The sequence below is a fragment of the Balaenoptera ricei genome, chromosome 18 (assembly GCF_028023285.1).
Source record: "Balaenoptera ricei isolate mBalRic1 chromosome 18, mBalRic1.hap2, whole genome shotgun sequence".
Classification (NCBI taxonomy): Eukaryota; Metazoa; Chordata; class Mammalia; order Artiodactyla; family Balaenopteridae; genus Balaenoptera; species Balaenoptera ricei.
The window spans coordinates 4072773-4361130 of NC_082656.1; the positions used below are offsets into that span (position 1 = coordinate 4072773).

General features: G+C 40.2%; 4 protein-coding genes and 1 long non-coding RNA gene across 17 annotated transcripts in view; 1 reads left to right on the plus strand and 4 right to left on the minus strand.

Annotated features, from left to right (window-relative positions):
* Positions 1-1669: 1669 nt before the first annotated feature.
* On the minus strand, positions 1670-6380 carry SHISA2 (shisa family member 2). The gene is made up of 2 exons (XM_059902971.1): positions 6048-6380; positions 1670-3069 (listed from the first exon to the last, which is right to left on the minus strand). The coding sequence occupies exons 1-2, from the start codon at positions 6376-6378 to the stop codon at positions 2516-2518; spliced, it is 885 nt and encodes a 294-aa protein (XP_059758954.1). The 5' UTR covers positions 6379-6380; the 3' UTR covers positions 1670-2515.
* Positions 6381-7411: 1031 nt separating this feature from the next.
* Positions 7412-28237, minus strand: LOC132352483 (uncharacterized). 2 transcript variants are annotated; one of them, XR_009498738.1, is made up of 6 exons: positions 27948-28237; positions 26819-26941; positions 18945-19053; positions 14575-14835; positions 8542-8620; positions 7412-7796 (listed from the first exon to the last, which is right to left on the minus strand). It is a non-coding gene; the product is annotated as an uncharacterized LOC132352483 (long non-coding RNA). The 2 variants fall into 2 exon arrangements; XR_009498739.1 differs by lacking the exon at positions 27948-28237 and adding an exon at positions 27785-27837.
* A 2980-nt stretch (positions 28238-31217) lies between these two features.
* Positions 31218-102927, minus strand: LOC132352711 (phospholipid-transporting ATPase IB-like). The gene is given in 25 exon segments (XM_059903399.1): positions 31218-31642; positions 44450-44528; positions 45721-45844; positions 49298-49372; positions 53230-53340; positions 57607-57688; positions 57690-57767; positions 61604-61682; positions 63486-63570; positions 69637-69702; positions 75876-75910; positions 77830-77877; positions 82229-82313; positions 85293-85362; positions 88798-88847; positions 90652-90734; positions 91308-91413; positions 92431-92506; positions 92959-93000; positions 93277-93365; positions 93565-93634; positions 95003-95154; positions 95961-96038; positions 97068-97195; positions 102687-102927. Coding segments are annotated over 23 exon segments (1971 nt in total). The 3' UTR covers positions 31218-31642; positions 44450-44528; positions 45721-45802.
* Positions 102928-149025: 46098 nt separating this feature from the next.
* On the minus strand, positions 149026-175056 carry RNF6 (ring finger protein 6). Of its 8 annotated transcripts, none has more exons than XM_059902568.1 (6): positions 174774-175056; positions 174039-174121; positions 172257-172467; positions 171264-171359; positions 167656-167774; positions 149026-154697 (listed from the first exon to the last, which is right to left on the minus strand). In XM_059902568.1, exons 3-6 carry the CDS (start codon positions 172447-172449, stop codon positions 154554-154556), a joined length of 552 nt encoding a protein of 183 aa, XP_059758551.1. In that variant the 5' UTR covers positions 172450-172467; positions 174039-174121; positions 174774-175056; the 3' UTR covers positions 149026-154553. The 8 variants fall into 8 exon arrangements, with proteins under 8 accessions (XP_059758551.1, XP_059758553.1, XP_059758547.1 ...); XM_059902570.1 differs by lacking the exon at positions 149026-154697 and adding an exon at positions 163451-163480; XM_059902569.1 differs by lacking the exon at positions 149026-154697 and adding an exon at positions 166853-167018.
* Positions 175057-188962: 13906 nt separating this feature from the next.
* The window catches only part of CDK8 (cyclin dependent kinase 8), a 104265-nt gene continuing 4869 nt past the window's right edge, over positions 188963-288358 (plus strand). For 2 of the 5 annotated variants that reach the window (XM_059903473.1, XM_059903475.1), the window contains exons 1-9: positions 188963-189393; positions 234523-234598; positions 246407-246517; positions 250519-250659; positions 273253-273310; positions 275642-275773; positions 282423-282566; positions 285019-285088; positions 285900-285972. In XM_059903473.1, coding sequence (XP_059759456.1) covers positions 189266-189393; positions 234523-234598; positions 246407-246517; positions 250519-250659; positions 273253-273310; positions 275642-275773; positions 282423-282566; positions 285019-285088; positions 285900-285972 — 933 coding nt within the window. In that variant the 5' untranslated portion in view covers positions 188963-189265. The other 3 variants (XM_059903477.1, XM_059903476.1, XM_059903478.1) reach the window with 3 other exon arrangements.

Below are 288358 nucleotides of genomic sequence, written 5' to 3' on the forward strand. Positions count from 1 at the left end.
TGAAAAACTCATTTCATTTATTAAAGTGCACTTATGCTTGAATCATGATATTGAAAGGAAGTTACACTTAGGCAATCCTGTATGGAGAAGCAAGCACTCTTCATCCCTGTGTTCAGAAAAGGCTGCTGAGAACGTCGCAGGGGGACTCTGGCACCAGGTAAGGGTGGCCTACATTGGGGACTGGTGAACCATGGCCTGATGGCCAAATCTGGCACACTGGGTTTGTACAGCCCTAGAGCTTAGAATGGCTTTTACATTTCGAAATAGCTGGGAAAAAAAAATCAAAAGTAGAATATTTTGTGACATGTGAAAATCATATGAAATTCAGATTTCAGTGTCCATCAATCAGGTTTTATTGGAACGCAGCCATGCTCATTTATGTACCTTCTGTGGCTGCTTTTGTGCTGTAGCGGCAGAGCTGAATAGTTTTAGAGACAACGTGCAAAGCCTAAAATACTTACTCTCTGACTCTTCACTGAAAAAAAAAAGTTTGCCAGTCCCAGGCTGCGTGATCTCTAAGGCCCTTTTCACCTCCAAATTCCTAAGAACTTTACTTCCTTAGATAAGCTGGAATCCTCCATCAAAGATAACGTGCAGAACACACATTAGCCTGCTAATATAATGACCCCAAAAGAACTGTTTGTTTTGTGCTGTCAACGTTTCCCATGGAGCACGTAAAATACCCACTGACTCAGACATACTATCGACTTCAGAGGTATCAATCACTTTTAAAGGTAGGCTCTTTGTTCTAGAAGGCAATGTTTATGATTTTTAGCAATTTTCCCCTATTAACAGGTTTAATAGACCATCTGAAAAATTACCAAGTAGAATGAAAATGAAAAAACCCAACTCCCCTAGGAATTCATGCCGTAAAATATTTATTAATAAGTAAAATGATTTTCCCCTGCCTTTGCCTATTAAAAGATTTGATGGGGTATCTTTGTTGACACCAATTGCCAACAATGGTTTTACATTTTTCAGTCATGAGATAGACAGAGATACAGACAGGTGATAGAAAAGGTAGACAGATCATAGACAGATGACCATAGATACAGATATAAACATGTGTAAAAGACCATACCTTACAACCATTTAATTACAAATCTTGGTTTTGCTAGCAGTTGGAAATTTACTGGCACACACTTCAACTTATTTCTTGTAAGGGAACAATACACAAATAAATTCACTTGAATTTCATAATTCAGAACACTGGTAATGAATACAGTGCTTGCTGAGGACTAAAAGAGAGAGGAAAACAAGAACTAACTTTGTGGAGAAGAAAGGCAGTATCTCTTTGAAAAGCTCTTCTCAACTTGATAGTCTCTCTTGCCTGAAAAACAAGACATTTTGATAACGACAGTATAAAAAGCCTATGATTTGCAAAGTAAATCGAATCTGTGGTTTAAATTTCATCCCAAGTCTCAGATTTTGGCTGAGGAGCGATACTAAGTATCTCTCTCTGCAGGCGTTTCTTTGAGCTTTTCTAGGGAAGACAAGAAAATGTTTTATCAGATCTAGGCAGAAAGGCTGACGTTCATTTATAACAACAGTAATTACCTGCACTCAGTACTATATGAACACGGAGGTCTGAACGCCAAACAGAGTGAAATGCCAAGCCATACCACGCAGCAAAATTAAGAGTCATTTGGAGAAGAAGCAGGTGATAGAGTTTATGATTTCAATATGAAAACACTTTATTACTCTTCTCAGATGTCAATGTGAAGTCAGAAATTTAAAAGATACAATCGAGAAGGGGCTGAATGGTTTTATTACTACACCATCACTACTTCAAGATTAAAATAATCCCAGAGTTCTGAAGTGTCATCAGTTAAGTAACTATACAATTTCTTTCAGCCTCTTTTTAATGTAGGAAATCACTTTGTAATAAGATCTCTACACAAGGTAAAAAAGCACAAAATAGACCCAAAAAAAGCACAAAAATAGACAATATATATATATCTTTTTACAATGAATTAAGATGTGCCTGGAAAATGCTGGGATCAAGGACTAACCTCAGAGTCCAAATTGGTTTCCTTTTATAAGAATTGTACTCTTTACATCCCCCCTAAAACCTTGGATGCTTATTAGAAGCTGGCCCAGGTAAAAGGGAGGGAACAACTATTCTGATCTTGTACCAATACAATAAAAAATAAAAAAAGAAGTAACAGTAACGAAATAATAAAAACACTTCATCAGTTTACAAAATTCTTTTGACAGCCACACCTCAAGGGCACTTAAGGGCTCACATGTGTCACACAACCATTGGCGACGACACAGGCATCTCCAGGGGATGCTCTTCTCCATCATAAATCCATCATGCACTGGGATGAAACATGTCCAGAAACGCTAATTTGGAGAAACATGTTTTCATACAGTTTGGGGGCGAAGCAAGCCCTCCAACAGAATCGTGCCACAAACACCAGCGATACGCTGGGACTTCCACGTTGAGAATCCTTCCCAAGCCCACAGCTTCTGCCTTCCTCTGCCTGGTACAGGACCCCGGCCTCACCTTGCGTTACACAGTCACGGCTGGGTACATCTTCTGTTCGCTGTTAGTGTGAGGGAAGGGGGCCTGGATCTGCCTGTAGCCCGTCTGCAGCCCGTCCAGGAACGGGGGCACCGGGGTCATAGGCACCGAGTCGTGCTGCACCGTGTACCCCACGAAGGGGGGATGCAGGTACTGCCCCTGGTGGGGCACAATCTGGGTGGCCTGCTGACAGTTGAGCACGGAGAAGTTTGTGGGCATGTTGACGTACACATTGTTCATGGTGCCCTCGGGCAAACAACAGTTGGTCTGTGACCTGGTCGGGGGCCCCCGGGCCCCCGAGTTGGCGCTGGAGCTGGAGCTGGCGGCCGTGCTGGACTGGCGGGAAGAGGAGCTTCGGGAGGTGCTGGCGCTGGGAATCATGGGGATGGTCTCCACCATGCGGGGCCCCCCCGGGGCCCGGCTCTGCTGGGGCTCCTGCTTGGGCCGCAGGCATCTGCAGCAGCAGGCGGCCACCAGGGACCCCAAGATGATGAAGGCGACAAACACCGACCCGACGATGAGGAAGGGCACATAGATGGGGACTGAAGAAAAGGAGAGAGACATACTGTGATGACTTCCTGTAAGGATGCAGGAAAAATCGGGGATGGGCAGCGGAGATGGATAAATGAACAACGGCGGTACCCAGAAGCCGGGAACCTGGGCCGGGCTGGTGTGTGCGCTTATCGGCCGCACACAGGAAGCACCGTCCTTTATCAAGTGCTTAGGGATGGCGGGGGGCGCAGTAGGGCCTGCCTACGGGCACTGGGGATCAGCCCCCAAAGCAAAGCTGTTAACACTGACAGCTAGACTCACCAACTGCAACGCTCACGGAGGCAAAGACCCAGTTTAGCAGAAATATGAGTTTAACGGTTTAAGACTGTTCTAAAATCCCTAGAGTAACGGAGCTGCCCACATTTCAGTCTACCCTAACAGACAGTTTGTAGGGTCTGCACAGAAATGAGTTGAAATTATTTCAAAGTCTTTTCTCCCCCCAGAAAATTTACATTCCTCGTAAACCTCTTTGACCATTTTTTCGCAGGCTCTTGTTTCATAGGCAAATAAATCAAAAATTTAGGGCAGACCCTAGTCACAACCATTTCCAAAAAGAGTCTGTAAGGTACAGAGATCAAAGAAGGGATTTAAAAAAAAACAAAAACAAAAAAACAAAGCCCTCCACACACACTTGACAAGCTGAAGGCTGGTCCCTGGGACGTGGGCCTGGCAGGGGGGGGGGAGGCCGTCCAGGCAGCGGGTCAGCATGAAACAAGGTACCGAGGAGGACAGGCTTGACATCTGTTCCAGAAGGAAGAGCCCGCAGTGAGCCGAGGCCCCAGGCAGGACCACGTGGCTGAGGCGGAGCTGTCAGGTCCGGAGTTAGGACACTGGATTCCGTGTGAAGAACCACAGGGAAAGCCCGCAGAGCAAAAAGCAATGGGCATCCTACTTAACAAGGGAGGTTTATTCCAGCAAACAAAACTGTCAAGATAAAAATAAACACTTTATACTAAAGTCAGTAGCGAGCTCCAGTTTTCAATTATTTTACTTAAAAAGATCTTCGGGGTGCCGTGGGCCTAGCACTACCGGGTTTCAGAAGCTGGACGCACTGGCTGATGGGGGCCGGGAATCAGGAGGGAGGGGTCTGTGGAATCCCACCCTATGTGACCAAGAACCCATGTCTTCTGACGCGTTCCTGCCCATCTCCTTGACTATTCGATTCGACGCCACACGAGGACGGGGACTGGTCCCGCTGGTCTCGGCAAAGGGCAGCGCCAGCGCGTGGTCCAGGGAGACGCTCAGCTCTCCCTCGCCTGAAGTCACAGACGCGAAACGCCCTCTGCCCGCTCGGGCAGCAGCCGTTCTAATCACGCTCCTTGGACAGAACTGACATTCCTGCAGTCAGTGTTTCTAGAGCATAGTACCACACGGAGCCACGGAGAAATGATGCCTTGTGTAAGTAAAACATACTTTATCAAGTATGCAACCAAAGGCTGACGATTGAAGACTTCATTTTCTAAATTAAAGATACCAGCCCTATGTGTTATCAAGTAAACAAGTAACAGTTTAAAAAAACAAAACAAAACAACACCCCCGAAGCAGTCTCGGTCCACATGATGAGTTTTGGGGAGAAATCACTGTTCTCTTTCCAGGATTTTAATTGGAAGAGTAAATAACTCAGGGCAGAGAAGGCAGTGTTCCTGGAAGCCCTCGGCTCTGCTTAATTAGACATGCGCTGTCCTTCTTGAGTGCAGAAGTACAGAATTTTTAGGAGAAAAGATTCAAAAGTGGAATTTAGAAAGCATCCCCACATACCACGGCGTCTTGAGAAGTCGGCTGCCTACTGATTTGTCCACAGTCAGCCCAACTTCTAGGAGGCCAGCAAAAGCCCAACTTGGCACACACAGAGAAAGCAGTCAAGCGGTGTGCCCATGGCTTATCCCCCCAGGTTTATTCGGGAGGCCACACACCCCGCTATGCTGCGCTTGCCTTCTAAGACAGCACCTCTTCTGGAACTACCCTCCCTTCTCCTCTTCAGAGTCAAGGCAGCAGCCGACCAGTAGGAGTAGCTAATAAAATGCGTGACTGCAAAGGGAAGGACGGAAACGAGCTGCCTCTCAGCAGCCCCAGCCAGCTCTGTGAACAGGGACCAGCGGGGCCCCGGCTCAGGCGGCTGGAACCCTGGGCTCGGGGGGTAGTATTAATATAAACAGTCCTCTTCTTCTCAAAACGGACGGAGACGCCCCTCCGAGCCATGTGTGCCCTTCCACCTCCACCAGGACCACATCCTCCCTCCCAAACACATTCTGGGATAGGCCCTCGAGGGAGGGGTCTGGGAGACTGGTGACAAGCAGAGGCAGTGAAACCTATCAAATGCTTTCACGCATTTGTTTCTCCAACTCTAACTTGGGCAATCTGAAAAAATACAGTTAAGGAATCAAGGCCACAAAGAGCAGAGCTGGCACCGCTCTGATGTCACACCTACCAAGTCCGACGTGGTAAGGAGGCCGGGGCGGGGGAGCTGCATCTTAGGGAGGGGTAGACTCTTCCCCGGGGTCTGGTAGAGCCCATCACCCTCGGGAAGGCCCAAGGAGCGGCCTTCCCTCCGAGGAGCCCTCAGGTGCCCCGGCCAGCCCTCTCGCTAGGGGGCGCCGCCAAAACATGACCCCGTCCTCGAACTTAGACCCATGGAGACAGGAGACCCGGGAGGGGGCACGGAGACCCCTGGGCAGGAGGCACGTGGGGCTGGCTGCGGCGCCATGCCTTGGATGTTAGGGTTTTTTCCGGAAAACCCAAGCCAAGCCGCTTTTTAGCTGACAGATGGGGAAACTGAGGCCCAGGGCGCTGAACCGGTGTTCCGTTCCACACAAAGTAAAGGCTGCGCCAGGACGCAGGCACCGCCTCCCGGTCCAAGCCCCTTTCCTGAAGTCGCAGGCTCCGAATTCCCTTCCCCTCTCCAGGCTGCCGGGTCCCGCCGGCGAGGCAGAGCCCCTCCCTCCCCTCTCCGCTCGCCCGGCCCGCCTACCTGCCGAACCGTCGGGGCCGTCTTTGTCCGCGCGGCCGGGCTCGCCGGCGCCCTGCTGGCGGTCGTTGTCGCAGCCACCCTGGTCCAGGCGCGCCTCGGCGCTGGAGCAGCAGTAGCGCAGCGCGCAGCTGCCGCAGCAGATGGTGGCGTCGCCGCCGTCGAAGCGCTCGGGGCACTGGAAGCCGATGCGCCAGACGCCCTGCGCGTCCAGCCAGCCGTGGCAGTACTCGCCGCTGGCCCGCGCCCCCGCCGCCAGCAGCGCGGCCAGCAGCAGCCGCAGGAGCGAAGCGGCGTCCCGGGAGGAGGCGGCCGGGCGGCGTCCGCCCCACATGGCACCACCCTGGGCGCGGGCGGCGCGTCTCCAGAGGGCGCAGCGCCGACTCCGGGAGGTGGCGGCCCGGCGCCCCGGTCCCGGCGGTGCTGAGGCCGGGGCCTCTCCGCTGAGTGTTTCTTCCGCGGCGCCTTCCGCGCGGGCCCCCGCCCCCCCGCCGCGACGTCCGGGAGCTAAGCCATGCCCTCCCTCGGCCGGCGGTCCGGCCCCAGCAGAAGCTGCCTGGAACTCGTGGGCACTCGCCGATGGAGCTCTCCGGGTGCGACTCAGAGGGCCCCCGGGGCTGCCGTTCCGCAGCCCCCGGAGGCTTCACCAGCGACGGGACCCTCCCCGTGCATCCCCGAGGGGACGCTCGCTCGAGCCGGAGGACCTCTGGGCGCGCCGCTGCGGACCCGGAGCCAGGGCGCTGCCGCACAGTTTAAGCCTCGGGATCCTGCGCGCTAGTCGTGGCGCGTCTCCTGGCCTTTATTCCCCCCTCGGGCGGCGAGAAGAGGCCAAGGCGGCGGGCAGCAGGCACAGGGCTCCGGGCAGCAAGTGCAGCGGCCGGCCGCGCTCAGCCTCCTGCGCTCCGAACTCGGTCCGCATGGCTCCGGCCGCACTGCCCGGGCCGCCCCCCGGGTGCAGCCACCACGTTCCGCTCCGCGGGCCGGACGGTCGATCCTCCCGGCGCACGCGGGCGTCCGGGACGCGGACGAGAACCGACGCGCCCCGCCGGGGTCCCGGGAGCCAGCCGCGGCTGCTGCTGGGCGCGGGTCCAGGCGGGCGGCTCGCCCTGCTCCCCTTCTCTGCTCTCCGGCCTCGGCGCGCTCCGTCTGGCTCCCCCTCCCCCACGCCGCTGCGCCCTGGGTAGGTGCGCACCGCTGGGCGCCTCCCACGGAAGTTTCGGTCCCCGGGGCTGCGGAACAAGCCGAGCGCAGCGGCCGCCCGCCCACCCGCGCGCCCAGCCCCGACTCGCCCGCCGCGCCACTGCGCTGCGCTCTTAAGAGGAGCTGGCGCCGCGGGCGCGCATGCGCGCTGGGGCCGCCCCGCCCCCGCCGCCCCCGGGGCCGCGAGCCCTTCACTTTCTGGCTTGAGCGGCCGCGGGCCGTGGGCTGCCGGGTAGAACGGGCGCGGGAGACAACGGCGCTCGAGCTAACATAGTAACAGCAGTAACGGCAATAAGGGCAAACTCAACTTGCTTATTGCAGGTCGTAGGCGGCATTCACAGTTCGGATTCTCACAACTTCCCAAAGAAGGGTGTTAATTGCGCTCCATTTTACAGACGCTGAAGTTGCCACTTAGACTCACTTGTCCCTCCGATGTCCAGGCCGCGGCCGGTCACTGGCCTGGGGCTGCGTGGTGGGCTCGGGCTTCTGCTAGGTGGGGTGCAGACTTGCCAGATTTGGCCGCTGTCCGGATGATCTGTGTCGCTTTTCTTTCTAAATTTGGGCAGAGCGATTTATTGGATTCAGGCAGAAAGGTGCCTCGGCTCCACATTTGGCCCCGATGGTGTAGACAGCTGCGTGAGGAAGCAAACAAGGCTCCGACGGACCAGCACCGCGGCTTTGAGGAGCAGAGATTAATAGCTCCTGTCCTGCGGAAGCTGAAACAACAGGTGCTGATGCTATTAAAGCCGCCGTGATTATTTTTAAAGGATCTGGTGACCCTTCCGACACGGTCTGGAAGTCAGCGACCTGACATCTAGGCCCAGCCCGACCAGAAAAAGAATCCTGCATTTTGCTGGCCTCAGTTTCTTCATCTTTAAAGTGGAGCATAAGAGGTGCTGACCACTGAGGTTCCCCCCGAAGTCCGTGTCTATGGAACACAAAGCAATTTTATTCACAGCAAAGACGCCGCTGTTCAGACACCGTCGGGCACTTGGGCGGGCCGGGTCACCACGCGGACTCGGGCAGGGTGGCCTCCCTGCCACTCGCCCCACGGAATCAAAAGGAAAAAACCTACCCTACGCCCTGGAAGCAAACACCTTACTCTTTTCAGTAAACCTCTCTCCAAGCACTGCACTTGATTTCATTGGACTTTGCGGCGGGGGGGAGGGGTATTTTTAGCTTCATAAAATTATGTATTTTAAATGCACCGGCCACGAACTTTTCTAAACCTAGTAAATGAAGGTTTTAATATCGAATTATTCGTTCCACAACTACAAGCTAAGCGGTTACAGTATACCGTGTTCTGTGTTGGGTCCTGGGGATTCTCCAAGAAGCCAGACGTCGTGGCCATTTCCTTCAGACAGAGATGAAAATCTCTGGAAATGGGACAGAGAGACAAAGAACTGAATAAGCAAAGATAGTACAAGTATTATAAAGCTATGATCGGTGATGTACAGGGTCAATTTAAGCACATAACCTGGGGGTCGGGAGGGGAGGGGTATCAGAAAAATCATCAGAGCAACAGCTCTTAGACCAGAAGCAGCCGAGGGAAGACTCGTTTTTCAGATTCAGTCTTTTTCTTAGAAAACATTGATACTGTGAGCTAACGTGTATTGAAGGCTTACTCCGTGCCAGGCACTGTGCTGCGTTTTATGTGCACATTTAATCCTCACAGCAACCCTACAAAGAAGACAGAATTACTCGCCTGACTTTGCTGGTGAGGGTAACTTGCCCAGTCCTTACAGACAGAAAGTCACAGTTTGCCTAGACTCCAAATCCTGCCCACTACGTTGCTGGTCACCAGTCTCCACTACAGAAAGCCTGGAATTAACTGCTGACTCTACACTAATCACCAGATGGCTAGGCATCATTATTTTCCTATGGCACCATAAAATGACTGGGGTGGGGTTCAGAGTGTTAATACTTTACTTTTTTTTTTTTTTTTTGCCTTTGGGGAAAAAATGAATGCAAGGGAAGTGTCCATTTCTTCAGACAGTACTTATGCCATATCCTCCTTCCACTATCCATTTATCCTCTTCTCCAAAACACCCATGATTTGTCAGTTTATTAATGAAGAAAGCACTGTTGGCCATATTCATACTGAAACTGATTTATGACCTGGTAATGCCAGAGCTTAAACACAAGAAGTTTTTCCCAAATGGTTCAGAACCATTAGAATGGTTAGTCCACAACCAGCAGACTTGGAAGTGCAGAGCTTTGAGCAAATTCATCCTCTTTTTTTTACTGCTGTGTTCCTTGATTCCCTAAAAGTGAAGGAGAGGCCTGTTTCGTGGTTACTCGATGTGGTGGTTGGCTGTTATCAATGCTCATAGAGACTTTATACCCCTCTGTTCCTGCCTCTGACTTGATTTTACTTTTTCTTTGTGTATCTAGTATGTTGTATTGAAATTTTTTATAAAATAAGTTGTCAAGTACTCACTGAGCATCTCTGTGGGGGGTGCCACTGGGTCATATTAAGGTGGCAATGTTCCTTCCATAAGGAATTCCCTCACCATCCTTGACAGTCTTAAACTATTTTACTAGTCTTTTCCGAGCAACTGTAACTAGTTATCAAAACATATAGGTAGTAGTAATAATTTATTATAGTCAAAACTAAATGTCAGGCAGTCTGCCAAAGTAGATTTAAACACCTATGAAGGAGTGCCCTCCTCCCTCTTAAAAAGTTGAATTCTGTAGACACTAACTGCAAAAGTATATTTTCAGTTTATTTTGCTTTTCAGTCTGTGCCTCTCTCTCTCTCTCTCTCTCTGTATATATATATGTATATATGTGTGTGTGTGTGTGTGTGTGTGTGTGTGTGTGAATAAAATGCATTTTATCACCATCTACCGACTTTGACCTTTGTGTTTTTTTTTTTTGTTTTTTTTTTTTGTTTTTTGACCTTTGTGTTTTTGATTGCTCAAACTGAACTTGATTCTTATTTGGTACCTCTGTTTTGCCTTTGGACGTTTTCCTCTTCAATTTGTTATGATGTTTCTTAGTACCTGTCACTCTGCTTGTTCATATAGGATTCCTAGCTGTGACATGGGCTGCAATCAACCCCATTTTAAAGCACTCATGTGTAGGATCAGCATATATGGTGAAAAAAACGACGTAGTCAGCTTTATCCTTGAATCCGGCTCAGTGCGGCAAGAGGCTCATGATTGCGAGAGGCACGAGGGGGAGGAAACCACCACTTCAGGTTGCTTGATGCACAATCACTGTGATATGTGTGTCTTTTGAGTAGAATGAGGGCAAAATCACACACACTGTTTACATCGTTATTTCTCTCCCTCTCATTATTCTTTTTCCACCAAGCTCCTACACAGTAGTTGAATTTACGTAATTCGAATGTGCAAATGACATACTTTCTTGATCAAACAGAGCAGCCAGAGGAGCTAAGTAAAACACTTATCCTTCTAAAACATAGAAAATCAGTTGCTCAATATTAGTGCATTGTTAACTTTAATTGTAACACCTAACAGAATGTTATATTTTACCACTAGGAAAAAAAAAAATACAATTGATTTAAAAACAAACTTCTGACATATCTTTAAGAGTACAAGTACAAAGTCATAGAACTAAAGAAATGATTACTTATAACTCGGCTAACTGGAGTTGATGCAAATCATATGGAGGTAATCATATTTCCTTTGGCTGGAAGTTCTAAAAGCTGCAAGATCTACAGTGATTTTCTGTATATTTCAGGAAGAACAGAGGTTCCTACCATCTGCACACCAGTCAGCAGTCTGTTTAGGAAGAATGGCTTTCCCTGGGTTCATTCCCTTCTTTCCCTCCTCTTTTATAAATAGGAGTAGTACTGAAAACTCACATTTGGTTTACCAGAAGTTCTTTTAAGTTAAAGTGTTTGTGTTAACAAATGAGACCGCAAACCCAAACAAATATGTTAATTTACATTTCTTTTAATTTTGTCTTGTGGTTTACTTAACCTCATCTGAAAATAAAAACGGTCATAAAATTTTGAAAAAAAAAATCTTCCTTGTTGCTTTAAAACTTTTCATCTTTCATCCTCCTGTTTTTTCCTTGTAATTAATATACTGACCTTCAGAAAAGTAATTTCCATACTTAAAATTCTTTTTCTTCTCATCTACTATTAACTTTAAACATTTGACGTACTGCTCTCCCTGCCCCATCCTCACCCCAACCCCAGAGTTTTACTGAAACATTTTAATGTTGATTTTGATGTTTACTATTGGTATATTTTCTTTTTGAAGATACGGAGTTAAAAACCACCCAGGACTTCTTCCAGTAATGCCAGAGTGTCTAAAAGGGTGGCGTAAACAAAATCAACATAATGTCAAAAAGCCTGCAGCAAGTTTTTGCAAATCATATATCTGAGAAGAGTCTAGCATCCAGAGTATATATACAACTCAACAACAAAAAGACAAACCCAATCAAAAAACAGGCAAAGGACTTGAATAGACATTTCTCCAAAGAAGATACACAGCAAGCATATGAAAAGATATTCAACATCACTAGTCATTAGGGAAACGCAAGTCAAAATCACAATAACACTTCATACCTACTAAGATGGCAATGGTAATAATAATAAGCAGAAAATAACAAGAGTTGGAGAGCATGTTGAGAAATTGGAACCCACACTTTGCTAGTTGGGAATATAAAGCCACTGTGCATAACAGCTTGACGGTTCCTCAAAAGTTGGACACAGAGCTACCATATGACTCGGCAATTGCACTCCTAGGTATACATACCCAAAAGAGTTGAAAACATATGTCCAGCCTGGCGCAGCCAAATAAAAATAAATAAATAAATATATATATACTTTAATAAAATAAAAGATAATTGGACAATATTTTAAAAACTACACACAGCATCACTATTTATAATTGCCAAAAAGTAGAAACAACTCAATGTCCATCTACCAATGAACAGATAAACAAAATGTGGTCTATCCATACAACTGGAATATTATTTGGCCATAAAAAAGACTGAAATACTGACACCTGCTACAACACGAATGAACCTTGAAAACGCTATGGTAAACCAAAGAGCCAAACACAAAAAGGCATATAATGTATGATTCCATTTATATGAAATGTCCTAAATAGGCAAATCCATAGCAACAGAAAGAAGGTTAGTGGTTGCCTGGGGCTGGGGAGGGAGGGCAGAAGGGGAAGTGACGGCTTAATGGGTATAGGCTTTCCTTTTGGGTTGAAAATGTTCTGCAACTAGAAAAGGTGACAGTCGCACAACCTTGTGAATCTACTAAACCATATTAATGGTAAAATTTATCTTACGTGTATTTTACCACAATAAAGAAGAATCTAGAAAAAAAAAAAGATTACAGCTGTGAAACTGGCCATCTACCTGTGATGTCACATGAAGGTCCTGAAGCAGGTTCACTAATCCAGTCTCAAAACGCTATTCTCCTAATGATGAATGACACTGGAAGATGATCAGCTAAAAAGTTCTGCATCACAGTCAGATACTTCTGAATGTAATTCCAAGCCTCTAAGATGAATGTTGCAAAACCTCCGTTATGGACTTAAATTATGTCCCCTCCCCCCCAAATTCATAGGTTGAAGCCCTAACCCCCGATGTGACTGTATGTGGAGAGACAGATACAGGAGGTGCTAGGGAGATAATCAAGGCTAAATGGGGTCATAAGGCCCTAAGCCAACAGGACTGCTGTCCTTCCAAGAAGAGGAAGGGATGTCAGGGGTGGGCACGCACAGAAGAAAGAGCAGTAAGGACACAATGAGAAGACGGCCGTCTACAAGCTAAGGCGAGAGGCCACAGGAGAGACCAAACCTGCCGGCACCTTGATCTCAAACTTCCAGCCTCCAGAACTGTGGGACATAAATTTCCATTGTCTAAGCCCCCTAGTCTGTGGTACTTTGTTATGGCAGCCTGAGCTGACCAATATATCCTTCCTTCCCTGCTCCCTCTAACCCACTGATGGCAGGAATGCATAAGACAACTGAGGTCTTCCTAAAATGTGAGGCAGCTTGGGTCACAGCCCTATACCTGTGGACCACAGAGGGAGGAGCTGCAGTGACTGGAGTATGTGCTAGAAACAGCTTGAGGAAACTAGATACTCATTTAGAATACGGTACTTAAGGTAAATGTATGCTGATTCAAAATGGTTGGACAATTCTACTCCTGGGCATATATCCAGACACAACTGTAATTCAAAAAGATACACATACCCCAATGCTCACCGCAGCACTATTCACAATAGCCAACAACCGTAAACAACCTCATGTCCATCAACAAATGAATGGATAAAGAAGATGTGGTATATATCAATATATACAATGGAATAGTACTCAGCCATAAAAAAGAATGAAATAATGCCATTTGCAGCAACATGGATGGACCTGGAGATTCTCATACTAAGTGAAGTAAATCAGACAGAGAAAGACAAATATCATATGATATCACTTATATATGGAATCTAAAATACGACACAAATGAACCTATCTATGAAAGAGAAACAGACTCACAGACATAGAGAACGGACTTGTGGCTGCCAAGGGGGTAGGGGATGGGAGAGGGATGGATGGGGAGTTTGGGATTAGCAGATGCAAACTATTATCTATAGAATGGATAAACAACAAGGTCCTCCTGTATAGCACAGGGAGCTATATTTAATATCCTATGATAAACCATAATGGAAAAGAATATGAAAAGAAGAATGTGTATATATATATATATATATATATATATATATATATATATATATATATATATATATATATATATATATATAGAACTGAATCACTTTGCCATACAGCAGAAATTACACAACACTGTAAATCAACTATACGTCTATAAAAAAAATAGGCTGGAGAATGGGGTTGGATACCCCAGATCCAGGTTCAGTTTCCCCCGGAACGTTGTATTCATGTCTCTATTGATATAACTGGGATTATGATTCCTTTTGTCTTTCTGTCTAGACAACAACTCCTTGAAGGCACAAACCAAATCCTGCTCATCTTTGGGTCCCACAGTGTAGACTTGGAGCAGGCTCGGTTTATGAAGCACGTGCTATATGCCAGGCACAAAAATACTGAAGTGTTACTTTCAAGGAATTGAATTCAATAAAACGCACCTAAATACGAAAGCCATTCTGAGTGTAGCAATTTGGAGATAAAATATCTGGTAAGACTAGGGTCCCAAACCTGGCGCTGGGGATGAAATCCTTGGACAGTGGGTTCAGAGGGAGGGAATTTCTAGTCGGAGCCTCCCAGGGCCCCGCCCCACATAATACTTTTGAGGCTTAAGGTGAGAGTGGTTTGCAATGAAGGGAGATGAGGAAAGGAACAAGCTGTTTCCTGGGTGTCACCTGGTGACGTGGAAGTTTGCCGTCCACAGAATCGGTGCCAGCAGCTTGCCTCCTCTGCGGTGTTGGTGGCGGTGGGCATCACCAGGCCTTCCACAGGCACGAGCCAGGTCACCGAGGCTCTGGTTAGCACTGAGAGCCAGGGCTGGCCCACGATGCTGCCAGCCTCCGTGGGTACCACAAAGGTGAGTCTGAGAAGCACAGGGTCACTCTGCGGGGACTCCCACACCAAAGAGGAATTTCCGGGTGCAGCAGGGCTGGTCCCTGCAAAGCAAGACAAGGTGGAGTAATGTCTAGTATTACGTCCCATGAAATGATGCTGATTTACATAGACCTGGAATTGCATATTTTTAACTGAAGTAATTCAAAAGGCACTTTGGGGTCACAGGTTCCTTGGGATTTCTGACTCTTAAGATCATTGTTTTTGTATGCCTGGGTCATAGTAAAAAAAAATCCCATTCATCCTGGGTGTTCAGATTTGGCGTAAATAGGAATTTCCTTCATCAAAGCTGCCCCACCAGTCTCCTGGTAAAAACATAAAAAGATAAAAGGACCACTGTGCTGCTTATTAGGCAGAAACAGAATGATGGGATTCACAGCGCTGCCTCGCAGCCCTCGTAATTACCCCTGTCCAAATACTTGAACTTTCTGAAACCGAGCCCTCCCCCACTTTATGGCATCAACCTTTTTGGGGGGGGTACCTTTTGGATTAGTAAGAGACTTTCTTTGGCTTTTGCAAGAAGTCAACGTCTCAGGAAACAACTGAATTAAACTTCATATTTGTTTAAAAGTCCTTGGATAGCACCTCACATCTGCGTTTCCTCAAAATGTCTCCGTTGAAAGAATAAAGGGAGGGCGCCCTGCATTGTGCAAGTATTCAAATGAGCAGAAAAGGGTTTGATGAGTTCCATGTCCTACAAATGTTAGCATCCCAATTATACCTTAAGACTTGTTAAGTATTTCAGACCACTTTGCAGCTTTACAGCACTGAGGACACTTCTTGCTTGATATTGTAAGTTCTCGTATAATGTAACTGTTCTCTGGATAGTCTCCAACTTGCTAGCCTTCATTACCTAATTAGAAGAAAGGGTTTTTTGGGTTTTTTTAAAATGTCTTTATGTTAGAAAATATGCTTGAATAGCTCTAAGACTGAAGCTCAGTCAGCTAATAAGGACCCTTGACTACTGAACATCTGGTATGTGCCAGGCATTGTGCTAACTTCTTTGATTATCATTACAGTGTCTCTCCTAATAAGTTTGTTATTAAGTAAGCTAAAAAAAGGTTTAAGTTCATCTACTCCTCTAAAATTTCCTAAGAAGTTAAAAAGGAATTTCCAGCCTATGGAGAATGTCATCCAATTAATCTTAACACAAGTAACATTAGGATTCCTTTCCCAGACTTTATTGTCAATGAACTGGTTTCTAATGTTACACAAATAAGATGTCTTAGCAGAAAGACACCAATCGCTGGCATTCTTAATTTCTATTACGAATTTCCTTTTTGGTGCACAGCAGTTTGATTTTGTAAGGTATACATATTTTTAGTTCTCTTATTTCTGGAAGTAGCTTGATTGGCTTTAGAGATACGAGGTCCGGAAGAAAATATTAGAAAAACAGAAAGCAGAAAAGTATAGAAAGGCTTCAGGTGATGAGGAAAAAAAAAAGGTGATGGAGTTTGCTTCAAAACTCCCTTTAACCATGCAAAGGATTATTTTAGGGGGGCCCTTAGTCTCCAGCACAGAGAAGGCAGACCAGAGGAAGTGGAGTCGGGTCACAGAAAGTGATATTTAAAGCACACTCTCTAACCAGTGTAGATGCAGAAGCAGTAACACAGAGAATGAAAAGAGGGGATGAAATTCCCCAGCCCCTAAGTTCCTTAAGAGCTTATTCAATAAACTCCAGCCTCGGAAGGACGAGGGGTGTCTTAGGATAGCCGTGCCATAGACAGGGCCAGGACTAGTTAAATTCTTGAGATTCCTACTAGTATTCCTTGAATCTTACTACGCAATGTCAAAGTGTTAGGCTTATAAATAAAGAAAACAGCAAACGCGGTTCATCTTTGTTCTTCTGACGTCAATCAAACTTCCTGACATCCTTCAGCAAAGAAAACATTTTAAAAACCAGAAGAGATGGCTGCCTCTATAGAAAGGTATCTGGTATCCCATCCCTGTATTATTTTCATTAAAGTTTGGGAATAATATGCATTTTTAGCACTTTTGAGGGTGGGGGGGGGGGAGAGAGAGTGAGAAGGTGACCCCCTGCTCAAGGGCTACCTAGAGACCTGCTCTCTGTCTGTCTGCAGAGGTAATGAGAATCCAACTCCTGCACATTCGGAAGGCAAACAGAGTGAGTTTCAGATGTAGGCAATTTACATTTATAGACCAGGTCAAGCAAATTGGACAGATTAAGTGAGCATTGAATGAAGGGGAACATAAATATGTTGGGGCCAATAAATGGTCATATTTATAGAGTGCAGTAAAACCCGTATCTCTCACTCCACATGAAGAAATCGTGCCAACTGGACTGAACACAGCGGTCCTGACACTGAGTGCTAAAACCATAGGAGGGGCAAACTCCACTGTTGAAATTGAACTTCCAACATCTACAGTACTACTGCAGATGCACTTGCATATCCGATATCCTCCTGGTAGAGAACGAATACCAAGTGCTCAGAAACAAAACAAACAAACAAAACACAAGCAAACGAACAAGCAAACAAACCCCCGCTTCCTCCTGAACTCATTGATACGTTTCCAGAATCTGTATGGGGCAGCCAAACTCAGCCTGATTTTTGAGAAAATATAACCCATATGTTGCTTGATAGGAAGAGAAAGACTAAGACAGACTCCAACTAATAAAAAAAAAAAAAATGGGTAACCGGCTCCAAGCACAGCCCTCAGCTGCTGTTTTCTTCATTATGGTGGGTCCTGCTTTGGTCGTCTTGGAGGTGAAGCTAAAGATCAGGGTTGGTTCACTTTAAAGTCCGAGTGTTGGACTAGATCTCCAAATCTGGAGGCACAACCACCTGTGGGCTCTGGCGTGTGGAGCAGATGCTCTGACACAGGCTGGAATTTTAGTGGCTGAGTCACGGGTGAGCAGTGAGCTCACTAAGCTCGAAGACTTTTAAAAAGACAAACAGAGAAAGCCAGGAACCAGTGCCTCACCTTTCCCCATGCCTCTGCGGAGGAATTCTGACACTCTTTGCCACGTCTCCAGCTCACTGGAGACGCCGAGATTCCTTGCATCATGAACACTTGGGATTCAGATCACTGACACATATCAAATCTTCACACTCCCCTAATTAATGCTCATGATGTATCATTTCACAATTATCTGTAGATTTCAGCTAACTCCAGTATTTGAGTGTCTTTCCCTACGAAGTAAGCTAAGGGCAGTGTAAGTGCTGCTTTTAACCAAAGGATAAAATCATGCCATGTCTGATTGACTCTGTAAACTAGGAAACTTGGTTTTTTGTTTGCTTTTACTTTTTACTCGCAAATAATTTCAAACTTGGAGAAAGAGCTGCAGGAATAAGAACAGCATAAAGCACTGCGCTATACCCCTTTATCGTGGTCAACGATTGTTAACATTTGGGCAATCTGTTTTATCGCCAATGACTCACAAAAATGGATTAACCCTGCTCCTTCTGATTTGGGATGATCTGCCATACAGACATGTACACCAAAGCGCCAACATTACTAATTGTACATTGCTTGTTAGAACAGAACCAAATCCCATTCTCTCATGCTGGTGATTGATTTATGCTTTTTCCCTATTGTCAACAAATTATTAAATCTAAATCTTATGCTTGTTAAAACACATTATTTGAGGACCCATTCCTAACAGCTTGGCTAACTTCACACATATTTTGCTGCTGAACTTTGGGCTCTAAGTGCTAAATTGAAGAGTGTAATTCCAGACCTTTAAAAACAGAAAAAGATATGAAAGCCATAAACTTTCCAAGATTTCCTGTCTTTGGCTCTTGAGCACCACCTTCTGGCTAAAAGTTGGCTGTGAGACGGTTAAATTGTAACCAATTGTTACAATCAATTAAGTAACATAGAGCATCCTGGGGACTAGATTTAAACAGAAAAGAGGCTTTGACATTATACCAGTGAAAATGGACTAAATCCACAGGAAAAAAGAAAGATCAGAAAGAAGACGACTAGGAGGCTGGAATGACCCCTCTGCTTACCTGGAATGTCAGTCTGGTGTTGGGGAAGAGGTAGATGAGGTGGGGATAAACGTTGGGGACCAGTGATGGGGAGCAATCAGCTGCCCACCGTGATTTTACTTTAAATCTTAGGCAACCTTCCTCCAAGTCACAACTCCTAGATCTAGGCTACTTGAAGGCAAGACCCCAGTTCAATTTACCTTTGTATCATCCATAGACTGTACAGTTTCTTGTTGAATGAGTGAAGAATGAGAAATAAGTTTATTTGCCCTTGGTTAACATGTGCAGGCATGCTGCTAAAGTTTGAACCTGAAATACACAAATATTAAAGTAATACATCATTACAGTACACAATAGCTAGACAGCTAGTAACTAATAGCTTTTTTTAAAATTTATTTATTTTTTGGGTGTGTTGGGTCTTCGTTGCTGCACGCGGGCTTTCTCTAGTTGCGGTGAGCGGGGGCTACTCTTCGTTGCGGTGCATGGGCTTCTCATTGCAGTGGCTTCTCTTGTTGCGGAGCACGGGCTCTAGGCGTGTGGGCTTCAGTAGTTGTGGCATGCGGGCTCAGTAGTTGTGGCTCGAGGGCTCTAGAGCGCAGGCTTAGTAGTCGTGGCGCACGGGCTTAGTTGCTCTGCAGCATGTGGGATCTTCCCAGACCAGGGCTCGAACCTGGGTCCCCTGCATTGGCAGGCGGATTCTTAACCACTGCGCCACCAGGAAGTCCCACTAATAGCTTTTCAGTAGCCAAAATCATATACCAATAGATTATTTAGTCACATTTTAAATTTGCTCCTAAAATCCAACCTATTTGCAGAAGCACATGATCCACTTAGAATCCTACTAGTGTAGACTTGGAATGGGCTATAATAAGTATGTACTTTACAGCCAAAACCAAGTTATCCATTTGGTTTTGAAACATCATCATAAACAATTATACAGATTCCATCTATAGATTCCATACGTGTCGGGAGCCTGTTCTGGGTTTAATCTTATTTGCAGCATACCCTTAAAAGAGGTGAAATAATTGTCATGATGCTGTGATAGTCACAGCAGAGTGAAACACGGAGATTTGGGTTCACAGAGGCAACAAGGCTTGGAGACAGCCTTCTACACAATATTAAATTTAAAACTCCAAGGGAAGGGATCTTTTTTTGCACAGACATTCCCCATCTTAACTTCGTGTCTGCTTTGACTCCAGAAGCTTTGGTGATAAGTTTCACTAGGGGTCGAAATACAATGCCATAATATGACTAATCCTGACCAAAGGCTAAAATAGTGGGAAACAGTACCTGGCATCAACTGAACACCTACTGTGTGTCATACCTTGTCTACACACATTGCCTCACTTAATCTTCTAAATCCCATTCGGCAGTAAAGTCACACCTGGAGCTCAGCTTCGGCTTTGCTGTTCAGCTGGAATCTACTGAAAATATTAGAAGCTGTTTCAACGGTACTTCCCTGAACTTGTGTATGATCCACGGTCATCTGCTTGCATAGATTACCACCATATCTAATCATGTTAATGACATCAGAAATACAAACAAGGTGTGATATTTAGATTTGTTGTTAAGATTGAAAGACAGTATTTACTTTCAAATATAGATAAGCATTCTACAATGAAACTTGGGGTGAAAACCTCTTTTGTGTGTTTAGGGGTTGGAATTCTACCAGTCAGTTGAATTATAAATCTATATTTGTTATTGCAAGACTACAATGAGTGTGAAAATTGTGAAGATTATGTAAAAGAAAGCATGTTGGCTTCAGGATACATATCCTTTTTTGAGTCAGCAAACGAAATGCAAATTTAAATGATAATATGCAGCAGAATAATAAAGATTAATAGATTGTATCATAATTCTAGACCTTGTACAAGTGTTTTGGTAAACTAGCATTCTAAACATTAAATAAAGTGGTATTTAAGAACTGTATTTATTGGGCTTCCCTGGTGGCACAGTGGTTAAGAATCTGCCTGCCAATGTAGGGGACATGGGTTTGAGGCCTGGTCCAGGAAGATCCCACATGCTGCGGAGCAACTAAGCCTGTGAGCCACAACTACTGAGCCCGCATGCTGCAACTACTGAAGCCTGCACTCTAGAGCCCATGCTCTGCAACAAGAGAAGCCACCGCAATGAGAAGCCCACGCACCGCAACAAAGAGCCGCTCCCGCTCGCCACAACTACAGAAAGCCCACGCGCAGCAACGAAGACCCAACGCAGCCAAAAAAAAAAGAACTGTATCTATTGTTTTTTTTTAAATTCTACGTAAGTCATAATCCTTTTAAGAAAAAGTACTATTTGGAAATTCTTTCAATTTTGTATGGCTGCTTTAAAATCAGCATGTTAATAACACTGCCACTTAAAATTTCACAAGGAAAAACTCCCAAATTATTCTACAACAATGCCCATGTGATAAATTATCTCTGATCCAGACATAACGAAGACTAAAGTAGAATATTTATTTTAAAATGAGTTAAATACCTTGCTTCTCTACCAATCACAGGTGAAAGTGGGTTCTATCTAGTGTTGGAAATAGGTAGGTAGCTACCAGAGGAGAAATCTAGCAGCTGACGGTGGAGAAATTATTGTTTCTTCCCCATAATGTCAAATTTATAACATTTGACTGATAAAACTTTAATAACAGAAGCATGTTAATGTAGTAGGTTGACTGAAGAAACAACTCTAATTCTCTACCCCTCCATATGTTCATAGCCTTTGTGATGCAACTTTGAGGCCCTTCCCTTCAAGAGGTGGAGTCTATTTTCCCGGCACGCTGAACCCCGGACAGCTCTGTGATTTACGTTACCCAACAGAATGCAGCAGAAGTGACCGATGTGCCAGTTCTGAGCCTAATCTCTAGAGGTCTTGCTGGCTGCCATGCTTCAGTTCTCACTCTTTAACCCCGCCACACCCTGAGAACAAGCTCAACTGTCTGCTGGAGGACGAGGGACCACACAGAGCAGAGCCGTGATGCTGGAGCTGACACCATCCTGGACCGCCAGCCCCCAGGTCACAAAAGCCCTGTGAGAGAGCAGACATGAGCCCAGCTGAGATGCCCCAGGGCCGGCCCAGATCAGCACCGCTGCCCAGAGGACCAAGAGAACAGTGAACCACGAATGCTAATTATCGTATGCCACCCAAGTTTTGTAGTTACTGGTTACAGAGCATTATCGTGGCAATAGACACCTGATACAGTTAATGATTACTTTCTAATAGCAATATCAGGGTTATTCTTTTATCCCAGAAATCCATTTTGTGATGGTGATATTTGGCTTTGGCCTCAGTGACTTTGCCACGTGACCATTTAGGAGTCAGCCCAAGCATGCGTGTGCTGCATCTCTATAGGGTAAGAATTACTGTCTCCAATTTAGAATTACACACACACACACACACACACACACCCCCCTCTGAGGTCCACGAGGGTTTGGAAGCTTTCTCAGGTCCAAGTCAGGTCAATCTTGACTCCAGGACTTAAGTTCTAAAGACTGAGCTACATTCTCTCTCTCACAGCCTCTGGCATGAGCTCAGCGAGGATGGAGAAGTTCACTTTACAGTAAGTCACCCTATGGCCTGACGGACAGTTTATTCCCCATAGGAAATTAAGAGACGTCCTCCATTTAAAATTAAAACTAACTTGAGCTTCTGGGAAAAGGGAGTCTGGATAGAAGAAAGTGTTCTATCCCGCCACACACTGGCTCAGACGCACAATTAAAGTGCCTTGAGTTCATGAAGCTTACATACCAAAGATACCTTTAAAAACATGTTTAAAGAAAGGAAATCTGTTACAATGATGATTTTCTAAGACAGTCCTTCTGTTAGTCTCCCGACACACTTAGTCTAAAATTAGGCAAGAGCAATTATCTGACCATATGGATCTTAGTCTAACACATTCCTTCAAAGAGACTAAACTCTCGTTTGGAGGGAAGTGCTGGTGAGTGAAGCAGAGTGTTTGTAAGAGACACAAGGAAACAAACTGTTACATTATTGAAATGACATTGATTTATATGTTTCAGGCGTACATTTTATTTCCACTTCTGTCTACCCTACAATATGCTCACCACCAAAAATTTAGTTCCCGTTGGTCACCATACAGTTGACCCCCTTTACCGATGTCACCCTCCCCTCAACCCACCTCTGGTAAAACCACCACTCTGTTCTCTGTATCTACGTGTTTGTTTGGGGGAAACAAACTCTCTTGTGAGTAAATATCTGAGTGAAAGAAAGCAAACTGATTGGCTAGAGAAGAAGTTCTAACGATGGTTTGTTTCAGGACCAGAAGAGCCACTGGTGTCGCCTGGGAATGGGTTAGAAATGCAGATTCTCGGGCCCGACGCCAGACCAACGGAGTCAGCACTCTGGAGTGAGGCCCAGCAATCCGTGTTCCAGGGCACCCGTCTGCAGCTCCGATGCCTGTGGAGGGTGAGGGACAGCGGGTAGGAGATGTCCTTCAAGGAGGACTTCGCTTCTTCATACACTTTGTCTATGGCTTGTGCTCAGTAAGAGAGGAAACCGGCAGCTCTGACCTCCCCAGCTCTCTGCTCCCGGAGGCTTCTGGGGGAGTTGGGGTCCCCCTGGGCCCAGCTCTCTGCTCCCGGAGGCTTCTGGGGGAGTTGGGGTCCCCCTGGGCCCAGCTCTCTGCTCCCAGAGGCTTCTGGGGGAGTTGGGGTCCCCCTGGGCCCAGCTCTCTGCTCCCGGAGGCTTCTGGGGGAGTTGGGGTCCCCCTGGGCCCAGCTCTCTGCTCCCGGAGGCTTCTGGGGGAGTTGGGGTCCCCCTGGGCCCAGCTCTCTGCTCCCGGAGGCTTCTGGAGGAGTTGGGGTCCCCCTGGTCTCAGCTCTCTGCTCCTGGAGGAGCTGGGGTCCCCCTGGCCCCTGGCTCGGTTTCTGCACAGTGCAGGGAAGCGGGGGAAGGAGTTGGGCCGCTGGTGGTCTCATCACTTGGCCCCAGCAAGCACCCCCTACTCCTTAAGCTTAACCCTCTGGCTGCCCTGACAAGGGCAAAGCACCTGGTGTGTCATGGGAAAACTATTCCCCAGCGAAGTGCTTTGCCTCCAGCTGTGAAATTGATTAGTGGCCTTAAAATCCCGGAAGAGTCTCTACCAGCAGCTGTAGTTGCTATTTTAAAACCGCAGAAGAGTATGTGAGAGGGGGAGGGGATTGTATATTATGTACCAGAGAAGGTTAAAAACAGAAAACAAAAAACAACAAACCCTTTTTTCCCTCCAAGTTAAGGAATGGCACACCAGTAGAAGAAACATGACATAATTTTATTTCCTACGTTAGAGTTTTTTGTTGGAATAGCCTAACTTTTAGTTAATTGTTATAAAGCTACTTCCGAAATCAGTATCAAGAAATTCAACTGGTGGGGATTTAAGAGATTGTGGAATTAGGAGATGAGAAGCAGCTGGTACAGATTCGAGCGAGGGTGGGCTCCTTGCTGAATGCTCGGCCAGGGCCAGCTGTCTACTTGCATTCAGGAACTCTGCCCGAGATATGGGACGGCAATCAAAAGTGCCTGATACAATAAACGTGATGGCTTCAAGTGATTATTCAGATCTGGATTTTTTTTGCCTCTGCTTTCCATGAGTTTTAAAGGTCCAGTTAAAACCTGTGGATCATTCATTGCCAGAGAACGTCAACTAAACCTGCAGAAAAGTTCAGCTGTGGACCTGGCCAGAACTCTATTTACCCAGCAAGCATTTACTGAGCATCTACTATAGGGAAGACATGTGTGAGGCGCTGGGAATGTGATTAAAAAGACACTTAGTCTACAGGATGGAGACAAGACCGTGTGATGTTAAACACAGCTGGTCGAAGCAGAGCTCAGAGGAGACTGCAGGAAGACCTCTAAGCTGGGTGAAGGAGAGGGACAGGGCATCTCAGGCAGGAGGGGAGCCCCTGCAAAGACACATGGGTCTGAAAACGGGCGGTGGGGAGTCTTGACCGGAGGAGCACGTGCAGAGGTGCTAGAGCCCAGGGCAGGGAGGAGAGGTCGGGCAGGCAGGTGGTGGTGGGGTGTTCAACCATCTCCAGCAGAGGTGCCAAGGTTACGTCATCGGATGATGACTCTACCGGGAGTCTGAAGATGGCCTGGACAGGGGAGCTAAAGAGGGCAGGGCGCTTGATCAGGGACGACAAGAGAAGCAAACTAACATTTGTCTCCCATTAGTTACAGGATACATCCTAGGTGCTCCCACCATGAAGATGATTATTTCCCCAACCAAAGCAGGCAGACACTTCAGAATCTCTGAAAGGGGCAGGCATAAAATTCACTGTTTTAAGACCACTGCCTACTTGGAAGATGAAACAAACCACTTCTTTTGAAATTTCCCAATATCATTCAAGAAGGGACAGGAAAATTACTTTTAATCGTTGGGTATAGGGGGTTAAAAATGCTGAACAGTACTGTTCCCAAAGCACGTTTTATAAATTCATCCAGGTAATGAATATTTATTGAACACAATATAATGCCTACCATTTATTTACATTTTGTTTTGGCTACCGGTGGGGTTTTTTTTTTTTCCCAGTTCGTATTTTCTAGGAAATACTTCCTACTCTATGCATATTTTTTTCCCTAAAGCCCCCTTTGAACACATCCTAACATTCTGAAGAAGGATGCTGCCTGACCAGAAGAGAACGCACTTCCAGGCCTCAGCTGCTGCTTTGGGAGCTAATTATGTGAAACAAATATTCATCTGTTGGCCCAGATGTTTGATTTGCAGTTAATACGTAGCCAATTAGATTTTTACCGAGTGCAGGGGGAAAAGCCAGTTCATAATAGGAAAATATGTAAACTGTGAAGAAAACAAATGCAGATCTCATAGGTGGAAAAGCTACAGCTGTAACACTGGAGGTGTGTTCTTTCTTCATAAACTAGGGAAAGAGCTGACCAAAGGAAAAAAGTCTCTCCTGCCCCCTGGTGTCTTTAGGTCTGCCTTGCAGTATTCTAAAATTTCCGGATCATTATTTCAGGGGAAAAGATTCCTGTGGCTTTTTCCCTAACTCAGAACAATTCCTAGAACAGCAAATGAATTTTAATTCCCCATCCTTACTTATGAGATAGTTTTTAAATTATTATAATAATTCAAGTATCTATTTAAGTACGACAGGAGGTCTGGTGTTTGCTGATGGCTGTGTAGAATTGGTAATTTTGAATGTTGCTCTAACCTAGTATAGATCTAAGACAGACAGTCAAATAAGCAGCTCTCAAAACAAAGCAACAGAAAGACGCCATTAAGGAAAGAAATCCCATTTCAGAGAAATAATCAAAATAATGTGATCAGACGAGTGAAGAGAATGGTTTATATATATTTGCTGTTACCACTTGTAACAGAAGCTTCAGAAATTTGATGTTTAAAAAGTTTAAATATCTACAGAACATGAACAAAATTAAAGGCCAGACAGCAGACTTTGGGAAAGTATTTTTCGTGCATGTAATTTTTGGTGGGAGGAGGAAACAGAACACGGGGCTCAAACAATCGATTTCCCTACTTGCCGCGTCCAAAGCCAAATCTCCATCTTCTCAAGCCTGAGGCCTGAGCCCCCCGGCACCACGCCAGGTGCACGCGAGATCCCGGGAAAGGTTCGTTTTTGCACAATTTGGACTGACCGAGGCAAATGACGCGGCATTAAAGAGGTCCCACACATACAAATAGTGATCACTCCGCTACAGCACGAAATAACGCCATCTGCGGCAGTCCGGACCATTTTGAGCAGCTGACTCTTCCTACGCTGGGGTAGATTTTGCTGGGATTTACCTACCCAGCCCTCTAGCATATTCCTACCAGAGTGCCTGTCAGTCTCCACCTACTACTCCACCTTTCCAGCTTCCCTACGCCCAGATAAGGTCACAAGGCACTGCTTTTCAGAAAACAATTTGTGTGTCTGCTCAAAACCTTCCTAAGACTTAACAGCTAACAAAACGATGAGATACCTGTTTTCAAAGAGAACCTACTGAAAGGCAGACGAAAACTAACAGTGTCCAAAAAAAAAAAGAAAACTAATAGAGTCCCTTTATTGAATAATCCCCCCCCCCTCCGGTTGACTTAAGTGAACCCAAAGAATCAGGAGGATTTGCTTACATTGAAGCGAGAAGTTTTAAGTCCACAACTTTGATGTTTTCCGGGTCCAGGGAGAACACTTTCACAACTCCAAAGCTTCTGCCCGCTTGACAGGGGGCAGGTGAAAACCGCAGCCACGCCTTCCTATTTCCAAGAATTCAAAGAACGTGAACGATGCCCAGTAGAAGAACCTGCAGCTGTGCGCACTAAATGAACCGAGGATCACACTCACTTAGGAACCGGGGACAATTTCAGGTGTATCGTCAGTGGAGGGCAGCATGCTCCCCACTGGCTGAAGCCAAAAGCTTGGTTTCCCTGAAGCCTTACTCCGCCCAGTGAAGCCCAAGGGTTCAGGGTTCCTCGCTGTGAACGCCACCCAGCGGCTTCCAACAGCAGGGGCTGAGCCCCGGCCAGACTGCAGGGCCACCCCGGACAGGGAAACCCTAAGCATGTAAAACTGCTCTTTCCGAGCTGGGCATCAACCACGTGTCGGACGTGGCTGTTCTCACGCAGCTCAGCCAGACCTGGGCGCCTAAGGAGCCGGTAAACTAACGACCGGCTTGCGGGTGTGTCCGAAGCCCCGCGCCCTCCCCGCGTGGACGGTGCAAACCCGCCCGGGCTGAGTCTCTCCGAGGGCGGGGCGCCCGTGCGCGTGGGAGCCCCCGCGGAGCTGGTCCGCGAACACGGACGCGTGCGGGAAGCGCCGAGTTCCCGACTCCGCGGCCCGGGGATGGGCAGCGAACCCGCGTCTCCAACGAGTACCCAGGGACGCCGCGCTGTCCGCCCCCGCGCAGAACCGCCGCGGGCGTGGGTCTCGGAGGAGGGGGAGGCCGACGCCGGGTGGGTGGCTGGTGAACGTGCCCGGCGCCGCTTCCTCGCCTCCGAGCTCGGCGACCAACGCCTGCCCCGGCTGACCTACCCCCGGGGTCGGGCGACAAACTGCGCCCGGCGCGGTGTCGGGGCGCTTTTCCCCTCTAGCGGACTCACGTGCACGTGCAGGCGGCGCACACACCTGTGCACACACCGGCGCCCACCTCCCCCGCCGCGAGCAGCGGGGCTGCTCGCCCCGCCCCCGCCCCAGTCAGCTCGAGCCCCGCCCCACCGAGTCCGGCCCCGCCCCTCCCCGCCGGCCCAGCGCGACCCCACGCACCTGGCGGGGCGGGAGGAGGCCCCGGGTTGGTAAAACGAGAAGAGGGTGCCGCGAACTTGGGCGGCTTAGCGAGAGCTGGGGCGCGGGGTGGCTGGCGGGGGCGCCACCTGCCGTGAGCCTTGGGGGCGCTTTGGGAGGCCCGCTTCCTGCCCTCCGGGTGCCCTGCTACCGGGCGAGCGGGGAGGACACGCCAGCACGGCGTCACCGCCGGGCCTGCACCGGCGCGGACGACCACCCTCCCCCGGGCCGCGCCCCTCCTCTTCGCTCGGCCCCGCCCCGCCCCGCCCCGCCCCGCCCCGCGCCCGGTTGGGCCTGGATTTCCGGAGCCTCCTGGGTCTCTCCAGGTCCCCCAGCCCCCTGCACGGAAAGGAGGACTCCCAGATGTTAAAGCTCCCAGGGACTCCAAGGGACGGCCTCCTTGTTCTGCAGAAACAAGATTCTTGAGAGGTGACTTGTCCAAGGGTGTCTTAATCAATTTCTGTTTTAGTTTTCAAAGTATGGAATGTGGCTCATCTCTGGGCACGGTTCATAAATGTAAAAACTTTAAGATAACTGGACAAAAATGCCAACTTGAGGGGCTAAAAACTCGAATTCAGGGAAGACCTGATCTTGTAGTTGGCGTGAGATCATTCATTTCCTGGTGAATGTTGCATTTCGTTCTACTAGGTTGGGGATCCGCAGTGGACCAGGCGGCCTGTGGCTGGCCTGTATTGACAGGAAGTGGACAGACCACGCGTTCCACCCAGTGTCCTAGGTCTCGAGAAACCAACCAAACAGCGACAACGGACAGGAAATCTGAGCAAGCAGCCTTGGGAAACACAGGCTGGCAACAGACTGCACGCAGGTCTTCAATAAGTTCGTTTCCATGAGGAAGCCTCCAAAATAGGCTTCCTGAGCAGAAGTAAGGCTTCAACGGGGAGCTTTGGAAGAAGAAATTTCCCCAGATAATTTACATAGGATAGTCCATAGTTGGGTTAGTTTTTGGTCAGGAAATCTTTTCCTCAGTGAGCGTTACTGGCTGGGGAAAGGATATTTTTCAGGGACTAGGCAAGACTCTGTCAAAGTAAAGTATGTATGTAATAATTTTTCCCTAACCAGATTTAACCTGCATGTCAGGCAGCTTGTTTTTCTTGTTTCCTGCTGTTAGCCCTCGCGAAATGTGCAGTATGCACTATCTGCGTAACAAATATTTACTGCAAACACACAAAAGCGTTGATGAATCATAGAATGAGTCTGGCATTCCTGAAAGTCACTCATGTAACCCACGTGTCCGCGAGGACACCCTATTGATTCACCGTTCCTTCATACTAACTCAATCGCCTTCCACCCTCCCACCCCCATCCCCTGGCACCTGCTCAACTAGATCACTGAAAGGACCCAGGTTTTTTCCATCTCTTTATCCACCAGCCTCTGAGGGCTGGCTTTGCCTCCAGGCCGGCTCCTCTCAAATTAGTGGCTTATGGTAGTCTGACCACAGCTGATGTGTTTCCACCAAGGATTGGACTCTTTCTGCTTACTCATCTATAGGATGTGTTTGTCCCTCTCTCTCCATTTATTTAGATCATCTCTCATTTCTCCCAGCAATGTTTTACGGTGTTCAGTGTTCAGTATCATTTGGTTAAATTTATTCCTAAATGTAAATCCCTACTGTAAATAGTATTTTTATTTATGATTTTATTATGACTTTGTTGACCCTGTTGATCAGTTTGGGGAGAACTGATATCTTAACAATTATGAGCTTTCTGATCCAAAAACATAGTATATCTCTTCATTTATTAAGTCTGCCTAGTTTTTTTCCATCAGTGTTTTGTAGTTTTAGTATATAGATCTTGCACATATATGTTTTTTAGACCTATACTTATTTCCTGTCTTCTGATGCTATTATAAATGTTATCTTAAAAGAAACTTCATTTTCCAGTTGTTTGTTGGTAACATATAAAAGTGCAATTGATTTTTTTATATGGACCTTGTAGCTTCACAATTTCTGAATTTATTTATTACTTTTTAAATAGGTGATTAAAAAACTTAACAGCTTTATTGAGATATAATTCATATACCATAAAATCCATCCTTAAGTGCATAATTCAGTACTTTTTAGAATATTACAGAATTGTGCAACTACCACCACCGTCCAAAGGAAGAACATTTTCATCATCCTCACGAGAAGTACTGTGCTCATTAGCAATCACCCCACATACCATTCAACCCCACGCCCCCAGCCCTAGGCAACCACTAATCTACTTTACATCTATAGATTTGCTTATAAATTTCCTGTGAATGGAATCATGTTGTATGTGGCCCCTTAAGACTGGCTTTTTTTACTTAGCATAATGTTTTTCAGGTTCATCCATGTTGTATTTCATTCTTATTGCGGCTGAATAACATTCCACTGTGTGGCTATACCACATTTTGTTTATCTATTTGTGGATAACTTTTTTGAGACGTTTATTGGGCTTTTCCTCCCAGTGTTTCCTTGTTGCCTTATTTCCATTCAAACAGGTATCAGGCTTTTTAGTTCATTTGCTCAGAAGGGTCGCTTGGCAGCACAGAAAACAAGAGGTAGTTTACAAGAATTCTTGGGCTTGACCTCTAAAAACTCACTAAGTAGAATAGGATTTGAGAAAGGGGGCTCTACCCTGGACTAGAGGAGGGATTTGAAAGACATCTCTTTGTTCCCTCAAAGTGCACTGGGGAGACGATGTTCTCTAGGACAGGAACGTTAACACCACAGGCGTGGGCATCTCGACCTCCCCGAAGGTTCCAGTGCCCCATACCTGGCACAGAACCCTCATCAAGTGGCCAAAAGAAACCGTGTGTCTTACTGGTGACCTGTGTGGGCAGATGACAGAAGGATGGAGGTGCCAGTGCTTTGCAGTGTCGGAAACCCTGGGAAGTTTGTACACACCTAAGGCAGAGTCACAAGAGTGACTGGGGTTGAATTTTCTACTAGCCCTAATGTAGGGGGGAATCAGAGGGAGATTAATGAGATACGGTAATTCTTGCACACCTGATTTTGAGGCCCAGGATTAGTCTATGCTACACTCATTATGTGAGTTCACTGAAATCAAGACTACAGTGCACATTCCACACACATCAAATATAACTCAAACATGACAGGACAGGACATTCTACTTAGAAAAATGTTTCATATGGTGCCTTGTACCCTTAATCTGTCAGTTTTCAAAAGACAGTTTCTGTCTGACCCCTTTCTAATTAAGCAAGACAAGCTTATTATGCAACATAACATCCTTTACCTTTTCTCCCCAAAACAACTTGTACCAAAGTTTAAATTTTGGTAAAACATAATGCTTTTAATTTTATACTTTAGACTGAACTGATAAATCATCTCACAGCCACAGAAAAATAAATAAATTAGGTAAAACATTGAAGCTAAATTAAGAAAAAGCCAATAGGTTTCCTCCATTATTTACACCCAGGAATCATGACCCAGTCGATCCATAAATAACAAACTGGCCAGTCACAGGAAGGGGTGTTGAGGAGTATTGGCTCGCTGTAGCCATCTCAGGGGAGGACAGGAAAGTGCGGGACACAGGGACCCACATCTTACTCAGTGATGGACTTGGAAAAGGCAGAAGTAAAAGTCCTCCGGGGTTTGCTTTTGGTGGTGTCATAAGAACGGACTAGTTCTTCCTGAGAAATCACAGCGTGTTCTACTTGAGAAAATGCGTACCCACCTAAAAGAGCAAAGCACAGGGGGCTCTGTTAGAGGACTAATACATACAAGTGAACATTCTGGTGACAGAGATCAAAACTCCCACCGGACTGGGATACACTGGCCACGTCAGCCAGGCCAGTGACCGAGGCAGGTAGTCTGGAGAGGGCTTGTTGATGGAGCAATTTGCAAATCTGGCTGCATTAGAACCACTTAAGCCTTTTCTACATCCTTCTTTCTGGGGCCACAATTGATTTGTGGGTGGCTGGACATCGGTGTGTGTTTTTGAAGTCCTCCCAGGGATTCTGATACGGTGCCAGGCCCTCCATGAGAAACGTGTCCTGGAGGATGCAGCCTGGCTGAGGGGCTGGGTGGCTCCTGCCTGCTTATATGGGGCTTGTCTGAGCAGCTGAAACAGTGGCCCAGGGTCCCTCGTTTCATTTTCCCACCACCATTCAAGAGGAGAGGCCCTAGAAAGGTCTGAGTCTTGAAACTGAAACTTACAACTAGAACCCAGAAAGGTAGTTTATGAAGCTGAAAACATGTTGGGGGACAACAGACAATATTAATATTAAACTTGGTAGAGAATCCATAATGCTGGAAATATTCCTGTTTTTAGATTTAGCATTCTTGGAATGAATCAGTGAAACAAAAAAAAATCCTGTTCTCATGGAGCTTACAGTCTGGCAATGAAGACAGATAATAAATAAGAATGCAATAAAAAGTTAATCATATAGCACCCAAGAGTGTGCTATGAACAAATAAAAAAGTAAACTGGAATCAGGGGTGAGGGTTGTGTAGCAAGAGAGCGGTCAGGGTAGGCTTCATTGAGAAGGTGACATTTGGGCAAAGGCTTGAAGGAAGTGAAGGAGGGGGCCCCACAGATGTATGAGGGATTCGCTTTCTAGGCAGAGCTGCCAGCCAGTGCAAAGGCCCTGGGGCAAGAGTACTGCTGGTACAGTGTGAGGAGAGCACAAAGGCTGGAGTGGGATGAGGGAGGAGGGAGAAGAGTAGGAGATGACACCAGGAAAGTACAGCATCCAGATCAAGTCAGTCTTCTGGGCCACTGGCAGGCTTTTATGTTGAGTGTGATGGATGGCCATCGCAGGGTTTGGGGCAGAAAATTGATGTGCTTGTGGTGACATAATTTTAATGCATCACTTTGGTTGCTGTCTGAGGGGCAAGGGTAGAAGCAGGAAACTCCTTAAGAGGTTTTTGAAGCAGTGTAGACATATGACAGTGTTTCAGACCATGTGTCAACAGTGGCGTGGGTGAGTGGGAAGTGACCAGACTGAACATAATGAGATGGCAGAGCCAATGCGATGGAAAGGAGGAATTAAGAATGACTCCAAGCCCTGGTCCGGGAAGATCCCACATGCCGCAGAGCAACTAAGCCTGTGTGCCACAACTTTGAGCCTGCACTCTAGAGCCCACGAGCCCCAACTACTGAAGCCCGCATGCCTAGAGCCTGTGCTCCGTGAAGCCACAGCAATGAGAACCCTGTGCACTGCAACAAAGAGTAGCCCTCGCTCGCTGCAACTAGAGAAAGCCTGTGCAGCAACGAAGACCCAATGCAGCCAAAAATAAATAAATAAATAAAAAATTTTTAAATAAATAATAAAATAAAACCGTAGGGACTTCTCTGGTGGCGCAGTGGTTAAGAATCTGCCTGCCAATGCAGGGGACATGGGTTCAAGCTGTGGTCTGGGAAGATCCCACATGCTGTAGAGCATCTAAGCCTGTGTGCCACGACTACTGAGCCTGCGCTCTAGAGCCCGTGAGCCACAGCTACTGAGTCCACACGCCACAACTAGAGCCCATGTGCCACAACTACTGAAGCCTGCACACCTAGAGCCCATGCTCCGCAACAAGAGAAGCCACCGCAATGAGAAGCCCGCGCACCGCAAGGAAGAGTAGCCCCCACTTGCTGCAATGAGAAACCCTGCATGCAGCAACGAAGACCCAACGCAGCCAAAAATAATTTAAAAAATAAAAATAAATAAAACTGGGGCTTCCCTGGTGGCGCAGTGGTTAAAAATCCGCCTGCCAATGCAGGAGACACAGGTTCGAGCCCTGGTCCGGGAAGATCCCATGTGCCGCGGAGCAACAAAGCCCATGCATCACAACTACTGAGCCTGCGCTCTAGAGCCTGCGCGCCACAACTACTGAGCCCGCGTGCCACAACTACTGAAGCCCACGCGCCTAGAGCCTGTGCTCTGCAACAAGAGAAGCCACCGCAATGAGAAGCCCGCGCACCGCAATGAAGAGTAGTCCCCGCTCGCTGCAACTAGAGAAAGCCCGCGCACAGCAACCAAGACCCAACACAGCCAAAAAATAAATAAATAAAATAAATAATAATAATAAATAAATAAAACTGTACTGCATGGCCCAGCCCGTGCATTAATGCAATAAAAATACATGAGGAAGAAGCAGACGTCTCTATTCACAGACAACATGGTTGTATATAGAGAAAATCCTAATAAAGAAAAAAATAGCTACGAGAATGATTAGTGAATTTAGCAAGTCACAAGCTATAAGGTAATTATAAAAATTGTACTTGAAAACAGTAACAGTAACTTCCCTGGCGGTCCAGTGGTTAAGACTCCCTGCTTCCACTGCAGTGCGCGTGGGCTCGATTCAAGAGCACGCATGTCATGCGGCAAGGCCAAATAAATAAATTTAAAAAATTTTTAAATGGTAACGATGACAGATTGGAAAAAGAAATTTTAAAATACCATCCTTGGGACTTCCCTGGCAGTCCAGGGGTTAAGACTGAGTGCCTACACTGCAGGGGGTGCGCGTTCGATCCCTGGTCGGGGAACTAAGATCCCACGTGCCACACGGCGTGGCCAAACAATAAATTTAAAAAAATTTTTTAAGAAATACCATTATTGAATTTTTAAATACCATTCAAAACTTGAATATTGAGAGATAAATTTGGTAAGAGAGGTAAAAAGACTGTATATCAGAAACTACAAAACATTCTTGCGAGAAATTAAGGAAACCTAAATAATTGGAGAAATATATTCATGGACTGGAAGACTCGATAATGCTAAAATGTCAATTCTCCAATTCTCTTCAAATTAATCTACAATTAAATACACCCCCAACCCAAATCCCAGCATTTTTATTAGAATTTGAACAGCTGATTTAAAATTTTATATTAAAATTCAAAGGATCTAGAATAGACAAAACTTTTTCAGAGAGGATATACCACATGGTGAAAGATTTAAAAATGAAGTACAGTAATCAAAACAATATGGTCTATAGATGTATAGATCAATGAGACAGAATAGAGATTCCAGATATAAACCCATACATATAACTTCAATGGATTTTTTTTTTTTACAAAGTTGCCAAGGTAATTCTATGGGAAAAGCATAATCTTTTCAACAAAAGATACTGGAACAACTAGAGATCCATACGCAAGAAATGAATGTCAACCTGTACAACACACCATAAACAAAAATTAACTCAAAGCAGATCAGAAAACTAAACATAAAACTTAAAAAGAGGGCTTCCCTGGTGGCGCAGTGGTTGGGAGTCTGCCTGCCAATGCAGGGGACATGGGTTCGAGCCCTGGTCTGGGAAGATCCCATATGCCACGGAGCAACTAGGCCCGTGAGCCACAACTACTTAGCCTGCGCGTCTGGAGCCTGTGCTCCGCAACAAGAGAGGCCGCAATAGTGAGTGGCCCCCGCTTGCCGCAACTGGAGAAAGCCCTCGCACAGAAACTAAGACCCAACACAGTCATAAATAAATAAATAAAGAAAGAAAGAACGTGAAAAAAAAAAAAAAATACCAAGTGTTTGAAAATAAACTTCCTCAAAGAAGGTATACAGGGGGCTTCCCTGGTGGCGCAGTGGTTGAGAATCTGCCTGCCAATGCAGGGGACACGGGTTCGAGCCCTGGTCTGGGAAGATCCCACATGCCGCGGAGCAACTGGGCCCGTGAGCCATAATTACTGAGCCTGCGCGTCTGGAGCCTGTGCTCTGCAGCAAGAGAGGCCGCTATGGTGAGAGGCCCGCGCACCGCGATGAAGAGTGGCCTCCACTTGCCACAACTGTAGAAAGCCCTCGCACAGAGACGAAGACCCAACACAGCCATATGTAAATAAATAAATAAATTAAAAAGAAAAAGAAGGTATACATATGGCAAACAACCACACAAAGAGAGACTCTGTGTCATTAGTCATCAGAAAAATGCAAAATAAACTCAAAGAGATAGTATATAATATTTTAGTGAGGTCATAAACGATAAGTGATATACCATAAAACTTTTGGGCTGAACTTATTCATATTAAACTTCTAATTTAAGATTATTTGATACGAAACAGTTAATTATATTATACATTTAAAATTACAGTCCCTGATTTATATATATCCAAATTGTAAATGGCCTCCCCATGATTTGGCTTCTTTGGCACCAAAATCTTTCCAAGACCTTTCTGTGAGGAATCTCATGCCCAGATCTTGACTCTCCCCTATGCCCCATCCCCCATCCTGCCTTCCTACCTTCCTGCCCTGAGAGCCTTTACTAGCACAGCTACTGGAGATACTCAGCTGCAGCTTGCACCTGACCACCTCATTCTCTGAGAGCCTGAAGAGGCTAAAAAGCAATGGTCTCTGAGTGGGTCAGTGACACAGTTATAATTAAGAGGGAGAAAGGCATCCCAAATTCCAAATAATTTTTAAATGGCCTTTTAGAATATAATATTTTCACTAGCTGTCAATCACCAGAAATATAATTAATACTATAGAATATAAGGCATGTTAAAATCTTTTTTTAAATGCATATTTTTTAAATACTGACAATCATCATTCTTTGCCTGTTTCTCCTTTTCTTTAGCACTTGTACTAGAGCCAATTCCCAAACTTGTCTGCCCACTGGAATCTTCAGAAGAACTTCATAAACTACTTACTGATGCCTGTAGCTTAACCACAGTGATTGTGGTTCAGTTGGTTTGGGGTGTGGCCCAGGCTTTGGAATTTAAAAAATCTCTTGGTGATTCTAGTGTACAGACAAGTTTGGAAACACTAGTAGAAAATGATATGGAGATGATGATCCTATGTAACTCTTATTTTCAGGGTCTTAACAGTAATAGGTTTCATGTGATGCAAGTTGAAACATAGGAAAGACCACCACGTAGATTATGTACACCTGGTCAGTTAGGGTTGGCATTCAGGCTGGATTTACAAGTAGGAGCCTGGAAACCCAGGTCCTCATGTCATATAACTTCATGGTGATGAATGATATTTTGTGTTTAAGTTGTTTGCTTGCCTATTATGTACAAAGCATCTTTAAATTAAATTTAAATATGTATTATTAGTGCCAAAACAACACACCAGGTGATGTGGATAAAGAATTCAGTCCCATAAACTTTTAAGGAAATTTGCAAAGAGCATTTTATCCATTAGTCCTCCTTCCCACCCAGGAAGCACAAATAATCAGTAATTGTTTATTCCTTATAGAGAATCTGAGGGTGTTTTCTGTGTGTGTGGTGTGTTGAGGGAAGACTGAAATATTTTAAATATTTTTTAAAGAAATTTTTTAATCTTAAGGGAAAAAAATGAATATTTTTAAAAGAAGACTAAGATTTTTGAATCTTAAGGAAAAAAGAATAAAAAATGAACATTTTTATAAAGAATTAGCTGACTGAACGCTTGTCATTTAACGATAACTTCTGCAAAATAATAAAATTCAATAAAATCGTGGTATTTCTGGTTCTGGATTTGGACCCATTCTCACCACAACCGTTTATATTCCTTTATATATTTTGAAGATAATTTATGATTCCCAAATATATTCTACTTATTGTATGTTGAGCCTTCTTTTCTCTGTACTACTTGGTATATTACAAAGTTGTCTTCATTACCTTTTTTAAAAAATGTGTGTGTTAATCATTCTCATGCTTTATTTTATAATTTTAGCAAATAGGTATGTATCCCAAAACAATATATATGCTTATTATAACTTCTACAAAACTGACATAAAACTGTATGCAGTGGATGGGACACCTGGTCACTCCACAGATATTATCAGGTATATGAACTTTGCCAGTATGGTGGCATTAGATGTCTTCTCATTGCCTGATTACTGAGATGTTGTGTATCTTTCTTATATTTTTTGCCATTTATATTTCATTAACTTTTAAAAACAGCTTTATTGAGATATAATTTACATATCATACAATCCACACATTTAAAATGTACAACTCAATGGCTTTTAGTATTTTGACAGAGTTGTGTTAACTATCACCATAATCAATTTTAGAACACTTTCATTACCCTCAAAAAGAAACCCTGGACCCCTTAGGTGTCCCCTCCCAGTCCCTTCATTCTCCCAGCTCTAGGCAACCACTAATCTACTTTCTATTCCTATATATTTGTCTGTTCTGGACATTTCATATAAATGGACTCACACAATATATGCTCCTTGTGACTGGATTCTCTTACTTAGTATAATGTTTTCAAGATGTGTCACTGTTGTAGCACAATCAGTACTTTATTTCTTTCTATTAACAAACACTATTCCATTATATGGATATAGCACATTTTATTTACCCATTCATTGATAATGAGCACTTGGGCTACTATGAATAATGCTGCTATGAACACTGGTTTATAAGTTTTTGTGTGGACATAGATTTTCATTTCCCTTGGACATATACCTAGGAGTGGGATTCCTGGATCATATGGTAACTCTATACTTAACCATTAAAGGAAATGCCAGACTGTTTCCCAAAGCAGCTACACCATGTTACATTCCGGTCAGCAGTGCACGAGGGTTCCAATTTCCCCACTTCCTTGTCAATGCTTGTTGATATCTGTCATTTTGATTTGAGCCATCTTAATGTGTGTGAAGTAGTATCTCGTCATTTTAATTTGCTTTTGTTTAAATATTAATGATGTTGAGCATATGTTTATTAGTTATTTGTATATCTTTTTGGAGAAATGTCTATTAAAATCCTTTGCACATTTTAAAAAATTGGGTCATAGTCTTTTTTTGTTGAGTTGTAAATGTTCTCTACATACTCTGGATACAAATCCTTTGTTATTCATAACTTGCAAATGCTTTGCTCCATTCTGTGGTTTGTATTCAATATTTTCATTTTCTTGATGGTATCTTTTGATGCACAAAAGTTTTTTATTTTGATGAAGTAAGATTTAGTTATTTATTCTTGTGTTGCTTCTATTTTTGGTGTTGTATCCAAGAAGTCTTTGCCTAACCCAGGTCAGAAAAATTTAATGCAATACTTTCTTCTAAGAGGTTTATTTGCTCTTACATTTAGTTCTATGATCCATTTTGACTTCATCTGTGAGTCTGATGTGAGGTAGGAGCCCAAATTCACTCTTTTGCACATGGATATCCAGTTGTCTCAGAAGCATTTGTTGAAAAGACTGTTCTTCCCTGCCTCCCAGTTAATGGCATTGGCACCCTTGTAAATATCAATTAATCATAAATTTGAAGGCTTCTTTCTCAATTTTATTCATTTAGCTATGTATTTCTATCTTTATGCCAGTACCACTGTCTTACTGTAACTATGCAGTAAGTTTTGAAATCAAGAAGTGTGAGTCTTCCAACTTTGTTCTTCTTTGACAAGGTTTTGGCTATTCTGGATCCCTTGCATTTCCATATCAATTTTAGAATCAGCTTGTACATCTCTGCAAAGAAGTCAGCTGGGACTTAGAGAAGAATTGCATTGGACCTTTAAACTGATTTGAGGAGTATTGCCAGTTTAACAATATTGTCTTCTAATTCTTAAACATGGGATGTCTTTACATTCACTTAAGCCTTCTTTAATTTCTTTCAACAATGTGTTGTAATTTTCAAAGTATGAATTTTACACTTCTTTTGTTAAATTTATTCATACGTATTTTATTCATTTTGATGCAACTGTAAGTAGAGTTGTTTTCTTAATCTCACCTTCAGTTTTCTTATTTTTATTTTATAGAAATAAAATAGATTTTTGTGTATACTGATCTTGTATCCTGACACTTTTTAATTAATTAGTTCTAATGGTTTTTTAGTAGACTCTCTAGTATATATATATTTATAAAATGTCATATGCAAAGAGAGATCATTTTACTTCTTCCTTCCTAACCTGTTATGACAATTACTGTATTTTCTTGCCCAGTTGTACTAGCTAGAATTTCCAGCACAATGATGCATAGAAATGTTAGAAATAATATCTTTGTCTTGTTCTTGATTTTAGGGGGAGAGCATTCAGTCTTTCACCACTAAGCATAATGTTAACTATGGGTTTTTTGTAGATGTCCTTGATCAGGTTGAGGAAGCTCCATTTTATTCCTAGTTTGTTGAGAGTTTTCATCACGAAGGAGTATTGGCTTTTGTCAAATTCTTTTTCTGAATCTACTGAGCTGATCATGTCATTTCTGTCCTTTACTCTATTGCTATGACGTATTACATCAGTTTATTTTAGGATGGTAAGCCAACCTTGCATTCTTGGGATAAATCCCACTTGGTTATTGTTTATAATCCTTTTATGTATTGCTAAATTTGGCATGTTGATATTTTGTTGAAGATTTTGCATCTATATTGTTTTATTAAATTGCTTTTAAAATCAGGTATGAAAAGACAGAAGACAAAGTATTCATTTACACTGTCATGTATAAATACATCATTTCTTCTACCAGTGCTCTTTGTGGTTTTGATGGACTCAAATTTTTGTCTGGGTTTACTTGCTTTTAACCTGAAGAACCTCCTTTAGTATCTCTTATAAAGGTGTGTATTCTAGCATCAAATTCTCTCATTTTTCTGTTTATCTGGTAATATCTTTATTTTGCCTTCATTTTTGAAAGATTATTTTACTGAGCTAAGATTCTTGGCTGACAGGTGTTTTCTTTTTTTTTCTTTCGGCCTTTGTGTCATCCCACTATATTCTGGCCTCCATCTTTTCCAAAAAGAAATCATCTGTTATTCTCATTGGAGTTCCTTTGTATGGATGAGTCATTTTTCTTTTGCTGCTTTCAACATTTTTCCATCGTTTTTGGCTTTCAACATTTTTGCTTCAGTGTGTCTGGGTGTGAATCTCTTAGTATTTATCTCACTTGGAGTTAATTGGGTTTCTTGGATGTGTGGCTTAATGTTTCTCAGCTAATTTGACACTCTTCAGCTATTATTTCCTTGAATTTTTTTCTGCTTCACTGTTTTTCTCCTCTAGTTCTGGTACTCCCATTGTGCTTATGTTGGTGTGTTTAAAGGATTCTCACATTCTCTGAGGCTCTGTTAAATTTTCTTCACTCTATTTTTTTCTCTGGTCTTCAAATTACGTATTCTCTATTGATCTAACTTCAAGTTTGCTACCCTTTTTTCTTCCAGTTCAAATCTACTGCTGAGCCTCTTTAACACATTTTTCACTTTGGTACTTTTTAACTCCAGGATTTTCATTTGGTTCTTTATTATAATTCCTATCTCTTTATTGATAATCTCTATTTGATGTGCCATTGCCTTCATACCTTCAAGCATGGTTTCTTTTAGTTCTTTGGACATATTTATAACAGCTACTTCAAACTCTTTGTGAAGTCTGACATCTGGGCCCTCTCACAGGCAGTTTCTGTTGCCTGCTTTTTTCTCCCGTGTAAGGGTCACACAGTTCTGTTTCTTTGCATGTTTCATTTTTCTTTTTTTTCTGTAGTTAAAAACTAGACATTTTACATAATATGTTATAGCTGCTCTGAATACTGTTTCCTCTCCACCTCCTTTAAGGCTTGTACTTATTGTTGAAGCATTTTTATTTGTTTCATGATTTGGCTACGCTTTTTTAGTGAAATCTATTTCCCCCATAGTGTGAGACCTCAGTGTTGCTCCTTGGAAAGTGCAGCCTTGAGCAACCACACAGTTGCCTTGATTTTAGTGGGACTCTCTTTTTTTAAAATTATTATTTATTTATTTATTTTTGGTTGTGCTGGGTCTTCGTAGCTGCGTGCAGGCTTTCTCTAGTTGTGGCAAGCAGGGGCTACTCTTCATTGCAGTGTGTGGGCCTCTCATTGCGGTGGCTTCTCTTGTTGTGGAGCAGGGGCTCTAGAGTGCACAGGCTTCAGTAGTTGCAGCATGCAGGCTCAGTAGTTGCAGCATGAGGGCTCTAGAGCATGCAGGCTCAGTAGTTGTGGCACACGGGCTTAGTTGCTCCACAGCATGTGGGATCTTCCCAGACCAGGGATGGAACCCATGTCCCCTGCATTGGCAGGCAGACTCTTAACCACTGGACCACCAGGGAAGTCCACAGCAGGACTTTCTTGACTGTCTTTCCCCCTGATTTCTCTGTTAAGCTGACTCTTGACATTACACCAGGTGTTAGGCTCCAATAATTATTGGCAGATTGCTCTATTGCTTTTAATGATACCCTGGGGCATAAATTGCACATCAGTCTGATCCAGTTAAATTCAGGCAGAGACAGTTTTGAGACCAGTCTTTGAGGTTTGTTCTCATCTCAGGAGGGCTCTTTCTGTCTGTCTCTTTCCCTGGTTCTCTCTGGTAAATTAGTTGGCCTATGATTAACTTGTTGCTCTTAATGAAGAAGGGTTATTGTTTTTGAGAGTATCCTTAGATTTGAACTTCCCCCCACTGTTTCTAATAACGTCATTTTCTTTGGAGAAGAGCTTTGGAGCTCTTTTTCCTCTCATAATAGGCAAAACCTTAGACCCAGTACTCTTTTTTTTTTTTTTTTTTGATTTATTTTTGGCTGCACTGGGTCTTCATTGCTGCATGTGGGCTTTCTCGAGCTGTGGCGAGCAGGGTCTACTCTTCATTGCAGTGCGTGCGCTTCTCATTGTGGTGGCTTCTCTTGCAGACCACGGGCTCTAGGGGCGTGCACTCAGTAGTTGTGGCTCACAGGCTCTAGAGCACAGGCTCAGTAGTTGTGGTGCAGAGGCTTAGTTGCTCCGTGGCATGTGGGATCCTCCCAGACCAGGGATCGAGCCCGTGTCCCCTGAAATGGCAGGCAGATTCTTAACCATGGCACCACCAGGGAAGTCCCAGACCCAGTGCTGTTGTGCTAGTGGTCTAGCACAAGGCCACTAGTCTTCTTGGCTTGATTCTCCCAGAAATCTCTTGGAGATTCTCTGCCCTACAAGTGAGTTGTGGTGAGAGTGACCAGGGCCCCAGTACTCTTGGCCTGTCATGCATAGGGTTGAAACTCTGTCCTATGAATATAAGTTGGCTGGAAAAATGGAGCTCTAGCTTCCTGGCCACACCCTTCAGAAATCCTGCCTCTTCAATCCAGAGTTGGAAGGGATGAGAAATGCTAGTGGCCTGCCCTTCCTGTGAGATGGTAACCCTTGATTGAGAACCGAGGGCAGCAGTAGTACCATATTCCTGCCCACCCCTGCCTGAAGTGGAGCTTCCATCCAGCCAGGCTATGATGGGGCAGGGAAGGAGTGGGTCATGGCTCAAATGCCACAGATTCTTGATGTTCTTACTGAGTTTTAGTAGATTGATGAATAAATGTTTCTTCCTTGTCTTTTGGATAATTTTCAGAGAATTTACAGTGTTGTGTTTTTATAGTTTTGCAGCTTTGTGTTTTGGGGGATGAGGAGCACATCCAAGGAGCTCCTGACACTGCCATTCTGGAAGTGGAACTGACTCTTTGTAAATGTGTGACTTTGCTATATTAGTTGTTATCATTTGAAAATTTGCCTATTTGTTGTTGTTTTTTTAAAATTAGTTAATTAATTAATTTATTTTTGGTTGCATTGGGTCTTCGTTGCTGTGCACAGGCTTTCTCTAGTTGCGGTGAGCAGGGGCTACTCTTCGTTGTGCTGCGCGGGCTTCTCATTGCTGTGGCTTCTCTTGTTGAGGAGCACAGGCTCTAGGTGCTTGGGCTTCAGTAGTTGTGGCACGCAGGCTTCAGTAGTTGTGGCTCACAGGCTCTAGCACACAGGCTCAGTAGTTGTGGCTCACGGGCTTAGTTGCTCTGCGGCATGTGGGATCTTCCTGGACCAGGGCTGGAACCCGTGTCTCCTGCATTGGCAGGCGGATTCTCAACCACTGAGCCACCAGGGAAGCCCTGCCCATTTGTTTTAAAAGGAAAGCCTTTTGCAATATAATGGCAGATTTACTCCTTTAAATACAAATGAACATAAACACACACAACCAAAACTCAACTAAAAAAAGATGTCCAAGATTAGGACATGTTGCTAATAATATCCAATAAAAATTAAAGCTGGTTAAAGGAAAATAATTATATTTCACATCTTAATTTGTGGCTATGAGTGCATTACACACCAGTAACATACTTGATAAATGTATCTCCTACTTCTGGATGGACTATACACAAACTAGTTTGGCAAAAAACTTCACATATAATGTTATTTTGAAAATTGTAGGTCAGGAAAAGGAGACTTAGTCCAATAATGAAATAGAAGGTTAAATTTCTATATAATCTTGTTGGACTAGTGCTACAGTTTAAATTGAAGCATACAGTTTGAGAAATGAAAACAATACATAAAGTAGACATAAATTTCAAACTAACAGAGGGAATCTATGACCCATTAGAACTGTTGTGCTTTCTATCACAAAGCACATAGTATCTCAAATATTTATTAAAAATTAACAATAAAAGCACTAATTCCAATTTATACATGTCAGAGGCAAAGAGAATGGTCTCTAAAGGCCATCTGTTAAATGTTCAAACTACACTCTACTATTAGATTTAGGTGAATACATATCTAAATATATTTTTAATCCCATTTTCGTTCTTCAGTTCTTTCTGTAGAGACACACACACACACAGAAACATTGACACACACCCCCCCACGTTGAGAATAACATGTTCTTTGCTGAATATTTGAAACAATGAAGCTATTACCATGTTCCAGCATTTTTGTGGGCAACCAGAAGAGAATGAAGGAATGGACCAAAGCATTTATACATTGAATCCAAAGCACCTAAAAGAAAAAAAGCAAGAAAGTCAAGATAGTACCCTGGTCTAAATCTAAAAATATGTGACATTATAAAGTATATTTGCTGGGTGAAACAGTTACAAAGCTAAAATGTCTTCCTGGAGACTGAAATTTTCTATTTCTTTATTCTCCTCTTAAAAGAAGTGACTGTGAAATTACAGTATGATATTATTTGAAAAACAAATTTATTAAATATAAATGTGTAGAACTCAAAGATAGTATATTTATTATAAAAACATATAAAGACTTAAATTATCCAGCAAAAGAGAACCAGAAGGAATTTTTTAAAGAAATAATAAAAATACTTTCAATCTTTAAATTATAGTACTTTAAATATAATTTAATACCAGATTTTACATGATACACTCTGTACCTTTACATCTACACCCTGACTCTGGTTGAAATAATTTTTAATACCCCATATACAGGCATACCTCAGAGATACTGCAGGTTTGGTTCCAGACCACCACAATAAAGCAAATATTGCAATAAAGTGAGTCACATGAACTTTTTAGTTTCCCAGTACATATAAAAGTTATGTTTACACTATACTTAGTCTATTAAGTGTACAATAGCATTATGTCTAAAAAAAACAATGTACACACATTAATTAAAATGCTAACCATCATCTGACAATGCAGGGTTGCCACAAACCTTCAATTTGTAAGAAACACAGTATCTACAAAGTGCAATAAAACAAGGTATGCCTGCACAATTTTCTTAAAGGAAATCTCAATATAAAATCTATGGGATCAATCAAACAAGGGTGCACATTGGTTGGGAAATGATAGAACAATAACAAAAACAAGTCTTTGTTCATTCAATTCTAAATATACCAGCTTTTTTTTTTTTTTTCATGCTTGCCAGGAAGACTAACAGATAAAGGACTAGAGAAGAAGAGAATGTGGAAAAAACATATTTGGCCTGTGACTCAAATTTCCTGGAGTAAAGCAGATTTTAGGAAAGAATGTAAGAAACTGGTTCAAAAACAAAGCTACTACCAAATTGGAAAACCTCAGGATTCATGGAATGTTGGGTAGAGTACATAAAAACATGGCATAGGGCTGCATTCCTTGTGTTTTTTGATTATTTTTCCTAAAGCAGCAGAAAGGGAAGGGACAAAAGTACCTTTTGGAGGGAAGTTGAGATGAAAGACCTGCAATAATCTTCTGCTTACCTTTATATTGAAAATATCACCTGTCTGAGAAATTGTGTAGAGTTGTGGATACCTAAGCAGGCTCTCCTGACTGCAACACTGTTCAAAGATTCCCAGAGTAATAGGTGGCAGTGACGTGGAAAATCTACATAGGAAACAAGACTCTATTAAAAAGAGCTTTCAGTCTGTATTTGAGATTGTATTGTGCAATGTCATTTTCCTCGCTTTGATAACGTACTGCAGTTATTACATGCACCCCAATGTTCATAGCAGCATTATTAACAATTGCCAAAGCATGGAAGCAACCTAAGTGTCCATCAACAGATGAATGAATAAAGAAGATGTGGTATATATATATATTGGGTTGGCCAAAAAGTTCATTTGGTTAATGAATATGTTATTCAATAAGGTTCTTGGTGAAAATGAAAAATGTATCTTTTTACTTAAAACCGAATGAACTTTTTGGCCAACCCAATATATGTATACACATATATTTGATTATACACACACACACACACACACACACACACACAATGGAATACTACTCAGCCATAAAAAGAATGAAATTTTGCCATTTGCAGCAACATGGATGGACTTGGAGGGCATCATGCTAAGTGAAATAAGTCAGACAGAAAAAGACAGATACTGTATGATATCACTTATATGTGAAATCTGAAAAATACAACAAACTAGTGAATAGAACAAAAAAGAAGCAGACTCACAGATATAGAGAACAAACTAGTATTTACCAGTGGGGAGAGGGAAGTGGGTAGGGGCAATATGGGAGTAGGGAATAAAGGGGTTATTATTGGATTTTGTGAAATCATGTGTGTGAAACTTTTGAAAATTGTAAAGCACTATAGAATTTAAAGAATCTTTATTCAATTTTTTAAAATTAAAAATTAAAAAAGAATTGTTTGCTTGTGTTCTAACATGCAGGTAAGTGACTTGCAAATCAGTTTAATACTTTTGAGGCGTGCTTTTAAGTCTCGTTATGATGGGTCCAGAATAGTGTTTATCATGGGATTAATTCATCCTTATTTTTAAAAGTGTGACTAATTTAAGGAATTTCCCCAATATCCTGTGTAGTAAGTCTCCCCAAACTGGCTGATAGGAATACAAACTGTTCCCAGCCCTGAATGAGCTCCAGGAGTCTAGCTTACTGCTTTCTGGTGGTTTTTTCCTTAGCTTTGGGCAGACTTTCCTCATGCACATACAGATAAATCATCAGCCAAAGGCTCAAGGGGGCTCTCCACAGACTTCCAGAAACACTCTGTCTCTATATTTCTCTGTGTCTGCACCTCTTTTTCTCTCTCTCCATCTCTCAGTACAATTTGTCTGTCTCTGATACTCTATCTGGCAAATTCTAGCCCTCTTGGCCCACTGAATTCCAACGTCTGTATCTTCAATTCAGTAAGACAGGTGGGCTTTCTTTTGGGCCCATCTTTCTTCACTGTGGCCTAAAAATAGGCCTGCTCTCAGAGATCACAGCAATGAGCAGCCTAGTGTCTAATGCCTGAAAACTGGTATTTTTCTGGTATTCTAGTTTTTTTCTCGTAGGAGGGTAATTCTGATAGCAGTTAGTCATGCATGAGCAGTGTAGCAGAAATAATGTATAACCTCTAGAAGTAGTGTGACAACTCATTCAAATTTAGTTATCAAATAAGTAGACAGAGTCTATCTCTGGCATTGCCAGTAACTATTTGAAATGTCCTGGTCCTCATTTTTTTTTTCATCTGTAAAATATACTTGTAATGGGATGAGATTTAGTATGTCAATATATATTTAATAAGCATATCATTGTATTTTATCCTCAATTGTCCCTAATTATGTGTTTCCCACTGTAGTCCCATTTGCTGCTTATAAAAATGCCAGCATCTATGTTTTCCTTTATTAAAAAAAATAAGATTCCACTGATCAATAGCTGTGGCTAATACATTCATAGTGATTTTTCTAACCCAGAAGAGAGACACTGCCACTCCCTACTCCTGTCTCTAATGAAACTTCAAAGAAAGTTTATGAGTATTGTCCTCTGTGACCAAGAGCCTGGCAGAGACAACTTTACCTAGGACCTCAGCTTCCCTGGTACAGTGCTCTAGCCAAATACACGCCGGCATTGGCACACACACGACTGTAAATATTCATAGCCCTAGACATTTTTGTATTATTGGGCACCCAATGACTTCTATTCGGTGACTTCTGTCTGTGTTGTCTGTTTTGGAATTTAAGATCCTAGAAGACAGACTTTTAGGAGTTAGGGCACAGAGCATGCAAAGTATAATGTGATTGCGATAATGCAGTGCAGGAGAGAGGTCATGATATGCTTGCTGGGAACCTAATTTTTATGCCAGGTTTCCTAACTTCTAACCCTTAGGTGGAATAATAATACAAAAAAAGTAAAACAAAACAAAAATGAAAAGGTGATGTGGGTAATAAGCCAGTTAGCCTTACTATTTAATTTCCATCTAGTTGTTTTTTTTTTTTAAGTTTTATTTATTTTTGGCTGCGTTGGGTCTTCAATGCTGCATGCGGGCTTTTCTCTAGTTGCAGCGAGCAGGGGCTACTCTTCGGTGTGGTGCGCGGGCTTCTCATTGCGGTGGCTTCTCTTGTGGAACACAGGATCTAGGCACGTGGGCTTCAGTAGTTGTGGCGCATGGGCTTAGCTGCCTCACAGCATGTGGGATCCTCCCGGACCAGGGCTTGAACCCGTGTCCCCTGCATTGGCAGGCAGATTCTTAACCGCTGTGCTACCAGGAAAGTCCCTCCATCTAGTTTTTGAATTCAGAATAACTCAAGTAATGGTATGGGATTATTTATTGTTAGAAAATTCCATTAAAATGGAAAATAGTATTTACGATAGGCTTGATATAAAAATTAATCATTTAGTACAAACACAGTGTGATATTCCACAAGTACAAATTTTCTACCAAGAGGCTTAAAAAGACATGGAATTACACTATAAACATATACACATACACGTATAGACACAAAGATAGATAACTCTAAATTATATATATTAAATGCAACGGGTTTAGGTAGAGTTCAGCAGTTTTTACTTGGCTTAAAAATATGAAAACAGGGACTTCCCTGGCGGCGCAGTGGTTAAGAATCTGCCTGCCAATTCAGGGGACACGGGTTTGATCCCTGGTCTGGGAAGATCCCACATGCCGCGGAGCAACTAAGCCCGTGCACCACAACTACTGAGCCCACGTGCCTAGAGCCCGCGCTCCGCAACAAGAGAAGCCACTGCAATGAGAAGCCTGCACACAGCAACAAAGACCCAACGCAGCCAAAAATAAATAAATAAATAAATTAATTTTAAAAATAAGAAAACATTGTACAAGCAGATTTAAAGAGATTTTGATTATATTATCAACGTACATTGGGTACAAATGTCATGTAGTTACTCTAGAATGATCTGCTATGATTGAAAACACATGTGAAGAGTTTAGGCTCCTGCAGGATGTGTGGCAGCAACAAGGCCCTAAGTATGTATTTGTGCTGCCCGCCATGCATGCAGATGAGGGACGTAGATACACTTCCCAGACACAAACAGCGCAGCTCTGCATGCCATCAGAGAGAGATGGAGAAGGCTTACCACGGTGTACAAGCCGATGCACCAACGTTCAAATAAAATCTGCCCAGAAAATCCATTAACAAAGGCGAACCAAAGCTGAAAGAGAAGGAAGCCATGTGAACCGGGTCAGGGTTGACCTAAAGATACCCGTATATTTTAAATAGTGGCAAGAGGATGTACACCTCAGCTGGCAGAACTGTGGGGAAGTGACTACTGAGGAGGCCCATACAATTATTCTTTCATAAATTATGAACTTCAGGTATCACATATTACTGACATTTAAAATATTGATATACTTTGTTTATTACTGGCATACCTATTTATTCCAAAATATGAATTTCTTGCAAAAGGACACTTGCAACTAATCTCAAATCAAGTAACAAGGGTTTATTGTATGTCTTCTACGGGCACAGTTACCACAAATATCCTTTCCCTATCACAGTGTTTCAATTTAATAGCAAGCATATACTGGGCACTTACCATATACACGGCACTGTGCTGTTACTTTAAATGTGTTATCATATTTAATCCTCATGGCAATATGATAAAATAGGTATTATTACTACTTTTATCTAGATTTAAGAATTGTTATCTAGATTTAAAAATTGTGGAAACTAAGGCTCAGAGAGGTTAAATTATTCACTCAAATCACACAACTAGTAAGTGGCAGAGATGGGATTTGAGCCCATATCCATATGACTCTCAGCATGTACTCATTATCTCAAGAGTCATGTACCAAAATATTCATTGCAGCTTTATTTACAATAGCCAGGACATGGAAGCAACCTGAATGTCCATCGACAGATGAATGGGTAAAGAAGATGTGGCACATATATACAATGGAATATTACTCAGCCATAAAAAGGAATGAAACTGAGTTATTTGTAGTGAGGTGGATGGACCTAGAGACTGTCATACAGAGTGAAGTCAGAAAGAGAAAAACAAATACCGTATTGCTAACACATATATATGGAATCTTAAAAAAAAAAAAAAAGGTCAGAAGAACCTAGGGGCAAGATGGGAATAAAGATGCAGGCCTACTAGAGAATGGACTTGAGGATACAGGGAGGGGGAAGGGTAAGCTGGGACAAAGTGAGAGAGTGGCATGGACATATATACACTACCAAACGTAAAATAGATAGCTAGTGGGAAGCAGCCGCATAGCACAGGGAGATCAGCTCGGTGCTTGTGACCACGTAGAGGGGTGGGATAGGTAGGGTGGGAGGGAGGGAGATGCAAGAGGGAAGAGATATGGGGACATATGTATAACTGATTCACTTTGTTATAAAGCAGAAACTAACACACCATTGTAAAGCAATTATACTCTAATAAAGAGGTTAAAAAAACAAAACAAAACAAAAAAACTCTCAGCATTCTAGGAAAAGCGGGGAACTTCCTCACCTTGATGAAGGGCATCTACAAAAATCCTACAGCTAAAATTATACCATGAAAACACAACATGACAAGATACAGGCTGGGAGAAAATATTTGCAAACTTCTTTCTGACACAGGACTAATATCTAGAATATGTGGAGAACTCTCAAAAGTTAACAGTGAAAAAAACTAACAATCCAGTTAGAAATGACAAAAGATATGAAGAGACATTTCACTGAAGAAGATATGCAAAGAGCAAATAAGTACATGAAAAGATGTTCAACATCATTAGCCGCTAGCAAAATGTAATTTAAAACTGCAGTGAGATCTTACTACACAGCTATCAGAATGGCTAAAAAAACAAATAGCAGTAACACCAAATGCTGGCAAAGATCTAGAAAAAAAGGATAACAGATACTTTGCCAGTGAGAATTTAAAATGGTAAAGTCACTCTGGAAAACAGTTTGGCAGTCTCTTTTAAGACTAAACATACACTTACCATATGACTCAGCAAATGTACTCTTGGACACTTACCCTAAGTGAAAACTCGTGTTTACACATAAGCCTATACACATGTTAACAGGACTTTATTCATGATGGCTCCAAACTGGAACCAACCTACATGTCCTTCAACAGGTGGAGGACTACACAGCAATAAAAAGGAAAAATGATTGTTCGTGCGACAACTTGGATGGATCTGAAGGGAATTATACTGAGTGAAAAAAATCCAGTCTCAAAAAGTTACGTACTCCATGATTGCACTTTTATAACATTCTTGCAAGAACCCAGTTGTAGGAAAAGAGAACAGATTAGCCACTGCCAGGGGTTAGGGGTGGGTGTGGATATAAAGGAGTAGCACAAGGCAGATCCTGTGGATGGGGCAGGTTTCTACCCTTTATTGGAACAGGTCTGCATCTTGATTACTCTGGTGGTTATGTGAGTCTACACAGGGATAAAAGTGCATAGAGAGACACACATGCACACATACACACACGTGGCATGTAAAGCTGATGAAATCTGAATAAGCTCTGTAAGTTGTACCAGTATCAATGTCCTGGTTTTCATATTAACACCTGTATTATACACAGTGTTATCTTTGGGGGAAACTGGGTGAAGGGTTCACAAGATCTCCTGTAAATATTTTCTGTAACTTCCTGTGAATCTATAATTACTTCAGAATAAAATGTTTCAAAACATATTTCCACAACCAAATTTAAAGCTTACACAGGTATTTTTTAAGTCAGAATGGTAGTTAGAAGATTCACTCCCATATCTTGGCTATTGTAAATAATGTGCCCATCTACAAAGGAATAAAGATGTGGTATATACATACAATGGAATATTACTCAGCCATAAAAAAGAATGAAATGATGCCATTTGAGACAACATGTATGGACCTAGAAATATAACAAAACAGAAATAGATGCACAGACAGAGAGGACAAACTAGTGGTTACCAATGAGGAGAGGGAAGTGAGGGAGGGGCAAGATAGGGGTGTGGGATTAAGAGACACAAACTACCACGTATAAAAAAAATTAAGCATGCACACATGAAAATAATATAGTATTGTAAATCAACGATACTTCAATTAAAAAAACCAATACATAAATAATAATTTTTAAAATAAACAAGTAGCAAGGATATATTATACAGCACAGGGAAATACAGCAGTTATTTTGTAATAACTTTAAACAGAGCATAATCTGTAAAACTACTGAATCACTATGTTGTACACCTGAAACTAATATAATATTGCAAATCAACAATACTTCAATAAAAAAAGGAAGATTCACTTCCCATATCCCATAACCCTTATACACTACACACTAGAGCAAACATGCTTTTTCAGAAGCAATAAAGGCATGGCAAACTTTCAGAGCCCATGAAAAATGCAGTTATGGATCTCTTCCTGGGTCCATTTTCAGGAAAACAGAGGCCCTGCTGCCGGGCGCTGTGCCAGTGTGGCCGTGAGGACGGCAGCCCGCGGGGGGCGGCAGGGCTGGCTACAGTGTGGAAGCCACAGCCCCGCTGCCCCCAACACGGGGAGGAGGGCGGGGACGGGTTTCTTTCATGTCATTTTGTTAACGTGGAGACGATGCTGGTGAAAAGTTTTCTCTTTCCACTTGCTTCAACCACCAGTGCTAAGTGCAGCCGAGACACAAAAGGAAAGAGCGGGTGTCTGCGAGGACAAGGCCCTTCCCGTCCCTTAGTGGGATGTCAGGAAGGCAGCAATAGCCTTGCGACAAGATTTCCCGTGTCAGGAGGAAGACAGCTCAGAAGCCCAGAGATTTCTGGTGCCTTGAATCACCAGGAGGATCTGGAGCCGGCAGAGATGCACTTCGGTTCCAAACAGGATATTTTTTTTTAACCACAGATTACGTCAACAAGTTATCATGACATCATAACAAAAAATGTTAAGCAAAATATGTTAAATTGATTTTATGTGAGCAAAAGCTTAAAGCAGGATCATGTAACAGTATTTTAAGTGAGATAAATGCGAAAAAAAGTAAACTATCAAGCTGTATGTCAAAGATAAGATATAACTCCTCAAGTAAAGAAAGCGTTATCTCCTTTCTTACCTCAATGATGTATAACACAACATTCTTGTACAAACGATACAATATGCATTTGGTCACTCGAAAATAATTCCAAGTTCCATAAACCAACAGAAGCTTCTCTAAGTAGCTAAACTAAAAGACAGAAATAACGGTCAATGGAGTTCAAAGGAACCTACCACTTACTGACAAACTCCACAAAATGTTGTTTTCCCACCTCAGCAGTTCCTACTCTGGAGGACAGAAGCAGAATGAAACCTATTCCCAGACAACCTGACATGACTGTTCACTATCAAGGAATTTTTTTAAAGCTTTATAAAATTAACTTTCATCATTAAAATAAATGAATAAACATCACTTTTTTGCCCAGCAAATTCTGCTTGGATTTTCACTTGTCACCTACAAGGCTTTGAATTTAATCTGATCCACATCTAGGACCTTAATCATGAGAAGGGGTCAGCATTATTTAATGAAGTAAGAACCTGGAAACAAGAACCTCTGTCATGGATTTTTCTGTCTGATCAAGTCTTATGCGAATCATAAAACTTATGGGAATCACTTCCCCCATTTCCTGTAATAAATATATAAAGAGAAAAAGTAAAATTAAAAAGGAGGTAACGTGTGATCTCTGCAGCACGCCTCAGCTGCCTTACCTCATCTATGTGTTCCTTTGCCACAGCACTTTGCACCTTCAAACGAAGTGAGCAGGGCTCACTGCTCACCCACTGCTTACGCCCAGGATTCATGCCTAAGATGTGGGAAGCGCTCAATGAACATTTTGGGGGATGACTATTCGGGAGAATTATTCCGCAAAACGAGACAATTCAGTAATTGTGACCAAGAAAATTAAATACTGACCTCAAAGTGGCAGAAGGCGGTACACATGGGAAAAAATAGCCTTTCAAAAAGGACTGCTTGAGAGTTTGGAACATGAGGGTCAGGAAGCGGAGGGAGATGCTGAGTCGTGAAATGCACAGCTACACTGAAATAAGTGAGTTCAAGAAGGCGGCCAGCCTTTGTTTTTACCTAGAGCTTGCTATTAAACCAGTCATTACAGACAACACTCCTATTGTCCCAATTTTTAGCTTTGCACTGATTTATTTGCAGGGGGAAAAAAGACATTTGAAGTCAAAGTTGTATTTCCTGGGATGGTTTTAAAATATTAAGAAGTTTAGGGAGGAAGAAACAAATACTCTACTCTTTTCTGCAAAGAAAAAGATCTAGGTTGTGACCAGAATGTTACACGATCCTCTCTGAGGAAGGGAGAGTCGTGCATTGCAAGAGGCAGCAAAGGAAAGATGGCTGCACCCTCAGCTCCAGCCCACCTGAGGGTGGGGCAGATGGGGCGGAAATGGGAGAATGGCCACCACGGCCCTGGGGACAAGACTCATTCCGGAGGGAGTCTGAAACAGCCCACACCGTGGAGGACACCCTTCTGCCCAGCTCCGGTCAAAGAGCTGCTCTCAGGTAAAATCGAGACTGAAAAACAAACAAACAGAAAGAAAAACGGATGGAGCTCAAAGTGCTTTCATTAACCTGAAATAGCATTTTAATAAAAAGGGGCCAAAGCATGAGTCAGATCAGTCTCCCGCATTAGTGACTGGCTTGGTGAGGCGACTTAGGGTGGGTGGAAGGAAGAAGAGAAAGCCTGGAATCCTATACCATCTGCCTGATCACAGCTGCAGCTGCAGTTCTAAACCCTTTTAATATTTGGTATAAAAAGAGAACGCTGGAATTACCTTCCCTAGAGAAAATGGTGAACAGATATTCCCCGGGGGCCCAGGACACCTGATTCCGGCCAGCTGTGTGCAGCTGGAGTGTTTACTAGGTCAGTGTTTACGGCACATGTAATTGCTGAGCCCACAGGAAGCATGCATCCCAATGGCATTGAGCAGTGAAGGAAACAGGTGAGTGTGGTGCAAACACTTCTGTGTTTACAGACAGGTGCTTTGATGGTCATCCACTGACACTTTCCTTAACTCAGACCCCTCGTACAGAGGAGCCCCAGTTTTCCCGTCTATAAAACCAGGACGCTTAATCCATGAGTAAGGAGAAGATTCTAGAACTGACCTGATTCAGACATCGAGACCGTATGCTTTCCATCTATGTGGCAGAGCCCTAACAATCCATGCTGTTACCACTCTAGTTTTAGGCATCCACTTACCTTTGGACAGACTACTAAGTCAGCTAGTCTCTCAGGGAGAGCCACCATAAGAACAGCCCCGCAGGGGTGGCCTACCTGGAGGCCCAGGGTTATTCCTAGGGAGCTGCTCAAGAATTACATGTGGCTCCTGAGTCCAGCAAGAATGACAGTGTTATTGTTCATTGCTCAAATGTGATAAAAAATTACATCTATTCAAAGCCAATATTAAATTATTAAAACATTGTTCCAAAATATCTTAATTGTTCATTAAAATGTTCTTCAAAAGTAACAATATTAAAATGTAGAAACAGGAGGTGTTCTCGCTAACAGCAAAGGATGGTGCATAAACATGCAGGAGGTTTAAATCATAGGACCATGCACTCTTCTTAAACACCTTCCAAAAAATGCGACAGCCACTGTGGAGGACAGTTTGGCAGTTTCTTACAAAACTAAACATACTTTTATACATACCATACAACCCAGCAATTGCACTGCTTGATGTTTACCCAAAGGAACTGAAAACTTCTGTCCACACAAAAACCTACACACTGGGACTTCCCTGGTGGCACAGTGGTTAAGGATCCACCTGCCAATGCAGGGGACACGGGTTTGATCCCTGGTCCGGGAAGATCCCAAGTGCCGTGGAGCAACTGAGCCCATGTGCCACAACTACTGAAGCCCGCGTGCCTAAAGCCCGTGCTCCGCAACAAGAGAAGCCACTGCAACGAGAAGCCCACGCACCGCAACGAAGAGCAGCCCCCGCTCGCTGCAACTAGAGAAAGCCTGTGCGTAGCAACGAAGACTCAATGCAGCCAAATAAAAAGAAACCTGCACACTGAGGTTTATGGCAGCTTAATTCATAACTGACAAAACTTGTAAATAACCAAGATGTCCTTCAGCAGATGAATGGATAAACTGTGAAACATCCAGACAATGGAATATTATTCAGCACTGAAAAGAAATGAGCTATCAAGGCTTAAAAGATTTGAAGGAACTTTAAATGCATATAATTAAGTGAAAGGAGCCCATTTGAAAAGGTTACGTTCTGTGTGATTCCAACTATATGACATTATGGAAAAGGCAAAACTATGGAAACAGTAAAAAGAGCAGTGGTTTCCAAGGTTTAGGGCAGAGGGAGGCATGAACGTGTGAAGTGCAGAGGATTTTGAGGGCAGTGAAACTACTCTATGACACTGTAATGGTGGATACGTGTCACTGTACATTCGTCCAGACCCACAGACTGTACACCACCAAGAGTAAATCCTAATGTAAACTATGGACCTTGGGTGATAATGACCTGTCAGTGTAGGTTCATCGGTTATAACACATGTACTGCTCTGGTGGAGGATCTGATAATAGGGAAGGCTTTGTGTAGGGGGCATGGGGATATATGGGAAATATCTGTACTTTCTGCTCCATTTTGCTGTGAAGCTAAAACTCCTCTAAAAACACAATTTTTAAAAATGCCTGCCAAGAGGCAGTGTCTCCTTTAAAAAAAAAGGAAATAGGGATATTTTAAGTCTTTACCAAGAGACACCACAAAGCAAAGCACACAGTACAGACTGGAGAGACTGGGGACTTGGAGGTTATATTAGTAGAGCTACAGATTCTCAGTGGCAGCAGTTTTGCCAACTCCAGAGCTGGTAATGGGAAGACTTTATTTATGCCAAGTGCATAAGGACAAAACTAAAGAGAACCCCAAATGTTGTAATAGGAAAGAATCTTTGTATTCTATTGCAAGCTCAGCATTAGAGGGATGTCGCCTTGAAGCTTAAATTATACATAATGGCCCATTTCTCGGAACCCTGCTTCCCAGGTAATGAGCATTAAGCTAAAATACCTTTGTTTGGCTCACAGGAAACATCCTGACCAGGCTCACCTGTGAATGACTGCAGGGACAAAGAAATTAACACATCCCCTCCAGAGGCTGATGGGAACTAGGAAGTGTTTGACTTCACTCCATCCCCTTTCAGCATAAAAGAAGCCTGAATTCTAACCCAGGCAAGGTGGTTCTTTGGGACACAAGTCCAGCATCTTCTTGGTCTGCTGGCTTTTCAAATAAAGTTGCAATTCCTTGTCCCAACACCTTGTCTCTCCATTTATTGGCCTGTATGTGGCGAACAGCACGAGCCTGGCCTCGGTAACCAAGTGCTGGTAGTTTCTTACAGAAAGGAGCTTAGAGAGTGGGGTAAACCTCGGGGGGTGGATCCGAGGTCTTCAGCATTCTCCATGCCCACCTGACCACCCACGCCGCTGACCTGTGCGATGGCATAATCCGAGTTGTTGGTGGCCTGCATGCCCTCGTTCCCACTGATTCCCACACCCACGTGGGCCGTCTGGATCCCCGATGGCCAGGGTGATGGCCTTTACATGTTCCTTAACCATATCCACTATCTCAGCCTTCTGGAGGGGAGATAACCTGAAAAAAAAAAAAAAAAAAGACAAACGACCATGTTTTAGTGTTCTGTTTTGGTTCATTTTACTTCATCCTGTTCTAAAAGGCTTTACAAAGGAGTCAGCAATAATCTACATGCAGCCACATTCAAATGGCAGTTACTGGTAAATTTCCCAATTCATTAAGTAAGCTTTTTACAGATATAAGAAAGTTCCTACCTACCCCACCAAAAACAAAAAGCAAAGTAAAAAAATAAAACCAAAAAAACACAGAGTCACTGCTTTAACATCCCCAAAGAAATACACAATATTAGTTGCCCAGTTTACATGGAGTTTGCCATTTTCCCCACCACTACCTGTTGTCTGACGTTGGCCTGCTATATTAATTTACATTATCTACATACGTGAGAGGAAGAAGTGGAGGGCTACTATTTCTGAAACTGTAGGAAGGCATGTACCCAAAGACTGGAACACAGAGTAGCCTCTGAAAATCAAACTACTTGAAAAATACAAGGAGACATAAAAACGAGAAGGTTATCAGTCGGGAGAGTCAAGGTCATGCTGTGGGAACAACAGCAACAAACAAAAGCTAAGTGACTTAACAAAAGTTTGTTTATTTCTCATGTGATGTGTCTGATGCAGATTAGGGTACGTCACTGATACTTTTTTTTTCGGGGACAAGCTACAGAAGCAAATTTTATATTCCTAAAAAATTTCAGAATAGCAGACCCTGTCTACCCATAAAATATTTACAAATATGCCAAGGAAGGAGGGCAAAACTTTACCTCTTATTCATCACTCATTTATTCATTCACTCAGGAAGCTAGACACGTACTTCATCAAAAATGATAAGGGCACACAAGGGTTTTACATTCTAGTAAGCAAATGACCTCAGTTATCATTCTCTTCCCACAGAACAGCTCCTAAAAACTAATTTAAATTTAACCTTTTCAAACTTCAGGTGAGATTATTAAAAACTGAGGAGAGAGAAGGGTTCCTTGATTAGAACACACTCCAAATTTTAAGGTAGAAGCACTGCTGGTAAAAACTTTTGCTTCATAATGAAGAGAATATAATGCATTACCATCACTACATCGTAGGTATAATATGAAAAGTTTCTGAAGTAGAGGATGTTAGAAACCATTTGTAAGCCTAGTTCCCATCAAGAGATACTGGTTCTTTTACTGAAATACTTGCAATGATAATAACTTCACCATTTAGACTGATGATCACTTTCATATTTAGGCTGTGATATATGTGGAGGGGAAAAAAACTAACTCAGTTTGATTAATCTCAAGTCTGACTCTTCATGTCTTCATTCAATCTTAATTCCATCCTCTTGACAACCAAGTTCTCCCAATATCAGGGACCAACCCAATAAGCCTTCTCTGCCCCCTGCCACACACCCTCAAGTCCTTCAAGCACTTCTTCATGCAGTTCTGCACCCTTTACCAAAGCTCCAAGTCAGCTCTGACCAGTTAAGAAGAGAATTGGACTATTACTATTCTGATTCTGGAGCTCCCCACCCATGTATGAAAATACAGCCTAAAATAATATTAGTCTTTTAACAACTATCTGTTAGTTGAGTTTCAATCAATAAAATATTTTAAGTCATGTTTCCATATGTGGGCATTAAGCCAAATCTCCCTAATCCTGGAATTGATTATACCCAATTGATAGTCTTTACAGTCATGTCTGGAAAAGTTCATCTTGTCATTCTATTGGCTGAAACAGCACAGAAGTTCCAAAGTGGTCTATTTCACAATATCTGAAGTAAGGGGGAGAAATCTACTAGGGATAGAAAAAAAAAAGTCAATATGCTATATGATGCAATAAGAAAACATAATCCTAAAACACAGTAGTAATTCAAAATAGACATTAAACAGCTAATTCCTACCCTTTTCAACTGAACAGACATTATTACTTTCCAAAAAAATCAAAGAAACTTATGACAATTATAAATCAACAACAAACAGGATATCCCAAAAGAAGAATGTGAACTATTAAAAAATAGAAACTCTAGGGATGAAATAATATACTATATGAACTTCAGATCTGAGATGGGAAAAGAAAGGATCAAATAATCTGAAGTTAGACCAGTAAAAAAAAAAAAAAATCTATTCCAAAGAAGAAAGGGAGGAAAACTGAAGAAAAATGCACAGTGCCACAGACCTCTCGTCAACATTGAGCATTCAATCATATATGTAATTGGAGTAAAGGTAAAGGAAAACAAAAGCAGCAGAAAAATACTTGCAGAAATAATGGTTGAAAACTTTGCAATTTGGTTAAAACACATCAATTTAGGGATACAATGAATCCAAAGTAGAATAAACACAGTGAGAACTACACTTGGTGGCAACACAGGCATACTGCAGGAACCCAGTGACAAGGAGAGAACATGGAAAGCAGCAAGAGGAAGACGATACACCACATACAGGGCGACAGCGATAGGATGACCTTCTCGTCAGGAACAAGGGAGCCGGAAGACAACAGAACGACAGATTCAAAGTATGGAGAGAAAAAAACAACCGAGTAAAGTGTTTACCCCGACGATAGATTTAAGTTAGAAATCAAAAACAGAAGGAAGATAGGAAATACCTAAATGTGTGGGAATTAAACAACACACATTTAAATAGCCCACGAGTCAAAAAGGAAATCGCCGGTGCTTTGTGACCACCTAGAGGGGTGCGATAGGGAGGGTGGGAGGGAGGGAGATGCAAGAGGGAAGAGATATGGGAACATATGTATATGTATAACTGATTCACTTTTTTTTTTTTTTTTGATTCACTTTGTTATAAAGCAGAAACTAACACACCACTGTAAAGCAATTATACTCCAATAAAGATGTTTAAAAAAAAAAAGGAAATCACAAGGAAAATGAGAAAATACTGTACCTTGAACTAAATGACAACATATCAAAATGTGTCAGCTGTAGTTAAATCATTGCTTAAAGAAATATTTATATCTTGAAATGCTTTATAGTAGAAGAGCTTAAAATCAACTATAAAAGCCTCTACCTTAAAGAACTAGAAAAAGAACAATAAATGAAATCTAAAGTAAGGTGAAAGTACAAAATAATACAGATATGAATATGTTGTATTATATATTGGAATATTATATTATTATATATTATGATTATACATTGTATGACTATATTATATATATTAATATGTTATATATATATAATATATATACACATTATATATGCTATATATATCAGAATGCAAATAGAAACTGGACAAACCATAGAGTTGGCCCCTTGAAAAGATCAGCAAAATGGGTGAAGCCCAAGCTAGACTAATCAAGGAAAAAAAAAGAGAGAGTAAACACAAATTATCCACATGAGGAAGGAAAGAAGGAATACTAACACAAATCACACAAAAGTAAAAAATAAATGAACCCTGTGAAGAACTTTATGCCAACAAATTTGACAACTAGATAAACAGACAAATTCCTTGAAAGACACAAACTGCCAAAACTAACCGAAGAAGAAGTAGAAAATATCTAAATATCTGCTGAAGAAATTGAATTATTCATCAAAATCTGTCAAAAGGAAAGTCTAGGTCCAGATTGTGTCAACAGTGAAATGTATCAGACATCCTAGGAAGAAATAATACTAATACTACAGAAAGTGTTTTAGAAAACAGAGGACAGAGAAACACTTCCCAACTCATTTCATCAGGCTGGAATTGTCCTGATACCAATGCTAGTCAAAGACATTAAAGGAAATAAAACCACAAAGAAGTATCCTTCAGGAGCACAGACTAAAAATTCTTAATGGAATTTTAGCAGAATGTGCAGAAAAATAAAATTAAATCATAAAATTTTAAAGCCATGAAGGATGCTGGAGACGCAGCTTACTCTTCTTTTTTACCGCCCTCCACTCCTCTTGTAAGTAACAGTTTCAGCCAGTTCCATACCCAGTTGTTTTCACCAGTTCAGCACACAGGTCAGTCAGCAGACTTCACTTTTATGTGCATTTCTGTTTACTGTTCACCTGATGGGGACACTTAAGCGTGAGGACATGGAGAAACCAAGGCACCGGATCACATAAGCCTGGATAATTGAGAGCTGGAGTCATAGTTGTGCCGGCTGATGAGTGACCCCTGCAGAAGCTGGAAGGGGAAGACAGTGAGGTCAGGTTGGTCATTCCCTGCTCCTCCCTGCAATGTCCTCCCCAGCTGGTTGTCTGTCCGCCACAGCTCACTGCTCCTCTCAGGGCAGCCCACTCTGCAGAACCCTCTCCTTTCAGGTCCCAGGGACCACGACCTCTGATCCCTTTAGACCTAGGGGTACAGCAGCACTTTCCCTGTTACCAGCATGTAAATAATCCTTCTGTTTTGCTTCTCATTTTAGGCTCCTGACAGCAAGTATTTACTTTCAGAGCCAATGAGAGATGATGCCCCATTTCTGGGAGAGAGCGTATGCAAATCTTCCTCTGGACACAAACCTATGAGGATGTGAGGCTTGGGTCTGCCACTGCCAAATGGGAACCAGCCTGGGGATAAAGCCTGCACCAGATGTATCACACAGGAGACACTGTTTGAGCCCACATCAAACCACAAGTGAAGCCAGATTTAGGACAAACCACCAACAGTCCACACAAGCCAACTGCTGGAATATCCATCCTTAGTGGCAAAATCAGCCCCTGTGTTTCCCCTCTCTGCCTCTCTGGTACATCCTTCCATTGTCCCCTCCAGTTTCCACCAGCATGGGTAGGGAGTGAGAGCAGAGAAAAGGTGAGAATTCCTTAAAATACTGTTATGATGCAAAATGAAAACCGGTTTATCAAATCTGAACGGTTAAAAGAAACCATTTTGGTGAACTGATTTATTGATGAGTTTGCTTGCTTCTCTTGAGGTCAGTTCTACCTGCAGAGTTTTCAGCTATGTGAGCTAATAAATTCCCTTTTCGCCTAAGCTGGATTTGAATTCAGCTTTCCATCATGTCTTTCAGCTCTAACTGATAGAAGACTAGGTCACAAAGAATCCTGAAGGCTAAATAAACTACAGACACCTCAGGGGAAAGCAGAGTGAAGAACAGAAGTTGCTGAATATTTTTAGTAGATGCTGAATGACAGTGAACACAGAAGGACATTTAAGGGAGGTGTGTGAAGCATAGAGTGGACCGCACTGATTGAGGGGCACGCCTGTAATAATATTTACAAGTCCAATGCACTAATATGCTCTAATAATTGGTCCATTTACTATTTTTACTGAGGAGCAAGGAACAACTATTCTGCACATAGTTTCATGATTTTCTCAGTTCCAGGCATCTTGGTTGTAGATGACTTGCTTTTTTAAAAAAACAATGTTTTTGCTTGCACTCCTACTCATAACTTCATTTTCCTCTAGGTGTCAGTGAATTGTTTGTAAATTTGCCCTTCACTGTAAATAAACTGAGGGCCTTTGTTCTACCTGAAAGACTTCTTTCATTACATCGATGAACAATGTACCATTGAAAAATTATAAACTGCTTTTGAATAAATCTTAAACCTGACACCATGAATTAAATCCAGACTTTTCATTTCAGATTGAGCAAATATTTTCCCAGGAAGGAACTTTGTCTCTACAAAAACTTATATTTCCATGTCTATATTTTCTTCACATAAACAATATTAAATATAGCAGGAAAAAACAGTGAATATATTCTTACCTACAACATAATACTGCTCTGCATGAGAGGGCCAAATTAAGGAAGCTCTTCTTAACTTCAAAGTGGAGGGCATACTTCAATGTTTTACCATCAATGATTAGGGCCAGGTCATTTTGTCTACCTAACAAGGCTCCAAGATCTTGGCAGTTCTGATTAATCACTTGTTGTGTTGCCTAAAACAAAGAGGGGAAAATTACTTCATCATTTTAAATATAAATGAAAAGACCTTTTGAGTCTAGATGGTAGATTAAGGCGTATGTTTACCTCCTTCTTCCCTGTGAAAATCTCACAGAATTGAAATTTAAAAGTAAATAAATAACATGAAAAGATGCTTGAGATCATTAGTCATCAGGTAAATGCCAATCAAAACCACAATGAGATACCACTTCATACCCACTAGCATGACAAAAGTTAAAAAGTCAGATAGGGGCTTCCCTGGTGGCGCAGTGGTTGAGAATCTGCCTGCTAATGCAGGGGACACAGGTTCGAGCCCTGGTCTGGGAAGATCCCACATGCCACGGAGCAACTAGGCCCGTGAGCCACAACTACTGAGCCTGCGTGTCTGGAGCCTGTGCTCCACAACAAGAGAGGCCATGATAGTGAGAGGCCCGCGCACCGCGATGAAGAGTGGCCCCTGCTTGCCGCAACTAGAGGAAGCCCTCGCACAGAAACGAAGACCCAACACAGCCAAAAATAAATAAATAATTAATTAATTTAAAAAAATATATATATATATATATAAAAAGTCAGATAATAACAAGTGTTGGTGAGGATGTACAGAAATCAGAACTCTCATACACTGCTGGTCAGAACGTAAAATGGTGCAGCAACTTCGGAAAATAGTCCAGCAGTTCCTCAAACAATTAAACGTAGAATTACTGAATGACCCAGCAATTCCACTCATTAGTGTATATACACTCAAGAGAAATGAAAACATATGTCTGCACAAAAATTTGTATATTAATGTACAAGCAGCATTATTCATAATTAACCTAGAAGTGGAAACAAGCTGATGAATGGATAAACAAAATACAGTATATGCATACAATGAAGTATTCTTTAGCTATAAGAAAAGGTATGAAGTACTAATGCATGGTACAACATGGACGAACCTAGAAAACATTACGGTAAGTTAAAGAAGCCAGTCACAAAAGACTGCCTGTTATAGGACTTGATTAATATAAAAGTCCACAAGAGGCAAATCCATAGAAACAGAAAGTAGGGGAGTGTTGTTTAGGGGCGGGGGGAAGGAGGGTCAAGGAGATGACAGCTAAAGGGTACGCAGTTTGTTTTAGAGATGATGAAAAGTTTCTAAAATTGATTCTGCGGATGGTTGCGTATATCCCTAAATGCATTTAAATCCATTGAATTATCTTAAACAGATTAATTTTATGCCATGTGAATTATATCTCAATAAAGCTGCTTTTGAAAAGGTATGTAAGTAGGAGTGAATTCTTAGTTGGAAAATACGGAAGGGTGCTAATAGCAGACGAGGAAGTTTGGGGAAATTCTGGAAAAACTTTAAAAGATGGGAACAGAATAATGGGGTCGACCTCTGTAAAACTGGGTATCAGGTGTCTAAAAGAGAAGGACTGTTGTAGAGAGAAGGATTGTTGTAGAGACTCGATTTAAGATGCAGGAGTCACCTCCTGTACCTTATTTTTTTTTTACCCCATCCTTTCTTTCCTTCAAAATTCACATAAACTGTTGAAAGCTCAAAATTTTACAGAAATGACTCCCACGCCAGTGACAGAGTCAAAAATTCAAGTAGTGGAGTATTTCAACCAAAACATGTAATAAAATTTTAAGTGATATAGATTAACAGTAAAGAATATTCCTTCATCAAATGCAAGTAGAATAAAAAACAAAAAACTGAAAAATATCAGTTATCACCATTTATTGAAAGACTGGTGGACCTGATCAGTGTACCAAATATTTTTTGAGGTATCTGCTTTATTTCTGTGACTCGCTAAAATGAATGCCATAAAGTAGTAAATCATATTTAAGGGTTTATTATTTAATTATTTTTCTGAACTATAATTTTCACTTATATTCAATGATTGATAGAGGAGATTTAAGATCTCAACTTTCCTTAACATATTAATAAATGAAATTTTAACAAAATGTGCCACTTGGGGAAAAATTTTTAAAAGCACAACAGGTGTCAAGCACCAAAAGATTTAATAAAATAATCCTCAACCCTCTTTTTCTCAAAAGGCCTTCATTGCTTATTACTCAAATGCAATAACTGTGTGTGTTTCCTGAATTAAAAGGTAATTTAATAATCCTTGAATTACTGAGGCCTTTATATAAATTTGAAGGTCTAATAACAGATGGAATTCAAAAGCGTGAAATTGGATTTCACACTGTGTAGGAACTATTAAGTGTACTATAACGTATACATCATATTAAACATTTCCACCTCCACTCTTTCCACACAGTTGACTGAATGTTCCATGAATGGTCTCAAGTGACTGCAATGGTTCTTTCCCCCAAATGGAATCTGACAAAATTGAAGGCTGCCTCTACTTTAATAACTTTTCCCACGTTTCATTGATTACTGAACCCAAAACTTGGTGCTTTTCTAATTACCATATTGTTTTCAATTTTACAATTGCTTAGGAACACTAAATGCTTAAAGCTAAAACTGTCAGTTTTAATGTTTAATTTTTTTTTCTCGTCCCTAATTTATTTATCTGTTTCTCTTTTCCACTGCTTCTGCTGCCAATACCAACGGGAGTTAAGCCAATTCTGACATAGTTCATTCTAGAATGTGACTCTGTGACTGACTTTCTGAAATTAATTACGTAAAATACAGTTTGGTAACCGGCAGTACATTATACGGGAAAATTGCATTATATGCTTCAATTATGTAAAACAAGTACATCAATAATTTCATAATGATTATTTAGGGATAACGAGCTTTGAAAATGATATAACTTTAAAGTTTACAGGAACTTAAAACATGAGAAAAGCTTAGAGAGACAAAGTACCAGGATCACTATTTAAACCACAATATTTAAGTGAAATAAAGCCTTCCAAAGTAGGCTACACTAAGACTAGCTTCTGGATAATTCTAATTATCTATGTAATCGACACCAAAATGTTCACAAATTTTGTAAACACAAATTCGAACATATGTCTCAGTTTCCTTTGGTGTATATAATTTGGAGAAATAAAAACTATAATTCAGCTTTCATCTAATATTTAACAATGGAGGGGCTTTATAAAACATAAGAAGATGCTGCTCTATGTTATACTTTTAAAACCCTTATTAATGGGACTTCCCTGGTGGCACAGTGGTTAAGAATCCGCCTGCCAATGCAGGGCACACGGGTTCGAGCCCTGGTCCGGGAAGATCCCACATACCGCAGAGCAACTAAGCCCATGTGCCACAACTACTGAGCCTGCGCTCTAGAGCCCACAAGCCACAACTACTGAGCCCACACACCACAACTAGTAAGTCCACACACCACAACTACTGAAGCCCATACGCCTAGAGCCCATGCTCCGCAGTAAGAGAAGCCACCGCAATGAGAAGCCCACACACTGCAATGAAGAGTAGCCCCTGCTCGCTGCAACTAGAGAAAGCCTGCGTGCAACAATGAAGACCCAACGGAGCCAAAAATGAATTAATTAATTTTTTTAAAAGGACTTATTAATAGTACAAAATCTATATACAACCCCAAACACATGCAAACTAAATTGAGAAATAAAGAAAAATGATAGAAAAGATACCATCACTATTATATGCTATGAAGAGGTAAGACATGAATTAACTACTCCTTAAACATGATGAGATTTCTTTTCTTATATTACGTTGAATACTTTATTGAGGTATAATAGGCAGACAGTAAAATGCAGAAATCTTAAACGTACAGCTCAATGAATCTTTATACACACACACACGCTTGCTTCCAGTTAAGAACCATGACTGCTATACATGTAATAAAAGTGTTTACTCAGAAGAAAACTTAAAGTTCTAACAAAAAGTAATTATTTGATACATAAAAATCAAGAAGCTGGGGAAAAAGGGTTTAGATTAAAAATATACACTTAGTGAAATAGAATATAACATAAAAAGCAGAAAAAAACATGAAAATCTAAAGTTATATAAATCTATGAGTAAAGTATAAAAGACTATTTTTATCTTAATTTCTTTCAAACACACTGAACTGTTTAAAGTAAAAATTATACCACTGGCTTATGAGGCTTTAACCTTTTAAGATAAATACATTTAAATGAGTGTATAGGAAAACTATAAAAGTTCAGTAGAGGGTAAGAAATAAACCTATATGATTCTAGGTTTCTGCAAGAATGTCACTGCCATTCTTACAGAAAAAAAAGCTGAACATACTGAACATCAACTCCGCTTGCATCCATCAGAGAACTGAGGTTACAGGACTAACCGCCGCCCCAAAATCTGGAAAGACATGTGAACACAGAGAATTACAGCTGAAATCTGTTTATCTGGAGAAGAAGCTGGACCCAGAAGCGAGTAGGAACACTTCAATGGTAATTTTGAAGAACTGGTGGAGGCTGAGTGTGGAGTAGCACAAAGGTGAGAAACTCCCTGAGCTGCAACCTTAGCGGGCGGCCCTCACACTTCTGTGCGTTTACCTCTAAGAACCTCACGGTGAGGTTCTCATGGTGAAAAGCTAAACAAATTCCCCTCATGGCTCAGCAGGAGGAGGGTAAAAGTAACCATTGTGAAATATGCCCAGAGCATTCTCCACTGCAAAAGCCTAGTCTCCGAGGTTAAGGACTTTACCAGAGCCTTATCCCACCTGGAGGGAAAGGCATTTATCCAACTCCATCCCCCTCGGGCCTCCCTGTCTCACCTAAGGGGAGAAAGAAAGCACTAAGAAACACTTATGAAGACACAAGGGGCACAGTTTCAGTTAAAGACTGAGATTTAATCCTAAGATTACAGAAAACTTCCCCTCACACATACATTAACACCACACCCACAGGGCTGTAAAAACACTGTGAAAACACTAACAGAAAGGAAGAATATCTTTTATGGGCTCAACAGTAGACTGGACACAGCTGAGGGAAGAATTAACAAGCTTAACGATATGTCAACAGAAACTTCCCAAAGTGAAATTCAGAGAGGAAAAAAAAAAAACAAAAAACCCACAACAGAATATTCAAGAACTGTGGGACAATTTAAAAGGTCTAACATACAAGCAATTGGAATACTAGAAGGAGAAGAAGTAGAGAACAGAAGGAAAAGTTTGAGTACTAATGACTGAGAATCTTCCAAAATTAATTGCAGACACAAGAGGATAGGCCCAGGAAGTTCAGAAAATACCAAGCAGGATAAATGCCAAAAATCTACACCTAGGCATATCATATTCAAACTGCATAAAACCAAAAACAAAGAGGAAATCTTGCAAGAATCCAGAGCAGAGACAAAATCCACCGTACCTGTAGAGGAATAAAGATAAGAAATGATAGAATTCTCATCACAAACCTTGCAGTCAAGAAGAAAGTAAAATATTTAAAGTATTGAAAGAACAAGAAACCCCAACGTCTAATTCTGTATCCAGTGAAATTAACCTTCAAACCGAAAGAGAAATAAAAACTTTCTCAGACAAACAAAAACTGAGGAAATTCATCGCCAGCAGATCTGCCTTGTAAGAAATATTTTTTAAAGTTTTTCGTAGAGAAGAAGAATGATCATGTCAGAAACTCAGACCTACATTTTTTAAAAGGAAGAGTGTCAGAAAAGGAGTAAATGAAATCTATTTAAAAGTCTTTAAAAATGAGTCTAAGAAAATGATACAGTAAAAAATATTTAACAGAACTAGCCATTTAACTTTTAAGGGCAAGGATGTTCAATACTGAATTCCAAAGTTCTTTCATTCTTGCAAGGTAAATGCCATCTGTCTTTTCAAACTTTTCATAATGACTGCTATATAGACAGATTCTTTTTTTCTCCTCTTTCCATTTTAAAAATGAAGGATCTGAATCCTGGATTTGGTATGACACCAGGGGGGTGATAAAGGACTAGCCTCAGACAGAGGGAGGAATAAGTGGGAACCAGGGCTGACACCGAACAGAAAACCAGTAGAATTTTCAGAGTCTCGGGAAAGTATCTTGGGGCAAATCTAGACTTTCCAATGGACTTGAGTGGGAGTTGAAGGCAATCTTATGTAGATTTTAACGGAGCTGGGTAACCCTCAAGTAACAAGTTGGTTACATTCATATTAAATATAATTTAAAAAATCACTTACCTCTAATGAATTTGCATTCAATTTGAATATGAGGCATTTGACCTGATAACAGTTTACAGGAATATGCTACAAAGAGAGAAATAAAGATGTCACATATTTGAAGGCTCAATGCCTTGCATGAGCTCATTTTTAAAATCTATTTATATTCTTCCTTTATCATACTTTCTGCCTCATGACTATTTCAAACCCAGTAGCTCATCACAAAAACTGAGTGAGGGGTTGTAGAAGGGAAAGGAATCAAAAAATTGGTTCATTTAAATCTTAAAAGGCAACCTAAACAGAAAAGATTGGGAAGGTGCATATAACTAATGGCTAAATCTGTACTTTTCAATGTCTATGGATTTTTATTTTTATTATCTTTTTATGACATGAGCTTCAGTTTATGCTTTATAATAATTCCAAGATTTTGAGGAAGCCAAGCTCTGCTCTGTCAAATTGCTATTATCAACGGTATGATACCTAGTATACTATTAATATCATCCAAGGTACGACCAAAAGAAATAAATGTGTACATTTCTTGTACATCTCAGGAAGCATTTTCCAATTTGAAAATTTTAAGTCATTCTCACTTTTAAAATTAGACTGAGAAATAAATATATATACAGAATTAGCCTAAGGGGGCCCAAATACAATCTGTATCTAGAAGAATGAAACCATCTCTGAGATAGATGAACCCTTTCCAGAAAGGTTGAGTCTTTATAAAAGCAGTCATTTAAAGCTGAGTGAAGCTGAGGAGACATCCACTAACAGATAGTTCAATGACAGGTCACTTTCTTTTCCTCCCAAAGGGTTAAAGGGGCATGATGTGAAAGCTCTTGGATAAATGAAAGGAACTAACCCAGCTGTGGAAAATAACGGGAAGTAGTGATTCAGTTGTTAAGAGGCGAGCTCTTCACAGGTTGAGCAAGTTAGGACAGTATTTCTCCTCCATCTCACAGGTTCAGTTTTCCTCTCTGAGAATTAATGGTTGTCCTAAGGAGATGGTATGTGTGCATATAATTCAGCAGCTACCCGCTGGTCCACGCACCCTCCCACTCTCCAGACAGCCATCTCATACTGTTTCCTCTCCCCACAAATCTTCAATATATCCTCTCCAGCTTCCTTCTCAGCAAAATGAAAATGTGGGCCCCTTGTTCACAAAAAAAAAAAAAAAAAAAAGGAAGGGGGAAATGCCATCACAGATACTAAAATATAAAGGTTTTCTTTAAAAATATTTTATACTTAAAAAATATAACAGGTGTAATGGTGAATAACAACATAAACTTACAAACTGCAAAAAGTTATATTTTGGTGCCATAATTTTATATAATGCAAGAAATACTTTATTAATGTGAAATCTTGATTGATCATAAGATTCTTCTGCCTTAATTTTCTGCAGATTCATTTATTAGATCATCAAAATTTACTTTTAGCAACTTTATTTTCAAGCAATATAATTGAAAGCAATGTTACTCTTGACAAATGAAAGATTTTAAGTTTTTATCATTTTTAATTTTGAGCAGGATCTTTCTGCTAATATAACTATTGCTAGAACTATTAAGAGAGTTTTATAGACTGTAAGAACTCTGTGATAAATTTCTGATAAATAATTTTGAAAATTAAATTTTTGTACATCTATAACTGATGATTCCTATGGAACAAATTTTCTAAAATGATTTCATACAAATCAATTTCATGTAAGTTGGAATTGAAATGTAAATTTATACAACATCATTTTAATGTTTCCTTTGAAATTTCCTGAAACTTGTAGATGTAGTACAAAATAACAAAAGTAGCTTCATATGTATGTGATTCAAAATGCCTCTATGTATGTAGTCTGTTCAATTACAAGGAGAGAATCATTTTTAAATGGTCTTCTTCATTAATTATTGGTTTATCTGATGCTTCCTAGGTAAACAGTGTTCTATTCCATAAAATATGATGATCTTTAAATTAAAGTTCTGTTTGGAGCATGTGGATATTTGCTTTGCATTGTTGCAATGCTTTTTCAAAAACCAGAGATTCTAAACTTTTCAAAGAATTCTCATGACTTCCTGACATGTTTTATTGTAATGTCCACGTGTCCACTTATATTTTGTAATAAGTTACTGGCGAAGTTAACTGCCTGAGTGCTGGCAGCTCCTGACCCAGTGCTCAGGTTGGAAAGTTAGTATTTGTGCAGCTGCTCAGGGGCAGAAACCGGACACAGAGGGCCAGCCAGCCTCCCATCAAGGGTCCTGGTGCTGCCCCCGTGAGGAGCCTTCCTCTCTCCAGAAGCTACTGCTGACTCCCCTGGCTGATTCTAAGCAAAGGCTAAAGAGTCTCCATGCATTACGACGAGAATGCAAATCAAATCAGCTTGCAAGGTCTGAGTGCTTCTATTCGTACCCAGCCTTATACTGGGTGCAAAGGAAGATTTACAACAGATGTGTGATAAGCCTCTTAAAACCTAAGGAAGCAAAGCTAACACAAAAGAGAACAAACCACATACAAATTCATTGGTAAACCAAATGTAATAATACATGTCCTACTGAGGTCAAGAGGCAGCAGATCCATGTCAAATCATGTTCTCAGAAAACTCTCAGAAGGTAGTAGAATTAGAAACTGGTCTTAGAAACGTGTAACAGTAGTCCTTATTTTCACTTGTTGCTGTTGACAAAAAACAATCCTGACATACTGATTCCTGAAAGTAAACCTCCTGCCAAATCCTTAGCCAAATTTTGTTTGGAACCTGTGTCAAGACTATGCGTAGTCTTTTAACTGCATGATGTTAGCCAACTTTACCTCCTTGAGAGATGGTGGTAATCTAAACTGTCACAATATTCATAAAGGCAGCAGCTAACATCTACAAAGCCCTCACTCTGCCCAATACACCATCTTAGAAAGAACTTCACAGACACCATCTCACGTAATCATCACAACAACCAGAGGTATCATGACTATCTCCATTTTATTAATGAGAAAACTGGGGGTTAGAAAAGGCTCCGACTGATAAATGTAGAGGCAGAAGATTCAGGTTCAAACCCTGGTCTTTATAACTCTGAAGCCTGTCTTTTCAACCACTCTGCTATGCATTTCTCTTCAAAGATATCAGCTCACAGAACCAGCTCTCAATCTTTTTCCTCTTTGAATCATTCCTCAGCCATTCAAACCCATGAAAGCTCTCTAACCAAAGGCTATTGCTTTTCTGGGGAAAAAAGCAAGAGCTCAGAAAGCCTCTAAGAAAACAAATATGCCAGCACAGTCTTCAGTTTATACCAGGCAAAGTTCACTGACTCTGTCTTTCAGCTGGTCTCCTCTTCCTGAGCAGCCTCTAAGGGAAGACAGTGAAGTCCAAGCTAGGACCCAGAACTCAGAAAGGGTTGGGGGATGGCAAGCTGCACTAAGCCATCAGACATGTCTTGCTTTGCCCTTACAACATTTTATACATTAAGTCATAAATCAGGATATTTTATATCACAACACAATTATCTTTTAAAAACTAAAAACCTGTGCCAACGGTGGATACTCATTTGCAAAAGGCACGGACGCACTGGCTGTCCCTCCTGCGGGCCAGCGCCCCCTTGTGGACTCCCCCCTACGACATGCGTGTGTTGCCCTTTCCTCTACACACGTATGATTGCCCTATGCCCACCATGTGTGTGTTTTGCCCTTTCCCCTACAGGTGTATGCATTGCCCTATTCCCACTACGTGTGTGTACTGCCCTTCATTCTAGCCCTGCCAGTTCTTCCCAGTGTTTTCAAGCCCTACTCTAAGAAATCGAGAGTTTGTTTCCTTTCTTTTTTCAAATCCACCACAGTTACTAAACACTTGTTTGAAATGGGTGCAATTCAATGTAGCAATTAGCTAACCCAATCCATTTATTCTGAGCAAAGGGTGCTTCAAGTGAATTGTAGACTTCTGGTAACAGAAGTAAGTCTCATTCGATAGGGACAAAAATTCTGCTCTTAACAATAACTGCTGGGTCTCATCTAGATTGTGTTTCAGTACTAAGCTGAAGAGACAGGTGAAGGCTCAGGTAAAACTAACAGTGTCCGGGAGTGGGCCTGACAAAGGTGTAATTTAGAAAGGTGGAGAGAAAGCAACTGTCCTTTTTTATGGTGCTGGGTCAGCTGAGCCTCTTCACAAGACAAGCACTAAGTTACTGTGGTCATTGAGTTCGTGGTTCTCAAGAAACATAGCAAGTCACATTAAAGCAGAAATGTGGAAGAGCTGGAAAAAGGAGAGCATACGCATGGTATGTTTCCAAATGTTTGTCAGATGGATAAATGAGTGGCAGCATCGTGGTTGGACCCCTTTTGCGAGTCTTTATTAATCACGTTAACATCTAACATTCCTGCAGGACTCGCTAAGTGCTTTGCACCAAGCTAAACTCCTCACGGGGGTTACCTCAAGGCATCGTCACAAGAACCCTATGAAGTAAAAACTATTATCATCCCATTTTACAGACAAGATAACTGATGTTCAGAGAGGTAAAGTAGCTCCTTCAGAAATAACCAACCCTTCATCAACTATATGTTCTCTTCCGCTACCACCCTAGATCTCAGCTCCCTTCACGGCAAAACTCTTTGAAAGAGTCATCTGCACCCACTGCACCCACATCAATGAGGGCTGACGGATCAACCCACCAAATGTATCCCAAATTTACAGTTGGCCTTTGAAAAACGCTGGGATAAGGGCACTAACCCTCACACAGTCAAAAATCCACGTATAACTTTACAGTTGGCCCTCCGTATCTGTGGTTCTGCATCCTGCAGAACTGCAGTATGTACTACTGAAGAAAATCCAAGTACAAGTGGACCCATGCAGTTCAAGTCATGACATTCAAGGGTCAGTTGGAGTCCCTCCCCCACATTCCCCATCACATCCTAGTACAAGTCACTGTCATCTTTTGTCTAGACTCCTAAAAACGCTTCCTAAGTAATTTCCTGGTTTCCATTTAGTCTAGTTTCCACACAACAGCCAGCAGGTATTTTTAAAACACAAATTAGATCATATCACTCCCCTGCTCACAACTCTACACATTTCTTACTGTGGCCTGACAAGCTCTCATCTCCTCTTTCCCTGCTTTGCTCCCCGTGTTCCACTCACGCTGGCCTTGCTATTGTTCCTCAAATAGGACACCGGGGCCATTGTGTTCACCATACTTTTGCCTGGAACCTTCCCAATGCTAGCTCCTTCTTTCCATCTGGGTCTCTGCCTCAAATGTCACCTCCTTAACACGTTTTCTGTCTAATTACCCCTCTACCCATGGCTATGCCCTGCTGTTTTTAGTCTTAGCACTTGCTGCAATAATATTACAACAGACAGTGATTTGCTTGTTAATTTTGTCGTGTCTACTTGGATGTAAGTTGCATGAGGACAGAGACTTTATTACTCAATATTTCATTCCCAGATCCTAGAATTCCCTGGCATGTAGCAAGTATTCAATATTTATTAAGTGAATGAATGTAGAATAGACAAATTAGTGGAGATATCATTTAAAGGGTGTCTGATGAATACAGAGTGATTTTATAATATGTGTTTATCTACCCAGAGCTGGCTACCATGATGATCATGGAAAAAATAGTAATGTCAATTCCTTCTTACCAAAATTTACACATTCACAGCTAAAAGTTGATTTTTCAACTCCTTTTCTGCACACCTCAATCCTAACATACAATCAAACAGTGAAATTTAAAAAAAAAAAAAAACAACAACTATAAAGGCAAGGAAGTGACATCAGAGCCTGGAAAAAAAAACACTAACTGAATATTCTCACTAATGATCAAAATGTTTATGAACAGACATATATAATTCAAGCATAGGTATATACATCATGGGGGGGAATGCCATAAGATAACTTCAAGCATCAAAGGAAAAGAACAAGAAATTACATATTACTCACGTGGGCATTCTGCATTCCATGTTTCAAGAATGTGAAGGAAAGATAAGAGTTTGCTTTGCTTAGTTTGTTCAAATTCTCTGCCATATAATGGCAAGATTTCATTGCACTACATTTTCCTGAAGACATATAAAGCAACTACTTGAAGGAAACTCAACCATACATTCTTAATTCTAGGGCATATTTAAGATACATGTACAACCAGATTTTTTAAAAAAACATTCTTTGTGTCTATTACCTATGTTAATTGCAGTTTCTTCTTTATCTCCTGTCAAGACCCATATTCTTATGTTTGCTTTCAGTACATTTGTTATCGTTTCTGGAACACGTGTTTGAAGGCGATCTTCAATGGCTGTGGCTCCAAGTAGCAGGAACCTCTAGACGTTTTTTGAAAGAGGTATTTGTTTTTACTAATTAAAGATAAAAATATTTTTAAATGGAATAAATAGAGCAAATTCTGACAAAAGATATACAGTCTAACAATTTATTACGTGAAGTCCCATATACGTACACACACACACACACTTTTTTTCTAGTCTCTTCCACTCGTCTATTTGTTTGTCCCTATTTCACTACAACATGAGGCAGTGTAGCATGATTGTTAAGAGCTAGGCTTTTGAATTCATTCCCTAACTCTACAAGTTACTAGATGTGTGATCATAAGCAAACTACTTAAATTTCTGTTGCTCAGTTTTCTCATCTATTACTGGAGAAGTGGGGAAAATAAGACTACTGATAGAATTATTGTGAGAGTTAATATTTGGAAAGTGATTAGAATAATATCTAGCAGATTATAAATGGTCAACAAATATATATTATTTTAATTATTATAAGCTTAGGGTAAATCTTGATGTCTAGAGAGGTAAGCCTCCTTTATTATTCTCATTCAAAAAATATCACAATAATTCTTAGCCTCCTCCTACTACTTCTGAATGAATTTTAGAACAAACTTGTCAAGTTCTGTGAAAATTCTGTTGGTACTTTTATGCATTCCTGCAGTGCACTGAGTTCATAGATTACACTGAGGAGAACTGCCATGTTAATTACCCTGGTTTTTCCACATATTGTATACACCCTTCCATGTATATAGGTCCTTACTTGTCATTAAGAAAAATTTCATAATTTTCTCCATAAATGTCTCATCACCAGATGGTTTACAGTTTTTGTTCTTATTGTGAAGTATCTCCCTGCCTCTAGAGAGAAGTGGTGTAGAGTTATTTGAAAGTGGACTAAAAACGTTTTTAAAAGAAGTATGATTGATATGCTAAAAAAAAAAAAAAGAAGAAGAGAGAGAGAGAAAGCAGATCATACAAAATGCTCAATTAGAACCAAAGGCAGAAAAAAGTGGAAAGGAAAGAAAGAAAAAGAAAAAAAGGAACAAATAAAAAATAGTTACAAATACAGCAGATATTAAACTAATAATCATGATAAACATGTATGATCTAAATACACCAATTAAAAGAGGCTGTCTGATAGAACAAAAAATGACACAGACTTAACTTTACGTTGCCCGTAAGAAACTCACATTGAATATGAAGACACAGATAGATTAAAATAAAGGGAATGGAGAAAGATATACCATGCTAATGCTAATAAAAGAAAGCTGCAGTAGCTATATTAATTTCAGAGGAGACTTCAGAGCAAGGAAATTATCAGTGATAGAGAGGGGCATTACATAATGATAAAGAGTCCATTATCTAGGAAAACAACAATATTTAATGTGTATGCACCTAACAACAGAGCATCAAAATATATGAGGCAAAAACTCATAGAACTGCAAGGAGAAATGGATGAATATACTATTATAGTTGGAGACTCCAACACCTCCTTATCAATAATTGATAGATCCAGCAGATAGAAAATAAGTAAAGATATAGTTGAACAGAATAGAACCATCAATCCACTGCATCTAATTGACTTTTAAAGAATACTCATCCAACAACAGCAGAGTAGGTGAAGCATAGGAGATTTTAGGGCAGTGGAACTACTCTATATGATACTGCAATAGTGGATAGTCACATGTATTTGTCAAAACCCACAGAACTGTACAGTAAGATCAAACCCTAATATAAACTATGGAGATTAGTTAATAACAACATATCAATATTGCTTCATCAACTGTAACAAATGTACCACAAATACAAAATGTTTATAATAAGGGAAACTGTGTAAGGGGGAGAGGAAGGTTATATGTGAATTATCTGTACTTTCTGCTCATTTTTTCTGTAAACCTAAAACTATTCTAAAAAAATAAATGTATTTTTTAGAGGAGTTTGGGATTAACATACATGCACTATAATAAGAAAATAGATAAACAACAGGGACTTACTGTATAGCAGAGGGACAGAGGGAACTATATTCAATATCTTGTAATAACCTATAATGGAAAACAATTTAAAAAGTGTATATATATATATAAACACACACACATACATATATATATATATATATATATATATATATATAGCTGAATCACTTTGCTGTACACCTGAAACTAACACAACATTGTAAATTAACTGCACTTCAATTTTTTAATGGTTAAAAAATAAAATAAATAAAATATTGTAAAAAAAAAAGGTATTAATTTTTTGAATGGCCAAAGGATTTGAATAGACATTTCTCCAAAGAAGATATACAAATAACCAAAAAACACATGAAAAGATGTTCCACATCATTAATCATTAAAGAAATGCACATTAAAATCACAATGAGATCCACTTCATACCCACTAGGATGGCTATAATCAATTACAGATGGTAACAAGCACTGGTGAGGAGGTGGAGAAATTGGAACCCTCGTACACCGGCTGTGGAGATGTAGAATGGTGCAGCTACTTTGGAAAATATAACTATTGTCTCAATAGGTTAAAAACAGAGTTACCATGTGACCCAGAAATTCTACTCATAGATATATACCCCCCAAAAATGAATGTGTTCAAGTGAAAGCTTGCACATGAACGCTTATCACAGCATTGTTCATAATAGCCAGTGGAACAACCCAAACGACCATCAACAGAGTAATGAACAAACTAATTGTATATCCACACAATGGAGTATTATCTGGCATTGAAAAGGAGTGAACTATGTATGCATGCTACAACAACATGGGTGAATCCTGAAAGCAGTAAGCTAAATCAAAGAAGCATGTCACTAAAGACCACATATTATATGATTCCATTTATATGGAATATCCAGAAGAAGAAAGTACAGAGAGCACGAAAGTAAATTAGTGGTTGCATGGGCTGGGGTTAAAGAATGGGGTAGGGGTGGGAGGATGGCAGAGAGTGAAGACTAACGGATATGGGTTTTTAGGGCAATATCGAAAATATTCTGCGTTCATCATGGTGATGGCTGTAAAGCTCTGAGTATACTAACTATACAACTGTACACTTCAAATGAGTGAACTCTATGGTACGTGAATTATATCTCAATAAAGCTATCACACTTTTTTAAAGAAAGGAATGCTTCAAAGGAACTATGAAGCCACAGAGCCTCAGAAACAAGTCTAATTCAATCAGTCAATCTATCAATTCATATTTTACCAATACAGCAATCCTGGTAACATGGTACTTAATTACTTTAGCAATTACACTCTAAGTTATGCTGTACTTGACTACTGATACAAATGCAGACGGCATCTTTCTTGCCCTTGCTCATCGAGAAAGACATTTAAAATCTTATTAACCCCAAAAGGAAAAATGTTCAAAAGCAAAGAAGTGCTACTGACCTGAAGAGCTAAGAGGAGGGTCAGAAAACACCTCCCTCCTACTGAAGAAAACAAGTAGGACCATAATGGTGTGCATGGAACTGATAAGAGCCAATTTCACAGAGCCAGTCAATCCTACACTCTTTGGTGTCAGACTCCAACGTTTATCTATAAGTCTGCAGAAAGTAGCCATATAACTATAACTAACATAACATCACCTAGAATTGTGGAAATTAACACAAGTCATGAAGCAGATGGTTAGATAGATCCTCGAATGGTTAATACAAAATTAGAAAAATGACAACTGAAGGACAAGACTATTAGCTTTTTTAGATGGCATATGGGTGTTCCAAGCCTAGAAAACTAGAGTTGATGATATAGATTTTTTAAAATGCAAAATTTAAGTTAAGAATCATAACTGTTTGGCTCTTATAGCTTGAAAGATATATCTCTAAAAAACCCAGTTCCTTCTGATCAAAACCTATGAACACTTGACCCTGTCATCTACCACTTGCCCCCAGTGTGTCCTTTTTTAGGAGGTACCCTTCAACAGGGTATCTAGTTCCCAGGACAAGTCTCCCCAGTGGAGTTGCGATGAATAGGGAGGCCTAGTCTCCAGCCCCCCGGAAGTTTGTCCTGCCTGACTCAGCCCCCAGGAGCTCATCACTCCTGGATGCACTGGAAAACATCCAGCGGGGGCAAGAGAAGGGACGGTGGTAAGACACAAATGAACACGTCTGACAACTATCAATGTGATTTTAGTATCACAGAGTCTGATCGTTTGCATACATGACTTGGGCTAAATCTCCTCTCATCCACACTAAACAGGGATATTGAGTATTTTTGACTCCTGAACTTTTAAAGCTTATAGCCGTTGAGAGAAAAAAAAAAAATCAGTGTTTTGTTAAATAACATGATTCTGCTCTGTTAAAGTATCTAAGAATGATAAGATTTCCACTCAGACCTTCCAAGCACTGCATTGCTGCTCATTAGCGGCTCTGGGTACTCAGGTAACCTTTAGAATATAGGGTGGCACTCACTCAGGCCAGACAACCTCCAAGACCAGACAGGAAAAGCCAGCCTGGGATAGTTCTTCTGCCTGTTATTTCTGCCTCTGAAGTTTTAAGAAAGAGAATAAAGAGCCCTGACAGTTATACAAGGTCACCTACTTTCCTTGGACAGCAGACAAGCTTGAAATCTTCAACCCCCAATATTAACTGAGTACAGTTAATATTTCCAGAGCACCCACAGCCAGGCACTGTGTACCTGTTGGAGACGAGCATTCAGCTGATGAAGGAATTGGTCAGTTTAAGGACACTGCACTCCCTGACCTTGCTGCCCACCTCACATTCCCTGGGAAAGGTAAACTTACTCTTTTCTTCATCCTATGACTTCCTCTTTCCCCACATACGACTTCCAGATTAAAACTTAAAACTAAAATATAAATTATGACAGTTTGATTGAAAACAGAATTGCCACACTAATACGTGTACAGTCCTTCAAGAGGCCAATTTTCTATTGTCCAGATGTCTTCTCAGTGTGTGGGTGTAACAGACCCACCCGTATCCCATAAGGAACAGGCAGGTTACACAATCAGCCCCTTTCCTGTGCTTTGTCAACAGACGCTGAGTAATCGCCCGTGAGGGCTACTGCAGCATGTTCATGCACTGGGTATGAAGCTGGGTTAGGTTCCTAATCTTCCAATAGTCGACTTTGAAAAAAAGATGGACCCAGTGATGTTAAGAAAACCCCTCAGCCTAAATCTGTTCTGGCCAAGCTCCTGCAGGAATGAAATGCAGAGTTCATGGGACCAAATGGCGAGAGAAATCAAGCCAAGAAACAAAAGTTGGCCCAGGACCCATTAAATCCCTGAAGCCTCAGCTGAAATTCACTTCTGTCCTGGAAGCTGAGAACAGTGCATGGCACTGAATAGATGCTCAATCACTATTTGTTGAATGAGGGAAAGAACAAATGAGGCTTCAGTTTCCGATTCAGTAAGCCAGAAAATCACCAAAATAACAGAAAATGAATTTAAATCCCATTTTGCAAGGACTTGTTTGAAAAACATTTTTTCCTTAAACCAGACTGTAATATTTTAGGCTAACTCCTGTAAAACATTCAAATACTTAAGGATTCCCTAGAAACTAATTCTCTGCAGAAGAGCTATAGAAGTCGTTATTCTGTTTTGAGAAGTTGTTATTCTCAATTGCAATATAGTTCCCACACGCTTCTACCTACTGTCACCTGCTTACAGCACAGGTATATTTTCAGATAGCAGTAAAAGGCCCAAAATGCAAACTTGCAAAATATCCATACTTTCAGACAAGACACACGTGTCTGTAGGAAGCAGCAGCTTATAAACTAAAAGGAGAAAGTGGGCTACAGCTTTCAAGGTATTATTAGCTTTACCCTTATTTGATATTACACCTTGCTTTGCAAATCTTCTATAAACCTTTCAGTAGATGTTGTTCTTATTCAAAACTCACTCAAGGAATTTTATTTCCTTAAGAGATGGACGATAAGTCAAAATCAGAAGGATAAGAGAATGGCAGGAAAATATCAACTATGTCAGGATTCTGAGTTACATGCACAAAATAATTAACTTCAAAATACACAACACAAACCGGAAAAACCTCCCTTTTTCTCCAACTATAGGCATAGTTCCTACTACAGCTTGATAAAAGGTAATGCTTAGCAAATAGAAACAGATAATAGATTGAAGACACTGCCTTAGGAATAAAGGAAGAGCCACATAGTAAAAACATACATTTGACTCTGTGCGTAAGCACAAAATACCGTTGGAAGTGGGAGGAAGGGAAAATAATAGTAATGCCTTGACAGGGTTTGTTTGGGGAACCATTTATTTTTAAGCAAACAGAAGGCATACAAGGTCTCACATACCAACAAGCTCCCCCTTGCCCACCTGTGGGCCTGAGCAGCAGCGACATGCATTGAGGCTACAATTTCAACAGCTGAGAACAGCATTACGAAAGGGAACTCAATTCTAAACAATTTTCACTTACCTTCTTTGGCAAAACATTCCAGATGGGCTAAAGTCTCCTCCGCAAAGAGAGAATCTTCTGAAAGTCTCTCATAAGTCACTGAATCCTATAGAAAACACACACACACACAAATACACACACTGTGATTAACATCTAAGCATGACAGTCTAAATTATAAATACTGTTCTATAATTTTATTGTTATAGCTAATAGATGTGAAGGAGCTCAAGCAGCCCCAGTGAAGGCACAATTCCAGAAAAAAATATGCTACATACAGAGGGAAAAAGACAAGGAACACAGCAGATTTTTCATTGGAACAATGCAAGTGAGAAGCCAGTGAAGCAAAGTCTTTACAGCACCGAAAGAAAAAATGGCCTAGAATTCTATACTCAGCAAAAATTGATTTCAAGATGAAGATTAGAAAAAAATGAAGATGAAATGAAGATTTTTTTCCACCTTAGGCTGAAAAAATTTATCACCACCAGATCTACTGTATAAGATATGGTAAAGGAACCCCTTCAGATAAAAATCATTATACCAAATGTTAATATGGGTCTGAAGAGCACTGAAAATCGTATTCACATGAGTATATATACATTATTTTTCTTGTTATTTAACACTAGAACCAACTACATGATCCCTAGAAGAAACACACTTTAAAGACACAAATGGGTTAAAAGGAAAGAAAAAGCTATACCATACTAATACTAATCAAAAGAAATCTGAAGGAACAAATTGGTAAATTGACCTAGATCAAAGTTACTAACTTCTGATCTTCAAAAGACATAATTAAGGAAATGAAAAGATAAGCCACAGACTGGGTTATAATATTTGCATGTAATATATCTGATAAAGGACTTGTTTCCAAAATAAGTAAGAACTCTCAAAACTCAGTAAGAAAAAACGTTACTTAAAAAAAAAGGTTAACTATTTAAACACATTTTAACAAGGAAAATAAGTGGATGGTGTGTAGAAAAGAGTTGACATGGCAGATCAGAGACTGCTCTCCTTAGAGAGACCTACTTACAAAATTGGCCCTTGGCTGGCCTCTAGGAATTTGGCTGGTAAACAGTTCTCTAAACTGATACAAACTTTCCCTGTGTGACTGACCCCCATGGGATTCCTCCAGACACTGCTCGTGTCTTTCCTTTTGTGATCTGGCTGTATATCCTTATTACATTGCTGTAATAAATCTTAGCCATGAGTACAACTATATGCTGAGTCCCATGAATCCTTTTAGAGATTTGCTAAAAGCATAGGGGTGGTCTTGGGAACCCCCATCACAGATGGCAAATAAACACATGAAAAGCTGTCTGCTATCATCGGTCAGCATGGAAATGTAAATTACATTCACAATGAGGTACACACCTATTAGAATGGCAAAATTCAATAGACTAACCAGGCCAAGTGTTGGTGACAACTGCTGGTAGGAATGTAACTACAATTTGGTGGTTTCTTAAGAAGTTGAAATACGCCTACCACGTGATCCAGTAACTTTACTCCTAGATATTTACCAAATAAAGATAAGATCATACGTCCATACAAAGAGTTGCAAACAAATGTTCATAGGAGCATTATTTGTAGTCGCCCAAACTGCAAACAAAATGTCCAGCAACAGATGAACAGATGAACAAAGGCTCGTATATCCATTCAATGGAATCTACTCGGCAATACAAAGAAATGAACTGTTGGTACAAGCTAAAACATGAATGAATTTTAAAATTATGAGTGAAAGAAGGCAGACAAAAAGTAATATATACTGTATGACTTTGTATAAAACTTTAGTAATTGAAATGAATCTATAGTGACAGAAAGCAGATCAGTGTCAAAACTTAACAAAATGTACATTTTAAATATGTGCCATTTATTTTATGTCAATTTTACCTCAATAAAGCTGGGTTTTTTAAGGTACATATGGTAGTGAACAAATACATAAGTGCTTTATAAAAAGAGATTCAAAGAGGTAAAGCGAATTCCTGAGACACCAAATCCAAGCACTTTGGGCTTGGAACTGGGATCAAAATTCCTGCTACAAACCCTTAGCATCAACCATCTAATCACTGGTTCTCAAAAAAACAACTGAGTGGGCTTCCCTGGTGGTGCAGTGGTTGAGAGTCTGCCTGCTAATGCGGGGGACACGGGTTCGCGCCCTGGTCTGGGAAGATCCCACATGCCGCGGAGCAACTAGGCCCGTGAGCCGCAACTGCTGAGCCTGCGCGTCTGGAGCCTGTGCTCCACAAGAGAGGCCACAATAGTGGGAGGCCCGCGCACCGCGATGAAGAGTGGCCCCCGCTTGCGCAACTACAGAGGGCCCTAGCACAGAAACGAAGACCCAACATAGCAATCAATCAATCAATCAATAAAAATCTTTAAAAAAAAAAAAACAAAACAACTGAGTGACAGCAGGTTTTCACTGACATAAAAGTTTAGTAAAATTATGGTGTGAGCCACCACAAATTTCAATGGGCTCAGCTGGCAGGGAGGTCCTTCTCGGTTGCCCTGAGATGGACTTTTCAATCTTGGGTAATGCGGTCAACAGCCACTGATAACAGCGCATACAAAGTAACAACGTTTTAAAATATTGTGGGAGTTTGGGGTTTGTTTTGAGCTCGAGCCACTTTTCTCCTTGCTTGGCCCTGCAATAAACCATTCTTTGCTTAAAATAAAATAAAATAAAATAAAATAAAATAAAATAAAATAAAATAAAATAAAATAAAACATTGTGAAGTTGTAAAAGGCTTCCTGTAAGTTGTTGGAACATAGAGAGAAGGAGTTCCATGAATAATGAATCCCATTGCATTTATATGAAATGTCCAAAAAAGACAAATCTATAGAAACAAAAAGTAGATTCGTGGTTGTCGGGAGCTGGAAGCAGGACTCGGGAGTTACTGCAAAAGGGCATGAGACATCTTGTTGGGGTGATGGAGATGTAAAACTGGATTCTGATGATCGTTGCACAGCCCTGTAAATTTGCTAAAAATCATCGACTTGTACACTTAAAATGAGTGTTTTCATGGTGTAGAAATTAAACCTCAATAAAACTGTTCAAAAAAAAACCCCCCAAAAACCAAGTCCCAGTACTTACAGCCGCTTTGCAGTAGAGCCGGAGCTGTCCTGTAGGAGTTCGCACAATTACAGATATCCTCTTTCCAGTACTAAAACAATATTGAGTGTATTATTAGTTTCTATTTTCCTCAGTACATGACACTAATACCCACACAAAAATTAAAAGTCAAAAGAATTCTAAGAGAGTCCTCAGCTGCCCATTGCTGAAAAGGCCAGCATGTTTCTTGCCAGCCTCTTTTTTCTTTACCTGCTTCCTTTAACTGAGATTCTAATTATAAGTCTCCACCTTCTTCTCTTACTATTCTTTTCTTCCATGGAAGTTTACTGACACAAATATATGTAATAGATTATATTATGATATATTATATTAATATAATTACATATATATTATGATATTTTATATTAATATGTACCATTATAACATAGTACATGACATATATATAATGTAATATACCTTTCTTATGTTTTATATGTACATATATTACTTATAATATAATACATAAATTTTATATACATGTAATATATATAATATAATCATTAAAATTTGATGAGGAAAGGGGAAAGCAGCCCTGGGTCTGTGTATTATTCAGTCCTCACACCATCTTTATCAACTAGACCTCCCTGCCCCCATTTTGCTGCACAGAGATGCTAAATTCCTCCTCACCATCTCATTCGCCCACACTTAACTCTCCTGTCATCTTTCAATTATCAGCCCAAGTCCCACCTCCCCACAAAGGCACCCAGGCCCCTCAGAGATAAACCTCCACCACCAGCGGCACCGCTGTCTCCATCAGATCATACTCTTCAATATTCTTTATCGCCCTCATAACGACTGGGAATTACCTTGTCTGTTTACTAAAGCAGGGGACCCCACAAACAAGTGGTCCACCCTAGTCCTAGAACAGTATTCTAGAAAAATATTTGTAGCTGCATAGACTGCAGTTCTCCCCATGAAGACGAAAATACGTTTTGTTTGCTTTTTTTACATTCTTTAACTTTTCTTTCACCTCTGGAGGCACAGATTGGTTGACAATACCAAGGACTTTGGAACCAGACAGACCTGGATTTGAACCCTGATTCTGCCACTTATTTGCTTAGCGACGTTGGGAAGGTCATTTAAATAGAGCCCCAGCTGCCGGTCTTTCAAGTGCAGTGACCACCACTGGCCTCAGAGGACCGCTCTGTGTGTGTCCAGCAGACCAGCTGGGCTTTCAGTCATTAGTTCCTCCACGTTTTCAAGTTCTTCCAACAAAAAGAATTTTATTTTTCTTCAGGAATAAGACTGATCGAGAAAAGGATGTTCAAGCTTGGAGGAAAAGTAAGAGGTTCATAGACATGATGGCCGAAGGAGAGAAGGAAGATCTCCTTCAGGGAGAAGAAAACCCTAGTGAAATCCAAACAAGCCTCAGAGAAGAGTGCTCCAATTAAAATAATAGTAATAATAAACACTCATACCAAGTGCTCTATCAGTTTTGACTATGTGCCAGGCATTGTGATTTAATCTTCACAACAATCCTGTGAGGCGGACACCACTGCTAGCCCCATTTTACAGATCAAGAAACTGTGGCACAGAGAGGTTAGGTGACCAGGAAGGTCATGAGCTAGTAAGTAACAGAACCACGGCTACGACCACAAGTGATCCTTTTCCCTCCTCTGTCCCCCAAGCTTTTTTCACCCTCTCACCCTCCTCTCCACATGCACCCATGCTTGTCATCTCCCTTTTCCCCTTCTTCCTTCTCTGGTCCACTGGCCCCCCGTCAATATAGCCACCAAGGAGCAAAATGAGCCACTGAGACGGCAACTCTGCCAGGTCACCAAGCAGAGAGTGCCAGCAAGAAAAGATGTTTCCCACCCCCCAGGGAGCCCCATGGCCATGCCTACGGAAAACACAGCTTTCATCTGTCCCCACCTCACTGCCAACAGTCTAAGCCAGAGCTCCCACCCTCCAAGGATGGTCCCGGTGACCAATCTTACAGTGGAACGCTTCAGCTAAAAGGGACTTTCCAACAGGGATAAAGGATTAGCAATTGTTCTAAATACTTAGAAAGCTGTTAGAACACTATTAAAAGTAAATGAATCATTTAAGTGGTACCTAATTAGGCGAGCATGTGTTAATGACAGGAAATGACTGCTCTCCTGGTAGCAGAAGTCAAATGTTAAGAAAGGAGAAAGCTAGAATGAATACTGAGATGTATTTTCTTGTAACAAAGTTCTTAGAAAAATCTTTCCTAGGACTTCCTTGGCTGCCCAGTGGTTAGGACTCCGTGCTTCCACTGCAGTGGGCATGGGTTCAATCCCTGGTTGGGGAACTAAGATCCCTCATGCCACCTGGCACGGCCAAAAAATAAATAAAAAATCTCTCCTAGAGAGGGGGTAACAACAACTTTTCTGAGGTTTAAAGCTTTTTTTTTTTTTTTCAATGTCATTGGGAAACAAGGCTTTAAAAATACAATTTAAAAACAAATCATCTGGCTTTAGGAAGAACGAATGATTTACTTATTAATTTCCTTTTCTAATTTTTCAAATTTCACATTAGAAATAGTGAAATGGTCCAAGAGATATGACTTCATGAGTCTGGAGGAAAATCCAATGGAAATAAAATCATCACCAGTATCCTGACCACATGCTTTGGGGAATCAAGCCACAGATGCTGGGGTGTAAGAGGAAAGAAGAATGCACATTGTTTGGGAAAAAATTAATTAATTCACTATTTTTAAAGAAACAGTTTTTGGTTTATTTGTGAAAATAATGTTCAATATCCATTTGTTAAAAAAGAGACAATAGGCCCAAAATGGAGTCATGTGTGCTCAGCCCACATCCCCAAACCGAGACTCAATACCTGACCTAACTGCAATTTCAGAGTCTCCCAGGAATCTAATCTTAACCAGTCAGTGTGGAATCACCTGGTCAGCACTAGTGAGGTAACCTGAGTGACAGACCCCAGGGGTTCCCCAAAGGAAGATGACCTTGTCCCAAACAATCTACTTTTTGCTAGTAGCCTCTTTGTCCCGCCCCATCTGCCTATAAAAGTCTTCCACTTTGTACAACTCCTCAGAGCTCTTTTCAGTCTGCTTGATGGGATGCTGCCCAACTCATGAATCATTGAATAAAGCCAGTAAGATCTTTAAAATCTACTCAGTTGAATTTTGCTTTTTAAGGCAAAAATTTATTCACCAAATATTTACTGAGTATTTGCTGGATACCAGCCCCTGCAGGAGGTGACTCCTGCCCTCCTGGAACTTACAGTCTAGTTAGCGACACAGTTGTTAAGTTGTAACCCAGATTTAAAATCGCAGCTCTGATTATGACAAGTGCTAGAAAGGAGAGGTCAAGCACCTGCACCAGCTACAAAAGGGAATTTTTACTGGAGAAGTGAAAACCGAGCTGAGACAAAAGGGTAGGTAAAAGCTAACTAGAATTTCAGGATTCTGTATTAAGGTTTTGATTTACATTGCCAAATCTCAGTTGAATAGCCACAGAAAGAGCCCTGGGAAATACACAAATAGAATGAAAAGGCAGCTTACCTAGAAAATTCCAGGACATTAAGAATTTCAAATGTGAATTCTTCTCCCATCTACAGGAAGATAAGACAACATATTCTTACCTGAGGATAGAAGTATTCATCTCACAAAATAACTCACTCTCCCAATCACAAACAAGTTTTACCCTCCAAATACGTCTCTTTTTCAAAATATAAATCTTCCTGCAAGTCTGATGAGATAATGGTGCCCTCCTCTGGTAAGAATATTGTTTGCAACCTGGGCAATATTGGCAAAAGTGCTTCTGATAGTGACAATTTAAGACTGAAACACGTCTCTCTTCCACCTAAAATCCGCACGATTAGAAAAATTGTATAAACACTATGTTGTAAGGTTACATGGAGTAAGGGAGAAAATCAGCAGAGAGAAATGTGAACAAATAAATCTTTTAATAAAATTGCACGGATCAAATAAAATCCTTAATGCTTAGATAATTTGAAGAGGTAAACATGAAGAGAGGTGGCATGCTAAAAAATATATCAATGAAACATGCATTCTTTTCTAAATTTTTCCAGCTACAGCCTCTTGAATTCCTGTAACCATGATCAATTTATCTCTGCGTCTACCAGCTCTCAGCTTCAACACTGCAGAAGTCGAAATGTGATGTATGATATTTATATATATATCTATGTGACATAAAGATGAATTAATCAGTCCATTCTAGAAAGGACTCAATGTCTAGTAAGCATCTCTCACCATTGCATTATTACTAGGAAAAAAAACAGTGCATTGGCCACCATGCTTACATTGCTTCAATTTTTTTCCCATAATATCAAAGGCTTGTGGTCATCAAGATAGAACAAGGGTATATGTAACAAAATGAATAAATCAACGTATTGATAAAAACAGAACTCACCAAAAAATAGAAACATTTTGATTCTTCATAGAAAAAATTAGTTTACTTCTTAAATGTCTGACAATTCTAACTCTTTAGAATAGCTCAATTTTTTTTTTTATGTTAGCAATTTTTTTTTTTTAACATCTTTATTGGAGTATAATTGCTTTACAATGGTGTGTTAGTTTCTGCTTTATAACAAAGTGAATCAGCTATACATATACATATATCCCCATATCTCCTCCCTCTTGCGTCTCCCTCCCACCTCTCCCTATCCCATCCCTCTAGGGGGTCACAAAACACCGAGCTGATCTCCCTGTGCTATGCGGTTGCTTCCCACTAGCTATCTATTTTACGTTTGGTAGTGTATATATGTCCATGACACTCTCTCACTTCGTCCCAGCTTACCTTTCCCCCTCCCCGTGTCGTCAAGTCCATTCTCTACGTCTGCGTCTTTATTCCTGTCCTACTCCTAGGTTCTTCAGAACCTTTTTTTATTTTTTTAGATTCCATATATATGTGTTAGCATATGGTATTTGTTTTTCTCTTTCTGACTTACTTCACTCCGTATGACAGACTCTAGGTCCATCCACCTCACTACAAATGACTCAATTTCGTTTCTTTTTATGGCTGAGTAATATTCCATTGTATATATGTGCCACATCTTCTTTATCCATTCGTCTGTCGATGGACACTTAAGGTTGGGAATAGCTCAATTTTACTGAGCACCTGCTCTGCACCAAGCATTAATGTCAATTACTTTACACATATTAACTCATTTAATGTTCGCAAGGACCCTACTGCTTACGTGATGAGAAAACTGGGGCAAACCCAGAGAAGTTAAGGAGCACGCCCCAGAATAAAGGCTGCAGAGGGTGAGGCCAGGTGGGAATCCTGGGCACTGGATTCCGAGCTCCTACTCCGCACCGCTGTACACACGTGTCTCTCTGGGCGAGCAGGTGCGTGTAACTGCTAGAAAGTACAATGTATCAAGTACTACTCACAGCTTCTACGATGACAGAGTACGATGTTCTTGTAGTGAAAACAAAGCCAAGTTTACTTGCTCCTTTCACTAAAGCTGCTTCATCTGTCAGTAAAAGGTCTGTATTAATGGAGATCGAGCAAATGTATTAACGCTAAATTTAATTCAATACAGATTCCTCCAGCACTAAACTATCATGTCATTCTCTTATACTTGGGTTTTTTACCCAAATGCACTTATCTGTGCTTCTAGGTGGCAGAGTGCTCACGGAAGAGGAAATGTGGTTAAACAGGGCCTCTGTCAGTGGGACTAACTCGCCAGCCTGGAAGGAAAATACGTTCTCCCCGCTCACTGCGGTCTTGTTTGTTCTCCATGCTATTAGCAGCACCTCCATCAGCCGCTGCAGGGCCTTACCCTGACCCCTGCCGTGTTACTGATTATAACCTGCCACTGAGCCCTGCTCCAAGAGCCATCCGCTGCCAGCCTTCCGAGGCATTTTCGGGGTGTGTGGAGAGTGGGAGCCCCAGAGCGGCTCAGAGCTGCACTGTACATGATGGCCCCTAACCGGTGAGAGTTTCAGGCAAGGAGAAAGGCAGGTGTGATCAGGGGGCCAGCAATGGCATCAGCTCTTCTGTGGGCCCATCACCTGCCAGGTCTCTACGTGCACACAGCACCTACCTGGGGAGGAGGCCTGGTAGCTTATATCATTTCCGTCTCTCTCTGGAACCGCAGTGTGGCACGCGCACAACAGGGTAAGAAATTCCTTTATATAGTCTTTCGTGGGCTGTAAGAAAGGGACAGAGCTAGTGAGCGTCTTCCAACGCAAACGCCCCTCCACCCCGCATCACGTGAGAGTCGCATGCAATCTGCAGTTAGTACCAACTGAGGTTTCACTTCAGGTCCATACTGTCAGGCACCAGCTAAAAACCATACCGTGCATTCAAAACGGAGTGGAGTGGGTACTGAGTCAGGGACAGTGCAGGGGGCTGGGAGACCGCAGAGAAAACAGGGGGAATCTGCGCTTTGGGAGCTTCTGTTCTCCTTGGGGAGACAGGCTCTCTCAAAGCTGGAGGAAACAAGTAAGGGCTGTGATAGAGAAGACAGGGGCCTATTTTAGGTAGGTGATCAGGAAAAAAATATATATTTAAATGTTTAAATTAAGCCCTAAATAGAAAGGTTAGTTGCGGGTGTTAGTGTACCTGTGTGGTGGCACACACCAGACAAAGGTTGTAGCACCTTCCCAGGCCCCAAAGTCAGGACAAAGATTCATTGTTAGCGGAGCTTCAAGACAAGCGTGACCCCAGCATCTTGAGCCTCGGGCTCAATGATACAGAATGAGGTAGGAGAGAGAGAGGACCACAGTAGTGAGTTTGGATTTTATCTTAAGTGTGGTCCAGTCCTCGGGAGGGTCTTAAGCAAAGGAAGAACATGTACAGGTTTGCATTTTGAAAGATCACTTTTATTTTTAAGAAGATCAAGAGTTCAAATCATGTAGATCAACATCTTAAAATAGGTAAGTGCAGATATTGGTAGCATACAATAGAACCAAAGAGTTTAAAAGCAGATAGAGAGAGGATTTCATAGATTGCTACACAGTAGAAAATTCTTGTATAATGTCTGAATTCACTCACACTCAAGTTCAGGCCTCAGTTCATAATTTTGGTGTAAAATCCCTTGCTTACTATATTAACACCAAAACTTTTCAAGGTACTCTCTCTCTCTTCCTTTTAGAAGACCATATGCATGTGTTAAAGTTATATAGCATTACCCTGTTGACTTAAAGGGAAAATAGCAGACTTACATGGTCATTCTCAAAGTTCTGCAATAATGTTGGGTCACTGAATTCATAGGACTCTGGGATGGGACAAGGTGACTGACTGAGGAAGGATAGATAAGATTTGTTTTAACTAAAAGTTCCTGGTGATACCAGTCAATAATCAAGCAGATCTAAATCAAACACAGTCCCATCTTCTGTTTTCACTAAGTCACACTTCCAGCTAGTAAATATTTAGGGTTCTGTCAAATTATACATCCTCCCAGGTCTTGAGCTGCAAAATGGCATTAGAAAATGCTTAAACTTGTGTTGAAAACTGTACAGTTATACAGAGTTTGAGGCAGAGTAAATTGCCACGAAAGCAGTAAATTGAAGACTAGATTCTGGGTTCTTTGAATATCCCATGGTAAAGATCTAGGGGAGCTTCCTGGGAACTGCCACTGGGGGTGTGGACAAGGGGGCTGTGTTATTACACGCCAGTGCGCTGGCACTGATAAAAAGTCCACCACAAGGGAAAGGAATAGGGGCAAAGGAGAAAAGACCATATCTAGTTACCTTAAGTTTTCTTCACCAGCAGCACTTCTGTCTGACTGATTTCTAAGGGAAAATGAGAGAGGAAATACGATGGTTACAGACTATAAATATAAAACTCTTTAGGAATTCTAATCATGTATAAAAGCAGACATAAACCATATTTTTTAAAAAACTGCAAGTTTTCATATAAAATACATTAAGTTGCAATCTCATTATCTCATTCAGATATAGCTATAGTATTATAGGTTCAGATAGGTTTTGGAGTCAATAAAGGCTACTTAATTTTGTTAAGAAAAACAATGAGAACTTCCAATAGAGTATGGCAATAAAAACACTTACCCATAAATTATACCAGCAATGGTACACTTCTTAAATGTCATAATATTGCACGTGAGGGTCCCTGTTTTATCAGAGAATAAGTATTTCACCTATGCAAAGAAGAAATACATTTTAAATTTAACTAAACAAAGAAAAATTAACACGATAAACATAAATTTAAAATGTATTTAGAGAGCAAAGATGGTGTTCTTTCTCTTTAAATCCTCAAATTACGTGAATTTTTAGAAAACAAGAAGTTCAGTCTATAAGAATTCTATATGTAATATTTATTTCTTTCAGAAGCCATACTCTTCTCTTTGTTGTACACTGGAGGTGAAATACTATGGTAATACACAAAGTAAACTTCAAGTCATCAAACCTAAGAAATTCAGAAGTCCAAGTTCATTTTCCTGCCACAAGAAATCTCATTAAAAGTACCTAGAAAACACTAAGTAGATAGACACTGATATACTGATATATATATATATATATATATGTATATCTCAGATGAAAAAGAAAACCAAACCCAAAGCCATTTTAATCATGATCACAAGTATAATACTCGTTTTAAAGACAAATGGAAATTCTGTAGGTGATCATTTCTGTCCAACAAATACTGCAAAGCAATGTGGAGTTAAACAGTTTTAAGATCTTTGTATTATTCAGAAAGAATAGATGGATACCAACTATTTGTTAAATAAAGTCACCAGAAATGATAATAAAAGGCAGAAGCTTTCACATAAGCTTTCAAAAACATTTATTTGTTTTTATTTTTAGAAACAACTGATTTTTGTATACTGATTTTGTATCATGCAACTTTGCTGGATTTATTTATTATTGCTTACAGGTTTTTGGTGGAGTCTTTAGGGTTTTCTGTACATTTCATGTCATCTACCAAAAAAGACAGCTTTAATTCTTCCTTTCTGATTTGGATGCCTTATTTTTCTTGCCTAATTACTGTGGCTAGGACTTCCAATACTAAGCTGAATAAAAGTAGTGAGAGTAGGCATCTTTGTTTTATTTCTGATTTTAGAGGAATAATTTTCAATTTTTCATTGAGTATAATTTCAACTGTGAGCTTGTCATATACACCCTTTATTATGTTGAAATATGTTCCCTCTATAGTCACTTTGTTGACATTTTTATCATACATGGATGTTGAATTTTGTCAAATGCTTTTTCTGCATCTATTGAGATGATTACATGATTCTTCTCCATCATTTTTTTAAATTTATTTATTTAATTTATTTATTTTTGGCTGCAATAGGTCTTCATTGCTGCATGCAGGGTTTTCTCTAGTTGCAGCAAGTGGGGGCTACTCTTCATTGTGGTGCACAGGCTTCTCATTGTGGTGGCTTCTCTAGTTGCAGAGCATGGGCTCTAGGCACGTGGGCTTCAGTAGTTGTGGCATGTGGGCTCAGTAGTTGTGGCATGCGGGCTTTAGAGCACGGGCTCAGTAGTTGTGGCACATGGGCTTAGTTGCTCCGCGGCATGTGGGATCTCCCTGGACCAGGGATCAAATCCATGTTCCCTGCATTGGCAGGAGGATTCTTAACCACTGCACCACCAGGGAAGCCCTCCCTCATTTTGTTAATGTAGTGTATCACACTGGTCAATTTGTGGATGTTGAACCAGCTTTGCACTCCTAGAATAAATCATCATGATGTATGATCCTTTCAATGTATTGTTGAATTTGATTTGCCAATATTTTGTTGAGGATTTTTGCATCCAAGTTTATCAGGGATACTGGCCTGTAATTTTCTTTTCTTGTGGAGTCCTTGTCTCTGCTGGTAAATGGTGAAACCAGGATTCACACTCAGGAAGTTTAATTCCAAAATTCTGCCTTTCACCATAATTTATATGTGGCCTCCAATTAATTGAAAGATGGAAAATCATAATCTAGTAAAAAAAAATATATAATGAGAACAAAAAGTACAAAGAAAAACAGTAACAATTACAAGTCTTTCTCCTTTTAGGTACTATACAACTGTGAGAGTTGTTGTACCATTTTTTTTTTTTTTTTAGCTTTCCTGTAGTATAATTGACAAATAATCGTGGCAGTTTTTAAAAGCGAATTTTAACTTCTAAAGATGCCAGTGTCATTTAAAAGGTAACCAACATATGTGTTGATAACCTGGCATCATTCCTGCCTCTTTCTATTGAATGGCAGGGTCTAGAGGCCCGAGGCTACGTTTCTCCCAATCTCTTCTCAGCAGGTTAGATTCTACCATTGAGAGGAATTTTCAGTAAAGAACTAGAAGTTCTACTACTTCCCTTCTGGCAGCTGTGGGCAGATGCATGGGTGTGGCAGGTATGACATTTTGCAGCACTTTCTGGATGCGTCCCTATGGGTCACCTGCCTTAGGGAAGCATAATCACGGCCACCCCCCAGGCTCCAGGGTCCCTGTGGCTCCCTCAAAGCTAACTGAAACCCTGGGAGCTCCCAGCAGCTTTTCCTGCCTGTCCCTCCAGCTCTTCCACTCTTTCATAAGCGCATAATAACCTGTATTTGGTCTGTTCTACTTGCAACCCATGAATGCAATATTATTAATATTTGAACAAACTGTACTTCTGAAGCTCCACGTGGGTGTCATACTATCTATAGCCCGTGGCTAAATTTGGCACTTGAACTCTGCACATGCTCTCCCTGAATCCACCTTCTGTGAAGCTCCCATCACACTTCTCAGCCCTGGAGAGGCCCTCACCTGCCCGAGCTCTTCATTGAGATTGGATGTTCTGGCCATGGCGTAGACATTATTGCCCTTAAAATGCATATCTTCATCCTGCAGGAAACAAACAAAATAGCCAAGCCACACAATCAGAACTAGGCTCAAAATTTTTTCAGGAAATCTATACTGCCACTGATCTTCCAATGTGCTTGACATTTAGAAAAAATTCACAGTGGAGAGTCTAGAATACTTGGTTTTGGACCCGTATGTGCTAGTTCCTCACATAGGTTGGCAGTCGATTCAGGAGAAGCAAAGTCACGTGGAAACAAACATCGAGGTGATTCGGAAGACGTGGCTTTCAAATCCTGGCTCTGCCTCAGACACGCTGTGTGGCCTTGAGTGCGTCTCAGTTACTACATGTACCAAATGGGAGCAGTAACAGGGACCTTGCAGCACTACTCATAGAGCTACTGCAAAAATCAAATGAGAAGACAAATATTTGAAAGGACTTTGTCTAATTCTGTGGTTGCTAAAATAAAATTCCCTTCCAAATGATGGTAGTTCATTGACCTACTGGGAGAATCATGTTCAGGTGACATCCAGCAAGAATTTTATTTCAAAGAAAAATATTTTTAAAAACAACTAAAAGTTACAACCCCACATTCAAATTGGAAAATTTGTTCAGTCACAACTTACGAAGTATTAGCTTCAGTCAACACATGGTTGTCACCTAAGAAATCTTTTTCTTAATTTGAAGGAACTCTGGAACGGCTTTGTTTCTGTCATTCTTGCCAAGCTCTGTAAATCTATTTTAAGTCTACTGGACTCTCCTCCTCTGTGAGTATCTTAAGTTTCAATGGTTGACTATTTCTCTACACTTGCTACTAAGCCACTATCTCTTAAATACTCCTTATCGGCTAGAAAAAATATATGGGGAAAAAAAAAAGATGTCCTCAAGAGTGATGCAGAGGCACCCAGGCACTGCTGAGTCAACGTGACACCCGTGCTTGGCTCTCGTGTCCAAGACACAGCTGGCCCAGCAGCTGCACTGGCCCCATCACAAAAACTCAGTTACACTGATTCTTGAAACCAAAGCCATAGCTCAAGAGAGAATTTTCTGAACTTCCTGATTTTAATACTCACCCAGTTTATAAACAGGGCCTGAATGTATTTCACAGTTTCCAGAGTGGCCAGCGGAATGATGGGGATGAGATTATGGTACAGAATGATGAACGCCAAAATGTCAAACCCAAAGCTGTGGGAGTCGTAATCTGTGGAAGAAAATGAGAGGGACCACATTGCAGCTTCAGGTAATACCTTTATCCACCTTTGTTTTCATTATGACGTTTTAAAATTGTGGAATTTGGGCTTCCCTGGTGGCACAGTGGTTGAGAGTCTGCCTGCCAATGCAGGGGACACGGGTTCGAGCCCTGGTCCCGGAAGACCCCACATGCCACGGAGTAACTGGGCCCGTGAGCCACGATTACTGAGTCTGCGCGTCTGGAGCCTGTGCTCCGCAACAAGAGAGGCTGCGATAGTGAGAGGCCTGCGCACCGCGATGAAGAGTGGCCTCCGCACCGCGATGAAGAGTGGCCTCCGCTCGCTGCAACTAGAGAAAGCCCTCACACAGAAACGAAGACCCAACACAGCCATAAATAAATAAAAATAAATAAATTTAAAATTGTGGAATTTTTCTCCACGAAAATTATTAAAAGTATAATTAAGTGGACACAGTTATAAAATGGTTTTTAAAATATTAGTTAAGCACCAACCAACCAGGTATCAATCATAGGGTATATGGGAAGCATGGAGATACAAGCTCTAGTAAGACACAGATCCTGCCCTCAGGGAACTTTGGAGGCAGCTTGAAAAAGTAGGACGAGTCAGGAACTACAGCAGGATGAGTTCCATGAAGTGCTGAACATGGAGGGTAGCAGCAACAACACAACGTTGGGGGCGCAGAAAGGGGTCTTGGAGAAGCTGGTGAGCAAAGCATTGAAGAAGGGAACTTGTTAAATGCAGGAAACGAGGAGGAGGGAATGAGGAGGACTTTTTAGCTAGAAGTAACAGTAGTTTTGAAGTCAAAGAGATATTGTAATGATTTTTAAAACTCAGGGAAAGAAGGAAAGGGAAGCCCCCCCTGAAAAAAATGAATATGATGCTTTGTAATACAATGCTAGTGACGTACTCATTTTCAAAGAGGTAGTATGTTTGAGAGAATAATTTTCCAGTAAGAATTCAACCTAATTTCACGGAAGTTTACTATAAAAAATATCTAGAAAGTGTTCAGAGGATATACACACTGCCTTACATGAGTCTTTCTGAAAACTTGCGTCTCAGTCTTACACATTAAATTTATATAGTTGAATTATGGGAGGAGGGGTAATAACTGAAAAGAGCTAAACACAAAGTTGTAAAGAAGATTAGTTTAAACACCAATCTTTATAAATATAGACAAAATAAAATAATTTTAAGTTAAAATTTTATACTCATTTTTCTAAACAGGAGCATATTTGTAATTTAGAACGATACTAGCAAAATCTAGACTTCTAAATGCCATCAATCTAAAAAGCAGATTCCATTCACCATCCATCACATATATTCAAACTCTTATCACCTGGAGTTTACTCATTTTCCTTTATTTGCCACGATTATACTTTTATAGTTACTCTATTACTTTGTCATAAATCATTCTTTTAAGAAAATTAGAGGCAGATATTACTATGACCACTTCATGGACAGAGAAACAGAGACAAAATGTTTAGTGCTTTGCTAAATTTAATAATTACTAAAAACACAGTTATAACTTTAACTACTCAATATCTTTTTCTTCTCTTGGATTAGAATAGCCTGGGCAGAGTAATGTAGTTGGACTCAATTACAGGTTCTTATTCCAAATAAGCCACTAGCTTCCTCTGTGCTTTTCAGTAAATGTAGAGAATCTGTTTCACTTTTGTAAAACAAGAGGTTGGACTGGAAAACTATAAAATTCTGTTTAGCTCTAAAATTTTTTATTTTAGCCAATATATTAATTACTTAGTTCCTATTTTGAAAAGGCACTGCTGTTGGAGGATCATATAATGATCCTTGCCCTCAAAAATTCACAACCTAGTTGGAGGGTGCGGGGACAATAATTATGAAACATGGAAATGGAATTAAGAATATCATTATAGAAGCCAAAGAGGGCTCCTAACTGAAGAAAGGAGGGTGGGCAGGTAAGTCACAGGAAATGCTACCAGAGAAGGCAATGCTTCATCTTGGTCTGAAAGGTGTCCAGACACACATGTGAAGCAGAAAGAGCACTGGACTAGAGGCCTGGAAACGATCAACAGGGTGATGGATGGAAGCATGGTGAAAAAGACAAAAGCGGTCCTCTGTGAACAGAGACTAAGCGCTAAGGAAGAAGTGGTGAGGTATCAAGTGATGGAGATAAGGTCAGCTTATAAAAGTCATGACATGCCATGTGACAGGAGATTTATCTGGACCCTGTAGGCCAGGGATCAGGAAGACACTTTTTCTAACAGCCAGATGGTAAATATTTTAGGCTTTGTGGACCATACAGTCTTGTTGCAACTACTCAACTCTGCTGTTGTATCATGAAAAAGCAATAAATAATACACAGATGAATAAACAGTATGGCCATGTTCCAATAAAACTTTATTTACAAAAACAAGCAGTGGGCCGTTGGATGGTAGTTTACCAACTCAGTGCAGGCACTGAGACATCACTGAATCCACCGCACTTACTCATTACTACTTTTTATATGCATCCTTCTGGAAACTATGTGAAGAATGAATCTGAGTAGAACTTGACTGAGGGCTGAGCAATCAGTTAGGAAACGTTGGTGGTAGTCCAGGGATGAAGAGGAGAGAGCCTACAGAAAAAAGATTGGAAAGGTAGACTCAGCAAGACCTTGGGACTGACTGGATGATGAAAGCCATGGGGGTGGAAGTGGAGAAGAGAGGAGCAAACTGAGAAGGAGATAAGTGTGACCTTTATGTTTCCAGCTTGGATGATTGTCAGATGCTGGTACCACACTTACATGGAGAATATTGAAAAGAGAGCCTGGTTTGGGGGAAAAAGATGAATTTTGCTTTGTACACACTGAGTTAAGAAGCCTACATGACATCTGGAGAGCAATGTCCGGGCAATAATGAGTTAATAATTCATAGAGAAAGCTGAGCTGGAGTCAAATAAGAAGACATCAACAGGTGGATGACAGTTGAAATTATTAGAAGAGGTGAGCTCTCTTAAAGGGGTGATCTTGGAAAAGAAAATCACCCTGAGAAGCTGATGAAGACTCTCCTTCAGAAAAAAAAAAAACACACACACACATATAGGAATAAAATTTTTCACGAAATTTCAAGGATTTATGGACCCAAGTTGAAGAATTCCTGGTGACCCCAGGATCCTGGAAAACACCAGCATTTAAAAGGTAGATCAAGGTTTCTATGAATCAAATAGGGAAAAGATGTTTTTTTTTAAAAAATCAGAAGTGAGCAGCAGAAATCCAGTTAGATAGTGACTTTAAAAATGACCACTGGGGGTGGGGGTGGGGAACATGGGTAATTGAAAGCTGAGCCTATGTTCCTTTCAAAAATCTCCCAGGAATCTGGCTGCAGAGGTTTTATGGATAACTCATTTCAGCAACTGAGAAACAAAATGCATTTGTGGATTAAAAACAGTCTTTATTTCAAAAAAAAAGAAAAAATGACCACTGGGTTTGGTAATCAGGAATTTATTCCTAATCTTGAGCAACAATTTCAGTAGAGTGGTTGAAGTAGACAGCAGACTGAAATGGGCTCAAGAATGACCAGGAGTTACCATATGGCCCAGCAACCCCACTACTGGGCATATACCCAGAGAAAACCATAATTCAAAAAGACACATGCACCCCAATGTTCACTGCAGCATTATTTACAATAGCCAGGTCATGGAAGCAACCTAAACGTCCATCAACAGACGAATGGATAAAGAAGATGTGGTACATATATACAATGGAATATTACTCAGCCATAAGAAGGAACAAAATTGGGTCATTTGCAGAGACGTGGATGACCTAAAGATTGTCATGCAGAGTGAAGTAAGTCAGGAAGAGAAAAACAAATATCATATATTAACGCATGTATGTGGAACCTAGAAAAATGGTACAAATGAGCCGGTTTGCAGGGCAGAAGTTGAGACACAGATGTAGAGAACAAACGTATGGACACCAAGGGGGGAAGGGGGAGTGTGGGATGAACTGGGAGATTGGGATTGACATGTATACACTAATATGTATAAAATAGATAACAAATAAGAACTTGCTGTATAAAAAAACTAAAATAAAATTCAAATAAAAAAAAAATAAGAGAGCTAACAACAACATCAAAAAGAATGACCAGGAGGTGAGAGAATGGAAACACTGTGGGCTGTCTCTTCTTTCAAGAAGTCTCATCAAGAAGGGAAGAAAAGGTCATTTGTATGATATGCAGAACTTGATGTATTTTATAGAGATCAAAATATCAGTGACTTTTGTAAGCTTTTATGTCTGTTTCAAAATAGGATAATATACACACTCTTGGGCTAGAGAAGATTAAACAAGCAAATTTAAATTGAGATTATTTTTTAAAACTCATCTAAAATCTAGAAGCCTAAAATCAAAACTGGACAAGTAACATCTAGAAACTCGGACTGCATAAGAATGAATCCTTGGTGTGTGATCCAAACATTTATACCTATATAAAAGGAAGTCTATACCTTCCTTTTATTCCTAAAATGCTCTCAAACAGATCCTCTCAAGGGAAGTTAGAGCAATAAAGAATCCTCAGGTGATAGATTAGAAAAGGCAGAAAGATGTACGATGGTTTACTCTGAAAACACGGGAAGACAAACAAAAATGCTGAACTTCGAATGCCCAATCCCAGTTTACCTTTAAGCCTCTTACTGACAGAAGGACACTTTGGCCGCTGAATGCCCTCAGTGATCCTTGTCCTCATTTCCCTGGCACCACTCATCGCACTCACTCAAGGAAGCAGCTATCATCCCCACTTCTGAGTGAGGAAATCAATGCTCAGAGAAGTGAAAACCTCGCCCAAGCTCTTCTGGTGACTGAGTGCCAGATGCAGAGGCGTGGCCCTCGTCCACCTGACTCAATCTCATGCCTCTGCCCTGACTTCTCCTCTGCTTTATTCCAGAATGCCAGGATTACATGAAACTGGCAGGACAATCTTTCCCAAAAAATCTTAAGAAGGAAATGTTCTATTTCTAAAACTCACTAACCCTCAGTTTCTGAAAACAAACAAAGCAAAACTACCACACACCAGTTAGAAAAACAGCCTCCCCTTTTAAATCAAAACATGGTTAAGTCTTTAAAGTCACTTTTAAAAGCAGCACACAGACTTCCCTGGTGGCGCAGTGGTTAAGAATCCGCCTGCCAATGCAGGGGACAGGGGTTCGAGCCCTGGTCCGGGAAGATCCCACATGCCGTGGAGCAACTAAGCCCATGCACCACAACTACTGAGCTTGCGCTCTAGAGCCCGTGAACCACAACTACTGAGCCTGCGTGCCACAACTACCGGAGCCCATGCTCCCCAACAAGAGAAGCCACCGCAATGAGAAGCCCACGCACTGCAACGAAGAGTAGCCCCCCCTCACCGCAACTAGAGAAAACCCGCACGCAACAATGAAGATCCAATGCAACCAAAAAATAAACAAAAATTTTAAAATAAAAGCAGCACAATTTCCCAAAATGGCGGCTTCCTGCCATGCTCTGGCACTTACCCTTATTCCCGATGTACCAGATGTCTGCTCTGCCGTATCCGTCATTCCAGAATATGGCTCCCACACAGCTCACCAAGGACATGACCAAGAGCAGCAGGGACACCACGAGGATCTGCACATTGGTCACGTTCTCAACTTTGGATCTCCTGAGGGGGTGACTCGACTGCGTTCTGCGCAATAGCGTGCGACCACACACCAAAAAGGACAACAAACAAAACCAGTGGATTATAGTGGAAAGCATGCTGACGGTGAGAGGAGGTCAAAAATTACAACAGTTAAAAAGTAGGATATGTCTTTGGCCAAATCACTAACGGACTGAAAGTGTGACCATGGTTACATGAGCGTGGTTTTTCCACCTCGGTTCCTAGAGCCTCATTCTCTAGTTCATAGAAAACATATTCACACAGCAGATCCATTACCTCAAAATCCTAGGGTTCCTAAAAAAAAAACTGTTGTCATTTTTGGCAATACTATTTGTCATCATAGATTATTTACCTGCATGAATTTGGTTTCAAATCCAGTGTAAACAACTATGCCAAGGATCTACTCCGTATTTTTAAGCTGTGTACCTCTTAGCAAGACCTGGTCAGGCCCAACTAGAACAGGGCTAAAAATAAAAGAGCATTTATAAACTACCAAAGAAGTTCTTCTTTTCACAATGTAAAACGAACCTAGGCTTTCACCACGCATACATACGTACATATATTTGTATATATATACATATATATGTATTTCCTTTGTCAAGTTCAACTATTTGGACAAATAGCAATAAAAACAAATGTGTCTTCAAAGAAAGTATCTATTTCTAAAAGAGCATAGAAAAAAATTGCTTTGTCATCCATTTCTCACCATTCCCAAGATATATGGATCAAAAATTTTAGAGAGTAAAACATCTCTTATACTTAGGGTGACTATAAAAGTTATTGTCAGGGAAAATTAAGTGGACAAAAAAATGTTTGAGAAGGAAAATATGATACCTTTTACCATTTAGGTACAAGGTTCCAGTAAAGCTACTGAAATGACAATTAGGTCATTAGGTCACATTCTATTTTTCCAGATAGGCTTGACAATTGCTTTTCTGTTTGCATTTTAGCTGTTTCTAACAAAGCCTACAAAATAAAATCAAAGGAAAAATGACAACAGGATTTTCATGGCAAAGTTCAATGTCTCCAATAGTTAACAAAAGAAGATTATGAAAGTCAGTGTCTGAAAATGTATTGTACTTACCAGATAATAAATAATATATATTAAACGTTAACATAAACTTTGCTAGAAGATTTTGCCATACTAGCATTTTGCAAATAATTTCAGTAAGGACAAAAGAGGTACGAAAGTTAAGTTTTCATCACCTTTATGTGAAATACCGTTTGTGAAATGATAATCACCATAATCAAACACCATGTAATATTTGATATATTTGAGCCTGTAGCTGATGATACTGAACAGGGGATCACACTTTGAGTAGCAAGGATCTAGAACAATGATTCCAAACTTGTGTGCATCAGATTCACCTGGAGGTCTTGTTAAAATACAGATTGCAGGGCTGCACCCCCCAAAGTTGTTTTACTCAGTGGGTCTGGGGTAGGGCACCACAGTGTGCATTTCTAACAACTCCAAGAGGATGGAGATGCTGCTGGCCCAGGGATCCCACTTTGAGAACCACTCATCGAGAAAATGCTTCATTCCAATAAAATAATCTCATCCTTGCAGAGACAAAAGGCAGATCTTCAAGAGAATTAGGAATCCAACTGTCATCAGTCTAACAATAAAAATAAAATCCTCTTTGTGTATTTTGTAAGTATTTAATTAAAAGATCTTTAACTCTAGAATGCTACATCTTTCCAAATACCAAATAAATGTGAAAGTTTAGTACAAATATTCTCAGGCATGTATACAAGGTCTTAAAAGTTCTGACACTCAAGAGATCTACATTGAAACAGCTTGGGATGAACTTCTGTTCATCAAAAGATACCTTAAAGTCCGAAAGCAAGTTACCAACTGGGAGAAGACATTTGCAACACATACAACTGACAGAAGAATAGGTATTAAAAGTGCATGAAGAAATCCTATAAATCAGTAAGAAAATAGAAATATCCCAGTAGGAAAATGAACAACCAGCATGAACACATATTTCCCAGAAGAGGAAAATATGTATTACCAGCAAACTCAAAAATAGATGCTCAAGAGTGATACATTAATGAATTAAAGAAGAAAAAGCATTTACCACATCAATAGATGCTGAAAAAAATTAGTAAAAGATTTAACATGCATTCCAGGGAAAAAAAAATTCTTAGTAAGCTTCACATATAAGAAAACTTTCCAAATCTGGCAAAAGGTATCTCTGAAAATCAAGAACAACTATCATACTTAACTTTGAAATATTAGAAGTATTTCCATGTTAGTTAGTCAGGAAAAAGATGAGATTAGGTTCTATCACCAAATTTATTTTCAATTGCTCTGGAGTTTCCAGAGACGAGATGGGGGAAAAAAAGAAATGAGATATTACTACTATTGGGAAGGAAAGACCAAAAACCACCCAACTTTTAAAGAAAGGATCTACTGCCCCCCAAATCCTATACACTTGACTTAAAAATCATAAAAATGTGTTAAGAGTTTAATAGGTGGCTGGATATAAGATCAACAAACAAAAATAAGTACTAATGATGTACTGCTAGATCTGGCTATTGTTAATAAAACTGCTATAAACACTTGTATAAATGTTTTTGTGTGAATATATGTTTTCATTTCTCTGGGATAAATGCCCAGGAGTATAATTGCTAGGTCATATGATAGTTGCATAATAGTTATACCAAACTGCCAAAATGTTTTCCAAGTGGCTGTACAATTTTATATTCCCACCCACAATGTATGAGTGATTCAGTCTCCACACATCCTCACCAGCATTTGATGTTGTAAGTATTTTTAATTCTGGCCATTCTGATAGATGTGTAGTGATACCTCACTGTGATTTTAATTTACATTTCCCTAATAGCTAATTATGTAGAAAATGTTTTCATGTACTCATTTGCCATTTTTATATCCTCTTTTGCCCATTTTCTAATTGGATTGTTGGTTTGGGTTTTTTTCTGTACAGTTTTGACTCCTCTCTGATGACATGAGTGTCAGCTCTTTGGTTATATTCCCACAGGCCGCTGAGGCTCTGTTAATTTTTTTTTTTTTTCAGTCTACTTTCTTGTTTAAATTGGGTAGTTCCTATTGTGTATCTTTCAATTCATGGATTCTTTCCTCTGGCCCTTCTATTCTGCTGTTGAGCCCATCCCTGGAGCTTTTTTCATTTGGTTCACTGGTTTTTGGGGGGTTTTTTAGTTATTATATTTTTAAGTTCTAAAGTCTCCATTTGGATCTTTATATCTTCTGTTTCTTTGCCGACAGTTTTGTTTCAGGCATGTTTCTGATTGCTCATGGAAGCTTTTTTCTAAAGCATCCTTTAGCGTCTCTGTCAGATAACGCTTATATTTCTCTTATTTTGGTGTTGGCATCAGTGGTTGTCTTTTTTCATTGAGTTTGAGATCCTCCTGGTTTGGGGTATGGTGAATAACTTTTGACTGAGATCCAGACAGCTTGGGTATTATGTTATGAGACGCTGGATATCATTTAAACCTTAGATGGCTTCCTCTGGCACCTCTCTGACAGGGGACAAGGTTGCTGTCTTGTTACTGCGTGATGGGGGATAAGTGTACAAGTTGCAAACTTGGCCTCTGTGGAGGGCCAAGGGGTGAGGGTTCTCTAATAGCTGGGCAAGGCTGAGAGTTCCGGCTGCCCTGTTTTGGAGGCCTCCAGAAACACCTCCCGGGCTTGAAGGGGTTGAAATCCCTTGTTGCTGCTGTCCACACGGTCTCCACGGACACTGTGAAAGAGGGGAGGGCCTCGTTACCGCCCTTACTACTGAATGAAGGCCCTGGCTCCCTCCTCGGCCTTCTCTGACACCACCTTTGCGGGGGGGCAGGGGGCCTCATCACAGCCTGGTAAAGGTGCAAGTCTAGGCTGCGCAGGTTACCTTTGCTGGTGTGGGTGTGCATGGGGCCACACCTCGGCTACGCTGTCTGGCTGGAGTAGAGTGGCCGCTGTCTGAAAGTTTTCTGTCTTATCAGGCTGCCCACTTCCTGGTCCTCTGACTAGAGAAAAAGGCTCTGGGGGGCATTTCTTCTGTCTGTGTCCATTGGTCTTTCTGCATTTCCAGTTTCTTCAGTTCCAAGCCTGAGATAAACGAGGCGAAAGAAAAACCCAGGGAACTCACCACCACACTGTTCCCTGGGTTCCAAGGTCCTGCCATCTGCCTTCTTCTCTCTGTCTTTCAAAGTCTTCTTATGTTTGTTTTCTATATAATGCCCAAAGTCTTTACTTGTACTTAGCAGGAAAAAGAGGTAAAAGAATGTCTACTCCATCTTCCCAGAAACAGAAGTCTATAATTGAATTTTTAAAAATCTGGTAGGTACCAAACTATTACTATGATTAGCAGTGAGGATAAAGGTGGTATTTGGAAAGTGAGGAAGGTAAAATAAATTAATTTTCTGTATTATTTTTACAAAGATGATATATTTAACAAATTCTAAACCTGTTTTCCATTTTCAAGTTTGCAAAGAAGATAGCAACAGACATGCAAATAGTCAAGTGTAAGATCAAGGGCTTCCTTAAGCAAACTAACAGAATAAAAATCAATGTCTTTTTTCCATTAATAAAAAGTTAATTGAAAAACTGTTTCCTCCCACTCACAATCACAAGTTATTCTGAAGTTCAAATGGTAGTTCTAAAAGCAACAGTATATAAGATCACTCAGAGTTCATTTATACCCCCTTTTCGGGCTTCCCTGGTGGCGCAGTGGTTGAGAATCTGCCTGCCAATGCAGGGGACACAGGTTCGAGCCCTGGTCTGGGAGGATCCCACATGCCGCGGAGCAACTAGGCCCGTGAGCCACAATTACTGAGCCTGCGCGTCTGGAGCCTATGCTCTGCAACAAGAGAGGCCGCGATAGTGAGAGGCCCGCGCACCGTGATGAAGAGTGGCCCCCGCTTGCCGCAACTGGAGAAAGCCCTCGCACAGAAATGAAGACCCAATACAGCCATAAATAAATAAATAAATAAATAAATAAAATTTTAAAAAGCTCTTTAAATGCATTGAATAGTCAAGATAAGAGCTATGATCAGGCAAAAATTCAATCAAGGCAAAAAAAAATTAAGAAAAATAGGTTAAAAATTCAAAAAGCACTTTCCCTGATGAAATTTGCCAATTCCTACTAAAGTTAAATACAGAGAAACAGGGGGTATATATGTCAAGTCTCAGGTCCTGCCCAAGGTGGGGAATCTGATAGAACCCCATGGTCACACAGATTCATCTTGGGGTCAGGGTGAGCTAGGAAGAAACCGCCTCCATTCTCCACTCACCCCTCCCCTAGGGCTTCAGGAAAAGGTGCCCTGGCATTCTCCTGAGGAAGGAGAGAGAAGGAGGAAAGAGGGAAAGAAAAAGAGAAGAAGGGAGAGAGGCAGGGAAGGAAAGAGAGGAAGAGAGAGATACAGAAAGAACCCATCCTGGAAGGCCATGAGAAAGAACCCATCCTGGAAGGCTATGATCTCTGATGGCTTGGCTCTATAGCAGAATAACCTAAACTGGCATCACCAGAGTTGTCCAAGAAAACTCAAACTTTGTCAGTTTAAAATGGTTCAGACCTACTGTAAAGCATAGGCAACTATATTCAAGAATCTGAAAAAGAATATATATGAGTCACTTTGCTGTACACCTAAAACATTATCAACTACAATTCATTGTTTTTAATACAAAAAAAACAAAATATGGCAGAGGTGGGATAATGAAAAAAAATTTCAGAATTGGTAGTGCTATAAGTGACATATAGAAGCAAATAGGAAACCACTCAGAAGAAAAGCACCTTCATCCAAGGCCTCAAAGAATCCCCACAAATTTATCAAGGGAAAGAAGTAATATACCGCCAGAAGAAGAAGCAAAGCATCATAAGTAAGAAACATTACAAAGACAGTGGAAACTACCCACTGAAGATTTCCAATGCTTGAATTAGAAGATATAGATGCTTGAATTAGAAGATACAGATTTCTTTAGAAAGAAAATAACCATACTTAACTATGTACAAAAAAAAACACAAGCTTTAACCTACCTATATGAAGAGAAACTATGAAAAGTAACCCAGCAAGTATTAAAAAGAATCAAATAAAATATCTAGAGATAGGGGAAGTCATGGTCAAACTTAAAAATTAAGACAAATTTGGAAAAAGATAGGATGCTGCTGAAAATGAAAATTAAATGAAATATAGATCAGAGAAATCACCCAAAATACAGCATGTGGAAGAAAAAAAATGGAATATACATAAAAGAACTTAGAAGAGCAAGTGAGTAAAGTGAAAGGATCTAACATAACTTTAATTGGAGTCCCAGAGGGAGAGGGGGAAAAAAATGGACCAGAGGCAACATGTGAAGAATCAATGGCTATGACACTTCCACAAAGGCAAGAAAACCAGTAAATCTTAGTAAGATACATAAAAACAAAATTACACTTAGATGTGTAGTAAATACAGAGAACCAAAGTCAAAGAGAAAATCTTAAAATCAGCCAAAGAAAAGAAAGAGGGGAAGCAGGAACATTTCCCAAAGTATTCTATGAAGCCACATTATAGTGATAGCAAAAGCAGACAAAGTCATTACAAGACAAAAACAGTACAAAATATTTTATAAATATGGATACAAAAATCTTTAGCAAAATATTTTAAATCTACCAATATATGAAATGATTGTACATCATGACTTTTATAGGTTGAATTGTGTTTCCCCACCAAAATAAAATATATTGATATCCTAACTCCCAGTACCTCAATGTGACTGACTGTATTTGGAAATAAGTTGTCTTATTCTGTTTGGGCTGCTATAACAAAATACCATAGACGGGGTAGCTTATAAACAACAGAAATCTGTTTCTCACAGTTTTGGAAGCTGAGAAGTTCAAAATCAAGGCACCAGCATGGTCATGTTTTGGTGAGGACCATCCACCTGGTTCATAACTGGAGCTTCTGTGTCCTCATCTGGAAAAGGGGCTGTAGATCTCTCTGGACCGTCTTTTATGAGGCAATAATCCCATTGATGAGGGCCCCACCTTCATGAAGCACCTTCCAAAGGCCCACCTACTAATACCATCACCTTTGGGGGGTTTGGATTTCAACATATGGGGGGGGGGGACACAAACATTTAAGATCATAGCATAAGTTCTTTGCAGATTGAACCAAATTAAGATGATGTCATTAGGATGAACCCTTACCCAATATGACTAGTGTCCTTATAAAAGGGGGAAATTTGGACTCAGAGACAGACACACAAATAGAGGAAAGATGATGGGAAGAGACAGGGAGAATGTCATGTGAAGATGGAGATAGAGAATGGAATTTTGCTGGCACAGGCCAAGGAATGTGTGGAGCTACGAGAAGCTGGAAGAGGAAAGAATGATCCTCCCCTACAGGTTTCACATGGAGCATGGCCTTCTGACACCTTGATTTCAGACTTCTATCCTCAAGAAATGTGAGACAATAAATTTCTGTTGTTCTAAGTCACCCATTTTGTGGTACTTTCCTATGGCAGTCCTAGGAAACTAATAATGACCATGTGGGGTTAGGGTTAGAAAGCAAGGTTGAATCATTTGAAAGTAAAATAACATAGCTTATCATATCAAAGACTAAAGAAGAAAAGCCCTGTGATAATGTCAATAGATACAGAAGCATTTGACAAAATTTTAACCATCAATTGATGTTATCAATTGTTAACATCAATTGATCATCAATTGATAAAAACTCTCAGCAAACCAAGAAAGGGGAACTTCTTCAACGTGACAGAGGATATCTATGAAAAACCTGCATCAAATATCATACTTACTTGAGACTGAATGCTTTCTCTGTAAGACTGGCAACAATTCAAGGCTGTCCTTTCTCACAACATCTATACAACATTGTACTGGAGATTTTAAATCAGTGCAATAAGGCAAGAAAAAGAAACAAAGCAAAGAGAAAGGATAAAAATAGAACTGTATTCAAAAACAATATGGTAGTCTGCAGAAGATATCCTCAAAGAATCTATTTTACCAGTTGTTCAGGTGTAACATGTAAAGAATTTGGCAGTCAAGACCTTTATCCTTACAAAGAAAAGAAAGCTGAACAAATTGAAAAATCAACAACTCTTCTTAGCTCCATCAGAGAACTGAAGTCAATGGGCAAATTGCCACCCTGAAAACTGGAGAGATGTGTGAACTTGTTACAGAGTCTATAAGTTCATATTGCTCTCCACGCGACAGGCCAATAATCGAAAGACAAGTTGTTGGGACAAGGAATAGTGACTTTACTCAAAAAGCCAGCAGACCGAGAAGATGGCGGGCTCATGCCCCAGAGAACCATCTAGCCTGAGTTAGAATTCAGGCTCCTTTTAGACTAAAATGGGAGGGAATAAAGTCAAACACTTCCTGGTTCCCGTCAGCCTCTGGAGGGGATGTGTTAATTTCTTCCTCCCTGCACTCATTCACAGGTGGGCCAGCTCAGGATGTTCCGTGTGAGCCAAAGGTATTTTAGCTTAATGCTCATCACCTGGGAAGCAGGGTTCCCAGAAACAGATCATTATGTATAATTTAAGCTTATAAGCAACATCCCTTTCGTGATTAACTTGTAATAGAATACAAAAAGTTCTTCCCTATTACAATCCCCCACTGTCAATGTCCATTCCACAGTCTTGTTGGAAAAGGAATGAAGACCATTCTGCTGAACAGAGGTGAGGAATATTCCTTAGAATCTTTAATCACTCCTTTTTATCCACAACTAATTGAACCCAATGAAACCTCTTAACACTTTGTCTGATTCATAATTGACCTTGGGGTTTTGGTTCCCAATACATATACTAAATCCCTGTGCTATTTGTTTGGAGACAAACAAATTGGTTGCCCCTTCTCCAATGGGCAATGGAGATGGAATTCCCATCTACTTCGGTTGGATGCGCAGACCTGCTGGAGGTAAACTCATGAATAAATAGTGCCCAAAGTTTTAGTGTGATTGGCTACCGCTAGGTCTTTAGCGTTTATAGATTCTCCTGCCTGGGCACACACCTGCAATGGCCTGCCATACAATATTCTAAAAGGGCTTAATTTAAGCCTGCTTCAGGAAGCCACTGATCCACAGCAGGGCAAATGGCAAGGCCTTATCCCAAGTTAAATGTCTCTTGATATGTTTTAGCGACATTCCTTTTTAATGTATGATTCATTTTCTTGTTTTTTCCTGTTGATTGTGGTCTCCAGGATGAATGTAGTTTTAATGCCTTCATCCAAATCAGGGGATAATTTCCCTAAGAAGGGCTTTAACCACTTCAGAGATTTTCTGTCTGTGGGATATGCTTCCACCCATCCTGAAAAAGTGTCCACACAAACACTAGCAGGTTATCTGACATTTCTTGCAGTTCAAGGAATTTGAGAAAAGTCTGTTTTTCAGTCCTGGGTGGGGTAGTTTCCTGTGTTGAGTCCCCATCTGGGGAGGTCTGACAGCAGTCTTTGGGTTATTTTTAAGACCCTGGGGGAAAGAGCTCTGTCTCCTTTTGTTGGATTTTCATGAGCTCCATCTGTAGGCTTAAAGCGTTCTGGTGGGACTCTGACGTCAAGCTATTCTGGTGAAAAACATCAGGGTGAGGTCTATCAGAAAGTTAATCAGCTCATTCCCCACGGTCAGTTTTACCCAAGGTTCCTGTGGGGAATGAGGTGCCTCAAGTCCAAGGAGCCCCCGAGCCTCTTCAATATTCCTCTGTACCATGCGAGAGGCCCTTGTCTTTCATTGTTCTTCTTCTGTTCTAGCCGAGGCCAATCTGTTTTCCAATGTCTCTCGTCCTCACAGTAAGCACATTGTTCCCTCCCCGATGCGGGCTCACCTCTCTTCAAGTTACTCACCTTCTGGGAATCCAATGACACTGCCAAAAAAGTGGCCTTTCGTTTTGCATCTTCTTTCTTCTGTTGTTGTTCCCTGTTGAATACTTTAAAAGCAACATCTACCAACTGGGAAGGATTCGTTCCAAATGCACCATCTAATTTTTGCAACTTTCTCCTGATATCTGAGGCGCTTTGCCCCAAAAGGTCAGATTTACCATTCTAATATTTTCAGGGGCCTTGGGATCTGCATTAGTATGACGTCTGTAGGTCTGATAAATCCTTTCCAAAAATTAAGAGAGGTCTTCATTTGTTTTGCTGTATCTCTTGAATATCGTTCAAACTCTTTTGCTTTGGTTTCCCTTTTCAAAGCCCCGCCAAGACACACTAATGAGTAGTGCTCTCATAAGGGCCTTCTTCCCTCACTGGGGTCCCCAGTGGGTTCAGCTGTGGGCGCTGCCAGGGGTAGGGGATGCGCCCTGTAAGGAGGGTTGCCATCTTTCCAACTGAACAAGTCTGAGAAACCCAGCCGGCTGTTCATCTGCATTTAGGCCCCCTACGAGATAATGGCATAAGGGAAATGGCCCCTTCCCGGAAGTGGCTCCTGGCCCAAACTGGGTGCCCTGTCGGGTCTTAGATGGCGATACCAGACCAAGTCCGTGTGCCCCAGAAACTAACACAGGATATTCTAATTGACTCCTATAAGGAGGGGAAGTTCTAAGCCCCAGTGTCAGGAATAGGGGCTGGATAGGAACGGAAAGTGGTGGCAATTATTGGCATAATCGCCAGAGCAGCTGGGACAGCCAGCTCAGCCAGAGAAGTTAAGGTTTGAAGCAGCACATCCTCTCACTCCCTTCCTTTGCTTATTTTCCCTGATAATACAGTTAGTCCCCTACATACAAGCCTTCAAGTTGCCAGCTTTCAAAGATGCAAACGTGCGTTCACAAGTCCAATCACGTAACTTGGTTCACGTGTCTGGCGTACGTTGTCACGTGCGTGCATCCTTTCCAAGTGGTTGTGCTTTTGTGTACTTTACTGTACAGTACTGTATAGAGTACAGTAGTACAGTATCTTTATTTCAAGCCTGGGATGTGAGTGAGTGAAATTGCAGCCTGCCCTCCGTCTCCTATGGCTGACGATCCTTCGGCTCTACCATCTCCCACCTCCCCTCCCTCCTCCAGTCAGTAACTCTTCTTGCCTGTTCACTCGATACCAGCCCCTGTATGCCAGCTGTTGTACTGTACTACTGTACTTTTCAAGGTACTGTACTGTAATATTAAAAATGTTTTACTTTTGTGTTTTTTTATGCATTATTTGTGTGAAAAGTATTATAAGCCTATTACAGTACAGTACTATATATAGCCAATTGTGTTATTTGGGTACCAAGGCTAACTTTGGACTTACGAACAAACTGGATTTAGGAACACGCTCTCAGAACGGAACTCGTTTGTATATAGGAGACTTACTGTAGTACAAATGCTTACACGTGAAGGATTTCATCATTCTTCCCTGCTTTTTCACCAAATAGCTATATATTCAAAAGCCACTGTAAAACCATAGATAGCAGTTGATCATCTAACCATTAAAAGGATGCCTTTTTGCTTTGGCATCAACCAACTGGGATTACAATGCAATTGAACAAAAACTTGACTACTTCTGTGACAAACAATTTAAGATAATTACTGAAATTATGACTGATATCATTTACCAGGATATACCAGAATGTTAAGAATTCCATATAGTTTCTAGAATATGTATATTAATGTTTACCCATGTGATACAATTTAATAAGTTTTATCACTCATTTGATAATGCCTCCCATGCAATTCAATACACCAGTAAGCCCCATCAGTTTAATAATTCCTCCCTCTGAGACGGAGACAAAGCATGCAACAGAACCAGACTCAGATATGGCAGAGATTTCTGAAATTATCAGACTAGGAATTTTAAATAGCTATGATTATATGCTAAGGGCTCTAATGGAATAAGTGGACACTGTGCAGGAACATACGGGTGATGTAAGCAGAGACGTGTACACTCTAAGAAAGAACCCAAAGGAAATGGTATAAATGAAAAACACATTAATAAAAGTGAATAATGCTTCTCAGTGGCCCATCAGTAGACTGAACATAGCCAAGGAAAGAATCAGTTAGCTTGAAGATATGTCAAAAGAAACTTCACAAACTAAAAAGCAAAGAGAAAAGAGAATTTTAATGGAACAGAATACTCAACAACTGTCAGACAATTTCAAAAGGTGTAGCAGGGAGCTCCCTGGTGGTCCAGTGCACAAGGTCCCAAGATAACCCTTTCTAAACCCCCTGTAGAGATCCTAACAGGTACTGTGGCCACACACTGTTACAATAAGATATCATCTTCCTCTCACCCATGGGTTCATAGCTGTAATCAGACCCCTTATCCAAAATGCGCCTCAGAGGACTTTCTTTAGGGATAGCTGAAACATTCCCCCTTTTTCAAGACAAACAAAACACAAACAAGTGCTAGCATCCAAAGAAACCAACGAACCAGTTCACAAATCAGGTACATATCCAACAACTCTTTTCTCTAACAGGGTACCCCAGCCCAATACAAAACAAACTGGCTTATTCCGGAAGAGAAGCCCCAAACGGAGAGGAAGAGAAGCTCCCGGCTGTACACACCAGAGCGACTTACCCTACTGCACGGAGCCCGTCGGCTCCCAAAGGTCGATTCCTTTACCCCAACTGCCAAGCGCTGGGGCAGCCGATGCTGCTTCAGGGAATCTGTAGGGCAGATCCTCAGGACAAGGGGTCCTGGCAGCTGCTAGGGCCTTACCTGAAAATGCCCCAACTGGGGCCGGCTGGCCACGAGCCCCAAGGGGCACAGAGCAGGGGCACAGGCTCGCCAAAATTTCTTAGCAAGTCCTAGCTCGTACTGCTCGTCGTACGACAGGCCAATAATCGAGAGAGGAGTTGCGGTGAGGAATAACGACTTTATTCAGAAAGCCAGCAGACAGAGAAGATGGCGGGCCCTTCCCCGCCCCCCAGAGAACCATCTTGCCCGACTTAGAATTCAGGCTCCTTTTGTACTAAAAGGGGAGGGAGTAAAGTCAAACACTTCCTAGTTCCCATCAGCCTCTGGAGGGGACGTGTTAATTTCTTCCTCCCTGCACTCATTCACAGGTGAGCCTGGTCAGGATGTTTGTGAGCCAAACAAAGGTATTTTAGCTTAATGCTCATTACCTGGGAAGCAGGGTTCCGAGAAATGGACTATTATGTATAATTTAAGCTTATAGGCAACATCCCTTCAGTGATTAACTTGTAATACAATACAGAAGGTTCTTCCCTATTACAAATTCAAAGAATCACAATTTATCTCTGGAGCCAGCAACTGGTAGAAGCACTAAAATGGTAACTGAATAATTCGACTTGCCAGAGTCTGAGCCATGGATTACCTCGGGAGATAAAATCTCTTGGGGACATAGTCTTAGAGGGAGACCCACACGTCTGTGAGTTTTCTTTAAGTAGCACCACCAGGTTCTCAGGGTGAAGATCAGAGAAAAAGGCCCCTCCCGTTTCCAGCAAGGGAAGGGGAACAGGATCATTATGAAATATGCCCAGCTGCATTTTGTTCTTCTTAACAAAGGCCTGCAATCAAGGAAAAGTACTTTGTCAGGGCCAAACCAACCTGGAAGAAGGAAAATACCTAATTCCAGCCCATTCTAGCCTTCTTTTCTTCCTTAAAGGGAGGGGAAACAAAAAAAAACAAAATAGAAAAGCACTAGTGAAAGGCAAGACCAGGGACACAGCCATATAACAGACTGAAACCTAATCATAGGATTATAGATCACACCCCTTCCCCACACCTTGCCACTATATCAACAGGGTTCCTACGTAATAACAGGAATTACAACTGAAAGAATTGCAAGGCTAAGGCCCTATTTAAGAAGGGGTCTCTAGAGAAACCAGAGGAGATAAAATAAGGACACTGGGGGAAATTTTAGCCTCTGACACCTACAGTTACAGCAAACAATAAGCACAGCATAACTACTAGGCAGATAAACATAAAACCTCACATTAAAGGGCTATTTCATTTTACCAGACATATCATACCTGACTTTCAACAAATATCATAGATATTAATCCACCTATCAATAATCACTTTAAATATAAATGATCTAAATATACCCATTAAAAGCCAAAGGCCATGAGAATTATTAAAATAAAAACAAGATCAAAATATGTGTTGTCTATAAGAAACACACTTTAACTGTAAAGATACAGATTAACAGGATAGAAAAAGATATTCCACGCTAACACTAATCAAAAGAAAACTTGAATAGTTACATTAATTTCAGACCAAGCAGGCTTCAGAGCATGGAAAATTTTCAGAGATAAAGAGGGGCATTATATAATGATAAAGATGTCAATCTCTAGGACAACATAACAATCCTTAACATGTATGTTCCTGACAGCAGACCATCAAAATACATGAGACAAAAACTGAGAAAACTGCAAGGAGAAATAGACAAATCTACCATTATAGTTGGAAACTTCAGCACCCTTCTACTAGTAATTGCAAGTTCCAACAGGCAGAAAATCAGTAAGGATATAGTAGAACTGAACAGCACCATCAATCAACTGAATCTAATTGACACTTTCAGAATACTGCATCCAACAACAACAGAATACACATCACCTCAAGGTCCCATGGAACACTCACCAAGATAGAAAACATTCTGGGCCATAAAACACACCTTTAAAAATATAAAAGGAAGAATTAGAACAATTTTCTCAAACTCTTCCAAAAGAGGATGGAACGCTTCCAAACTCATTGCATGAGGCCAGCATTACCCTGATACCAAACAAAGACACTACAAGAAAAAAAAATTACAGACCAATACCCTTTATGAACATTGATGCCAAAATCCTCAACAAAATATTAGCAAACAGAATTCAACAGCAAAATAAAAGGATTATATCCCATGACCAAGTGGAATTTATCCCTGGGTGCAGGAATGGTTCAACATACAAAAATCAATATATGTAACATACCATATTAACAGAATGAAGCACAAAAATCACACAATCACCTCAGGTGATGGATAAAAAATGACAAAATTCTAAAATGCTCAACATTTCATCATAAAATGCTCAACAAACTAGGAATAGGAGAAGCTACCTCAACATAATAAAAGCCATATATGAAAAGCCCATAGCTAACACCATACTCAATGGTGAATGACTGAAAGTTTTCCTCTAAGATCAAGACAAGGATGTCCACTTTCACCACTTCTATTTTATATAGTACTGGAAGTCCTAGCCAGAGCAATTAGGCAAGAAAAATAAATAAAAAGCATCCAAATTGGAAAGGAAGAAATAAAAGTATCTCTGTTCATGATGAAGTGGACATATATGTAGAAAATCCTAAATATTCCATGCAGACACACACACACAAAAACCTGTTAGAACGAATAAACTAATTCATCAAAGTGGCAGGATATAAAATCAACACACAAAAATTATCTGTGTTTCTATACACTTACAATGAACATCTGAAAAAAAATTAAGAAAATAACGTCATTCACAATAGCACCAAAAAAGAATAAAAGACTTAGGAATTAATTTACCCAAGGATTTGCACACTGAAAACTACAAAATGTTGCTGAAAAATTACAGATAATACCAATAAATGGAAAGACATCCCATGTTCATGGATTGGAAGATTTAATACTGTTAGGATGTCAATACTACCCAAAACAATCTACAGATTCAGTGCAATCCCTATCAAAATCCCAATGATGTTTTTTGCAGAAATAGGGAAATTCACCCCAAAATTCATATGAATTCTCAAGGGACCCCAATTAGCCAAAACAGTCTTAAAAATGAAGAACAGTTCTTCCCTGGTGGTGCAGTGGTTAAGAATCTGCCTGCCAATGCAGGGGACACAGTTTCAAGCCCTGGTCCGGGAAGATCCCACATTCCGTGGAGCAACTAAGCCAGTGTGCCGCAACTACTGAGCCTGCACTCTAGAGCCCACAAGCCACAATTACTGAGCCCACGTGCCACAACTACTGAAGCCCGCACTCCTCAACAAGAGAAGTCACCGCAATGAGAAGCCCGTGCACTGCAACAAAGAGTAGCTCCTGCTTGCTGCAACTAGAGAAAGCCCACACACAGCAACAAAGACCCAATGCTGCCAAAAATAAATAAATAAATAAATAAATTTATAAAAGGAAAAAAAAATGAAGAACAAAGCTGGAGGTCTCATACTTCCTGATCTCAAAACTTACTACAAAGCTCTTGTAATCAAAACAGTGTGATAGTTGCATAAAGATAAACATATAGAGCAAATGGAATAAAATAGAGACCCCAGAAATAAACCCTCACCTATATGGTCAAATAATTTTCAACAAGAGTGTCAAGACCATTCAGTGGGGAAAGGATAGCCTCTTCAACAAATGGTGTTGGGAAAACTGGATATCCACAAACAAAACAAAAGAGTGATGTTGGACCCTTATCTTATACAATTAAAAAAAAATAACTAAAACAAAAGACCTAACTGTAAGATCTGAAACTATGAAAGTCCTAAAAGGAAATACGGAGGAAAATCTTCATGAGATTGGATTTGGCGATGATTTCTTGGATATGACACCAAAAGTACAGGAAACAAAGGAGAAAATAAAGCGGACTTCATCAAAATTTTAAAATTTTGTATGTCAAGCTCACCATCAAGAGAATGAAAAGACAACTCGCAGAATGGGAGAAAATATTTGCACATCATACATATGGTAAAAGATGAATTTCAAGAATATATAAATAATTCCTAAAACTCAACAACAACCACAAAAACAGCCCAATTCTAAGATGGAGAAAGGACTTGAATAGACATTTCTCCGAAGAATATATACAAATGGCCAACAAGCACATGAAAAGATCCTCAACATTATTAGTCATTAGAGAAGTGCAAAGTAAAACCACAATGAAATAACACTTTACACTCATTAGGGTGACTATTATATTTTTTTAAGAAAAAAAATAACAAGTGTTGGTAAGAATATGGAGAAATTGGAAACTTTGTGTACTGTTGGTGGGAATGAAAAACGGTACAGCCTCTGTGTGAAACAATATGGCAGTTCCTCCAAAAGTTAAACATAGAATTAACATGTGATCCAGCAATTCCACTTCCAGATATATACCCAAAAGAATTAAAAGCACGGACTCAAACAGATACTTGCACACCAATGTTCATAGGAGCATTAACCACAATAACCAAAGGGGAATAAAACCCAAATGTCCATCAACAAATGAATAAATAAACAAAATATGGTATATATATACAACGGGATATTATTGAGCTTTAAAAAGGAAAGGAAATTCTGATACATGCTACATGGATGAAACTTAAAAACATTTATGCTACGTGAAATAAGCCAGACACAAAAGGACAAATATTGTATGATTCCACTTACATGTGATACCTCAAATCCATTGAGACAGAAAAAACAGAATAGAAGTAACCAGGGAATAGGGGGAGGTGGGAAAAGAAAGTTATTGTTTAATAGGTAAAGAGTTTCTGTTTGTGATGACAAAAAAGTTCTTGAAATAGATAGTGGTAGAAGTTGCACAACTTTGTGAACCCAATGCCATTGAATTGTATACTTTAAAATGGTTAAAATGGTGGATTTTATGTTATGTATCTTTTACCACAATAAAAAATATATACAATAGATATTATAAAATATTACAATATGTAACAATGACTAGGAACAAAATAAATGAAGGAAAAGTGAGCATACATAGATATATAGGCCTGGTGAGTGGTATTACAAGTCTTTAGGAGAAAAATGAGCCATTCTGCAAATTTTGCTGGAATAACTGGTTGGTGACAAGGAAAAAATATTGTATCTCTATCTTACACTACTCACAAAAATATATTCCAGATTGGCTAAAAGTCTACAAATGAAAAGCAAAACTTTATTTAAAATAAAGTACTAGTGAAATCTTCATGTTATCAGGGCATGGAAAAGACTTCGAAAACTTTCCAAAAACACAAACCATAAAGGAAAATATTAATTAATCTGACTTCATTAAAACAAAGACACTTTTGTTTATTGAGACAGTAAAATAAACTTAAAAACAAACCACATAGCTCTAGAATATTTTTTAATGTATATAACCGACAAAGGTTTTCTACCCAGATGATTTAAAGAATTCCTACAAATGAATTTTAAAAAATAGAAACATGAGCAAAAGATATGAACAGGCCATTAATTTAGAGAACAAAAAAGCCAGTGGCCCATAATTATATGAAAATATGCTCAAATTCAATCAGGCTCAAGCTAAAAACTAAAAGGCATGCCAGGGACTTCCCTGGCGGTCCAGTGGTTGACTTCGCCTTCCAATGCAGGGGGTGTGGGTTTGATCCCTGGTTGGGGAGCTAGGATCCCACATGCCTCGTGGCCAAAAAAACCAAAAACATAAAACAGAAGCTATATTGTAACAAATTCAATAAAGACTCTAAAAATGGTCCACATCAAAAAAACAATCTTAAAAAATAAATAAAAGGCATGACAATGCCAAGCGTTGGCCAATATATGGGGAATTAGAAACTGACATAGTAGTACAGGCAGGAGTATAAATGGATACAAGCATTTTTTAGCAAGTTCAGGTTGCACATGCCCTACAATTCAGTACTTCCACTTTTAAGTGTAGCTTAAAAAACACATGTGTGTGCAAGGAGATATAAATGAAGAATGATGGGTATTTCCACGCTGTTTCTAACAGTGAAAAAATAGAAAAACCCAAATGCTTATCAATAGAGGAACAGTTAAACAAAACCTATCTTAATCATATGATGAAATATTGTAGAGACATTGAAAAGAGTGACTCTATCAATAAATAGATACAGATAATCTCAAAAACCTGAGTGATGTGAAAATGATATATGTACTCTATTAAATCATCTATGTAAACTTTAAAAAAAATAACTACACTATTAAATCTTGCTTATGGATCTATAGTTACAAATGTAGTTTTAGACATTAAAAAAGGACTGAAATCATACATAACACACTCGTGGTCGTAACTGCCTTGGGTGGGAGGTGAGGGAGGGGAACAGAAGGAATGAGCCTAGAGGTAATGGTTGAAGGTGATTTTCGCTTTGCTTTATCCTAATGATTTCTTTTTTAAAAAAATGTAAAGAGAAAATCCTGGAAGCGAATGTGACAAAGTGACAAAGGTTGTTTATTCTATATGGTGAAAATAAGAGGGTTTGTTGAATTTTGTGCACACACTGCCACACATCACATAGCGCTGGCAGCCACCTAACAATGACAGGCCAAAGTACTAGAATATTTTTAAGCAATAGGTAAATTACATTTGAATCTATCAATCATCTCGATTTATTATTTCTCTGGCCGTTCAGGATCCAGGACCCTGATTTCATCCTCTCAGCACCTGCCCCACGATATCTGGAGGGCAAGAACCTGGGGTGAAAGAGGAGCAGGGGCAGATTGCCCGAGCAGCGGGGTACCGAGTTCAGTGACTGTTGTAGGGCGGCTGCCAGGCTTAGGGGGAAGGGGAAGCCGTGACAAAGTGAGAGAGTGGCATGGACATATATACACTACCAAATGTAAAATATATAGCTAATAGGAAGCAGCCGCATTAACACAGGGAGATCAGCTCGGTGCTTTGTGGCCATCTAGAGGGGTGGGATAGGGAGGGTGGGAGGGAGACGCAAGAGGGAGGAGATATGGGGATATATGTATATGTATAGCTGATTCACTTTGTTATACAGCAGAAACTAACACACCGTTGTAAAGCAATTATACTCCAATAAAGATGTTAAAAAAAAAAAAAAGGGACGTCAAGCTGAAGGAAAGGGCTTCAGCATTATTCACCAGTCTCAGGCTGGGAAGACCACTTATGACCAGAAATCGGTCTTTAGGGTAGGATCCTGAATGTCGTCGCTCAGCACAAACAGCTCTAATCCCAGACTGCGGCCCCTGGTCTTCACCTGGAATGAGATGAAAACTTCCCAGCTGGCCTCTGAGAGTTCTGACGGTTGGGGGCTCAGCACCTCCCCTCTACACAGGGCTGCCAAGCTTCCCGTCCTTACACACTCACAGACTGTGCTTTCCTCGCCCCCTGAAATGCCTCCATCCTTTCAACTCCCCTAGGAGGAAGAAAGGGACCTTCTACACTTAGAAGCTAATGCACCTTTCTCTTAGTGGTGAAAAAAAAGTACATGATGTACCTTACTAATGAGTGAACACATCAGGATAAGACAATACTTCACTTAACATGAACTTAAAGTAAATTTGATAATTGATTATTTTTGCCAGTACTGGTGCAGCCTAAGTCATTGGTTCTCAAACTGTAGGATCTCAGGAACCCTTCAAACTCAAAAAACCCAAAGAAAGCACAGGGTAGGTTCACAAGAAGACATGCTTTTGTAGAAGTGGGAGCAGCTGGGAACAACCCAAGTATCCAGGAGGAGAGGAAGACATAAGCTATGGCATGTGAATGCAATAGAATCATACGTACCAGTCAGAAGCATATTATACAAAGTAACATGGATAGGTCTTGAAAAAAACCAATATTTTATGAAAGTTAGAAGCGGAATGAGATTTATACCGCAATATCATTTATATAAAATTTTAAAACTTACACAGTATAAATATTATTATATAGTTTTTCAAGGAAATACATTCAAAATATAGAAGACGGCTTGGAGGACAAACCTTAAATACACTAGGGAATGAGAAGCATGGAACTGCAGGCAGGAGATGAAGAAAAAGGATTAAAGGAAAATGAAAGAGAACTTAGGTGCAGCCCTTCTGGACCAATGATGTTGTGTCATTAATAAAGAGTCTGATCAATGACTAACTCAATTCTCAGCACCTGAGATCCTTAAAAAACAACACTCATTTCACATGAGCAGAAAAACTGTTAAGACTTGCTGAGATTACTTAAACATTTCTTTAAATGTGAAAACTATTCATGGGACATAATATAGTGTCCCACAGGATTCATGAGTATGCTGACCAGTTCATTCTCCCAAATAAAATAAGATTTTAAAAAACTGTATAATATGAAAGGACACTTCAAGGCAATGCTGAAAAAACAAAATTTCTTGTGTTGGACTAATATCTCACTGTGTTTTTCTAAGTTAGCTTGTATTCAGCAAAATAATTTTAATTTACATTTTGGGCAAAGTTAGAAGTACAAATAAACGAATTTTCATTTTTAATTAAGTATGTGTGAATCTGAAATTTTTTACAGGACGTAACAAGCTTAAGAATACATGGAAAAAATTACGAAACATATAACTGCCATATCATCTTACTTTTGATTCTTCTTTATATTATAGATACGACATTTTATATATCTTTATATTATATATTAGGTAACGTCCTCTGCTCTGTTTAATTACCCTATTTCCTGAGGAAGGCCTGGAGAGGGAGAAACCAGAGCAGATCACAAGGGTACCTGTAAGTTCGCATTCAATCAATGCATATTTCTTGAGCACCTGTAACATGCGAGCCGCTGTCTTAGACTCTATCACAGAGGGGTAAACATGACAGCTTCAGTGGAGCTTCCCGTCTGAGGTGGAAGGAAAGCTTCACAGGCCACTTCCAGGAGCCTCTTAGTTGAGCAGCCCCATGTGACTGACCAGCAGACGGTCTGGGGTCTGGACTCTGCCAGCCTTTCGTTCTTTTCCATGCTGGCTCCCAATGCCAGTCACATGGCTAAACGGTGCCCCTGAGCACAGGTAACAAGGGACGTGAAAGCATAGGTCCTGAGCGCTTTGGTCCCCCAAGCCACCATTGTTCTAGAGCACTGCCCATAAAACGACCCAAAATCTTGAAATAAATACATCAAAAAGCAACCACCCTACATTTCACTAAGGAAATATGTAGTAAAAATTCATAGGCATACTCATCAAGCTGTTCAGATAATAATATATTTTCTGAAGTGCAAAAAAAAACCCCGACACCTTCACATTTTACCTATATGGGAGTTGATGCAAATAAGTGACTACTAGAAATAGTCAAAATCAGTGATTATGTGGAAGTAATCACACTGAGGTTTTTTGATGCTTAAAAGATTACATGACTGAAATGACTAAAGAAAGAGAATAAGCAAATCCTAAGCGCTGAGTGTCCTGAGTGCTATCAAGTCCTCTGAGCTTTGTGGGCGCCCAAGCGCCGAGGGGCTGTCTAGCCTTCTCCACCATGCTGGGCAGTGCTCACCACCTCCCAAAGTGGGATAGGCACCTCCCTCCACTCCACAAAATACAGCTGATATCCTGTAGTATAGGCTTTGCAGAGGGTTTAGGACTCACAAAGGGAAATTAGAGCAGAGAGGGGAACAACTTGAAACTCACTATCAGACACAGCTGCTCAGCCGGTCCTCCATCCACAGCTTCGCCCGGGCCTGCCAGAATGTCTCTGTCCTCAGCCCCGACCTGGAGCGCCGCTGTTGAGAACCCTTATCTCCCCAAGAGGAGGATCCTTGGGTCCTGTCCTTGATCCTCAAGTCCGGAGCCCTGGCCCTTCTCTGGACCTGCCAGAAAAAACAAAGTGAAACACACAAATAAACAAGAGTAAGTTACTAGTTCAGCAGGGTTCAGCCCACCGTGAAGGTGACTGCAGTAGCCAACTGTCTGTTCTCCAGACACTGTCTGAGTGAGTTGTCTTCCCCAGATTCTGCAGAAATAAGTGAAGACCGACCAAATGAGAATAAGAAAAGGCCACTTATTCTGAGCTTGCTCTAGCAGGGGAGTTGGCCGCCATCGCTTGCATTTTGGCAGAGACTGAAAGGCAGGCAGAGGAGTGGGAAAGCTTCATAGTAGAAAAAAGGGAAGGCTTCAGGCGTGCCCTGATTGAAGGCTGTTGGCATTGAGAAGCTGCCGGTGAGTTCAACAGAAATGGGGTTTCCAATGTGGTTGGTTAGGGGTACATATTTGGTTTTCTCTGGTTGGTCCTAAGTTGGAAGTGGAGACAAAAATTAGAGAAGCTCTAAGTTAGGAATCAAGTGCTGGTTGTCTGGGGGTTACTGTTTGGCTTCCTGGACTGTTTCTAGAGCTAGTGGTCTGACTTCCTACAAGTCTGACTTGTAGATAGCAGACTGGCTTCCTGGGCTGGTTGCTGCAGAGTGTGATGGGAGCTCTGTTTTCTATATGGTCTGGCCATTGTCTGCTTGTATGTTCAATCTCTCAATTCAAAACTTCTCTCTGGCTCCCCGTGGCCTATGGGATCAAGATCAGAATCTTTAACAGAATATATCTGACCCTTCACCAACTGGCCCCTCATCTGGTCTTCTCTCCTGTCCATCTGTTCATGTGAGGATCCAAAAACTGGACCAGTCAGCATCCCCTGAGCACACCAAGCCCTTCACACCCCACTCCTCTCTGTGCACAGGCCACCTTGTCTAACGCTGCCCTCCCTCGGCAAACGCCTGCTCAGATGTCTCCTCCTCCCTACAGCCTTCCCTGACCAACCGGCCCTCCTCTGCGGCCCTCTCCCACCTCGCATCTTACCTCTACGTTAGCATTCCCAATGGAGGGATTTCTCACCAGGCCAGACCGTGACTTCCTCGAGGGCAGGGATTGTGCCTTATGATTTGTTTTTGGATCTAGCAAAGCAGCTCAATAAGTTTTTGTGGAATTAATGAATAAACAAGCACGAGTAGTACTGATACAGACCTTGTATAGCTCATGAGAAGAAGTCAAATGAAAGATGGATTGCTCTGTAAAGCTGTCTGGACAGAAGACTTCGACAGCTCTTTTACCCAGAAAAGGTGATTCATTTTTGTCCTACCCTTCATATCCTTCATCACTCCCAGGCAAACTGGGAGTGCCACACACTTTTTATTTCTTCCTGTAGTCACAAAAGAGGAGTCTTCCTACTGCCAGGTACACATCTCTATAAGTTTGAGAATTAGAATATCAGTCAGAGTGACATCAGAGCTCTACGTGCTGTGACATGGCTTGCTTCTGATTCCCTATTATCACCTCAAATGTGGAAGGTTTGCATCCCCAGATGAACCTGAAAAGGGAATGTTTCAAGGGTTCATTGCAGGTAGGAAATCATCACTTCTTGGAAAGAAGAGTTAGCTTCCCTCCCCGAACTCTAAGTTTGTAAAGTGGAACATCGCTGGCGGCACACGGGCTAAGCAGACGAAGTGCAACGTAAGCCCAGGTGGCAGAAGGCAACCTCTTGAGCTTGGGGGCGAAGAGGAAACGAAGCTGCTTCTCCACACCATGCCCAGCCTGTCCCCCCGACCGACCCTCCAGGATGTGCTGCCACCTGATGGGGACAGTGCACCACAGTCACGGGGCAGGCCAGCTTCCAGACGCTCCTCCTGGAGACTTAATGATGGCCATCCCTGTATGAGTTCCATAGGGCTGCCATAACAAAATGCCACAGACTGCATGACTTAAACGATATAAATTTACTTCTCACAGTTCTGGAAGCTAAAAGTCCACAGTCGAGGTGCCAGCAGGTTAGGTTTCTTCAGAGGCCTCTCTCCTTGGCACACAGAGGGCCACCTTCTCACTGTGTCCTCACATGGCCTTTCCTCTTGGACACACATCCGTGGTGGCTCTCTGTGGATTCGAATCTTTTCTTCTTATAAGGACGCCAGTCATATTGGATTAAGGCCCACCCTAAAGGCCTCGTTTTAATTTAATTACCTCTTTAAAGGCCTTACCTCCAAATACAGTGGCATTCTGGGGTGCTGGGGATTGGGAATTCAACGTATGAATTTGGGGGGGGACACAATTCAGCCCATACAATTTCCAAAGGGTCTTGCTCTCAATCAGGGGGCTCTTGACACCTTAGCAGCCAAGGAGTTCACTACTAACCAAGGTGCTCATCCTCTGAGTCAGGTGTGCTTTAAGAGGACACCCTGACCCAAAGAAGAGTGACTTCCCCCCGAGCCCGTGTCCCAGGCACACTCACCACTCCTCTCCCAGATTGCCTAGTGGAAACAGGAGCTCCTCAGGGCCTCTCACATTGCCCTCCGTAAGGTGAAGCTTGGCTTACTTGTCTTTGGCGTCCTGGTTACCATCACAGCTGCAGGCATCCTAAGGAATTGATTCCAGATGCATCTTGTTGCAGGCCAAGAGCAGCCTGAGAGCAAGGAAAACTGGGGAGTGAGGGAGAACCAGAAGAGGGTGCCACAAGGGAGTCAGAGAGGGTGGACCAGAAAATAACCCACCATTCCCTCACTTGCCTAGTGACCTCCCTGGACAGAAGCGTGTACCTCCAGGTTATACCAAGATGCAGGGCAATTTCCAACTTGAAGTTGTGCATGGAAAACAAAACAAAAAAAAAATGGCTGCTTTTTTATGACTCTCTCAGACTCACTTAGAACTCATGATTCTCAAGATGCAGAGCGTGCGTGTGTGTGTGTGTGTGTGCGCATGTCTGACAAGAAAAAGGTAGGAACACAGCACTCTCAAGTTCCAGGGAAAGCCAGCAGTGGCCATGCTCTGGACGTACCTAACTGTCAGCCTCGGGACACAAAGTTGTCCATATCAATGCCTTAGAAGTGAATCTTAAAGAAAGATATGGCCAAGAGGAGGTGAAACCTGCTGAATGCGCAGTGGTGGTTGTCTGCAGTGTGAGGTCTGATGCAGCTAACGAAAGGGAAGGCAGATGGGAAGAGGGGTTGGCTGGTCACCCTCTAAACTGAAACTCCACCTTCTAGGCAAGACCAGCCATTGTCACATGGGGAAGCTTGTCTTCAGTGTTCCCTAGTCTCTACCTGGCCATCCCTGTATGAGTTCCATAGGGCTGCCATAACAAAATGCCTTTCCTTTTCCTTTTCCTTTCATTTTAAGCATGCTTTCCCAGTCTCCCCTTTAAAGACTGTTCTGGATTAATTGCGTCCCCAGAACATATGCTAATGTCCTAACCCCTGGTACCGGAGAATGCAACAGTATTTGGAAAAAGGGTCTTTGCAGATGTAACCAAGTTAAGATGAGGTCATTAGGGTAGAACCTAGTCCTAATGACCAGTGTCCTCATAAGAAGAGAAACATGCCACGTAAAGACAGAAAGACACAAAGACAATGTCATGTGATGATGGAGAGAGGGATTGGAGTGATGTGTCTACAAGCCAAGGCACACCAAGGATTGACAGCTACCACCAGAAACTAGGAAGAGGCAAACTAGGATTCTCCCCAGAATCTCCGATGGAGTACAGTCCTACTGACTCCTTGATCTCAGGCCTCTAGCCTCCAGAACTGTAAGAGAACACATTTCTGTGGTTTTAAGCCACCTAGTTTGTTGTACTTTGTTCCAGCAGCTCTAAGAAACTGATACAAAGGCAAATGTCCTGGAAGCAGTTGTCTACACCAGCTGGCTCTACTTCATCGACTCCCGTAACTCTTCAACTCAATGAAATCTGGCTGCCAGCACTCCATGGAAACTGCTTTGCAAAGGTCACCAACATCCTGCTTGTCAACAGCTCCAATCGCATCTTCCTAGACCCTCCTGCCACTTTTCGGCAGCAGCCTCTTCCTCTGCCCATCTCTTAAGTGGCGGTGGTCCAGAGCTCCGTCCCGGTTCCCCTCCTTCCTAGTTTGAAGCCCTCTCGGTGGGAGAGCCCGTCCATTCCTCAACACACAGGTGACCATCATAACCATGAGAGAAGCCCAAACTCAGTATGTCCAAAATCCAACTCACCAAAACCTACTCTACCTTACATTTTCTACATCTCAAGAAACAGTTTTACAATCTACCCTGCTGCCCTAGCCAGAAACCTGAGAAATGTCCTTCAGCTTACTCTCTCTTACCCTCCCCATCCAACTGATAAACAATTTCCTCCTAAATATCTCCCGTATCCACCACCATTGACAAAAGGCTAGTGTGAGCCACTTCTGTCTGTCACCCGTGTTGTTGCAAGATCCTCCTGCCTCTACGTATGTCCTACTCCACAGTGCTTATTTCTTTCTAACATACAAATATGATGATGTCACTCTCTACCTAAAAACACTTCTGCCCTCAAAATGAAGCCCAAGCTCCTTAACTGTGTTCTAATATCTGACCCCTGATTACCTATCTAGTCTTGCCTCTCATCCTCTATGTTTCAACTGGACTGAATGACTTTCAGATCCCTACACTCCATTCATGTCCTTCCGTATAAGCTCTGGCAGAGAATGCTTCACTAGACTGTAATTCCATAAGGACAAGAACCAGGTTTATTTCAACATTCCATCTCCAATGCGGAGCACTAGGCCTGAAAAATTAGCAGGCGTGCAACACTTATTGAATGCAGGAATGGGCGTGCCTTTGTCTGTAGGCGTTCTGTCTCAGGGCCTTCTCAGAAGCTGAAGCAGTGGGAGTCCACTGGCCTGTACAAACATTGCCCAGAAATATGGGAAAATTATCACTGTTTCCTCCACCATGCCCCTGCCCAGGGCAAACCTCTACCACTGGCAGAAAGCAGACTCCCATCTTTCAAACAGGTAGTTTTAGAAGATATTCGGAACATTTCCCAGTTGAACTGAGCTCCCACTGACCACAATAGTGACCTTGAGAACATGTTGGTATATTGGATTTTCCTCACTCCATCACTACCTCATTATCCCCGTCCCCTCACTCCTACTTTTTAAGGTGACATCCAATGGTTTAGTAGTTGGATCTCAATAGTTTGAAAAAAAAAATCCACATCAGGAGCTCTGATAAGATTTTCAGCTTAAAACAAATTCAAGTACTGGGAAACTTTAAAATGCACTCCTAAGTAACTTGAGTTAAGTGAGAAATTATAAAATATTCAGAATAATCGTCAGTCTGTGAAACTTTGGTATCCAAACCTGTGGGGTACAGCTAAAGAAATCTTCAGGGCACGAGAGTTCACCACAATAGGTAGTAAGGAGAGAAATCTTCATAGAGAGTGAGATTTGAGTGGGTTTCCCCAAAACTAAAGCACCGTCAAAGCCGTAACCCCTAGAAATCCTCCTCATTGGTGTATCGGGGCCACTCAGAGTAAAGACAGCCAACACTAAGCCTAGGAAGAATAGAATCTAGAGTCTGTATTGCTATTCGGTGCTCTGAAATTAAAATCATAATGACATTGATAAAGACTCCCTAATTTATAATGCATAACAGATACAACTTTCCACCTTCTCTCAATGCATGAACTACTTAATGGTGATTAAGAGTATGTAGTTGGATAGATGGTGAAGATGGCAGTGTGGGAAGATGCTAAGTTAGCGTCACCCCACAACTAGGGTGCCTGCTGGCCACTAGTGGGGACCTTGACACCCAAGGAGACAGGAGGAACCCCCAAGTGAACCGGTAGGACGTGGGGGTACTGAGCAGGGAGGAGAAGTGGAGGCCAGACAGGATCGGCATTACTGAGGCCGGGGAGATCAGGAGAGGCAGGTGGGAGGGGCCCTCTGGGAGGAGTGGGAGAGGAGCGGAGGGCGATCGCCTGGCCCACTCGAGCCCAGGAAGCCTGCTGAGCTCCCAGGCCGGTCCCCTGCCCTCCAGGGCTCCCCCACCTGCAGCCGCATTGGTCCCAGGGGCATAGGAGGGAGGCCGAGGGGAGAACAGGAGAGGCAGGTGGGAGGAGCAGGAGAGGAGAGGAGGGCATTAGCCCCTCCCACTTGAGCCCAGGAAGCCTGCTGGGCTCCCAGGTGAGGTCCCCCGCCCTCTGAGACCAGGGGTGGGGAGCACACCTGGGCCCCTTCTGTTCCTTGAGCCTAAGCCCCACCCCCCATAGCTCCCAGGGCCTTTTCCAGCCCTGTGGGTCCTAAGCATAGGCCCCACCCACTGCCCAAACCTCGCCCTTGCTTAGGCCCTGCCCTCCACAGCCAAGGCCTTTTCCCCCTCCCTTTTTTTTTTTCCCTCCTCCTCTTTTTTACTATTATGGTACTGTTGTACCATCCGGTTATTGGTTCATCTATATTTTTATTTTTATATTCTTTCTAACATATCTGTTAGTTTCCTAGTCCAATTTTATTTTTTACTTTGTTATTGTTCTCTCTCTTTTTTTTTTTTTGCCACCCCACACAGCTTGTGGGATCTTGGTTTGCAAGCCAGGGGTCGCACCGAAGCTCCTGTGGTGGGAGCTCTGAGGCCGAACCACTGGACTAACAAAGAACCTCAGACCCCAGGGAATATTCATTGGAGTGAGGTCTCATATAGATCCTCATCTCAGCACCAAGACCCAGCTCTACCCAACAGCCTACAAACTCCAGTGTTGGAAGCCTCAGGCCAAACAACCAGTAAGACAGGACACAATCACACTCATAAAAAAAAAAAAGAGAGAGAGAGACAGCAAAAAAATATGTCACAGATGAAGGAGCAAGGTAAAAATCTACAAGACCAAATAAATGAAGAGGAAACAGGCAGTCTACCTGAAAAAGAATTCAGAGTAATGATAGTAAAGATGATCCAGAATCTCAGAAATAGAATGGAAGCACGGATTGAGAAAATACAAGAAATGTCTAACAGAGATCTAGAAGAAATAAAGAACAAACAGAGATGAACAACACAATAACTGAAATGAAAAATGCACTAGAAGGAATCAATAACAGAATCACTGAGGCAGAAGAACGAATAAGTGAGCTGGAAGACAAAATGGTGGAAATAACTGCCAAGGAGCAGAATAAAAAAAAAAGAATGAAAAGAATTGAAGACAATCTCAGACACCTCTGAGACAACATTAAATGAACCAACATTCGAATTATAGGGGTCCCAGAAGAAGAAGAGTAAAAGAAAACTTCTGAGAAAATATTTGAAGTGAAATTACAGTCGAAAACTTCCCTGACATGGGAAAGGAAATAGTCATCCAAGTCCAGGAAGCACACAAAGTCCCATACAGGATAAACCCTAGGAGAAACACACCAAGACATATATTAACCAAACTAACAAAAATTAAATTCAAAGAAAAAATATTAAAAGCAGCAAGGAGAAACAAAAAATAACATACAAAGGAATCCCCATAAGGTTATCAGCTGAATTTTCATCAGAAACTCTGCAGGCCAGAAGGGAGTGGCAGGATATACTTAAAGTGATGAAAGAGAAACACCTACAACCAAGATTACTCTACCCAGCAAGGATCGCATTCAGATTCAACAGAGAAATCAAAAGCTTTTCAGACAAGCAAAAGCTAAGAGAATTCAGCACCACCAAACCAGCTTTACAACAAATGCTAAAGAAACTTCTCCAGGCAGGAAACACAAGAGAAGAAAAAGACCCACAAAAACAAACCCAAAACAATTAAGAAAATGGTAATAGGAACATACATATCGATAATAACCTTGAATGTAAATGGATTAAATGCCCCAACCAAAAGACACAAACTGCCTGAATGGATACAAAAACAAGACCCATATACATGCTGTCTACAAGAGACCCACTTCAGACCTAGGGACACATACAGACTGAAAGTGAAGGGATGGAAAAAGATATTCCATGCACATGGGAATCAAAAGAAAGCTGGAGTAGCAATACTCATATCAGATAAAATAGACTCTAAAATAAAGACTGTTACAAGACATAAGGACACTACATAATGATCAAGGGACTAATCCAAGAAGATATAACAATTATAAATGTTTATGCACCCAACACAGGAGCACCTCAATACATAAGGCAAATGCTAACAACCATGAAAGGGGAAATCGACAGTAATACAATAATAGTAGGGGACTTTAACACCCCACTTACACCAATGGACAGATCATCCAAAATGAAAGTAAATAAGGACATAGGCTTAAATGACACAATAGAGCAGATATATTTAATTGATATTTATAGAACATTCCACCCAAAAGTGGCAGAATACACTTTTTTCTCAAGTGCACACGGAACACTCTCCACAATAGTTCACATCTTGGGTCACAAATCAAGCTTCAGAAAATTTAAGAAAATTGAAATCGTATCAAGCATCTTTTTTGACCACAGTGCTGTGAGACTGGAAATCAATTACAGGAAAAAAACTGTAAAAACCACAAATACATGGAGGCTAAACAGTGCGCTACTAAATAACCAAGAGATCACTGAAGAAATCAAAGAAGATATAAAAAAATACATAGAAACAAATGACAACAAAAACACGATGACCCAAAACCTATGGGATGCAGCAAAAGCAGTTCTAAGAGGGAAGTTTATAGCAATTCAATCTCACCTTGAGAAACAAGAAAAATATCAAATAAGCAATCTAACCCTACACTTAAAACAACTAGAGAAAGAAGAAGAATACCAAAAGTCAGTAGAAGGAAAGAAATCATAAAGATCAAAGCAGAAATAAATGAAATAGAAACAAAGAAAACAATAGCAAAGATCAATAAGACTAAAAGCTGGTTCTTTGAGAAGATAAACAAAATTGATAAACCCTTAGCCAGACTCATCAGGAAAAAAAGGGAGAGGATGCAAATCAATAAAATTCGAAATGAAAAAGGAGAAATCACAACTGACACTGCAGAAATACAAAGGATTATAAGAGACTACTACAAACACTTATATGCCAGTAAAATGGACAACCACAAAGAAATGGACAAATTCTTGGAAAGGTACAATTTTCCAAGACTGAACCAGGAAGAATGAGAAAATATAGACAGACCTATCACAAGTAATGAAATTGAAACTGTAATTAAAAATCTTGCAACAAACAAAAGTCCAGGACCAGATGGCTTCACAGGCGAATTCTATCAAACATTTAGAGAAGAGCTGACACGGATCCTTCTCAAACTCTTCCAAAAAATTGCAGAGGGAGGAACATTCCCAAATTCATTCTACAAAGCCACCATCACTGTGACACCAAAACCAGAAAAAGATATCACAAAAAAAGAAAATTATAGACCAATATCACTGATGAACATAAATGCAAAACTCCTGAACAAAATACTAGCAAACAGAATCCAACAACATACTAAAAGGATCATATACCATGACCAAGTGGGATTTATTCTAGGGATGCAAGGATTCTTCAATATATGCAAATCAATCAATGTGATACACTACATTAACAAATTAAGGAATAAAAAACCATATGATCATCTCAATAAATGCAGAAAAAGCTTTTGACAAAATTCAACACCCATTTATGATAGAAAATGGGCATAGAGGGAACCTACCTCAACATAATAAAGGCCATATATGGCAACCCCACAGCAAGCATCATACTCAGTGGTGAAAACTGAGAGCATTTCCACTAAGATCAGGAACAAGACAAGGATGTCCACTCTCACCACTCTTATTCAACATAGTTTTGGAAGTCCTAGCCACAGCAATCAGAGAAGAAAAAGAAATAAAAGGAATACAAACTGGAAAAGAAAAAGTAAAACTGTCACTGTTTGCAGATGACATGATACTATACATAGAAAATCCTAAGGATACCACCGGAAAACTACTAGAACTAATCAATGAATTTGGTAAGGTTGCAGGATACAAAATTAATGCACAGAAATCTCTGGCATTCCTATACACCAACAACAAAAAATCAGAAAGAGAAATTAAGGAAGCACTCCCATTCACCATCTCAACAAAAATAAAATACCTAGGAATAAACCTGCCTAAGGAGGTGAAAGACTTGTACTCAGAAAACTATAAAACACTGATGAAAGAAATCGAAGATGACATAAACACATGGAGAAATATACCATGTTCTTAGATTGGAAGAATCAATATTGTGAAAATGACTATACTACCCAAAGCAATCTACAGATTCAATGCAATCCCTATCAAACTACCAATGGCATTCTTCACAAAATTAGAACAAAAAATTTTACAGTTCGTATGGAAACACAAAAGACCCCGAATAGCCAAAGCAATCTTGAGAAAGAAAATTGGAGGCATCAGGCTCCCCGACTTCAAACTATACCACAAAGCTACAGTAATCAAGATAGTATGGTACTGTCATAAAAACAGAAATATATATCAATGGTACAGGATAGAATGCCCAGAGATAAACCCACGCACATATGGTCACCTTATTTTTGATAAAGGAGGCAAGGATATACAGTGGAGAAAAGACAGCCTCTTCAATAAGTGGTGCTGAGAAAACTGGACAGCTACATGTAAAAGAATGAAATTAGAACACTCCCTAACACCATACACAAAAATAAACTCCAGATGGAATAAAGACTTAAATGTAAGACCAGACCCTATAAAACTCTTAGAGGAAAACAGGAAAATCACTCATTGACATAAACCACAGCAAGATCTTTTTTGACCCATCTCCTAGAGTAATGGAAATAAACACAAAAATAAACAAATGGGACCTAATTAAACGTCAAAGCTTTTGCACAGCAAAGGAAACCATAAACAAGACAAAAAGACAACCCTCAGAATGGGAGAAAATACTTGCAAATGAAACAACAGACAAAGGATTCATCTCCAAAATATACGAACAGCTCAGGGAGCTCAATATCCAAAAAACAAACAATCCAATTTAAAAATGGGCAGAAGATCTAAATAGACATTTCACAAAGGAAGACATACAGATAGCCAAGAGGCACATGAAAAGATGCTCAACATCACTAATTATTAGAGAAATGCAAATCAAAACTACAGTGAGGTATCACCTCACGCCGGTCAGAATGGCTATTATCCAAAAATCTAGAAACAATAAATGCTGGGAAGGGTGTGGTGAAAAGGGAACCCTCCTGCACTGTTGATGGGAATGTAAATTGATACAACCACTATGGAAAACAGTATGGAGGTTCCTTAAAAAACTAAAAATAGAACTCCATATGACCCAGCAATCCCACGGCTGGGCATATACCCTGAGAAAACCATAATTCGAAAAGAGACAGGTACCACAGTGTTCACTGCAGCTCTATTTACAATAGCCAGGACATGGAACCAAGCTAAATGTCCATTGACAGATGAATGGATAAAGAAGACGTGGTACATATATACAATGGAATATTACTCAGCCATAAGAAGAAATGAAATTGAGTTATTTGTAGTGAGGTGGATGGACCTAGAGTCTGTCATACAGAGTGAAGTCAGAAAGAGAAAAACAAATACCGTACGCTAACGCATATATATGGAATCTTAAAAAAAAAAAATGGTACTGACGAACCTAGTGGCAGGGCAGGAATAAAGATGTAGACGTAGGAAATGGTCTTGAGGACACAGCGTGGGAGGGGGAAGCTGGGGCAAAGTGAGAGTAGCATCGACATATATACACTATGGAATGTAAAATAGTCAGCTGGTGGGAAGCAGCAGCATAGCACAGGGAGATCAGCTCAGTGCTTTGCGATGACCTAGAGGGGCGGGATAGGGAGGATGGGAGGGAGACGCAAGAGGGAGGGGATATGGGGACATATGTATGCATATGGCTGATTCACTTTGTTGTACAACGGAAACTAACTCAGTATTGTGAAACTATTATACTCCAATAAAGATCTATTAAAAAAATTATTTAAAAAAAAAGAGTATGTAGTTAGAGGGACTTCCCTGGTGGTCCAGTGGCTGAGACTCTGCACTCCCAATGCAGGGGGCCCGGGTTCGATCCCTGGTCAGGGAATCCCACATACCGCAACTAAGAGTTCACATGCTGCAAGTAAAGACCCCCACAGGCCGCAATCAAAGATCCCGCACACCGCAAGTAAGATCCCACATGCAGCAACGAAGATCCTGCATGCTGCAACTAAGACCCAGCGCAGCCAAGTAAATAAATAAATAAATATTGGGGGAAAAAAAAGAGTATGTACTTGGAAATAAGACATCCTGTGTCCAGATTCCAGTTCAGCCACTGATTCTGCAGATTTGGACAAGTTTTCTTAATTTTTTCTGAACATCAATTTCCTCATCTATATAATTAGGATAACACTAATTGCTAGGGGTTGTTACAAGGATTAAATAAGATTATATACGTACAGCACGTAGTCCAGTTTCTGATACATACGTGTTTATTAAATAATATTTATTATTATATCTCATGCTATTTCCACTCTCCAGAAAGTTTAACTTAGTTGCCTAAAGTAGAGGAGCCAGAATTGGCCTGCTGGGCTCCTGACTCAATCTTGACTTCATGGGTATGTTTAGAGGTAATGATTTACCAACCCAGTACAACATAAATATACTCACAATGCTAAATGTATATAATCAAGTGTTTCTTTTCTTTTGGCTTGGTCCTCCTTATAACCCCAGACAGATTGTGAAGCTTATCCAACTCTACTAGTGCGTGGTGAGCCAAGGTGAGCAATTAATTTTAACGTTAATATTCTGAGGCCAATATTGACATTTGATAGGCAGATACTGACCTCATGGCCTTGATATGGACATTGTCTTACTTATACCGCTATCCCTGACCACTCAACCCAAACAAAAACACCTGAATGTATGGGCTGGAGCCACACTACTCAGGGTCACCAAGTCAGTCTCTATACCATCAACCACAAAGTCAAGCATTCCAAGAAGGGAAAATAGTATCAAAGGGACAAAACTAGTAACAACAAATTCCTTGTTATACAGATTCAGAGATCTATTAGTTCCCTGAATTAACTATGAGTATTAGTTTCCTGCGGCTGCAGTAACAAATATCACAAGCTTGGTGGCCTTAAACAAGAGAAATGTATTCTCTCACAGTTCTGGAGGCCAAAATCCACAATCAGTTTTAGTGAATCAAAATCAAGGTATCAGGGGGTCTGTGCTCCCGCTGGAGGCTCTAAGGAAGAATCTGTTCCCTGCTTCTTGCAGCTTCTGATGGCTGCCAGCATTCCTTGGCTTGCGGCCGTACCTCCAATCTGTGCCTCCATCTTCACATGGCCTCCTTCTCTTTTTTCCTGTATCGAATCCCCTCCGCCTCTCTCTTATTTAAGGACACTTGTGATTGTATTTAGGGCACACCCAGGTAATCCAGGAGAACCTCCCCATCTCGAGATCCTTAAGTTAATCACATCTGCAAAGACTTTTCCAAATAAGGTAACATTCAAGGTTCCAGGCATTAGGCTGTGGATATCTTGTGGGGGGGGGGCCTGGGGCACTTTCAGCCTATCACAATGGGCTCACACTTCCTAAAGCATAACTCTGTACTCCACAAAAGGTCTTGTTTCTAATATGTAAAATAGGCCCCTCGAATGCACAAATGTGCATTCTTTACCATAATTTAACAGGAAGTGCCTGAAAACCCAACCATGACCCCTAAAAAGAGTCTAATATTTGCTCCCACGGTTCTTCATGCAACAAAGCCAGCTGTCTGGTGAACTGCCCTCTGGCCAACTGTTTAACATTTCCCTGAAGAGTCTTCTCACATACACCCCACTGATTACCTTCATTTCCTCTAGCACAGAAATCAGCGAAAGGAATACATTACAGGAACACACAGCCTTAAGAAGAAATGTTTTGGAAACGTGTAGCTTCAAAGAACAGAGCAAATATCATAAATGACTAACCTCTGGAAGTACAGCCTCTATGAGATGCCCAACCAGCCTCCTAGGGGAGATAATATCTGCACCCCTTCAGTTTCACCAGCAGTTACAGCTACAATTTCCTTTAGATGAGCGGTGACCCAGTGGATCCTAGAAAGTTTGAGTTCTGTTAGTTTTGTAGTTGCCTTCTGTTGCCCATGTATATTTTGAGTGCAGATATCATTTACACTGAAGTAATTCAGGCAACCAAACTGTGCCATTAAGTCGAGGTGAAAAACACAGGAATCTCAATCCACTGCACGTTTAAGGTCCATGTAGGATTGACAGATCATAGATTCCATCCAAAGCGATTTATCTCCTAATCTAACAGAAGTACAAATAAAATAGAAAAAGAGCCTGGAGAAGGCATCTAAAAACGTGCTCCTTGGTCGCTGCTAACTGTTGTGACGAAGAGCACAGAGCCTGGAGGCCAAACGCCTCGCTTCAAATCTCAGCCAGCACTTAGCACGGGGAACTCTATTCAATAGCCTGTGATAAACCATAAGGGAAACGAATATAAAGAAAAAAATGTACGTATATGTATAACTGAATCACTTTGCTGTACAGCAAAATTAACACAACACTAAATCAACTGTACTTTTCTTTTTTTTTTAATCTTAAAAAAAAAAAAAAAAATCTCAGCAAGCACTGCAGCTCCCTGGCCTGCGACCTTGGGCAACCTTGGGCGGTGGAGTCACTCTTACGGATGAAGAGAAAGGGCCTTGAGAGGTTACGGTATTAAACCAGGAATGTGACACTTTTGGATGCCAGGCGCTCGCCGAAGCACTCAGATTTTAAAAATAATTCTCCAATAGTCATTCAATAAATATTTGGACGAGATGATCTTTCACTCAAGTCCAACGTCGACACTGAAGACTGCGATGACATGTCATGTGAACGGGGTGAGCCGTCTCCGCAGGAAGCAAGGCCGTCCCCAGGGTCCCCAGCCCGGCTCCCACCACCACCGACCGCAGGGACCCGGCGCCCGAGCACCCAGCGCAGCGGCCGCCAGGGCGCGGGCGGCTTTCCCACGGGAGGTGACACAGGGACACAGCCTGCCGGCCGCTCGCTCTGCCCGCGCCTTTTTCCCGTCACCGTCTTCTTCAAGCGCACCGGCCACGCGGCCGACGCTGCTCCCTCACAGCCCCCGCGAGGCAGGGTCACAAAGCAGGAAACCCAGGCCGGGAACGGCCGAGCTCGGCTCTTCCTCCGAGCCCGTGCGAGGCGCCTTCCCCCGTGGGTCCAGCACGCTCCTCCACGGGGCTGCGGCCGCTGCTCCGGCAGCCTCCCCGGGCGCCCCGGCTCCTCAGGACGGGCCGCCGTCCGCGAGCCACAGCCCCGCCGGCCTCCCCGGCGCCGCGGGTCCGCCCGGCTCTGCGCCTGCGCAGTCTGCGCGCTGGGGGCCTCGGCGGCGCGCCTCCTGCCGGCGCGTGGGGTCACCGCCTGGCTGCCGGGAGCTCCGGCGCGCGAGCCAGGGAGGCCCCACGACCAGGTCGCGGCACCGTCACTCAGCACGCACCGCCGTTCCGTCCCTTCACCCAGGGTGGGCCACGCCCCCGGGAGAGAAGAGCCGTCGCGGTGCCCGCCTGCGGCTGCAGGAGGCCCAGCTAGGGCTCCACAAGCTGTTGGTGATGATACACTGATCTTCTAATTAAAACAGTGTCCTCTAAATCTCTCCATCGTAATGGCACCTTTTCCCGTGTGTAATGAATAAGTGAGCTGCTGTTTTCGGAAACTCTGGTAACATGCAACTTGGTATGCCGTGGAACCCGAGTAAAAAAACATCCCCCAAAAGAATTCCTTTGGTGACTGCAATAGGCAGAGGGATGGGAGTGTTGGATTCGGATGTGGGCTTTGACATAGCAATTCTGGGAGATTGGTACCCCTGGGGAACTGTGGTTGGATTGTGCGCTGCCTGCGTAATATTCCTGCCTGACACGTGTCATGACAATGAAGTAGAGAAATACAATGAATTGTGAAGGAAGCTTCTATGGGAGGGGAGAACCTCAAAATCAGTGGAACATCTGCAGCGATTCTACTCTGTCTTTCTTCCCTCCTTTCCCTACCCTGCCTAGGCATTTGTGGGCATTTGTGTATATTTGCGGGTGAGTTTGTTATTTGGTAGACAGGTGAGGGATCAGGACTCTTATTTGCTTGTGATCATTGTCTCTTTACTTATATCCCTAACAGACTGCAACGTGAAACTAGGGGCAGCTTAGACAGATTCTAAAACATAATCGTTTTTGCAGAAGTAGAAATGAGAAGGTAAAATTGAATATGTTGACCAAGTAGCAAAAAATAGCTCTGGAGAAATAAATAACGGTTAAGTGAATTATTTATCTACACAACTGGAAATTGTAAACAATTAGTGAACAATTGCACTTTTGACTTTATGTTACATGTTTCACTCCTATCGCTCACAGAAGGTGTAGCTGACTTTGCTGGAAATTCTCATACATAGATCTGTAATATTTTCCTAGTACTATGTTATGATTGGTCTCCCCCATTTCACCCATACATAAAGGCATTTCAAAATTTGTTCAAACACTGAACTATTTAAGTCCAAAAGACATGCTGTATAATAGAAATCTGTTATGCTTTTACCCTAGAAGTTCTTAAGGCTTAAAGTATATAAGGCTTTATTTATATATAAATGTATAAACATTTATAATATGACATAAATATATTATAAATTTATAATATAGTGTAGATAGATTATATATATAATATAAAAGTCAGTAGGGAATATCCCACCATCAAAACTACAATAATATGGGACTTCCCTGGTGGTCCAGGGGTTAGGACTCCGGGCTTTCACTGCCGTGGGCCCTGGTTGGGGAACTAAGATCCCACAAGCTGCACAGCACTGCCAAAAAAAAAAAAGAGAGAAAAGAAAGAAACCTAAAATAATATAATTCAGTTGCCTTCAAAGGTGAAAATTCTGTAAGCCTTGAAACATGAGAACAGATTAATTATTTTTCCATTTATAGAGTAGTGACCATGGTGTCAGAAAGATGGACATTCAGTTTTGAGACATTTATACATGCGTATGTTTCATTGTTTCCTGGTCCAATATGAGTGCATAATACGAGTACCTCTGCATTTTAAAGAATGTGCTGGCTTAAAACAATGCCTCGCTTTATATTTTCCTTGAATGAAAATAGTGTAGACCAGGAATGCTGGGTATACGACCGGAGGTCACAAAACGGTAAACCTGTGAAAGCCTGAGGAATTCGGGCCATGCAAAGCAAGTGTCTTTAGCTGCCCTCTACCAAGAGAGGGCAGCCCTCTTCCCACAAATTATCTGCAGAGTGGGCTCCAAAGCACAGTGCAGGAAAAAAATTTTAGAATTTTATTTATAGCTATTATTTTTATCTTAGCTTTAAAAAGCTTCTGTTTGGTTGTGTGTGCTTTATAATAATATATAAATATATATGAGCATGCACTACACTTTTATAATTTGTAAATAAATAAATATACATATATTTGGGGTGCAAGAAAAAAAAAAAAAAGTTGTTACTGAAAGTAAGGTACCGTGGAAAAAGTTTAGAGGCCATGTTTTGAAACTTGTCTCCTCCGGGGCAAACTGCAAACCTTGCACGTTCCCAGAATCAAAGGTCTGTAATCACATGTTTGGAAAGTTCTTTCCTACCTTCAATACATATTTAGGGAATATCCACTATGTCCCACCTCCTGCGAGGTTCTGAAAGTACAGTAAAAGGCAAAAGAGCCATGGTCGTGCCTTCATGAAATTTACAGTCTACTAAACATAAGCATTGAACAAATAAACACAAGATACATTTTTTTTCAATGATATACTGTTAAGTGCCAAGGAAAATAAAGTTTCGAGAGGTCAGTGAAGTCCTTCCGAGGGAGTGGCATTTGATCTGAAATCTAAAGGACGAGAATGAGGTAGGCAGAGAGGAGGAGGAGGAATCTCAGTCATGGGAAACAAGGCAAAAGTGTCAGCTGAGCGGAGATCTCTTCTCACTGAAGAACTGTACAAAGTCCATGTGCCCGGAGCTTGCGGGGAGGGAGTGAGGCCGGCCGGGTGGGGCTGGACCGGGCCCCTGGGGACCCGGAGACCGTGGAAGGGTTTTAGACCTAAAAATGCAACGGGGGTGCCAGTCACAGGTTTTCAACAGGGGTAGAAATTCAAGTTCGCTTACGGAAGCTTCCATTTCCATTTTTCATGCCCTGGTTGCCTAAGCGTGTCCGAGAGTCAGGACATAACACGCTGCAGATCAAGATTTCAAAACAAAGTGAAAAAAAGAAAGCAAGCAATCAAGACACTTCTGGAAATTTGAACGGCCGGAGCGTGTGCAGCTTTGAACAGTTAAAACTCCCCCAGACCAGGAGGGCGGACTCAGGCTTGGAGCTGGAGCTCCGGCCGCGCCGAGGGACGCGCCGCCGCTGACACCAGCCTGTCAGGACGCGTGCGCGCGCCCCCGCCCCGCCCCGCCCGCACACACTCGCGCACGCACCGGGCTTGAGGTTGGGCCTCCTCGGCCGCCGTCCGCGCTCGGCCGTCCCGCGTGTCGCGGCACCGCCCTCCCCCCCGACGTGGGCGGTGCGTGGGCGGTGCGAGGGCGGTGCTGGCCCGCCTTCCCCCCCCCCCCCCCCGCCCCAGTTGCCAGAGCGCCGGCGCGAGGCTGGGGAGGGGAGTGGCCGGGACTGACCCCTGCGCCACGGCCTCTTGCCGGCCCACGTGCCGACCCGCGACCCTGGCGCGGGGGCTTCCCGAGGGCCTCGCCTGGTCCGAGGTTCGCTGCCGGACCGTGCTCGGGCCACGAGCCGGAGGATCGCTAGTCCCGCCGCCGTAGGCGCCTCCGGCCGAGGCTGCGACGTGGGGATCCAGCCTTCGAACTGGGAACCCGCAGGAGACGCCTAGGAAGGGGAAAGGCCTGGAAAACTGAGCCGGCCCCAGAAGGGGTGAACGTTTGGTGGTTGGGCGAGGCTGATAGCCGTGGGGATCGCGGGATACGGAAGTTCTCGAGGTGTCTGGTGTATCGGTACGAATGTCCGCTCTGGTGTGCAGGAAATATCACGCCTCTTAACTTTCTGGACCTCAGTTAATTTCTGACCCCTCTGAGCTACATGCAACCCACCCTTCCCTGCCCCCATCTGATGGATTGCGTAAAAAATTAAAATTACCGCATTTATTCTTGGGGTTCCCCTTCCCAGGGGTTAAAGCCAAAGTCTGGAAGCAGTGACTTTGTGGGTGAACTCATGGTTAAGTAACTTACCTAAGGTCACGTTGCCAAAAGTGGCCCTCAGGATTCAAACCCAGACTACTTAGACTCCAGAGAGTCTTGGTTGAGTCATGCTAGATCCCTCTCTGAAATGTTTAGCTTCAGCCCTGTTTGAAGCCGGCTTGGACCACAGTGCCCTGAAGTATAAGCACACTGGACTAGGGATCAAAAAGTAGGACCAGAAGTCACCAGGTGACCTAAAACAAGGCTTCAGTTTCCCCTGGGAGAAGTGGGGTTAATGCCCAAGGTCTACACATGCTAGGGAGTGTAACCGGTCGTTTGCAGGCCACCCTCCAGCCCATACTAACCGTGACGCAGCAGCTCCAAGGTGAGGTGGCCTCATTGTTGCTGATGGGAAACTAGGTTCTACAAGAACAAATGGTCGGTGGACAAGGACAGATGAGAAGTGCTGACGGTGCAAGGGAGGCAGTTATGACATCAGTCCCCCCCCAGCCCAGCCACCCTCCCACCCTCCCTTCAAACAGACATAGACAAGAACTTAGTCGTGCGGCACAATTAAGAGAAGCGGACTCCTGAGAGGAGCGAATCTATGGTCAAAGCGCTACTGATCACTTTCAGAGAGAGCTGAGTACCTACTCCTGGAATTATCAGCAGTCCCACTGAGCCACAGCTACTGAGCCCGCGAGCCACAACTACGGAAGCCCGCGTGCCTAGAGCCGGCGCTCTGCAACAGGAGAAGCCACCGCAATGAGAAGCCCGCGCACCGCAACGAAGAGTAGCCCCCGCGCGCCGCAACTAGAGAAAGCGCGCGCAGCAGTGAAGACCCAATGCAGCCAAAAATAAATATTAATTAACTTTAAAAAAGAAAAAGAAAAATTCCCTCCTATTAGAAAAAAAAAAGAAAAGAGAGCAGGACCTTCCAGTCACTGCTTAAGGCACCCAGAAGAGCAGACTGGGGGAACTTTTAAGTGAAATCTGCAGCACTTCTCTCCCTCTCTGTGGGGACCTTAGTTGGGCAAGACAGAACAGATTCCCGAAGAGGGTGTTGGCTGTAGGCGAACTGATTTGCAGACTCAGAGGCCTGCACTTCCCCAAGGTAAGAGGGAGTTTTCTTAAATTTAAGATATAATCAAAACGGTTCCTATTGTAACAGATCCCTGGATGGAAATATGCGGACGGTTCCTATTGTAACAGATCCCTGGATGGAAGTATGCGGTCTTGCTCAATCACTCAAAATCAAATGACAGGCTCAGTTTGGGCGTAATATCAATGGCTACATTGTTTATATATCTATATGTTCGTATGAAATTTCATAACTCATGCCAAATAGGAAATGGAGGTTTTAAACTGCTTCAATTTGGACATTTTCACCTAATACCCCAATGCTTTCAGAAGGCAAATTGTTTCCATTTAAAGGCAATTTGCCCCAGTCTTACAGAAATCCTGCCTCTTTTCACAGACTGGACTCCTTTCATAGACTCCAGAGAGTAGGAATTCATTTAGCTCATCCCCAGGACTCTTGGATGATGGAACTTTAGACTGAGTTCTAGACAGGTCACATTCATCCATTCTCATCTTTAAGCTTTTTAGAGATGGGGATTTCACAGTCTGCTTAATAAATCACCTCCATGTTTAATAACCCTCACTTTTGGAATTGTTTTCCTGGTTCTAATCCAATCCCTCCTCTGACAGGTTAGCATTATGGAATCACAGATCTGGAAAATAACCTTAAAGGTCATTGTATTAGTTTTCTAACAAACCTGATGGATTAAAACACATGACTTTATTTTCTTACAGTTCTGTACATTTAGAATTCCAACGGAATTCAAAACTTCAACACATGTCACAAAAAAATCAGAGTGAGAGCAGGGCTATGTTCATTTCTGGAGGCTACTGCTGGGGAGATCTTTACTGGCCTTTGTTACCTTTTAGAGGCTAACTGTGTTACCTGTTTTGTGGTCCCCTTTCTCCTTCTTCAAAGCCAGCAACGTTGCATCTCTCTGACCCTTCTTCACATCATCCTCTGACTCTGACCTCAGCTGGGAAAGGTTTTCTGATTTGAAGGACATATGTGATTGGATTGAGCACCCCTAACCCCCTGCCAATAATCCAGGATCATCTCCCCATTTTAAGGTCCTTATCTTAATCACATCTACGAAGTCCCTTTTGCCATGTAAGGTCACAGTCACAGGTTCTAGAGATTAGGACATGGATAGCTGGAGGGGCGGGGGGATTATTTTGCCCACTCCTTTCTGCAAGAAGGAATCCCCTGACAGATGCTGCTCTGACTCTGAGTCCTTCCACTGACGGGGAGAGGTCACTGCTTTATGAGGATGCCAAGGGTAATGTTCAACTCTAACTCTAATCTAGAGGTAATAATGACCAGCTCTAAATATCAGAAAATTTGTATGTTCAGTCCCAATAGTTCCCATATGTAGGTCTTTGCCTTCAGAAGCACAGAAGAAAACCCAACCCGGTATCCCCACTTACACACCTGCCACATGAAGATCTTAAAATATTTGAACACAGCTAGAAGATTTCCCTTTTATTCATTAGTTGAACATACTGAGAACCTATTATATGTGCGTGCTATTCCTGGCTTCCGAGATACAGTAATTAACCAACCAAAGTCCCTAATCTCATAATGCATTCCTTATGGTGAAGGAAACAGGTGGTTAATCCAACAAACAGCATTAGCATTGCCTTGAGTACCATCCAATCAAGGCTACCAAAACAGTGTTTGAAAGAATTGGATTTTTTAAAAAAAAATCATCTAAATAACAATTACAGGGCTTTCCTGGTGGCGCAGTGGTTAAGAATCCGCCTGCCAATGCAGCGGTCACGGGTTCGAGCCCTGCTCCGGGAAGATCCCACATGCCGCGGAGCAACTAAGCCCATGCGCCACAACTACTGAGCCTGTGTGCCACAACTACTAAAGCCCGCGTGCCTAGAGCCTGTGCTCCGCAACAAGAGAAGCCACCGCAATGAGAAGCCCGCGCACCGCAAGGAAGAGTAGCCCCCGCTCGCCGCAACTAGAGAAAGCCCACGCACAGCAACGAAGACACAATGCAGCCAAAAACAAATTTTTTTTAATGGAAAACTTTATAAAAACAGTAACAATTATAGGAAGAAGTTAGAAACTTTGTACACATATTGTATATTTTAGGGTTGTTTTTGCTTTGAAGTATAATGGGCGAGCATCAAAATCTCACACCCACAGTCCTCTGAAAATCTTACTCTAGGCCTGAGGGAGAGAAAATTTGAGTGAGAGAGAAGTTTCAATTAGAGTAAGCAAAGATGACTTCCTGAAAAAAGTCGATCCTTCCAAGATGAGTAGAGTTAGATAAATAAAGCCTAGAGGGGAGACAGAAGCCAGATAAGAGGAGAACTGGGGCAGATAAGCCTTTTAGTTTGGGCGTCTGGCTGTGGGTAGGGCATATTTTGGGTGTTTTACTCTAGTTTTAAATAGAAGTCTTCTCAAAGGCACTGAGAAGACTGGGAATTCAGTGGCAATGGGGTAGCACTGCTCTGGCATCTCCCCACACTATCTGTAAAGCTCCTGTAAAACAAGAGGCTACATCTCTACAGGCTACAAAACTTGGAGCTAAACAGCCTCTAGCTTCCCGTGACTGAGTTTACCTGGGTCTCCCGCAGAGCTCCAGGGGGTGGCAACCTATAAAATCAGGAGGACGCTCCGGTGGGTGAAGATCATCGAGGTGTTTGTTCTTAGTCACTTAAATTCTCCCCCTTGTCCCATGGTCTAAATTCAGCCCTGCCATATGCATGTTGGGAGCTGGGAATAGAATGTGTAATTCGCATTCATGTTCTGTACTGCTGCTTCCAAAAGATAGATGAACTGAAATACTGTAAATAAAGCTAACTAATTTTCACTCAAATTTCCGACAGAAAATGAAAATCTGGTTTTTTCAATCCAGCTTCTAGAGGCTCTGTGGCTGTTACTGTAAAGTTGAAAGTTCATTGGTGGAGTGAATTATCTTGACTCCACCTCTCCATTGTTTGGGAATGGATACATTTTGTAATTAACATTTGAGGTCTCTCCTTCCCTTTGGCTTTCTTATTTGGATGCTTTGTTGCAAAATGATCGTTTAAGTTTGTGTATTTTCTTTTAGGCATGTTTGCCTTTAAGACTCAGAATAAGACTCAAATTCTGACTTCTTTGGCTGCAGATCAACTTCAGCCATATTTCCCAAGACCTTCTTAATGACTGCTGGAAGTGTTTCTGGCATTGTTTTGGTTGGATACAAATTTGTATCCTGTGATGATAATTTCATTCTCAGTGATTCTTATCTTTAAATTTTGTTTGGTCCCTAAGGGGGTGTGCTGAGTTGAAACTTGAAATTGTACTATAAGAGGGGGCAGGGTCTAAAATGAGAACTAAAAGGTGGTACAATTCTGTCTGTGTAAACAGTGGAATGATAATGATATCATCCTTTCAGTTCTCTATAAGGTTCTGGAGAACTCTGATCACTCTCTTCTTTTACTACCTGTATCAACTCAGGGAACTTGGGCATGACTACTAGCAAAGATCAGTGGTTCCCATTCCCGTAGGGCACAATGTAATCCTTCTGGGGCAGGTGACCACAACTTGCTTTATTTCCTTATTTGTACATGAGTTTGGATCATAAAAGATATAACATGATTGAGACAATTTGAGCAAACCAAGCCCTAGATATTTTTTTTAATAGATCTTTATTGGAGTATAATTGCTTCACAATACTGTGTTAGCTTCTGCTTTATAACAAAGTGAATCAGCCATATGCATGCATATGTCCCCATATCCCCTCCCTCTTGAGCCTCCCTCCCACCCTCCCTATCCCACGCCTCTAGGTCATCTCAAAGCACCAAGCTGATCTCCCTGTGCTATGCTGCTGCTTCCCACTAGCTGACTATTTTACATTAGGTAGTGTATATATGTCCATGCTACTCTCACTTCGCCCCAGCTTCCCCCGCACCCCCCATGTCCTCAAGTCCATTCTCTATGTCTACATCTTTATTCCTGCCCTGCAACTAGGTTCATCAGTACCATTTTTTTTTTTTTTTAAGATTCCATATATATGCGTTAGCATACAGTATTTGTTTTTCTCTTTCTGTCTTCACTCTGTATGACAGACTCTAGGTCCATCCACCTCACTACAAATAACTCAATTTCATTTCTTTCTATGGCTGAGTAATATTCCATTGTATATATGTGCCACATCTTCTTTATCCATTCATCTGTCAATGGACATTTAGGTTGCTTCCATGTCCTGGCTATTGTAAACAGTGCTGCAGTGAACACTGTGGTACATGACTCTTTTTGAATTATGGTTTTCTCAGGGTATATGCCCAGTAGTGGGATTGCTGGGTCGTATGGTAGTTCTATTTTTAGTTTTTTAAGGAACCTCCATACTGTTCTCCATAGTGGTTGTATCAATTTACATCCCACCAACAGTGCAGGAGGGTTCGCTTTCACCACACCCTTTCCAGCATTTATTGTTTCTAGATGTTTTTGTTAATGGCCATTCTGACAGGTGTGAGGTGATACCTCATTGTAGTTTTGATTTGCATTTCTCTAATAATTAGTGATGTTGAGCATCTTTTCATGTGCCTCTTGGCCATCTGTATGTCTTCTTTGGTGAAATGTCTATTTAGGTCTTCTCCCAATTTTTTTTTTTTTTTCATTTTTTTATTTATTTTTTATTTATTTATGGCTGTGTTGGATCTTCGTTTCTGTGCGAGGGCTTTCTCTAGTTGTGGCAAGTGGGGACCACTCTTCATCACGGTGCGCAGGCCTCTCACTATCACAGCCTCTCTTGTTGCGGAGCACAGGCTCCAGACGCGCAGGCTCAGTAATTGTGGCTCACGGGCCTAGTTGCTCCGCGGCATGTGGGATCTTCCCAGACCAGGGCTCGAACCCGTGTCCCCTGCATTGGCAGGCAGATTCTCAACCACTGCGCCACCAGGGAAGCCCCCCAATTTTTTAATTGGATTGTTTGTTTATTTGATATTGAGCACCATGAACTGTTTGTATATTTTGGAGATGAATCCTTTGTCTGTTGTTTCATTTGAAAATATTTTCTCCCATTCTGAGGGTTGTCTTTTTGTCTTGTTTATGGTTCCTTTGCTGTGCAAAAGCTTTGAAGTTTAATTAGGTCCCATTTGTTTATTTTTGTGTTTATTTCCATTACTCTAGGAGATGGGTCAAAAAAGATCTTGCTGTGGTTTATGTCAAAGACTGATTTTCCTATGTTTTCCTCTAAGAGTTTTATAGTGTCTGGTCTTACATTTAGGTCTTTATTCCATCTGGATTTTATTTTTGTGTATGGTGTTAGGGAGTGTTCTAATTTCATTCTTTTACATGTAGCTGTCCAGTTTTCCCAGCACCACTTATTGAAGAGGCTGTCTTCTCTCCATTGTATGCTCTTTCCTCCTTTATCGTAAATTAGGTGACCATATGTGCATGGGTTTATCTCTGGGCATTCTATCCTGTACCATTGATCTATATTTCTGTTTTTGTGACAGTACCATACTGTCTTGACTACTGTAGCTTTGTGATATAGTTTGAAGTCAGGGGGCCTGATTCCTCCAACTCTGTTTTTCTTTCTCAAGATTGCTTTGGCTATTTGGGGTCTTTTGTGTTTCCATACGAATTGTAACATTTTTTGTTCTAATTCTGTGAAGAATGCCATTGGTAGTCTGATAGAGATTGCACTGAATCTGTAGATTACTTTGGGTAGTATAGTCATTTTCACAATATTGATTCTTCCAATCTAAGAACATGGTGTATTTCTCCATCTGTTTATGTCATCTTTGATTTCTTTCATCAGTGTTTTATAGCTTTCTGAGTACAAGTCTTTAGCCTCCTTAGGCAGGTTTATTCCTAGGTATTTTATGCTTTTTGTTGCAATGGTAAATGGGAGTGTTTCCTTAATTTCTCTTTCTGATTTTTTGTTGGTGGTGTATAGGAATGCCAGAGATTTCTGTGCATTAATTTTGTATCCTGCAACCTTACCAAATTCATTGATTAGTTCTAGTAGTTTTCAGGTGGCATCTTTAGCATTTTCTATGTATAGTATCATGTCATCTACAGTGACAGTTTTACTTCTTCTTTTCCAGTTTGTATTCCTTTTATTTCTTTTTCTTCTCTGATTGCCATGGCTAGGACTTCCAAAACTATGTTGAATAAGAGTGGCGAGAGTGGACGTCCTTGTCTTGTGCCTGATCTTAGTGGAAATGCTTTTAGTTTTTCACCATTGAGTATGATGTTTGCTGTAGGTTTGTCAAATATGGCCTATATTATGTTGAGGTAGCTTCCCTCTATGCCCATTTTCTGGAGAGTTTTTATCATAAATGGGTGTTGATTTTGTCAAAAGCTTTTTCTGCATTTATTGAGATGATCATATGGTTTTGATTCCTTAATTTGTTAATGTGGTGTATCCCATTGATTGATTTGCATATATTGAGGAATCCTTGCATCCCTGGGATAAATCCCCTTTGGTCATGGTGTATGACCCTTTTAATGTGTTGTTGGATTCTGTTTGCTAGCATTTTGTTCAGGATTTTCACCTCTATGTTCATCAGTGATATTGGTCAATAATTTTCTTTTTTTGTGATATCTTTTTCTGGTTTTGGTGTCAGGGTGATGGTGGCTTCGTAGAATGAATTTGGGAGTGTTTCTCCCTCTGCAATATTTTGGAAGAGTTTGAGAAGGATTGGTGTTAGCTCTTCTCTAAATGTTTGATAGAATTCGCTTGTGAAGCCATCTCATCCTGGACTTTTGTTGGTTGCAAGATTTTCAATTATGGTTTCAATTTCATTACTTGTGATAGGTCTGTTTATATTTTCTAATTCTTCCTGGTTCAGTCTTGGAAAATTGTACCTTTCCAAGAATTTGTCCATTTCTTCGTGGTTGTCCATTTTACTGGCATATAAGTGTTTGTAGTAGTCTCTTATAATCCTTTGTATTTCTGTGGTGTCAGTTGTGATTTCTCCTTTTTCATTTCTAAGTTTATTGATTTGCGTCCTCTCCCTTTTTTTCTTGATGAGTCTGGCTAAGGGTTTATCAATTTTGTTTATCTTCTCAAAGAACAAGCTTTTAGTTTTATTGATCTTTGCTATTGTTTTCTTTGTTTCTATTTCATTTACTTCTGCTTTGATCTTTATGATTTCTTTCCTTTTACTGACTTTGGGTTTTCTTTGTTCTTCTTTCTCTAGTTGTTTTAAGTGTAGGGTTAGATTGTTTATTTGAGATTTTTCTTGTTTCTTGAGGTGAAATTGAATTGCTATAAACTTCCCTCTTAGAACTGCTTTTGCTGCATCCAATAGGTTTTGGGTTGTTGTGTTTTTGTTGTCACTTGTTTATTATTTTTTTATTTCTTCTTTGATTTATTCAGTGATCTCTTGGTTATTTAGTAGCGCACTGTTTAGCCTCCATGTATTTGTGATTTTTAGAGTTTTTTTCATGTAATTGATTTCCAATCTCATAGCATTGTGGTCAGAAAAGATGACTGATACGATTTCAATTTTCTTAAATTTTCCGAGGCTTGATTTGTGACACAAGATGTGATCTACCCTGGAGAACGTTCCGTGTGCACTTGTGAAGAAAGTGTATTCTGCCACTTTTGGGTGGAGTGTTCTATAAATATCAATTAAATATATCTGGTCTAATGTGTCATTTAAAACTTGTGTTTCCTTATTTATTTTCTGTTTAGATGATCTGTCCATTGGTGTAAATGAGGTGTTAAAGTCCCCTACTATTATTGTGTTACTGTCGATTTCCCCTTTCATGGTTGTTAGCATTTGCCTTATGTATTGAGGTGCTCCTGTGTTGGGTGCATAAACATTTATAATTGTTATACCTTCTTCTTGGATTGGTCCCTTGATCATTATGTAGTGTCCTTCCTTATGTCTTGTAACAGTCTTTATTTTAAAGTCTATTTTATCTGATATGAGTATTGCTACTCCAGCTTTCTTTTGATTTCCATGTGCGTGGAATATCTTTTTCCATCCCTTCACTTTCAGTCTGTATGTGTCCCTAGGTCTGAAGTGGGTCTCTTGTAGACAGCATATATGTGGGTCTTGTTTTTGTATCCATTCAGGCAGTTTGTGTCTTTTGGTTGGGGCATTTAATCCATTTACATTCAAGGTTATTATCGATATGTATGTTTCTATTACCATTTTCTTAATTGTTTTGGGTTTGTTTTTGTGGGTCTTTTTCTTCTCTTGTGTTTCCTGCCTGGAGAAGTTTCTTTAGCATTTGTTGTAAAGCTGGTTTGGTGGTGCTGAATTCTCTTAGCTTTTGCTTGTCTGAAAAGCATTTGATTTCTCTGTTGAATCTGAATGAGATCCTTGCTGGGTAGAGTAATCTTGGTTGTAGGTGTTTCTCTTTCATCACTTTAAGTATATCCTGCCACTCCCATCTGGCCTGCAGAGTTTCTGTTGAAAAATCAGCTGATAACCTTATAGGGATCCCTTTGTATGTTATTTTTTGTTTCTCCTTGCTGCTTTTAATATTTTTTCTTTGAATTTAATTTTTGTTAGTTTGGTTAATATGTGTCTTGGTGTGTTTCTCCTAGGGTTTATCCTGTATGGGACTCTGTGTGCTTCCTGGACTTGGGTGACTATTTCCTTTCCCATGTTAGGGAATTTTTCGACTATAATCTCTTAAAGTATTTTCTCAGACCCTTTCTTTTTCTCCTCTTCTTCTGCGACCCCTATAATTCGAATGTTGGTGCATTTAGTGTTGTCCCAGAGGTCTCTGAGGTTGTCTTCAATTATTTTCATTCTTTTTTTCTTTATTCTGCTCCTCAGCAGTTATTTCCACCATTTTGTCTTCCAGCTCATCTATTTGTTCTTCTGCCTCAGTTATTCTGTTATTGATTCTTCTGGTGTATTTTTCATTTCAGTTATTGTGTTGTTCATCTCTGTTTGTTTGTTCTTTAATTTTCTAGATCTTTGTTAAACATTTCTTGTATTTTCTCAATCCCTGCTTCCATTCTATTTCTGAGATTCTGGATCATCTTTACTATCATTACTCTGAATTATTTTTCAGGTAGATTGCCTATTTTCTCCTCATCTCAGCACCAAGACCCAGCTCTACCCAACAGTCTACAGACTCCAGTGTTGGAAGCCTCAGGCCAAACAACCAGTAAGACAGGAACACAATCCCACTCATAAAAAAAGGAAAAAAAAAAAAAAGAGACAGCAAAAAAATATGTCACAGATGAAGGAGCAAAGCCCTACCTATTTTAGTCCACAAATACTGTAGAAAATAACCCAATCCTCAGAGTCTACCCTTAGAGGAAGTTGTTTCTTGGGTGCAGTTCCAGAGTTGACAGATCTAAAATACGACCGCCACAATATCAGATTGTTACTCATGTTATAGACACAGACAATGGGCAGAACCTGAGAGAACTTGTTTGCAAGCACACGTGAGACTCCTCCAGAGAGACGCGCAGAAAGCAGCAAGATGAATTTGAAAAGAGCTGGAGATCACACATGAGCTGATGCAGTGTGGGCTGTAAAAAAAAAAAAAAAGGTTTACTATTGTTAATTTTACCCCATTTGTCATCGTTCACCACCTGTCTTCCCCAAAAGATGGAATGGCTGGTGGGTTCGTAGGCTTTGCACCAGCATCATCAACAACATTCTGATTCTTTGGTCATTTAGTATGAAACAAAAATCTAGAAATCCCAAGAAATCCAAGATCTGTTTCTGACTCTGCCAGTGGCCTTTTAGTCGATTTGGGCAAATTATTCACTTCTCTGTACTTCAATTTCTTCCAAAATAAGCATAAATAATTCTTACCCAACCTACTCTCAAGTTGGTTTGAACATCAGATGAGACAATAAGCATGAAATCTCTTTGGGCAAATGAAATGTCATAGAAAATTAAGATGATGTGCTGATTATTATTATTATTATTATTATTAGCATTTCAGAGTGGGGCTGGCACTCCCCTTCCAGATTATTAGCAATGAGAGAAGTTCAAATTAGGATCATAATCAGATTGGGGGGGATTCCCATCACCTTTCAATATATTGCTTTTCATGAAACAGAGATCAAAGAGTTTGTGGCTATGCCAGCTTTCTGAAAACCTAGGAACCACTATGAATCCAGAAGAGTCCTTCGTTATGAAAGCTCAGAGGTGGACTACTTTAACAACTATACAGGGCAGCTTCTTACCTCTTGGCTCACAGCATCACTAAAAAACCCCAAAAACAAAAAAGCAAAAATGAAAACCTTTAACTGATTCCCAGAAGCACAGACTTTGCAGAAAAGCTGGAGGAGAGAGGGTCAAGGAGCAAGAATAAAAATAGTAGAGTACATTTAGAAAGGAAAAACAGAGACAGCAGTATCACACTGGCAGATACTTACTGAGAATGAAGTACAAAAGTACCTCAAGGCTAAGCCAAGTGGATCACAAACTGGATATGAGTCTGCAGCAAAAGTCCTTTTATAAATTAAGCTCAGGACTGGATACAATGTTAAAAATATTTCTGGAGCATGGTGTGTGTACATGCATTATCTCCTTTAACCCCACTAGGTACGTATCATTGTTATCCATCTTTCACAAACAAGGAAAATGTTGACCAGAGAGTTGTAGTACTTGCACAAGGTCTCCAAGCCATCATGGGGCAAACTCTGGACTTGAGCTAACATCTGTCACCCAAGTCTGTGCTCCTATTCGCTATTGTAAATTGCCTCTCAGACAGCATCCTGCTCGTGGAGAACACCGGCTGGAGTTCTGGGCTTTGGCAAAGGGGCTTGGCAAACCTTAAGAGGATCCCGTGGGTAGCAGTGAAAGGGATAAGTTTATTTAAGCTGGGAAAGAGAAAGTTAAAATGAGACCCGTAGCAATGTTTGTTTGTTGTTTTTAATATTTATTTATTTTATTTTGGCTGCTCCGATTCTTAGCTGTGGGCTCTTTAGTTGCGTCATGCAGACTTCTTAGTTGCAGCATGCACGCAGGATCTAGTTCCCCGACCAGGGATCAAACCCAGGCCCCCTGCATTGGGAGCTCAGAGTCTTAACCACTGGACCACCAGGGAAGTCCCTAGCGATGGTAACTTACCTGATGGCAGTGGGGATCAAGCAATAGAAAATGGTTACAGGTGGTTTTGGAGAGAAACAGAGGATTCAGACTAAACCAGGATCCAATTGTGACTGTTTCTGGAAATGAAGGATGCTACGTGTTTGTGGCGATCTTGCAGGTGCACCACCCAAGAGAGCCTGTGGTGGGGACACAATTGGCTGACAGCCTCCAGGTGCCCTGCCTTGGGGCCTGCCAAGGCACCCAGGCCCAGGCTACGCTTCCCCAAGCCGCCCCTAGCCAGTGACCGGCCTGAGCAGGGACAAGAGCTGGGCCGTCCCTGCCGGTGGTGGACTCCTGGGTCAGCCCTGACGATGCCCACCTGAGCTGCTCTCAGAACAGCACTGCAATCTGCAGCTTCTCCTCCCCAGGCCTCCATCCTCCCCCCTCCTTTCTTAGGGGTCAGACCTACACTGTAGCCTGGAGGTTCGCCTCACCTGCCCCTGCTCCCTCCCCCTTTATCCTTAACAGGTGTTTCCCCGATAAATCTCTTGTATGTATAGTCCTGTTTTGACGTGTCTGTTTGTCAGAGACCCGAACTGACATAATATTGAGTGTGAAGTGAAAGGGAAATAACATCTTTTGTCTTTAAAAGCAGGCTTGGCAATTAACTTAGACATTTTAAGTGCAGGCTCTCAGGGGCCCAAAGAGGATGTGCTTAGAAGACTGTCCATCTTCTCCTAGGCCTGAAACTCTCATGGATCTGTATTTGGGGCTTAAATATGACAGGTTGAATGTTCTTAGTTTATTTCATTTTTTTAAGGATATTCATTGTTATACGGCCTAAGAAGTATGACCTTAAGGTATTTACCTGAATGATAATGAGAAATGCCTGAATGACATCATCACATCACCATCTCTGATCCGAAACCTGCACTGCTCTAGCAGGTGCTATTAAAATCACTGCAAAAGCGAGTAGAGCGCACTGCTCACGTGTAACAGGCAGCTGCAGATCTGAGGGCCTGCTCTGGCACTGAACTGAATCCCTGGAGCAGCACGACGAATCAGATCACACTTCCCCAAAGCCCTAAAGAGCCAGCCCAGGGCTCAGAACGTTTGTCCTGAATAGGTTAGAAGAGGTCTTTCCCTATACTGAGCTTGAGTCATTAGCCTTATAAGACCAGGAGTTAGACAACTTTTGACAATGAACACATGGGGTCAGAGCTGCAAAAAAAAAAAAATTTTTTTTTTTTTTTGGTAATTAACAAAGTAAGACACTTTTAAAAATTACAAGGCTCTTTTGCCTTGCTTCTATCCACCCATGAGACCTGGGGTAAATTATTTAATCTGTCCAGCTCACCAAAAAAACTCTGAGTGTTGGGGGTCAACATTATAAAATCACTGAAGCTGTAAGTACTCCTCACCCTGTGTCAAGGGGTCAAGGTTGTTCTTTGTGTCTCCGGAGGACTGGCCTCCCACTTTCCTGAGGTGGACGTGGTAACTGCCCTTCTCCGTGTGCGCAGTCAACATGGTTAAACCCCTTTCTCACCTGGGCAAACTCAAGAGCTTCTTGGTGATGTTATATTGAGTAAGGAGGTGCTTACTATCATCAGCTCCCAAGACACAAACTACTCTCCCATCAAACAATCACACAGAATAAACACTTTTTAAGATTAAACCTAAATCCCTCTGCCACAGCTGATGAGGGGCAGCCCTCATCATCTCAAGTGCTAGCGTTCGAGATAAATTGTTTTTTTCTTTTTTATTGGAGTATAGGTGCTCTTCACTGCTGCGTCAGTTTCTGCTGTACAGCAAAGTGAATCAGCCATACGTATACATATATCCCCTTTTTTGGATTTCCTTCCCATTTAGGTCACCACAGAGCACCGAGTAGAGTTCCCTGTTGTGCCATACAGTAGGTTCTCTATTTTATTTTATTTATTTTTAAATATTTATTTATTTAGGTTGCTCCGGGTCTTAGTTGCAGCATGCGGACTTCTTAGTTGCGGCATGTGGGATCTAACTCCCCGACCAGGGATCAAACTCGGGCCCCCTGCATTGGGAGGGCCGAGTCTTATCCACAGGAACACCAGGGAAGTCCCCTAGTTATCTATGCTATACATAGTAGTGTATATATGTCAATCCCAATCTCCCAATTCATCCCACTCCCCCTTCCCCCTTGGTATCCATACATTTGTACTCTATGTCTGTCTCTCTATTTCTGCTTTACAAATATCATCATCTATACCATTTTTCTAGATTCCACATATATGCATTAATATACAGTATTTGGTTTTCTCTTTCTGACTTACTTCAATATTTCTTCAGTTTCATTCTTTGTTAATTTTCAGGACTATTGGGTTTTTCTGCTTTTGATTGTGCTTAAATTGTATTTCAGGATCATTCTGAGTAATGTAATTTTTTGTGGGCTGGCCTGGAACAGAAGCCTTTTCCTCTTGCCTCAAAGTACAAACGTGTGATATTATTTCCATGGTAAATGAATTCTGAATTTCCAAAAAAAAATCTTACCAACAACTTTTAATGTACTGATGCAAGCTATTTGTAAGCCAGCGTCTACCTACATACCCAAACTTTTATCCATTACTTATTAAATACATAGAGTGACCTGTTGTGTACCTGGCCTCATGCTAGGGGTCGAGGATGACTTCAAGGAGCTCACGGTTCTCAGGGGAAGACAGAGTGTAGCTGAAGCTCCTACATGGGAGATGACAGGATTCTCGGCACTTTTGCCTTGGCCCCTTCCTCCATACAAAATATCAAAATTATATTCTACTGCTGTGTTGGTATAATGATAAATGTGATACAGGTTACATCATATTTACATATACGTATACATTTTGATGATTTTAAAAGAAATTAAAACATTTTCACGGGCCCCTAAGAAGTAGCGCGGGTCCCAGACCTCGTGTCTGCTGTGCCCTGGAGACAGGACAAGAGGAGCATTTGCAGAAGCGATGCTGGAGGTGAGAGTCGAAGGATAAACAGGAGTTCACCAGAAAGGCCATCACAGGAAGAGAGAACAGCACGGCCATAAACTTGGAAGTGCGAAGGGCAAGGTGAGGACCCTGAGAGGCACCCTAAATGGTAGAAAATGAAGTTGCAAAAGGTAGGCAGAGGCCAAAAATATAAAGACCTTATATGTTATTGTGAGAACAGTGAGGACGTGAGGGAGACAGCTGGGGACGTGGACACGGACGCACCCAGATGAGCCCGTGGAAGGACTGCCCTGAGACACTGCGGGGGGGTTGCCGCCACTTGAGGGGTGACGTGGGACACGAGCACGGCCCTCACTGACCTGACACAATGGGAAGGAGACGAGGATTCCAAAGGACGTAGGCTGCTCAACTGGATGTGAGGAAAGAGGCAGGAATCCGGGTTCTTATTTATCCCCTTCGCAGCCCTTTCTTTAGTGCTTGACTCCCCATCGAACATACACCAGATCAAGCCAAGCAACCAACCCGCTACGGGAACAGCCACCGTCGGAGGGACTTTTCCTGATCACTCTCCCATTCATCGGATTGGACTAATTCCTCCTGGTTTTTGACCGTCTCTCCAATCCCTCCTGTTCTGACACCCTATTTAAACCCAGTTCTCCACCTCTGGGGCTTATCAGTGTATTGATCACAATTTTGTACTTGAACTTTGACTCTCTGCACTCACAGCCATGAGGCAGAGGTTCATTCTGACCCCTTGGAACCATCCTCAGCAAGCCAGTGCCACCTGACCTCCCCACAGGGGAAGGGGATCAGACGTTCCTGCCTTGATTGAACCGGTGAATGGCAGAGGCATTGAGCTCAGAAAAAGAAAGCGAGGAACACTCTGGGGGAAGATTAGTTCAGTTCTGAATATACTGACCCTGAGGTTCCAAAGGGCCAGCCTAGCCAACGTTAACCAAGCCTATCAAAATGAGGTCCTGGAGTATAGGAGAACGTTCTGAGCTAGAGATGGAGATGTGGGTGTGTGCAGAAAAGAATTCAGGTAGAAGCCTCAGACTGTCCTCGGAAAGCCCTGTGTGCAAGGTTGACCCTTGGCTAGCATCCAGGAACTTGATTTGTGGGTGTCCCCACTGTTCCCTGACAGGCGTGTCTCGATGCGCCTGAACTGTCTGTGCAAATCATCTGGTTTATGCTGAACACCTGCTTCCCTTCCAGGAGCTTGGAATTTTGGTACATGCCAGGCAGAGGATGCCTACACGCCCAGCCCTCAATAAATCTCGGCCACCGAGTCGGTGATGAGCTTCCCTGGGAGACAACATTTCTCCCACGGTGTCACATTCGATGCTGGAGGAACTAAGTACGTCTGTGTGACTCCACAGGGACAGGAGTCTTGGAAGCTGGCCTGGCTTCCTCCAGACTATGTCCCATGTGCCTTTTCCCTTTGCTGACTGTGCTTTGTCTTCCTTCCCTATAATATATCTGAGCTGTAAGCAGGACCATATGCTGAGTCCTGAGTCCTAGCCAACCACTAACCTGGAAGTGGTCTCGGGAAACTCCAACACAGGGAGTTGTCAGGAACACCGGGTAATTCAGTGCTGGGAATTAGAATGGAATTGATCCCCTCCCAATCTACATGGTTGCAGCGGACTGGCCACATGACCGGACCCCAGCTGGTCAGAGTGCAATGGTCCCTTTGCCTCATCCTGCAGACAAAAATGAAGATGGTGCCCTTCCATTGTAAAGCACACTGGTCTGAAATGCAGCAAAGGGTCAAGGGAAGATTAACGAAAGGCTCCCGGCTATGCCGGAAACGATATCTATTTAACTAAGATTTAGAGCCATAGAAGGATACTCCTAACAAAATTCGGAAAACAAACAAACAAACAAACAAAAACCTAAGGTGTTATGGCCATGGCTATTCCCCCAAGCAAATCAAGGATAAGACAAGATTTCTGGCATTGGATACAAGACCCCAAATGAAATTGTTAAGGACCTAATGAAAGTTTTAAGGAAGCTGTGCTATCACAGAAGCCTCAGCCTGTTCCACAGTTATGACTGTTGAATATTGCAGCAGTTCCCGAACCAAGCACGCATATCAAACCTGCTCACTGGCACCCCTCAAACCCTCCCGCCCCTGCCTTCATCGGTGCCGCCACCAGCACCAACAGGGAACTCCTCCCTCAGGGCCTCTCTGAAGGGGCCCTGACTCAGGACCTGAAGCAGCCGTATTGGCTGACCAAACACATCCAGCTAAGTGAGGCAGCAAAGAGATGCCATGAGACTGTTTCTGTCATTCATCCTACTAAGCTTGCTCAACAAGGCCTGGTGTATATTCTGCACCAGTAATTGATGTGCTCAGGGACACGTCCTTCCCCCTTTCTAGTCTGATCTTGATTCCACTTCACTCTAGCAGGTAGATACAAGCTACATTTATCATTTATCCCATAAGCTGGATGGTGAGGAGTTGAAATTAAACCTGATCAAATCCAAGCTAATGAACTAGAGAAAGCCCGCACGCAGCAACGAAGACCCAACGCAGCCAACAATAAATAAAAAAAAAAAAAAAAAAAAAAAGCTTATTATCAAATCCAAGCTAACGGAAGAACGGACACCATCCAGAGAACCTGAACTCAAAATTGTGTCACTTCACGATACAGAAGCTACACATGACCTTGGACTGTCTCCCACCGGGAAGAATGGGAACATGTCTGAAGCTGCACAGAAGATAGTTGGATTATAGTCAAGTAGGAACATTTTGCGATTAAATATGTAATTGTCTTCAAATGAGACATTAATAGAGGAAAAATACGTCTGAAAGTGTTGAGTTTCCAGAAGCAGTGTGACTGTTGCTCTTTTACAAATGAAAAAAGAGAAAGAAAACTATAGGGGCCAACTCAAGAGTCTTCAGAGATGTAATGCTCAAAATAAAACAACAAACATACTTGCTGAAGGTATTTATGGATCCCCAATTATCACAAGGGCAGATACATCAGGGCCTAATACACTCAGCCACTGAAAAGCACCCCCAACCTGTCTGATGACGTCAAGGAAACGATCACCACTGCCACTCAGTCATGTCCTTTGGAACATGGAACATTTGGCCCTCTCGATGAGAGATGGCCCTGGCTTCCTGGGAAATCATCTCCTGCATCTGTGTTGAGAGATATCCCAGGCCTCTGATTGCCAGCTTCGTACAAGGTTGAGGGAGAGACCCTACAGGAGCCTGCTGTCACTGCAAAGGTAACAACCACCCACTTCACATGGGCTCCTATTTCTACACCATTTCTTCCTCCTCTGGCCAGAGGTTATTCAAATGGAGACACGTAGGGAGATGAGAAGTTCACTGTAAGTTCTTGTGTGGAAGAAATATTCACGAAAAGGCCTCAGACAGCTTATTAACTCTGACCTTAACACACAGCATCTTCAGATGCCTCATTCATCTCTTTGCTGGATTCATCCTCATGGTAGAGATTCTGTTTGATATCTTTCAGGAGTGGTCCTTCTCTTTTCATTCTTGGGAAAGAAAAGGTGTATTTGCACATGGAAACAAAGACATGATATAACAAAGTTTCAAAATTAGACAAGTATCTTTGGGAAGGAGTTAGGCTGAAAACTTCCCAAGGCATTTCAGCTTCTCCAGGATGCAGGGTAGTGGGAAGAGCACAGGCTTTGGAGGCAAACGGTCCTGTGATTGACTCTCTAACTCTGCCTCCTACCATGTTAAGTGGCAATAATATTTCAAGGAGAGCATGGGAGATTTAAACTAGGAATTCATGTTAAAGACTGAAAGAAACACAACCTAAGAGTGAGTGAAAGATAATCAAGTCGTAACAATGCTAGTCGAAATTATAAAACTCTGGGATACAAGAAAAAGAGGGTAAAAGGATGTAATACGTAGGAAGGCAGCTAGGAAGCTGACAGTTTAGAAACAGAAGTTCGCAAGACAGCCACACTATACAGAACAAGCTCTAAGGACATGTCATGGAACATAATATTCAAATGAAGAATTTTATTCTTTTTATAAATTTATTTTATTTTTGGCTGTGTTGGGTCTCCGTTGCTGCACACGGGCTTTCTCTAGGTGTGGAGAGTGGGGGCTACTCTTCGTTGTGGTACGCGGGCTTCTCATTGTGGTGGCTTCTCTTGCTGCAAAGCATGGGCTCTAGGTGTGCGGGCTTCAGTAGTTGTGGCACATGGGCTCAGTGGTTGTGGCTCACGGGCTCTAGAGCGCAGACTCAGTAGTTGTGGCGCACGGGCTTAGTTGCTCCACAGCATGTGGGATCTTCCCGGACCAGGGCTCAAACCCGTGTCCCCTGCAATGGCAGGCAGATTCTTAACCACTGCGCCACCAGGGAAGCCCCCAAATGAAGAATTTAAATGATTTGTTCCTTTCTTTATTGGAAGCACAAAGGGTACAATCCTTGCTGAGTAGAAGCTATAAATAGATAACGAGCCTTTGTGTTTGTCATCAGCCTTGTTTACTGGGAGATGAATGAAAATATTAAAGAAAACACTTCTTTGTTCCCAACTAGGGTACCAATCTACCAAATTCATTAGGCTTTCCTGCTGCTTTCGGGGACTTTTCTGTACAGTGCACAATCCCATTCTATTTCCAGTGCCTACTTGGGAATCTCGCCACGTGCTGGTCCTCCCACGTCTTGCAAACGACTGAGGATCAGCATGCTTTTTTCTCTTCTTTATCCCTACTTTGTTCACTTCCCCTTTTCTTTGTTTTCCTCTTGATTTTCCGAACTGCTCAAACCAGGGGAGGTAGAACTTCCTGAGGAAGGTTCCATATGAGCAGTAACTGCTGGATTTAGTCTCTTGTCATATTGGGGACAAATGGTGCCACGAAAGTGAGTGTGATAGATACATGAATACGGCTCCATTTCAGGTCAATGTCTACACTGGCCGAGCTTGTAACTTGTCCGCCCTCCTCCACTCAGAGATTCTCCACCTGTGAACACATGACTCTCCCACCTCCTCACGGTGAACTAGAAACCAAATAATGTCTTTTTTTTTTCTCCAACATTTTTATGCCCTTTTCTTTATTTCCAGTTTCACTTCCGTCAACCTAGGTTAGATAATAACTGATGATGATGATAACTGATAGTAAAAACTGATCATAATATTTCCTTTATTGGTTTTTTGCTTCCCATCTCTCTCCACCCCACTGCATTCTGCACGCTGCACCACACCAATCTTCCTGAAACATGAAAAATGACCTTACCCTTCGCCAATACGATTTATCAAGAGCCATCTAGACTCTGTAAAGCAAAAATCCCATAAGTCTGGTAACTAAAGCCTTCAAATCAAACTCCCCAGTCCTATGTCCCGTATGTGACCTACATAAACCATTTACTTACTCCAAACAAAGTCACCACCTTTACTAAAACCTCTCACTCCAGGGGCTAAATGCACCCCCGAACAAGTCCTGTGCATGCATCTTACCGAACGAACTACATATAATCACTAATTGGAAACAAAAACTAAATCTTGAGATATACCTAAATTTCACAGAATCGGCCTTGAGGTATTTGTTCTTGTGATTTTGTGCAAGTGGTATCACCATAGCAAACTATGTCACTTATTCATAAACAAACATAAAAGTCAGAACAATAACTCATTTTATTGATCGATTTCCAATTTTCTAAGAGCAAATATGTCTTTCCCATGAAGACAGGGACTTTGTCCTCTACTGAATCCTCAACACCTGTAACACTGCCTGGCATCGAGTTAGTGCAAAATAACTACTTCTTTCAGTGAATAAACCACGGTGGACCAATAGAGAAGAATAGTTGACACATTTTAATATTTATTGGTAGAAATAGATCTTCAATGCATACTTTTGTGTTTTAAAGTCTACATTCTCTTAACTTTTTTTTGCTGTTGTTGTTATTGTTTCATTTGGAGTTTTTTGGTCTCCAGTTGAACTTAACATATTATCTATGCATTTGATTCTTTATAGACCCTTGTTTTTAGATTTTAAACTAAATTTGAGAAACCATGCATATTGTATATCTTACTTAATATAATCCAAAAAATTGTTTGCACTTTCAAAAAGGTCACAAAAAGGCAGAACTCAAGTTAAATAACCTCTATGTTCTAAAATTTCCATGTTTCATTTCTGAAAAAAGAAATACTTGCTCAGTGTTATATATTGCTTGCTGTCCAGTAAGTCAGATTGTCAGAGACGCTTCATAAATTATGTCTATTTTTAAATATCTTAATCTACTTCCTCCCAGAGATGATCCTGTAAGTATTAAACATTGTGCCATATGCAGTAATAGCCCAACAGTTTAAAATAAGAACCAAACTGGTAGTTTTTAGACTGAATATTTTAACCTTAAAATTATATACCTATATATACACATGTGATATGCTGCATATTAAATTTAACATTTCAAGTAACTTTAATGCACTTAGCAAACATTCAGCCAAATATTCTTTCATGAAAAGACACTGTCCTTAGAATAAAAAGTTAAAGAAAGGCTTATTTAGACACCAATGTCTGGACACGGTACGAAGCCTGAAAGTCCAAGCAAAATCTGCTGGACTTCTCAGAAAAAGAATATTGATTTGTAACCTACTGAATTGTGCAGATACAAAAGTGCTTAGCATGACAAAATTACCAAAATAAAAACATTTTAAAAGTTATTTGGTTCTAGCAATATTAACTATTCTGTACTTTAGGATAATTTAACATTTGCATTTTATATTTTCTATAAATTTTCTCTTTTTAACAAGTTAAAAAAGCACACAAAAAAATAGTTCAAACTATAATCATCTGTTATTTTTCATCCTGGTTAGCTCATCACAAATAATTCAACAAAAGAATGCCTGAATACTCTGCTCTATTAAGACGCAACATTTGACTGGATCCAGCACGTCACCCGTTGTTTGCTGTACTGGACCCTAAGACAGGCTGCCGACAGATAGGACACGTGCAATTCTCTGAGAGCCACCGGTCGATACAGTGGATGTGAAATTCATGCATGCAAGGTAACTGCCTGAGCTTGTTTCCCGTTACGTAGTCACTGATGCAAACGCTACAGATTTTCCCTAATTCGCTATCGATACTGCTGTGCTCATAGTTCCGGGTGGAAAGATTGTCAATCTGCTCTTTGGTTAAACCACGCATGCGGTCATCGTCCTCCCCTTCATTAAGCAAGAAGAAGTGAGCGAGGCGAAGGATAGGTAGGGTGCCAGTTTCGACCAAGTTACTTGAATTTTGCGACTGCCTGCCACCTCTGTTTGGGGCACGAGGCGGGGTGTCAGGGCTGTCTTCTCGGGTCCGCCTGCCTTGGGAGGACCCTCCCCTGTGCTGGCTGACGGTCTCACCGAGGAGGCTCACTTCTGAGTGTGTCTCTGGCCAATGCTGACCACTTCTCTGAGCCTCTGACTCAGATTCGGCCTCCATAAGAGAACTCAGTTCTCCAAATCCAGTCATGATCTGCCTTAAAATTGATCGAAGAGCCACTGATGATGGTTCAACGAGCTCATTCTCAGAAATCCTACGAAGAGGAACAGTTACGGTACTAACGTAGGTTCGCATACCTGAGCGCTCTAAACGAGAGATGGTGCGCCGAAAGCCCCCACTACTGCTTTCGATAGTGACTGTGTTTTCTGCCAGCCCCACCCTAGATCGAGTTCTATTTGCAATACTGTCCCGGTCTCTGCTTTCTCCAGGACGAATCCTTCTCACTTGAAGGTCCAGTGTGATTGTTGGATGTCGTCGTGCAGCAGTGGAGGACCTGCTGGCCTCTTCTCCTTCTTCTACTGTGATTCTTGACACAAGCCTTGAGTTAGAGAGTGGAGTATATGTGGTACCTCTGCCTTCTCGGTCTTGCTCTAGAAAGACACGAGTTATACCTCTCCTCCTAATAGACCGCCTACTAGTTTGCTGAAAAGGTCTACTTTCCCTTTGTGAACCATGATAAACAGTGCCACTTTGCCTCTGAATTGGTGACCGGCTTCGGCTATTGAAAGTAGACCGTAATCTTATTGGCTCTAATCTTTGGTTTGTATTCCTCACTGTGACGTTAGTTCTAGCCCCATTTTCCCAAACATGGGCTGCTCCAAATCGCTGCCCCTCCCTTTGCCTGAGTTCACTACCAGCTGACGGACTGCTGAAATTTGCACGTGGAGCACTAGTTCTAGGGACGCCAACTGCCCCCCCAATTCCATTTCTTAATCTTCCCAATGCCGACAAAGATCCTTCTACTGAATTCCGCCCCCTCGATCCAAGCCTAGTTCTCGGAACGCTGGCACTACTACCACTGAGATTCCCTGCAGCTTGGCTCCTTGTTCGCCTGGCCACAGGACTACTTGATCGCTGTGGCCCATCTGTAGTGCTATCTTGGCTAACATCTGAAAGTGGAACGCCCACATAATCTTCGCCATCCATTTCAAATCCTCTAGTCTCGTGATTTATGTGGATTTCCAGACTAAATCGGAACTCTCCACTGTGTGGGTTTGTTCGACTCACAGCTCTCCAAGTCTGGTTCCCATTCTGTCCACTTCGAGTTGCATTTCCCGTGCGACGAAAGGTGTTGAGCCATTCCAGCAGAGAATCTTCATTTGAACTTTCTCGAGGGACCCCTGAGTCTGGAAAGCAAACCAAATCAACTTAACATCAATTCCTAAAATCTATCTTTAGATCTTTATTGAAAGCTTGTAAGATAAACTAAGTTTTTATTAAATTAAAAATATAATTAAGAACATTAAGAACATCTGTGCATTTTAATGAATGAAAAACGGCCAAAAAACTGAACTTTCTAAAAGAAAGGTGTACACTATAAGCATACTATAATACACACTGTATCAAAATTATAAACTTTTAAATACTATTTGTGCAAAGGTGTGAAGAAATCCTCACTCTTGCTTTCTATATGCCTGTTATTGGTAAAATATTAAGGCAAATGAAAAATATATCCAATATCAAAACTGTACATTTAAATTGCTTTATTGGGACTTCCCTGGTGGCACAGTGGATAAGACTCCACGCTCCCAATGCAGGGGGCCCGGGTTTGATCCCTGGTCAGGGAACTAGATCCCACATGCATGCTGCAACTAAGAGTTCACATGCCACAACTAAGGAGCCCACCTGCCACAACTAAGACCCGCTGCAACTAACTAAATAAATAAAAATAAATATTTAAAAAATTGCTTTATTCATATGGCAATATCAATAAAATACAGTGGCAAAAGTTATATATAATTTATCTTGAACTTTTAGAATTCTTTTGGTAAAGGTAACTCAATCTTTTTTGCAATTAGGTATTTTGGCAACCTTAAGAATTTTATCCTATTTCTCAGAAACTGCCAAAAATGTATAACTCAAGAGATATGGCTTTATGAGTAAAATGTTAGAACCACATTATATCTTCATGTGAAGATAGGAAACTTCAGGCATGTTACTTAAGTTCTCTATGGCTAAATCCTTATCTGTAAATTTGATAATAATAGTATAGATGTCAAAGGATTATCATGAGGATAAAATAAGACACTGTATATAAAATGATTAGTATAATATCTGGCACATAGGAAGCACTCAATAAATGTTAGCCATTATATATAATACAATAAAATACACTTTCTGTTCATTTAGAACATGAGCCGCATGAAGACAATGAGTTTTGCCTTATTTTACTCACTGTTAAATCCCCAACCTCTACAACAGTATTTGGGACAAATCAGACTCTCAATTAATACTGTTGAATGAATCGATTTAGAAATAAATGTGCCCTGGGACTTCCCTGGTGGCGCAGTGGTTAAGAATCCGCCTGCTAATGCAGGGGACACGGGTTTGATCCCTGGTCCAGGAAGATCCCACATGCCGCGAAGCAGCTAAGCCTGTGCACCACAACTACTGAGCCTGCGCTCTAGAGCCCGCAAGCCACAACTACTGAGCCCATGTGCCACAACTACTGAGCCCATGTGCCGCAACTACTGAAGCCCATGCGCCTAGAGCCTGTGCTCCGCAACAAGAGAAGCCACTGCAATGAGAAGCCTGCGCACCACAACAAAGAGTAGCCCCCGCTCCCTGCAACCAGGGAAAGCCCGAGCGCAGCAACGAAGACACAACACAGCCAAAAATAAAATAAAATTTAAAAAAATATACATTTTAAAAAAAAAGAAAAAAAGAAATGTGCCCCTAATAAACTTCTTTGAGTATGATAGTGCTACTGTGGGAAGCTTTAAGTTTTCCATTTTAACCAGTGGATTATATAAAGTACAAAATTCAATGAAAAGCATTCTAATGCACATTAACTACACAGACTTCAGCCTTAAAAGTTTGCTCTTCTCAAAAACAGTTGTTAAATGAGTCTGCTTTGATTTTATTTAGTTACCACAATCTCTCATAAAAAACTTTTTAAAATATTAAAGTTAAACCTGTTAATCAGCTGCTGGCATCAATAAAAATAGCAACTTCAGCCATATTCTAAAGGTATAAGCTATTTCACATGTGATGAGTACATTTTCCATTAAAACATATTCAAAGGACCAGTATTACCAGCTATACCAATATAGTACAATTTGCATATCTAAACACAAAGAAGAAAAAGGGTTAATATCCACTTTCCATTTTTATTTGCAAAAAGATATAAGTAAAGGGCAGGTAAACATTAAGTCATTCTAGATGCCACTTCTTTCTTTAATTACTAGAATATAGTGATGGCAGTGTGTGAAAGAAGTCACTCATATCTCACAAAATCCGTCCCCCCATTCTTCCACTGGAAATGCACTGCAGTGGTCCTGTGAACAACCTGGCAGCTGGGTGTGGCCACGGGACTAAGTTCTCATCAATGGAATGGGAGTGGAAGTGAGAGAGCTCATTTTCAGGCAGGGGCCTGGGCCTTCTTCTCCTGGAACCTGGAACTGCCAGCTGGAACCTAGAAGTGGCTGTGACTTAGCCTGATATGCACACCATACCCTGGAGCAGCAGTCAGTGCCCAGCGGACCCTTCTGCAACGGTGGAGACGTTCTGTACCCGTGCTGTCCAACACGGAAGCCACTAGCCACAGGGGACTATTAAACACTTGAATGTGGCTAATGTGTCTAAGAAACAGAATTTTCAGTTTTATTGAATTTAAATAGGCCCATGTGGCCAGTAGCTACTGCACTGGACAGCAGAGTTGCAGAACCACTGCACTGGCTGCATGGGTCCCAGAAGGCTCTGTGGAGTAACGTGTGTCTGCCCTAGACTGTGAACACGAAACAGAAGTAAACTTGTCTCATCAGCCAATGCGTTTGGGGTTAAGAGTCTTCACCCTGACTAATACCATGATCTTGGTATCATATGTGAAACCACTACTAATGAATACCTCTGGAGAAGGAAGTAGACCTGGTAAGAGGGACCTTAAAGTTGGCTTTACTTTTAACTCTATACACTTCTGTTTAGTTTGAATTTTTTTTTTTTACAAGTGATTTGTTTTTTTATAAGAACTTCTTATATTATGACTTAGTGTCTGTTCAGTAAAATGACACAACACAAAACCAATAAAACAAAGCAACAAAAATAGGTTTTCCTGACTCAGTCTTTCTGTATTGTTCTGTATAAATTTTTAGAAGCTAAGTTTAGTTATATTACTTCTAAAAAAAACAGTAGTGTTACAGTGGAGGATTACTGGACTGAATGTCAATATTATGACATAGTATGAGTGTGTTTCATGTTTCGTAATTGCAATCATTGTTGCTTTTGTTGTGGTCATCCATGTACAATGCTTGGTGTCAGTCGATTTATCTCTTGTAAAAATAAAATACAGTGTGTGTGTGTGAAAAAAAAAAAAAAAAACAAAAAACAGTAGTGTATAAATTCTAAGATTAAAAAGAACTCTGCTGGTTATTAATTGTATACTATTTCATACACATGAGCTCCCTGAAGGCAATGGGTGTGTAAGACATCTTTATATGCAACCCCTGTCCTGTATCACCTAACTATACTGCTCAGCATATAATATGTAAATACTACCTGAATGATTATCACATTGAATCTGGAAAACACTAAAAACGAACATTGTACAAGGTCCTGTAAGTTCATTTCTGCAATTACTCCAATCAAACCTGTTCCTTATGGAAAGGAGTCTACAATACCTCTGGTGTTAGTCCCATTTCTCAAGTCAGGCTGAGATGCTAGCTGTTCCTTGACTCCATCTAACCGTTGCTGTAATTCTTCTGATGTTATTTCTCCTAAAACAATGGAAAAGCACCCACTAAAATTAAAATCTTTAAATTACTAAGTTTTATGAAAACTCATGAAGGGTAAGACTAATCTTTAGCAATCTGTAGAAGACATTCTACTGTTTTCATGTTCTATAAATTGAAGACAGCAAAAAATGTTTAATTCATGCAAAAACACATCATTTTCGTTGTTTCATTTATTAATGTTTTATTTAAATTAAAATAAGATTTAATCTGAATCATTAATGAAGTGCTCCTAGTTGATATACTTAGGAACCTATAAGCTATAATTCTGTGGATTTTCGTCAGAGTTAAAAAGAAATTAAGAAGGGAGTATTTCTAGAGAAAATTTCAAATCTTTATTTACTTGAATTTTACCTAGTTCATTATATGGGTAATGAATGCCCTTCATTATATGGGTATACAGAATGCAAATATGCAACACACAAATATATACAGGCATACAAGTTTCAATTAGTTCATCTGTGAAATTAATTTGTAAAAAATTAATGGAGCACATTGGACTTTTTGGGAGTCATTAATTCAGCTGAATAAATAAATGATAAGACCTCAAATGAGTTAGAATTAGGTTTTAAATGAATAATATTTTATTTGTACAAATATTACTTAAGAGACATAGGACCACATAAATATCTGACACTATCATGTACATTAACCTGTTGGTTAGTTTGACACTTGTGTAACAGTGCTATATGTTCAATATTCCTAGCTACTTATAAAATACAGAAGTAAGCCAGTGATTTTCTATGTTGTTATGTTACAACGCTCTTAAAGTCACAAAAAGTACACTATATTTTGAGAGAGGGAAGATGGGGTAAAAACCCCTCCTTATTTTGAAACTTCTAATAATGCTGAAAAAGGTATTTCCTCTTTTACCCATCTTACCAGGCGTGCCTAAAAGATTATGGTCTCTCATTAGCCGGTAATCTTCGTCATTGAGGTCATTAATAAACTGATAATAGGCTTCTTCTCTGTGGAGACGCTCTTGCTGCCACCTTCTCTCGTTTTCATGATGATTCTGGTCTTGAGATGAGGTTTCTTCACCACCACCATCTGATCTAGATCTAGACCAATTCATGCTGAGATTCCTGGCTTTCTGTTCAAACAGTATATACAAAATTCAAGGTATCAGTCATGGACTACACATGGCTTCATATTTTAACTTAGTTTTTTCATTTTCATTTTAAAATTCTGTCCACTACTCAAATACTTCATATGCCAAATCTTGCAGTGAAGAACTTACATATAAAATGAATAACAGCTCCTAGGTGATAGAACACAAGTGGACCTACTTCTTTGCCTAAAGCCATCCTTTAAGTCAGATTGGATTTGGTTTCACCACACATTTCTCATAGCTGAAAATCAAAGTGATTATCTCATTTTCTACCTCTTTGACTCTCCTGTTGGCCTAAAAGCCCTCACTGATGTTCCAAATATCTGGGTATTTCACGTTACCATACAAATTTTAAGCTTGAATTATGCACGTTCTTTACTTCATAAGCAAAGGACTATTGGGTATCAGGAGGGTATCATTTACATTTATTTCCAGTAAGGGTATTCTTCCCAAAATAAAGTTCATAAATGTAATATTACCCCCCCTGCACTTTGTTGAGGTAAAAATAACTTAGCTGAACAGACTTGGAATTGATTTCTCTTACAGCTAACAGGAAACAATACTCTATGCACAGCCCTGGGGATCGTGAAAGCACATGAGAGCTTTTGGGTTTCCCCATAGGAAACCTTGTTCCTAAGCCTGGAATGGTTAGTCCCAGAGGTTTCTGAGTGCCAGTGAAACTTCCTGACCTTGCTAGGCAAACACTGCTTTTGGATTATACTGAAATATCATTCCTGAGAAGTTTACTTTTAAACCATAAGGAAATCAAGGGAGGAAAGTATTTGTTTCATAAATATCTTAGAATTTCTTAAACACATCTATTTACTAAGTCGTTAAAGCTACAGTTCTCAACTGGGAATGCACATCAAACTCCCTTGAGGAAATTTTTTAAAATACAGATGCCCAGAGCTCATCCCCAATCCTAGGTCAGAATTTTCCAGGGTAGGGCCCAGGTCTACCTTCGAGAGCTAATTTGGGTGTTCTGTGGCTGAAATAAACCATTCCTCAACAATGTCTGGTATGTCACTAAAGGATATGTGTAATACAGCACATGAATTAATAGAGGCTGCAGGATCGAATGACTAGGTGACCAGGGAAGCAACTTCGGTAACTAGGACTCAGTGTTTAATAAGCAAACTACTTTAAAAACAGAGTGAAATTAGCCTACAATTCTAAACTATTTTATGAGTTAGTAACTAACCAATCTCATGCACATTCTGACATTAAATTACAACTTCAAAGGACTTTTTCACAGTGATCCCTATGTCATTTTTTTAAGGAAAGATCTAGTAGCACCATCCAGTCACACGCAAAGTAACATTATCAAAAACTCCAGATTTCTTTCCATCTTCAGAATAATTGGGGCTAGACCATCATTAGCAAAGAGCATATTTGGTAGGTACAGCAGTAATAAGATTTTTGTATTAAACAGTTTAAATATCTGAAACCTATCATAAAGTCAAGCTACTTTAATATTATTCAAAACTTTAAGAGCTTCTCCTTAAGTGGTAATTTTCTCGTACAATTAACCACAATTAAATCCACGTGAATACCTTATTTGCCTTTCAACATGCTTTTAATATATGCAATGGTATCCATCCTTCCATTGTTTGTGCTTTTTTTGACAGCTGCCCATCTGAAGCGATAAAAGAGAGTTGAATTATTCAGTAAGTTGCCTCTCTGAAGGCTAGGAACGGCTAGTCGTCTCCCAACTCTACTGTAAAGTCAAGGCAAAATCTCCAGTGGATTCTGTTAGAAACTCACCTAGAAAATGAGATCCCCAAACAATTAGGTCATGGAAATCTCCCGCACGGCCCGTTTCTGCCACAACAGAAACTAGGCCTTTCTTTCCTCCACCGTCACCCCTCCTGGGATGACAACTCCTCTCTCAAGGCCTTCCTTCCCACCCCGCTCCCACTCGGGTGTTGCCGGGCTTAGGGCCCTCCAGCTTACTTCTGAACCTTCACTCGCTCGCCACCCCTGCCCTCCGTCCCCATACTGGTTCCCTCCCTGGCCGTTGCGACGGAAGCTCGCGCCGGGGTAGGGCCCCCAGTACAATAAACAAACTGGACTCAGGCCCAACCAACCTCTCCCCAGCCGGGCCTGGAGTAAAGCTTCCCTTAGCGACCTAGATTCCCACCAGGAAGCCAGTGACAGCGGGGCCTCGGAGCCAATCAGCGGCCAGGGCAGGGCATCTAGCCCGCAGGTAGCCAATCAGGAGAGGCGGAGCCCAGGGAGGGCCTGCGGTCCCCGCGTCTCCCGGAAGCCGCGGAGGGCCCGGAGCTTACCCCGAGCTCGCTACGCCGGGGACCTGGCCGTCTTCCCGCTACCTGGAGAGAAGCGTGCGGCCCCGGAGGCTGTGATGGGGCGCCGGGCGGGGCTCGCATCCGCGCCTCCGGAGGCCGCTGCGCCCTCTGCTCGTCTGCTGAAGAGAAGCCTGCTGCAGCGGGACCGTCCAGCCGGAGCGGAGGCTCTGGAGGAGGGACGGCAGGCCCCACCCGTCTCTCCCTACGGCCGGGCCGCCCCCTGCGCGACAGGAGACGCTCAGCCGCCGCCGGGCGCTCGCCGGTACGAGTGGAAACTGCGTCCGGCGGGATCCTGGATGCCGCGTGCCGCGTTCCGGCCTTCGGCGCTCGCGGCAGCGCTGATGTCACGTGGACGCCTCTCCAGCCGGAGTGCGGCAGCCCAAGGACGCCTTGGGCTGGAGTGCAACCCAGCGGTCTGTGCTTGTCCCTTGACTGCCTGGGTACCACGTAGCTCACCACCCAGGCGCTTTCCCTTATTGCCAATTGGAAATTACAAACCCTAATCAATTCTCGAGTGCCTTTACTCGGGTTTCAGTGAAGAAAGTGAATTCCCGCTAGGAATGCACTTTGAATCCACGCCCCTCCCCACAGTCGTGTCTCTGGTTTTATTTCTTAGATGTGACGCTTACCAAACTCGCCTCACCACTAGTTACGCCCTTGACTGAGTCCCTGCCCAGCCTGGTATAGGCTGCCCGACTTCCCTACCCTCTAGAAGATTTAATCATTGCACGGTGCTCACCGTGCTGTGATTCTTCATTCGTTCGTTCGTTCATTCATTCATTCACTCATTCATTCCTGCCTTAACTTTGGAGGAGCTAATCTATCCCAGCCCTCATGCTTAGCGCCTGGGTAACAAACTTTAGCATCCATGAGCTACCAGTGTAGTAGGGGTAGAAGGGACAAGATTTTTAAAAAATCGGCATATTGTTATAGATACTAAAATGGAAATATATAAATGATGCAGTCTTCAAGGCCCGTCACGATATCTCTGCTGTATACCACTACAGACTGGGTGCTTCTTGGCATTCTGGAACTACTTGAAGTTCAATTAAGCAACCCCCAACCCCACTTTTACCTGATTTCCTTTATCTCCCAGGACTCATGTCATATCTCATGGTCAAGGGATTTTTTTCTGATACCTCTGAAGTGGCACTCTAACCCCAACCTCCAGCCACGCATAAAACTAGGCCCATGTCCCTAGTACGGTGGCTCCCATAGCTTCCTCTGTATAACTATTTTAGCACTTACTCATTTACTTAACAAATATTTACTGGGTGCCACTAGGAATTAGGTGCTAATGATAACAGCAGAAGATAAGACAAACCAGGCCCGTGCCCTCCTTTTGAATGGAAAAAGACAGCCACTGAACGAGTACCTACAATGATTTTCTGTTCATTTATAGTTCTCTCCCATCTAAGAGTCTAAACTCCTTCAGTTCAAACAAATGGATTTATTCATTTTTAGAGTCCCAGAGCTCAGCATGGCACCTGGCACAAAATGCCCCTCAGCCAACTGCGTGGATGAGCAGAGAAAAATGCAAACTTGTTACAAACAGGATTAATGCATGTTAGTACAATGACCTCAGGAATTCTGAGTACACGTCTGAGAAAATCACATGTGAGATATCCAAAATTCAAGCAGAAATCATTTTAAATACCTATACGAGTTGTAATGAGTGTAATACGCCATCAAGTGCAAATACTTTAAAACGTTAAACCGAAAAGACGTGTATATATCCTAAGAGTCAAAAAATATAAAGTCTAATCAAGTGATTCACCTGATGGGAGGCTGCAGATTTGTGTGGATAGATAGTCAGGTAATGTATGGAACTTGAATTCAATACCTTGTTTCAATTTTGTAGCCCAAGACAAAGTGACTATAAAAGGGTTCTACATATGATAATTGGGACAGAGAGATGGATCATTCTGGATATCTGTATTTCCAGCTCTCATAACCTGCCAAAATCTTTGGTCTAATTAATCTCGTTTACTGGGATGCTACCCGGCCTTTTTAGTGTGTAGGCATCTTTTAACTCCAGGACTTTTTACAATGAAGAATAAAAAGGTATAAAAGAATTAAAACCATAACATTAAAAAGGATTTTCTGTATATTTGCTATTTTATGTACTTACAGTGTTTAAGTGATTTTGGCTTCTTAGAATGACAGCCTTAATTAAAATTTAAAATCCAAACTGAGATGTTGATTTGGACTTTTATGTTTAAATCTTTTTTTTTTTTTTTTTTTTTTGCCGTGCTGCCTGGCTTGCAGGATCTTAATTCCCCCACCAGGGATTGAACCCGGGCCCACGGCAGTGAAAGCCCCGAGTTCTAACCACTGGACCACCAGGGAATTCCCTTAAGTTGAAATCTTAATAAGTTTGTGGACAGTATAAGAACAGCTAAGAGAAATTTAGGCTCATCATATTGTTTTCTGATTAATTTTAAGATTATTATTTAAGGATTCCTGAAGACATTAAATCCAACATTTGAAGTACTTATGGATTCAGGAGGACATTAAATCCAACATTTGAAGTACTTATGAATGAAAAAATGTTACATTTTAAACAGTTTAAAATGTTTGTTTGAAGATGATTAATTAAATAAGTATGTGAATGAGATCTAAATTTAGTCAAAGTCTAATTCCAAATGACTGTTAAAGTTTACTTATTACTAGAATAATGAGAGCTGTAAACTAGATTTAAAAGCCTAAGGTTTAAGTAGGGCATTGAATTGGAATTTGAGAAGTTGAATATTAACTGTTTAAAGCAAAGATTTTTTAAAAGAGCATTTTTTAAATTTCCTCTTAAAATATTTCTTTAAAAGAGCTTTATTGAGCTATAATTCACATACCATAAAATTCACCCATTTAAAGGGTACAATTCAGTGATTTTTACTATATGCACAGTTGTGCAGTCATCACCACAATCTAACTTTGGAATATTTTCATAACCCCTAAAAGAAGTCTCACACCCGTTAGCAATCATCCCATTCCTTCCCACCCCCACTCCCAGCCCCTGGTAGTCACTAAGACACTTTCTGTCTCTGTGCATTTGCCTGTAGGACATTTCCTATAGATGGAATCATGCAAGAGCAGCCTTTTACACCTGGCTTCTTTCACTTAGCACTGTTTTAAAGGGCCATCCACATTGCAGCCTGGGTCAGTGCTCCATTCCTAAAGAGAAACTTCTTAATAGCCTTTTTCTGCATATGAAAACCACCTTCAAGGACACCCCCTGTCATGGGTTGAATGTGCCCCTCCACTCATATTTTGAAACCCTAATCTCCCCCCCCCCCGCCCCCATCTCAGAATGTGACTTAATTTGGAGATAGGGCCTTAAAGTGTTAATTAAGTTAAAATGAGGCTATTAGGGTGAGTTCTAATCCTATCTGACCAGTGTCCTTATATGAAGAGGAAATCTGGACACGTGAAAAGATACCAGGGATGTGTGCACACAGAGGAAAGGCCATGTACAGGCACAGCAAGGAGGCAGCCGTCTGCAAGCTTAGGAGAGAGGCCTCAGAAGAAACTAAACCTGCTGACAGCTTGATCTTGGACTTCCAACCTCCGGAACAGTGAGAAATAAATTTCTGTTGTTTAAGCCGCTCAGTCTATGGTGTTTTGTTATGGCAGCCCTAGCAAACTAATGCACCCCTGACATCAACAGCTTAGAGTTTTACTCTATCAGAAATTCCTCCAGATAGAAGCATGCGCCCAGGGAAATGGAGCACTCAAGCTCCTAAACCTGTGTTCTAGAAATGTCCATCATTTCCTTTCAGAGAACCTGCCAGCTGCTTGGAAGGAGCCACTCTAGACCATGGGACCCCACCTCTCTGGCCACGGCTATTTGAGATAAGGTACATGTTCCAGATTTTCTAGGAATTTGGAATTATGTCATGGAGATTTTGTCAGTTAACTGTGAGTAAAAGAACTGAAAGGTCATAGAGACAAAAAGGCTAAGACCTCTCAGATGGCGGCCATGAGCAAGTAAACAGTAATTAGAAAAGGAACAGAGAGCTTGCCAGTTCCCAAGGGGCTCCGTTACTTTGTCAACAAATGGGTCTGTGTGATTCTCCTATGTCTTTACATCATTCTCTGTCTTTAATTAGGTTATTTTACTGGGGTTCTTGCAGCTAAAAATTCTTCCTCTGAATCAGCCAGGATTCAAGGCAGGATGCAAAAATCACTCTGCGTTTTTAAAGCAGAAAGGTATTTATTACAGGGAATTAGGCACCTACAAAATCATTGCAATGGACAGAGGAGTGTGGGCTGTGGGTTGAGCCTCAGACCAACTCCCACATACGTTCAGGACCGACCTCCGAGGAGAGCTACCACCTCTGAGGTGGCCACTGGAGTCCTGAGTTCAGGAATGTCCGGCATCAGCTGCTGTAATACAGCGATCTGGAAGCCAACAGCAGAAATCCTCTGTTCCCAGAGCCATGGGTTATCTCTTAACACCGTCAAAGCCGGTAACCATGCTGAATCACTACTGCAGAAAATCCTCACTCCAGAGCCTTGCTTACCATCAGGAAAACAGCCCAAAGCGGGTAGAAATACAGCTTCTGCTTCAGCTCAGTTTTCCACATCTCGTTGAACACTTTTAACTGGCAGAACCTAATTTGCATCCAGAACTGTGGTTGCAAGAAAGCCTGGGTAATGTCATTTTTAGTGTTCCAGGCTTTATCCAAGATGGCACACCAGAAGAAGGGAAGAATGGAGGTTGAGCAAGGAGGTCAAAAGTACCCAATGTCATTCTCATCAATCTCACCTATCCAGTTCGGCCAGAGGCTGTCTTGGGTCAGGTTCTCTAGAAACAGAGCCTGAAACAAGGATTCTTGTTCAAGCGATTTTATGAGGGGAGTGCTCTCTGGAAAAGGCGAGTGAAGGAAGCAGGATTGGCCAGGAAGACAAGGAAATAAGAATGAGCCTCAGCTGATCCCACACAATTCACCAGCAAGTGTTATCCAAGAAGGCCAGCTTTTTGTACCCCCATTACCCCTGGATGAGGTCTTCGATGCAGGAGGACAATTCTCTAGAGAAGGTGGCATCTGGAATGGTTATCCAATGCTCACAGCAGCTGGGGTACAGATGCACTAGCTTATAAGTGGGTTTGGGCAGGGCGCTGTCTTCCACCTTCGCAATGTTTAGATCGCTTGCTTTTTGCATAAAGGTACTCCATCTAAGCACAGTTTCTCCAGAATTCTTATTAGCCACAATTTCTGGAAAATTTTATAAGAGGAGGGTGATGGGCCAAACTACAGTCCCTGCTGCGGCAGCTGGTCCCAAGGCCATAACTGATGCTATTATACATGATGGTTTAGTTTCTAAATTGCCCATAAAGCTTAAGTGGTAATTGATTGAAACTCATTTTTCATTTTATTTGATCCCCTACTGTGCCTGACCTGTAGGTTTATCCTTTTCTTTTTTCAGTTCCTTCTTTGGTTATCTGTGTGACCTTTTGCAAATTACTAAATCTCTGCATGCCTCAATTTCCTAATCTGTAAAATGAGTATAACCATAGTACCTACCTAATTCTGAGGATTAAATGAGTTAATGCCTTGCATGTAGAAAATATTCTATAAATATTAGCTGCTATTACTATTATATTATTATCATCTGTCCTAGGTTGGCTCCCTCCTACCCCCAAAAAAGCAGAACCTTAGGCAAGGATTCATGTGAAAATGATTTAGGAAGTGTTCCCAGGAAACACCAGTAAGGGAGTGAGGGAGTAGAATTGGGGAAAAAAGAAGCCTAAGTCAGGGTTTAATACCAGTTTGGACCTAAATTCAGCGGGACACAGGAGACAGTGCAGGTTACCCCAGTGTGGTCCCAATCAGAGGTCATGAGAGCTGGAGTATTCATACTTGCACTCACAGTCACTAAGGTGGGGGTGAGCTTAATTTCCAGAACTTCAGTTTTGTGTGTGAAAAGGCGTTCCAGTAGCCTAAGGGTGGTAGCTCCACAAAGAGAGAAAGAAATCTGAACGGATATGGTCAGAGCATTGACTTGGCATCTGCTACACCATCAACACTATCATCACCATCATCATCATCACCATCACCATCACCAACATCACCATCTCCATCTCCATCATCATCGTCACCACCACCATCATCACCATCATCCTCATTATCGTCATCACCATCACCGTCATCACCATCACCAACATCACTACCACCATCATCATCACCATCACGGTCATCATCATCACCATCACCAACATCACCATCATCATCATTATCGTCATTACCATCACCATCACCGTCATCACCATCACCAACATCACCACCACCATCATCATCACCATCACGGTCATCATCATCACCATCACCAACATCACCATCATCATCATTATCGTCATTACCATCACCGTCTCCCATAAATCACACAATGGTACCTAGTTTGAAAGGCATTGTGTTAGGTTCTGGGGACAAAAAGAGCTACAAAATGCAGGCCCTGTCCTTCTACACCTTAGAATCCCATTGAAGAGACAGGATAAACACACAAAAAGAAGTATATGCAAAGTGCCAAATAAGTGTAAACAGGGTATTGCTATGGGAATGTATTGGCATTGGGTGATAAGTTAAGATCCCAGCAGGACCTGAGTTGGATATCAAAGAGGGGGTAGGGTTTAGAGAAGTAAAGAAGAAAGGGGGAGTGGGGATAGGGAAGGAGGGGAATGATGAATGTTTCAGGGAGAATCAATAAACTTGTCCTAATGTAGCGGTTCTCAACCTTGAACGCTCATTAGGATCACCAGGGAGCTTTAAAAATCCCAACACCCAGCTGTAGCCCAGATCAATTACACCAGAATTGCTAGGGTGATTCACCAGGTGTTTCCAGTGGACACCAAAGGTCAAGAACCACTGTTTTATTGGATGGGAAGCAGCACAGGAGAAACTGGCTAGAACTGTACTAGAGATAACTGAAGAGCTCAGATTGTGCGAAACTTAGCTATGTGGAGCTAATTAATCTAATTCTAACGTTTCTGTTGCAAGCTGCCCTAAGGTATTTTCATGTCAGGCTAAAGAAAATACAGCGGCTGGAATATTAGATGAAGGAGTTTGAACTTTATGCTGTAGGTGATGAAAGGTCACACAGGGTCCTTGAAGATTTCTGAGCAGAGTAATGATGTAAATAAAACAGCATTTTAAAATTTAAACAGGATGTAGGGTTTCAGAGCAAGAAGGACAATATCTGATGGAACTTGACCTTGGCTGGTAAGGGGGAAGGGCTACTAAGGGTGAAAAAGTCCCAGAGGTTCTGGGCATGGAGTTGCACGGAAACAAATAACCTCAGGTATCAAGTATCAGGTGGTTGCAGAGGTGACCTAACCGTGTTTATGTTCGATAGAAAGAGAGCTCTGTGGCTCACAGGAGATCCATTTTTGCACAGAAACCAGCCAGAAAAGACTCAGCTTTTCTCGTGACTGGGTCTGAGTAACATAGTCCAGTTACCTGGAAGGTGAAACATATTGGAATGAGAAGAGAAGCCAGCGTAATGTTACACCTTGAAAAACTGAACACAAACCTGAATGGTGTTCTAGAGATTACTTGCTACGCCGTTGTGTGGCAAAGTATATTTTGAACTGAAAATTAAAGTCATATGCTTATTCAAGAAAAACAGGTGCCCAGTAGAGGAAAAAAGGACAAGATTATAGTACTGAATATCAATTTAAAGAGGTAAGCTTTCTTTAGTACTTACAGAACATGAGAGCAGAATTCGTCATCAACAAATGGGAGAGATTTTCAGTTTGGGATGGTCTTACCGGTCACTGGAATGGGAATCCCTTAGCTAAGAAAAGGAGAAATCATTTTTAACCTGTTATATTATTTTTTCAGCTGTCTGTTTTATTTAGTATGTATTTGATGGAAGGGTCTTGGCCCCACACACAGATATTAATGGAGCAAGGAATGAGGGTAGGTATTTATTTTAAAAATTACTTTGCAAAAAATTAAATTAAAAACTTCAAGCTAGTATTGATATGAGGGGAAATCCTGTCTTCATTTTCCTCCTTACCCAGCTTAATGTCATGGTCTGTTATTTTAACTACTCTGCTGCCAATAATGCTCACTCCCCGCCCCTCATCTTCTTTTCATCATACCCAGCTGGCAGGGCCCTAACCCCGGATGAATCCAACATCTGTCTTTTCCCGGTCTCCACCTGGGCTGTTGAGTGCTGGTGATGAAAATCTCACAACAAGGCAGATGGATGTTGATACAATGCATTGCTGCACCTGCAAACGGGCCCTTGACATTGGCTGGAAGTCCTACGATGATCTGCCAGCTATCTCTCTGATTCTGCCCAAAGATTGTTTTCAACCCACAGTCTTTTCAGATATGAAACCATTGCTTTCTCTCCTTCCACCCGTCTGCTCATTCACAGCAGGTGAACTTTTCTTTTACCTTCCAGAGAAAGCCAAAGCCATCTGAAAAGGAACTACTTGCACCAAATCTACAGATTCATATGCATCTGTGCCTGGGTAGACTGAAAGGCATGGATGATATTCTGCACTTCCTACTAACAAGAGGTGGAGTCTACTTGCCCACCCTTTGAATCTGGGCTGGTCTTGAGTCTTGCTTTCACCAACAGAATGTGGTAGAAGTGATGTTGTGTGAGTTCTAGAGCTCAGGCTTCAAGAGACCTTACGCTTTTACCTTTGCCCTTTGAGAGCTCTCCCAGGCAATGTAAGCAAGTGTGAGATTGACTGCTGAGCGGGGAAGTGGGTTAAAAGGCTCTATAACCTTGCGCCTGCCCACCTCTTTGTCCTTACCTCACACAACCTCCCCCCTCACTCATGACACTCCTATCACACAAGCCTTCTTTCTGCTCCCCGGCTCCCAGCTCAAGGCCTTTGCACCTGCTGTCCCTCTGGTCCATCCACCTGGACCACTTTGCTCCCTCCCCTTAGCAGCTTTTGCTTCTCATCACTCAGATCTCAGCTGAAGCCTCATCTCAGAGCGTCTTTGGCCATCCACCCAATTTAAGTATCTCCTCCTGGCCCCACTTTCCATCTCATTGCCCTGTTTTACTTCTCTGTGGTACTTCGAGCTTTCTCCCTTCTCCTGTGAGCTCCCCACCCCCTTCTTCCTCATCCCTCCAAATGAAGGCACTCTCATATTCTTATATGACCCTGCCTCTGTGGCCACACTTCACTGGTCCAGGATGGGCCCCTAACCTAGTTGGTCCAGAGCCCTTCCTGGGATTTTCAGGACTGGAATTGAGAAGCAGAATCAATTATTCTCTAATGACAGGCATCTTACATCAAATTCAGCAAATGTGAGTGGTCATGTGTCGAGTCATGTGGAGCAAATGACTCTGTGAGAACAAATGACACTCACATGATGAAGCGGAGAAAGGAAGTTATTTATGAAAGTGTTTTTTTGGTTCTGACTGTTTCTAAGGTCTAAATTAAATTCTGGATGCTTATAGAGTTAGTTGAGAGACTTTTTGCATCAGTATTTTCTTTGAAAAATTATAAGACTAGAGCGTTGATTCATTTAACTTGCTATTTCTTGTGTCTAACACTACACTCAAATATAGATGCTTCATATGTGCTTTTCGATAATAAAGGTGATGAGTATTCTACCTGCAGGATGGGAGAGCAGATATTTTCCGTTTAAATCACACTTTGATACTGAGTGAGAAAACGGAATTAAAAGTTGTAGAGACAGCAAGTGATCAACACTGAGAAGACCCAGTAGGACTCTTACGTTCATATATCACGAAGCACCAAATCCTTCTGCATGCTGCAAAAAAGTACATGTTCAGAGGCAGGACTGAGGAAAAATGCCAAATGGTTTCAAATGACCGCCCCCCCCCCTTTTATTATTATTAAGGTCCACTTCAATCTTTATAGAAACCAAGCCAGTGAAACACATTCTAATTCTAAATAATTATGCAGACTATGTCCTGGGCACTGCGGGGAGAGCCACAAGATAAGTTACAGACTCAGTCATTAAGGTGTTTATTAAAGGAAAGGTTTTTTTTTTTAAGTACATAAAATAAATGACTACAATACAAGGTAGCTGTGATGTTTCTATGTGAGTTACAAAGAAAGTGCAATGGTGCCAGGGCTGGGGCAGGAGTTCACGGTAGCGAAAATTCATATTCAGTTGTAAGAACCAGGAAAGGCTGCATGACTAACTTAGGCATTTGAGCTGTATCTTGGAGGATGGGTAGGCCCGCAAAGGTCAGAGATGGTATGAGGAAGCATCCAGCCTTTGAGGATTGGACAGACAAAGGTATACTTGGCATGAGCACGAAGCACACTGAGCAGCTAATGAAGGCCTGAGCTCGTAGGGTTGGCAGGAAAACCACAGAATGTCTGTCTACTGGCATCGCTGTGCTGGGGAATTGGGAGGTTCAGGACACAGTATGGTATGTTCAGTTTCAGAAATTTTAAGTTTGTGATGACAGCACATTATCCCCTGAGGCTGAACAGGAGGCAGTGGAAATGTGGGGCTGGTGTCTGAGAGGCATGTTTAGACTGGAGATGTTAAATTTAGAATGAAAAGAACCACATTTTAAGAAAAGAAGCATGAGCGTGATTTGCGCATTGTCTGGGACATGGACCAACGAGGGTCACAGACTCTACAGTGTCACTGGAGGTCATCGTGGAGCAAAGAGACATGATGTCAGGATGACCGGAGGCTGAAAATCAAACTGAAACAGCAGCTCTTAGGTCCCTGATGTGTTCAATTCAATCAAATAACAGTTAAGTCTGAACCTGATTCTTTGATCTATAGCAGGGTCCCCAACCTTTTTGGCACCAGAGACCGGTTTCATGGAAGACAAGTTTTCCACAGACGGCGGTGGGGATGGTTTCGGGATGATTCAAGTGCATTATGGTGAGTTGTGGCACTTTATTTCTGTTCTTATTACACTGTAATATATAATGAAATAATTATACAACTCACCATAATGCAGAATCAGTGGGGGCCCTGGGCTTGTTTTCCTGAAACTAGATGGTCCCATCTGGGGGTGACGGGAGACAGTGACACCCGAAGTGTGTTGCTTATGTCCAGTCTACTCCGTAAGATGCAGCTTAATTGTCACGTGCCACTCACTGATATGAGTCTGCAAGCAAGTGATTTATTATGGTCTCTGTGCAGTCAAACCTCTCTGCTAATGATGATCTGTATTCACAGCCGCTCCCCAGCACTAGCCTCACTGCCTCAGCTCCGCCTCAGATCATCAGGCGTTCGATTCTCATAAGGAGCGCGCAACCTAGGTCCCTCGCATGCGCAGTTCCCAGTAGGGTTTGCGCTCCTAAGAGAATCTAAAGCCACTGCTGATCTGACAGGAGGCGGAGCTCAGGTGGTAACAGGAGCAATGGGGAGCGGCTGTAAATACAGATGAAGCTCTGCTCACCTGCCCTGGTTCCTAACAGGCCACGGGGTTCCACTCCATGGCCTGGGGGTTGGGGCCCCCTGATCCACAGGAAACCCTTTCCAAAACCAGGTTCCCTCCCTCAAGTTTTTGGATTACAAGCATGTGCCCCAAGGGCTTCCCAGCTCATCGCTTTGGCTCTGCAGGCTACTTCTTATCTCCCGTAATTGAGTCTCCGACTGCTGCCCTTTCCTTTCCTCCAAGCCTGGATGACACAGGCTCCGCAGGTAAGACCCAGCTGATATCTCGGGGATAATAGAAACGGAATTACCACACGGAAAAGAAAAACCTCAAGCTGGATATTAGATATTACTGCTCCTAACACATTCGCCAAGCTCCCCTTTAAGGGGCCCTAGTGGCTCTCTCGTCCTTTGCTCTCCATCCTGATGCTCCTTTAAGGGGCCAGCTTACCTCACACCATCGTGTGCCCCCGACCTGGAGTCCAGACCCCTAACTCACTCCATAGCTACAGAGAGCAAAGCAAGCCTTTCTCTTCCCTGGTCCAAGGCTGGCGTCCTTTTCTGTCCCGGGATTACTCATAGTAAGAACACTGTTAGTTAGCTTGACTATAGTAATCATTTCACTATGTATATGTGTATCAAAACATCACGTCGTACCTCTTAAATCCATACAATTTTTATTTTTAAAAAACACTCAGTTTCTTCATGGGGAGGTCTTATCTTCATCCACAGGGTGGACAGAGTCAAAGCAGTAGTCAAAAGTACAGTTTAAGAAGGCTGAGACCTTCAGGGTTCAGGAACATCGTGTGCAGGGGCTGTGGGAGACAGGTGCAGGGGTGGGGTGAGGCAAGCCCAGTCTCACGCTTCTTCACAACCTTTTCTCTAGCGTGGTGGTTGGGTTTCTCAAGATCTATGAGTAAATACTTGGACAAAAAGACACAGCACTGAAGAAATACAAAATATGTATGTTTCAGGAAGAGTCTATTCTAAATCCATATTTAGGAACAAAAATTGAATTCTGTAACTATGCAAAGGAGCAGTCCTGCTAGAGAATCACCCAGTTGACATCACTGAGTGGAAACATATAACGCCCCATTCATGAAAGCTTAATTTTCTGGTGCACTTACTCTAAGCTGAGGTCTTTTATATCTCCATTTTGCAAAGAAAGGAATTGAGGGTCCAGAGACACACTGCTAATAAATGGCACATCAAGATTCAAACCCAGGCCCACCTAACTGGTCAGTGTGCTTAAACACTAAATATTATTTGATGTACTAGGAAAAACAACTTCGTTTAAACCAGCGGTGAAGTCACTATTTTCTCCAGGGAAATCTGTATAAGAGCCCTTCTGAGGAGTTTTCATAAAATGGTATCACGGTCATCATTTGTACATAGATATTTTTGACACAAACATCCTTACTCATTAATTCAACAAATGTCTACTGTGCACCAAAATCAAGCCATGATACTAGGTGTTATGGAAGATGCAAATATTACTTCTTATAGGAATTTATAATCGCGCAAGGGAGAGGAAATAAAAGACAAAACAGAATTTGATGAGTACCACAGGAAAAGTGAAAAAAATGTGCGATGGAGGTTAAAAGTGGGAGAGATTATATGTCCTTTGGGAGGTGGGGAGCTTTCGTGGAAACGATAGCAATTGGGAAAAGTAAAATAAATATAAATACAAAATTAATATAAAATCAAAAAATGAAAAACAGACGTCGAAATAAGGGGGATAAAATAACATGAGGGATTATTATCAAGATATCAGGACTCCGCCAGCTGACACCTTTCCTACCTTAAAATTATCAACGGTTTCCATAGATTTAGATCCATTGCTGTAATCATGGCTAAAAATTGCTGTTCGTATGGGCAGTGGTGCAGAGGTCATACTCAAAATAACGTCCCCTCTGAAAGGATGGGACGCATTGGGATGGTCGTCTGTCACAAGAGTGATACTCTTCAGGAGCAGCGTGGCCACTCCTCACTGACTCACTTTTACTGATGTTTGTAATGTGTGTCAGCACGTAGCTATCATCGTGCAGCCCTTATCAGACTGTGAACAAGAATACACCAAGTAATAGTCTGTGAGCTGTTGACCAATACTTCGACTTTTTTCGATAACGATAATGCCCTCTAAACTCTGGAGTTCGGAAGTGGCGCAAAATGTGATTCTAATACAAACTAGCCTCCCTCACACTTGAATTTCTTTGGTTAAGTTTCTAGCCCAAATCAGACTCTAGCGACATCGCTGTAAAAAAAGCCCTAGAGATTGAAACGACTCACCTCCCGTTGGACTACGAATCCCATCATGCAACGCTCCCACAACCCTACCGCGGGGGGCGGAGCCGCAGGAGGGCCGGCCACGGCGGCGGCGCGTGCATTCTGGGCGTTGTAGTCTGGGGCCCCGGCCGCCGCCGGGACGCCCCACGTGGTGCGTGTGGCGGCCGCTCTGGGCAGCGGCCACCGCGCTCCGTCCGCGCAGCCCTCGGGGAGCGGGCCCCGGTGGGGGAGGCCGGCCGGCCGGCGCGGCGCGGGCCGCAGGGTGGGCCGAGCAGCCCGAGGCTTCGCGACGTTTTTGCGACAGCGCGGCCGTGTTCCGCGAGTCCCCTCCCTCTGCTCTCTGAGGAGGTACCGGCTGTTGTGCGGCGCTGCCTTTCTGTCTGAGTGGATGGGAGAGCGAGCGAGCGGGCGAGTGAGTGAGTGTGAGCGTGTGTGAGCGCGGCGAGGCGCGAGCGCCCGAGGGGCAGTCCGCCGCGCCGTCCTGCCGCTGCCCGCCGCGGGGGCCGAGCGCGCGGCCGGAGCGCAGGGTCCGGCGCCCCGGAGCCCGCGGGGACAAGGGCAGCGACCGCGCTCCCCGCCCCCAGCCCTCGTCCCTCGCCCTCCTGCGCCCGGGGACTGCGCCGTCCCCGCCGGCCGGCCCCCGCCCCGCCGTCCCCCTGGATGTCCCCGGCGCCCTCGCGGGGCCTCCTCCTGCTCCTGCCGCCGCGGCCGGGCCGGCGCTGCGGCCGCCGGGCGTAGAGCGGGCGGGTTCCCGGGGGCCGCGGCTGCCGGAGCCTCCCCGGTCCCCACCCCCGCCCCGCGGCGCCGCGACCCCGCTCCCCGGCCTCGCAGGCCGTGACAATGGACTATGACTTTAAAGTGAAGCTGAGCAGCGAGCGGGAGCGGGTCGAGGACCTGTTTGAATACGAGGGCTGCAAAGTTGGCCGAGGCACTTATGGTCACGTCTACAAAGCCAAGCGGAAGGATGGGTGAGTGTCGGCGTCGGGCGGGCGGCGGCGCCGGACAGGTGGGCAGCCTCCCTCCGGCCTGGGTCCGGCCGGCCGGGCTCGGGGAGGAGCTGGGGCCGAGGGGGCCGGGCCCGCACGAGACCCCGCGAGCCGCTGCCTCTGTCTCTCCTGGCGCCGCTCGTCGGGCAAGGGAGCTGTGTACTTTTTTTTCAGGGGTTTCGGTACCAGATTTCTTTAAAATTTCGTTAAGAAACGTCAGTTTAAATGGTCTTTAAGGGGGGTCGATTTATTATGGGAACCTTCTGGGGCTTTCCTCAACCGCCTCTGGACTGACAACCATCAGTCTGGAAGGGAAGCTGGGATCCTTTCCCCCCACCAGTTTGTGATTGATTTACGATCAAATTCGGATTTTATTTGGGGGAAAGAAATCAGCAAGTCAGTGTGGTTCTGAAGAGTTCCTCCTGGTGATCACTTGCCGCAGAAACGTAGTAGTTACTCTTTCGATATCATTAGCTGTGAGTTTTACCTAGAACAATGGGGGTTTGGTGCAGGGTGGGTGGTGAGGAAAAAGGCTGATGACATATAGGGGTGTCTTCTTCAGGCCGTTCCCCCCAAGTGTAGCAGCTGGCAATGAACTTTCAATAATCTCTTTGCTTCAGATATTCTTCCCTAGAAATATTAAGTCTATGACTGGTAATGCTCCCAATTTAGTTTGCGAAACCGGCAGGTGAAGTGTTCATTTTTCCTTTGTCACTAGGTGAATAGCTTGTGATGTTGACAAAAGAGAAGGCATTTCTTAGTTGAGAAAATATAATTTTTTAACTCCTTGTTTTCCTCTTCTAAAAACGGATGTTGTCTTTATCGCCTTTGACACTGTAGGAAACTGCTGGAAAGAGAACGTCAAAGCTTGTTATATAATCTTTAGATTTTATTATAAACAAAGTAGGTTTACTTGAACATCACTGTTTGGTTAGCTGCTGTTCAACGTTTAAGATAATTGCTTTTTTTTCCCCCAAATCACATAGGAGGGTATGTTCAGAAGTATATTAGCACTAAAAAAATGAAACCATTCATAGAGCTGAAGTTACCTGGGTTGGGGGGGAAGCCATATTTATAAATACTTGAGTATTCTCAATATTGGCAAAGGAAGGATCTACCTATTCAACATTTTTCTTAGATTTACTGAGATGTCTTTCTAAAATAACTTAAAATGGACTCTAAGAGGAAGAAGATAATAATTCTCATTAATTTGGAATGTGCATTTCAGTGCTTATATGCAGCAGTAAAGCAGTACTGGTATATGCAAAAGGTAGGGATTTGAAAACTTGATACTGTGGGTGCTGCATGTCTTTAAAAGTACTCTTTAGCGGAATGGATAGTCTGCTGACATTTGAGAAATCAGCTTCTGGAGATGTTGACTCTGTTGTTTAATTATATTTCTCATTGAAGTATTACTCTGTAATAACGTACATATTTTAAAAGTTATCCTTGTTAACTTCCCATACAACAATTTTTAAAGGCCTTACACCATCTCACTGTCCCCCAATATTATGTAATTTGGGACATATTCATAAAATCCCTGATCCCATGAGATTAGACATTATAGTGCATTTGACCAGTCTGCATCTTTTTTATAAAATTCTGGTGATCTTAAATTCTTTCTAATCTCTCTAAGAAAAACCAGTTCTATTTTCATAAATTACCAATTTAAGCTAATAAAACATACAAATTTTATTAACTTTGATTTTACATTTTATGAAAAACTATAATATTGTTTACTAGCAAGAGGTACTTTTGACCACATTTTATATCTCATGGTCAAGTTTTAATTTAGGCTAAGAATAAGTTTAGAAGAATTATACAATTTAAAATTAGCTGAATGTATAATATATGAACATTTCTTTGTCATTCATGATAACCAAAAAGTAGGTAGCATTGCATTTTGGAAAAATTAACTTTTTGTTTATAATTCTTTGGGTTTGTTTTCCAGTAGCCTCTAATGATTTTGTTTATAGGAAGAACTGTTTTTTAAAAAATGGATGAAATGTCAAGAGAGTTTTAAAATTACTTAAAACAGTTTTTGTGCTCCAGAGGGGATGTTTTTTGGCTTCTTATAACCTCACTCTGGTAAAATGCAGCATTGTATTTATGAAGCTCTTTTGATCTTATGTCAGTCAAATGTAATTTAATGCATTTTAGTCCTGGTAAAATAAAATTTGTGGCTGTTTAATCTTTTATAAAAAGATGATGATCAAATAATTTGTTTCTAGTATTGATTTACTTTCAAATGAAATTATATATTCTGCAACTGAAATTTCAGACAACTCTAGGAACCCAGACAATAACACCTTCAAAGAGAATACTGAGATTTACAATAAAATGAAATAAATTTCATTTAGATGTATTTGGCTATTGAAATGAAGGTATCCAAATGTATCCTTTCAGTTGTCCAGTGAGCGTCATAGACATGAATAATTAGTAATGGAATTTAGACCAGAGGAGTTAGCTTCTTAAATTATTGTTTTAGGAAATAAAACAGCTTGAAAGGTCATTTCTTTGATTTTAAGTATTAATAATACTCTCTTGCTAGTATACTACACTTTTGGTAAACTCAGCATTTTAAGGAATGTGGGGAAGGTGGAATACTTTATTTGAGGCATGATTATATACATGGAAAGGGGGCCATTTATAGTTGTGTTATTTTCAGATTCTAATAGAGTTAAAACATAAATGCACAGTAAATCTTGGGAATAATTCACTCTCACTGTCACCATAAATGAGATAGAGAGTGTCCTTTGTGTCTGAACACCAAAAGGGTACTCAGTGGGAAGCAGGGGGATTCATTTTCTTTCTGAGTCAATTGCATTTCCTCTTTGCAGAATTTAGGCAACCAAACTTATCTTGTTTGAAGGAATGGAAAAGTGTGAGAACCAGAAACAATTTGTGTTTTTAAATTCTAAATTCTCATTATTGGCACTGAACATTGTAGAATTTAAAAATTAATTTGGGGTAAGAGTTTGATTTCCAAAAAAGAAAAGCAAAAAGACTATTCTTGAATAGGGTTCTTAGGCTGCTGTACTCTATGTTCAAAAGAACAGATACTATATAATTGGGATTGTGTGTGTGTGAATGTGAGAGAGAGAGAGAGAGAGGGAGGGAAATATACAGAAAACTTTTGTTGGGGCACTTCTATAGACAGCACAGAGATTAGTAGGCAGTGGTAATGATAATAATAGCTGAATTACTGAGTAAGTCTTAGGACCTGGGCAGAGCCCTTTACAGCCGTCATCTGTTGAATCCTCACAAGTACCATACAAGTCAGTTGTGTTTTTTCAGTTTTATAGTTGAGGAAACTGAAGTTTAGAAAGGTTAAGCAAATTTGTCCATGGTCACATGACTAATTAAATGTCAGAGCTGGAATTGGGGGATTACAGGCAGGTCTCTTACTCCACAGCCCAGGCTCTTAACCATTATGCTTCATATTAAGATAAATATAAACATAGACATGGGGATTTGGTGTTTTAGTGGGTCATTCAGAAAACATGAATGCCTTATCACAGGACTAGTCTTTTCAATTAACTGATACTTTTTTAGTATGTTTCTGAACAGCCCCAGTTTTTCTGGTGCTGCAAAAGTGTGTAGCTGTGTGGTGTGTACACACACACACACACACACACATACATGTATTTCTGTGTGTGTGTGTGTGTGTGTGTGTGTGTGTAGGACCAGACTCTAATAGGGCATGTTAGGATGTGAAAATTCTTCATCTAGTGCCAAGAACTCTAAGCTGGGGAGACTGGAGAACTGAGTTTGAGCTCAGACTCTGCCTCTGATCACAAGTATGACCTTGGGCAAATCATTTGCCCTTGTAGACCTTTGTTTCCTTATTTCTAAAATTACGGGGTTTGAGTTGATCATTTTTAGGGCCTTCCTGGTATTAAAATTTGAGGAAGTAAAAATATAAAATACTTTTGCAAGATCAGGTAAGCAACCACTAAGACAAAAGTTTTACTTTAGACAGTAGTACACATCCATGTTTCTTAGTCTCATGCTTTAATGTGGGTTCTCATCAACTGCCAAAAAGAAAATAAGTAGCTTCCAAAGACTTGTCAGCTCCCTTACCTAACATGTCTTGTACCACTGTAGCATTCCCTCACGTTACATCTTAAGGTGTGGGATTTATGTGGCTACTTCCCCTCCTGTGAACCATTCATTTGGTGGCTAGCACGAGGAACGCTTCTGAGTTGATCTGCACTAGAGCTTTGAAGTCAGCTTTAATTCCTTAGCTGTGATCAGAACTCGGTTGGAACCCTTTATTTCCCCTGAAGGATTCGAATAGTTTTTTTTCTGAATATTGTTGAACCCTGTATCTAGGTTCAGTTTGATTTAAGTATTTCTTTAGATGTCAGAAATGCCAAATACAACATGTAATAATCCCCATCACTGGGGATTTTGCATGCCCAATAAGGAATATTCCTGATAACATTTAAAAAATGTGATGGAAAGGGACAAGCAGAATATTCACTATGCATTTCTTATCTACTTGCAGTTGAATTTATCTGCCTTAGATACTCAGTGCATTCAGATCCACTGGGTAGGCCACTTTGAGGTTTCATGCTTAGATCCCATTTTCTTTTTTTTTTCCTTTTTTAAAAAATTAATTTTTGGCTGCATTGGGTCTTCGTTGCTGCGCGTGGGCTTTCTCTAGTTGCGGCGAGTGGGGGCTACTCTTCATTTTGGCGCGCGGGCTTCTCATTGCGGTGGCTTCTCTTGTTGCGGAGCACGGGCTCTAGGCATATGGGCTTCAGTAGTTGTGGCTCACGGGCTCTAGAGCGCAGGCTCAGTAGTTGTGGCGCACGGGCTTAGTTGCTCTGCGGCATGTGGGATCTTCCCGGACCAGGGATCGAACCCATGGCCCCTGCATTGGCAGGTGGATCCTTAACCACTGCGCCATCAGGAAAGTCCCAGAGCCCATTTTCTTAGTAGCAAGACTGGCAAATTAATTCATTTTGGATTTGCTTATTTGATTATTTTACTGTTCTTCTAACATTGGAAGAAATCCATTCCCTCATTCACTCAGCAAATATTTACTGGACCCTTCTATCTGCCAAGCACTGTACAAGGTATTGAGAATGCCAAGATGAATAAAATATTCCATTATTTGATAAGACACCTACTGAGGAAACAAACGTAAATAAACTATAGCAATTTTAATAAGCATTATGATAATTAATACAAGGTGCTATTGGAACACAGACATGGAAGCTCCCAACTGCTTAGGGCTTTCAGAATAAACCTCTCAGAGATGGCAGCACTTCGTTGACTCTTGAAGGACAGGGAAGATTCCATCAGAAAGGGCATTTCTTTTTTTAACTTTCTTTCTTTCTTTTTGTCTTTTTTAAATTTAAATTTTAATTTTTTGGCCGCGCCCCAGGGCATGTGGGATCTTAGTTCCCCAACCAGGGATTGAACCCGTGTTCCCTGCATTGGAAGGGTGGAGTCTTAACCACTGTACTGCCAAGGAAGTCCCAGAAAGGGCATTTCAAGAGGAATAGGACAAAGGGTTTTTTTTTATTGTGCTCTTACAGACCCCAACAAATTTTGTGGGTTTGAATTATTTCTTCCCATGCCTTTCCTCACCTCACCTTGTCTGTTGCCAGCATCTTTGAGCTCCTGCTGTTTGTGTAGTGCTACATGCATGTGCTACAGGTGTTCCATTGTACCCATTGGACATGGTGAAGTCTCTGTGATTCAGTATGGGGCTACATTTATCAGCATGTACCGAGCACCTTAATTGTCTCCGTGGCAGTTTCCCATCACAAGAACATTGGTGAATCAGGGTACAGGCAGCCTCTGAAATCCAACTGTTTGATTTAGGAATATCTCTCATATGTAAAACTGCCATGGTAGAACAATGGCTCTGGATAGCAGATGACTCTCCTTTGGCCTCACATCCATGAGGAGTAGGGATCCAGAATTTTCTGTGCTGCTGAGATGGTGGTGGCCAACAGGTTGGAGGGGATTTCCTCTTGTTGGGACTCTCAGTTGTGTGAGAAGATGGTAGGGAGGTGGCTTCTGGCAACCGAATTTCAGCTAGGAAAATAGAAATAATGACAAATTATTATAAGTTACTGTAGGTCATTTGCAAGCTTACCTACTTTTTCAAAAATTAGTTCTTTTGGCAGTTGTGTTCAGAATTATGATTTACAAACATTTGAAATATGATCCATATATAAGTTGGGACTGTATATGCCAAATCAGTGTTGATAAATATATATTCTTCCCTGTGGCTGGTGTCATCTTTTTTGTAGTGCCTTGTATTGTTGAATCCAACCCTCATTGTCTCTTTATGTTTTTATTCTTTTTCTGTTCTTAGCTGCTGCTAGAGAATGAAAATCCTACTGTCCTTACCTCTTTCAGAACGATTTGTAAATTCTTTCCTTCACAGCAGCTTAGGTAGGCCTTGGCCATCTCTTTGTTTCTTAGAAACTACTGTGATTTTTTTGTCTTTAAATATCTCTTGTCACCTCAAGGCAGTTCTTGAAGTTGTCACTAAAAAGTGACTTTCACCTCTTAGTTTGATCTTAATACTTAAAGACCCTTAAGTTATCATTTTCTCAAGATTCTTTAGTATAGTGATTGTCAAAGTCACAAAACCAGTCCCTGCTGTAGTAAGCTGCTTTTACTGATAGAGTTATGTCTTGTCCTTCAGGTGTGTTGTCACAGAAAAAATTTGAGAGTCCCCTTTTTAAAATTGAGATATATCACATACCATAAAATTCACCCTTTTAAAGTGTGCAGTCTACTGGCTTTTAGTGTATCCACAAGGCTATGCAATCATCACCACTACCTAATTCCAGAACATTTTTATCATGTCAGAAGAAACCCCGTATCAATTAGTAGTCACTCCACATTCCCTCTCTTCCCAGCCCCTGGCAACCACTAATCTATTTTCTTTCTCTGTGGATTTGCCTATTCTGAACATTTCATGTAAATAGAAATATATAGTATGTGGCCGTTTGTCTTTTACTTAGCGTAGTGTTTTCAGTGTTCATTCATGTTGTGCATGTGTCAGTGTTTCATTCCTTTTTATGGTTGAAAAATATTCCTTTGTATGGATAGACCACATTTTGTTTATCCATTTATCAGTTGGTGGACATCTAGGTTGTTTCTACTTCTTGGCTATTATGAATAATGCTGCTATGAACCTTCATGTGCAAATTGTTGTGTAGATATATGTTTTTGGTTCTCTTAGGCAAATACCCAGAGTCATATGGTAACTCTATGTTTAGTTTTTTGAGAAACTGCCAAATTTTTGAAAGTAGCTGAGAACCACTTTTGAGTGGCTTTACCTTGACTTTGGTTTAGAACCAAGATTTGTCCTTTGTCCACAAGACCTGGACACCTTAATTCCCAGGACACCTTATTAATCAGTAGCCCACCTTATTCCCAGGGAAGTGTTCACACACTAGTCTATTGTAGTGATTCTGAAACACAGATCAATACAACTGCTCCTCCTCCATCAAATCAGACCGCCCTTCTGAACTTGTTCTCAGGCAGCACCTTGTGCTGGGAACATTTTTCCCTCAGCTGAAATCGGTTCTAACATTTAGCTTCAGAAATCTTAACTACTTTATCTTAACGTACAACTCCAATAATTCTCTCTTCACTCACCACCTCGCAAAACATAGTTAGTTCTTCATAGATATATTATGTAACTACTTTAGTGTATATGTGGTTAATGTTTATACGTCCTTTGGGTCTTTCTGGTGAAGGTTTATGGGTTAGATATTATAGATTTCCTCTAGGGCAGTAATTGTGTTTCCCTTACTTCCTGGCATATTGCCAAATGTCGACAGGTATTTAATACTTTTTAATTTTTGGTGTACCTAAAATTCATATTTGAAAATTTTCCTTTTAAACTTGCTAAACTTAAAAACTTGAGCATATTTTGGAATAGAAAAGCAGCGCCTTGTGAAAATACCCTGAGAAGCAAAGTTTGATGGGCTGGCTAAATTGATACCAGGAACAGAATTGAACAAAACCAAAGGCCAAAGGCAGATGCAAGCTTTGTTAATTGACTGAACCAAATAGAAGGCCCAGGTATTTGAAAAATTGAGCCACTACAAAGAATAAAGTATTTTCTAAAGTATACCTTGTAAATGAATCAGTTTACATGGGGATCAGACCTATATTTCTAACCTTAAGGAAAATATAATTAGTCTCTGAACCAGAGTTGACATTTAGTTTTGTTTAAACTCTGTGGTTGTTTCATATTTGAAGTTTCCTTTTGTTATGTGAATAAAAAATTATATAGTTTAACAACTACTCAAGGTAACTCAGTTACTCCTCTCTCTAGACAAGCTCTTTAAAATCCATAACTTTATTATAGCCCATGAATTCTAACAAATAATCATCCTAAGGAGAGGAATTCTTCACATCATGATGCCTACTCTGGGTGTTTCTATACACCTGAATTTTATAGCTTGTCTAGAGAACTAAGGGATTAAAAAAAAAAAAAAAACAACCCAAACTTGTCAAACAGTGGTATTATGGTTTATATTAAGCAAGTCATTATTTTAGGGGAAAGAGGAGGTAGGTATTGAAAAATTATTTTTATGAGGCTTCTGTTTTAAGGAAAGCCAATAAATCATGCAGAATTTAAGCTTGTATAGAATAAATACATTTGTTTGGAGTTTTTTCACTTTATGAAAGAAGCCCTTTAAGTAAGGGAGCTCTCCTAGCATACTTATCCTGTGACTCAGTTTGCCAAAAATTCAGTTTATACACATTTTCCAAGAAAATGTTAAACACAGAGTAAGGAGTACTTGTATTTGTTTTCTAGTGCTGACTTAACATTGAAGGTTCTTTTAAATGTAAAGTTAAGTCATTTAAATATTTGATGTTCCATTATAGTTTCTCTTTAGCTGTAATTTTAGGGGGGGGGCAAATTCGTGTATTTACAACTTATTTGGTCGCTGTTCATTGAATGTCTAGTGTGCCAGGTTCTGTGCCAGGTATAGGTGATTCAGCAGTGAACAGGCCATAGTTGTAAGTTGTTAGGGAACTTAAAGACTTTGAGGGACACAGGCAAGTAAACAGGTAATTACAATGTAGTGGGATACAGCTGTGATGGAGAAAATGATTAATGAAATCTACTGTGACCTTATTTTTTTTCATTCAAGAATATTATGCGGGACTTCCCTGGCAGTCCAGTGGTTAAGACTCGTGCTTCCAATGCAGGGGGCGTGGCTTCGATCCCTGGTTGGGAAACTAAGATCCCACATGCTGCGCAGCCAATAAATAAATAAATAAATAAATCCATCGGATGGAGAATATTGATATTTAAAAAAAAAAAGCATATTATGCATCTTTCCATGTCAGTAAATATAGCTCTAAATCATCAGTTTTAATTATTGCTGGCATCACATTACACACACACACACACACACACACACACACACACACACACACAGTAGATATGTATCCAGTTAACCAGTTCTCTAGTGATAGATGAAATTTAACTAGTCTCTAAATTTTAGCCATTGCAGTTAGGGAAGTACCTCCTAGAAAATATGACTACAGTTCTTCAACATAGTATCAAGTTCTTGCAGTGGAATTTTAGGGTCAAAGATTGTGTACTTTCAACAGCTGTATTTCTGTTATAAAATAAGATTGGATTATACAATTAATAAACTCTCAGGATAAAAATTCAAGCAGTGTGTAAGAATATGCAGGAAGATCATTGTCAGCCCCTCTTTGTATATATGCGTATGGGAGCAGATACGTGTCTGGGTCGACTTTAAAATTTACTTTAATATTTCATTCATTTTGAGCAAATTATACATGCGTATGCAAAAAATGTAAATATACTGAGGAAGTGAAAACTTAAGTCTTCTCACCTCTGTCTCCTCCAGGCACTCATTTCTTCTTTCAGAGCTGTCCACTGATAACGTTTCTTGTGTATGCTTTCCAGTTTGTGGACACAAACATCTTTGGACTTTGTTTATGGTATTATTTTTCATGCATAACTCTTTTATTTTTATAAAGTCACATTTATCAATGGCTGCTGGGTTATGTGTAAGAATTAGTTAGAAAGGTCTGTATGTCATCATCTTTAAACACAAAATGTATGATGGCGTATACTTTTCCTTGCTTTTCTCAGTTCATAGTTTTAGAGACTGGTAACAGCACATGTAATGTAATTCATTTCATCAGCTCTTCATTCTTTTTTATGAACATAATGTAATATACATATCCAATTGAAGGACTTTTAGGTTGCTTTCATTTTTTTTTTTTTAATGCCCTTAAGCAGTACTGCAATAAATGTCCTTTATATCAGTTTTTCCACACAACTTTCTCTCAGATGGAGATAGAACTTCGCAGGTACCCAGAAAGTTCCCCACAGGGATATTTGCTGTGGATGATACCACTGGCAAGGAGCAAAGTCTTCATGAAGCAAGAGAAGCTCCCTTGTTATATCCACAGGGAGTTTTATCCCTCCTGGCTTCTCTCAAAAGTTCTAGAGACTGATCATCATGCCCAAGCACAAGTTACTGGTAACGACCCAGTACATAACTGCTAGACTGCTGCAGTGCAGGTCAGTTTCCCAGGAATGTCTTTTTAACAGGCCTAGGCTTCAGGCTCTTTGGAGGTCCAGTCTTATGCACATTTATACTCCCATCAAAACTCCCAAAACAAAACTTAATCTGGAAGGAAGAAATGGAAATAAATATAATAATGACATGCTTGAGTCCTGGGGGTAAATGCATGGTAAAGTTGGAATTGTTTATTCTTTTGGAAATTTTGCTGTAGGTTTTCTTTCCCCACATAGTCCTATGTATTTTAGATTACTTGTTGGCATAAAAAAATTGAGTCTTGTGGATACTTAAGATTACAGTCATTATTAAGTTTACATGTTATTTTATGTTCACTTTCATCAGATGATCTTTCTCTCTGTTTCCTGTCGCTTGGCCTTGGTCATCCTTTCATTTCCTGACCAGCATTGACCTTCCTATATCCAGTCTTTTCCTTTTCTCCCCTTTTTGGCTTGCTTTTTCTGTTTGGTACTGATTTTGGCTTTGACCTTGCTCCTTGTCACCAGTCTCAGTAGCATTCCCCTCTGGGCTGGCCTCTCTTTCTGCTGCCAATGGAATTTCTTGACTTTGTGTATTCAGCAGAGGGAATTATTTATGTAGGTAAGCAGGCAGCTGATTATCTACTAGACCGTTCTGATGTATTTTATTAATTTGGAAGAGACTTTTAAAAACAGTTTTAAGTACTTCTAAACATAACTCTTTCTTCATAGACATAATTTCTCCTCAACAGAAGTTGGAAAGTACTTACTCCTTATAGATAGATAAGAAGCTGAAAAAGTACGCAAACATTTAATCTTTTTATCTGAAAATCTATTTTAGTACACAAGAGTCCAGCGCTGCTTGAGAGTTTAAACCAGATACCCTGTAGCCAAAAGTTACTGCTGTTCTGTTTTAGCCAAGACTAGCTGACCTGCGGAGCCCCTTTAGGCTTTTGACATGTGCTAGGCTTGGACGTGCAGATGTGGAAAACATAAGGAAGTCTGTCAAAGTAGCACACACTTCACATATTTCATCTGTTTCTCTTCCGGATTTTTTTTTTGTGGGGGTGGGATGGGACCGTTCAGTTTCGGAAGGTGATTCAGCCTGATCTTCTTTAAAAACTTGAAGTTTTCAATGCAAGCAAAAAACACTAACCAAGTATACCACTTTTTAACCTTTATTTGACTTGGATCATGTAGCATTTGCTCTGTTTCTGTTGCACTTTGTAAGAACTGGACTCCCTGAGTTTAAGTATGCTTGCTCATTTTAAGTCAGAATGCAGTACAATTACATTTTTCCTTAGTGAGATTCTGTACTATGATTACCCCTGAAATGTTTTGGAATGTAAGATAACATTTGCCACTAGTTATTCAATATTTATTTTTAAGTGTTTAAAAAGTAGTTTTGATTTAGTTGCAGTGTACTAAGTAGGGAAATTAAATACCATTTGTCTTCATGGAGAAAATATTAGTAAAACCTTTCAAGAAGTTATACATTTATACTTCTTAAGGTTTTTTAATAGCTTTATTGAGATATAATTCACATACCATACAGTTTACCTGTTTTAAGTGTACAGTTCACCATCTTTTAGTGTATTCACAGAGTTGTGTGGCTGTCACCACAGTTTAATTTTAGAATATTTTTATCCCCCCTAAAAGAAATCCGGTACCCATTAGCAGTCATTCCCCTTTCCCTCCAACCCTCCAGCCTTAAGCAACCACTAATCTGCTTTATGCCTCTGGATTCGCCTATTCTGGACATTTCATTTAAATGAAATCATATAATATGTGGTCTTTAGTGATCGGCTTCTTTCACTTAATATAATGTTTTCAAGGCTTATCCATGATTTAACATGTATCACATTTTGTTTAGTCATTCATCAGTTGTTGGATATTTGGGTCATTTCCACTTTTTGGTTATTATGAATAATGCTGCTGTGAACATTGGTGTACAAGTATTTGAGTCCCTGCTTTCAGTTCCTTGGATATATACCTAGGAGTGGAATTGCTGGATCATATGGTAACTGAATGCTTAACTTTTGAGTAACTACCAAACTGTTTCCTCAGTGGCTGCACCATTTTACATTCCCACTAGCAATGCACAAGTGTTCCAGTTTCTCCACATCTTTGCCAACACTGATCCCCCCGCCTTTTTTTTAATATAGCTGTCCTTACGGCTATTAAGTGGTATTGATTTGCATTTCCCTAATGATGAATGGTACTTATTGTATCATTTAGTATCAGTAAATACTTCTCATTTACTTATTGATCATTTGATGATCTTCTTGGAAAAACATATTTATATCCTTTGCTCATTTAAAAATTGAGTTATTTATCTTTTTTATTATTGAGTTATAGGAGTTCTTCTGTACTCTGGATACTAGACCCTTATTGGATAGATGATTTGCAAATGGCCAATAAACACATGAAAAGATGCATCATCAGGGAAATGCAAATCAAAACTACAAGATATCACTTCATACCTGTTAGGATGGCTACTATTTAAAAAAAAAAAAAAAGTGTTGGTCACTTGTATATCTTCTTTGGAAAACTGTCTATTCAGGTCCTTTACCCATTTTTTAATCTGGTTGTTTGGTTTTTTGTTGAGTTTTAGTTCTCTGTGTATTCTGGATACTAACCCTTGTAAGATATACAGTTTATGAGTATTTTCTCCCATTCTGTAGGTTGCCTTTTACTCTGTGGCTATTATCTTTTGACACATCAATTCGAAAAATTTTCATGAAGTCCAATTTGTCTATTTTTTCTTTTATTTCCTGTGCCTTTGTTGTCATAATCCAAGAAATCATTGCTAAATCAAGGTTGTAAAGCCTGTAGTTTGTAGTTTTAGTTCTTTAGGACATGGATCCATTTTGAGTTAGTTAGCCATATTTTCTCCTAGAAAGTTTGAACTAATTCATACTCTCATTCATAATGAACAGGAGTAATGTTTGCCACTCCCTTGATCAGTGTTTTTATTATATAATCTTTAAAATAATTTTCTTTTAATCTTTGTAAATTTGATAGGAAACCTATGGAGTCATGGTTTTATTTACATTGTTTCATTAATATTTAAATTTACAGTTTCGTGTTTTTTCATTTTTTAATTTCTTTGGTGAATTGCCTGATCATAGTTTACCCATTTTCCTATAATATTTTTCTTAAATTTTTTTGTGTGAAGTACTTTGCTTATTGGAATATTAAATTCTTTTATTCATGTGCAAGTATTTCCAATTTTTTATTTCTCTATTTATGATATTTTAATATGTAATCATCTGTCATTCTTTTTTTTTTCCGTAATATTTTAATACTTTTCCACTTTTAAATACTGGTTTTAATTTTGTGATTGTAACATGGAAGATCCAACTTTATTATTTTTCTTTTAAATTTATTTATTTAATTTATTTATTTTTGGCTGTGTTGGGCCTTCATTGCTGCACCCGGGCTTTCTCTGGTTGTGGCGAGCGGAGGCTACTCTTCATTGTGGTGTGAGGGCTTCTCACTGTGGTGGCTTCTCGTTGCAGAGCACGGGCTCTAGGCATGCGAGCTTCAGTAGTTGTGGCACGTGGGCTCAATAGTTGTGGCTCACGGGCTCTAGAGCGCAGGCTCAGTAGTTGTGGCACACGGGCTCAGTTGCTCCGCGGCATGTGGGATCTTCCCGGACCAGGGATCGAACTCATGTGCCCTGCAATGGCAGGCAGATTCTTAACCACTGCGTCACCAGGGAAGCCCCCCAACTTTATTATTTAAAAAAAATATCATCAGGATCATAAAGCTATTTAGAATAGTTACACTCTACACACACCCAAGATACTTTAAAATGATTATGTTTTGAGTTTGTAGATGAACAATGACAATAATCCAAATACGTTGTATGTACAACTCAGATCAAATACTGGTGAAAGTGTTTAATTGGACAAACAACTGATAAGCTTAAAGATAAGCAGCACAATTTCACAAGAGAACCAGCTCAGCCCAACTAAGATTTTCTTAATAGCAGTTGACACTGATGTTGTATAGGAGTACAAATTAGTTGATGAAACTGAGCACATGGGGGCCCCTTTCCTCCTTTTCCTTTTTTTGTATTCCTGCATCCCTCCCAGTCACCCTCTTCCTTGGTCCGGCTACCCCTGTGGCGAACCCAAAGCAAGAGCTGCTACGCTTGCCCTCCACCAGAAAATCAGGAGCCTTGACTTCCACGTGAGACCTGTGCTCTCTTGAACTGTACAGTGGACACTCAGGGACAGAACCCCTCATCACCAATGTTTTTCAAGTTTCTATCACAGTACAAAAGAGTAACTGAGGGGCTTCCCTGGTGGCGCAGTGGTTGAGAGTCTGCCTGCCAATGCAGGGGACACGGGTTCGAGCCCTGGTCTGGGAAGATCCCATATGCCGCGGAGCGACTAAGCCCGTGAGCCACAATTACTGAGCCTGCGCGTCTGGAGCCTGTGCTCTGCAACAAGAGAGGCCGCGATAGTGAGAGGCCCGCGCACCGCGATGAAGAGTGGCCCCCGCTTGCCGCAACTAGAGAAAGCCCTCGCAGAGAAACGAAGACCCAACACAGCCATAAATAATAAATAAATAAATTAAAAAAAAAAAGTAGAGGAATTTAAACAAAAACTCCTAAAGAAACAACATTTTCTGAGTCAACAAAGTTGAGCCCTCATAGTAAAAAAAAAAAAAAAAAAAAAAAAAAAAAGAGTAACTGAGTAGAAAAGAGAGTAAGATGATGATTTTTTGCTTGGGGAAGAGAAGTGGGAAATAACTGTGGATGAGAAAACATCATGTATGTTCGGTATGTAGGAATTAGCCATATGGAAATAATTCGAGAGGGGCTGAATGTTGTCTAAAGGGCTGGTACCTCTCCAAATTTTGATCTCTTTTAAACTCCTTTCATATTCCCCAACTCATTTCTAAATCTGGTTGGGCAGGATTAACCCTAGTGCAGTACCAGTGCAGTTATCTGAAGGTAAAATTTGTCTTTTTTTTTCTTCTTTTCTTAATACAGATATTTTTACTGTAATCATTTTATTTACAGAATATTTGCAAAAGTATATCATTAACATTTAGTGCAAATGCAGCTAATGTAGATTTAGACACTGCTCTGTAAACTTTCCATACCTTTGTAAAATAAAGCTATCCAATTTAGTCATGATAGTTACCAGAAATGGCAAACACAGAAAACATTCATAGTGGGTATATAGAATTTTTTTTGAAGATTCCCATCAGTGGCCATGGTGAATTAACCTTCCCTCCCCAACCCTCCCATACTCCCACCCCAATCCCACAACTGACTGTAAAATAAAATACACATTTGAGGTATAAACTTTTCTTTTTTGAACATCACAATATAAAATGTTAACTGGTGATGTAGTAAACTGATAATTTGTCTTATTTGCCTTAACTAGCGTTATCACCATATAGGCACTTTTCCATGTAGTCAAATTATGAACAGCATTTTTCTGTAATAAGGCATATTCCATGCACATCATTTAGAGAAAGGTAAATTAAAAAATAGAAAAGATTTATGGAGCATGAAATCTGCATGCATGTAACGTAAGCATATATTTTATATGTATTCTCCTCTCCGTACAGAATAATAAATACCACTATATCTGATGCAAGTAATTCACTTCCAGGATTGTGTATATTAAGTGATCAGACTAATCCCATCATTAAATTATCACCTTGCACTTATCATTAAGACTCCATTACCGTGTAGGAAATACATACAGGACATGTTCCACGTGACATGACTTTCTGCTTTACAAAATGGGTCTGGTTTCTGTGTTTCTATAGAGGTGAACAAGTCAGCAAAGCGTCTACAAAATGCCTGTGGTTTATGTAAGCACATTTGTGTATAAATACAATGAAGATTCTGAAGTGGGCAGTCATTTCTACTTCAGTGAGTACCGTTCCCTGCCTCTACTCCATGTTTCAAGGTTTTTCAAAGGGGCCTAAAACTAAAAAAGGTATTTAACATTTAACTTCTTACAGCAACTAAAGAAAGAATTTCAGTTTGAATCACATGGACTTCTTTACTGCCCTGCTGAAGTTTCTGATCAAGAGGCAAACAGGAGCGGTGCCCACATTTTCTATGCATAATTTGCAACGTATCTTTTTTTAAAAAATTATTTATTTTATTTATTTATTATTTTTGGCTGTGTTGGGTCTTCGTTGCTGTGCGCGGGCTTTCTCTAGTTTCGCGAGCGGGAGCTACTCTTCATTGTGGTGCGCGGGCTTCTCATTGCGGTGGCTTCTCTTGTTGCGGAGCACGGGCTCTAGGTGCGCGGGCTTCAGTAGCTGTGGCTCACAGACTTAGTTGCTCCGTGGCACGTGGGATCTTCCTGGACCAGGGCTCGAACCCCTGTCCCCTGCATTGGCAGGCAGATTCTTAACCACTGCGCCACCAGGGAAGCCCGCAACGTATCTTTTAAACTGACCCAAATTAGAAGAACTAACAAACACACATGTTACTGAATACTAGAAATATTGAATCAAATGTCAAACTCAAACAGCGAGATTTGCTGGAACATGTAATACTGTATATCCTCTCACAAATTTCAGGAAAACATGAGCTCATTTTATTCTGATCGTTTTACCAGAAAGTAGTTTATACCTATAAGGTTATACAGATGTTTCTCTTTGAAGGCAGGCAGAACCAATTTAGGAAATTACCAAATTGTGTTTGTAACAAACTAAAAAAAATCTGTAGCACACAGTACACAACTAAAAATACAATATAAATATAAAGATATCTGGAGAAAAAAACTAAAACTCTTCACTCTTTCTCCATCAGAACCGAAGTTCTCCATGGGAGTAAGACTATAGAAAAGGTGAAATCACAGGTTATTGACAGCCTTCAGTTATTAAGAGACACTTTGCATGACAACGTGAATTATGATAGAAATCAGCAGCAATGAATTCTATGATTATACAAAGTAAAAAAGTCAAATTCTGGACACAGACTTGACTGTATTTATGATATTTGACTCTATGTTATTTTAATATGTAATCATCTGTCATTCTTTCCTTGCTTCTGACTTTTCTTTACTGTAGACATTTTTTCTTACATTTCCTTCTAACATTTTTAAAGTTTAAAAAATTGTTGCAGTTAAATTATTTAATCTTAAATTTATTTAGTATAAGATGTTATTACAGTTCTAACTGTAATTTTTCTAGTCTTGTTAATACTGTTGAATAATTCTTTTACAATTGATTTGAAATGCCACCTTCACCATTACCCTAAGTTCTCTTGAATACTGGACCTTGTCTACTGGTTCATTGATCTATTCCTGTGTTACTCCCATATTGTTTTAAGTCTTGCAGATTTATAATACCTGGTAAGACCATACCCTTTCATTACTCTTCTTTAAAAAAATGATAGTCTTTCTCTTCCTTTCATTTATTCCATAAACTTCCCTTCCATTTAAACTTTAAAATCAACAATTTAAATTCTAAAAAATATTTTTTTTTACTTGGGTTTAATGTGTTGATTAATTACTCTCCGTACTTAGCGGTATGGCTATGTTTTTTTCATTTGTTCAAATTTTATCTTAATGAATTTTGATAAAGCTTTGTAGTTTTCTTCATATACAGCCTACATATTGTTTATTACTGTGTATTTTGTTTTATTTGGTAGTCACACATAAGTTCATGTGTCAGTTGGTCTCATGTAGTATTTTTGACATACTAAAAAATGATTCTTTAGCTATTTATTATACAATTTAAAAAATATTACCCAAAAGTAAAGACAGTTCAGTGATTCCCCATTAAGCTACCTTTCTACTGCTCTTACCTAGTTAAAATCTTTAATTGTATTTGTGACTGTTTCATCTTATATTTTTAAAATACTTATTTTCTCATATATTTATATTTAGTTCTGAACACTTTTAGTTCACTGTCTTGGTTTTTCTAGGTAGATATTCATAACAACTGCAAATACTGACAAATATTATTAATTCCTTTCTAGTACTTCAACTTTAGAAAATCTGATGTTATTGCATTGACTGTAACTTTTTTAAAAAATTAATTCATTAATTAATTTTTGGCTGCGTTGGGTCTTCATAGCTGCGCGCAGGCTTTCTCTAGTTGCAGTGAGCGGGGGCTACTCTTCGTTGCGGTGCGCGGGCTTCTCATTGCAGTGGCTTCTCGTTGCGGAGCATGGGCTCTAGGCGTGTGGGCTTCAGTAGTTGTGGCATGTGGGCTCAGTAGTTGTGGCTCATGGGCTTAGTTGCTCCACGGCATGTGGGATCTTCCTGGACCAGGGCTCGAACCCGTGTCCCCTGAATTGGCAGGCGGATTCCTAACCACTGCGCCACCAGGGAAGTCCCAACCATAACTTTTTAATAATGGTAATGTTGCAGGTATTTCTGCCTTACTTTCGATTTTAAATGGGAATGTTCCTAGTGTTTCTCTGTTAGGTAAGAGCTCTTATTTTTATTCTCATAACATTATTAGATATGAGATTGATGTATGCAGTATGCCAGCTTGAACAATTCATTTAATCTCTTTGAGCACTTTGGATTTCTTGTCTGTAAAATAAATTTATCCCACAGAGATCCTTTGCATCGTATAATAAGATAAAATATGTAAAGAAAGTTTTCAAGCTCTCATAAGAGCTTGAAAAGTTACATGTAAGTTACATGTATTTTAATGTATTTATTAAATTAATCTCACTTGTTCAGTCATTTGTGATTCCCTATTTCTCCAGTACCCAATTATGTTAATTTATATTTTTCAAGAAGAATTTGTGATGTTTATTAGTAGTTAATTTTCCTAAATATGTCTTTTTGCAGATAGTAACTTATAGTGCTTCTGCCTACAATGTCATGGTTGTGTTTCTGAGAAATCTCTTATGAAAAATCTCTTATAAAAACAGCTGTTTCACTGGGGTAAGGGGGCTAGAGGGTTTCTGTTGAACTTGCTGTGATATAAGTATTTTTATAGTTGTAATCTGGAAGGAATACATCTATTGACTAAAAATGATAGAAATAAACTGAATGTTTCCTGCTTTACCATTTAGTCTACTCAGAAGGTTCTTAGATTCCCCTATCATCTTTGTCCTTGACTGTGCAGTCTTGCTTGTAGTACTGTTACCATTGCCAGTGGTAAAAGAATAAAAGAATGTTTGGGTAAACAAAACAATTCCATTCCAGAAGAGCACCCAGACAGTCAACAGTGCATCTGTATGTGGCTGTTCTTGGCATGCAACTATTATTTTTCCTGTTTACTCTGTGCTGATTCCAGTTTGCATCGTAATAATAACGCCTTTGTGTGGTGATTTTTTTACCCCTAATTAATCAGTGATGTTATAACCACATTATGTTGTAAAAACTCATGCTATAAGAGACTTGCCTATATTTGCCAGTACAGGGTAAATAGTATGTACTGTAAATATTTGTTGATTGCAAGTGACCAGATGACCCATTTTGTAGATTGAGATACTGTTATTGTTCTAGCTCAGTGCAGGTGTTGATGCTCGGCTCAGTAAACTGTGCTTATAGATAGGATCTAGTTGTACAAATACGTTTGTTCTTGTTAAAGCACTTGAATGGGTTGAAAATTCCAGGGGGAGGGTGTCTCTAGAAAAACACATATGTGGAGGTGGGAGTTGTGCAGATGAAACAGTAGTCCCCCCTTATCCACATAGGATATGTTCCAGTACTCCTAGTGGATGTCTGAAACCACGGACAGCAACGTAACCCTATATTTACCATGTTTTTCCGTATACTAACATACAGAGTGTGGATACACTGGACAAAGGGATGATTCTCATCCCTGGCAAAACGCAAAATTTCATAATGATACTCAGGACGGCACACAGTTTAAAACTTATGAATTGTTTATTTCTGGAATTTTCCATTTATTATTTTCGGACTGTGGTTGACCACGAGTAACTGAAACCACAGAAAGTAAAACCACTGGTAAGGGGGGACTACTGTATTCACTGTATCACTTAGATCATGTGTTGAAAACAAAGTAGAAAATGTAATCCTACCATCGTACAAATTCATAGTACCTTCTTACTTTGATGAGTGTCGTCACGTTGTAGGAAGACAAGAACTAGAATAGGTTTGGAGAAAGGCAAATAAAATGATTGGGAGAAGGGTACCATAGTATATAATCTAAAAGGATTTGGTCTTTCAGCTTGGAAGTTACAGGGATGGGTTTGAAGTATAGTTGGCCCTTGCTGTGCGGAGGAGGGGGTCAGGGTCGTTTCTAGGACCCCTTGGATGTCGAAAATCGAGGATGCTCATCTCCTTTTTGACTTCCCTGGTGGTCCAGTGGTTAAGACTTCGCACTTCCACTGCAGGGGGTGTGGGTTCGATCCCTGGTCGGGGAACTAAGATTCCACATGCCACGCAGCGTGGCCAAAAATTTTAAATAAACAAATAAATAAAGTGTAGTATTTGCACATAAACTGTACATATCCTCCCATATACTTTAAATTACCTGTAGATTACTTATAGTAACGAATACAATGTAAATCTTATGTAAATAGTTGCCAGTGTGCAGCAAATTCAAGTTTTGCTTTTTGGAACTTTCTGGAATTTTTTTTCCTGAGTATTTTTCTATCCACTGTTGGTTGAATCCGCAGATGCAGGGCCTGTGGATACTGAGGGCTGACTGTAGAGAAAACTGTGACTATATAGATAGGTTGAATGTGGGCTTGTTTCTAGATCTCAGGCTTACGACGTGTTGTTTTCTTCTGTCCCAATCTTGAAATATGACAGTGGGATAGAAGCTCCGCAGTACTTTACTTTGATGCTGAAAACATAATGAATTTCTAGAAAAGTTTAGATGTATTCATGAATGATAGATCTATAATTAATTACTAAATGGAATTTGGGGCTCTATCCCCAGTCTTCTGAGGTTTAAATCAAGGGGTATAAGCCTACTTTCCCATATGGGTGCTGTTTCAAATATGTGGAAGAGCTACAAAACTTTGTGACCCAAGATGTAGAACTGTGACCAGTGACTGAAAACTAAAGAAGACACACTTTGTCACTGTTAACATGAGGAGCAGTTTGGTAACAAGGTTGTCCAAACGTGGAATGAAAGGTAGGGAATTCTTTCTCTCTACACATGGCTTCAGTATATCCTGAATGACAGATTGATGGAGTTGTAGAGGAAACTCAAGTATAGTCCTGTCAGCTCTGAGTTTTTATAATAAAATATCAAGAACCGTGATCAGTTGGAGAACATTGGACCGAATGGGCTAAATCTAGAAAAAGTACAGTAAGGTATGCTGAAACCTGCAGATGGTTGGTCTACCTTTAAAAGTTAATGAGCCACAAACTTGCTTTACATTTTTTAAACAATACTTAATTTTTTAAAAAAAATAATGAAATGGTGATAGGAAAAGTATAAACAGTATATACATAGTACACAGAAGGGCATGAAGTGGAAAGTAGTAGCTCTCCACTTCTCCAACCATCATGTTTCCTTCTCCAGCTATAGTAGTAAGGGAAAGGGAGGGTGGAGAATCATTCCACGGTGTCTGGCCTGAACAACTGAGTCGATGATGGTGGTGCCATTAATGAAGAGATGAGGTAAGACTTGGAAGAACAAGAAGCTGTGTGGCGCAGTCTTATTAAGTTGTCTTATATTGTTTGTCTGATTTAATTCTTTATGTTTTGAATTCTGATTGGCCTCTAGTGACATCTTGTTTTCAAAGATGTCAAATTATTTCAAAAGGAATAGGAGCTGACTTGAAGAGGGTTTTTTTGGACAAATTTGGGTTGATTTGAGCATCAAAAAGAATAATAGATTATAAAGTGTTATATAAAGAATCCATGAATCCCCATTGGTAGTAAAAAAGGGAGGGAGAGGGAGTTCTTTACACAAGAATGCCAATCGATAAATGTAGAAGGAATGATAGAATCAGAAAAAGCATTTTGTAACTCCCAGTGTAATACTTGATTCAGGCAAGAATCATCTATGGATACTAAAGTCATTTGGTAAAAGTTTGTTGGGAAATAGAATATTCCTTTTGTCTCCAAGTATCACCTCACGAATAATTTACTACTTGTAAAGGAGAAAATGTACCTTTATTTAGAGAGAGATCTGACAGTCACCAGCTTAACAAAATTATCAATCTCAGCATCACAGGTAGTGGGAGAGCCCATATCATGTATCTTCCGATGTGATGCAATAAGAAAAAAAAATCACCTATGACATATTCTCACCCAAATGTTTAACTTAAATCCATAGGTATTTATTATATGATTCCTTCAATTCTTCATTAGGTTTAAAAATTTTCAAACAATAAATTTTTTGGAAGTGTTGACCTTAAAACAGCTATTTTGCCAGCAAAAGTGGGTTTATTTGGGAATAGTAAGAGAAGTGCAATTTGGGACAAGCAAGCCACAGCAAAAATCAGGCAAATCCGACAAAGGAGAGGAACGTTATAGAGAAAAAGGAGGGTTTGTTTTGAATGAAAGTCCATTGGAGAAAAGTGAGAGTTCAGGGTGATGACATTTTCTTATTGGCTGAGTTGCTGGGGTAGTTGATTTGATGTAGGAGATGCAATGTACACTTTTCCTGTTGGGGCCTGTACTTGATTCTTTCCTGTTGATGAGTGTTCTTTTTTTTAACTTTTTGGTTGCACCGCATGGCATGTGGAACTCCCCTGACCAGGGATCAAACCCGTGCCCCCTGCAGTGGAAGCACAGAGTCTTAACCACTGGACCACCAGGGAAGTCCTGATGAGTATTCTTTTGGGGTCTGTAATTGACAGTTCTTCTCTATTTGAAGTCAAGTGGCACTGCTTAAAAGCTTCCCCTTCTGGCTTCTGACTCCATTTTAGTGAGGTTTCCCTTTATTAATTTTCACAAAAGCATGATTTTTAATGACTGCATCATAATCCTATATAGCTGTGTATGACAATTTGTTAAACGTAAATCTTTCAGTGAGATTATTTAGGGATGATTTTTATAAATGGTGGCTTTAAACTTTCAAATATTCCTTTGAAACCTATAATATAACAAAAGTAGCACTAAAAGTAACCTTGAATGACTATGTTACTTTATGAATATTTCGCCTATTTCTCCTTGGAGCTCCTGTTCTCATTAGCAGCTGAGCCCTGAGTGCCTCAGAAGACTGCATTGATAAAGCTTTGGGAACAGTAAGATGGGGCACTAGCAACTATACAGGTCCCATGGTTCTATAAGAGTGAGTAGTTCAAAGTGGTTCCCGTAGGAACCTGGTGTTATCTGTCTATAAGTTAAGCCATTAAGCCACTGGTGGCATGTAGTGGTACATCAGTGTGATTTTCTTTTTTTAACTGATAACTGATGAATGTGAGCACCTTTTCATATGCTTAATGGCCACTTGAATATCTTCTTTTGTGAAATCTCATTCAGATCTTTTACCTGTTTTTCTACTGGTTTGTCTACCTTTTCCTTACTGACTTGTAGGAATTCCTGACCTTTGTTGAATATTTATGTATTGCAAAAAATTTTCACAGGTTCCATTTGAGGACCTCTGATGCCACAGACTGTCCTGAGAGCCTCAGAGGTTAACTTGGGTAATTTGCACCCAGGCTTCTCCCAATACCCCTTCCTTTTCCAGCTCTGGAGATAACCACTGGCATTCTGTACTAGCCTCTTTGAACCTCTTTAAAGATTTAGTCTTATCCTGTCATGAGGGCTAGGATCCTAGTGAGGGATGCCTGTCTGCCATAATGATCAGCCAGACATTTTCTTCTACCTTTGTGTTATCTCTCTTTGTTTAATGGGCTTCTATCTTTATAATAGTTATCGTTTTAGGAAGCATTAATGTCGAAGTCAAGAATCCTCATTGTTTCCAAGGCATTACAAAATTGTGGACTACCCAAAAGCATATCCACTCTCAATTTATATATATTAATCCTTTTATCTCTAGCTAACCAGCTAGCTAACTGGCAAATTCTGGTGAATGCATTGACTTCTGTCATCTGGGCATATCTTGCCTGGAGCAAGGGGTCACATTCTAGGCGGTGAGATGAGATCTGTCCCAGCATATTCTGCTCATATTTTCTTGTTTCATTCTTAATATATGACCCATCAACAATGAAGATTAGGTCTGAATTTTCTAGAGGAGTTTCTGTTAAGTCTGTTTGGGGCACAGTTTGCCAGCAGAGACTAATTTCCCCTTTTGTATGGGATGGAGGAGTAGCAAGGATCAACAGTAAATGTGTCAGGCTTTGTGGGCCACGTAACAGTCTCTGCTTTGTAGGCTTTATTTCTTTAAAGAATCCTTTAACAATATAAAAAACCATTCTTAGCTCATGGGCAGTGTGAAAACAGGCTTTTGGGCTGAATTTGGCCCATGGACCATAGTTTGCTGACCCTTGAAGTATTACAACAATGAATGGAAATGTGTGAGGGATAAAGTAATAGGATTTTATATGAGCTTAGCCTCTTGCTGAGACATACTCTGTCTTTCCAGTGAGCAATAAAGATTGTGCAGCAGGAGGACCTTGGAGTTGAAAGAAGATCCTCAAACGAAGTGGACAGAAGACTTTGACTACTGTGGCTATTCTTAGACAGATTGGGTAGTCTTTTGCCACTGGGTCAAGAGAAATCTTAGTAACCTCTTCATCTCTTATGACTCCCATGAAGTTAAGTCAGTACACTGAGGGCTTGTTCAGATCTCTCATGGATGAATAGGTAGAAAAGTTTATGGTGATTAGGTAATCTCAGAGTAGAAAGTTGCTGAAGTGCTCATTTTAAATTGCAAAAGATCTGTTCGTGTTTAGGTTTCCAGGGAAGAGCTGTAATCATTGAGGACTTGGTTAAATCATTTAATAATCATACAATTATAGGAAAATGAGAACCCATTGCCTGCAGTAGTCAGTGAGATCTAGGAGTCTTTGTAATTGTCTCTTAGTTACATGCCTTGGAAAGTTTTGAACAATTTGTAATTTGTCAATAGTAAGGGATCTACCTCCGTAGGATATATCATGTATTAGTTAGTATACTTTAATAATGTCATAACTTCTCTTTGGAAATCTTAGTCCTTTCTGAGCTAAAATAGAAAAATGTAATCAATCTTAGATCTTACCTCACCTTTTTTTTTTTTTTTAAATATTTATTTCTTTAGGCTGCACTGGGTCTTAGTTGTGGCACACGGGATCTTTGTTGTGGCATGCGGGATCTTTAGTTGCGGCATGTGAACTCTTAGTTGCGGCATGCATGTGGGATCTAGTTCCCTGACTAGGGATTGAACCCGGGCCCCCTGCATTGGGAGTGCAGAGTCCACCAGGGAAGTCCCTTACCTCACTTTTTGAACACAACAAAAGATCGGTCACATATTAGACTAGAGTAGAAGCCCATGCAAATTTAAGATCCTTGAGGTACTGGTTGAGGACTTGCTGAAAAATTGGAGGGTGCCTCTGTGAACTCTTGGGGCATAACTATCCAGGTGTATTGTTGATTTTCCCAAGGCAAACAAGTGTTGACTATTTTGATCTAAAGGAACACTATAGAAAGACACGGATCTACAAGTGTGAAATATACAGCTTCAGGAGGCAGTGAAGATAATATTTTGGTTTGGTTCTGTAGGAAAGTGAGATGGGAGGGGAAATGAATTATCCTATTTGTGGCCCTGAGATCCTGAATAAATTTATATCCCTTTCCCTTGTATTTTGGTTTTTGTTCTCAATCACGAGGATGGGAGTGTTACAGGGATTAGTGTGAGGTATGAGTTCTTTGTAAGGGTTTCAATTGTTGGTTTTAGTCCTTTTAGCTTCTGCTTTTAGGGAATATCATCTGAATTTGGGTAGATGTTTGGATGAGGTCATCCAGGCCTTGATGGGTTTAGCCCTAATAAAGCTGCCACTATCAGTAGACTTCCCCCCCCCCCCCCAAAAAAGTCAAACTCCTAACAGTGTTCAATTTGGGCTTGGTTTAAATAAGGAGACACCAGTAAATTAGCTATGACCTGATTATTGGTTAGGAAGACCTCGAGGATTTCAAGGAATGGGCCATTAGGAGAACATTTAATCTGGTAATTCCTTTTACCAATAGATTCCTCCCTGTTAAATTCCCTGGAGTGGTATCATATAGGAGAAAAAAAATGTTCCTGTTAAAGGCCTGCCAGTGAGTTGAGGGTAGTACGTGGGAATGTCTGAAGGTTATTAGAGGTGCCACCACTGAAGTTGTTTGTCAGCTCCAAGGGAGAGGTTCCGTAATAGTGGTAGGGTTTAATTAAGATTGTTACAGCACTAGCAGTAATATGGATTTTGCAAGGTTGCCCTTTAGTATTTAGAGAAATTTCTCCTTGTGAGTTTAAGGATAAAATGGGACATTCTCCATCATACCCCCTTCCTTGATCACCCACTTTTTTTTTATCCTTCACTTTCTTAACAATGGAAGAACTATTGGTTTTCCATTGTCCTTTCTAATTATAGTATCTACAAGTGTCTTTATCAAGAGACTCATTTATTAACTTGGAAGTTCTATACTCCTGCTATTCCTTTAATGGTTATTCTAGATATTAAAACATGCATCTTTGACTTAACCATGTGTAATATTAATTGGTGCATTTACTCTTTTCCCAAATAGTACAAGAATATTAGAACACTTCAACCCCATTTACTCCCCCCATCCCTGACTTAATATGACAGTGTTGTATCTTTTAATTCTGTAAGTTTATACTCTACAAGATATTGCCATTGTTGTATACAGTTAATATTCCTTTAGAATTACAACCATTTTTTCCATTTCTTATTCCTTCCTGCATTATTGTGCTTCCTTTTTGGATCATTTTCTTTCTACCTGAAGAATACTCCATAGTATTTTGTTTACTGTGGTACTCTTAACAAATTCTCTCTTTTAGTTTGTCTGAAAATGCCACCATTTTACGGGGTGTAGAATTCTAGATTAGCAGTTTTTTACTTTCAGTATTTTAAGATATTGTTACTCTTCTGTTTTGTGTTGATTCTGTCAAGAAATCAGCTGTTAGTCTAATGAACTGTTCCTTTGTAGGTAATGTGTCTGTGTGATCATGCTTCCTTTTGGATCATTTTCTCTACCTGAAGATCACCCTTTTTACTTAGGCTACTATGATTCGTAATGCTTCTTGAATCTGTAATTTGTTGTCATTAGTTTTGAAAAATTCTCAGCCATTGTCTTTTTTTAAAAAAATTTATTTATTTATTTATATTTATTTTTTGGCTGTGTTGGGTCTTCGTTTCTGTGCGAGGGCTTTCTCCAGTTGTGGCGAGCAGGGACCACTCTTCATCGCGGTGCGCGGGCCTCTCACTGTCGCGGCCTCTCTCTGTTGCAGAGCACAGGCTCCAGACGTGCAGGCTCAGTGGTTGTGGCTCACGGGCTTAGTCGCTCCGTGGCATGTGGGATCTTCCCAGACCAGGGCTCGAACCCGTGTCCCCTGCATTGGCAGGCAGATTCTCAACCACTGCGCCACCAGGGAAGCCCAGCCATTGTCTTTTTAAATATTGGTTGTGCCCTCTGTCTCTCTCTCTCTCTTTTTTTAAATTGCTGATACCTGTGCTTTCTCTGTAGTTTTTTTTTTTTTTTAAATAATTCTTTATTTTATTTATATTTATTTTTGGCTGTGTTGGGTCTTCGTTTCTGTGCGAAGGCTTTCTCCAGTTGCGGCGAGCGGGGGCCGCTCTTCATCGCAGTGCGCGGGCCTCTCACCACCGCGGCCTCTCTTGTTGCGGAGCACAGGCTCCAGACGCGCAGGCTCAGTAATTGTGGCTCACGGGCCTAGTTGCTCCGCGGCATGTGGGATCTTCCCAGACCAGGGCTCGAACCCGTGTCCCCTGCATTGGCAGGCAGATTCTCAACCACTGCGCCACCAGGGAAGCCCTCTCTTTTGTTTCTTTCTCCTCTCTTGATGGGATCCAATTATATGCATGCTAGCCCTTCTCATCTGTATTATTTATGTCTCTTATTTTCTCCTTCATGGTTTTCATCATTTTGTCATTCTATTTTTTAATTTGAATATTTTCTTATGATATCGCTTCCAGTTCATTAATAATCCCTTCTGCTGTACTTCTTCTGTTTTTAAGTTCATCCATTGTATTATTAAATGCAGTGATTTTTTTCAGTTTTAGAATTTTTTTTTTTCCTCAAAAATCTGTTGTGTCCTTTTCTTGGGCATTTTGAGACTCTGTCAGAATTCTCAGTGGCTTATCATCTTGAATATTGTATGCTTAGTTAGCCCTTACGAATCTATTTCTATTGTTTGCAGTTTCTGCTAGTTGTTTTGTCTCCTCGTGTGCTTGGTTATTTTTAATTGTGTTTTAGACATTGTGTTTGAAACTCTTCTGTCGAAATAACTTTATGCCTAGGAGACAGTATCTTCTAACAATGAGCACCTTTATCTGGTGCCTGAAGGAGCTAGCAATCTGGGGCTACATTAATCTGTTTTCAAGCTTTGATATTTGAAGCTGAGCTGCAGTCCTCATGGGAGTCAGTATACTTCTTGTTTCTTAGAGTACTGCTCTTTAGGGTTTCGATCAAAAGTGCATGGGCACTCCTTGACACCCTTTCCTTCTTTCTCCTTGGCTTTAGTGGTCCTTGGACTGTAAGTTTTATCTCCTTAGTCGTGCAGGGCTATCAGAGGCATCACTCAGCTCCTCAATAGCCTCTTTGTAGAGCTAAACATATCTCTTTGGCTGTCATTAAATCCTGAGTTAGCTTGTTAATTATCTACTTTTTGTACCATATAAATTGCTTTTATTTTATTATAGTTTTTCTTACAGTCTCAGGCCAGTGATATTCTATTTTTATTTGTTTGTTTGAATAATTGGAATCCTTTTTTTTTCTTTTCAAATGAAATGTTTTGTAGAAAAGTAAAAGGCAATAAAAAGAGGATCTGTTTAGGTTGAAGCAGGGCCAAGGCCTTGATTCTTCTGTACTTCCTTCTCTTTTCCCCTTACTGCTCCTGAGTGATCTCATTAAAATTTTAAGGCTCTATGAAAGTTTGAAAAATTTGTCTTGAAAGAAAATCTCACATCAGAAGCCTTTAAACATATTTGAGGCATATAAAGAGACATAATAAAAAACATAATGAACACCTTTATTTTTCTACTTAAGGAATAAAACATTAGAAAATTAAAGCTCCTTGTGCGCCCTTTGTGGGAGGGAGAGTAATGCTTACCCCCACAGAAGATGTCCATGTCCTAAGCCCCAGAGCCTTTGAATATGTTCAGTTAACTGGCAGAGGGAAATTAAATTTGCAGGTGGCATTAAGGTTTCTTATCAGTTGACCTTAAAATAGGAAGATTATTCTGGATTAACTGAGTGGGCCCAGTGTAATCACAAGGATCCTTAAAAGTGGAAGAGGGAAATAGAAGTGTTAGAGAGAAGAGATGTGACAGCGGAAGCCAGGTCAGAGTGGCGTGATATGAGAAGGACTTCACCCATTGTTTCTTGCTTTGAAGATGGAGGAAGAAGCCCGTGAGCAAAGGAATGTGGTGGTTGCCTCTATAAGTTGGAAAGGGCAGGAAACTGATTCTCACCCAGGGCCTCCAAAAAAGAGTGCAGCCTGCTGGCACTCTTCATCTTAGCTCACTGAGACCCGTGTTGGACTTCCAACCTACTGCTCTGTAATATAATACATTTGTGTTATTTTAAGCCAAGTTTGCAGTAACTTGTTAGAGCAGCAATAAGAAGCTAATACACCCTCCCTGATCAAATTTTCATCTCTCACCCTAGAAGTAACCAACATGCTGCTCTTAAAATTGCTATGAATGCCTTTATCCTTCCATACCATATGTATGTTAAGTAATGCTGTGTATGTGTTTAAACTTCATGTAAAGGGTATTGAATGGTACTTACGCTGTATCTGTCCAAAGAATTCTTTTCATCTTGCAAAAGCTGAAACTCTGTCCCCATTAAGCACTAAGGCCCCATTCTCCCTCCCCCAGCCCCTGAAGACCACCGTTTCATTTTTTGTCTCTAGTACCTCATGTAAGTGGACTTACAGTATTTGTGAGCCATAGATTTTTAACCTGTTCTCTCCATCATATTTCCCTCATTTTCAGTTTTCCCCACATAACAGCTGGTGTGATCTTCTTAAAATGTCACTTTGATCATGTCTCTTCATTGGCTTCTCATTGCATTTTGTGATGACTCACAATCTTTCACAGGCCCTCCCAGTCCTGGGTGATTGGGCTCCACCTCCAGTGTCACCTCTCATCATTCCCTTCCCTGTTCGTGACAAGTTTCAGCCCCTCCTAAGCACCCAGCTCCTTCTTGCCTCAGGGAACCTGGTGCCTTGTGGACTGCTGATGTTAACATCTGGAATAAGATCTAGCAAATAATAGATATGCATTAAAACAGTTGAATAAGTGAAAACAGACTTTCTATCTATGTTTTATTGGAAAAAAGGGGGCCACCCAGCAGAGATTTTCTCATCCTGCCTTCTTTTCACCTTAGACCTTGTTAAAGAGCTACCTCACATTTTCTTTGTTCTTTACCGTGGCTTTCTGTTCTTGTTCTCCTCTTTGCCCTTTCTTCTATTACAATGCATTTGGCTTCAAATAATAGAAAATTCTATCTCAAAATGATTTTTAAGTATGGAAGTTTCGATGTCTTACAAAACCCTTAAATCAGGATTTAAGGCAGCCTCCAGCCACTGTTCTCCAGACGCAGCACCTCATTGTTGTCATTGAGATGCCAGGCTCCTTCCCTCTCTGTCCTGTCGTCTTCAGCATTAGCTTCATCCTGAGGCAGATCCTCTCATGCAGGTAAAATAGTTACCACAGGCACGTGGGGCTCTGCTTCCCAAGAGAGAGATTCTCTCTTCCAGAGGCTCTCTGATGATCAAGTCACGCCCCCGCCCCTCCCTCTCAGGGAAGCCGCCCAGCAGTCTTCACATGACTCATTGGCCAGAATTGGTTCATAGCCTGTCTCTGAACTAATCATAGGCAAGGGAAGTAAAATTACTTTTGGACCATTCTGGCCCACCTGGGGGCTAGGGAGGGCTCATCTTCTTTTTTTTTTTTTTTTTTTTTAATATAGTGCACCAAACCTGTCTTCCTCCTTTTTTTTATTTTTATTTTATTTTATTATTATTTTTTTAAAATTTATTTATTTATTTATTTATTTTTGGCTGTGTTGGGTCTTCGTTTCTGCGCGAGGGCTTTCTCCAGTTGCGGCGAGTGGGAGCCACTCTTCATCGCGGTGCGCGGGCCTCCTACTATCGCGGCCTCTCTTGTTGCGGAGCACAGGCTCCAGACGCGCAGGCTCAGTAGCTGTGGCTCACGGGCTTAGTTGCTCCGCGGCACGTGGGATCTTCCCAGACCAGGGCTCGAACCCGTGTGCCCTGCACTGGCAGGCAGATTCTCAACTACTGCGCCACCAGGGAAGCCCCTCCTTTTTTTAAAAAAAATGTTTTATTTAGTTGTTTTTGGCTGCGTTGGGTCTTCGGTGCTGTGCACGGGCCTTTTTCTAGTTGCGGCGAGCGGGGGCTGCTCTTCTTGGCGGTGCGCGGGCTTCTCATTGCGGTGGTTTCTCTTGTTGCGGAGCACGGGATCTAGGCGCGTGGGCTTCAGTAGCTGTGGCACACGGGCTCTAGAGCGCAGGCTCAGTAGTTGTGGCGCACGGGTTTAGTTGCTCCGCGGCATGTGTAATCTTCCCGGACCAGGGATCAAACCCGTGTCCCTTGCATTGGCAGGCGGATTCTTAACCACTGCGCTAGCGGGGAATCCCCAGGGCCCATCTTCTTTTGAGGCACATAGTTACATTAAGGAAAAGTAAATAAACCTGAACAAAACAGCATTCTGTAAGAAGGAATCAGGAGGAATGGATACTGGGTAAGTAACCAACAGTGTCAACTGCATATATGCTGTGCCAGGCCCTGTGACAGCAAGTATTTGTCACTTTTCCCTGAAGGTGTCCCTTCTCCTTTTTAACCTCTAACCCTCTTTGTATGCTCTGGTGCTTCTGTACTCATCTTGTTTTGATCCTTCTTACCTTTCATAGATGTGGGCATATTACTTTCAATTTGTATGCAATTGAAGTTATCAGCATAAAGTAGACAGTTATATCTCTAAGATCTTTGTTATAATCCTCATGTTAACCACAAAGCAAAAACCTACAATTGATACACAAAAGGTAAAGAGAAGGGAATCAAGACATGCCACTGCAGAAAATCATTGATTCATTAAGGAAGTCAGCAAGAGAGGTTGAAGGGAATATGGGAATTACCAATAAGCCAGAAAACAGTTATTAAGGTGACATTAGTGAGTCCTTATCTATCAGTAATTACTCTAATTGTGAATGGGTTAAAATCTCCAATCAAAAGACATAGAGTAACTGAATAAATTAAAAAACAAGACCCAACTATATGTTACCTATAAGAAACTCCCTTTAGTGTCAAGGGACACACATAGGCTCAAAGTGAAAGGATGGAAAAAGATACTCCATGCAAGTGGAAACCAAAAGAGAGCAGGAGTAGCTATACTTATGTCAGATAAGACAGACTTTAACTCGAAACCTGTAGCAAGAGATTCTTTAAAAGCCAATGATAAAGGGATTATTTCACCAAGAGAATAATATAACAATATAATATATACAATCATAAATATATACCCCCCAACATTGGAGCACCCAAATATATTAAGTGTAAACTAACAGATACAAAGGGGGAAATATGATACAATATGGTAAGGGACTTCAGTAACCTACTTTCAGCAATGACTAGGTCATCCAGGCGGAAATCAGTAAGGAAAGATTGGACTTGAACCACGCTTTAGACCAAATGGATCTAACAGACATATATATATATATATATATATATATATATATATATAAACCATTCCATCAAACAGCAGCAGAATATACATTCTTCTCAAGCACACATGGGACATTCTCCAGGATAAATCATATGTTAAGCTACAAAACAGGTATTAGCAACTACCACAAGGGCGTGACTCCCTCTCTGAACCTGCCTGTGTGTCTATCCACACGTATTGTACTCTTTTTCCTCCTAATAAACACTTTACTTGCTTCACTACAAAAAAAAAAAAAAAAAGGTTTTAGCAAATTTAGGAAGATTGAAATCATATCACCTGACTTTTCTGACCACAGTGGTATGAAACTAGAAATCAGTAATGGGAAGAAACCTGCAGAATTCACAGAATGTGGAAATTAACACACTCTTGAATAACCAGTGGGTCAAAGAAGAAACTGAAAAGGAGATAAGAAAATACGTTGAAACAAACAAAACTGGAAATACAACATATCAAAACTTATGGGATGTATTAAAAACAGCTCTATGAAGGAAGTTTATAGTGATACATACCTACAGTAAGAAACAAGAAAGATCTGAAATAAACAACTTCACTTTACACCTCAAGGAACTAGAAAAAGAACAAACTAAGCCCAAAGTTGACATAAAGAAGGAAATACCAAAGATCAATGCAGAAATAAATGAAATAGAGACTAGAAAGATGATAGAAAAGGTCAATGAAACTAAGAGCTGTTTTTTAAAGATAAACAAAACTGACAAATCGTTAGCTAGACTAAGAAAAAAAAGAGACGGGATTATTCAAATAATGTCAGAAATGAAAGAGGAGATATTACAAACAGTACCACGGAAATACAAAGGATCATACGAGACTACTATGAAAAATTATAAGCCAACAAATTGGATAACTTAGAAGAATGGACGAATTCTTAGAAACATACAACCTACCAAGACTGAATCATGAAGAAAGAGAAAATCTGAAGAGACCAAAACGAGTAAGGAGATTGAATCGGTAATTGAAAACCTCCCAACAAAGAAAAGCCCAGGACAAGATGGTTTCCTTATGGAATTCTGCTAAACATGTAAAGAAGAATTAACACCAGTTCTTCTCAAACTCTTTCCAAAAATGGAAGAGGAGAGGATCAGTGCTAAATATATTTTTTGAGGCCAACATACCCTGGTACTAAAGCCAGATAAGGGCACTACAAGAAAGGAAAACTACAGTTCAATATTTGATGAATATAGATGCAGAAATTTTCAACAAAATATCTGCAAACCCAAGTCAGCATTACATTAAAAGGTTTATGCATCATGATCAAATGGAATATATCCCTGGCATGCAAAGATGCTTCATCATACGCAAATCAGTAAGTGTGATACACCACGTTAATAGAATGAAAGATAAAAATCATATGATCATCTTAATAGATACAGAAAAAGCATTAGACAAAATATAGCCTTTTTTTCATGATAAAAACTCTCAACAAAGTGGGCATAGAGGGAAAGTACCTCAAAATAATAAAAGTCATATATAACAAGCCCACAGCTAACATCATACTTAATGGTGAAAAGCTCCAAGCTGGGTTTTTTTTTCCCAAGTGGGAAATTAATTTTTCCCACTACCTTTACATTTTGGGATTAGTCTAGTTCTGATAATTATGGGTACTTACCTCCTTTCCTGTAGTCTTATTGTGCCTTTTCTCTTGGCTTCAAACCACTCAGAATGTTAATTTGTTAAATCATAGGTTTTAAACACAATTAAAATTTTTTCACCTCTTTGCTCTCTTTCAGTTTTATACAATTGAAAGATTATAGATATGTGAATGCTACAAATAAAACTTGAACGTTCAGGTGGTCTTTTGTTTTAAGGTATCAGACCTATTTTTTTGTTGTTCATAGAATATATGACAACAGCTTTAAATGAAAAGTTTTTGATAGCTTATATCCGCTCATTGCCAGATAAGTTGTTAGGTAGACACTGACAGGAGCAGAGTTAGAGAGAGAGAGAGAGAGAGAGAGAGAGAGTGTGTGTGTGTGTGTGTGTTTTAATGACAAGCAAAACAGTCTTTCTTAGCTCATGTGGATAGAGGAGGTGTGTTCATTCACATGTAACCCATTTGCACCGTGGTGACGCTGCCTGAGAGTATTTTACATGGAAGCAATTTGTAAACGAGTTGGTAGCCACACTTTCAGAACAAACTGATGCAGCCTTGTGGGGAGATGTTTTCTGGAATGACTGCCTGTGTTTGAGGTCCAGGTTTGCTGCTGTCTAGCCTTGTGACTTTGAATTCTCTGTCCTCGTACGTAAGATAGGATAATGATTGTAAGTTGTTGTGAGTCATTATTAAACACAACTCTTGCTGTATAAAGGACAATCTGTCATAGCTATGTAAACTATATAATAACCATGGTACATTTTTTCTTCATGAAACACCTGTATAATTATTCTCATGTCTATTTGAGTTAAAATAGTACTATGGCCAGTTAGTAACTTAACTATACTAAAAAATTATTTTCTTCTTCCTCTTCCTCTGTGTATACATATACACACATGTATATTTGGCTGTATATCTGTATATATCTCTGTATATATGTGTAAGTATACATGTATATATGTATACATGTATATATGTATACATGTGCACACATTTACACATGTATTTTAAATATATTTATGTACGTGCATAATTATTTATACAGAAAGCATGTATGCATCCTCTCTATACATAACTACATACATGCAAAACACATATTTTATGTAAATTGTTCCAGATCATGTGAGGCATGGCCTTTAACATGCGTTTATCTTAAGTGCTTAGTATAGTACTTGGTATGTGGAAAGTGCTTGTTACACATTGTCATCATCTCCTGGGAGTCCCACTCCTTGTCTCCCTGTCCGGAAGTCACATTTGTTGAATATCCACTTGTGGAGAAGTAGGCTTTCTGGTATTTGGGGAAGTTGGAGGCAGAGGTATGCTTCCCACTCCTGGGAAATGTCTCTGCTTCCTCCCCACAGGTGACCTTGCTCCCAGAATTAGGAGAACACAGGGCTTATAAATCTACTAGTAGAGCGATTTTTTTGCAGGATGGTATGAAAGTGCCAAATATAAAAGATTACTATTGATATTGCTGCAAGACTTAAGCTTCTCCAATCCGACCCGACCCCGGCTGGCGGCCAATGCCCCCCCAACCCTGCCCACTTGGCGATATGCTGCATCTTTTCTTACTCTGTGCGGCCATCTCCTTTCTGGTGAGATGTTACATCCTTAGCTAGTTACAGTGAGTCCCTGGCCAATTTTACGTTATGTGTGATTGAGGTGGGGCGGGGCTGGAAGGAAATGGGAGAAAGAGACAGGTTTCTTCTTGCCTGTGAAGCCCAGCACCTGTATCTGGGGTTGTTCTTAGGCAGCTGGCTTGAGTTTATCACTCTTTAATTCCACTCCTGTTTACTTATGTATTGAAAATAGCAAAATTTATAGTTTGGGTACTTGTTATTTGACTTTTGGATTATTGACAATAGCTTCCTGATTAACATTCTTGCCTCCAATCTTGATCCTACTAGTGTGTGCTGATGTTGTGTGATTTTTAAGTCTAATCTAATCAGATCTTAATTTTATTGCGTTTAACATTGTCAAATATCTATGTAATTCTGTTGAAATTTTCATAAACTTTACATATCTTTGGCATTTGCCAAATTTAACTGTCCTCCCACCATAATTTTTTCCCCGTAATTTTATGAAGTTTTATTTTTGTACTTGAGTAGTGATAGTTCCATTTAACTGATTGTTTTTGCTGTTTTTTTGTACATAGAATTGAGTTGAAAATACTGCTCGATACATGGCATCCCGGCATTGTCAGTCTGTACGAGGCCCTACGTTTTTCTTTATTTTTCATCCTCTAATCTCTGTCCCATTCTCTTCTTCCATTATAATAGGCTCCCATTCTTATGAATTTAAAAGGTAGATTAAGGGAAAAACATTTATAGGGTACCTTAATAGCACATCAATCTTGAGTACTTATTCACAATAATACTTGGAGTACAACACGTTAATATTTAAGAAATGTTCAGGTGTATTCACATGTCCGATGTAATGCTACTTTTAAGAAGAAAATGTTTGGGGCCAAGTAGAAATAAATTAGGCAGATATGCGAAATAGCAGGAAAGACCAGTTATTAGGGAGGAAAATATTACACATTAATTTCTGTTTTCAGTGTTGGCCCATTTCTTCTAGCACGAATATTAAGGAGAAAAAGAATGATTATATGACCAGTGTCAAAATATAGTTCTTGAAGTCAGGCTGCCATGATTATATAACTTTACTCTTTGTAGAGTTATGTTCAGAAAAATGACACTGGGAAGGTGATCTAAGAAAGATAGGTTGGTAGTTGTCTTTGATGGAAACCCCCTACATTTAGTGATATCTGATCATGTTACTGTAATCTTGTAACTAAACAGACAGAAAGGACCAGGAGTTTCTTTCTAGTTTCCAAGGTTAGAAATACTTTTTAAGCTCTGCATAGCTTTTTTCCCAAACAAGGTAAAGATGTGTTTGAAGTATGAGAGCTAACAAATTGAGCTTAAATCCCACAAGATAATGCAGAAGAGAGAGATTCATAGCTAGGTTTACAAGAAGCTTTGTAACTTCTTGGAGCTTGGCCTCTGGAGTTGCCAAGAGACTTGAAAGTACCTCCTGTTGGGTCTGTCTTGCTCACTGGTGTATCTCAGGGGCTATAGCCGTGCCATGCACAGGAATGCCCGCAAATCAAGAATTAGTAGGTCTAATAATCTTTTAAATAAGCTTATGTCATTAACCAGAAAGTTAACTTGTGGATTTCATTTGTCAGAATGATCAAAAGAGCAAAACGTGTTAACTACGGCAAGGAATTTTAAGCAAAGTATAGCATGGCTAGTTAGAATGTGTTCTCTGAGAGCTGACCCGATGTAAATTAAAGGGACTGTTGTTTCAATTTGCTTTAATGCATTGTGACTTCATGTAAGGTAATTGGGCATCATGAATGTTACAGGCCACCGGAATGCACCTGTAGGAAAGTTTACTTGCCTGCTGCAGCAAGGGCAAGTGCACACTTGGGAACCAGAGCAAGTGGGGCTTTGTAGGTAGGTTTGGGCTGAATGATTGTAAGGAAAGACTGGGACGTAGACCAGCTCTGCATTGGATACTGTTGTGAGGTGGGGTCAGTTTGGTAATTGGGTACCTGAGTATTCTGTTCAGGGATAGGAGGAATGAAGCAGAGCTGGGGACTCATTGGTAAGAGAGCAGTAATCACTCAAAAAAAGGACCATTTTAGTCATTTTGCCATTCTGGTGTGGCCTTGGGCAAAACTTTATTTCCTGTTTGCCTTTTCTACTGGCCTTGCCACTAATCTGTTAGGGATATCACAATCTGATTTTCAGTGGGGTTTATTTTCACTTTCTCAGTCCCTCTTTTTGGCCAGATTCAGCCATTAAGGACATTGTTCTGTGAAATCCAGATCTTCTCTGTGCTGGAATTCTGTTGATCAGGAGACTTCAGAGAATCTCATCTACTGTTGGACTGAAGTCAGTTCTTTGTGAATACTTTTTGTTGTTGTGAGGTCAGTTATTGAATCATGCGAAGCAAAAATGGCTGTGCACATATAAGACTCTGGAGATCGCATTTGAGCTCTAGAACACTGACAAATGCTGAGAGATTATGGACAGTTTGTAGTCTACTTCTAAGCCAAGAGCCAAGGTCCCAAGTGTGGTTTTGGTGTAGACAGAAACTTTCCTCGGTTTGACATCAGAGGGGCTGTCTGTCTTGTTTACTATTTTAGTTTACCATTTTATGGACTTCTCTGGTGGTGCAGTGGTTAAGAATCTGCCTGCCAATGCAGGGGATGTGGGTTCGAGCCCTGGTCCGGGAAGATCCCACATGCCATGGAGCAACTAAGCCCGTGCACCACAACTACTGAGCCTGCGCTCTAGAGCCTTCAAGCCACACTACCGAAGCCCGCGGGCCACAACTACTGAAGCCCGCACACCTAGAGCCCGCACACCGAAGAGTAGCCCCTGCTTGCCACAACTAGAGAAAGCCTGCGCGCAGCAACAAAGACCCAACGCAGCCAAAAAGAAATTAAAACAAAACAAAACAAAATAAAGAGTTGCTTAGTAGTTGAGTGTAATTGCCCAAGAACTAGAGTGAGCTGAGTTGCACCCAAAAGAAAGTGGCTACAATCTCAACAGTTGGCTTGTTTGCATATTTTAGTGAAATCCTGAGCAAATTGCAGCCAAGTATGAGACTCATACAAGGAGTGACTGGGGATGCAAAGGGCAATATTATAGGTATCATTGTTAGAGATAACAAGTATCTGTTAACAATTCAGAAATTTAAAGCAGCAGAGAGGAAGGGAAGAGCTGGCGGTGGGGGCAGGTGGGGAAAGCATGCAGATTAAAGCCTGACCATCTTTGATTCTGGCCATTTAGATTTTGTTCCATAAGCCCTGGGGGTGGAAGCTCTCTCTCTCATGCTGCTTGATCCAAAGGTCTTGGGTATAAGCTTTCTCATTCTAAGACCATCTTCTGGACGATTCTTAGCAATCCTCAATTTGGGGTCTCTGGCTGGACAGTCTTGCAGTAACTTGAGGAAGTATTGTGTTGTTGTAATTGAGAGCTATGGATCCAAGGAGTTTTACTGCAGAATATGGCAAGGTCATTTCCATGGGGGTTCAAGTCTTTCCCTAACGATGCTTCAAAAATAACCAAACACCTAATCCGAGAGCATGTAGAGCTGATTAAGTATCTGGCAAGGGAAGATAGTTGTTTACATCAGTGATAAGGTTGAACAGTTCTGGAAAATTATTATGTTAACCAGAATTATTACGTCACATAATTATCATTTCTTTTCTGTGATGGAAATAATTAAGATATAGTCTCTTAGCAACTTTAAAGTTTACAATACGGTATTATTGTATATAATCACTGTGCTGTGCGTAGATCTCCAGGATTAGAGCTCCAGGATTTTTTATCTTCTGGTTGCAAGTTTTACCCTTAAACAACATCTCCCCAGTCCCCCAGCCCCCAGCCCCTGGTAACCACTATTCTACTTTCTGTATTTACGAGAGACTGCACATATAAGTGATATGCATGCAGTATTTGTCCTTCTCTGTCTGACTTGTCTCACCTAGCATAATGCCTTCAAGGTCTATGCATGATCCATGTTACCACAAATGGCAGGATTTCCTTCTTTCTCGTGGCTGAATAATATTGATCCTTTTTAAGTGGCCCATTACCCATCTTCACTGGAAGCTTGTAAAATCTACTGCTTGTCTCCACTTTTCTTAAATGCCTAAATATTGTCTTGATGTGCATCTGTTTTAATTCATTTGTGATAGGAACTCACTGAACCCTTCAGGTTTACAAATCCTGTCCTTCAGTTTGGGGAGTTTCCTTGAATTAGTTTGTAAGTTTTCTTCCTCTCTTTTCTCTGTTCTTTTTTTCTGAAACTCCTAATTATTTGTGTGTTGGATTTCATGGACTGGTTCTCTAACTTCCCTGTTTTTATTTCACATTTCTCTAACTTTGTTTTATTGCTCTGTTTTCTAGGCTGTCTCTTCAGTTTATCTTCTGCCCAGCCAGTTCTGCTTCCAGATGGATCTTGTCCTCTCAAGTCTCTGCTTTGGAGGATTTGGCTCTGCAAATCTAATTGGTTCTCAGCTTTCTTCGCTATCAGCTTCTTATTTGATTTTCTTGGATCCTTGTCATCAGCTACTGTTCTACTGTTTGTCCACTTACATTCTAGTTTCCAAATTTTTATGCTATCTTCTCTCTCATTTTTCATCCTTATGGGTTTATGTCTTTAAAATTTTTTCTTTGCCATAGTTTTAGTAGGGTGTTAGGAGGGGAGTGAAGTTGGATATGTGTTCAGTACTCTATTTTACCAAAACACTACTCATTTTTTTTTTAACCACTCCTTTATAGCCATTTTATATTTTTGACTTCCCTTCCCATCTGTTAAAGGCAAGTGTTCATCATGGCTGCGCCCTCTTCTTTTTGGTCTTCTCACATGACACACTTGCTCTCAGCTTTGTTTATTTATTTTTAAATGTGATGTTTTCTTGTCATACCCATTTGTTTTGTACACTCCTTGAAGTGAAGTATACATACTCTGCACCCTTTGGAGACAGCTGGCCTGAAAGTCCCCCTCCCACCCTACCTCTGTTTCTAAGGTAGGCAAACCTCAGGGCTGTCCGTGTGTTTCCATGATTTTAAGATGCTGCCCGTCTTTGCTATTCTCTGAGCATGCCAGATCCTGTCCGTGCTTCTGTATTTTTGTACATGCTTTTCCCACTTCCTGGGATGCCTCATATAACTACTGATTTCTTTTCCCAGCCCCTCCTTCCTTTCCTGACAAACTTCTTAAGTCTTAAGAATCTCTGCTTAAGTAGACTCTTTCTGAAGCTTTCTTTCATCTTCCTTCAACCCTTCAAGGTATAGTTAGTTGATCATTCCCTCTGTTTATAGTACTATTATATAGAGCACCGTACTGCAGTTATTACTGATACAATCTGAGTACTTCGACTGGATCGTGACTGAACGTAGGGAACGAATCTTTTTCCTCTCCAGGGTGCCTTTTTACAAAAAAGGGTTGTGTGGATGGCTAGATAAATAAGTGTGCTCTGTAAACCACAAAGCACTATTATGTTATGATGGTAATTATTATTAGGTGATTTTTAAGAGGCAGTTGCCTTTTTGATAATCACACATCTTTTCAAAGTTTTTTATGTTCTCCTATTTTACCTTTCTGATAACTTACTTTTATAAAATATAAAACATGTAACTACTTGGGATGGGGGAGAGAACTGATTGCAGATTAGAATTTTTTAGCTCATTTTGAAGAAATTTTCACATGGCTGTCTTTAACGAGGAGAAAGTCCAGGGGTTGTTGTCAAGGAGGTGAGTGAGTTAGTTTCTGGTTTAATTTATTTGCTTCCCCACCGCTCTCTCTCTCTCTCACCTTAGAAGGCTCAAGTCTAGGAAGTTATCCTCAACAGTAGATATAACAGAACCTGTTACACTCCTGGGTTGACCATCTGGTTAAATCAGTACCATGCACATGAACTGTCTAATCTCTAATAGATTTATTCTGATCCCAATTTCATTTTATTTTTGTGTCACCATCTTTAATGTCTCCTTTAATTCTTTCAGAAATCATTCAGACTTGGTGAACATTAAGTACAGATATTCTTAGTGTATTTTTAATATAATGTGTGCCCATGGTGCTTTACTAGAAAGTACTTGTAAATCTGATTGTCGTAAAACAAATCTTTTTTCAGAAAAATAATGTAATTGTGATTTGTTTTTACAACTAAGGATATGGTGTAAATATGTTATAAAAGGAAAGATAAAGTTACGTAAGCTTTATTGATAATTTAAAATGATAAAGTATTAAACTTATTGATTTTATAAGGAGTTATTCATCTGTTCAGTCAAACCTTCACTCTTTTCAGAACTCCGGCTCTATCACTCTGCCCTTACTTTTAGTATTTGACCTCATTTCCAACATCAGAAAAATATGAAAGCCATCAAAATGAGAACTCCCCTGGCTTTTTGCCTCTGAACCAACTTCTTTGCAGCTGTATCTATCCTTTCCTCCCTCCTTTGTCTTCCTGTTAACAATGGAAGACACATTGCTCCTTCTCGCTCTGAATCTAATCTCTCCCCAGCATTTCAGTCTTTGCTCTTCTCGTTTTTCCCTCTCATCTCCTTTTCTCTGGGTTCTTCCTTTCAGTACTTAACATAATCAAGTCTCTTACATCTTAAAAAAAATTCTTTAACCTTGTGTATTACTCCAGCTGCTGCCTTATTTTATCACCTTCAAAGAATTACCTACTTCTATTGTCTCAGTTGACTTATGCCCCATTCATTCCCCAGCCTTCTGCAGTATAGACTGCCAGTACGTCACTGCGACTATTTTTGCCTAGTCCAGTATCCCCTGGTGACTTCATCACTGCTAAATCCAGTGGACACTGCTCACTGCTCACCTTGCTAGACTTCTCGGCAGCTTTGGATACTGTTTACTCTTCTGCCTTTTTTGAAAATCTTTTCCTTACCAGTCCTGCTCTTTGGTCTCCCCTCATGCACTCTCCCGGCTTGGTTGACAGTATGTATATGCTGATATCTTCAGCTTTCTCTTGAGCTTTAGACGTGCTTATTCAGCTTGCCATCCCCACGTAGCTGTCTCACAGGCACCAGACTCCGCCTGCACACAGCGGAGCCGTCATCTTCCTGTTCCCTCGGGCCTTTCCTCCTGCTGTGTCTCCTGTTCCGGGGGACGATGATGTGCTGGCCTGTTCCCTGGGGCAGGAGCCATTATGTCCGACCCCATCTCCTTCCTCATCCCCAGGGTTCTGTCCTTTGTGCTGCCGGTCTGCCTTCCGTCGCTCCAGTCTGTCCCCTCGGCAGCAGCCAGCATCTCCCACCTGAGTAGTTTGGACACTGTGGACTTAGCTGGTTTCTCGGCTTCCTGTCTTTATTTACTGCCCCCCAACATTTAAAAGGCCGCCAAAGCAGAGGAGGATTGATATTCTCCTGTTTAAAAATTGTTAACGGAGCGTCTCCTCTTGTTCTTGGAGTATAAAAAGACGTTTATGATCTGGTTCCTAACTATATCCCCAGCCTCATCTCCTGTTGTTTAATGTATGTTCTTCAAGTGCTTTTCCCTCACCTCATGTGCCTTCACACTTTGTTCCCCTCTTAACACACACACACACACACACACACACACACACACAGCACAGTTCTCAGAGTGTGATCTGGGAAGCTCTAGGTGTCCTCAACATCCTTTCAGAGGGTCTGCAAGGTCAACACTGTTTTCATAGCAGTGCTGTGTTATACGCCTTTCTTCACACTGATTCTCGCGGGTGTACAGTGGGTTTTTCTCAAAGGTGACGTCGCACGTGATGATGCCATTGCTCTGGTGGATAATGGATGTGTGCTTTTGTAGGCTGTGTTTTTCAAGAGTTCCCATTTTTCAATTCTAAGAGGGTTAATATTGATAGAACAAACAGAACCTCTTCAGGGTCCTTGGTGACATCTAAGCGAGTAAAAGGGTCCTGAGCCCAGGAAGTCTGAGGACTACCATTCGGGCCTCAGTGAGATGGGATTTCCTCTGAGAAGGCTTTGCCTGGGTCCCCAGGCAAAAGAGTGGCTTTTGGGTAGCTCTCCGGTTCGTACTTGCTCTGTCACAGCGTTATCATATTGTCTTGTGGTGGGTTAGTTATCTCTCACCACCAGTAGCCACAGAAAGCTCCATAAAGGAAGGAATTCCCTTGTATCCCCAGGACTTAGCACAGTTCTGGAGACACAGTAAGTGCTCAGTAAACATATGTCGAGTGAATCCCTTTGAAGGTATTTGGGGATATGAACTATATAACATGTTTTAAATCATAACCATTTTGTACTTTATGAATGATGCATTCATTTCGTAATTTTTTTGACACCCCGATATCCGAATGGGTTTTAAGAGACCAAGTTTTATATATGCATGTGCGCGCACACACACACACACACACACACACACACAGAGGAAGTGTATACATATTAGAGCAGAAAGAACCTATTATTGGAAGTCAGGAGCTTCATTTCTGAATCTTTCTCTTCTGCAAATAACCATAGAGCCTTGGACAAGTCTTTTTATTCCTTGGAATCTAACTTCCCTCATCAAGTAATGGGATTGGAATAGATTAGCTAAAGTTTCTCCCGTATGAAATTATGTGATTATATGTGAAAGGTGTCAAAGTGTATGTGATTTATATTTATTTTTATTTTATTTTATTAAAAATGCACATACATTTAGATTTATCTGTATATTAAAATAACTTTGTTTTTACAGGAAAGATGATAAAGACTATGCTTTAAAACAAATAGAAGGAACCGGGATCTCTATGTCGGCATGTAGAGAAATAGCAGTAAGTGAAGCTCTTTTTATCATCATTATTATCAACTGACTTATGGATGTCACCTATATAGGTCTCTGATTGTATTTGTCACATATACACATTAATTGAAAGTTGAGAAATATTTTTCATATCTACTATCTATAGCAAAATATATTTGTTTTTTAAAGAGAAGTGAAGGTGGCATGTAGTTCTAGCAAAAATTTCTATGCAAATTCACTTATTTGGGGTTAAGTAAATCTCAGTTGTTTATACAACTATATATTTTTCCAAAAAATGTCACTAAATAGTTAAGGATCCAGTTATTCTTATTATTTCATCGAGTGCAATAAAATTTTTTATTATGTTACATGTTAATTCATATAAAATTAATATTTCTATTTTAATAAGATGAGATTAATGTCATTACTTATGAACTTAAAATGAGATTGTTATTTGATTTTCATTGTATCTGTCTGTTCATTTGAATAAGTAAAATTATATACCCCCCCCTTTTTGGAGGCATACCATTGCCATATGGTAATTAGCATCTCATTTTGATTCTGAAGGAAAATATTCTTCATGTTAATGAAGAATAATTTAATAATTTAATAATTATTAAATAATTATTCTTACATTTAAAGTGAGTATTCTCTGAGACTTTACTTCAGCTTTTACTGTTGTGAAACTACGGGTCCAAACTTGCCTTTTCTGTCTTTAATCAGAACATTCTAGAATATATATTGTAATAATCTTTACTTTTTTTTTTTCTTAAATCACATTTTCTTTTTTTTTTAAATTAATTTATTTTTGGCTGTGTTGGGTCTTTCTTTTTTTTTTTCATTTATTTATGTATTTATTTATTTTTGGCTGTGTTGGGTCTTCGTTTCTGTGCGAGGGCTTTCTCTAGTTGCGGCGAGCGGGGACCACTCTTCATCGCGGTGCGCGGGCCTCTCACTATCGCGGCCTCTCTTGTTGCGGAGCACAGGCTCCAGACGCGCGGGCTCGGTAGCTGTGGCTTACGGGCCTAGTTGCTCCGCGGCATGTGGGATCTTTCCAGACCAGGGCTTGAACCCGCGCCCCCTGCATTGGCAGGCAGATCTCAACCACTGTGCCACCAGGGAAGCCCAGGTCTTTCGTTTCTGTGCGAGGGCTTTCTCTAGTTGCGGCAAGCGGGGGCCACTCTTCATTGCAATGCGCAGGCCTTTAACTGTCGTGGCCTCTCTTATTGCGGGGCACAGGCTCCAGATGCACAGGCTCAGTAGTTGTGGCTCACGGGCCTAGTCGCTCCGTGGCATGTGGGATCCTCCCAGACCAGGGCTCGAACCCTTGTCCCCTGCATTGGCAGGCAGATTCTCAACCACTGTGCCACCAGGAAAGCCCATAATCTTTACTTTTATTGCTTTCAGCCCTCTGTCTACACAGATATAGGTTGTTGTGACCTGGAGGTATTAATTTAAATAATATTACTCGTTTAACAGATTCTATACCACTGGGTTTTCAACTAAGAGTCATTTATTGTGTATCATGTTGACAGGAACTAAACCAAGAAGAAGTAAACATAGAACACATAGAGCAAGTCAGGATCCCTGGCCTTAAGTGTTTGCACACTGATGAGGACAGGCTTATAATTCTTCTAATAATAGGAATGGTGTGCCGAGAACTATGGTAGGAGGGAATAGAGAATGGGAAAAGGGTATATGTATCTAAACTAGAGAATCAAGGAAGGTTTCAGATTTTGGAGGACATGTAAGAATTACCTCCATGAGCGAAGAATAGGAATGAGATGGAGGGCATTCTAAACCAAAGGTATGCTGTATTGGAAATTATATTTCATTTCATTGATAAAATTCTTATACTCTTGTATCTTGAGGCAAGATATCTGTACATTAACTTCAGTTCTGCAGCATCTACTATTCTCTATATTCTAGTCGGTTTTAAAGAATTAAAATCTGTTGAACTATGGTCAGTGATGTTGGTCATCATGATAGGGATGACCTTCAGAGGTGCAGGGAGGAACCGGAAGGGGAGACAAGGGGGAGCTTTCAGGATGCTATTCTGTTTCTTGGTTTTGCTCTGGGTCTGGTCATGTGGGTTTCACATGTGAAAACTCACTGAGCTGTGCACTTAACGTTCATGTGCTTTCCTCTGTCTTTATTATTCTTCAGCAAAAAGTTTTAAAATCAAACAAAACTCCATTCACTTCAGGAACAGACATTCTTAGCTTTTTATCTATGTTGATAACTGTAAATGCAGTTAAGCACAATAAGGAGTATGAAAGCTTATTTTTAATGTACTTGATTGTGGTTCTTCGGCCTAAGGTGAGCAGAAATTTTTAATTTTGATGAAGTCTCATTTACTAGTTTTTTCCTTTTATGACTATTGTTTTCTGTGTCTGGCTGAAGAAATCTTGACTCACTAATTGTGAAGATGTTTCCCTTTGTTTTCTTCTAAAGTCTTACAATTTTAGCTTTACTTCTAAGTCTATGATCTGTTCATTTCATTTCTGTTTGTAGTCTGATGTAATGTTTGAGCATCTCCTCCCCTCACCCCATGTGAATGTACAATTGTAGCATCATTTTTTGAAAAGATTCTTTCCCATTGAATTCCTTTGGCATCTTTGTAAAAAATTAAATGACTGTAAGTGTTGGACTATTTCTGGGCTCTATTCTGTTGCATTGATCGCTTTGTCTATCCTCAGCCAATACCAGATAACTCTACTTTACGTACAGAAAGACTTGAAGTGAAGTGGTATAATGCCGCCAGCTTTATTTTTTGTTGCAGGATTGTTTGGGCTATTTTAGGTCCTTTGCATTAGCATGTACATTGTTGAATTGGCTAGTAATTTTTATTTCTAAAAAATGCCTGCTAACATTATGGTTTGCATCAATTCAGGGAGAATTGAATCTTAATAATATTGAAACTTCTAAGCCATGAAAGTATGTCTTACTTTCATGGCTTAGAAAGACATACTTTTCCATTTTTTAAGGTTTTTAAAAAATTTCTCCCAACAATGTTTATAGTTTTTTAGTGTGGAGGCTTTACACACTTGTTAAATTCATTCCCAAGGATTTTATGTTTTCTGACATTATTATACATGGGATTATTTTTTAAATTTTGTTTTCCACTTGTTTGCTTCTGTATTTGCTTCTGTATTCAGAATTGATTTTTTAAAAATATTTTATATTATATAAATTATATTTCTAAATTCACTGGTAGGTTTGGTGATGTCTTTGGGATTTTCTACATAAATAATTATGTCATCTATGAATAGGAATAGTTTTACTTCTTTCTCTCTTTATGCCCTTGATTTTTTCTTTTGCATTGGCTAGAGCCTCTCAGAAGATGTTGAATGGTGGTGAGAGCACGCATCTTACTTGTTCCCAGTCTTGGGGGAAAGCAGTGTTTCACCATCAAGTTAAATGCTAGCTATAAGTTTTTTATAGATACCATCAGTCAGGCTTAGGAAGTTCCCTTCTATTTTTTTGTAAATGGTAATGAATTTTATCAAATGCTTTTTTTCTACATGTCCTGAAACGACTTTATAGTTCTTCTCTTATTCTGTTATATTGGTAGACTACATTGATTAATTTTCTAACATTTATCCAGTTTTGCAGTTTTGAAATAATCCCTGCTTGGTTATATATCACTCGATTTGATTTACTAATGTGTTGCTAAGGAATTTTAGGTCTTTTGAAGAATGTTAGCCTATGATTATCGTTCTTGTAATGTTTTTGTCTTTGGTATCGAAGTTGTGCTGTCCTCACGGAACAAGTTAGGCAGCCTTTCTTCATCCTCTGCATTGACAGAGTTTCTGTATGGCTGGCAGTTATTCTTCCTTGAATGTTGGACAGAATTCACCGACCAATATTATTTCCTTAATAGATATAGAGCTCTTCACATTTAATATTTGGTCTTGTGTATGATAAGTCCTATTTTTTATGTAATTTGTTCATTTTGTTTGTTATTGAATTTATTGGCACAAAGTTGCTAATAATATTCTCATTATCTTTTCACAAATGTGGCTTCTATAGTGGTGTCCCTATTTCATTGTGGACTTGGTAATTTGTGTTCTCTGTCTGTATCATTGATTTTTGCTCTTATCTTTATTATTTCTTCTACTTACTTTTGGCCTGCATTTCTTTTTTATCTTCTTCTTCTTTTTTTAAATATTTATTTATGTATTTAGACTGCACCAGGTCTTAGTGGCGGCACGTGGGATCTTCGTTGTGGCATGTTTAGCTGTGGCATGCAGACTCTTAGTTGCGGCATGTGGACTTCTTAGTTGTGGCATGCATACTTCTTAGATGCAGCATGCAGACTCTTAGTTACGGCATGAATGTGGGATCTAGTTCCCCAACCGGGGATTGAGCCCAGGCCCCCTGCATTGGGAGCGTGGATTCTTACCCGCTGGACCACTAGGGAAGTCCCTCTTTTTTATCTTCTTAAGGTGGACCGTTAGGTTATTGATTTTTTAAAACAGTTCTTTTCTAATATAAACAATTAAAACTATAAATTTGCCTCCAAGTAGTGTTTTACTTGCATTCCACAAATTTTGTCACATTGTATTATTATTATCATTTAGTACAAAATAATTTCCATTTTCTTTGTGTTTTTTTTCTTTTATTCATGGATTATTTAGAAATATATTGTTTAATTTTTAAATATGTGAGGCTTTCCGGATAATTTATTGTTGTCAACTACTAATTTTTTTCTGTTGCGGTCGGAGAAAAGAGACTATATTTTAGCAATATATACTGAAATATTTATAGATGAAATCATATGTCTGAGATTTACTTCAAAATAATTCAGGGTGGGGTGGGAGGAGCGGATATGAATATCGATAAAATGAGATAGGCTGTGAGTGGATGATGATACATGGGGGTAGTTCTATTTTACTATTCTATTTACTTTTGAAAATTTTTCTATAATAAAAATTCAAAAGGAAAAAGGATCCCATCTGTCTGGCAAGTCTTCTCAGACCTCTCTCCTCACATTTATTATGGAAGTCCATTGTCTGAGAAGTCCGGTTTCCCCACCACTCACCTCCATTATTCTCTTACTATCTATACCCAGTTTGTTCCTTTCATAGCATTTATTACAAATTATAGTTATAAGGAGTTTCTTTTTATTTGTTTGTTAACTTATTTTCTGTTTGTGGTCCCTACCTCTGCCTGACTGGAATGCATTTCTTCACCAGTGTGTGCTAGTTCTCATACACAGTCTTTTGTTTAATAAATAATTGTAAAAGGGAGGGGAGAAGGAAAGAACTCTGAGAATTTCTACTGAAGTTAAGAGCACTGCATGTCTTCATCCTCACTGTATTCTAAGCGGCTTGCTGTGTATTTCCAGAACTTCCTGTGAGTCATGATCCCTTTGGCTTAGTGGTGTTCAGACTTCTTCAGTGGACTGTCAGTGTACCAAGGGGCCGCCTTGTGGTTCAGCTACTGTTAAAGCTTACATCTGCTTTAGCCTAGGCACCTCAGGTTTTTTATATTTTTCTTTAATTAATTTGCAGGAATTCAATTGAAGAAAAGTTTCCACAGCTTAAAAAAAAAACTGAAATAATTTTGGAATAATTTTACTGATGCTTTTATAGTAATTTCAACTCAACTCTCATACTTAAGGCGTACATTTAGAATTTATTATTTTTGGTATATTGTAAAATTTTAATATTAGAAATCAATGTTATTTTGAGAATATTAGAGGTTTTCTTGCCTATTTCTCACTCACCATGTAAGTGGTATTTATTGACAAGATAGTTTTAAATGCTATTTATTTTTTATTTATTTCTACTTTTAGAGTTCAGATTAAGTGTGATATTGTATGGCATAGTTAGAATGAATTAAGTTTATGACGAATGATGTTTTAAAACATTTGTATTTTTAGCAGTGAGCTTAGTACTCAGGAAATTATAAGATTTTATTCCCAGTAGAATTAGGAAAACTTAGGTGGTTTCTGTGATGAAAACCATTGTATAAATTTATTTAAACCTTCTTTCCATTAAACATTTTTGGACATAAAACCTTCAAAAAGGCAAAAACACCTTATACGGTGCTAAGAATAGGCCTCTGCACGCCATGGGCTCTGTGTGGGGTGGTGAAGTCCATCAGATGTGAAAACTGCTTATCACCCCCAGTGTCTGAGCACCCGCCCCACGGGGTTCCATGGAGCACTTACGACCCTCCCCGGGTTACCTGAGCTCTCATTCTGGCTTTACCACTTAACTGGCTTGTAGGACCCAAAGCAGGTGACGTAATTTCCCCGTGTTGTAGTTTCCTCTTTGTAGAATGAGAATAATAGTTATCTCATAGGGTTTTAGTGCGTGAGGAGCGTAGGTCACTTCTGGGACACAGTAAACTCTGGGTGCACGTTAGTTCCTCAGTCAATGCCAGTTATCACTGCTGCAGCCACAGCACGCGAACTGCCTGCTCACTTGAACTTGTCTGCTGCCAGAGGACTTCAGCGGAAGGTCTCGGCACATTTTATATCCCGGGACCTAGTGCAGCATCTGCCTCAGGGCCTGGCATGTGGCAGGCATTAGCTCTGCTAAATGTAGCCCAGCTTCCTGGTCTTTTGGAAGTGCTTCAGTGTAAATATTTACTTAGAGGCATTTCCCCACTGAGACTCTCAGCTCCATCTCCAATCCTGCAGTGACCCATCTCCCAGCATAGCGTGTTGTACTTACTCAGTAGTGATAGCTATTTACTGTACTAGTTTGCCAAGGCTGCCATAACAAAATACTGCAGACTGGGTGGCTTAAACAACAGAAACTTATTTTCTTACTGGTGGAGGCTATTGATCCAAGATCAGGGCGCCTACAGAGTTGTTTCCTGTGAGGCCTTTCTCCTTGGTTTGCAAGTGGCCACCCTCTTGTGGCCTCTTCATGTGGTCATCTCTCTGTGCATCTGATCTCCTTTTCTTGTAAGCTCACCATTCAGATTGGATTAGGGCTCATCCTCCTGACCTGTTTTTAACTTAACTGCCTCTTTAAAGGCCTTATCTCCAAATAGAATCATTCTGAAGTTCCGGGGGTTAGGGCTTCAACACAAGAATTTTGGGAGGACAGTCCATAACGCTTACCATTACTTACTACCATAGTAATAGTACTTACTCACTATTAAAATCATTGCCCTCAAAGACTTAATATTTGACTAATCAGATAGATTTTTTAAAAATAGAAGTGGATTGATTTTTTGATGAAAGCATTGATCTTAGTCCACAGTTTAGAAGCCAAAGGGTGTGTTGTGTGATGCCCTTTAGTTGGTGTATTTTCTTTATTCGTGAACTCAGTTATTCATGTCTTTACCAGGTATTTAATGAGCACGTACCAGGCAGTGTGCTAGAAACTAGCAGTGCAGGGCTGAGCTAGACACAGTGCCTACCACTGTCCAGTTCCTAACCTAGTATATATTTAAAATATCTCTGTCTCTGGATGATGAGGAGAATTACTCCCCCTGGGTGTTAGGCCTTGGGACGTGTTGTTGTTAGACCAAATTACTGGCTTTGTATTTTAGAAATTAATTAATTAATTTTAGAAGCATTTGAATCCTGATTCTAACCACTACCTAGGAATGTGACCTTGAGCAAATTATTTAATCCCCTTACACCACCATTTTCATAGGGTAATTCATGATTAAGTGAGATAGTGCATGTCATATGCTTAGCCTCATACTTGGCACCTAGGAAGAGCTTAGTAAAATGGTTACTGCTGTTTCCTTTTTAATACAGGAGCTAAACCTCATCTTGGAGATGAGATGGAGGTGACAACTAAGAATAGCTTTATATGTAGGTTTCTAATAATTGGAGAGAACTTTTGCCAAAGCTTTGGAGTTTGTTTGTTATAATTTCTACCCTGCTGATTTCCAGAAAGGATTTGAAATAGCTGCCCAGCTGAGAAGTGTGTTCCAGTTGTGAGGTAATGGAGAAAACCCTGACCCAGAGCTGACATGCACTTAGGGCTCAGTCCGCTCTTCCAGCCAGCTGGCTGATCTTGGGCGACCCTGAAGTCTAGGCTTTCCTGTATCAGATTCTTTGCCTTGTTTATTAATTAGCAAATGGTCAGTTTTAGATATTGACCTTACGTTTCTGAGAATTTGTATATATCTCTGGAGTTTCATAAGTTTGAAATTATATTCGAAAAGCAGAAATATATAACTTGAATTTAATCTTGCTCCTGAATAAAATAATCATCACTTTCCAGAGAATAATCATTAATATAAATGACTTAATATATAGTCCATTCATAGTCTTTCCTTTGCTGAATTCATTTCAGAGCACCTAATATCTTGTTAACATTACATTTACCTTGATACTTGTTTTGGTGAAAAGTGTTCTTATAAAAGGTACTGAAGTCCTAAGTTCTAAAACCTTGACTTTCTCACATGTCTGTCATGTATTTGGAACACATTTGCAAGGCACTAAGTCAGTTCTAACTGATAGAGACAGACTATCAGGCTTCATGAGAAGTTTTTTCTTGTCATCATTGCTGTTGTATTTGTTTTGCACGGGGGGTGGGAATGCTTTGTAACTTACGGGTCATTCGGGCCGCTTGGGTTATTAAGTGGAGATAAAATAAGGAGATAAAAGATTTTAAATAGAAGAATGTCTTTCTAGGAGATGAGAAAGGTTAATAAACCCATGCAAATGTGTTCTACTTGCAAGTTTCTGTCTGTATAAGCTCTTTATTATTTTGTGAAAAGTTTACAAAATTTTATTCAACTTTCCTTTGTAATTTATAGAAAAAATAGGTACTGTATCTCACAGAGTTACAGATCTTAGTTCTTATCTGATATTTGCTGGTGATGAATGTTGTATTTTCTGTTGTTGCTGTTACAGTTGTCCCTTTGCATCCATGGGTTCGACCAACCATGGATAGGAAATATTGGGGGGGGGATTTCCAGAACGTTCCAAAAAGCAAAATTTGAATTTACCATGTTCCAGCAACTATTTACATAGTATTTACATTGTATTAGATATTGTAAGTAATCTGAAGATGATTTAAAGTATAAGGGACTTGAGCATTGGGGGATTTTGGTACCCTCCTGGGGCAGGGTGGGGTTGGGGGGTGGTCCTGGAATCAGTCCCCCTCAAATATTGAGGGACGACTATAGATCGTTTTTTAAAAATAATTACAAGCTAAAGATTTGTTTTAAGTTTAATTGTTTTGTGACGGCAAAACATAGACAACTAGTAGAATGGGAGAAAATATTTGTAAATCATATATCTGCTAAGGGATTAATATCTAGACTATGTAAAGAATTACAACTCAATAGCAACAACAAAAAACCCAATTCAAAAATAGGCAGAGAGGGCTTCCCTGGTGGTACAGTGGTTAATAATCCACCTGTCAATGCAGGGGACACGGTCCGAGCCCTGGTCTGGGAAGATCCCACACGCCGCGTGCAACTAAGCCCATGCGCCACAACTACTGAGCCTGCGCTCTAGAGCCCGCATATTAGATATTAGGCAAAAGACTTGAATAGACATTTCTCCAAAGAAGATATACCAGTAAGCACATGAAAAGATGCTTATCATTAGTCATTAGGGAATTGTATATCAGAACCACAGCAAGATACCACATCATACCTATTAGGATGTGACTATTACAAAAAGAAAATTTAAAAAGGTAAATAAAAGTTGGTGAGGGTGTGGAGAAATTGGAATTCTCATGCATTGCCGATGGGAACGTAAATGGTAGAACTGCTGTGAAAACCAGTTTGGTGGTTCCTCGAAAAGTTAAACATAGAATCATCATATGATCTAGCAATTCCACTCCTAGGTATTTACCCAGAGAATTGAAAGGAGGGACTCGGGTACCTGTACACCAATGTTCATAGCAGCATTATTCACAGTAGCCAAAACGGGGAAACAACCAGTGTCCATTAGCTGATGAATGAATAAACAAAATGTGGTGTATACATGGAATGGAATGTATTGGGTTGGCCTAAAAGTTTGTTCAGTTTTCCCGTAAGACAGCTCTAGTAACACTGAGTTGTCTTTAACTTCATTAGAAACAATTTTGTTAGATTGTATTGTGACAGCTGTCATATCAGTGTGCATTTTTTAAAAAGCATCAAAATTGGTGAGTTTTTGTGTAGCCATTTTAATATTGAAGATGGAAGAAAAAAAGCAACATTTTTGGCACATTATGCTTTATCATTTCAAGAAAGGTAAAAACGCAACTGAAACGAAAAGATTTGTGCAGTGTATGGAGAAGGTTCTGTGACTGCTCGAACATGTCAAAAGTGGTTTGCGAAGTTTTGTGCTGGAGGTTTCTTGCTGGACAATGCTCCACAGTCGGGTAGACCAGTTGAAGTTGATAGCGGCCAAATCGAGACATTAATTGAGAACAATCAACGTTACATCACTTGGGAGATAGCCGACATACTCAAAATATCCAAATCAAGCATTGAAAATCATTTGCACCAGCTTGGTTGTGTGAATCACTTTGATGTATGGGTTCCGCATAAGTTAAAGAGAATAAAACCTTCTTGAAGGTATTTCCGCGTGCGATTCTCTACTCACACGTAATGAAAACGTTCCATTTTTAAAACAAATGGTGACGGGTGATTAAAAGTGGATACTGTACAATAATGTGGAATGGAAGAGATCGTGGGGCAAGCGAAATGAACCACCACCAACCACACCAAAGGCTGGTCTTCATCCAAAGAGGGTTGTGTATATGGTGGGATTGCAAGGGAGTCCTCTATTATGAGTTCCTTCTGGAAAACCCAACGATTAATTCCAACAAGTACTGCTCCCAGCTAGACCAACTGAAAGCAGCACTTGACGAAAAGCGTCCAGAATTAGTCAACAGAAAATGCATGATCTTCCATCAGGATAATGCAAGACCACATGTTTCTTTGATGACCAGGCAAAAACTGTTACAGCTTAGCTGGGAAGTTCTGATTCATCCGCTGTATTCACCAGACGTTGCACCTTCGGATTTCCATTTATTTCGGTCTTTACAAAATTCTCTTAATGGAAAAAATTTCCATTCCCTGGAAGACTGTAAAAGGCACCTGGAACAGTTCTTTGCTCAAAAAGATAAAAAGTTTTAGGAAGATGGAATTATGAAGTTGCGTGAAAAATGGCAGAAGTAGTGGAACAAATCGGTGAATACGTTGTTCAGTAAAGTTCTTGGTGAAAATGAAAAATGTGTCTTTAATTTTTACTTAAGAACCGGAGGAACTTTTTGGCCAACCCAATATTCGGCCATTAAAAAGCTATGAAATTTTGATGCATGCTACAACATGGATAAACCTTAAAGACGTTATGCTAAGTGAAATAAACCAGACACAAAAGGACAAATACTGTATGATTCTACTTATATAAGGTACCTAGAATAGGCAAATTCATAGAGACAGAAAGTAGAATAGAGGTTACCAGGGGCTGAGGGGGAGAGGAAAGTGGGGAGTTATTGTTTAATGGGTACAGAGTTTCTGTTTAGGATAATGAAACAGTTCTAAAATGGATAGTGGGGATGATTGCACAACATTGTGAGTGTACTTATGCTTCGGAATTGAAAATGGTTAAAATGGTAATTTTTATGTTATGTATATATTTTACCATAATAAAAACATTAAAACAAAACAAAAAAAGAAACCAGCTAAACAATAGCAACCATACAGACAGATTTACACAGTTATATCTTTTCAGTATCTTTTCTCCACTGATTTTTACTCATTTGTATGGGCATCTCAAAATTGTATGGGTACTTATTAGAATTTTAGGATTGATTGCCATTAGGTTTGTATTGCCTTTGAATTACAAATGGTATGGGGTTTTTAATGCTATTTTTATGGCAAAGATTTTTAATGAGTCTCCTTTGTTTTGCAGTTACTTCGAGAGCTTAAGCATCCAAATGTCATCTCTCTTCAGAAGGTGTTTCTGTCTCATGCTGATAGGAAAGTATGGCTTCTGTTTGACTACGCTGAACATGACCTCTGGGTAAGGTGAATTGTTGGTGGACATGGAGCCATGGTTTCAGTTGGGGATTAAGAGGGACTGACTGAAAACAATTTTGGGAGCTCATCTTCGTATGAGATTTACATTTTTAAAATAAAAGTAACTTCCTAGAATGTGGTTGAGGAGTTACCAACACTAGAGTATTGCTTTGTATTTTTACTTTTGGTCATATCAGTTTGACCTTTGTGACGTACTACAGAAAACAAACAACTCTTCAATATTGTTTCCTAGCTTTAGATTTTTGATAAAATAGAAAAATTAACAGTAATAACTATTTTCTTATAAAATTTAAAAGCAGCATATTTCCTTTTTTTCTGTAATGTAAAGAAATGTAAGATGAGAAGGTGATAGGGAAATGAATATGTTATGTTTGAAGGACTAGATTGAGATCTAATGGGCCTGTCTGTCATTTGTCATGTGACCTTAGGCAAATCTCTTAATGGCTCTGAAGCTATAGTTTCCCCCATCTGTAAAATATAATACTTTTACTGCTCTTTTTTACAGGATTTTCCTGGAGAACAATTTTGTATTCAAAGCCTTATAAACTAAGTGTTCTATACAAGTACAGTAGAAAACTTGTTAATCATTTATTGGGTATCATTCACAATTGATATTCAGTATTCTAATGTATTTCTTATTTTCATTGGCAGAAATTCAATATTGTGCACACTTGAATTTGGCATATTCTTATATAGGAAGAATTCTTTGTAGAAGAGAGGTCTACTACAAAATGAGATTGTTATGGAAATAGAGTCTGTTGTGGCTTTTATTTTGTTGTGGCTTTTATTTTATGATAAGAATATTTTTAGATCACCAGACTTTGATTCTCAAAGTCAAGTAATTATATTTATTAGTTTAGCTAATATAACGAAAAAATGATTCTGTATTGATAAACATTATTATAAGCTAAGAATTTAAATTTATCCTGTCTAAATAGGTAAAATACAAACAGCTGACTCAGTATCTTGCATTTACTCAGCAGATTATTTTTAAAATAGGATTTACAGAAGCCTTAAGTAACTATAAAATTTACTCCTTTATTAAATATAACAGCTACATTTTTAAAAAAAAACCTGAAAGGCCATCTTGGGGATAAGATTAATAATATATATAGATGAAAATCTATAATAGGATAGCCCAAATAATTTTGAAACATACAAAACTTATATCCTGATCGGTCTTGGGTGAAGAACATGTTAACACAGATTTCAGTTTAAAAAACAAAACAAGTAAACAAAACCCAGTATTACGTCAAGTTAATTCATTAGCAACTACTTCAGTACTGTGAGATATATTTTTCTGATATTTACTAAGTAATAAGGTCTTTAAATATTTCACTGTGTTTTGCATCCTATCTATATTTACTAAATTAGCGTGGCTGTGCATTTATTGAGCTAAATAAAAGAGAAAACATACGCAAGGGATTATAGTATCCTGGCTCAATTTCAAAATCTTCAAAATAATTTATTCTTTCATTCAGCTGTAGTTCGTAAATGCAAATACAAAATTTTGAAATAAAACTAGCACAAATCCTAGTAAAACTGTTTAAAAGTAAATTCACCTTCTGAAAATAGTTAAATAGTTTTAAACTCTTTTGCTAATTTCCAGAAGTATCCTCATTTACATAATTTTAACTTTAACAGACTTCAGAAACTGAAACTTATTTTGGTGTCATATGCTTTCAGTTTTATAAAAAAATATTTTCATACTGTTTGTAGATTCCTGTTTTCCATGACTAAATGTGGTTTGATTCAAATTATTTTTATAATTTATCTGGAAAGAACTGTTTTCAAACAGAAAATAGACACATGAAATTTTCTCTCTGTTTTATGAAACTATTGTCCAAGGTTCATGCTAGTTGTAAATATGTTTTTCTTTTTTTGTTGGCTTCTGTTCTTTTAAAAGAGATCTAATCTAATCAAATTAGGATTCTGTTAATAAAAATTCATTAAATCAGGGTGGCCAATATTGAATTGAACATTCATCATACTGAAATCTAACATAAAATCAAATTATATAATCCAAATTTATGAGTAAATTTCCAGGCTGGTTTATAAACGTGATTTGTAATAAAACATAGTTGAGCATAGGAGATAGCATTGTATTCACTATGGTTTCTCACAAACTGGTATGTAATATTTAATTTTATATGTAGGTATAATTATGCTTTCACAAATTATACTGTTTGTAATGTTGTGCATATAGTCACCATTGGCTTTATCATCATCTTATTAATACTCATTTAAGCCAAATAAGTACTTTTAATGCTCATTTTAATAAAAACCAAATGATGATTCAGTTTATTAAAACCTATTCTTTATCCATTTTATTTTCGTATTTTAATTTGAATATTGAAATGAATTAGTTGGGGTAAGGCAGCAGAGGGTAAGAAAACAGTTGCAGTAAAAAGAGTCATTTAAAAAAATGACTTAGGTGTTGGTGAAATCTTATGGTATACATATTGCATATTTATTATATTGCCCTGGAATAAAAATGAAGGTAAAAAATTCCCCCACTGTAGTTTTTTGTAGTTATAAAATATTGGTAAAAAAGTAATATGTAAAACCCTAATGAAAATATAACTAAAGAAGTGGTATATGGCATCAGTTGATTATCTTACCTCCCCTAAATATTTGTTCCTTTCATTCTTACTCTGGCAGGTTTTAATTTTTTTAAATGTATTTTAATCTTTTTTTTTTTAAGCTCTGAGAGCCACTGGTTCTTCTTAAGGTGAACAGACTTGATTGTCACATCATTTCTTAGGATAAGTGACAAACAGTCTAGATTATTAAGAGTTATTGTAGCTCTGTTTTGTTTGTCTTTTCTTAAATACTTTGAAAAAATTACTGAGAAGAAAGTTAATATAATGTAATGCTGCTACTAAAGTATAGATTAATCATACTACATATGTACTGACTGATACCCCTTACCTTCTGAAATATACCTTTGCTTTTTATTTTTTCTTTGGAAGATAAAACTCCTTCACTCATTAGTCATTAGTTATTTCTTACCCATTTTCTACCTCTATATCATAAGAAAGTAGAAATGAAAAGATTAATGTATAATATTAAATATCTCACTCCTCTTTTAATTATTTTTATTAATAAGTTCAAGAATACGCCTGATACTCCCTCACAAATACTGGTCAGGAGTCTGGCCTTGTGCATATTAGACGCAGGCATGTGCACAGTGGTGCACGCAGCAGAGTTGGCTGCAGCTGACTTGTAGATTTTCTTGCAGTTTAAGAGTGCTTTAATTAAAATGAAACCTGTCAAGAGTTTGAAACATTGGATCTTGTTTCTGTTGAGGTACATTTATTTGTAAAATGATTTTTCTGTTTATAAAGTGGTATTGTGTTTACCGGATGTCCACTAACATTATATTGATACCTAGAAAGCTTTGATGGATGTTACAAGGCTGTCTTTTTTTCCTCGTCTGAAGAAGCTTTCATATTTCTAATTATGTCCAGTGTGAACTGGTCATTTACATGTTATTCCTTTGTGCTTGTGTGTACTTAATTGAAATATTTTCCCATTTGCTTTCTTTATAACTCATGTATTGTAAATAGGTACCACATCTATGCTATGTCAACCAGCCAGAACTCTGTTCTTTTTTTTTTTTTTTTTTCATTTAATCACTACAGAATAAAAAATACTCTTTTCTTGAAAATTTTCACCAGATAAACAGGGGTCAAGTAACTCTGAAAGTAATTTTTAATTATACTTTAAAAATAAAATCACATTACCTTCTACTTCTCTGTTGTCATCATTTATTTTCTGAGACCGTATCATATGCTTAGGAAATGACATTTTAGCTCTAGTTATTTGGAAAATTTAAGGTTATTTATGTTATCCAGCAGAACGTGAAATTATATTTTCAAATCTTTGGAAATCCCTGAGTGTTTCTTTTTCTGTTAGGAAAATACTATATATCAAACTATCTTTCCTTTTTTAAGCTTCTGGTGATATTCTTCTTTCTTTCAGCATATAATCAAGTTTCACAGAGCTTCTAAAGCAAACAAGAAGCCAGTACAGTTACCTCGGGGAATGGTGAAGTCACTATTGTATCAGATCCTAGATGGGATTCACTACCTGCATGCTAACTGGGTGTTGCACAGGGATTTGGTAAGTTGAAATGTAGTTAGGTTTAAGCCAGAAAGATGCATTTGGAGTTGGATGATTTTCTAGTTGTCTCTAGATATCAGTGCTATACAGGCCTGCAAACCTTATAGAGGAAGTGGGAATGCTACAGTCTCAAAACTAGCCTAGCCTTGTGCTTTTGTGTAACGCATCCTGCTTCTTGACATACGTTAAGCTGGTGCTTAAGAGGTGAAAGAGGGCACATTTGTTTTGCTAAGCTTTCGGGGGTTTTTTCAAGTCTGTAAATAACGTATTGGCCTGCTTTACATTGAATATTATATGCCAGACAAACTCTAGAAGTTGGTATATTTATGAGTAACTTGAAAATAACCCTTTGGAGCCTACTGTATCCGAAGTTGTATATTAGAAGAGGAGCGTTCACCTGCTTATTTTTAAACCCACTATGTTAGTAGCAGTCTCTCCGCCAACAGCCTTTAATAGTCATGATTGAGTACATTATTGAGTGCCTTGCCATGTTAAGCTGCAATAAATTTTTACGAATTTAGAAACTTCAGAAACTGACTTTCTTATTTTTATTTCACATGGCAGAATAGTTTATGCCCTTTTTTAAAAAAACCCATATAGCATTAAATTGGTGATTAAATTGTGCATTGCTCATTAAATCTTCATAGATTTAAATTATGTAAATCTCAAATTCCCCTTTTCCCCTTTCATATTGAGTAATGTAGGAACTCTAGTAAGGTGTGCCTTCATTTCCAACAATTATAAACACAATGCTGGAAGTGATGACTTGGTCTCTAGTCACATGTGTACATTAGGAGAAAACCCCGTCGCCAGCTTGGAGGTGGAGCTGCTCTGCCCCTCACGCAGATATTCTTTCCAGACTGCTCTGTGTTTAATGCATTCAGTCTCTGGCCTTCAGTCAGGTGTTTTAGTTTCTAGTTCTTTCATCTGTCTTCAGTAAATCTCCTTGAAATAAGTTTAGCGGTAGTTATTTTATCTCCAGTTGTCAAATCTAGAAACCATTTAGAGTAGGACCAATAACACATCAGAAATTTGGTTGAAATAACTTTTTCCCTTATGCAAAAAATTTTCCTTTATTTTTAATAGAATTAGGTTATTTTATTTATAAACAATGAATTTATAGAACATAAATACGAAAAATCTTTTGCCTCTTTATGAAGCTGAAAATAAATTTCAGCTTTTAGGGGTAGAGTCAACTTAGGGAAAAACTATTACTACTTTTGAGTTACTGACCTTTTTTATGATTCTAAAAGAATAGAATCTGGTTTTTCCCCATAGAGTTAATTATGCTACGATAACGCTACATTTTCTTTCTAATGTAAGTATTTTCTCATCACTAAAATATGTATGTTCATTAGATGAATACAAACTGATTTTTAAACCAGTATTTAATTTTTATGTTAATGTATAATATACCTGAACTACTCACATTAGTATTAACTACAGTGGTGAAAATAATTTCGAAGTCTGATTTCTTTTGTGTCTCTCTTGGGAGAGCTCTTTCTATTGATACGGCCAGAACAAGTTGTCTTTGGCACAGAGACCGTGTAGAGCAGGTCATCTCAGAAGTCTCTGTTGGTGGCATACCAGGAGACAGAGGCAGTGGAGCAGTGCACTTAGGTGCAGGTGGCAGAGGGATGCACTGTCTGTAGCTGATTTAAAAATAATAATGAAACAGACGAAAAGTAGTTACTTTTTAAAATTTTATTTATTTATTATTTATTCTTGGCTGTGTTGGTTCTTTGTTGCTGCCCACGGGCTTCCTCTAGTTGCTGCGAGCGGGGGCTACTCTTCGTTGCTCTGCGCGGGCTTCTCATTGCAGTGGCTTCTCTTGTTGCAGAGCACGGCCTCTAGGCGCGCGGGCTTCAGTAGTTGTGGCACGCGGGCTCGGTAGTTGTGGTGCACGAGCTTAGTTGCTCTGCAGCACGTGGGATCTTCCCGGACTAGGGCTCCAACCCGTGTCCCCTGCATTGGCAGGCGGATTCTTAACCACTGCGCCACCAGGGAAGCCCGTTACTTTTTATTGTTACCGTATGCTGGCAATTCTGAACAGTATCAGTGATAAAATATTCCCATCCACTGAGGCAAACCGCTCCTACTCCTGTACCCCTCTTGATATGCCACTGCTCTCTGTTTAAAAGTGTGTTCATCCAAGATATTTTGTAAACTGTAAGCGGTTGTTTTTCTGCTGCTGCCTCCTTTGACTTTCCCATCTGAAGTGCGGTTTCCTGTACTATCTGTGCGTGACTTCTTAGTGATCTTTCCAAACGTCTGGCCCTTCTGTGCATCACAGGCACACTGCGCCATCGTCTCCTTAAAATGATAAGCTCTGTCCCAGGCTGGATCCTACTGTTTCAGGTACCTGCCTCTTGAATTATTCTTCAGTTCTTGAAGGAAAGATTCATTATCATAGTTTTTTTAAAAATATGTGCCCACCTTCCTGCCAACTGAAAATTAAATTTTGGAGTTTGATATTATATAGTTTTTCAACTATAGCTACATAAGATATTCATATATGAAGTAATCAAGTATTTACCCTGAAGAACATTCTTTAGAAGCTGTATGATATGCCTTTTTTTAACCCCTTCTCAAATAGTTATGATTTGCAGATGAGATATTTACCCTATGAGAATGAATATAATTACGAGTTAATTATATTCTTTGCTCCTTTCAGTCAGGTTTAGATGAAATGAGGTGATACCAACCTTAATAGATCTACGTAGATATTTATTTGTTTACTTATTTATTTATTGGCCGTGCCACATGGCTTTCACGATCTTAGTTACCCAACCAGGGATCGAACCTGTGCCCCCTGCAGTGGAAATGCGGAGTCCTAACCACTGGGACCACCAGGGAATTCCCTACATAGATTTCTCATGTTAATAATTGAACCAATTGGTTAAGTTGCTGACTTGCCACAAGAAACTTCATATTAAGGTGGATAATTGGCATAGACAGCCTAAAAACACCATTTGAAAATAGCCCAGAATGTTACTGAAGCTTTCACTTAATAACATTGGCTTTATTATTAATAGAAATACTGACTTGAGATGACAGAGTTATGAAGTTCTTTGATATATATAGTTGTTACTTAATAAATGAAGATTAATCTTGTCAGTACTAATCATTATGTAGTAGCAGACCAGTAACTGGGATGTGTCATCCTTGGCAGGAAGTGGAGATCTAATAATGCTGGAACTCTTGTTGGGCTGAAGGTGGTAATGTGTACACACATGTGGATGTTTTAAGAAAAATGGGCTAGAAAGGAAGAACATTCAGTATTTATTTGGTGAGATAATTTATGAATCCAAAGTAAACTTTTTAGTTTTAGAGCATTAAAATATGTATGTATAAGTTGGTTTGCTTATACACTTAATCTGTTTGCTATAAGTAGAGAGAAATAAAAACAGAGGTGTGTGTAAGTTAGCTATGTTGTTTCCTTTGACTACACCCTTCTCCTTTCTTCTTTATTCTCCTCTCCTTGGAAGTGAAAAAATCGTTTGACTAATAGTCTGTAGTCCTGGTTCTGGCATTACCATCTGTATTAATCAGCGTTCTCCAGAGAGACAGAATGTGTATATTTAGAGAGAGTGAGATTTCTTTTAAGCACTTCCCTCAGGCAGTTGTGGAGGCCTGGTTAGTCAGAATCTGCCGGGTAGGCTGGCAGGTTTGACAGACCCAAGGGAAGAGGTGTAGTTGAGTCCAAAGTCAATCTGCTGGCAGAATTCCTTCTTGTTCAGGGAGGTCAGTTTGATTTATTAAGGCCTTCACCTGATGGATGAGACCCACCCACGTTATGGAGGGTAATCCCCTTAACTCAAAGTCCACCCATTTAAATGTTAATCTCATCCAAAACCACCTTGACAGAAACATCCAGAATACTGTTTGACCAGATACGTAGGCACTATGGTCCAGCCAAGGTAACAGATAAAATAACCACCCTATACAAGTCGGTTAACCAAGACACAAGTTAAGGTAATGTGAGAAAAGGTATTTCTGGGTCATGTCGTCCATCCATCCCACCCCACCCCCGTTATCTGCTGTTTATATAAAGTAGGAGTGTTCTGTTGGGTTAAGGAATATTAAGATTTTTTTGCCAGATACCATAAAGAGAAACTAAGTGTGAAATATTATGAAAGCTTCAAATAAAGATATGTTTTAAGTGACTCAAAATGAGGAAAGATTTGAAGTCTGTTAGCCTGATTGTATTGAGTTTGGTGATTCTTTTTTTGAGCCCAGTCTATTAAAAATTTGAAGCACCAAAATCATATTCGATACTTTTTGTGTAGAAGCTAAGTTTGATTTTGCAGTAGTGACTGAACTCTTTCCTGTGAGAGGTAGTCCTCCTGGATTGAGTTAAAGCACACGGACAGAGTGTGAGAAGTTCTCACTAACAGCGACTCCATTGTGACCTGTTTGAGGACATCCAGCCAGTTTACTCTATCTGGCCTCTTTCAGTAGAACTGATTATTTTTTGTAAGACTTAACTAAATTTAGGAATGGTTTTCTTGTGCAATCGTGAAATTTCAAACTCAGTTAATTTTTCTTTTCCTAGGAAAAATTCTGTGATAGATTAAGAATTTGAAAAACGCTTGTCAAACGTATGCATGCTGGTGTTAGTGAACTGGAGATTAAAAACACCGCTATAGTCTGGCTCCAGTCTCCTTTTTTTCTTTTCTCTCTTTTCTTTATAGTTATTTTCCAGCCAACCCAGAGGTTTCCCTGCCTTCCTGAATCCCTGCTCCCTTCATCTCCAGCATCTGAAATTCTATTCATCCTTTAAAGCTCTGCTCCTGCTACCTCATCAGTAAAGTGCACCCTCTCCTCCACCTCCACTCCCCCACTCCCACCCCAGTCACACCAGCTGGGAGTGAGAATGTTTACTTCTACACCCTGTAGCAGTTACTTTGAACTACCCCTGGGGCACTTGCTAGTTTTGGTAATTGTATGTCCTCTGTTTGATGGTAAGTTCCTGAGGGCAAAGACTGTGACTTATGATATGTTTGTATCCTGCCCAGCGCTTAGCAAAATACACATTAATGTATACAGTATTGCTTATATTTGTTGAATGAATGAACTAGCCCATTTGTAACAGAAGCAAAGTGGCCTCCAAGGTTATTCTCCATAGCTTATCTCTGATATTACCTGATGCTGGTCCGTATCTACGGACACACAGAGACTCTGCTGCGTTTCTTCCTTTTACTCCCTCTTATCTCTGCTGTGATTCAGTGCAGTGGAACAGTGCAGAGAAAGTTCTTTTCTATTCATACTACATTTTAAGTCCTTTCAGCATCCTTCCTCTTTCCACCTAAAAGAGCTCAGCTCTTAGCAGTCAGTTCAGAGACCATTCAGCTTATGATACTGATCTGTTGACCTTTTCCATTGCACTCTTCCTCTACCCCATATTTTTGTTCCGCCCACTGAGACCTATTTCCTGGCCCTTTGTCTGTTTGTTCTGATGTTCTTCTCTTCATGTCATTTATTTTTTCCAATTTTTTTCCTTTAATCTTAAGGGTCGAACATTTCCATCATAGTTCGTTTACATCCCTCACTTTTTTTCAAGAACGTCTTAAAGTACCTTCTGTGTGAATTATTGTTTAATTGTAGGTGAGGGGGCCATACCTCCCTTCTCCTATATACATCCCAGCTGCTCTGAACTTGCAGCTCTCATGTTTCACTTTAATAATACATTTAACTGACCAGTTCATTACTAATCACAATGTAAATATTTTAATTTCTAGCTAATAGTTGTTCATTTTAAATTTTCTAGTGAACTCAATGTTGGCTGAATTTTGTGCTTTTTGTTGAAAATATTCATGCAGTGTATCAGATATACCATAGAAATGATTTACACTCAAATCAGACTTGTATTTAAGTAAGTATTAAAGACTTGGGCTTTTGACATGTTTCCTAAGGAACTTAATAGAAAGTAGAGAAGTAGTTATGATGACTGGCCTATTTACCATTAATTTTCGTTAAGTATATATCAGGTTCTCATATGGTCATTAATGTGTTCCACTTTAAAAAAAAATCTAATGTCCAAAATGTCATTTGAATTATTACCTTAATGGTTTTATCATAGTGGTAATTAACTTGGAACTACCAGACACATAGGGTTGTATTTTTGTCCTGTGGCACTAAGTGGATAATATAATATAGCGTATTATATTATATACTATAATATAGTATTAAGTGAGATATACTGTAATATAACTTTTCACCATGTTGTTTCCTTTTTTCATTTAAGCTGAATTACAAGGCTGTATACAAAATTTGGAGTGTTTTGGAGTATTACAACTATCTGCTAGTTGGTCACTCGTGCCCTAAACCAATTCAAAATAGTTTTTGGGGGGGGGGGTGGTATAGCTCAGTGGCAGAGCATTTGACCGCAAAATAGGCTCTTTGTTTTTTTGTGTGGTTTTTTGCCATAGGAAAATTTCCTAGAAAATAAATCTTTGTAGAGATTTCCTTTGGAGTATCCCAGTGGGGATGTGCTATCCTGTGTAGTATGTGATGTGACATAGCCCAGTGGGCCGTTGCATAAACGTATTTAAAAGATGCTGGAGCTATTTCAGAGCTTTAATCTGACTTATTAAAAAAAAATCTGATAGTGCCGCTGCCATGCAGTTTATTTTAATTATACTGGGTAACTTGGAGTCACTTGGTGGGGTTTTAGCTGTTTGGTGAAGGATGAGTTGGTTTCCTAGCAATACAGTCAAAATCTTGGAGTGAGCCATCGACTCAAACTCAGTTTCACAGGGCCTACTTTAGGAAGGCACCTAATTATGTATTGATGATAACATGATGAATTATTGGGGTGTTTTGGATCTGATTCTTCTTGAGTGAAAGATTGCCTGGTTTATTAGTTTTGCTTACTAATACTAAAGTTTGCTCACAATGATATGGTTAGTTGGTTTGTTGGGGTTTTTTAGGTGCATTTTCTTTCTTTTTTTTCACATCTTTATTGGAGTATAATTGCTTTACAGTGTTATGTTAGTTTCTGCTGTATAACAAAGTGAATCAGCTATATATATATATATATATATATATATATATATATATATATATACACACACACACACACACACACCCATATCCCCTCCCTCTTGTGTCTTCCTCCCACCCTCCCTTATCCCACCCCTCTAGGCCGACACAAAGCACCAAGCTCATCTCCCTAGATGCATTTTCTTATTGACTGTTGAGCTCTGTACAATAAGTGGAAGACTCAGAAGGAAAGAGATTAAGTGACCTGATTCTGGTTACTTAGAGAACTGTTTTCAAAGCTGGGTCACTGAATTTAGGGAATTTTTCCTCTAGATCAGTGATTTTTATAAATTGCAGGTTGTAAAAGCCATAAGTGAGTTGGGAAATCACACAACACAACCAGCCTTTTTATTTTTTTAATGGAGTAGAGTAGAATAGAGAAAATAGCAGAGTGCATCATATGTCTTGAGGGAAATTATTGTTTCATGAAACTTTTGTTTCAGTTATATGTGTGTATATGTGAATATGGTCATGCAATATTAAGTGATTTTCTTCCTGTGGGTTGTGTTCAAAAAGGTTTGAAAGTCGCTGCACTAGACTGTTTCCCAAAAGGTACTTGATATGGTTAGGAAAAGAGAACATCAAGGGAAAAAAAGTAGTCACATCTTTAGAAAACACTTTGTCCCAAATTATAAGTACTTTAATGTTTTATGCAAATTTCTTGACATTGATAATAAAATCATTTTGAATAGCTGTAGCCCTGTAGGAAATATGTTTTTCTAAGTAGGGTTTATTTACGAGTAGGAGAATTTCAGGCAAATTTCACCTTCCTCCTTTAATACCTTTCTAAATTGTCTGAATAGTTTGCAGTTAATATATATTATTGTTATATAGAAGGAAACGGAGGAAGATTCTATTTAGTCTTTATTAAAAGTTCACACATAATATTCAGTGTGGTTTAGTGTATTTATTTTACGGTGAGGATGATTGCTATTAAGAAAAAAAAAGCCATGCATACACTTTTTTTTTTTTTTTTTAATGTCTGAAACATTTATATTAACATATTTCCATACATATTTCCATACAAATACAAATATGATTTTTAGAAATTTCATGTAATGTCTGAAACATTTATATTAACATATTTCCATACATATTTCCATACAAATACAAATATAAGATTTTTAGAAATTTCATGTAATGTCTGAAACATTTATATTAACATGTTTCCATACAAATAACCCAATGAAAGTTTAGTATTAGTTGTTTTGTTTGTTTTTTTATACTGCAGGTTCTTATTAGGCATCAGTTTTATACACATCAGTGTATACATGTCAATCCCAATCGCCCAATTCAGCACACCACCATCCCCACCCCACCGCAGTTTTCCCCCCTTGGTGTCCATATGTCCATTCTCTACATCTGTGTCTCAACTTCTGCCCTGCAAACTGGCTCATCTGTACCTTTTTTCTAGGTTCCGCATACATGCATTAATATACGATATTTGTTTTTCTCTTTCTGACTTACTTCACTCTGTATGACAGTCTCTAGATCCATCCACGTCTCAACAAATAACTCAATTTCGTTCCTTTTTATGGCTGAGTAATATTCCATTGTATATATGTACCACATCTTCTTTATCCATTCGTCTGTTGATGGGCATTTAGGTTGCTTCCATGACCTGGCTATTGTAAATAGTGCTGCAATGAACATTCGGGTGCATGTGTCTTTTTGAATTACGGTTTTCTCTGGGTATATGCCCAGTGGTGGGATTGCTGGGTCATATGGTAATTCTATTTTTAGTTTTTTAAGGAACCTCCATATTGTTCTCCATAGTGGCTGTATCAATTTACATTCCCACCAACAGTGCAAGAGGGTTCCCTTTTCACCACACCCTCTCCAGCATTTGTTGTTTGTAGATTTTCTGATGATGCCCATTCTAACAGGAGTGAGGTGATACCTCATTGTAGTTTTGATTTGCATTTCTCTAATAATTAGTGATGTTGAGCATCTTTTCATGTGCTTCGTGGCCATCTGTATGTCTTCTTTGGAGAAATGTCTATTTAGGTCTTCTGCCCATTTTTGGATTGGGGTGTTTGTTTCTTTGATATTGAGCTGAATGAGCTGTTTATATATTTTGGAGATTAATCCTTTGTCCATTGATTCATTTGCAAATATTTTCTCCCATTCTGAGGGTTGTCTTTTCGTCTTGTTTATGGTTTCCTTTGCTGTGCAAAAGCTTTGAAGTTTCATTAGGTCCCATTTGTTTATTTTTGTTTTTATTTCCATTACTCTAGGAGGTGGATCAAAAAAGATCTTGCTGTGATTTATGTCAAAGAGTGTTCTTCCTATGTTTTCCTCTAAGAGTTTTATAGTGTCCAGTCTTATATTTAGGTCTCTAATCCATTTTGAGTTTATTTTTGTGTATGGTGTTAGGGAGTATTCTAATTTCATTCTTTTACATGTAGCTGTCCAGTTTTCCCAGCACCACTTATTGAAGAGACTGTCTTTTCTCCATTGTATATCTTTGCCTCCTTTGTCATAGATTAGTTGACCATAGGTGCGTGGGTTAATCTCTGGGCTTTCTATCTTGTTCCATTGATCTATGTTTCTGTTTTTGTGCCAGTACCATATTGTCTTGATTACTGTAGCTTTGTAGTATAGTCTGAAGTCAGGGAGTCTGATTCCTCCAGCTCCATTTTTTTGCCTCAAGACTGCTTTGCCTATTCGGGGTCTTTTGTGTCTCCATACAAATTTTAAGATGATTTGTTCTAGCTCCGTAAAAAATGCCATTGGTAATTTGATAGGGATTGCATTGAATCTGTAGATTGCTTTGGGTAGTATACTCATTTTCACAATGTTGATTCTTCCAATCCAAGAACATGGTATATCTCTCCATCTGTTGGTATCATCTTTAATTTCTTTCATCAGTGTCTTATAGTTTTCTGCATACAGGTCTTTTGTCTCCCTAGGTAGGTTTATTCCTAGGTATTTTATTCTTTTTGTTGCAATGGTAAATGGGAGTGTTTCCATAATTTCTCTTTCAGATTTTTCATCATTAGTGTATAGGAATGCAAGAGATTTCTGTGCATTAATTTTGTATCCTGCAACTTTACCATATTCATTAATTAGCTCTAGCAGTTTTCTGGTGGCAGTTTTAGGATTCTCTATGTATAGTATCATGTCATCCGCAAACAGTGACAGTTTTACTTCTTCTTTTCCAATTTGTATTCCTTTTATTTCTTTTTCTTCTCTGATTGCCGTGGCTAGGACTTCCAAAACTATGTTGAATAATAGTGGTGAGAGTGGACATCCTTGTCTCGTTCCTGATCTTAGAGGAAATGCTTTCAGTTTTTCACCATTGAGAATGATGTTTGCTGTGGGTTTGTCATATATGGCCTTTATTATGTTGAGGTAGGTTCCCTCTATGCCCACTTTCTGGAGAGTTTTTATCAGAAATGGGTGTTGAATTTTGTCAAAAGCTTTTTCTGCATCTATTGAGATGATCATATGGTTTTTATTCTTCAATTTGTTAATATGGTGTATCACATTGATTGATTTGCGTATATTGAAGAATCCTTGCATCCCTGGGATAAATCCCACTTGATCGTGGTGTATGATCCTTTTAATGTGTTGTTGGATTCTGTTTGCTAGTATTTTGTTGAGGATTTTTGCATCTATATTCATCAGTGATATTGGTCTGTAATTTTCTTTTTTTGTAGTGTCTTTGTCTGGTTTTGGTATCAGGGTGATGGTGGCCTCATAGAATGAGTTTGGGAGTGTTCCTTCCTCTGCAATTTTTTGGAAGAGTTTGAGAAGGATGGGTGTTAGCTCTTCTCTAAATGTTTGATAGAATTCACCTGTGAAGCCATCTGGTCCTGGACTTTTGTTTGTTGGAAGATTTTTAATCACAGTTTCAATTTCATTACTTGTGATTGGTCTGTTCATATTTTCTATTTCTTCCTGGTTCAGTCTTGGAAGGTTATACCTTTCTAAGAATTTGTCCATTTCTTCCAGGTTGTCCATTTTATTGGCATAAAGTTGCTTGTAGTAGTCTCTTAGGATGCTTTGTATTTCTGCAGTGTCTGTTGTAACTTCTCCTTTTTCATTTCTGATTTTATTGATTTGAGTCCTCTCCCTCTTTTTCTTGATGAGTCTGGCTAATGGCTTATCAATTTTGTTTATCTTCTCAAAGAACCAACTTTTAGTTTTATTGATCTTTGCTATTGTTTTCTTTGTTTCTATTTCATTTATTTCTGCTCTGATCTTTATGATTTCTTTCCTTCTGCTAACTTTGGGTTTTGTTTGTTCTTCTTTCTCTAGTTTCTTTAAGTGTAAGGTTAGATTGTTTACTTGAGCTTTTTCTTGTTTCTTTAGGTAGGCTTGTATAGCTATAAACTTCCCTCTTAGAACTGCTTTTGCTGCATCCCATAGGTTTTGGGTCGTCGTGTTTTCATTGTCATTTGTCTCTAGGTATTTTTTGATTTCCTCTTTGATTTCTTCAGTGATCTCTTGGTTATTTAGTAACGTATTGTTTAGCCTCCATGTGTTTGTCCTTTTTACGTTTTTTTCCCTGTAATTCATTTCTAATCTCATAGCGTTGTGGTCAGAAAAGATGCTTGATATGATTTCAATTTTCTTAAATTTACTGAGGCTTGATTTGTGACCCAAGATGTGATCTATCTTGGAGAATGTTCCGTGCGCACTTGAGAAGAACGTGTAATCTGCTGTTTTTGGATGGAATGTCCGATATATATCAATTAAATCTATCTGGTCTATTGTGTCATTTAAAGCTTCTGTTTCCTTATTTATTTTCATTTTGGATGATCTGTCCATTGGTGTAAGTGAGGTGTTAAAGTCCCCCACTATTATTGTGTTACTGTCGATTTCCTCTTTTATAGCTGTTAGCAGTTGCCTTATGTATTGAGGTGCTCCTATGTTGGGTGCATATATATTTATAATTGTTATATCTTCTTCTTGGATTGATCCCTGGATCATTATGTAGTGTCCTTCCTTGTCTCTTGTAACATTCTTTAATTTAAAGTCTATTTTATCTGATATGAGTATAGCTACTCCAGCTTTCTTTTGATTTCCATTTGCATGGAATATCTTTTTCCATCCCTTCACTTTCAGTCTGTATGTGTCCCTAGGTCTAAAGTGGGTCTCTTGTAGACAGCATATATATGGGTCTTGTTTTTGTATCCATTCAGCCAGTCTATGTCTTTTGGTTGGGGCATTTAATCCATTCACGTTTAAGGTAATTATCGATATGTATGTTCCTATGACCATTTTCTTAATTGTTTTGGGTTTGTTTTTGTAGGTCCTTTTCTTCTCTTGTGTTTCCCACTTAGAGAAGTTCCTTTAGCATTTGTTGTAGAGCTGGTTTGGTGGTGCTGAATTCTCTTAGCTTTTGCTTGTCTGTAAAGCTTTTGATTTCTCCATCAAATCTAAATGAGATCCTTGCCGGGTAGAGTAATCTTGGTTGTAGGTTCTTCCCTTTCATCACTTTAAGTATATCATGCCACTCCCTTCTGGCTTGCAGAGTTTCTGCTGAGAAATCAGCTGTTAACCTTATGGGAGTTCCCTTGTATGTTATTTGTCGTTTTTCCCTTGCTGCTTTCAATAATTTTTCTTTGTCTTTAATTTTTGCCACTTTGATTACTATGTGTCTCGGCGTGTTTCTCCTTGGGTTTATCCTGTATGGGACTCTCTGCGCTTCCTGGACTTGGGTGGCTATTTCCTTTCCCATGTTAGGGAAGTTTTCGACTATAATCTCTTCAAATATTTTCTCTGGTCCTTTCTCTCTCTCTTCTCCTTCTGGGACCCCTATAATGCGAATGTTGTTGCGTTTAATGTTGTCCCAGAGGTCTCTTAGGCTGTCTTCATTTCTTTTCATTCTTTTTTCTTTAGTCTGTTCCGCAGCAGTGAATTCCATCATTCTGTCTTCCAGGTCACTTATCCGTTCTTCTGCCTCAGTTATTCTGCTATTGATTCCTTCTAGTGTAGTTTTCATTTCAGTTATTGTATTGGTCATCTCTGTTTGTTTGTTCTTTAATTCTTCTAGGTCTTTGTTAATCATTTCTTGCATCTTCTCAATCTTTGCCTCCATTCTTATTCCAAGGTCCTGGATCATCTTCACTATCATTATTCTGAATTCTTTTTCTGGAAGGTTGCCTATCTCCACTTCATTTAGTTGTTTTTCTGGGGTTTTTTCTTGTTCCTTCATCTGGTACATAGCCCTCTGCCTTTTCATCTTCTCTATCTTTCTGTAACTCGCATACACTTTTTTTTCTGCCTAAAAAAAGAGGACAGTACCTTCTTCAGGGTAAAAAAAAGAAAAAAGAAAAAAAAAAAAAAAAGAAAGAAAAAGGCAGAAAGGACCCTGCCACTGTCCAAATGCTGAAAGAGGCAAAGCAACAAAATAATTGACCAGCTGGGAAGAAAGGAGCCTGCGTTCTTGGCCTCTGTTCTAACTGCTGTTGCCCCTTCTCTGTGCTTCGCTTCCTTGAAATGAGTGTTGGGAATATATTAAGCATGTTTCTTTACAACAGAGCTTTTTTGAAGAAAAATGCTTTGTGACTGTCAGGTTTAATCACTGCTTATTACTTGAGATTTGCTTCATTTACTGGGAGTAAATGAAAATAAATAAATCTCCAAGGATTTACTCTGATTTTCTTATTTGTCTAATTGTATAACTAGTAAAACATATAAAATTGCGGTCATAAAATTTAGGCTTGAAGATAAAACATAGGTTTTATTGATAAGAATGTGTTAAGGCAAACTTAAATGAGGTTTGCATTAATTTTAGTTAACGTAATGAATTGTGTTTATTCTATAGTATATTTACTTAAATGACCAATTGGGCAGTTTTCTTTCTTGGAAGTATTTGATTGTTTGTAAACAGTCCATTTGATTTCTTGATATGTGCCACATTTGTGTAATTTTGATATTGATGTTGAGCATACACAGTGAACTGTGTTCTGTTGTTTGTAAATAATGAAAAAGTGGTCTACTTAATTTTACTGAATAGCACAGCTGCAAATATCGTACCTGCTTATATGGGCAGATTACAAGTTGATTATAAAAATATTATGTTATTTAGTTTGCATATTGCTTCTAATCTACTTTTCCTTAGAGTCTGAGTCTTTTCAGACACTTTATCAGCACAATGCTGGAATCTTTTAAGTCAGATTTCTCACCAATCAAGAACAGATATTCTAAATAATTTAATTGAGCCTTTAAAAAAAAAATGGAGTGTAAGATAGTATCTTTGAGTAATCCTGAAAATTGACTAGAAGTAGAGGATTATCTGAGTTTTAAGTCACGTACATTGGTACCTTTTCTCTTTTTTTAACATAAAATGGAGCCAGACCCGTCTTTTCATCTTTTTGATAGAGAGTCATCTGAAGTATTAGGACTGTCTGGCACATAGTAAATGTTCAGTAAATGCATCTTACTTCAGTCGATCATCACGTTGCCCTAGAACTATGAATAAGTACCTTAGGGGCGGGAATTTTATCCATTTCGTTTACTGCTGTATCATTATTACCCAGAGTAGCACATATTAGCTGCACAATAAATATTTATTGATTGAATAACTGGATTCTTATCAATGCTACCTTCAAAACAGGTCTCAGATTGAACTACAGTAAGACGTTCTATAACTGAGATTTGAAGGTGGCGCATTTGGCATTGGTCCCAGTCCTCTGACCAGTGTCTTTTCTCGAATAAGAGTGACCTGTAGTGCTTGTTTTCAAGGAGAAACAGCTGTGGGAAGAGAGCCATGAAGGGAAGAGCAAGTTAGCAGGGATTCTGGAGTCCTCCTAGCTCAGTGTCTCTGGGTCAGTCCAATGAACAGGTGCCGACTAACAGGGAGATTCCAAAACCCCTCGCTGCCAGGATGTGGATTTGGATTTTCCAGGTGGACTTCCAGGCGTGCTCATTCGTGAATTCCTGTTCATTAACCCTACAGTAGCCTGACCCCCCAGTTCACACGGTTCACACGGTTGAGTTTTCTGCAGTCCACTTACTGCCTCTTGACTTTGCTTCTTATCATTTCTGTCACTACTGTTCTAATCCATAGTACCTGGATTACTGAAAAAATGTCCAAGTGAATCTTCCCTACTTGCAGTCTTACGTTCCTATGGTCCAGTATCTACATAGCAATCAGAATGATCGCTCTGAAAAGCAAATCACACCATGTCATCCCCCTGCCTGAAGTTCCTCGGTAGCCTCCTACTTGTGGGGCAGGTATACTCAGAATCTGTCCTAAACATTATTATGTCTTCTTGCTGCAGAGACTGGAGAGCTGAAAGCTGCAGCATTGTTGTATGTATCAGTAAGATAGAAAACATGCTGGCAACTCGACTGTCATGCCATGGAAGTTATAAGACATAACCCAGTTACAGAAATATTAAAATTTTTAAAGGAAAGTAAAAAAATGCATAAAGTGCATTTTTCCCTTGACATTTGGTAATGGTAAGTAGCTAGGACTTAATTACTAGTGCAGTGGCAAATGACTGAGGTAACTGCTTTTCTGTCTTTAATAAGAATTGTTAAGTTTCATCATTATGTGTGATGTTTGTTCTAGGGTTTTGGTAGATACCTTTTATCAGGCTAAAAATGTTCCCTTCTATATCCAATTAAGTTGTTTGTTTCTAAATCAAGAACTGATTTTATTAAATGCTTTTCTTGCATCTTTTGAGATGGTCATATGGCTATTTTCTTTAATCTGTTAATACGGTAGCTTACATTTATAAGGTTTTATTTCATTTTTAACGTTGACCCATCCTTGTCTTAGTGGGATCAGCTCTACTTGGTTTTGATTTTTTTTTCTCCAGTTGCTGTTGGATTCCCTTTGCCAGTACTTTATTGTGTCTATATTCTCAAGTGAAGATGGTCAGTAATCTTCTGTTTGTACACTTTTTTTTGTTATCATGATTATACTAGCTTCAGAAAATGATTTTAGTCTCTGGAATAGCTTGTATAATATAGGAATTACTTATTCTTGAAAAGTTGGTAAAAGTCATCTGTAAAACTGATTCTGGTGCATTGAAATTAGGATGGATGATTTTTGACTACCATTTAAATTTCTTTAATAGTTGTTAAATTATTCTGGTGTTCTACAAAACCCTGGATAGAATAAACATTTTAAAATAAATACAAATTACCGTAATTGACCCTGGAAAAGGTAGAAAAACTAAATAGACTAGCAACTATGGAAGACTTAAAGACATTTGTCACAGGGCTACCTCTAAAAACATGTAACAAATGCACATTTTTTCACAATTGCTTCAACCATGAAGCAACAGTTAATCCTGCATTATATAAACTGTTCCAGAAAGAAAGTTTCCTTAGTAACCTTGTAGGAAGAAAGCATAACACTGACACAAACCTAATAAAGATAGTAGATCAGTGTCATGTATTAATATTTATGCATATATCCTAAATAAAATATTAGCAAATAGTATCCAGAGGAATGTTAAAAGAATATTACTATGCTCCAAGTAAATGAAGTTCTTTTCAAGAATGTGAAGATGATTCAGTCTTTGGAAACCTATTAACAGAATTCATATTAATAATGCTAAGAGAATAACACTGGTTATCTCAATAGTTATAAATATAAAACTTTTGCAAAATTCAGTGTTTGACAAAGTTTAATATTCATTTCTGATTGAAATTCTTTACAAAAATAAGGAAAGAAGGAAACTTCTAAGCACAAAAAGTGTACATACCAAATCAACAGCTGTTATCTTTTCTGTTACCTTTTCTCTTATCTTCTCTGTTCTAACCTTTCTGTTACCACTATTATTTAACACTGTCCTGGAACTTTTCTGGTCTAAAAGTAACCTAAGTAACTGTGATAGGGGAGGCTAAATAAAATAGGATCAATACAATAGTACTGTGCATTTATTTATTATTTGTTCACTGTTGAGTGAACAAATACAGGAATCAAAAGAGCCTTTCTAAGATATTTATATAAATGTAAATAATATAGAGAAATCTGGAATTATGTCCACCAAAATACTTGTAATGACCTAACTCTGTGAGGTGAGGTTTCAGGTAAATTTTACTTTCTTTGTACTTTTCTGTATTTTAATTTTCTACAAGAATGTCTATTTTTATTACTTTAATTCTTAAAAAGCTGTTACTAATAATAAACAGTTTTTTAATCAATAAAAGGCATAAGTAACTAGAAGCTAGAAAGGTGATCAAAAACAATTAGGGGCATCTCATAGGGTGATGTAGAAAAATCATCTTGGGGGTATTATCCAATCATGAATGGGTACCTCGCCCCCCAGAAGTCTTCAGTTAAGAATCACTTCAGTTGTGAGTCACTATTAACAGATTATAGTGTTAGCTGTCATTATAATATATTTTGGACTTTTAATATATCAAGCATTGTATTAAGTCTTCTGTGTGCATTAGTAACATTTATCTTTGCAACACTAACTTGTCATTATTTTTATCCATATTTTATAAATGAGAAAATGGAGGTGAAGGTCACAGAACTAATAGCTGAGAGCATCCTTGATTTTCTTTTAGCCTGTTCTTAACCATTTAACCATACTTCCTCATCTTCTGAAGAAGTCTATTATATTCCTCAAATGTTTAGGGGAAGAAAAATGTTGAGAACTATTGGTCTAAAGTCTGTGTCTGTTCAAATATAGAAAAAAATTATAGTATCAGATAAAGTATATTTTACTTCAAAAGACTGAAACATATTTTGTAACAGCAGAATGATTAAAATAATGAATATACACCAAAGAACTTATGGTTTGTTCAATTTGGCAGTTGTACAAAAGGAAATAGAAATATATAATTATGTACTTTGACATTCTTCAAATCAGATTTTGACAAAATTTTTTAAATAAAGAATGAGCAAAAATTATAGAATGAAGCAATGTGATATAATAGAATTGCTTGGCATTTAGGGCTATATAAAAGAACATATTTTAAAATAAACGTTCACTGGGAATTCCTTGGCGGTCCAGTGGTTAGGGCTCCAAGCTTTCGCTGCCGAGGGCCCACGTTCAGTCTCTGGTTGGGGAACTAAGAAACCCGCAAGCCGTGTGGCACAGCCAAAAAATAAAAAGAATAGAGAAAAAAAGAAAAACCATTCGCTAAAAATGTATGTCTAGAAAAGTTCAGTGTGTACTAGAAGATGAAGATATTCATGGTAAGTATTCACAGAGACACAAATTCTATATTAATTTCTCAGAACACAATAAAAAAAAACTACAAGTAAAAGCAGAATTATATTTTCTTAGCTATTAGACATCAACTGAAAATGTGCCATTTGAGATACAGATCAGTATGTGTCATAGTACAAAATGATTAACAACCAAACTGAAACAAAGTCATTGAGTGTCCAGAAAGTGTGCCACCAGGTTGTGTTGTTTATAAGTGTGTAAGTTTAGTTCTGAAAAAATCTTGGAGAACAGCACTTAACAGTGGTTTCTTAGGGATCCCTGTCTTCTTTTCATAGACAGATCCATTAAAAACCAGCTTTTCTTGTTGACTCAGAGTCTCCATTTTGCCTTGATAACGTTAGTGAATATGAAGACGCTGGTTTTACTCCTAGAATAACAAGTCGTCAACTTGACAGAGATGCCAGTGTTCTGCACTTCCGTACCTGTGTGAGATACCTCTGATTGGTAATGGAAGTTTCCGGACCAGCCCAATTCCTGTCTTTCTCAAGATGCAGCTCCGTGCAGTCCTTAGTCTTCTACCAGAGCTGGCCCCTTAAATGAAACTACTTTGCCATCCCTGCTGTATGCCAGAATCATCAGTGTGCTGTTTGCCATCGTGACAGAGCCTGGAGAACAGAAAGCCTCTACAGGAATGGTTATCTCTGTAACACAGACATCTTGCTTTAGGAAATGTCAGTGGGGTTTTTTTTTGGAGCACAACAACATAAAACAAGAAGAAAAGCCATGAGACTGTAAAACAAGGGCATGTTCTTTTAATTACAAACACAGGTTTTTTTCTGGGAGAAATAAAGCAAGAGAAGGCTATCGTAGTTTCAGACAATCAAATTATACTTCAAACAAGTATCTCATTGATCTATTTCACTGTTCAGCAGGCAGTAAAGGGTGTTCTATAATCATTTCTGTGCATAAGATAACTATTCTCGAAGATGTTATCATGATGTTATAATACTTTTAAGTCATGTTGGACCTCTGCTCTCTATAGCAACAAATAGTTTAATGGAGTATGTGCCTCATCAAAATGTCACCAGCAAAGTATGTTTTTTTAAGGTGATTATGTCTGATGGCACATGAAAGATCACAGACTATTTACCAAAGTCATGGTTATTACTGATTGTTTCATGAATTATCACCAGTTACTTGGATGCTTTGGCTCTAGAGCTTAAAACTGCTAACAAATTCTCCCACTGAAAAAAGAAAGAAAAGAAATTAGCTTTTTGGAGAATATAATATTGTTTCAATGTGGCATTAAGTACGAAGACAAAAATTATCCATCAAGTCTTTTGAAGCCTTCCTTAAAACTGATTAAGCAACAAAACAAATACTGACAAGAGTATTCATGATCTCTATGGCTTTTCTGCCAGTTTCTCTTGAGATTTCCATTAGACCACATTCACAAAAGAAATTTAGTGTGAGATTTGTCTACTAAATCAGAGTATCACGCCCTGGATACCACCATGGGAGACACCATGAGGAGGGACTCATTGTTTATAAACAGTTTTATTAAAACAGCACTTAAAACCATTCTCTTTTGTTTATGACTACATAGCATGCCCAAACTGAACTTAAATCCACTAATTTAAGTGTGCGTGGTGACTCTCGGCCCCAAGATCTACTTCAGATCGTGCGATAGGCAGTGAGTTGTCTTGCAAAGCAAGTTTTAATTATTAGCTGGAGCTTTGGCCCCAAACCCTAATACTAGGCAAGACTTTGACAGAGAAACTGTTCCTCACCAATGCTCAAACCCGCTTGGGACTTGGCCAGTCCAGTGAATCTATAATAAAATGAAGACCAAGAGAGGGAGTTTCTCCCCCTTTGCCTAGTAGCAGGCTGACCAGTACCACCCATCCCAGGGCTTCTCAGATCTGGGTCCGGCTGCTGAATGAGTAAGAAAGCAAAAGAGAGAGAGAGAGCTTTTCCACTCCATCTAAAATAGAAGGAGGAAAGTGATGCCCATGTGTGCTTGTGCTTTTGCCAGATATGGAAGTAATCTTTTAGGAGCACTTAAGTGCTAGAAAAATCCATCGCAGCAAGCCAGTTAATCAGCTTGTAACTCTGGAGGAGGGAGTGGGATTTGGTATGTGGTGGAGGAGTGATGGGTGGTAAAAGAGTCTTTAACTCTTAACTGTGTGTGGCCTCATAGTTTGAATTGTTTATAATCAGAGTGTATTCATGTATTACTTACATCATTAGAGGGTGGGCGTGGAGAATCAGGTTTTGCCAAGTAATGCAGAGGAAAGTTCTTATGGTAGAAATAACGGGCTAGCACTGACATAGTTGTGTAAGGTCTAGTCACAGAACGCTGCAAACACATGTGTGGCAGGAGAGTGGTGGAAGGCGGGGCTGGAGAGATAAGTGGGTTAGAGCTTGCAGGTGCCTGGCATTCCATCATAAAGACTTCTACCTTATTCACAGGCGGTGAGGGGCCACGTGAAGGTGAAATACTTTAGTAATAAAGCACAACAACAGCATTCAAAGAAATTTTGAAAAGGTCGTCCCTACCTCTGTCACTGTAACCTTTTTTGTTTTTCTAGTCCTTACTCAACACTTCTTTTTTTTAACCCAGTTGTAATCACAGTCTATATATAATTTTCTGTTCCACTGTTTTCCTAATAATTTCCTCTGTTACTGTGGAAGATTTTAAACAAGGGAGTGATGATGTGATCAGCTTTCTCTTTTAGGAAGGTAACCCTGGCAATAGTACAGAAGACTGAATTGACGGGAGGAGAATCAAAATGGGGTTCAAGAGATGTCTAGGAGGTCCTGCCCTGATGAACCATGAGAAGAGAGTTCTAGCCCAAATATCAAGTCCCCTCCTGAGCCACACCGTGACTGAGAGCAGGCCTTTCCCTCGGCCAGATAGACGGGCTGCCTCTTCTCTTGGAGGGCCACCCCTGCTGTGGGCATTTCACGCGAGTCTCTGAGCCCTGGTTTCCTCTGAAGCAGGCTGAGCTCTGCAGTGTCCCTGATGAGCAGCTTTGTTTGTGGTTGGCAGCTCCACGTGGCTCACAGGGAATATTGTTAGTGCTGCACTTCCTTTTGGTGCTTCACCAGCTGTCTCAGTGGGCAGGAGTGTGTGTGTGATGATAGAGATTCTGAAAACATTTTCTTGAACAACATATTATAGTTATGGTAATACACGTCCATTTAAAGCTTGCTACATAATTACCTTCAGAAGGGTCTGTTAGGAACGGGCACTGCACTGCTCAGAGACCGGGCACATCCTGCTACTGCCCCCCACCCCCATCTCCTTGATCATACTTGGGCAAGTCATGCACTCGCTCTGGTGCCTAGTTTCCTCATCTTAAAAACTGTAGGAATTTTCAACCTTTGAAATGTATGTGCTACCATTTCAGCAGTGTCTTTTCACTGAGGATAAAAAAATAATTTTGATCGTTGGTAGTTGGTAGAATAATACACTGTAAGTTACATTTTATCAGTAATAGCATAGGGGCTGTCATTAAATATGGTCAGGGAAGCCTGTGAATTGGTTACCACTGTAAACAGCCTTCATTAAAATCTTTAATTTGATTCCAAGATTGCTTTGATGGGTATTTGAAAGGCGTCGTGATCTGGTTTCACTTTTATTCAGCAGACTGGTAGAACTGCAGTCAGACCAGGCGGAAGGCAGGGTGGCAACCTGAGAGACGTTTGGGGACTGCCCCTTCCTCCTTTCCCTCTCTCCTCCTCCTTGAAGAGGGACAACCCTTATATGTTAGTATAGTAGATACCACTGTGATAGATTTTAGATGGCAGTTAATCTTGTTATTTTTAGAGACTTAAGACCTGTTTGAAATATTACTTTTGTAAAATCTCACTTTAAATGTTAGCTTCCTTTTTTATTTAAAAATGAAAACCTCAAAGATGTTCAGGTCATGGAAAATTCCTATTACTCTGCTAACTCATTTAGAAAAGACTTTATTAAATTGATTTCTCTATAATTTATTTGAAACATAGGTACATACTGTGCGGTTTCCAAAAAAGGGTATCAGGTGGTCCCTTCCCTATAATTAACTTGCTGCTTAGTGTTAAATTATATTTGAAGATACATTTTCCCTTGAAGTTGCAGGACATTTTATGTAACTGAAAGAGTTAGAAGGAAGCACAGCATTTTAACTTTCTGCCAGCTGTTCCGCAGTAGTGAAAGCAGACTGATAACAGGGCCAAGAAAAGCCTTAGCTCTGCCTGGAGAAAAGCACTGCCATATTTGGCCTTCATGAAGTTGCATATTGCTTTGCATATATACACATAAAGTTTCTTTGGTGACTTCCTGTGTTTGATTTTAATTTTTGAGTAAATGTGGTTTTTTTAAAGGTGGATTTATGTTATATTGACATATTGTCTATTTAAAAGAAACCACTACTGTCTACTGAAAAAAAACACTATTTTGTTTCCACAGAAACCTGCTAATATTTTAGTTATGGGTGAAGGTCCTGAGCGAGGAAGAGTAAAAATTGGTATGTTATATCTTTGATAAGTCACAGTGTAGCACTCTTTTAAAACTTTTGCAGGCAGCTTTATCACTTCTAATTTTTGCTGTAATAATATGCATTTATTCATATAGTTCCATGTGATCGAAGCCATTTCTAAAGAGTATATGTTAAAAGTGAAAAATGTTTCACACTCTTGAAAGGTGTCAGACAATCTTTAGAGACTGAAGTGTTCTAATTATAAAATAAGCCATGCAAGTTTCTTAGAAATTTTGCTTTCATTAAAAATAGCCTATAGAGGTGAGTGGCTTCTATCCATGTTAGAAGCCAGCCTCACCTTTAGTCACAAGGGCATACAGTGTACTAGTAATTACACCATCGGTTCTGTTTACCTGAGCCACATTAGATCAGGACATATGCCTCTGTTAGCCTCATCTAGATTAGGAATTACAAACTCAGGATACCACTGAGGCTGGGTAGGTTCTAATGAGCCTTTGCCTGAAGGGAAAAAATTAACAAGCGTTCTCTACCTCGGCATGTTTTCTAATAGCTCTGTTTTCTTATATATCAATGCAAAATTTTACCCATTCCTGGTCTGATAACCTATAAGGATAGAACTAGATTTATTTTTCCTAACTGGTTATTTTTTCATTGTCATTTCCGAGTTGTGTTTGTCACATTTATTTAGTTTGTTTTGTGTGTGGATAGAAGAAATGTAGTAACTAAATTATATTAATTTAAAGGCAGCAGGCTTATGGGAGTATATAACAAAGTAAATAGGAATTTCTGATTGTAAGATTTAATATGAATTAGAATTATCAGCTGATTTGTACCACTTCACCAACAAAGAAAAACCCAGGTATTCTTAACCCTTCTTCCCTACCCTCCCCTATAAATTCCCCAAATCTCATTTTCTACTTCTAATTAGACTCTCGAAATACTCTTGATATAAATTTTGCAAGTGTTTTAGTACTGCGAACATTTGACGCACCTTGAAATGTTCCTAGTCATTGACTTGCTTTGAGAACCAGGCCCTGTCAGTGCTTACCATAGTATCAAATGCCTGTTAAGACCTTACATGTGTTTTTAAAGGATTTCATCCAATCCACCTTGGTGGCATCAAAGTCAAATGTAAGTTCAAAGCATGCAAAATCTAAAAGACCCAGCCAAACAGTATTTACAGATGTGTTCTTTACTGTAAGATTTAGGGGAATTTTATAGGTTAAAAATAACCTAGTTTGGAATTATACTTCTGTGTAACATGTATGATGTTGGCAGGTTTGGGGGACACTAACGGCTTAAAGTATTCACATTTAAGAAGGAATACTAGTTCTTCTGTAAACCAGTATTTAGTAATCCGACTCGTGGTTTTAATTCTTTGCCAAATTTCTGTGGTTTTTTTTTTAACCTCTATAATTAAGTAGATTAGATTGGGGCCTACTTCATTAAAAATGTATATTAGGAGAGCAAAATTAAACAAATGGTGGATGAATCTTGAAATTTTCGAATAGGTGGTATGAATAGTGATTGTTCATTCAGCGTGTGTTTGGCAAAAGCAATGTGTAATGACACTGTACTTGATGCTAAAAGGGGGAGAGAGATGAAAAAGACACAGTTTTTGCCTATAAGAAGGTGGCAGTTTATTAGGATAAATGTCCATGCCCGAATTACCACACTATATATTAAACCGTGTGAAATGCCGTGAACTGTATCTCATTACAGCTCCAGCTCTGAGATACAAGTTTATGACATTTGTCAAATCACTTAATTTCTTCTAACCTCAGTTTCCTCATTTGAAAAAGGAGGTGATTGAATTATATGATCTTTAAAGTCTTTTCCAGCTTAAAAAACAAACATGATTCTTTAAAGAAAAAACTCCACCCAAATAAATGGGGGGGAAATAGTGGTGGTATTATACTGTACAGTCAGCTTCTGATTATACCAGTGAACATGCTTATTGATGCAAATCTGGAAAGCCTCACCCTACCTGATCTAGTTTCTTGGTGCTTGTGACCAATAAAAAGAATGGGAATGCAGCTTCACAGCCCTGTCCCAATGGTGGTAAGACAGATGGAAAGAAATCTGCCCGGAGGGTAGGGTCACCCTTGACCTCTGGCAGCAGAGTGTGTCTGTAACCCAGTGGAAGAGTGAGTGACAACAGTTGGCAATGAATGAAGATCTCAAACTTGTTTTATATTTAGACTTCTGAAAGGGGTGAGATGTTGTGTTGGTTTTGTTGGTTTTCTCCCCCCAGAATTCACATTTTTCGTATCTTACTAAATGATAATAGTAAAATTAGAGTAATCAATAAAATTTGTAAAAATCTGTGTCCTTAACATTGCTGTTATTTTTTTACAGCTGATATGGGCTTTGCCCGATTATTTAATTCACCTTTGAAGCCTTTAGCAGATTTGGATCCAGTAGTCGTAACATTCTGGTACCGAGCCCCAGAATTACTTCTTGGAGCAAGACATTATACCAAAGCTATTGGTGAGTAGAACTAATTAAAATTCCATGACATTTAAAAAGTGGCTTTGTTGTTGTAAAGTACACATATTTCTGTATATTTTTAAATCAAGTAATATAGAAAATTATAAAAGTAAGAGCAAAAATTAACATAAAATTCTACTCTCTAGAAATACCGTCATTAGCATTAGGGGTGTACCATTCCAGACATCCCTTTCTGATAGATAAATAGATGCTAAAAAAGTTTTTAAATATATGGGACTATACTATGAATTCTAAGTAAAAAGTATTTTAATTTTACTTGAAAAGAGAAATAAATACAGTAAAATTTCTTAATCATTGAACGTCAGACAAATGTTTCTTTCACCAAAAGAAATACTAGCTTCTATAAGATCCCCTTAAAATTAAGGAAAAAAGATTATGAAAATAAGTAGGTGTTTAGAACATCTTAATTTACGTTTCAATTTTTGATAGTATTGATTATCTCCCTATTTTGAAGAATTAGGAAATTAGTGCTCTTCTACTTCTTCCCCCACCAACCTCTCAGTTTATAATACCATTATCATCATTATTATTATTACCACTTTGTTGATGTTTACAGCATTTATTTTCTGTTTGCAAACCATAATGCCCACTGTTGTTTATACTTAGGCTACATATTGTAATGGATTTGATCTTCAACTACCACAATCCTTTTATCACAACTTTTCCATTAATGACATCTTTATTCTGCTTCATTTTATTTGGTAGAATGTTATCATCATGTAGTTTTTTCTTATGTGTTTTGCCTTTCTTTTTTCCTTTTTTGTGTGCCTTTATTGCTTACTTAACGTGTTCTATGTTCTCCAGGATGGTGTTAAACCCATTTTTATTTTTTTGGATAACTCCACCCACAAGTCTTCTATATTTCGCTCTATTCTGGATTGGTTTTCATCCCAGTTTTTCCTTTTTTTATTCCTCTGGGTGGGATCTATTTCTTTCTGGATTTCATTATTTCATCCCTTACTTTGCTACAGCATATTCTTAAGTAACCTATCTTAGAGGTAAATTTTCTAGTTCTTGTATTTCTGAAAAAAATGCCTTCATGATACTTTCCAGTTTGGTAGGGATTAAATTTATAGGTACAAAATGATTTTCCCTCAGAATTTGGTGATGCTCATCCGTTGTCTTCTAGCATCAGTGTTACTAATGGAAAGTCTCACATTGATCTTGTTCTCATTCAGTGGTGAATTACCTGGGGTTTTGTCCCTTCTGAAAACAAATAGGATTTCTCACCCTTGTATTTCACAGTGGTGTGCTGGCCACTTGGTAGGCACATTCAGTTAGAAGTTTATGTCCCATGTCTGTGGGAAATCCTCTTGAGCTAGTCTTGATTGCCTCCTCTGTGTTTTTATTTCTCTTTCCTAAACTGAGTATAGGCAGATGTTGGATTTCTTGGATTGATCCTTTATACCACTTTTCTTCTCATGCTTTTCTGCCTTTGTCTTTTTTATTTCTAAGAACCTCTTTTTATTCTGATTATTAATTTTTTTTAACATATTGTATTGCTTTATGGAAAAAAAAAGCTTCTTAAATACCTGTGAGGACAGTGATAAAGATTCTTGTTGTTTGTAATTTGCTATATTTCTGGAATAATTATCTGTGTTTTCTTTGTAGTCACTTTTTTTACTGATATGTCTTGGTCTCTCGCTTTCATGTGGCTGGTGTTCTTGAACTGTTTGTTGACCCTTGATGTCTCTTTGCATTTGAGAATCAGGTTACAGAAAGCTGCTTGGGAACTTAGTGTACATGGACCAGAGGGCTCATAGATTGGCAGGCTTTACTTCGGGGTGATCCAGCGGAGAACCAGCATTAACTGGGGAATCCTAAATGCCAGTATGCACAAGTCTTCGAACTGACGACCTTCAGATTCTTTAAGGGAAGAATCTCCAACTTCTGGCCCAAGCTTTGTGTACCTGGTAGCCCCAGGGCAGTAGTGGGTGGGGAGGGATCAAGTGTTCAAAATACAGACTTCGTAGCTGATTCTGCAAGCACAGAATCTCCCCAGAGCTGTGCGGGGCAAGTCTGCTTCCCACTCAGCAGTAATACTGCGGGCTGGGGCCTTCTCTGAACTGTTTCCAGAAATGTTTTTATTTGTATCTCTGCTAGATCAGGTCTGTATATGTCTAGTCTCTTTTCATCCGTATCTTAGTCAAAATACTCCCTCTTCAGAGAGAACTTCCTTGGTCACACCATCAGCCTTACCCATCACACTTCCGTCTTCCTGTCTGAAATCCCCTAAATGGGTAAGCCTTGCCCATCTGTTCACCACTGGAGGCCACTGCCTGCATGGTGAGAACTGAGTACTCTGCTGAGTGAGTGAATGGGTCTTGTCCCTGATGGTCTCCTCCGGTTCTCTCTATTACTGTGGATTTGGACCTTTATTTCTTGCTGTCATTTCAATATATACTCAAGAAGAGGAAAGGAAAAATACATGTAATCATTCCCCCATATTAATCTTGAATCCAGCATGTCTTTTTTCACAAAATCTTTTGTGTTCACTAATCTTTATACCTGCTTTGAGATCACATTTTATTGTATAGAAAAATAAAGGTAGATTAAGTTAGTCAGATATAAGACTTTTCTGTACTATACCGTTGCAACTTTTCTACAAATCTAAAATTATTCCAAAATAAAATATTTATTTTTTTAAAAGTCAATTAGGAGGAAAAATAAAAATTATTGAAGCTAGCCCTGTTTTTGAATGTATATTACTACCTAAGCACACATTTGGTTATCATTTTTACAGAGGTATTCTAAATGGTTAAGCATGTAAACTAATATGATACATAGGTATTTTTTCCACCTAGAAAATGAATATTTAAAAGCAGTGTTACTTTTGGTAAGACATATTAAGAGGCTATACAAATAAGGAAATAATTACCTAACCTCAGCTGCTGTTAACAGAAAACTCAACACTGAATTGATTTAAATTGAGTAAAAAATAAACTATAACATAGGTTTGTGACTCTGGCTCATCATTTATTACTTTTTTCTTTTTTCTTAAGAAATCTATATTTTATTGTGAGCATTGAGAGTTGTATAAGCTGTTATTCACCAGGACAGTCTGCAGTCTAGCAGTTTTAGGTCAGGGCTGTTTGTCACAAAGCTAGACTACCAGCTGTTAGATAGATTCCTTTGTTCAAATGGCTTTATAATTTAGCCAAAGAGAAGGCCTTCCTCCTTTTCATCAACATCAAAATTTATTGGATAACTGTTAGACTTTTTAAAACTTAAGAGAAACCAAAATGAACGCAAATTATGTCGTTTACCCTTAAGGGATCTCCGTCCAGTTGAGAAACCAGTATGACTGTGTGCATAAACTATGTTGTCATCTTTGAACAACAGAAGTAACCAAGACTAGCGCTCTGACTTGTAGCCTTAGCTCTGCCACTCGGGGAGGGGGACGGTGTTTCAGCAAGGCATTTAGTCCTTTATGGCCTCATTTTTTGAAGATGAGAATTTAGCCTAAATCATCTCTGAGATCACCTTCAACTCTGACAGTTCTGTGACGTTGGCTAGAAACCACTGCCTTGTGAGGTGGCGAGAGCACAGAGGGAACTGACTTGAGGGCAGGTGACCTGAGACCAAGGTCAGTGCCAGTCCCTCCGCATATGCCTGGCCCGGCCCAGAGCAGTCCTGGAAGAGGCTTTCTTCCATCAAAATGTTTGCTCAAAAAAGTGATAATGTAGATATCTTACAAATTGCTTTTTTGTTTGAGAGAGAGACAGAAATCATATATAAGCCACTTTTAATATAAATTTAAAAAAATAGAATCCAGGAGTAGAAAATGAAACTTGTTCCTTGCTTCCGGTCTCTCTCACACCGTCCGTTCCTCCCGCTCCACAGGTGGGTGGCCTCAGGGTGCAGTAAAGCACTCAGCAGATCCCCCCCACCACCCTGAAGGCACTTGCCTAGCGTTTTGACTTCCCTGTCTGGTGGTCATAGTAGGCTCAGCAGATAGAAGAACCTTTGTGGTTGAATTTACCTATTATTTGCTGGATATGTTCGTACGTTCATTTTAGTGGTCTCATTTAGAAGGGTTAAATCTGCCAGTGGAGTTTGGTGGGTTATGTTAGACTGAAGGTGCTAAGAAGCAGCAAGAGAGCATAGGGGAAATCTGAGCACATCAGCCAGCATGTTCCCACCCTCCTTGCGAATAGATCTTAGTGCTGTGCTCATTCACTCCACTGTATGGAACTGCAAGCTGAGTCGTTAAACCCAAGAGAGAAAATGATAGCTTAGTCAACACTGTACTCCTGGGGACAAAGTTTAATTCAGTTTTGAGTGTTGGGGGTTTTGTTTGATTGACCTTGTGGAGAAGGCCGAAAGAGGGGTATCAATCTTTAATTAATAGTCAACTAGGGCCGTCTTAAAAGTTTTACTGAAGTCTGAACTTCAATAAAACCGGGAGGATGTGAATTTACTCTTTCATTGAGATAGGGGCTGTTCGTACACTTGTTGATTAAAACAAATTTCACACATCTTTCCTCCCCCCGTTTGGTTCTGCTAGCCCCCAGTTGCGGTCCACTCTGCTTGGTTATTAGCTCAGTAGCTGCACATCAACATCACATATTTTGAGAAGTAGATGGGATTTGTATGCTTTTAATTTGGAAAGTCTTTCTAGAAGGAGTTTGACAGGTAGGTGAGCAGGAAGGGACTTTCCCATGGCACAATCTGAAAAAATAGGCAAGATAGGAGAGACTTGTTTACAAAGATTTAGAAATTTATCTGAAGTAATAGCCTGATCAGTTAACTCAAATTCGTGGTTAATGTCTGGATTTGAAGAAGGGAAGGATGGTGAAATTGATAGAAGGTGAAAGATAATAGAAAAGATAGGAAAAGAGAGGTTATTTAGGGTAAAGTTAAGCAAGGTTCAGTAAAGTAATTTTCCTACTTTCCTGACTTTTTTTTTTAAAGCAACAGAGGATAGCTAAACTCTTTACTTACCTCTCATCTTCCTTTACATGTTTTATTTTTTGTTCGAGTTTTCATAACCAGGCTGAGTTGTTACAGTGTCTCTCGGGTGCTATGAGTAGCATTTTGCAGATGCAGACTGACCCCCCGGCCCTCTTGGTGACCCCACTCAGCTTGCCTGTCTTCCCTTGGATTGAGATGATCAAAGGTCAGCTTCCTATGGGATAACCATGTAAAAAGAATAATCACAAAATAATTAATTTTCCCATTTACTCACTGACGGTAAAACGAAAATAGCTTGGCTTTTATTCCTTGATGAGACTTTTCCGTGTGGTGGTGTTGGCCAGACTTGGTTCTCTGATGGGGGAGAAAACTGATGGGCAGACAGTGTCATTTTTAAAATCACTTGCTTGTAGTCTCGTTTGTCATCTTAAAGTAAACAGATGTTTAACTTGTTACTTTGAAATGTAAGTGTGATAATTGTACATTAAATTAAATATCTATATTCCAGTTTTAGATTTTAGGAATTTTCAGTTATTTATAAATGAACATTTTTTTCCCACTTTCTATTTAAGTAACCATTATTAACATACCTGAATAATCGGCCTTAATAAAATAGTGATTTTACTTTGTCCTTCAATAGCTATTTACGTTTACCACAGGTATTGGTCAGGTCAGTGAGAAACCACTTACTGAGTGCCTGCTGTGTGCACGGCATTGTGCTGAGCGTAGGGAAGTTACCATGGTCGGTTTAGGGATTTGTTGAGTAGAAATGGAGTGCTTTCAGCTTCAGATTCCAGGTTGGCATATACATCTTTCCACTGCTAATAGTTCTTTTAGTAAGAATTTAATATGAATGAAAGTTAGCCTGTATCTTAAAGTGAGTGAAGGAAATTTGTTGTATAAAGAGGAATCCATTTGCCTGGCTTTTAAATAATTCTTATGAATTTGTCACCTCTGTGCCTATTTTTAAATAGGTAGTATTTTGCCCCATATTTTCTTGTCTTTATTAAATACAAAGTCTGACTCTGCTATAGCATGGAGAAACACTTGAACAAAAAGCTCTTCCAGTATAAATGCTGTTTCATTAGAATATTTGAGGCTAGGCATTGTCTTTTTCTTGTTGGAACAGTACCTTGCTAACTAGTGCTAACATGGCAGGATAATTGTTAAGCTTCACAAATTAATAAGTACATAAACTAGATAGCAATAAAAAATATTTTTTACCTCAAAAAATGGTGCTGATTGTTTTTGGCAAGTATGCACAATTTCACAGGCTGTTTGGGTTTTCTGTTTGTTTATTTTTTTGTTTCGCTTTATTTGTTTATGGTTCCCATGCTCCAGCTGCAGCTTTGTATGTATTTCACAGATAAGGTAATGTTTGAAGCACTTAAACTCACCAAAATTTTTAGGTAATAAATTTGATTAAACTTGGACTGAAATCGCTGGGTGGGATGGAGGTTTAACAGGGAATGAAACACTGGGGTGGGTGGGGTGGGAATATGTATGTACAGACAATAGTCCTTGATATTTGTAATTGCTTAGGAATTAATATGGCTTATTAGGGGAGAAAAAGAGCTAAAAAACACTCCCTGCCAACATAAAAATGCATTTTCTTTTGGAAAGAACCACTTTATTTTCCTCCTTTCTTTTTCTTTTTTCCTTTCCTTTTTTTTCTTTTCTTTTCCTTTTTTTTTTCTTTCTTTTTGTTTTAAAGATATTTGGGCTATAGGGTGTATATTTGCAGAACTACTAACGTCAGAACCAATATTTCACTGTCGACAAGAGGACATCAAAACTAGTAATCCTTATCACCATGACCAGCTGGACAGAATATTCAATGTAATGGGATTTCCTGCAGGTACACATGTTTTTGTTTTTGTTTTTAAATCACTGTTGTTTGAACTTAGATATCTTCATTGGAAAGGTGTATATTTTTAGCTGATGAAAGCTACTCTTACTCAATTCTCTGTGTTGATGACTTGCATTAATCAAAGACCCATAGAAATAGCAAAGTTTGTAGAGTTCACATATTAGCATAAAAATATTTAGGGGTTTCTTGAACTTGCAGGGTGTATTTTTGTTTCATTTTGGTTTTTGGTTTTGTTTTGTTTCATATTTAAAATGATTGCAATATCTGTATTTAGAAGGTGCCTTTAGTTCTCACCATTGGAGATGAAATAAAATTCAGTAGTATGTATTTTTGTCTGGCAGTATATATAATAATGTCATTACTTGGTATTTGATTACAAATTTTGAACAGTATTTCTGTTTAGGGCACTGTGCAGTACATTGTATTGAATAACAGTGTTTTTTGCTGTATAACTCTTGTCAGTAAGAACATTCTTTGAAGTTAGAACAGTCAGGATGTGAGTGAAGGGCTCACATTGCGCAGCGACCGTGCCTGCACTGATTGCAGCAGGGAGGGAGTTGTTGGGTGTCCCGTCACAGGCTTTAGATCTCTAGCTGCGTCCTGGTCCCTTGTGCCACAGGACAGCCGCTCATCACTCCCCAGAAACTCTGCCCAGAGGTCCAGAATAAAGAAAATTTGTTTAAAACCCCTACATAGTTCTGGCTAGTCAAGTACTTACTAGAAGTTGTTTCTTATTATGAATTTTTCTTGGGTCAGTAACTCAAAACTAATACAGAAATATCTGGGAGTTATAATTCCACATCCCTTGTAAGTGTTAATTATCAGTAAATGCAGAATAACTACCTTTCTCCAAAATTGACTGACATTTCTACAAAGATTGCTTTGTTGTGATGGGAATTTCATTTATTCACTAAATATTTATTTATTGAGCACCTGCCATGTTTCAGGCACTGTGTTAAATATGAAATATTGTCCATATAACAGACATGAATCTTGCCCTCTTGGAGTTGACATTGAACTGCTCTAAGGAGAATGTTGAGAGAATGGGAGTAGTTTGAGTAGGTGGGGAGAATGGCCATTTCTTCCCACCTCTGAATGCACCCATCATTTCAGAGGCCCCAGGGGAAAGAGCATGGCTTACAGGGGTGGAGCTGGGGGCAGCCTCCATTGGTGATGGTTCTAAAATGGTTCTTAGTATGTGGTCCCACAGTTAGGGTAGGCTTAGCTTATAAGGAACCTAAAAGGCAGGCAGCAGAATTTAGACTTACGCTAAAGAATGAGACTCTATGATAAGTTCTTGAGAACTAGTGACATGGTTTATGTTCAATTTTAGACAGATGAGTATGGCAGGGGTATGTAAAAATCAATTTAAGAGAGGTAGCTCAAGTCAGGAAACCAGCTGCTTACCTGTAGCAGTACTCCAGGTATAAAGTGATTTGGATGGAGAAGAAAGAATAAAGGTATAATTTTTGACAGGAAGCATGTAATTGAGGAAAGAATAAAAGATTATCTCAGGATTTCTAGCTTGAGAAATTGACAAAAATAGAAATTGAACAAGGAAGTAGTTAAGGAGAAAATGCCATTTAGGAATTTAAAGTATGTGTTTAGTTTACAATATGTGATATCTGTGGAGGTTAGGTAGCAAATATTTTTATAAGTCAGTTGAAAGAAAGGCAAACCTCTGAAGGTCATTTAAAAGCTGAAGTGGTGTGAAGCTAGCTGGTAGAGTGCAGGCACCTGTGGGATGGCAGTGACGTGCCCTGAGGGTGACAGCAAGCTTCTAAAAAGACGTGTGGTGTCTGAGTAGCTCTAATGCCAGCAAGACTGATTGAGGCATTTCCCACCTAATGTATCCAGTAGCTGGAAACTAGCCAAGGCACCAGCTGACTTGTTAATATGCTAGTTACATCCTACTCTGTTCCATTTCAAAGAGCTGCTACTGCTTACCTTGATGACCACATAAACCAGTGTATTTAATGAGGGGAAAGTGGGGAGGGCCATAGGAAAAGAAGTACAGCTTAAAGCTACTGAGGGGGAAGATAATACAGTTATTGTTGAGGAGATTGGGTGCTGATTTAACCAAGAAATTTGGTGGGACAAAAGTGGTTTTACAAATAGAAATAGAACTATTAAATAACAGAAATATTTATTTATAACTTGTTCCTCTGTTGTTACAGAAATTGAGGTAACTTATAGTAAAACATAAAGAAAGTAGGCATTCAAAAAATGAAGTTAAAAAGAGATAGATTGAACTCAGTACAAGGTATGGGGAATTGCATTTACATGTTTAAGATGTTTACTATAGCTGACCATTTATTTGAAGTCTGTGCTTTCATGGAAGTTAAAAGTATAGGACAGGTAATGAAAAGTGAAGTAACCTTTATTAATTCTTGAGAATAGGAACCTAGACAATATAAAATTGTATCAATGTATTTCACAGATAAAGATTGGGAAGATATAAAAAAGATGCCTGAACATTCAACATTAATGAAAGATTTCAGAAGAAATACGTAAGTTGGAAAGAAAATAGACCTTTCATTGATTTTTGCTTTTCTAGAATTCTCCATATAAGATTGAATACTCAACATGGTAGAATACTCAACACAAGATTATTTTATTGAATAACTTTACTTATGTACTCTAATAAATATTTTTGCATTATGATAGTCTTCATTTCTTAAGATGTTTGAATGGTGATAGAAAGAAGGTGAATATCTCATATTAGCAGCTGATTTGGATATGAGAAAAAAAGTCAGTTCATTTCTTTCCATATTTATTACTTTCTGGAAGCTGTGCATCCGTGGAAAGTATCGTAGCTGAAGCAGTAAGAGACTGAAATAAACAAACCTTGCTTATAGCCACCTGCCTACCCACCCAGGTTGTGTTGTAAATTTAAGTAAGTTTTAATGGAGAAGAAGGAATATTTCATTTATTCTTAATGTAAGATCAAGGGGATTGGGAGAGGGAGTTTATAGACCTGTGACAAATTTTTTAAAATTTGTATTTATTTTAAACTTACTAGTAAGGCTGAGTTAAACTCTTGACCCATATGTTATTTAAGATAATTGTTGAGATAGCATTCATGTGAACAAAGCCAAACAGTGTGTATATTATTCATGAAATTATCTTGCATTTAATCCGTAGTATCCATTCAGAAGTGACTAGTGTGAATACTGAATGAAATATAAAATTGATTGAATACCATTTGCAATATATGTTCTGTGTCGGTTATCATTAAAATAATTCTGTTTGGAAAAACTTCAGCCAATGTAAAATTAACCTCATATGTAATATAGCTATTTCATAGTATTTCTCTTTCAGGTACACCAACTGCAGCCTTATCAAGTATATGGAAAAACATAAAGTTAAACCAGATAGTAAAGCATTCCACTTGGTAAGCATTAGAGAAGGGTACTAAACAGTACTAATGCATTTTTTTCCCCCTGTTAATAAGCCCAACCTGAGGCTTTTTGGAGTCAATTTCTGTGGTTACTCAGCACTCTTAGAGTTCTTTAATAGTAATACTAATGCAGAGATCTCGTTGGTGCGTATAGTAAAGATATCAAATACTTGTTTTTCTAAACCCATTAATTAATTAGAAAAATTAATTAATTAGAATTTCTAATTAATTAGAAAATTAATACTAATTTTTCTAAACATTAATTCACAGACTTAATGTTTGGTTACATTAGATTTTCTAAAGAGAGTCAGTGTACCAAGTCTGTCAAGTCATTTTTAAAATTCCATTTATTGGTTTTCATCAGTTATTTTAAAATTTCAAAGAAGAATCAAGATGAAAACAATCCCACTGTTCAGAAATGAGTTTTACAGATTATCTCTTTCTAAGTTTACCTCTTATAGACTTGGCTGTTAAAGGTCCTTCAGGGACCCTTATGTGCTTTTCCTGGAAGAATATGAGAAATGTAGTATATAGATAGTATATAATGGAAAAATGATTTGACCTAGAATCTAAATGAATCTGCACTATCAAGGTAATTTGTGACATTATATTCAACTCTTGTCAATTTAAACTTGTTTACAATAAACTTTCTGTTTTTACATCATAACAATTAAAAATGTTTTTCAGTTTTATGGTTTTTCAAAAAAAGTAATATAAAGGGGGAATTTGGGGAAGCGGGTTATATTTTGCTAGGCTTTAAATTCTTTTAATCCTTTATTCCCAGTATTTTTAAATGAGTTCATTAAATGGGACTTTTTTTACTTTGAAAGGATTAAACTTTCCTTTATTACAGTACCAGGCCCCTTGGCAAATATTTCTTGTATTTCTGCTTTTTCTTCTCCTTCTCCTCTTCTGCTTCTGCATCTTCTTTAGTAATTTTTTTATCACGTTATGTATCATACATTTCATATCTAATCAGCGATTTAAAAAGCAGTGCTTAACTGACCATATTACCACACAATGTATTATTATCCAAATCATGGCTTCTTATAATGTACTTAAAATAGTACCCAAATTGGAAGGTAAGTTAGATCCTTCAAAGTTATGGCCTTATTTATTCTAAAAAAATAATGGTAATAGTGGTAGAACAAAAGTCACAATTTAGGAGAATTATCTTACATCCCCCCAATTCACTGCTACTCAGTCTAGTCTGAGGAGACTCTCGCTACCACCACCACTAAAACTGTAGAGAGAGAGGCTTCCTTTACAGCTTACTTGCTTGTTTTTACTGGGGTGACCTATCTTGGGTGGTTCCATCTGAAAGCTCTAATACAATTCCATTAAAACTGTTGAATATTTTAAGTAGCAAATGCATGCTTTTCCTTTCAATCTCAAAATAAATTGTGCTTCCACTGAAATATCAGCTCATTAAAATTAAAGTCTCAGCATCCCAGCATTTCATCTGCATTTAAAAATATTTTCTGTCTGTTTGTTCTCTGATTGTGTCATCTCCCACTGTCTCCACATGTCTGCTAGTTGCTTGGTTTTCAGAGTGTGGTCATAGGTTAGCAGTACCAGAGACATCTGGGAGTTAGGAAGTGCTCCAGGGATGACTCTGGTATACTCTAAAGCCTGGAAAACACTGCATTAGATCAGAGATCATAAGCTAAGAGACTACTGTTTAGGTCATCTCTTAAATCACATATTAACATCAAATACTTTAGTTCATAGAGCCTTCAGTAAATTATATTTCAGCCGAAAGATACTGAGTTTTCACATTAGTGTGACATTGCTTTATGTAATAATAGTAATAATAATGGCTAACACTTATATAGTGCTTTCTTTGTGCCCGGCACTGTTATAATTGCTTTCCACATATTAACTCATTTAATTCTGAAAATAAACTTATGATAAAAGGTACTGTTTTTAATTTCCACTTGAGAAATGGGGTTACAAAGTGGTTAAGTAACTTGTTCAGAATCTCTCAACTAATAAATTCATAGCCACACCTCTGCACTTTACGAGCTCTGTGCCAGCCACCACACTTATTCAGACCAGCGCAGAGCTGTCAGGAGGACTCGGACGGCCGCGCTGCCTGGTAGGGCAGCTCCAGCCACGTGTGCTTGCTGGCATGACTGAGAAACTGATTTCTTAATTGGTTATTAATTAATTTTTAATTTGGTTTAATTTGCTTATAATTCATTTAGATTTAAATCTAAATAGCCACATGTGGCTGGTGTATTATTTGTGTTATAATAAGTTTTCCCCTTAACAGAAAATACAAGAATGTTAGTCCCATTTTAAATTGGATATAGCAATTTAGGGAAAAGGTCATTGGTTTAGAGTAAGAAGACATAAGTTTAGTTACTTCTTGTAGGAG

Coding starts and splice junctions, on each gene's coding strand:
- SHISA2 (XM_059902971.1), bottom strand. CDS start 6,378: ATGTGGGGCGGACGCCGCCCGGCCGCCTCCTCCCGGGACGCCGCTTCG. Junction 3,070..6,047: donor CGGCCCCGACGGTTCGGCAG/GTAGGCGGGCCG, acceptor CCTTTTCTTCAG/TCCCCATCTATGTGCCCTTC.
- RNF6 (XM_059902564.1), bottom strand. CDS start 172,449: ATGAATTGGTCTAGATCTAGATCAGATGGTGGTGGTGAAGAAACCTCA. Junction 171,360..172,256: donor TAATCTTTTAGGCACGCCTG/GTAAGATGGGTA, acceptor CCATTGTTTTAG/GAGAAATAACATCAGAAGAA. Junction 167,775..171,263: donor AAATGGGACTAACACCAGAG/GTATTGTAGACT, acceptor TTTGCTTTCCAG/ACTCAGGGGTCCCTCGAGAA.